At 46.6% G+C, this 258230-nt stretch overlaps 1 protein-coding gene across 1 annotated transcript; it reads right to left on the bottom strand.

Moving 5' to 3' along the window:
• Positions 1 to 68189: 68189 nt before the first annotated feature.
• Positions 68190 to 196244, bottom strand: CPE (carboxypeptidase E). Its single transcript, XM_075347326.1, has 9 exons — positions 195765 to 196244; positions 123100 to 123296; positions 111734 to 111901; positions 106736 to 106853; positions 98290 to 98472; positions 91052 to 91191; positions 81256 to 81355; positions 80129 to 80247; positions 68190 to 72330 (listed from the first exon to the last, which is right to left on the bottom strand). Exons 1-9 carry the CDS (start codon positions 196039 to 196041, stop codon positions 72232 to 72234), a joined length of 1401 nt encoding a protein of 466 aa, XP_075203441.1. The 5' UTR covers positions 196042 to 196244; the 3' UTR covers positions 68190 to 72231.
• Between the last annotated feature and the right edge of the window lie 61986 nt (positions 196245 to 258230).

A 258230-nucleotide genomic window follows, 5' to 3' on the forward strand; every position in this document is an offset into this window, starting at 1 on the left:
ATCCAGCGGTGGCCGCGGGTAACCTCAGTGACAGCAGCTGATCGCGCTACTCATCTCATTAGCTGCGTGGAGGTGACCGGAGCGGCGGTGTATTCTGCTGCTCCTGTCACCTCCATGCAGCAGAGCTGGAAGCGACGCTGGAGGACCGTGGAGTACGCCGGACATGGAGGGTTTGTCGGGGTTAATAAATTGGTAATGAGGGAATGTGTTTGTTTTTTTTATTTCTAATAAAGGATTTTTCGGGTGTGTGTTTATTTACTGTAATTTACAGATTAATCATGGAGGGTGTCTCATAGACGCCTGACATGATTAATCTAGGACTTATTGGCAGCTATGGGCTGCCAATAACTCCTTATTACCCCGATTTGCCAACGCACCAGGGTAAATCGGGAAGAGCCGGGTACAGCCCCAGAACTGTCGCATATAATGTATGCGGCAATTCTGGGCGGCTGCTGACTGATATTGTTAGGGTGGGGGGCCCCCCATAACGTGGAGCTCCCCATCCTGAGAATACCAGCCTTCAGCCGTATGGCTTTATCTGGCTGGTATTAAAATGGGGGGGGACCGCACGCCGGTTTTTTTAATTATTTATTTATTTATTTCACTGCACAGTATAGACACGCCCACCGGCTGCTGTGATTGGGTGCAGTGTGACACCTGTCACTCAGCGTGGTGGGCGTGTCTCACTGCAACCAATCACAGCCGCCGGTGGGCGGGTAAAGCAGGGAATACGAGATTGATTAATGGGCGGCCGGCTTTTTCAAAAGAGAAAAAGCCGCCGGAACAGTGTGAACGCCGTGCAGCGCCGGTGATCGGGGAACGGTGAGTATGAGAGAGGGGGGGACACTTCAGTCACTCGGGGGATTAGTGGTCACCGGTGAATCCTTCACAGGTGACCGCTAATCAGTACACGGCACAAAGACAGAGCCGCGGCATGACAATGAAGTCGGGTGAAGTTCACCCGAGTTCATTCTCATCCCGCTACTCTGTCTTCCGACATGTAGTAACGACATTTTGCATCACACACGTACATTTCACACGGACAACACATACACATGTCAGTTATTTCACTCACGCACACACGGACATTCCACACGCACATACGGCTAGCATACGGGATACACACGCAGGCCACACATACCATAAAAACGGACATAAAAAACGGAAAACGGACCTGAAAAACGGCCCGTTTTACACGGACGTGGTTTTCATGGATGTGTGGCGGAGCCCTTATGGGGAGCCCCCCACCCTAACAATATCAGTCAGCAGCCGCCCAGAATTGTCGCATACATTATATGCGACAGTTCTGGAACTGTACCCGGCTCTTCCCGATTTGCCCTGGTGCTTTGGCAAATCGGGGTAATAAGGAGTTAATGGCAGCCCATAGCTGCCACTAAATCCTAGATTAATCATGTCAGGCGTCTATGAGACACCCTCCATGATTAATCTGTAAGTGACAGTAAATAAACACACACGCTCGAAAAAATCCTTTATTAGAAATAAAAAACACACACATATACCCTGGTTGAACAATTTAATCAGCCCGAAAAAGCCCTCTATGTCCGGCGTACTCCAGGATGGTCCAGCGTCGCATACAGCTCTGCTGCATGGAGGTGACAGGAGCTGCAGAATACACCGCCGCTCCGGTCACCTCCACGCAGCTAATGAAGACAGCCGCGCGATCAGCTGAGCTGTCACTGAGGTTACCCGCTGTCACTGGATCCACGGACTATAGGTAGATGCATACGTGTTTACTAACGTGTGTGCACATACCCATAGACTTTCATTGTGTCCACGTGTGCGTGCTCCGTGCAGATAACGGACATGCATTCGTGCAAAACGCAAACACATACGGATCACGGACACGCACACACGGACATAATGAAATAACGCACGTGTGACCACAATCATAGATTAACATTGGTGCACGTTTGGCCGTGTCTCCGGTATATACGGAAACGGACCAAACACGCACGTGTATCACGGACGTGTGAAGGGGGCCTTAGTGAGACTAATGCCTGCTTTACACGCTTCAATAAATCTTTCAATCCGTCGTCGGGGTCAAGTTGTAAGTGACGCACATCCTGCATCGTTCGTGACGTATTTGCGTGTGACACCTACGTGCGATCAAGATTGAACGAAAATACGGTGATCGCATACACGTCGTTTATTCCTCATACATTGGACGTTTTGTTGTATGAACCTAGTCAATTGAAACGTGTGACATCCCTCATACGAATTTGGTGTCTGATGCTGTGTGCGCAGGTGTGCGCTCTGCACCGCAGCTTAAAAGGATAGTATAGGGCATAGCGCACATAAAGACAGTGTAGACATGATACTATTATGGCGGAGTGGACTGGCTAAATAACAAATAAGCCAAATGTATAATGACAGTTAAACAGAAAAAGTCCCCATGAAGGAAAAAGATGACCTTCATAGTAGGGCCAGAGACACATCAAGTTCTTTGTGTAGTTGTAGGATTCAAACATGAAAAAGTCACGATGATGTAGAAAAAACCGTAGATCCAGAGGAGCTTGATGAAGCAAAAGGCCAGAGATGAACAGATGAAACTGTAAGTAGACCAAGATTCAGCTCTCAGAGGGAATGCCAGCACCCAATAGAGATCTTCAAGCGTAAAAGGATGACTTCATACACTATTCCATCGCAGAGGATCCGACCCTCCCAGGTATGGGAATACCACCTATAAATAAGGAAAAAAAAACAAAAAACCCACAAATGAATAAAACAATAGAAAAAACCCCCAAAAAAACCCACACAGCAACCCCCCCTCTCCCTCTCCCCCTCCCCCCCCCCGGGCCACAAGGGAAGGGGAGGGGCGGTGGGGGGGGAAGGGGGGGGGGAACCGCCGGGGAAGAATATGTAACCCAGAAACAGGTAGGAGTCGGACCAGCGAGAAAAATTCAACTGGCCCCTGCGGCAGGACGAGGGTTCAGAAGCTGGACACTAGCTGGCCCTCATTTCTTATAAAAGCCTGTGAATAGTAATTCCTCGTTAAGGCCATTGGGAGAAAGACTCTGCAATTGGTAAATCCACCTGGCTTCCCTTCTCAAGAGCTCATCGGACATTCTGCCCCCCCGAATATTGAGTGGGACAGACTCAAGCACCAAAATACGGACCTTGCGAAATGGACCATTATGTGCATCAAGGAAATTTTTAGCCACAGATGTTATGGGCTTACCTTGTGCTTGTTCCTTATTCGCCCGTCCAATGTCCGAGAAATGGTGTTGAATCCGACGCCGGAGCTCCTGTGTGGTCTGTCCAACATACAATTTAGGACAGTCACAAATCAGAAGGTACACAACATTTTTGGTGCGACAGTTGGAATACACCTTAGTTGTCCTTAGATAGTCCCTGGGAAAATAGAAATTTGTACAGACCTATCAGCAACAAGAAAAGGACAGATAGAACAGTCCCCACATGGAAAAGAGCCGACCAGTCTCTCCCCGTGACCCAAAGGGACCGTGGGTCTTTTGAAATGACTTGTGGAGAGAAGGTCTTTCAAATTTTTAGCACGTTTAGCGATCAGTTTCGGACAGGTATTAATGAAAGGGACCAACCTGGGTTCGCTGAGAAGAATGTTCCAGTTTTTTGCCAAAACCTGTCGTACTTTATCCCATTGATTGTTGTAAGTCGTCACAAGATTGATGGTACTCATCTCCGTTTTTTGACGGCCATGGAAGGTATCAGACCGTAAAATATTAGATGAGTATTGAAAAGCTCTGGAAACCACTTTGCGTGGATAACCCCTCCTGAGGAAACGTGTGGTCAGATCTTGTGCTTCCCTCCTGAATGTAGTCACTTCGGAACAATTGCGACGTACCCGCAGGAATTGACCCTTGGGTATTCCATCCCGAACATGTTTGGGGTGGAACGAAGTGTAGTGTAACACACTATTGGTCGCAGTCTGTTTCCGAAACAGAGAGGTCGTGATCCGATCATTTTCCAACGTGATCCTCAAATCGAGAAAATCCACCGATGTACTTGAGATGTTTGATGACAATTTTATATGCCACGGGTTTTCATTCAGCTGGGCAATGAAATCTTCACACGATGCACGGTCACCTACCCAGAAAAACAGGACATCGTCGATGTACCTAAACCAATGTGACACATATCCCCGGAACAAAGCGGTGGGCGCCACGTGTGCCTCCTCCCACCAACCTAAAAATAGATTGGCGTACGAAGGGGCACACCTGGCGCCCATCGCAGTCCCAGACGCCTGCTTGTAGAAGACGCGGTCAAACACGAAAAAACTGTTATGCAGGACAAGTTGTAATAAATCTAACACAAAAGAATCGTGTTTTCTGTCACCTGTTGAGCGACGATCCAAGAAGTATGTAACTGCTTGCAAACCAAGGTTGTGATCGATGCATGTGTACAGGGATTCAATGTCCATGGTGATCAATAGGGTTCCGGCCTTTGATTCAATCTGCTCCAATTGAGTGATCAGGTGCGTTGAATCTCTGACATAAGAATCGAGAGTAAATACGTAAGGTTGCAAATAGAAATCCAAATACACACATGGACGTTCATACAAACTCCCTATGCCCGATACTATGGGCCTTCCCGGTGGGTCCACCAACGATTTGTGGACCTTCGGGAGCATGTAAAACGTAGGGATTGTAGGATGGCGTGTAGTAAGGAAATCTCTTTCCCGTTTGGAAATGATGCCCAAGTCAAAAGCCCGACCCAAGAGTCTGTCCAGCTTAGCCTTATAGGCATCAGTGGGGTCTGAGGGAAGTATAGTGTAAAAAACCCGATTGCCAAGTTGTCTTATGGCTTCCTTTGTATACAATTCCACGGGCCATAACACCACATTCCCTCCTTTATCCGCCTCGCGGATGATAAATGAGGTATTCTTCCCAAGTCTGGACAGAGCTTTTTGTTCCACGGCAGTAAGATTATTTTGCTGGAAGGGAACAATCCTTAGATTCTGTATGTCCCGACACATAGTCTCAAAAAAGATTTGTACCGCCGGGAACAAAGAGAATGATGGTGTAGCCTGAGAGGGAAGTCTTGATGTAAAAGGCAACTTCTTACCTCCAGGCCCATCGCTCTCCTCCAGGAGCTCCAACAGATCCCGAAAAGCTTGTCTGTCCTCCACAGGTAAGGTGTCAATAACTCCAGGTTGATGATACATAAGTTTAAGAACCAGTTGCCTGCAGAATAGGTACACATCCTTAGTAAGTTCAAATTTATCAAGTACCTTAGTAGGTGAAAAAGAAAGACCCTTGGACAAGAGACTCAATTCTTCTTCAGATAGCTGATAGTTAGTTAAATTAATAATCTGCAGATTACCTTGCAAGTTGTTCTCCTGGTTCATGGAGCACGTGCCATCCTCCATCACCACTTCTTCCTGTTCCTCGTTGTCCTGTTGGACGTTGTAGGCCATTGTTTGCGTCGTGTCTGATGTAACACACCCCCTGATGTGTTTGGTGGATTTGCGTCTACCTCGTCTGGTGGGCCTTCTCTGTCGCTGTTGTCCGAAGATAAAAAATCGCTTGAAGATAAGTCACGAGTAGCAATATTTGATCCACTGTGTCCCATCGTGACCGCTTTCCGAAATCTTTGGTTGCCATGATGTGTCCATCGAAAGACGGCGCCATTTTCAAAATCCTTTTTGTCTCTAAAGAATTTTTGTTTTTTGCCCCTAACAATGTCCTTCTCATACCTTTCAATAGAGACTTTAAGCTGTTGCTGAAAGGGAAGGACCTGTGTGTTGAGGTCAAATGTTTTCAACTTGGACTCACACACCCTGATCTTATCCTTAATGTCATTTAACAACGTCCTGTCATGTTCAATCAGCATGTTCAGGATAATATCCGAGCACTTCATAAGGCCTGCTTCCCATGTGCTCTTGAACCCTGCATTTGGTTCCCAGGCAGGGAAAATCTGCACCCTCAGGCCACGAGGCACAATGCCCATTTTGACATACTCTTCCAGAGTCTTAACATTCCACCATGTCTTGGTAACTGCCTTATGTAAATTAGTGAGCTCAATTGACAACTGTTGAAAAGAATCTTGTGCCAGCACCTCAGAAGGTGCGCCAAACAAATCCCCAGATTGATTATTCCAAGCAGCCTCTCTGGCATCCAAATCCATGCTGAACAAATATTTCAATTATAAAAACTAACCCCTGTGCCACACTCCCAGAATTGAAGGGAAAGCCTTCACATAAGCAACAATTGTAAGCACTAAGGTGTGGGAGGGCACTAGACACAAATAGCATATAAGAATGAAAAAAGAGGGATCATAAAGCCACTAGCACATTTTAGGGAACACTTGAGCAGTAAAAGAGAAAGAAAATGTGCAACAAAGTGGGATCACCAATGTAACAATAAACATCATTTATTAGACACAAAAAAACCAACCATGGACATGCATTAAAAACAATTAAAAAAGCACAAGCTTATAATCATATGTTTGGTGTCAATGGTGTATGGCACCAAGAAAACACCCCACACCCTCAACAAGCCAAACAGCCCAATGAAAAGAGCATGGCCCTGCATACAGATTTAAACAATATAATGCAATGAGGCAGGTGAATAAAGTACCACACCAAAAAATGCCCAAACGTGAATAGAATAAATAACTGACTAGCAATGCATTACAGTAAACAATACACATGGGCTGTAACACAACAATCACCTGTCTCGAGCCAATGTGTGGAGCCAGAAAGATGCAGAGGCACACACCCTAATAAAAAATGGGGGCTGGAGGCAAGAAAATGCAGGAGAGGGGGTGGGGTGATAACCCCACGCGTATCGCTACAGCAAAGTGTAGCTTCCTCAGGGGAAAGTGAGGAATGTCATGGGTGGTGTGCCTTAAATACAACGTAAATTGATTAGTAAATTGTTTACCGGCATGGAGATAGGAGGCCGAAAGGAATCATCATGTACGCCGAGGGACGCCGATAGACGCCGCCATCTTCACCATGTGATGCGATCAGGTGGGGTCATGACATGGGAATGCCACGTACTGCGCCTGCGCTGGATCAATGACGCTCGTAATTGAAAGAACCTCATATGCGCATGCGCGGTGCTACGGACGAAACAGAACACACAGGGTACAATCACATGACTACCAGCCATACACCGCGTCACTCATCCGCGCGCCTGCGCAAACACAATCATACTCCAAGTGATACAAGTTTCTGTAAAGCATCGAACGTATATAAACGGGGAAAGGTGCGCATGTATAATACACAGCACTGTGCATGCCCCAGTATCATAGGCAGCGTTATGTAGGTACTTAATTGTCCAATGCAGGCGCAGGAACGACGGCACTTGTTACAACAGAAATGAGCTCATACAAATATTGAAAAGCCCAGAGATCTGTACCATAAACGCAACGTGTAGGGCACAGTTCCCATGAGAGCTGTAAAAACATCGGCATGATGCCAGTGTGGCAAAATGGACCACCCACTGTACACAAATGGACCCCATAGATAGAGAATACATCCATGTGTATAAAAGGTATAAGCAGCAAAGATTGCCGATGTTCACACATGTCGCCTGGGAGTGCATAGAAGTGACCCATGCCATCACAGCCTGACATACTGTTGGAAAGTCATTGTCCAGCGCATGCGCAGAAAAGGCGGCACCCATCGCATGTTTAGATATCCAGATGTCTGGATTCCAAATACAGCAAAAAGGATAGTATAGGGCATAGCGCACATAAAGACAGTGTAGACATGATACTATTATGGCGGAGTGGACTGGCTAAATAACAAATAAGCCAAATGTATAATGACAGTTAAACAGAAAAAGTCCCCATGAAGGAAAAAGATGACCTTCATAGTAGGGCCAGAGACACATCAAGTTCTTTGTGTAGTTGTAGGATTCAAACATGAAAAAGTCACGATGATGTAGAAAAAACCGTAGATCCAGAGGAGCTTGATGAAGCAAAAGGCCAGAGATGAACAGATGAAACTGTAAGTAGACCAAGATTCAGCTCTCAGAGGGAATGCCAGCACCCAATAGAGATCTTCAAGCGTAAAAGGATGACTTCATACACTATTCCATCGCAGAGGATCCGACCCTCCCAGGTATGGGAATACCACCTATAAATAAGGGAAAAAAAAGAAAAAAAAAAACAAAAAAACCCACAAATGAATAAACTGTCGCATATAATGTATGCGACAATTCTGGGCGGCTGCTGACTGATATTGTTAGGGTGGGGGGCTCCCCATAACGTGGAGCTCCCCATCCTGAGAATACCAGCCTTCAGCCGTATGGCTTTATCTGGCTGGCATTAAAATTGGGGGGGACCCCGCATGCCGTTTTTTTTTAATTATTTATTTATTTATTTTACTGCACAGTATAGACACGCCCACCGGCTGCTGTGATTGGGTGCAGTGAGGCACCTGTCACTAAGTGTGGGGGCGTGTCTCACTGCAACCAATCATAGGCGCCGGTGGGCGGGGAAAGCAGGGAATAGGAGATTGTTTAATGAGCGGCCGGCTTTTTCAAAATAGTAAAAGCCGCCGCAGCAGTGTGACTGCCGTGCAGCGCTGCGCCGGAGATCGGGGAACGGTAAGTATGAGAGAGGGGGGGAAACTGACCGACAGACTGTGAGAGAAGGACAGACAGACAGAGAGACCGACAGAGAGACAGAGAGACCGACCGACGGACTCAGGGAGATTGACCGACATACACAGAAATAGAAAGAATAGCCGACATCACTAGAAATAAAAACACCAAACGGACACGGACTATAGGTAGATGCATACGTGTTTACTAACGTGTGTGCACATACCCATAGACTTTCATTGTGTCCACGTGTGCGTGCTCCGTGCAGATAACGGACATGCATTCGTGCAAAACGCAAACACATACGGATCACGGACACGCACACACGGACATAATGAAATAACGCACGTGTGACCACAATCATAGATTAACATTGGTGCACGTTTGGCCGTGTCTCCGGTATATACGGAAACGGACCAAACACGCACGTGTATCACGGACGTGTGAAGGGGGCCTTAGTGAGACTAATGCCTGCTTTACACGCTTCAATAAATCTTTCAATCCGTCATCGGGGTCAAGTTGTAAGTGACGCACATCCTGCATCGTTCGTGACGTATTTGCGTGTGACACTTACGTGCGATCAAGATTGAACGAAAATACGGTGATCGCATACACGTCGTTTATTCCTCATACATTGGACGTTTTGTTGTATGAACCTAGTGAATTGTAACGTGTGACATCCCTCATACGAATTTGGTGTCTGATGCTGTGTGCGCAGGTGTGCGCTCTGCACCGCAGCTTAAAAAAGGTCCGCTTCAGAGCGCAGCTGAAAAGCTGCGTTCTGAAGCGCCTCACAATGTCTGTCATTCACTAATCTCTGTCAGTCCGTCACTATCTCTGTCCCTCTCTCTCTGTCCATGTCAGTCTATCCCTCTTACCCCCTCTCTCATACTCACCGATCTCCGATCCCCGGCGCTGCACGGCATTCACACTGCTCCGGCGGCTTTTACTGTTTTGAAAAAGCCGGCCGCCCATTAAACAATCTCGTATTCCCTGCTTTCCCTGCCCACCGGCGCCTATGATTGGTTACAGTGAGACACGCCCCCACGCTGAGTGACAGGTGTCACACTGCACCCAATCACAGCAGCCGGTGGGCGTGTCTATACTGTGCAGTGAAATAAATAATTAAATAATTTAAAAAAACGGCGTGCGGTCCCCCCCAATTTTAAAACCAGCCAGATAAAGCCATACGACTGAAGGCTGGTATTCTCAGGATGGGGAGCTCCACGTTATGGGGAGCCCCCCAGCCTAACAATATCAGTCAGCAGCCGCCCAGAATTGCCGCATACATTAGATGCGACAGTTCTTGGACTGTACCCGGCTCTTCTCGATTTGCCCTGGTGCGTTGGCAAATCGGGGTAATAAGGAGTTAATGGCAGCCCATAGCTGCCACTGAGTCCTAGATTAATCATGTCAGGCGTCTATGAGACACCACCAATGATTAACCTGTAAATTACAGTAAATAAACACACACACCCGAAAAATCCTTTATTAGAAATAAAAAACACAAACATATTCCCTGGTTAACCACTTTAATCAGCCCCCAAAAGCCCTCCATGTCCGGCGTACTCCAGGATGGTCCAGCGTCGCTTCCAGCTCTGGTGCATGGAGGTGACCGGAGCTGCAGAAGACACAGCCGCTCCGGTCACCTCCACACAGCTAATGAAGACAGCCGCGCGATCAGCTGAGGTGTCACTGAGGTTACCCGCGGCCACCGCTGCATCCACCGCTGCATCCAGTGACAGCGGGTAACCTCAGTGACACCTCAGCTGATCGCGCTACTCACCTCAGTTGCTGCGGCGTGGAGGTGACAGGAGCGGCGGTGTCTTCTGCTTCTCCGGTCACCTTCATGCAGCAGAGCTGGAAGCGACGCCGGACCATCCTGGAGTACGCCGGACATGGAGGGCTTTTGGGGGCTGATTAAAGTGGTGAACAAGGGAATGTGTTTGTGTTTTTTATTTCTAATAAAGGATTTTTTCGGGTGTGTGTTTATTTACTGTAATTTACAGATTAATCATGGAGGGTGTCTCATAGACGCCTGACATGATTAATCTAGGATTTAGTGGCAGCTATGGGCTGCCATTAACTTCTTATTACCCCGATTTGCCAACGCACCAGGGCAAATCGGGAAGAGCCAAGTACAGTTCCAGAACTGTCGCATCTAATATATGCGGCAATTCTGGGCGGCTGCTGACTGATATTGTTAGGCTGGGGGGCTCCCCATAACGTGGAGCTCCCCATCCTGAGAATACCAGCCTGCAGCCGTATGGCTTTATCTGGCTGGTTTTAAAATTGTGGGGACCGCACGCCGTTTTTTTAAATTATTTAATTATTTATTTCACTGCACAGTATAGACACGCCCACCGGCTGCTGTGATTGGGTGCAGTGTGACACCTGTCACTCAGCGTGGGGGGCGTGTCTCACTGTAACCAATCATAGGCGCCGGTGGGCAGGGAAAGCAGGGAATACCAGATTGTTTAATGGGCGGCCGGCTTTTTCAAAACAGTAAAAGCCGCCGGAGCAGTGTGAACGCCGTGCAGAGCCGGGGATCGGGGATCGGTGAGTATGAGAGAGGGCTGCTCAATTCACTTACTCAGGAGTTTAGCGGTCACCGGTGAATCCTTCACAGGAGACCGCTAATCAGGATGCGACACAGACAGAGCCGCAGCATGACCATGAAGTCGGGTGAGGTTCACCCGAGTTCATTCTGACAGTGCGGCTCTGTCTGTGTCTGCTGTCATCTGCCATTCACCTCTGCTACATGGCTGTCTGTGTCTGCTGTCAGCTGCCATGTAGCAGAGCTGAATGGCAGTGACATAGTAAAAACGCATCCCTACACATTACACACGCTTGGCAAGTCAATAAATAAAAAAAAAAAAAAAAAGGTGCCCAATGCATACGTCACAAAACACATGATCTAAAGGAGCGCACACAAAATTGATCAATTTAACATAGACTACTAAAGCACGTGTGACAGCAAATGAACGACCTACGTGCGATCTCATTCAATCGCATATGCGACCTGGGCGTGTCACATCGCATACGAGATCGCACACCTAATTGTAAGGTGTAAAGCAGGCTTAACACACATATATATTTTCCAAGACTCTCCAATCAGAGAACAACCTTTGGGGTATGGAAAAAGGAAGGGATAGAGTTGTGATAAGTTTGTGAGCTGTCATGCTGTAGCATTAGTAGGCCAGCCCTTGCACTCAGTAATTGCATCGTTGTTCTTAGATTAATTCCTCTGCTATTGTATTAGCTTTGATAGGACATCTAAAGCCTGCTTTACACACTTCAATAGATCTTTCAATCCGTCGTCGGGGTCAAGTTGTAAGTGACGCACATCCGGCATCGTTCGTGACGTATTTGCGTGTGAAACCTACATGCGATCGATATTGAACGAAAATACGGTGATCGCATACACGTCGTTTATTCCTCATACATTGGACGTTTTGTTGTATGAACCTAGTGAATTGTAACGTGTGACATCCATCATACGATTTTGATGTCTGATGCTATGTGCGCAGGTGTGCGCTCTGCACCGCAGCTTAAAAAAGGTCTGCTTCAGAACGCAGCTGAAAAGCTGCGTTCTGAAGCGCCTCACAATGTCTGTCATGCACTAATCTCTGTCAGTCCGTCACTATCTCTGTCCCTCTCTCTCTGTCCATGTCAGTCTATCTCTTTTACCCCCCCTCTCATACTCACCGATCCCCGATCCCCGGCGCTGCTCTGCACGGCGTTCACACTGCTCTGGCGGCTTTTACTGTTTTGAAAAAGCCGGCCGCCCATTAAACAATCTCGTATTCCCTGCTTACCCCGCCCACCGGCGCCTATGATTGGTTACAGTGAGACACGCCCCCCACGCTGAGTGACAGGTGTCACACTGCACCCAATCACAGCAGCCGGTGGGCGTGTCTATACTGTGTAGTGACATAAATAATTAAATAATTAAAAAAAAACGGCGTACGGTCCCCCCCAATTTTAAAACCAGCCAGATAAAGCCATACGGCTGAAGGCTGGTATTCTCAGGATGGGGAGCTCCACGTTATGGGGAGCCCCCCACCCTAACAATATCAGCCAACAGCCGCCCAGAATTGCCGCATACATTATATGCGACAGTTCTGGGACTGTACCCGGCTCTTCCCGATTTGCCCTGGTGCGTTGGCAAATCGGGGTAATAAGGAGTTATTGGCAGCCCATAGCTGCCAATAAGTCCTAGATTAATCATGTCAGGCGTCTATGAGACACCTTCCATGATTAATCTGTAAGTTACAGTAAATAAACACACACCCGAAAAATCCTTTATTGGAAATAAAAAACACACACACATTCCCTGGTTCACCACTTTAATCAGCCCCAAAAAGCCCTCCATGTCCGGCGTACTCCAGGATGGTCCAGCGTCGCTTCCAGCGCTGCTGCATGGAGGTGACCGGAGCTGCAGCAGACACCGCCGCTCCGGTCACCTCCACACAGCAAATGAAGACAGCCGCGCGATCAGCTGATCTGTCACTGAGGTTACCCGCGGCCACCGCTGGATCCACCGCTGGATCCAGTGACAGCGGGTAACCTCAGTGACAGCTCAGCTGATCGCACGGCTGTCTTCATTAGCTGCGTGGAGGTGACCGGAGCGGCTGTGTCTGCTGCAGCTCTGGTCACCTCCATGCAGCAGCGCTGGATGCGACGCTGGACCATCCTGGAGTACGCCGGACATGGAGGGCTTTTTGGGGCTGATTAAAGTGGTGAACCAGGGAATGTGTGTGTGTTTTTTATTTCCAATAAAGGATTTTTCGGGTGTGTGTTTATTTACTGTAACTTACAGATTAATCATGGAAGGTGTCTCATAGACGCCTGACATGATTAATCTAGGACTTATTGGCAGCTATGGGCTGCCAATAACTCCTTATTACCCCGATTTGCCAACGCACCAGGGCAAATCGGGAAGAGCCGGGTACTGTCCCAGAACTGTCGCATATAATGTATGCGGCAATTCTGGGCGGCTGTTGGCTGATATTGTTAGGGTGGGGGGCTCCCCATAACGTGGAGCTCCCCATCCTGAGAATACCAGCCTTCAGCCGTATGGCTTTATCTGGCTGGTTTTAAAATTGGGGGGGACCGCACGCCGTTTTTTTTAATTATTTAATTATTTATGTCACTACACAGTATAGACACGCCCACCGGCTGCTGTGATTGGGTGCAGTGTGACACCTGTCACTCAGCGTGGGGGCGTGTCTCACTGTAACCAATCATAGGCGCCGGTGGGCGGGGTAAGCAGGGAATACGAGATTGTTTAATGGGCGGCCGGCTTTTTCAAAACAGTAAAAGCCGCCGGAGCAGTGTGAATGCCGTGCAGCGCCGGGGATCGGGGATTGGTGAGTATGAGAGAGGGCTGCTCAATTCAGTTACTCAGGAGATTAGTGGTCACCGGTGAGTCTTCACTGGTGACCGCTAATCAGGGCGCGACACAGACAGAGCCGCAGCATCACAATGAAGTCGGGTGAGGTTCACCCGAGTTTATTCTGACAGTGCGGCTCTGTCTGTGTCTGCTGCCATCTGCCATTCACCGCTGCTACATGGCTGTCTGTGTCTGCTGTTAGCGGCCATGTAGCAGAGCTGAATGGCAGATCACATAGTAAAAACGCATCCCTACACATTACACACGCTTGGCAAGTCAATAAATAAAAAAAAAAAAGGTGCCCAATGCATACGTCACAGAACACATGATCTAAAGGATCGCACACAAAATTGATCAATTTAACATAGACTACTAACGCACGTGTGACAGCAAATGACTGACCTACGTGCAATCTCATTCAATCGCATATGCGACCTGGGCGTGTCACATCGCATACGAGATCGCATACCTAATTGTAAGGTGTAAAGCAGGCTTTAGTCTATAAGATTGTGCAGAACAGGGGTCCTGGTCGTCACCAACTAGATGTGTGTGAAATTCCTTTGTGTTCTCCTTACAAATTATTTTTGACGGAAACTTTACCTGAGAAAGGCACTTTGACAAGTTATGTGTGGTCACTTTCGTATCCACAGTCCGCTGTATTTTGGGGAGCTTACCCAGGCACAAGGGTTATATGATGGTCAAACCAAATACTGACTGGTTTTCTGACCCCCTTGACTTTCCAATACTATAAAATTGCACATTTTACTGCGATCAGTCTAAGGCACACCTGTTAAATAATCATGCTGTCTAAGCAGCTTCTCGATATACCATAACTGTGAGTTGGATGGATTATCTCAGCAAAGGAAAACGCTCAGAAAGACAGATTTAGACAAATTTGTGAAGAATATTTGAGAGAAAAAGTATTAGATCTTTGAATTCCACTCAAAATGGGAGTAAAGTGTTGTATTTATATTTTTGTTCAGTATATATCCCATGGACAGGTGTCTGAACAGTCCGGGCCCCTGTCTTGCCCTACCTTAATTATCATTGACGTTGACACAAAGTAAAGTTTTAATACTAGAGACAGCTATGACACTTTGTCAGAATGGGATGGCTTTTATGCTGTTTATATTAAAATAGCCTTAACTAAGTACCCTATGTTATTTACATGTACTATTACTGTTTACTTATTTACTTACTTTAAAGTGTATGTTCAATTTGTTTGTTTTTTCTTGGCTTTTTGTCTGTGATATGGCTACATTGTGAATGTGGTCTTACATATTGTACAAATACCAACTTATGCTCTGGCTCATTTCTTTGGTTTTGCTCTAGTTTGTGTACTTTATAGTAATAGGGGTGTGGACCCGCTTTCTGAGTTAGGTATTTATCTATATAGCTTCACATGGAAAGGTGGCGAAACAATAGAAGCCCCCCGACCTGATCTGCCCATATTCACATTAAGGTCAGCTTACAAAAGGTAAAGGTTTAATACTAGTGACAGGCTAGTACCATCCCGACCTCATCGTCGTCGGATGGCATTTATGCTTTTTTTATTAAACTAACTAGTCTATGTTATTTATGTGTACTATTACTGTTTACTCATTTACTTACTGTAGGGTATATTCTCAATTGGATTTTTTCTTGGGTTTTGTCTGTGAAATGGCCACAGCATGAATGTGCTCTTACACATTTGTAATGAATATATCAACTTACGTTACTTCTCATATCTTTGGTTTGTTATCCTAAATATTTCAAACAAAAGTATCTAAAATACCTGCTGTGTCTCCATTATATTCCTCTGCAGCACACAAGCACCCCCTTATCTACCATAAAAATCCAATAGATGCCTTGATATCCTGTCAATAAGTCATAAATGTCACAGGCAACTTCTATAATATTTGTAAGGGATCTTTCAGACGTCCGTGCAACACGGTATGTGCACAGACCAGAATGCATGGACTGGCTGCAGCTCTCCCCACCAGAGCATGACAGCGTGATCTATTTCTATGAGGTTGTCCCACTCAGGTCAGGAGTCCCCCATGTAGTCTGCTGCATTGCGGTCTGCGCATGGACTGGCTGTGAGTTTCCTGTGCCGAGCTTGACAGTCTCAGAAATAAATGATGCTGTCATGCTCTGGTTGGGAGAGATGTGACCATTCTGTGCATACTGGTCTGTGTATGGACGTATGAAAGAGCCCTAAGATTGTGCACTGATCAATGATCTAGCACAGTTATCTTCAGGTGTAAAGGATATTGTCACGGGGTATGTACAGATGGAACAGGGGCTCTTAGGCTGACACCAAGATGGGGGCCTCTACGCTGTCCCTTACCTTGAAGGTAGGTTTGATGGCAGCCAGGTTCGAGAACCCAGCATGGCTCCGTCCTCTGTCTCCTGTCTGGGACATGATGCTACTCCCCCCAACCCTGGGAGCGGGCTGGAAACCCAGTAACCAAAACCCTACAAAAAGGCACAAACAAGGGTAAACGAAAATTTGTGTACACTGCACTCAAACACAAATAAGGGACAGTATTTGATGTGGAAGGTAACGCAAAAAGGGTACGAAATAATAATGTGACTGGAAGACTCACACATGACGCAGAACTGGAACTTATAGATCCCCATAGAACAGAGGAACTGAGGAAGCAGAAGCTATTTCCGTCACTCAGCCTCACAATACAGAACCTTTTAACACTAGAAGTCCCAGAAATTTTGAGCTCCCCCCTGAAGTCCCGAAAGAGGGTCAAATGACCCTTAGTCTAAACTGAATAGAACTAACTAGAAACTAAATGGTTACACTCCATGCAAAACAACAACCTCCTGTGGTGCGACAGTAATGGCCTTAATTACAGAACAAAAGACAGTGATTATAGGATGTTAGCTAAAATCTTTCAGGTCATTCGACCCGTGTCTGAGTTCCAAAGGTAGAAATGTTAAATGACCCCTCTCTGGGACTTCTAGTGTTAAAGGGTGAGGGCAGCTGAGGATGATAATCAGCAGCCTGAACTCCCAGCAGGAATTAACTCCTGCTGAACTGAGGCCGTCTGGCACAGGGCCGTCTGGCACAGCCAGACCCAGCCAATGTCCAATGTGACGCCCTGGCCTATCAGGTTGTCACAGGGTATTGTGCAATCTGCCCTTCTGTGCAATATCCACCTCCTCCTTGGTTAAGGGTCCCTAACCATTGGTGTTGGCAAGAACAAGCTAATCAAAATCCTAGGAACACTCTGCACCACACCCACCAAACACACCAGTGGATGGCCTCAGTGGAATAGGGTCGCCCACTTGGGGGGTTGGTTAAGGGGGGGGTCAGGAGTGTCAGGAGACAGACAGTTAGAAGTAGCTCTCAGAGAGAGAGGAGGTCAGGAGCTGGGCTCCTTGAAACTACTAGGTGGCAGACATTGGTCTGGGCCTGGTAGGAGCTGAAACCTGGTCGCAGGGGAATTGTGACAAGGGGCACAGACTGTCGAGGAGGATAGCCGGTGGCCTTGTGCCATCACCGGGCAGGTGCCATGGCACGACGGGGTACGTGGACCCTAGGTCAGGGAGTAGTTTCACGTCCTGACAATTTACCCGACAAGGACGGAGCCTTCAAGATCTGTTCTCCACCCACTCCAAAAATCGGGGTACTAGCGCAACGAGGGGGATAGGACTTTCCACACATACGGTCCAGAAAATTTCAAGCGTGAACCCTGAGAGCAAGTGTCGCGGGCGGAGGAGGGGACGCCGCGCTCTCCCTCTGCTCGGGTCCGGCTGCCGCGGCTGCTGCGGCCCGCTGCTGCTCGGTGGCTCGAGCGATGGGCCGGATCCCGGGGACTCGAGCGGCGCTCCTCGCCCGTGAGTGAAAGGGGATTGGGATTTGGGATAGTTTACTGTCCGTGACGCCACCCACGGTTGTGGTGATTTGTTGACACCACCGCTGCTCTGTATGGGGATCCCGGGGATTGATGACAGGGAGCAGCAAAGTTGTTGGTTCTCCCCTCCGTGGGTAGGGGGTAGTTGTCCCGGGGCCCAGTGATGAAGTGGGTGATGCAGGGCTTGGTGGGGTGCAGGGACGCAGGGGCAGCGCTGTGCCTTGCGGCACCATGGTACTCACTCAGCCTGAGACGATGACACAGTTCTCGGTAAAACACACGGCTGGAAAGACGGTTCCCACGGACGGCTGCACTTGCTTTCCCCAGTAGGTGACGGTGACGGTCCCTTTTTCCTGCACCTAAGATGATGATGGTTTCGATGGGTTCCCACCGGTAACCCGCTCCCCGGCTTGGATATGGGCCGGAGGAGCCCTACTTTGCCCGCAGGCGCTGGCCCTGAGAAACTGGTGCCCTGGCGGTGGCGGTATCTCTCTGTAACGGTTGGACTGTTGCCTTCAATCGGGACTTGCTTGTTGGGAGACCCAGAGGTCCCCTTCACTAACGGATTTGGCAAATTCACGGAGACTCCTAGCCTTGCCGGGATCCGAAAGGCCCCTGCCACTGGTGCTGACTGCTCTTCGTATACCGCTCCGGTACCGCCGGGCCACCACCCGTCCACGGTCCTTCCAGCAACCTCCAAGCAGTCACCCCTGCAGACAGTCACCGCCGTCTGCTGACCTTGCTGTCTCTCAGTCCGGGGCACACACCCGGACCAGCTTCAGGCTTTCTTAACTGTTCCTTTTTACTCCTTCACTCGAGCTCCTCTACCACTTCACCTCCTTCTACTTTCACTTCCTAAACTTCACTGCCTCGTTCTCCCGCCTCCAGGGCTGTGAACTCCTCGGTGGGCGGAGCCAACCGCCTGGCCCACCCCCTGGTGTGGACATCAGCCCCTGGAGGAAGGCAACAAGGATTTTAGGTTAGCCTTGATGTTCCTAACTGGGGTGTAGGGTGTGGTGGTGTTATGACCTGTGACCCCTGGCTTGCCCAGGGCGTCACATTCCCCCTTAGCAAAATGCAGACCGTCCGCGGGCTGCCCGTCCAACACCGGTTTTATTTTCTGTAAATATATAAAAAGGTAAACACACAATACAAGTTATGACATCATCCCACATTGGGAGGTTCAGTTCTTAAACGTTGCAAACGGTAACATTAAACGGTTTCGGCTGCCGCTCTCTCCCACCCAAGTAACCTGGCCCTGATGCTGCCCCTAAAACCCAGGCAGCACCCCTTGACCCCAGTCCAGAACCAGTTACCCGAGCGGGATCTGTCCTTCCCCTCCAGAGGGTAGCCACCGGTTCCTGTGGTGGCTGGGCCCCAGCCTGCTCCACTGCGGGCCCTCCCTCCAACCTGCCTCTCCGGAGGCGGTACGGTAGCTGCACAACATATCATTTTTATTTACAAGCACTTAACGTTTGTGGTTGCCCTGCAAGTTCACGGGCTTGTCCATAGGAGTTCCTATGCAAATTTTTCAAACGGTCCCCACGGGGACAACGGTGCCGGCAACGGCCGGTTTCCAATTCACGGTGCAATCAGGTGACTGTTCGGTAATCAATTCTTCATTTTCACAACTTTTCAACTTGTAAACATACTGACTGGTGGTCCCAACGGGGACGGTGCAACGGTGCTCCGCTGCCGTTATCCCGAGTCCTCCACATCACCTGAGGGAGGGGGCGCGGCCCTCACACGGGACTCCTTGCTGCCCCTTAACTTAGCGTCCAGCGCGAACCACCCCCTCTCCCCACAGTGCCGGGTGTACTGCACGATGTCGCCCGGCATCAGGTTACGACCGGGATGCTCCTCAGGCAGGTGGGCATTCACATCCCGCCGGGCTATAAACACTTCGGCCTCCAGGTCCGGTTCATATATAAACCCATAGCCTCGGCGGACATCAAACCGCCTCACCTGCCCTTCGTACAGCGGGCCCCGGACACGGAACGTTGCCTGATGGAGGCTCTCTTTTTCCCGGATTGCACGGGCCACCAACTACGCCTTCTTTCTTTTCCGTTCACCGATTTCCAGGCCCAACGGTACCGGCTCCCTGTCCCAATACGGCGCTGCTGCGAGCTCCGGCGCACAGGTCGGGCCCCGCAAGACCTGTTGGACATTGCCTACTGCTGGTACTCTGGGCGTCAGGCCCTGCGGTGACTTGGCCTTAGACGCTGCCTTGCATCGGCAACCCGGCGCAACCTCAGCCGAGGTGTGGGGGATGGGCACAGGGGCTTTCCGCAGTTGGGCCTTCGGCACGGAGCGGGTCATCGGCTCGGGACTTTCTCGGGGGATGCCTCCGGTTCGGTTTTTGGGGCTTTCCAGGGCAGCACCTCCGGTCGACTACGGGCTCCGGCTGCAGGTCGGCCCGCCTGGGCGGGTATGCTGGGTATCGCTATCGGTTGCGGTGGTAGCGGGCCTAGTGGCGGGGTTACGGCTTCCGAGACGGGTGGCGAGGGAGGCAGCAGGGGGAGAGGGTTTGGACCGGGTCCCGCAGCCGCGATGACCGGCCCTTCAAGGGCATCGGGGCGTGGGTCACTCACCCTCCCTTCCTCTGCTTCCTCCTCGCGTCTCCGCACGGTCGCTATGACGTCCGCCATGTCGGTCTCCCACTCCTCCATGAGGAGCTGCATCTTGACCTGCAGCCTTTGGTAGAGCTGCGCGGTCCGGATCTCCACCCACGCCGCGGTTCCAGGCGCGGGGGCTACGGTGCTGCGGGACGGCATGAACATGTTGCTGGCGGCCTCTCCCAGGAACAAGATGTCTGCAGGGTCCTGGCGTCCCTGCTTTTATAGCCGCGGCTACATGCGGCCAGCCGCCATTCCGTCTCCCTTAGCCTTTTTCCGGCCCCTCCTCTATCGGGGCGGGGTTTTGGCCTTCGCGCCTCTAGTACTCGAGAAGACGCTCGAGCGGGAATTTTTCGCGCCAAAGATGGCGACTTCTGAAATTTTCCGGCCGGATACCTCCGGCGGTCACAAGGCGCACCTCTACCCAACGGCAGAGCGGTAAGATCCTGTTCGTGACGCCAAGTTGTCGCGGGCGGAGGAGGGGACGCCGCGCTCTCCCTCTGCTCGGGTCCGGCTGCCGCGGCTGCTGCGCCCCGCTGCTGCTCGGTGGCTCGAGCGATGGGCCGGATCCCGGGGACTCGAGCGGCGCTCCTCACCCGTGAGTGAAAGGGGATTGGGATTTGGGATAGTTTACTGTCCGTGACGCCACCCACGGTCGTGGTGATTTGTTGACACCACAGCTGCTCTGTATGGGGATCCCAGGGATTGATGACAGGGAGCAGCAAAGTTGTTGGTTCTCCCCTCCGTGGGTAGGGGGTAGTTGTCCCGGGGCCCAGTGATGAAGTGGGTGATGCAGGGCTTGGTGGGGTGCAGGGACGCAGGGGCAGCGCTGTGCCTTGCGGCACCGTGGTACTCACTCAGCCTGAGACGATGACACAGTTCTCGGTAAAACACATGGCTGGAAAGATGGTTCCCACGGACGGCTGCACTTGCTTTCCCCAGTAGGTGACGGTGTTGGTCCCTTTTTTCTGCACCTAAGATGATGATGGTTTCGATGGGTTCCCACCGGTAACCCGCTCCCCGGCTTGGATATGGGCCGGAGGAGCCCTACTTTGCCTGTAGGCGCTGGCCCTGAGAAACTGGTGCCCTGGCGGTGGCGGTGTCTCTCTGTAACGGTTGGACTGTTGCCTTCAATCGGGACTTGCTTGTTGGGAGACCCAGAGGTCCCCTTCACTAACGGATTTGGCAAATTCACGGCGACTCCTAGCCTTGCCGGGATCCGAAAGGCCCCTGCCACTGGTGCTGACTGCTCTTCGTATACCGCTCCGGTACCGCCGGGCCACCACCCGTCTGCAGTCCTTCCAGCAACCTCCAAGCAGTCACCCCTGCAGACAGTCACCGCCGTCTGCTGACCTTGCTGTCTCTCAGTCCGGGGCACACACCCGAACCAGCTTCAGGCTTTCTTAACTGTTCCTTTTTACTCCTTCACTCGAGCTCCTCTACCACTTCACCTCCTTCTACTTTCACTTCCTAAACTTCACTGCCTCGTTCTCCCGCCTCCAGGGCTGTGAACTCCTCGGTGGGCGGAGCCAACCGCCTGGCCCACCCCCTGGTGTGGACATCAGCCCCTGGAGGAAGGCAACAAGGATTTTAGGTTAGCCTTGATGTTCCTAACTGGGGTGTAGGGTGTGGTGGTGTTATGACCTGTGACCCCTGGCTTGCCCAGGGCGTCACACAAGCTCATCCAGTTAGCCATACTGGGGAGCGGGACCTGACAAGTTCCAAACTAAAGGGGCCAACTAAAAGACGAGGTACCACGGAAGAGGTCACAGACTAACATGCAACACCAAAGGGCACGGGATCCAGGCATGCTCCCTGTCAGCGGCAGCAGTGTCCAGAACTTTGGTTTACTACAGTTGTCGGTGTCAGCATTATTGGACTGAGTGATTACGCAAGTGACCCTTACCGCCCCAACGGCACACCCCTGTCACCATATAAAAATAGAAATGTGGCACTCCTTCTTTATTCGCTGGTGCTTGGATAGGGTCCCACCCCAGATCAAAAATGTCAAAAAAAATCCAGCACTCAAAGCATTGAAATGAAATTATTTTGTATTTTTATTTATTCATTGGTTAGAACGCAATTCTGTGTAATTATTAATTTGACGTTTCGGTCATCCGACCTTCATCAGATTACACAAAAAGGCTCTAGTATAATGTATGAAAATTCTGAGGAGGAGGAAAAAGCTGCCCGTCCGGGTCTGCAGTCTGTGTAAAAAACACAGCTATTTTTTTGACATTTTTACACCCCTGTCACCGAGTCCCGGGGCATTTCCCTACCTGTGGAGGGGTTAAACACCTGGTTGCCCACACCATCGCCACCGGGTACTCCCCATCGCAGCAGTGGTACTCCATCTTACCACGCACCACGGGTGGCGTCACGAACTTTCCACACCATTCCCTGTACATAACCCCCCTTCGTTGGAGGAGCTGCACGACCCCCGGCTCCGGAGACTCCTTGAGCCACCGCGGATCCGGATCCGAGCAGCTTGGCTGCTGACGCGGGGGCGCCACACCATGACAGGCTCTGCAACTAAGCAATCCCAGGTTGTCTGTCAGACTCTGCAGTGTGAACAGAGTTTGACGACGCCATGACACCCAGCAAGTGCAATGCTGAACAGATATTTAGGCTCCATAGAGACACAGCATCACCAACAAGTCATTATTAAGTTGCAGAATTACCACAATTTGAACTTAAAGTTTACTCATTAAAAAAATAAATAAATAAACATTTATTACTACATTTAATTTTTGTAACAAAGCTTTATACCTGCTTTCATGTGCTTTCTGTCTAATTCCAATGATTTATTTAGGTCTAATAACATTTCCAGAAAAATCTGCCTGAAGAGGAATTTGGTTAAGTTAAAGTGCCATTTTTGTTGCTATCATAAGGAAACTCGTTGTGACATCAGTCACAGTTTCCCGCACTTAGTCATCAGCTCCTAACACAACAATATTTTACATGTCAATCTTTAACCTTTTAATCTCTTCCGGTATCCCTCACTTGAATGTTTGGGTTTTCATCATTCAGGCTTTGCTTTTCCAGCTGAGTAAATGTTGTATGAAGCCGTCATTATGTACTGTACATTACACAGTGACACCTCAGTTCTGGTTCGCGGCCATGTATTGCTTATATTCTGGCCTTCTTTTCCGGTAATTTAACAAGTGGAGGATGCCTTAATTAAAATATAAGCAAATGTGACTGAAGAGGAAGTATTTCCTGGAATTTAGAGTAAACAGCGCACAGGAAATACCTGACCCAGAAGTGAACATACGAACTGAAGTAAGCATTTCCTGACTCCTGACTATGAATGGACACACTTGCTGCTCGCAATTCCCATGATATTAGTACAGACTGGACTTGGACTTACATTCTTATGAGCTTCTTAGTAGTAAATCTAGTTGTAAAATTTTTCTTCTTAGTAATTATCAAGCCTATCAGTCCATGGTTTACACTACTCATTAGTAACGTGTAAATAAGCTTTACAAAAACCTAATATATAAAGCTGAGTGTATGTATGTATGTATGTGTGTACAGTATATGTCCGCTAAAGGAATATGCACCATTGCATTTACAATCACAAAATTGTGCACAGCCACCTCATTTGACTCAGGGAACATCGTAGATTATCTTTTAAAGGGAAAATTTAATCCCGCGCTTTACAGTTATTTGCCAAAACTCCTGCTTACATTAAAGTCAATGGAGCTGGGAATGGATCTGTTATTATAGACTCTTATTATGGACAAAGAAAGGGTCACACAGAGAGACCCACACACACAGAAAGAGACACACACACACAGAAAGAGACACACACAAAGAGACACACACCAAAAGACACTCACACAGTAAGGCTACTTTCACACATCAGTTTTCTGCATTCAGGCACAATCCTTTTTTTTCCTGATCCAAAGGATCCAGCAAAAAAATGTAAAACCGTATCCACCGGATCCGGTTTTTAACGGATCCGTTATGCCGGATGCGTACAAAACCGGATCCGGTGGATACGGTTTGCATCCGTTTTTGCATCCGGTTTGTCCTTTTTTTTGAAGGATCAGCTTTTTTAATTAATTTGGTGCATGCGCAGTTTACAAAAACGGATCCGGTAGCCGCATCCATTTTTTACCGCATTGCGCCGGATCCGGCGTCTATAGGCTTTCATTGTAAAACACGCCGTATCGCGCCGGATCCGGCGCAATGCGTTTTTTTTTGCCGGACAAAAAAACGTTGCAAGACACGTTGCCTCCGGCCGCCGCTTTGATAAATTTTGCCGAATCCGGAAAAAAACGGATGCAACGCAAAGCCATCAGGTACAATCCGGTTACAATGCATGTCTATGGGGATAAACCGGATGCGGTACCGGATCCGATTTACCCGTTTTTTTCCGGATTGTACCTGATGGCAAAAACCTGATGTGTGAAAGTAGCCTAAAGGCCCTGTCACACACAGAGATAAATCTTTGGCAGATCTGTGGTTGCAGTGAAATCATGGACATATTGTTCCATTTGTACACAGCCACAAACCTGGAACTGATTGTCCACAATTTCACTGCAACCACAGATCTGCCGCAGATTTATCTGTGTGTGTGACAGGGCCTTAAGAGACACACAGAAACTGTTTGGATGTTTGAGGTAATATATTGGCTGTTTTGACAGTTTTCCTGGATATTTATCAGGTGGCTTATAGCAACCAATCACAGCTCTGCTTGTACTATAATAGGAGCTCTGATTGGTTGCTATAGGCAATGAAGGACATTCTTAGTATAAGACAGCTTATGTGTGAGGTAATATGATGGCACTCAAATAAGGAGTTCAAGATAAAGTACTTCACATTACTTTGGTAATCATTTAGTTAATTTGTGCTGTTGAACATATGATGTGAAATGTTGCTATTACTACAATCTGTGTGTGTGTGTGTTTTGAATATACTTTATAAATTGGGGCTACTTTTGCTGCAAAATAAACCAAGCAGTAATCAACTTCTGCAGCCCTTGCCACTACAGTTGCAAATCTTTGTTCACATAACTACTAGGTGGTATCGTGTCTACAATACCTGACCGCTGCAGTCAATCACTGGACTCAGCAGTGTTTTATGGGTGACCTCACTTGCAGCCTTGTAAACAAAGTCCTTGAGAAGCAGTAGAGAGCTGGCACTGGAGCGCAGATGTCGCGGGCGGGGGTGAAGGCCACGGCCAGGGGGAGCTACTCGAGACGCTCGGATCCGGGATCGTGGCTGTGGCTCGAGTGGCAGCCGGATCCGGGGCTCTTACAGCAGCCCGTCGCCCACAACTTAATAAAGGGGGTATTTAGAGGGGAAGAGTTTGTCAGTGACGCCACCCGTGGGTTGCGGTGATAGTTTGGTGACACCGCCGCTGTCTTGGTATGTGGGCACCCGGGACTGATAGAGCAGAGCAGCAGGATCGTATCCCCTCCACAGGTAGGGGAGGTGTTATCCCGGGGCCCAGGTGTAGGTGGTGTGCAGTGCTGGGGCACCGTCTGCAGGCTGGACCGGATGACACCAGTGTTCTCACTGTTGTTGAATAAACCACACAAAGTCCAAGTAGTAAACCAAGTGGCGGATACTGGTAGCCTCCGGAGGGGTGTGCTCGGGTCCCGCACACCGGTTGACAGGACAGGGGCCCTTCCTCCTGCACTTCTGTGTTTTTGTCTTGTGTGTTGACTAGTCCGCATGAAACGGGAAAAGTCCGCTCCCGGTGTATTTGCTGTGGGAGCTGTTGCCCGCAAGATCTGACCCTTGGGATTTTTGCATGCACTTGCAGACGCCCTATCCCCCGTGTTGGGCTTCCATCTTGCTCTTTCTGGGCTCACTGGTGGTACAAGATGTGGAATCTTGTCCCCTGCTGGCTAACTGACAAGGGGCTTGAAGCTGTCCTCACCCTAGGGTCCAGGCACCCCGACTGAGCACGGCCTCCGCACCGGATTCCCACTGTTGGCACCGGCGGGCTACAACCCTGCCCCGATCCACTTAAGGTCTCCCGCAACCGGATCTCCGTCGTCTGTGGCCCTGCTCTGCCGTCTGCCACCTAGTCAGCTCAGGTAGTCCGGTAGTCCGGGAGCTACAACCTCCGACTACCACTTCACTCCTTTCACTTCCTCTGTCCAGATTCATCTGCTGTGTTCCCTCCCCTGACACCTCAGGACCCCTAGGTGGGCATCACCATCTGCCTGGCCCCGTTCACTGGTGTGTCCCTATTGTCCTGGGGTGGTTACTAGGCTTTGTGGCTGGTGTTGTACCTGTGTGTGGGGTGTTGTTGGTAAGACAAGGAGGAGGAGATCCTGCATCTTGAAGATGGATGCAGTCTCCTGTGACAACCTGGTTTTGCCAGGGTGTCACACAGATGCTTTAGTAGGTAAGCATTGCTTGATTTCTAACTTTACAGCATATAAAGCCTTGGTCCAAATTTTTAATAAAACTGGACATCCTCTTTATCACTGTATAGAAGACACCTTTTGTTCTACATTTTCTTACACAACAGCCTTATTCTAAAATGAATATTATAAAATCTTTATGTACAAAGAATACACCATAATAACAAAACAATAAAGTATACATTTCATATTTATGGGTTAATCACATAGTGCAATCAGATCAAGACTTTCAAAAATATTTTAAAATAAATCATGGCAAAGTGACAAAACTTTGTGATGATCCCAACAGAAAAAGCAATATGATGGTACCGTGTGAATATACCAGTTTTGGAACATATTATTATTATTATTATTATTATTATTATTATTATTATTATAGAGCCATTTATTCCATGGCGCTTTACATGTGAAAAGGGGTATACATAAGAGGGACAAGTACAATAATCATGAACAATACAAAGCATAGACTGGTACAGGAGGAGGGAGGAATCTGTCCTCAAGGGTTCACAGTCTACTAGGGACGGCTGAGAATACAGTAGGTGAGGGTAGAGCTGGTCACGTAGCGGTATAGTGGACTGAGGGTTACTAAAGGTTGTAGACTTGTCAGAAGAGGTCAGAAGAGGCTTTGTCGTGATATTCAAAATTCATGTGCATTTGGAGGGTCACCTGTAAAATTCAGTGGCCATTAACAATAAGCATTCTATTAAAGGGGATCTGTTGGCAGATATTTGATACTTATTATGAGAGCAGCATAATACATTTGTGAGCAAAGTTTGTGTAAAAATTACTCATTTTGGGCCCAGACAGGGGCGTAACGACCGCGGTCGAAGAGGTCGCCACTGCGACCTGGCCCGCAGGGTTATAGGGGCCCGGCAGCAGCTCTGCAGAGCCGGCTCCTCTCTGTAAGAGAGGAGATGCACTGTGTAGTGGCTGACTACGCGACCGCCAGGGAGCCGGCCTGTGAGTCAGGGGGGCCCGGTGTGAGCAGGGGGCAGAGGGGCCCCTGACCTGGAGAAGCCCACCAGGCGTTTCTGACCTGCAGCAGAGCAGAAGCGCTCCTGCACAGCAGACGTAATCCATCCTGCCAGGACCTGCGATGATGTCATGCTCATGTGACTGTGTGGGAGGAGAAACAGGTTTGCCGGGCAGAAAGCATCAGAAGATACTGATTCCTGAAGGAGATTTGGACACATGACTGGTAATGAGAAAAGAGGGGACATGAGAAGGAGGGGGGCTGCAGGGTGAGTGGCATATGAGAAGTGCAGATTGTGACAGAAGGATGTGAAGGGGTGCAGAGTGTTCGAGAGGGGTAAGTTGGGGTACAGGCAGCATGAGATATGTGGGGCAGGGTGTGTGATATGGGAGGTGCAGGCTGTATGAGGAGTAGGGTGTGTGACATATGGGGACAGGGGTGTAACTACCGCAGTCGCATGGGTCAGAAGGAGAAGAGAGGTACTTGTTTTTTTATTTTGCTGGCTGCATGACACATGGAGGCCCTGAGGGGGCTGGCTGCATGACACATGGAGGCCCTGGGGGGTCTGGCTGCATGACACATAAAGGCCCTGGGGGGTCTGGCTGCATGACACCTGGGGGGGCTGGCTGCATGACACATGGAGGCCCTGGGGGGGCTGGCTGCATGACACATGGAGGCCCTGGGGGGGCTGGCTGCATGACAAATGGAAGCCCTGGAGGTCTATGGGACTGCATAATAAACATGAATTACACCTTATACATGGACTAGGGGTGCATTGTACATGGAGGAGCATGGGGCTGCAATAATACAAAATGAAGGACACCTTATACATGGAATATAGGGGTGAATTATACATGGAGGAGTATGGGGTTGCATAATATAATATGATGATTTATGGGGCTGCATTATAATACATATAGGACTATGGGGGCTACATTATAATATATGGAGGACTATGGAGGCTACCTTACACATGGTCTATGGGGGTGCATTATAATATATGGAGGACTATGTGGTGCAGTATAATATATGGAGAACTATGGGGTGAATAATAATACATGGAGAACTATGGGGAAATGCATTGTAATAAATGGAGAACTATGGAGGTGCATTCTAATATATGAAGGGTTATGTGGGACCCTTTCTACTATATGGAAGGCTATGTGGGGGCCACTATAGTATTTGGAGAACTATATACTAGGGGGGACAAAGATACAAGGATGGGATGGATATGTTTTGTGCTAAGGGAAAAAGGCTCTTTCCCTCAGCACCCAGCTTTCCCATGCTCTGCTGTACATCTTCTCTCTGCACCCAGCTTTCCCATGCTCTGCTGTACATCTTCTCTCTGCACCCAGCTTTCCTATGCTCTTATATGGGAAAGCAGGGTGGTGAGGGAAATATGTATGGCAGAGCATGGGAAAGCTGGGTGCCGAGGACAAGATGGATATCAGATCATGGGAAAGTAGGGTGCTAATAGAGGGATTTCAGATCATGGGAAACCTGGGTGCTGTGGGTAAAAGCCAAGTGTCAGTGTCCTTATCCTGTACCCCGAGTGTCGGTGTATGTGGAGGGGGGCCCCGGTCCAAATTTTGCACCAGGGCCCATCAAACTCTAGTTACGCCACTGGGCCCAGGATACCACAAATTGGCACGGCTTTCTAAATTTCTGGCACTGCGTCCAAAATTTCACATGTCTGTCAGATTAGGGAGATTTTGACATATATATATATAGTTTTGGTGATTTCAGGGGACAGAAGGCTCCTCTGCCACATAAGAAGGCACCAGTAATCTTTGGCACAGAGTACATGGCTGACTGCTACAAATTTTGCTATTAGTCCTAGGTGCTTCGGGTTATATCCTCAGTCCAGCTGGTGATGGTGGAATGGAAACATCTAGCGCAGAGACACAGTACATCATCTCATTCCTGCTCTGTGTACACCACGGGTACAATGACATAAAACATTGCTCAGAAACACACTACAGACCTAGCTATAATTTGTTTTCAGGCAATAACTGGCATAGCAGTGTAAAAATTATTTTTTTTGTTTTATAAGTATAGTTTTTACTGAAGATCCTTTTCTAAAGAGGTTTAATATTACATGTGGAAGGTTATTATACCATAATTTAGTTAAATTGCATAACTTGATTTGTTATAAACTGAAGTCATTTTTGTTTACTACCTGAAATTGCCAATTTCTCTTGAAACTACTTCAAATGTGAATTTTATCTTGCAATAATCCAAGTTGTGAGGTATATGGTTATTTGTGGGCTGTCATTTTTACCATATTGAAGTTATTGTGCCATCTAGTGGCAATGAGGTTGAATTACACATTAGAAATATTTCCACAGTTTTCAGTTGGGGCACTGTTTTTTGAGGGTGGAAAATATATTGGAAGCGTGAACTGAACATTCTTGCAGAGTCTGAATGGAGATCTTTATTTATTTTGCAGCTATTGTAAGGAATACTATAAACTTTTGAACTCACTGGTAATAAGATCTAATAAAAGATATAAAATTACAAACTAGTATGTAAATGTAGATGCTTTTTGACACGACTTACACAAGTAAGACTCTATTTGCTCTATTTTTAGGGTTAATATAATAGGCTCAGTTTATCCCTTAAAAACATACCGGAGTCAGCTGCACTACTATTTCCTCTAGAAAACAAACCTGATAGACCAACTTCTTATGCATTTAGAAGCTTAAAGGAGCATAGTAGAGTGGCCCCCTACTTAGGGATGGTAAAATGAAGCAATAGTATTCATGTCAGTTCAATAGTTTTACTTACTAAGAGGCAATGCACTTGATAGTTACATAGTCCCTCAGAAAAGCAACAAATAGCAAGTTACCTGAACAGAGGTCAAACATTGCTCCTTGGTACTAATAACTGTGGGTTACAATTGCAACAATTTCTTAATATTTGCATCAATTTGCTGACCCATGCAATGGTGTGCCGGTAATGTCCTCAATATCACCTCCTCCACACTCTTCACTCTGTGTCCCTTCTCTAAAGAATTCAACACACACACCGTTAGTGCTCAACACAACCCTTTTGGTCACATCCTTTCACTTGGTACACTTAAGGCCCATTTACACGCAACGACATCACTAACGAGATGTCGTTAGGGTCACGGAATTTGTGACGCACATCCAGCCTCGTTAGCGACGTCATTGCGTGTGAAATGTACGAGCGACTGCTAACGATCAAAAATACTCACCTAATCGTTGACACCTTGTTCATTTTCATAATATCGTTGCTGGTGCTGGACGCAGGTTGTTTGTCGTTCCTGAGGCAGGACACATCGCTACGTGTGACACCCCAGGAACAACGAACAACATCGTACCTGCGTCCTCCGGCAACGGGGTGGGCGTGTCTTTCATGCGGCTGCTCTCCGTCCCTTCGCTTCTATTGGCCGCCTGCCATGTGACGTCGCTGTGACACCGCACAAACTGCCACCTTAGAAAAGAGGCAGTTCGCCGGCCACAGCGATGTCGCGAGGAAGGTAAGTCCATGTGATGGGGCCTAGCGATATTGTGCGCCACGGGCAGCGATTTGCCCATGACGCACAAACGACAGGGGCGGGTGCTTTCACGAGCGACATTGCTAACGATGTTGCTGCGTGTAAAGCAGCCTTTAGGTTGACTGATCTCCTTCACCAGGGGCAAAAAGCATTGACTTCACTTCAGGCTGAAGCCTTTTTTTTCATACTTCTTTCTGGTCCTTACTGAGCTGCAGAGTGACACAACTTAATAACAAGTGCTTCACATCCCCACTTTCTAGCTAGTTATGTAGCAAAGGTTTCACACTACATGTAATAGCATTAGTATAACTTCTACATTTGCGGCCAAATATTCTGAGTCTGACATAAATTTTGGTTTTTACTAAGTTTACTGCTTCAATGGTTATAGTCCAATTTTCCAATTTGCCTCAACTAAGATTATTATAAAGAGTGAACAGGTGAATCACAAAAAACTGCTAAGTCATTTCTTGCCATGAAAATTAACGCTATCCCCCCAAAAAAACTATTTCCACTAAACATTGGACTTGCTGATTCTAAGATTGCCCCTAGATGAACCATTCATTAAATTATCCAGAAATATAAAAAAATATTAAACTGCTGTAATGAAGACATCATGGCACCCAAAAAAGTCAAGCAAATGCTAATACAATCTCCAAAAGAGGACTCAGCTATGGGTTCGGGTCAACACCAGTGCAGAACTTGCTCAGGAATGGCAGCAGAAAAATGTTAGTACATCTGCATGCACTATGAGGTGAAAACTTCTGGAGCCTGGCCTGGTGTCAAGAAGGACAGTAAAGAAGCCACTTCTCTCCATGAAAATAATTAAGGACAGACTTTTATTGTGTAGCATTTATTTAGATTGGACTGTAGAGGGCTGGGATAAATATATTTTCTTTAATGAAGGCCCCTTCAAACTGTTTAATATATCTGAAAGAATAGTTGTCCAGTGAAAGAAAGGTGAGGCTATCATAGTCCTACGCCATGCCAACAGTTAAGCATGGAGACACCATTCATGTGTGAGGTTACTTTTCATCCAAAGGAGTGAGCATGCCATGAATAAAGAATGGTATCTGAACATCCTCCAAGAGCAACTTCTCCCAATGATCTAGGAGCGATATGGTGGTGAACAATGTTTTTTCCTACATAATAGAGCACAATTTCACAAGTCAAAAGTAGAAACCAAGGTGCTCTGTGCACAAAACATTGACATTTTTCAGCTATGGTAAGTAAACGACACTGGTTTTAATCTCATTAAAAATCTGGGGTCAATCTTCAAAAAGCAGGTGGGCAAGTAAAAAGCACAGAAATTGCTATAGGCTCAAAAAATTAATTAAGCAATCAAGGGTTGCCATTAGTCAGCTTTAGCTTGGAAGTTGATTTCCAGCATGCCAGGGCGAATTGCAGAAGTCTTGAAAAATTATGGTCACTACTTGTAAATATTGAGTCTGTTTAAAAAATGTAAGAAATGCTTATAATTCTACTTTTTTATGTCCAGTAATGCTGCAAGGATGTTATGTATTTGTAAAAAATACATAACATCCTTGCAGCATTACTGGACATATGAATAGTAGTAGTACTAGGCAGAATCACCACGTGTAAATTTAAATGTCACTATTATTTGTATTTGTGGGTATAGAAAGGCAGGTTTTATCACAAATATATTTAATTCCTTCATATTTATCAATTTAATATCCAGTCTATAGGCAAGGCGCATTGTTACATAGTTACGCCTTTTAGTTAATTCCAATTGAGAATGGAAATAATGTTGAACAAATCCGTGTAAGGACACAGTATATCCTTGTGAGTAAATATGAAGGTTCATTGCTACTTCATTCAGGATAATGACCTTGGCTTCCCCTTCCTTTTCATCTCAAAACAAGTCAATATCTGGTTTTGTTATATGAGCAGTTAATGGGTTTCAGAAGTCAATACATTGCTTGTTTGAAAGTGACTGATGCTGCAAACCTTGTAATTAAAATGGTAACAAGGAATCCAACGCTGAGAGTAAAGAAAATGAACCGGAGTGAAGTGTTTCATACAGTAATTACTCCTATTCTAAGGCAACGTCTACACAAGTCATAAACTGAGCAGAAAAAGAGCAACAAGTGTGCCGCAAAATCTGCATGTATTTCATGCTAAAACTATCAGGGTTGTGCTGTGGATTTATCATAAAGAGATTTGCAGTGAAACTTGTGAGCATAAACTGACGTGCAGCAGACAAACTTTGTACTGTAGGTCAATTTTCACAAAGCAAACTGCTTCATGTGAATGAGAAAAAAAAGAGCCATAAACAAGTGCATCTCAATAAAATCTCCCCCAAATTTTTTAATGGCCTTTTCTTAACAATCCTATCAAGGCTGCAGTTATCCCGGTTGCTTGTGCATCTTTTTCTACCACACTTTTTCCTTCCACTCAACTTTCCATTAATATGCTGGGAACAGCCAGCTGACCATTTGTGGCTTACCCTCCTTGTGGAGTGTGTCAATGACTGCCTTCTGGACATCTGTTAAGTCAGCAGTCTTCCCCATGAGTGTGTAGTCTACTGAACCAAACTAAAGGACCATTTTAAACGCTTAGGAAACATTTGCAGGTGTTTTGTGGTAACTATTCTAATTTTCTGAGATAATGACTTTTGGGTTTTCATTGGCTGTAAGCCATAATTATCAACATTAACAGAAATAAACACGTGAAATAAATCAGTCATAGCTTTCTCGTAGGCAGTATCAATAACAGTCCGGGTAACCTCTATTTTGTAGTCTGAGTTTCAAATCAGATGTCTGTTCAAAAAAAGTTTTAACATCACTCTCATAGACCCGCAACACACATCCGTTTTTTTTGTACGTGTGCGGTACGTATTTGCACGTACCGGAGACACGTACACACGGAGACCCATGTTATTCAATGGTAGATGGCACACACACGTAAAATCACACAGAACATGTGTCCGTGTCGTAAGCACGTGTGTGCACTTTTCTACACAGACGACATGTCCGTTTTTGGCCGGCAACACGCAGGCACGGACCCACTTTAGTCTATGGGTCCGTGCCTCCACGGACCGCACACGGAGTATGTCCGTGTTCAGCATGTATCGTCCGTGTCCGTTTTTCATCACAAAATCTGAAACACTTGTTACCAATCTATTAGGTCAATTGTAGGCCATTAATTCTGGCGCCAAACATACATTTCCTGTCTCATTTGCACGCCAGACAGCAGCTGGGCACCTGTCCTCTCACTGCAGGGGAACTTTGAGCACAGAGAACAACACAGGTACTGAGCATGGCGCCCAGAATCGATACAGAGAGGCTGATTGGAGAAGTAGAGAGGCATCCAGAGCTGTGGGACACACGTGATGATGGCTACCATGACAGGTTAATGGTGGAATGAGCATAGATGTCTGTGGCAGAGCTAGTCTACCCTAGGAATGGATGGTCTCAATGTACCCCTGGAAAGAAAAATAGATATGGTGAGTACAGATATTTGCCTTGCTTCTGTCTTTACCTACATGTGCACATTCTGTAGGCAGATTAGAAACATATTTGTATAGTTTTTTGGCATGTATTAATGGGCCTGACTCATTTTGAGATACACTGGAGACTCACAAACAGTAGAGTGTATTTATTTGGCCTTTTGAAGTATTCATTGTAGTTTACTAGTAATGTCAGCATGTGTATATGTGGTCTGCAAAGCATTTTATGCATGTACACAAAGCATTTCAGGGTGGTTAAACCACTATTAAACAAGTTTGGGGTTTTTTTTTGGTTTGCATTTCTGTGCTTTTTCTATTGCAAATGTGCTGTGAAATGTCTATACATTTTGAGTTGTATTTTTATGTTTGGTTTATTATGCATGTCCCTTGGTGTCACCATGTCTGGAATGGTAACAGTAATGTGTAGTGTATAATGGAAAATCTATGTGGAACATATGGCACTTCATGGGTTAGTAGTCATTTTCATTTTCATGGCTTTCTGTAGGGTTTTTTTTTAACATTTAAAAGGAGATAAATGATTAATCAGTGGTTTAAGATTTTTAATGGTGAACTTGTTTTCTTTCTCATGCTTATTGTGTTATTATGTCACTATATGAGTGTTATGGATTGTTGTTTTCATACACATGGATGTGTGTTACTATTTATTACAATTGCTGCAATACAAGACTAATGTCTAATTTTTTAAAATCTACAATTGTTAGAATTTGTGACCTTAGTTTACAAATTTTTTTTTTCAACAGTGGATCTTGTCAAACGGCGATGGTGCTCAGCCCATGACCAGTTCCGCAGAGAGTATAACCCTGTGGCCACCACAGCTGCCGCTGCAAAAAAGAAAAAATATGTCCATTATGAAAGACTCAGCTTCCTCGTGCCCATTATGGAAGTACCAAAGTAAGTTTAAACCATTACATCACATGGTGGTTTTATTTAAAAGGCACACATTAATGGATTTTTTGTTTTGTTTTTTTTCATCAAAGTACAGAGGATAACCTGTAAGATAGTGAGTTAAGCTGGTGTCACACTAAGCGACAGCGACAACGACGTCGCTGTTACGTCACCATTTTCGGTGACGTAACAGCGACCTTGTAAGTCGCTGTTATGATTGCTGCTTAGCTGTCAAACACAGCAGAAGCAGCGATCATAACGTCACTTTGCTACATGTGCAGAGAGCAGGGAGCCGCGCTTAGCGCTGGCTCCTTGCTCTCCTAGGTACAGTACACATCGGGTTAATTAACCCGATGTGTGCTGCAGCTACATGTCACAGTGCAGAGAGCAGGGAGCCGCGCGCACTGCTTAGCGCTGGCTCCTTGCTCTCCTTGCTACAGTATACATCGGGTTAATTACCCGATGCATACTGCAGCCACATGTCACAGTGCAGGAGCCGGCACTGGCAGCAAGAGCGGAGGCTGGTAACCAGCGTAAACATCGGGTAACCAGGGAAAGGTCTTCCCTTGGTTACCCGATGTTTACGCTGGTTACAGCTTACCGCAACTGCCAGTGCCGGCTCCTGATCGCTTCATTTCGTCGCTCTCTCGCTGTCACACACAGCGATGTGTGTGTCACAGCGGGAGAGTGACGACCAAAAAATGAAGCTGGACATTCAGCAACGACCGGCGACTTCACAGCAGGGGCCAGGTCGTTGCTGGATGTCACACACAGTGACAGCGACGGGACGTCGCTGCAACGTCACAGAAAATGGTGACGTAGCAGCGACGTCGTTGTCGTCGTCGTTATGTGTGACACCAGCTTAAGCCAAGTCAGCAGTATTAACAGCGACCTCTGCTTCTGAGATGGAGCCTACCTCATATCAACCTCCACCAATCCCCAACACCAGCCAGCCAGACGCAGAAGAAATGTCCTCTGATTTGGGTTTGGGAACAAGTCAATCCACTAATGTAATTGCAGGCCAGTCTACAGGGCAACAAAGTGGCCCTTCACCAGTTCTTGCAGAGAGTAGTCCACAGCAACATGCAGGCACACAGCCAAGAATATCAACTAATACCATGCGCACAGTAGCACAATCTATCCGTGGTCGCAGACATAGGCGTTATGAAGATTTACGTTCCCTGCCAGATATCATTGATACCAGAATTATACCCATGATGAATTCACTGATACCAGAGAGTGATGGAGAGAGATTTTGCCGCTCCCTTTTTCCCTCTCTTGCATTGGTTGCACCTGATAGGCAGGACAGATTGAGGGCGTCCTTAATAACACTAATATCTGCTACCCAACGTGAGCCAGAACCCATTTATTGTTTTGAAGTGATAGAACAATGGAGAGCCAATCCACGTGGCCCACACACAAACACAACTCAACAAACTGTGGAAACCCAAACAGAAGAACATTTCTCTAATTTTCAACTTAATCCTGTAGTGCAACAAACACATATACAGTGTCCATCTTCTTCTATGGTAACTGATGTACAAATTAGTCAAACAGTTGTCCCACACCAAACAGGTACATTAATGACACAAAGGCGATCTCAACAGCCAACATTTGTCCCACAAATACCCCAACAAACACCAATGCAAACCTCTTTTAACTATCCTAGTATTGTTAGTAATGTTCATAGACTACCTCAAATGTTTCAACAACCAACATCCTACCATGTTCCTCATAATCAACAACAACAGTACTTTCAACAACAGACTTACCCAACTAACTTCACATACACACATACTCAGCCTCTTCCAACACATCAATATGTACCACCTACACTTGGTCTCCCATCTGCTCAAACAACTGCCTCATTATTTGTTCTAAGTACAACAACTCTTACTAGTGGAAACACTGATCAGTCACTCACTACAAAATCTAGTGTTGTGCAGCAAACATATTCTGTAGATGTCAATGCAATGGAGCCTACACAGGAAAACATCACTAGCCTAGAGGATTTAGTTGAATCATAATGTGATATTGTATGTATTATTTTACATTATGGTATGTTTTCTATGGTATTGCTGGTGGGGAAACATATCAAAATGTAACACATTACTTACTCTATATGCATGTGGTCATATTTTTGTTTTCCTTTACAAAAATTCAATAGAAATTACTCTATCACTTCAAAAACAATACCTGCCTGTTAGAATGATGCCTTGCTCTGGACATGTTGTTTGGACCATCCATTAGAATAAACTGGGTTTAGGGAAAAAATGCACGCACATAAACTACTACACTAACATTCAAACACCTTTATTATTAAAAATCCAGCCACTATGCAGTATCTGCTTATGGTCTGGTCCCATACTTGTATTCCAATAGTGTCAAACAAATTATGTTTGCGTGACATTATTGCATAATAAAGTATGGTGTTTTGTATGGGCTAATGTCCCTGACAAAATTGTATTTAAAAAAAACCAAAAATACAGGGTGTCTTGCAAAAGATAACATACATACATAGGTAAAATAATAATTCTGGACTAACTTTTTCAAATCAAATTTGCCATAATTTATTAGTCATGTACATTCAGTAGTACTGTTTTTAGAATAACAAACATTCCTGATGTTATAACAATATATTTATATCACAATAGCTTATGGGGACCACAAACACATCCAACCAACAAAAAAAAAACACAAATTATACCTATGTATGGTCATTTTCAATTTTGTAATACATATGTGTTTGTGCTTATGTAACCAAGTGATAAAAAATATAACAATGTCAAAATTATACATGACTATGGCGATTTAAACTAAAATAATCTTTAAACTGATTCCTTACTTGTAGACCAGAAGTGGACACAGTGGTTCTAATACTACCATTCTCTACAAATGGTGCATTTAAAGCAGGCAACTCCTCAATGTCTTCGTCATTGCTTTCATGTAATCTACAGTAATTATGTAACACTACTGTAGCTTTAATGACAGCCTTGATGGTGGTTGGTTGGAGTTGAATGGTGGTTTGATAAATGCGCCATCTTGAGGCCAAAATGCCAAAGGCACGTTCAACATAGCAACGTGCTCTGGCCAATTTGCTATTAAATAGGGCTTTTGATCTGTCCAGCCCCCTTCTGGGATATGGACGCATCAAATGCCTAGACAATGCAAACCCCTGATCTGCAACCATTACAAAAGGGACAATAGGGCCATTAGTACCAGGCAATGGTCTTGGTGCAGGCAAACTTAAACTATCAGACATTAATCGTCTTGCTAAACGTGAACTTCTGAAAATGCGTGCATCTGAGGCACTGCCATAGGCCCCAATATCAGCAAATAAAAAGCAGTAGTTTGTATCTACCATGGCCAAAATAACTACAGAAAAAAACTTATGATAATTAAAATATCTTGATGCAGAGTTAGGTGGTTTCTTCACTCTAATGTGTTTTCCGTCAATGGCACCAATACAATTTGGGAAAGTTGTTTTCTCCAAAAATTCATCTGAAATGTGCATCCATTCCTGTGTTGAAGGCAGCTGCATGACATGATGCCTAAGGGTCTCCCAAAGCACAGTGCAGGTATGCAGGATAATCTTGCCAATTGTGGACCTTCCCAATAAGAATTCGAAATGTAGACTACTGATGGATTGCCCAGTTGCTAGGTAACTGAAATAGAATAAAAACATGACATTACTTTGACTATTCATGTAATTTGTATTTCACACCAAATATTTGTATCATCCAATGACTGGCGAGATGCTGTGTATGTTTTTTTTAAATTTCTTTGGTTGGGAAAACATATGTGATCTGTACTTTCCATATTGGAAAAATATTTAATTTTGTGTTTAATAAACAAGCTTGTTTGAGTTAAGCCTCTTGTTTCTTTAATTTTTGTAGAGATAGAATGGTAGATGTGATCTCAGATCTTATTTTGAAATTGCACTGTGGTTAAGTGATCAATATAAGTTTTCTACAAAGACCATAATTTTAAATTACATAATTTCAACAAAATGATGCCTTAGCGACTTAACATGTATTTCAACATAACAGATAAAGCATGAGTATACGTGACAACACCTACCGTAAAGTCACCAACAGTCGTTCTTCAGGGGAGATGCTGAGGTGCATAGAGGTGTCCTGATGCTTCAAACGATGGTACACAAGGCCAAGGATGTTGTCAAATGAATTCATGGTGAGATGGCAGTAGGCTTGGAATTTTGGTGGAAATTTCCGCATTTCGCCATATAAAATATTAAAATGGCCATGTGTTTTCCTGAGCTTCACAAGGGGGTGAATCCACATCCTTTTCTCCAGTGGTGGCTCTTCTTTAATCATATGTCGCCTAACCCCAAATCGCCTAGATATCAACCAGAGCAAATACATGGTTGCTTCATTGGAGAGAGACATTTTTGAGTGTGTCTAATGTGAGAATGAGCTCTGAAGCCATGTTTTTTAAGGTTTTTAAGCAAACTAAACAAATTGGGTAGTTAATTGACCAATTTAACACACCAGGAGCACATTTTGATGGGCTAACAAGGTTATTTGTGTGAAAATACGTATCTGAAAAAACGGACAACACACGGACTGCACACGGACGTATTTTATGTTAATACGAACATTCCACACGTACACACGGCTCGCATACGCCATCACACAGATGCCATACGTACCGGAGAAACGCCCCAAAAATACGGAACACAGACCCGAAAAACGGACCGTGCCATTCGGACGGTTTTTTTGCGGAAGTGTGTTTTAGGCCATACTCACTCATAAGCAGAAACTGACAACCGGGTTAACCAAGTCTCTGCGTACTGCTGTCGCTGAGGGGAGCTCGTCCTGATCCCGTCCCCAATAGTGTTGCCTGGTGATCTGTGACCTGCCTCCTGGCACTTAGTTTGACTTCAACTTGGTAGCCCGATAGTATGGAACTAGCCGGACCGTGCTCCCTAATATGGCTAAGTATGGGAGGTTGCTCTCAGGGCTCACGCTTGAGATTTTCTGGACCATTTTGGATTGGAAAGTCCTATCCCCCTCGTTGCGCTAGTGCCCCGATTCTGGAGTGGGTGGGAACAGATCTTAAAGGCTCCGTTCTCCTCAGGTGAATTGTCGGGTTGCCTGAAGCTACTCCCCGACGTAGGGTCCGTGTACCCAGTTGTGCCTTCGGCCCCGGACCGGTGATAGTGCTAGGCTGCCGGTCGATAGGTACAAGCACCTCGCCACGATCCCCTGCGACCGGGTGTCCAATTCCTCTAGGCCCAGACCACAGTCTGCAACCTAGACAGTTCCTTCAGGAGTCACCGCTCCCGACTTCCTCTGAGCTCCTCACAGCTCGAGGGCTACTTCCCAACCACTCTCCTTCAACTCTCAGACTCGACTCACTACACTCCTCACTTCCCCTCCCTTACCCCCCAGGTAGGCAACTCTATTCCACTCAAGCCGTCCACTGGTGTGTCTGGTGGGTGTGGTGCAGGGTTTATCTAGGATTTGATTTGCTGTTGGAGGCAATACCATTTTGTTAGGGACCCAGAACCAAGAGGTAGGCGGAATACTGCACGGAACGGCAGTTTGTGCAGTACCCTGTGATGACCTGATAGTCCAGGGGCATCACAAAAAAGCAGCAGGAGAGGCTGTATCTAGCTATGTATCTGTATATGTAGAGGTGGTGAGACAGGTTTCAGTGATGCCGAGGAATGTTAGTTTGTTAGTGATGAAAACATTATGAATGTAGGAAGGTTTTTGAGCTATACCATATTGAAAATAAATAAGTAAATAGTTGTTTAAAAAACAAATAACATAGTTACATAGTTACTTAGGTTGAAAAAAGACATAGGTCCATCTAGTTCAACCTTCCTCCACCAGTTCTACATTTAGTCACTAAGTCATTTATAACCAACAATGTTTTGTGTACTGAGGAAATCATCCAGCCCTTTTTTAAAAGCTGTTATAGTATCTGTCATTACTACCTCTTGTGGTAGTGTATTCCACAGTCTGACCGCTCTAACTGTAAAGAACCCTTTCCTATTTAGGTGTCGGAATCGCTTTTCTTCCACTCGCAGTGAGTGCCCCCTGGTCCTTAGTATTGTTTTCGGAAGAAATAAGTCATGTGCCAGTCCTTTATATTGACCACACGTGTATTTATACATATAAATGAGATCTCCTCTGAGACGTCTTTTTTCTAAGCTAAACATATCTAACTTTTTCAACCTGCCATCATATGGGAGGCCTTCCATTCCTTGTAATAGTCTAGTTGCCCGCCTTTGAACTGACTCTAACTTCTGAATGTCCTTTTTAAAATGTGGAGCCCAAAACTGGATCCCGTATTCCAGATGTGGCCTTACAAGTGATTTATAGAGGGGTAACAATACGTTGGGATCACGGGATCTAATCTCTCTTTTTATACACCCTAAAATCTTGTTTGCTTTTGCAGCTGCTGCTTGACATTGAGTGCTGCTGCTCAGCTTATTTGTAATGAGAATACCCAAGTCCTTCTCCTGTTCTGTAGTCCCGAGTTTACTTCCATTTAATGTATACGCAGCTATAGGATTACTCCGTCCTAGGTGCATTACTTTACATTTATCAACATTAAATCTCATTTGCCAAGTATCTGCCCATTCTGACATCTTATCCAGATCTTTTTGTAATATTGTACTATCCAGGTCAGTTTTTAATATCCTACATAGTTTGGTGTCATCGGCAAAGACTGACACTGTACTATCAATCCCATCCACAAGGTCATTAATAAAGAGAGTAAAAAGAATCGGTCCAAGCACAGATCCCTGCGGCACCCCACTGCTGACTATAGCCCATTTAGAGAATGTACCATTTATGACTACTCTTTGTTTCCTATCTTTTAGCCAATTCCTTACCCAGTTGCATATTGTGTCCCCTAGTCCTTGCTTCTGGAGCTTTAGTATAAGGCTATTATGTGGTACAGTATCAAATGCCTTTGCAAAGTCCAAATAAATCACATCAGCTGCATTACCAATATCCAGGTTTGAACTTACCCCCTCATAGAACCCCAACAGGTTGGTTAGACACGACTTATCTTTCATGAATCCATGCTGTTTGTCAGTTATATTATTTTCTGCAATATATTTTTGCATGTCATCCCTTAAAATGCCCTCAAAAACTTTGCATACTACTGATGTCAGGCTTACTAGACGGTAGTTGCCTGGATCTACCCTCTTACCTTTCTTAAATATCGGTACAACATCAGCAATCCTCCAATCCTGAGGCACCAACCCTGTTACAAGTGAGTCTAAAAAGATGAGATACAGCGGTCTGTCGATTACGGAGCTCAATTCCCTCAATATTCGTGGATGAATGCCATCTGGCCCTGGGGATTTGTCAATGTTTAATTTACTCAGACGTAGGCGTACTTCATCTTGTGTTAAATTAATTATATCGGGTGGTGAACTTTGATTTTTCACTTGTTGAATGATCCCTGGTACAGTCAGTTCCTTGGTGAATACAGATGAGAAATGCCTATTTAACCCTTTCACGACCGGCCGATTTTTCGCTTTCCGTTTTTTTTTTTCGCCATTCTTTTTCTGAGAGACGTAACTTTTTTATTTTTCAGTCAATATGGTCATGTGAGGGCTCATTTTTTGCGGAACGAGCTGTACTTTTAAATGAAACCATCAGTTTTACCATATTGTGTACTAGAAAATGGCAAAAAAATTCCAAATGCTGAAAAATTGCAAAAAAAGTGCGATAGCACTATAGTTTTTGAGATATTTTATTCACTGTGTTCACTATATGGTAAAACTGATGTGTGGGTGTGATGCCTCAGGTCAGTGCGAGTTCGTAGACATCAAACATGTATAGGTTTACGTTTATATAAGGGGTTAAAAAAAAATCGGAAGTTTGTCCGAAAAAAGTGGCGCACGTTTTACGCCATATTCCGTGACCCGTAGCGTTCTCATTTTTCGGGATCTTAGGCTCAATGACGGCTTATTTTTTGCGTCTCGAGCTGACGTTTTTACCGGTACCATTTTTGCGCAGATGCTACGTTTTGATCGCCTCTTATTGCATTTTGCGCAAAAGTTGTGGCGACAAAAAAACGTCGTTTTGGCGTTTGGAATTTTTTTGCCGCTACGCCGTTTACTGATCAGATTAATTGATTTTATATTTTGATAGATCGGGCGTTTCTGAACGCGGCGATACCAAATGTGTGTATATTTTTTATTTTTTTAACCCTTTAATTTTCAATGGGGCGAATGGGGGGTGATTTGAACTTTTAGGTTTTTTTGTTTTTTTTTAATTTTTTAAAACTTATTTTTTTACTTTTTTTTTTTATTTTACTAGTCCCCCTAGGGGGCTATTGCGATCAGCATTCCGATCGCTCTGCAGTATCTGCTGATCACAGCTGGAAGGCTGTAAACAGCAGATACGCTGCCTTTCTCTTTTGCTGTGCCCCGGGCACAGCGAAAGTGAAACCAATTCATGTGTAGTACAGGAGTCATCACATGACCCTGTACTACCATGACAACTATCGGGAGTCACGTGATCGCGTCACGTGACTTCCGGTTTCGGCGGTAAGTAAAACTTTACCGCGATTGCGCTTATAATGGCGCTGTCATGTATTGACAGCGCCATTATAAGGGGTTAATCGGCACGAGCAGATAACGATTCTGCTCGTGCCTAGCAGGCACACATCTCAGCTGTGAAAATCAGCTGAGATGTGCGCCGATCGCGGCATGCTGCCGCCGGAGGACCGCGGGCAGTAAGATTATGTCATTTAGGACGTAATTTTACGGCCCGCGGTCGTTAAGGGGTTAATAACTCAGTCTTTTGTTTGTCCTCTATAACTAACTTGTTATTATATTTTAAGGGTCCGATACTATCCTTTGTTTTCCTTTTGGCATTAATGTATTTATAAAAGATTTTGGGATTTATTTTAATGTCATTGGCGATTTTTGTTTCAGTAGCTAGTTTTGCTTGTTTGATTTCTTTTTTGCATTGCCTATTGATATCTTTATACTCCTGCAATGCTATTTCTGTATTCTCAGCCTTTAAGATTTTAAACGCCCTTTGTTTTTGTTTTATTATACTTTGTACAGTCTTATTTATCCATAGTGGTTTCTTTTTATTCCTGGACATTTTATTACCAGAGGGTATACGTTTTTTACAGGACTCTAGTAGTATATCCTTAAACTTACCCCATTTATGTTCGGTATCCCCAGTTACCATGACTCTGTCCCAATCTACACATTTAAGCTCTTCCCTTAATTTGTTGAAATCAGCTTTCCTAAAATTCCAGGTTTTAGCATTCCCCCTTTGAAATGTTCTATTGAATATTATGTCGAAGCTTACCATATTATGATCGCTGGTGCCCAAGTGCTCCCGGACCTGTAGATTTGAAATTGTATCCGGTCTATTTGACAGGACCAGATCTAGCAAATTATCTCCCCTCATCGGTTCATCTACCATCTGAGAGAGGAAATGGTCTTGAATGGTAGATAAGAACTTACAGCTTTTAGCAGAACCAGAAGTTTCTATGTCCCACTGTATGTCTGGATAGTTGAAATCCCCCATAATAAGAACCCGATTATTATTATTAGCTGCCTTTTCAATTTGTTCCAGCATTTCACCCTCTATTTGTTCAGGTATGTTAGGAGGCTTATAGCAAACTCCAATTAGCATTTTTCCATTATTCCCCTCCCCATGTACATTTACCCATACTGACTCTACATTGTTGCTGTTCCCCTCAATGTCATCATACAACACAGGTTTTAGGTTAGATTTGATAAATATACACACCCCACCACCTTTTTGGCCTTTCCTGTCCTTCCTAAATGTACTATAACCCTGTATGTTTGTCACCCAGTCATGGCTTTCATCCAGCCAGGTTTCCGTAATGCCCACCACATCATAATCCATGGTTGACATAAGAGTCTCCAATTCATTGATTTTGTTTGCAAGACTTCTTGCATTTGCCAGTAGACATTTAATCCTATTAACACCTTTATTACTCCTAGCCTCCCTACGTTCCTTGTATGTCCCATCCCCCCCTAATCCTTCATTGACCCCTAACGTCTCCCTGTCTCTATCTGCTCTATCTATCCCCTTATTTGCTCCACTACCCTCCCCCCCGATCCTAGTTTAAAAGCTCCTCCATCCGTCTGACCATTTTCTCCCCCAGCACAGCTGCACCTTCCCCATTGAGGTGCAGCCCGTCCCTACCGTAGAGCCTGTAGCCGACTGAGAAGTCAGCCCAGTTCTCCATGAACCCGAACCCTTCCTTCCTGCACCAATTTCTAAGCCACATATTTATCTCCCTAAGCTCCCGCTGTCTTTCTAGTGACGCTCGTGGCACCGGTAGTATTTCTGAAAACACCACCTTGGAGGTCCTGGACTTCAGCTTCTCTCCTAGTTCCCTGTAATCATTTTTAAGGACCTTCCACCTGCCTCTAACTTTGTCATTAGTACCAATGTGCACCATGACCGCTGGGTTTTCCCCAGCCCCACCCAGCAATCTGTCTATCCGATCCACAATATGCCGAACCCGAGCACCCGGCAGACAACACACTGTTCGGCATTCACGGTCTCGGCGACAGATGACCCTGTCTGTCCGCCTAATTATAGAGTCCCCTACCACCAACATCTGTATGGGCTTTGCTGCACTCCTATTTCCCTCCTTCCTACAGCAGTTGTTTTCCTGGTTGCTAGGAGCAACATCCTGCTGTAGTGACCCTAGTCCAGGCCCTTCATTCCTAATATCAGCCAAACAGGCATATTTACTAGGTTGTGCCAGGTCAGGACTAGGCTCCCTGACACTTTTCCCCCTACCTCTTCTTCTAACTGTTACCCAGCTACCTACCTCTGGGTCCTGATCTTCCCCACTTCCACCCTCCTCCATATCACTGGCCCCAGCCAGAGAAAGCTCAGTGAGCTCTAAACTCCTCTCCAGGTTTGCAATGCCCCTTAGTGTTGCAAGCTGCTTATTTAGATCAGTTACCTTGGCTTCCAAATACGCAACATGCTTGCATCGAGTGCAGACATATTCACCCTCCAACGGCTGCTCAAGGCATGCATACATCTGACAAGATACACACCTGGTAGCATTGTCCATGGAGCACCTATCAAATGGGGATCAACAGTAAAGTAGAAAAACAAAGAGAAAAAAACGAAATAAACCCAATGGGAAACGTATAAGGATAAATTCAAACTATGTAATTGTGTTGAAACTATGCACTTATCTTAAATTCAGCACTTTACTTCAGTTCAGCACCTCGCTCGCTCAGCACCTCGCTAGTACTGGCTGGTTTATATAGATGTACAATGACTATCAGAAGCTGCTAGAAGCTTCTAGAAACAGGTGTGACTAATCCTACTAATTAAATCACAAGACTAACTTTTTTTTTTTTTTCCCTTTTCACAGAATCACAAACAGACACACAATTCCCTAATGAAATTCAACAATTACAGTTATCACCACTATGTAATTGTGTTGAAACTATGCACTTATCTTAAATTCAGCACTTTACTTCAGTTCAGCACCTCGCTCGCTCAGCACCTCGCTAGTACTGGCTGGTTTATATAGATGTACAATGACTATCAGAAGCTGCTAGAAGCTTCTAGAAACAGGTGTGACTAATCCTACTAATTAAATCACAAGACTAACTTTTTTTTTTTTTTTTTTTTTTTTTTCCCCTTTTCACAGAATCACAAACAGACACACAATTCCCTAATGAAATTCAACAATTACAGTTATCACCACTATGTAATTGTGTTGAAACTATGCACTTATCTTAAATTCAGCACTTTACTTCAGTTCAGCACCTCGCTCGCTCAGCACCTCGCTAGTACTGGCTGGTTTATATAGATGTACAATGACTATCAGAAGCTGCTAGGTTAGTTAGTTAACACTGATCAAAAATCGTAAAAGCCATTTCAATACGACGAGGTGTACCCAGTCGGGACTGTCCTACTCTAGTATTAAAGGGAGTACAGTATGTCAAGTGATTTTCTAGTACACAACTAATAGTATCCTGGAATAGGGCTTGGGCAGTCGTTTTAGGATGAGTAACTTTTATTGCTGTACCTTCTCCTGTTATCTTCCTGTAAGCCCTGGAGAATGCAGTGTCACACGCCAGTTAGTCAAGCATATGTAAATCCAAACTGATCATGCACTGCTCCCCACACCCAGCTCTCCCATGCTGGCATCAGTGATAGTAAAAATATACTCTAGATTGTGAGCCCCAATGGGGACAGTGTTGCCAATGTATGTAAAGCGCTGTGGAATTAATAGCGCTATATAAATTAATAAAATTTTTATTATTATTACCTTGTCATTTACTATCTTTGCCAAGAGGTAGGCATGGGGATCTGTGCATAATCGGTTTGGATTTACATATACTTGACTAGCAAGATACTGAATTCCCCAGGGCTTACAGTAAGTTAACGGGAGAATGTGCAGAAATAAAAGTTTCTGATCCTGAAATGGCTGCCCAATCCCTATGCCAGGATACCATTAGTTTTGTACTAGAAAATCACCTGAAAGATTCCATTTAAAAACCTTATCTTGCATCAGTGACATCAATGTGAAGAAGGGCAGAGAAGAACAGCAATAGTTTTTATTGTGTAAAATCAGCAAAATATAATAAATTATAGAAATGTGGTATCACTGTGACCTCACTGTAACCTTGCTAACCCAAAAAAAATGTCTTATCACTTTTACCACACAGTAAGCTTCATTAAAAAAATACTGAATTGATGTTTTTTGTTCATTCTGCCTCGAAATGTTATGTGCTCGAAAATGATACCAATAGAAATGGCCACTCATCCCACAAAAAACAAGCCTGCACATGACAGTAACTAGAAATATAGAAAAATTAGAACTCTGAAAATATGGCGATACGAAAACTTACTTTTGTGTGTGATAGCAGCTAAGCCTAAAAAAAAAGTATAAATCTGGTATCACCATAATCACACCAAACCAACAAATGAAGCCATATAATCACTTATAATGCACAGAGAATTTTGTAAAAGATAAATAAAACAAACTCTTAACCTGCTCTTGATTTGTTCATTCTGCAGTAAGACTTGGGTCATATTTATCCTTCCCTCTACACGCTACCCACAAGTGTGTTCGACTGGGTTGAGGTCTGGGGTATGTGGGAGCCAATCCAGCACCTCTACTTCATTGTCATTGAACCGTTTTTTCGCCAATCTCAACCTATGTTTCGGGTCATTGTCCTGCTAGAACACAATGTTGTCCTTTTCATAATCATAGTACTTTAGTGTACGAAGTAACTTGTCTTGTAGGATACTCAGATATAGCTCAGCATTGAGACCACTATTGATCATGGTCAAGTATTCCATGCCTTTGACTGTGAAATAGCCCCAGATCATCAGGCTTGCTTCACCAAACTTGACAGTTTCTTCAATTTCACAACAGTTTCTTCAATTTCATGATCAATTAGCCCCTTTTATCTTGTTTCTTCCAGACCCATTTGTACTCATCAAAGCCTAGTCTATTGACTTTTGGCTCATAGTCCAAATCACTGATCCTCTATTGTCCAATTTTTGTACTTCTTTGCAAACTAAAGCTGGCACTTCTTATGATGATATTGAAGTCAAGGCTTCTTAAAGTTTTTCTGGGCCACCATTCTAAACTTGTGAAACATGCATTTCATGATGCTTGCATGAATGTCTTTGATCTCAGTATTACAAAGCATACTAGCCACCTCCACTGCAAGGTTTGTCGCACCATAACTGATAGACCTTGTAATGAAGTAACTTGTTAACTCCAATACTCTGCCTGGATATATACTGTGACGATGTGGGCCCGAGCGTATGGGAGAACCACGTGTCAGGTAGCGGGATTAAAGCACGCCAAGCAATTGGTCACTTTAACAGTCCATATGGTTTATTAACAGCTCCATAAACCATACCAGGTCACATAACCCAAAAGATGCCGTTCCTTAGCTTTCTCAGTAAAGACCAACACACATTTCCCACACAGATCTTCCTGACCCTTGTCTGGTTTCAATCCTGGTTATCTTTCTCTGAAGATGGATAGTGTCCTTACCAGGTTCCCCCTGGCTCCAGCCAGGCTTTACACATGGACTTTCCAGCCCATACCTTCTCCAGAAGGTATCATTAGCTGACTAAGGATGTCGCCCGGATTCTGGAAGCCATGCAACTAAAGTCAAAGTCCACCCCATCAAGAGAGATCCAATTGGCCGACTGCCCGGAGGACGTCCCCTGGATGAGGAAACGGAACTCGGCGTACAGAGGACTGATCAGTGACCGGTATGGCCCACCTGTTTGTTATAAGTGGAACAAGACTGGCCACTACGCAAGAAGCTGTCCTTTAAACGGGCAACCCCTGGAGCCAAGGGTCAATCCCCAGGAATAAAATGTCAAGGCCCAGTGGATTGGAGGGAGTGGTATGTGGGAGGACGGCCCATTGTTACCATTACTCTGGATGGGATCCCCACCTCTGCATTTCTCGATACCGGCTCCCAGGTAACAAAGTATTCTCTATGTACTGTATAAGAAATTCTGGATTGATGATGACTTGATGCCTCCGGATGATGGTTTGACAATCTATGCTGTCAATGGGTTACCTGTGACCCAAATTGGGTTCGAGGAGGTGACCATAAAGGTGGGCCGAGTAGAATTAGCCAGACAAGGCCTAATAGTAGTACAAAATGACCCTTGTGATTGGAACCAGAAGATCATTTTAGGAACAAATGTCATTGAGAATTGCATGGGAGAAGTGTTGTTTTTGCTTCAACAGCTGTCTGAGACTGCAGGAGCAGGTCGACAGAGTCCTGCAATGTGAGATCCGAGCCGTCCTGCAGCGGCAACAGGTAAATCTCTCCGGAGGTGAGATAGGTGGTGTACGGGTAATGGATGTAGCCCCTCTAGTAGTGCTCCCACGAAGTGAAATGCTGATATGGTGCAGGGTGGCTATAGGCTCCCGGGGACAGGATTACCAGGCAGTGGTAGAACCCCTACACTCAGAGCATTGGCCCACTGTGTTCACAGCCAGAGGGGTTGTCGATGTCCAGAAGGGAAGGGTGCCTGTGCGAGTGTTAAACTGTGGGGAAGAGGAAGTTACACTACCCCGATACGCCACCATAGCCAAGCTGTTTCCAGTAAATGCAGACGACATCCATGCAACAGGGTCTCCAGACATGCAGAGTCAGCGCCCTAGTACTAACCTCCAGGGCCTGGTAGAGAAGTGGTGTCAGGAGCCACATGTGGGCACCGACTCTACACCTGTACATCATAAACAAGGGGTCTACAGGGTGGTCAAGGAGTATGAGCAGGTCTTTAGCAAGCATCAGCTGGATTTTGGGCGGATTAAATGGGTACAACACCACATACCCACATGCACTCACCCACCTATCAAGGAGAGGTATAGGCCCATACCACCTGCCCATTACCAGTGTGCCAAAGATATGCTCAGAAGCATGAAGGAAGCAGGAGTGATCCACAATAGCTGCAGTCCATGGGCCGCCCCATTGGTATTAATGAAGAAGAAAGATGGGACTATGAGAATGTGCGTAGATTACCGCCACATTAACAAGATTACTCACAAGGATGCCTACCCTTTGCCCCGCTTTGAGGAATCATTAGCTGCCTTGAAGTCTGCTACTTACTTTTCTACCCTTGATCTCCCCAGCGGATACTGGCAGGTAGCAGTTGCCGAAGAGGACCGGGAGAAGACCGCGTTTGCCACCCCGATGGGCTTATGTGAATTTAATAATATGCCATTCGGGCTGTGTAATGCACCCAGGATGTTCCAGAGGTTGATGGAGTGCTGCTTGGGCCATTGTAACTCTGAAACCGTCTTGCTGTATCTGGACGATGTCATTGTTTACTCCAAAACCTACGAAGCACACTTGGAACATCTGGCCGAGGTGTTCGACGCTCTGTCCAAGTATGGAATGAAGCTTAAACCGTGCAAGTGCCATTTGTTGAAACCGAAGGTGCAGTACTTGGGGCATGTGGTGAGTGCCAAGGGTGTAGCCCCAGACCCCGAAAAGATCACAACCATCCAAAACTGGCCGCGTCCCACTACTGTCAGAGAGGTGCGGCAGTTGCTGGGCCTGATGGGATACTACCGGAGGTTCGTCAAGGGGTATACCCAAATGGCAGCCCCCTTGCAGGACCTTCTGGTGGGCCAGACGGTACACGGTAAATCCTCGGGGCCTCCATTCAAATGGGGCGCGGAACAAGAAGATTCTTTCATGCGCATGAAGGCTGTCCTAACTGGGGACGAGATCTTAGGCTTATCCCGATTATGGCCTCCCCTTCGTGTTATACACAGATGCTAGTAATGTGGGATTAGGAGCCGTTTTGTCACAGGTGCAGAAGGGTAAGGAAAAAGTAATCGCTTATGCCAGCTGGAAGTTAAGACCGACGGAGAGAAACCCAGAAAATTATAGCTCCTTCAAGTTAGAGTTCCTGGCGCTTGTCTGGGCTGTAACCGAATGGTTTAAGCACTACCTCGCTGCCGCCAAGTTCACGGTGTACACGGACAATAATCCATTGACTCACTTGGACACGGCGAAGCTGAGAGCCTTGGAGCAACAATGGGTCGCAAGGTTGGCTAATTATGATTTCCTTATCAAATACAGGGCCGGCCGTAAGAATGCCAACGCGGATGCCCTATCCAGAATGCCGCACCTGCCCGATGATGGAAGAGACGAAGATGACCTGGAAGAAGTTGAGCTACCTGCGTTCCATCAGCCTCCGCCTGAGGGACGATCCAGATTCAGTGCCCATCAGTAAGAGATGACCTACAACCCGTTGCCTCACCATGGCTGGCAAGAAGCCCAGGATTGGGATCCTGCGATCAAGTTAATCAAAGTGCTGCTGGCCAGAGTTGTTGTCCGTCTTGGACCAGGCGCTCCAGAAGAGGCCAGGAAATTGTGGAAAGACCGAAGTCGGCTTTATCTGCACCACGGTAAATTGTGCCGGAGCTTGACCAATCCCAAGACGCACGAGAGAATTTGCCAGATCGTGGTCCCCAAGTCGTACGTCCCAGTGGTGCTAAAGGCATACCATGACAGAGTCGGGCACTTTGGGCAGAAGAAGCTGGAGATTTTGCTGAGAAGCTGCTTCTACTGGATAGGCATGAGAGACTCCATAGAAGCCTGGTGTAGGAATTGTGGCCCCTGTGCTTTGCGGAGGCAAGATAGCACCAGTCAGCGAGCACCACTTCAGCCGATTGTCACCAAGCAGCCCCTGGAGATCGTGGCTCTGGACCATGTTAAGCTGAGCCCCAGCCGAAGTGGGTCAACGTATGCGCTTACGATGGTTGACCACTACTCACGGTTCCTGGTGGTGGTACCTGTTAAGGATTTGACTGCCAGCAAAGCATCCAAGGTGTTCCAGGCCCACTTCTGTAGGCCACATGGGTATCCCAACCGGGCCTTGAAAGACCAGGGTCCTGCATTCGAGGCGGAGATCTTCCAGGAGTTCTGCAGTCTGTATGGGTGCCAGAAGATTCGCACTACCCCCTATCATGCACAAACAAACGGGATGTGCGAGAAGATGAACCATCTGGTGATCAATCTACTGAAGACCCTTCCTCTGAAAAACTGCCAGACCTGGTAGACATCTACAACAACATCCCAGTGGGATCAACCAAGTGTACCCCAGCATACCTGATGAGGGCCCGCTAGGGAAGACTCCCAGTGGACTTGGAGATGGAGGTTGAATTGTCTGAAACCTACGCACTCGGAGAAGATTGGGACTCATGTCGCCAAGACCAGTATAAACAGATTCAGAAGTGCATCGAGGAAAGTTTGGACCAAACCCGGGAGCGGCAGGAAAGAAACTTTAACAAACAAGCCAAAGCAGCCCCCTTTGCCCCGAGTGAAATCGTGCTAAAGAGAAAGAGGAAACAACACAAGTTGGATGATCAGTGGGAGAAGGAGCCGTATGTGATACAGCCATCCAACTTCGACAATCAGAAGATCTCTTTGATCAGTAAGGATAATGGGAGAACAACAGTTACAGTATCCAGCGATCATCTGAAGAAGTGCCCAGAACCTTTAAAAAGGGTAGAAGAACCTCAGTCCCAGCCTCCAGTGGAGGAAAGAAGGAAGAAGGTGATCCATACCGTTCTAGGTGATTTTCCAGAGGATTGGCCAATGCAGAATGGTGCAGTAATAGTCCCTGTGTTAACATTCCCACAACCCATGGAAGAACCAGAGCAGGAAAGCCTTACTGACACTGCACCCATTCCAGCACCTAGTGCCCGTCCCCTTGCCATGCACACGTAGGGTCTTGCCAGTTACACCCAGCACAGAGGTCGAGGAACCCATAGGGAGTGTAGACACTTCACAAGGAAGGGATGAGAGCTCGGAGTTGAGGAGATCAACTCATGTAAACTTTGGTCAACCTCCACAGAGGTACAGAGAAGAGTGTTGAAAAAATGTTATAATACCAGTAGTTTAGCGATGCCATAGCATTGTTAGGTATCGGTGCTTTCGTTTATTATATTTCATAGTTTGTTATTTTTCATATAGAAAATATTAGTAAATGAGTGCTAATCAACCAGTTTTAATGAAAAGAGTGAAAGTTACCAGATTTGCTAGAAAATTGTCAAAATGTGTACACCCGGTACATGGACTCGGTTAAAGTTTTTATGTTTGGTAAAAATGGACCATTGTCACAGGACTGGCGTGACCAACACGAACTTGTGTATTGTACATAGTTGCACCTCCTGTGCCAACCAGAGTCGTCTAAAGACAGCACCCGGGACCTTAACCTGGTCACGGAACAGCGGATAGGTTTCCAGGGGTTCAGGTTGTTTGGGTGGCGGGTTATTGGGATCCGGGACACTGGGACTGGACTGTCACAGGAAGGGGCTGCAACGGAGAAGGTTGAGCCTCCGTTACCAAGAAAACCGGTAGCGTCCCACTGTTGGATGGTGAACTCTTAAAAATTTAGTCATGTTTAAGTAAAATGCCTTCCCTGTGTGGGATGGAACCTGTTAATAAAAGTGTGTAATGTTTAAAATGTTCCTTTTCTTTCTACAGTTGAAAACAAAAATAAACCTCTGGTGTCCTGTAGCTCGAGGACGAGCTACGTTTAACCAAGGGGGAATGTGACGCCCTGGCCTATCAGGTCGTCACAGGGTATTGTGCAATCTGCCCTTCTGCACAGTATCCAATCCTCCTTGGTTATGGATCCTGGGTCTTTGGTGTTGCTGAGAGCTTAGCCAGTCAAAACCCTAGAAACACATTACACCATACCCACCAGGCACACCATTGGGGGCCTGAAGGGAATAGGGCCGCCCACTTGGGAGGTTGGTAGGGGAAAGTGAAAAAGTGAAAGGAGAACTGAAAAAGGAGTGGAAGGAGTAGGAGGTTGAGTGGTGACTCTCGAAGGAAGAGATCACAGGTGAGGAGCAGGGCTCCTTGAGTACTAGGTATTAGACGTTGGTCTGGGCCTGGTAGGAGCTGGAACCCCGGTCACAGGGGATCGTGTCAAGGAGCACGGATTGCCGAGGAGGGCAGACGGCGGCCTTGAGCCATTTCCGGGCAGGGGCTAGGGCACGACGGGGTACGCGGACCCTAGGCCGGGAAGTAGCTTGAAGCATCCTGGTAATTTACCCGACGGGGGTGAAGCCTTCAAGATTCATCCCTCACCCGATCCAATATCGGGGTACTAGCGCACCGATGGGATAGGACTTCCTCAGACACAGTCCACCAAATCCCAAGCGTGAACCCTGAGAGAAAGCTCACTCTGTTAGCCATACGGGTGAGCAAGACCCGACTAGTTCCACACTACAGGGTTCAAACAGTGAATAAGCTGCCAGAGAAAAGGCCACAGGCTAACAAGCAACACCAAGGGCACGGATCCAAGCGTGCTCCCTCCTTGCTGCAGCAGTACTCAGAATTCTGGTTTACAAGCTGTCGGTGTCAGTATTCTTGGACTGAGTGCGCAGAAACCCTTCCTTTTCCTAATGGCACGCCACTCCTGCACCACCAACACCGGGCCCCTGAGGCACAAACCCCCTACCCACAGAGGGGTTAAACACCTTGTTGCCGTACCATCGTCACCGGGCTCCCCCTTTCCCCAACAGCAGCGGTGGTATTGCCACTAGTGTGCAATTTACCTTGCACCTGTGAAGTGTCTATCATGTTGAGAGGTTTGTCTGCATCCTGTTGGTGCTTTAGATGTGTTGGCCTGGGTAACTGGACTGGTTGCCCTTTTTTTTGCTGTGAGTATATTAAATTTTTGGAGGAGTTTTTATCTCCTCTTTCTGTTGCTATTTTCTGATATTTATTAGTGTAGGGACCCACAAGCATGAGGATCCGTGATGAGGATTGTGGGCTTATGTACATTGGCCAATTTACTAACTAATACCTCATATATATTTGAAATATATTTTTTGCACCTTTTTTTAACACTGGGTGCAGCCGGGCCTCTTAATACGGCCGTGCATAGTGGAGTCTCTGTCCCTTGTGTGCTGCAGTGAGTAGTGTCCGGGTAACCCGCCTAACCTAATAGTAAGGGCGTGATAATAGGTTGCTGGCTGGATACCATGCGCATACGAGTGTGAACAGTGCCCTATGCGCGCCACTAGTGTGCAATTTACCTTGCACCTGTGAAGTGTCCATCATGTTGAGAGGTTTGTCTGCATCCTGTTGGTGCATTAGATGTGTTGGCCTGGGCTAACTGGACTGGTTGCCCTTTTTTTTTGCTGTGAGTATATTAAATTTTTGGAGGAGTTTTTATCTCCTCTTTCTGTTGCTATTTTCTGATATTTATTAGTGTAGGGACCCACAAGCATGAGGATCCATGATGAGGATTGTGGGCTTATGTACATTGGCCAATTTACTAACTGGTATCCCACAATACCACGCACCGTGGGTGGCGTCACGAACTTATAACTCCTCTGTACATACCCCCTTTTCCAAACTCGAGTGTCCACACGAACCCCTGGGTCCAGAGACCCCTTGAGCCACCACGGTTCTGGATCCGAGCGGCTCGGCCGCTGGCACGGGAGCGGTACAATGGCTGTACTGGTACACCGTGAGAGGATCTCCAAAGCTCTTATTATGGCAGCTGGACACCATAGTACCTGAGTACAGTAGGCTGGGCCCAGGTCCGCTTGCACGCTACAATTTATATCTTGGTACCAAAACACCTAACTGTTCTGGTTAGGTCTACTATAAGCGCACAAAGTAAGACTTGCCGTCTCTGCTGTGTCAGTCTGCAGTTACAGTTAAAATCTTAAAGGGTCACACGTTTGTATTGACTGTTGCTCTATAAGATTTCCAGGACTGTGATGCGGAGCTGTGTGGTTTGCCTTTCCACTTTTACGATCTGCCTGTTCTTTGAGGCTTCAGCAATTAAAGGTACTCAGGGGGTTTATGGGATTTGTTTGTGTTTAGGTGGATAACTTCTAACCTCTTTTGTTGCACCCCTGGTAGGGCGTGTTCACGCACATAAAATTATTCCTGCTTCCCAGAGGGATTGCTAGGTATTATGCGACTGTCTAGAAAGTCCCTTGGTTAGGCAAAGGTTGGTAAGAAGGTGACATAAATTGCTGTTACGGAACGCGCAGCTCAGGGGTGTCGGCCTTATGCCTTGTATTATTATTATACTGTTTTATGGATGTTTTCTGTTTTGGTAAAGTAAAGCAACCATTCATCAATCCAACTGCCTAGAGTCGTTTTCCTGGTGTGTGGTTTTGCTGTATACTGATAAGCCCAGCCTGTACATTACTTACATACAGGTGCATCTCAATAAATTAGAATATCATCAAAATGTTAATTTATTTCATTAATTCAATACAAAAAGTGAAACATTTATTATATAGAGTCATTACAAACATCGGGATCTATTTCAAATGTTTACTTCTGTTAATGCTGATGATTATGGCTTACAGCCAGTGAAAACCTAAAATTCATCTCAGAAAATTAGAATAATTACCATAAACACCTGCAAAGGCTTCCTAAGCATTTAAAATGGTGCCTTAGGCCTGTTTCAGACGTCAGTGAAAAAACCACACATTTTTCACTGATGTGTTAAAGGTGCATACGGCCTTTTGTGTGCCGTGATTTTGGCACACAGAGAGCATGAACTTTATATTCACCTGTCCCCAGCGTTGCTGTCCGTGGTGCTGATGTCTCCCCCGCTGCTGTCTCCGGCCTGTGCTGTCTACCCGCTGCTGTTAATTCCGGGTCACGGTTCAATAAATATTCATGAGTTTAATTGTTTAATTAGCTGGTCAGGAAGCAAGTGACAGCAGTACAGAAGACAGCAGCGCTGGAGACAGGTGAGTATAGAAAATAATTTTATATCACAGGCATGTGTTTTCTCTGATGCATCTCACATGGATCACATCACTGTGTGGTCCATGTGACATCAGTGGTACTAGAGAAAAATGGATGTCTCCATGCTGAACACACGCACACCACACGGACAGACAGTCCCTGAGAAATCCCTGATGTGTGCGCAGACCCATTGATTTTAATGGGCCTGCATATGTCAGTGATTCTGGTACGTATAATAATGGCGACATATGTACCTGACTCACTGACGTGTAAAGGAGGCGTTAGTCTGGTTCAATAGGCTACACAACCACAACCATGTTCCCCATGCTGACTTGACAGATGTCCAGAAGACAGTCATTGACACACTCCACAAGGAGGGTAAGTCACAAAAGGTCATTGCTAAAGAAAATAGCTGTTCAGAGTGGTGTATCCAAGCATATTAATGGAAAGTTGAGTGGAAGGAAAAAGTGTGGTAGAAAAAGGTGCACAAGCAAACGGGATAACCGCAGCCTTGATAAGATTATTAAGAAAAGGCCATTCAAAAATTTGGGGAGAGATTCACAAAGAAAGGACTGCTGCTGGAGTCAGTGCTTAAAGAGTCACCACACCCAGACGCATCCAGGACATGGACTACAACTGTCGCATTCCTTGTGTCAAGCCACTCATGACAAATAGACAACGCCAGAAGCGTCTTACCTGGGCCAAGGAGAAAAACAACTGGATTGTTGCTCAGTGGTCCAAGGTGTTGTTTTCAGATGAAAGTAAGTTTTGCATTTCATTTGGAAATCAAGGTCTCAGAGTCTGGAGGAAGAGTGGAGAGGCCACAATCCAAGCTGCTTGAGGTCTAGTGTCAAGTTTCCACAATCAGTGATGGTTTGGGGAGCCATGTCATCTGCTGTTGTCGGTCCACTGTGTTTTATCAAACAAAGTCAGCGCAGCCGTCTACCAGGATATTTTAGAGCACTTCATGCTTCCCTCTACTGACAAGCTTTTTGGAGATAGAAATTTAATTTTCCAGCAGGACTTGGCACCTGTTCACACTTCCTAAAGTACCAATACTCGCCTGACCTAAACCCTATAAAGAATTTATGGGTATTGTCAAGAGGAAGATGAGAGACACCAGACTCAACAATTCACGAGCTGAAAGCTGCTATCAAAGAAACCTGGGATTCCATAACGTATGAAAACACAGAGGATCAACTCACTTTGGCAGAAGATGTCACAGCCAGTGCACGGACTCGTCCTGGCTTAGGATGCAATCTTGCAGAGAAGAAAAAAGAAGGAAAAGTCTCAAGCATCCATGAAAGGTACAGGTAATTGGATTTAAAAAGTCTGTATTGAAGAATCATAAAAAACAGGTGTGGAGCCAGATTTAAACCACCACGATACAGGTGGAGGATAATCCTACACGTTTCGTCAAATAGACGCCTTATTTATGGGCTTCCATAACACCTCAGCAGTGCTACAGGCTGACGGCCTCCATGCCACGCCGCATTGATGCAGTAATTCATGCAAAAGGAGCCTCGACCAAGTATTGAGTGCATTTACTGTACATACTTTTCAGTGGGTCAACATTTCTGAATTTATAATCATTTTCTAAGTTGATCGTATATAATATTCTAATTTTCTGAGATGATGTGGTGCCCGTGAGGCTTCCATCACCACAGAGGTACTGCACCTCACCCAGAGGTGTGGTATCCCATCCTGAGTAAGTAAGGGGTCATCTACAGGTTCACAGACAAAACCTGCACACACCAATTGGTAGGTTACACACCGGATCAGGGTTTAAGGCAGGCACTCCATTAATTCTGAGAGTAGCGACCAGAATACCTGGTTATGGGGCCTTAAGTCCCATTCATTGGCCTGAGGAGGTGGAGGCTGGCAAAGGGGAGTGTGGGAGGTGTTGGTGGACAGGTTAGAAGAACCAGCTAGTTCAAGTTGGACCAGTCAGTCAGAGAGACAGGGTGAGAGAGGGAGTCGAGGAGTGTGAGGTAGGCTGTCAGGAAAGTGACAGCGGACAGAAAGACCTAGTCAGAAGGAGGTTTTTCTTGGTGAAGATCCTGGGGTCTTGCTAGGCCCAGGTTACACCGACGGAAGGGATTCCAGAGTGCCACGGATGTGCGGACGCCCCGTGGACTTGTTCCATTACAAATACCGGGTGGAGGAATCAGGCTGCAACACAGGGACGGTTCCTAGGCTGAAGAAGAAAAACATTACTTTAGCAAAACCAACGGCCCGGGAGATCACTTCAGACACCCAAGGCCACAACCTGCCACAGATCACCTGCAAGGGGGAGCAATAAAGGACTTAGGTCAGCCACCCTTTGGAAAGGCTCAGTGGTCGAGGCGCAGGACAGCCTAGTGCAGTTCGGCGCTAGCGAGACTGCCAGAAAGGACACATTGAAGGGTGCACCGGTACTGACTCTTGAACTATTCGGGATCGGCGGAGGCCCACAACAGCGAATCCTGGCATACCACGGGTAACCGGTCAGCGCAACTGTGAGACTAACAGTGAGTAAAAACCATCTTAACTGCAAGCCCCGTGTCGTCTGCTTTGTTCCTCACCTTATCAACAAACACCATAGTTTCCAAAGGTTGCTCCGGGGTACCCGCTCCACCTGTGGGGAGCAAGAAACACCTCAGCTGCCACATCAGCCCCGGAGGTCCCCTCCAGCAGCTGCGGCTCCATAGCCGCACAATTCCACAGGTGGTGTCATGAATTTCAATAAACTACAATTCCCATCATCATCTCCCCCCCATCAGCCACGTTAATTGACTCCGCCAGGGTCACGGAGTCGGGCCCCGCCACTTCTGACCACCCCGAAGTACTCCGGCCCGACACCGAGTCACCTAAGGCCCTGGGGCGGGCGAGTCAATGACATTTGGGTTTTTATTGACTGTGAGCCATAATCAGCAACATTAACAGAAATAAACACTTGAAATAGATTACTCTGTAATGACAATATATAATAGATGTTTCCCTTTTTGTTTTTTTTGTATTGAATTACTGAAATAAATTAACTTTTTGATGATATTCCAATTTATTGAGATGCACTTGTAACTGCATAAAAAGTGGCTGACCACAAAGCACAGACTTAATTGTTTGAATCAAGATGCATGAAAGTGGCTAAAAAGAACTTTACAGCCACATATGGGATCTTGTCACAGTCAACAGAAAGTGTGTCAAATTCTGGTACCATTTTTACCCATTTACCCATGTGAAAAATTAAAATGCAGGGCTTAAACAAAATATTTGTAGTAAAAATGTAATTATTTTTCCTTTACTGCCCAATAGTATAAAATTCTGTGACACACCTGTTATGTCAATATGATCACTGCATCCTTAGATAAATTCATTGAGATGGGTCATTGGTAAAATGGGGTCACTTATGGGGCGATTCTGATATTCTGGCAACTCAAGTGTTCCTGTCAGTGGCGGATACTGCTGTGATTCCTCTACGCCACCAACCTATGCAGTGTCAGATGCGGCAGCACGTTGAACTGATGAAGGTCTAAATTCAGGTCAAAACGTTTTCAACCATAATTAGATTCACCACACTGTTTAATAAAAGCAACTTTTGTGGGTGCTCAGATCATTTGACCGCTTTATTACGGGTTTGCAACCTACCAAAGCACCCTGATCTACACTAGAAGTACCATGTTACACCTTCTAAAAATTAAAAACTTGGGCTAAAACAACATTTTAGAAGTAAAATGTAATTATTCTTTCTTCTCCCCCTAAGGCCTGTTTCACACGTCAGCGATTCTGGTACGTTTGTGCTTTTTTTTAAACGTACCAGAATTACTGACATACGCAGACCCATTATAATGAATGGGTCTGCTCACACATCAGTGATTTTTCACTGCACGTGTCTCCGTGCGGCGTACCCGCTTGTCCGTGATTGCCGCACGGAGACATGTCCATTTTTTTCTGGCATCACTGATGTCCCACGGACCACGCAGTGGTGTGGCCCGTGAAACACGTGCCAGAAAAAAACGTGTTTTTAAAATAAAAAACATTTTTACTCACCCGGCTCCAGCGATGTTCTCTGCAGCCCATGCAGCTTGCTGCTTCTGAGCCGGCTCATTGCTGTCGCGCATATTCATGATGCACGAAACAGCCGACCCGGAAGCAGCTGCTGCGGGGGTCAGCGCCGGCCGGATGCTGCACCGCGGGAGCGATCAGCACCATGGAGAGCGGGAGCGCGCACAGGTGAGTTAATCTCTAAGTGCAATCACGGGCCACGGAGAACGGAGCCCGGATTGCACTTAGACAACCCACGTGTGCCGTGATTCACGGCACACGGAGGGACATGTGCGTGTTTTACACGCCAGTGAAAAACGTCAGTGTTTTTCACTGACGTGTGAAACGGGCCTTATGGAGTAAAATTCTGTCAGGCACATATAGTGTCAACATGCTCAGTGTACCAGTAGATGAATTCATTAGTGGGTGTTGTTTGTAAAATGGGGTCAATTATGGAGGGGTTTTGTAGGCCTGGCACCTCAGAGGCAATTCCAATGTGACATGGCACCCTAAAATAATTTCCGTAAAATCTGAACTCCCATATGGCACTTCCTCTGACCTTTGCACTAAAGTGATGAGAAAAAGGGTAACAATGTTTTGAAGTTTTTACTTTCAGGCTCCATATCTCACCATCCACTACATTTTTGAGACCATCATTTTTTTAAGGCCAATCATCTTGGTGATCTCATACATAAATTTGACTTGCAACTGTTTAACAAATGATTAGTTATGCAGATTCTTGTCATGCTACTGCATTGTTACTGTTTTGCTCCTGGTGGTTGAAAAGTCCTTTTCTTCCTGTATACTACCAGTTACAACCTGTTTTCATATTCCCGAATAGCTCAGTGTGTTATCAGGTTGATTCCAAACTGAAAGGTCATTGGGTCTAATCAAGGAGCACAATGAAGTAGATTTTCCAAGAAAAGAGAAACAATCTCATCCAGCTCACCTATAGCGATCTCTCAGCCAAGACAATTGCCAAACTGCATCACGTGAGTGCCATTACAGTTGAAAGAATACAAAATAAAGTGCACCAATTCATTCAAAAGCCAAGATGAGGACGTCTATGCAAAATATCAGAGTCAACAAGTTCTCATGACTCATGACAAGGTCTATTGTGACGCCCTGGCAAAACTAGGTAGTCACAAATAGGCCCCCGCATAACACCTTCCCTCACTAGGAAACATACAGCCAACCAGAAACCCTAGTCAACCCCTCTTAGGGAAAGATAGACACACCAGTGGGCATGATCAGGCGGTTGGACACGCCCACCCAGGGGTTTAGACAGCCAGGGGCGGGAAAACACGCAGTAAAGTTTGGAGTTAAGTTTGGAGAGGAGTGTGGGCTGGAGCTAAGTGTAGCTCCAGCAAGAAAATTCAAGTTGAACGGTACCAGGGTAGGAGCCCTGGTGCCACTAGCTAGGAGGCAGACGGTGGTCTACGTCAGCAGAAGACGGGAAGATGGCTCGGCAGAACCGAGGTGGACCGGGACAGGGTTGTAGCCTGCCGGTACCGACACGGGAAACCGACCAGAAACCGTAGCACAAAGGGGGGTACTCGGACCCTGAAGCCAGAACCGGAAACAAGCGGACTGGTTAATTCACCGATTGAGGCCAGGAATAGAGGTTCTGTCCCTCCCAAAGTCCCTTATAGAAGACAACAGCCCACTGAGAGGGATAAGAGATCACCGCCAGGGCCCATAAATCCCACGGGCCAGCGTCTGCGGGCACGGCTCCTTAGGCTACATCGAGCCGGGAGCGGACTCCTGAGTTTCACGCTAGGAAGTCCACCTTACACAAAACAGTACAGAGAAAAGGATAGAGACCACCAGCCGGGTGGGGGGACCCGAAAGCAACCGGCCGTGGCACCGGCCACTATCACCTTGGTTTACCAGAGACTTGTGTGGTTTATTAACTGTGAGTACACCAACACTCCCTGCGGTCGCTATCCCCTGCACCAGAGCCACCGGGTCCCAGGGCCACCATCCCTACCCACGGAGGGGTTAACAACTCGCTGCCGCAACACCTCCCCCGGGTGCCCTAAAACAGCGGTGGTGTCCCACTTCACCACACACCGTGGGTGGCGTCACGAACTTACTATGGCCTAGCCCGTACATTTACGTCCCCCCCATTTATTCGGCATGTCCACGAGACCCCGGGTCCGGAGACCCTCGAGCCACCACCCTGGAAGGCTCGGACCCGAGCAGCGCTGGCTGCTGGCACGGGGGCGGCACACTATCAGTTCTGGAGTGATAATCATGGCAGTGGAGGTGACCCTTATGCTTCATAATAGTAAGATCACAGATGTCCATGCAAGCACCATGTGACGCACATTACAAAAGTCTGGAATGGTGGCCCAAAAAACATGAAGATTACTCGACTTCAATATTGTCATAAGAAGCGTTGGCTCAAGTTTGCAAGAACTACGAAAAGTAGACAGTACAAATTTGGAAATGGGTGATTGTGAGCAATGAGACGAAAGTCAAAAGACTAGGCTCTGATATGTGCAAATGGGTCTAGAAAAAACAAGGAAAAAAAAGGGCTGACGGATCAAAAAATGTAAGGACTGTCAAGTTTGGTGGAGGAAGCCTGATGATAAGGGGCTGTTTCACAGCCAGAGGCGCTGGATACTTGAACAGGATCAATGGTTGTCTCAATGCTGAACTATATGTGAGTATGACGAGTTACTTTGCACACTCGATTACTATGGGTATGAAAATGAAATAATGTTCCAGCAGGGAAACGACCCATAGCATAGATCAAGAATGGAGAAGAAATGGTTCAATGACAATGAAGTAAAGGTGATAGACTGGCCCACACAGTTACCAGACCTGAATGTAATCAAACTCTTGTGGGTAGAGTTGAAGAAAAAGCTGTAAACATACCCAAGTGAATCGACCAGTATACACCAACATTAGGACCGTATAAAGGAGATCTGGAATGAGATTTCAGCTGAGACGTTCTTAAATCTGATCGAGAGCATGATCAGAAGGATTCAGTCAGTGTTAAAACCCAAAGGTGGATAAAAAAAATACTTACAAAATAATACAAATGTACATTTAGATAGATTTTTAGGAGCAAAACAGTAACAATGCAGTGACATAACAAGAATCTGCATAACTATGTAAAAAATTCTTACTACTCCCACAGATACATTTCTCAAGAGGTTCAGTTTCCAATAAGGGGTCTCTTCTGGGGGTGTCTGCTGCTTTAGTATGTCAAGAGCTACTGAAATGTGACATGGTATTCACACTCTATTCTAGCCAAAATGGTGCTACAAAATTCAAATAGCGCTCCTACCCTTTCAAGCCCTACCGTGTGCCCAAAAAGTCGTTTTCCACCACATATGTGGTATCGATAAGCTCAGAAGAAAAAAAACAAACAGTATAGTCTATATCCTTCTGATAACCTTTTGCAATTTAAAGACTTTTAAATTTTGTTTTGTTTTATTTTCACGGCTCCACATTATAAAATTCTGTGAAGCGTCTGTGGGTTCAAGGTAGTCACCACACATCTAGATAAAATCTTTGAGGAGTGTATTTTTCAAAATGGGGTACCTTGTGGGGAGTTTTCACTGTTTTGGCACATCAGGGGATCTGCAAATGTGACATGGTGTCTGATTTGTATTCCAGCCAATTTTGCAATCCAAAGTCAAATGGTGCTCCTTCCCTTCCAAACCCTGCCGTCCTCAGCATCGCTCTGATCTGCACAAGCGATCGGAGTATACAGGCATAAAGCCCCCTAGCAGGACTGGTAAAATCAATAAAAAAAGTAAAAAAAAAAATTAACATGAAAAAACTTAAAAAACCTAAAAGTTCAAACCCCCCCCTTTCGCCCCATTGAAAATAAAACTATAAAAAAATACACATATTTGCTATCACCGCTCTCAGAAATGCTCGATCTATCAAAATGTAAAATTAATTAATCTGATCGGTACACGGTGTGGCAATAATAAAATTCCAAACGCCAAAATTACATTTTTTGGTCGCCACAACTTTGCATTAAAATATAACAGGCGATCAAAATGTCGTATCTATGCAAAAATGGTCTAATTAAAATATGGCAGCTCAAGATGCAAAAAATAAGCCATCACTGAGCCCCAGATCCTGAAAAATAAGAACACTACAGGTCTCAGAAAATGGCGACAAAAGCGCTACTCTTTGTTTGGAAAAACGTAGATAAAAATAAAAGTACACGTTTGGCTTCTATGAACTCGTATCAACATGAGGCATCATACTGACACAGCAATTTTACCATATAGTGAATAGGGTTAATAAAAGACTCCAAAAACAATTGTGCAATTGCACTTTTTTTGCAATTTCATCGCACTTGAAATTTGTTTACCTTTTTCCAGTACACTATTTGGTAAAACTAATGGTTTCATTCAAAATTACAACTCATTCCACAAAAACAAGCCTTTATATGGCTATATTTACAAAAAAAAAACAAAAGAGGGATAAAATCTCCTCCAAAAATTCAGCAATTACATACAGCAAATAGACGGCAGCAGCTATAACTTGCCCAGGCCAAGGAACTAATGCACTAGCAGGATGCAGCAAGACCGCCAATAAGGTGGAGGCATCACCGGTGCAAAAGAAGCGAATCACTCACACACTTCCAATCGATGGAGGGGGCGATTGCTGGATGATAAAATTGCACACAGATGGCTTGTACAAGGCGCCATTCACACATGTAGGTGCACAGTAACTGGTTAGCAGCCTATTAGTCACACCCTTACTATTCGACCAGGCAGGCTGCGTCAGTACTATCCAAGTGCACCATACAGGGACGGGAACTCCAATATACAAGGCCTAACATTAAGGGGCCTGGCTGCATCCTGTATAAAATGTTATATGCAAAAAAACATATATAAAATATATATGAGATATTGGTTGTTATTATTGCCAATAGTATTTTTTTTTATTTAGATATGAGTGGTACCCACAAGCATGAGGACCCATGAAGTGGGTTGTGGGCAGCCGTATTCTGGCCATAATACCAACCAATACCTTTAGGACAGCACAAAACAAATCTACAGTTGAGCTGGTCAGATTCTCTAGTGCATTTCTATATACAGTATCTCAGGCCAGTTTCACACGGCATTTTCTATTTTTTCTGCACGTGAAGAAATTACCAATTTTCAACAGTGTTTTGGATCAGATTTTCATCAGTGTTTGGTCAGTACGTCAGTTCTTACCATCAGTGTTAAGCCTGCTTTACATGGTATGATCTATTGTGCAATTTCACGATCGATCGTACCCGCCCCCCGTCGTTTGTGCGTCACGGGCAATTAGTTGCCCGTGGCGTACAAACTCGTTAAACCACCGTCACACGTACTTACCTGCTGTGCGACGTCGCTGTGGGCGGCGAACATCCTCTTCCTGAAGGGGGAGGGACGTTCGGCGTCACAGTGACGTCACACAGCAGCCGGCCAATAGAAGCAGAGGGGCGGAGATGAGCAGGACGTAAACACCACCCACCTCCTTCCTTCCGCATAGCCGGCGGGTGCCGCGGGACGGAGGTAAGCTGCTGTTCATCGTTCCCAAGGTGTCACACGGAGCGGCATGTGCTACCCCGAGAACGATGAGCAACCAGCGCCATTTTAATTACACGAGATTATGAAACCGAGCAACGAGTACACGACTCACGATTTGTGAGCGATACTGCGTCGCTCGGAGGTGTCACACAGCCCGACGTTGCAAGCGATGCCGGATGTGCGTCACAGAAACTGTGACCACGACGATCTATCGCACGATAGATCGTCTCGTGTAAAGCACCCTTTACAGTTTCTCTAGTTTTCCCATAAAAACAAAACTGGCTACTCCTATCAAAAAACTCGATAATTGGACAGCACTAAGATTCAGCTAGGATTCCAGCTGTCTGAGTTTTTCATGAACCAATAGATTTAAATGGATGATAACTATCCGTAACCAGCATCAAAATCGGACATCTCAATTTTTGTATTTTTTTTTTGAGGGACACTCATTCCGTCCCCTTGCGCCCACCTCCAGAAAAAAAAAAGCTTATAGACTGTTAAGGGTAACATTTTACATCTGAGAAAAACATGAATAGAACACATATCCAAAAATAAGACATGTGAAAGGGGCCTTTGACTGCATTATTCATTTTAGCTTGGAAACCTAAAGTGATCAGATCGGTTATCATTAGATATGGCACCAAATCTTGTTTGTAGATCTGAATCATTGATTTATGTTGTCAGTAAATATAGCTAAAAGTCATCAGACATTGGAAATAAAGTAATATTTTATAATATATTAATGAAGGAACATGTAACAAACGACTACACAAACAAGACATAAACATGTGCAGACGAGGAGCCTTGAAAGCAGTAAGTCTACATTGGCTTCACACAAGAATATCTGGCAGTGTACACTTCAGACTGGAACATTTCATTTATTGACAAGTCAAATATTTCTGGTCTTTGAGAAGAGTATTGATCATCATTTGACACATCGACGTTCACTGTGCTTTGATAAAGGCAACAATTGTATTAACATACTCTGTAGTAAAATATTACTATTATACAACGGCCATAGATAGTCATTTAATTAATGAAGGAAACATACAAGTATAGATATTACACAGAACGACAATGCCACTGATGGTTGGTAACGATTAATCCTACACTCAGGTCTGCCATGATTCCCGATGATGCTGGACTATGTTATGGGAAGGCCTCCATCACATGTGATGCTAGTACCGCACCACTACTGTATCTCCTAGAACAGTACCAAACATTGCATAGTGTGAACAGGAGTCTGTAAACTCGTCACTACTACTATAACGCTCCTTGCTCTCCATATAGTAAACAATATGCAAAGTTTCAATGAGGCCCTAGTCACAAAATAACTCGCTTTGTTATTTACCTGCAGCTCCTTTAATGCACACATCTTGTCTTGCTGTGTAGATTCACCGTTTACACAAGTGTATACGGAGTACCGTCAGGGGTGACAGGCCTCCAATGGGAGTAATATCTAATACAATAAGCCACAGCAGGAATCATTCATTGTACTTAAGGTAGCACTACTGGCAGATCACTTGCTGCTGGAGGTCTATCACAATTTTGGATATTTACAACCAGTGTGCACAACAAAAATGGTGCGAAAATTGTGAACATGCACATTAGAGCTGATGTATGGGCCCTGTGGTTAATTACCTAGGTGGGTCGAATGTATTCCTGTCCAATACGGATATATTGAGCAGCGTGGAACCATGGACTATGGGCTCCATCGAGTTTGTCATGAGAACAGCCATTTTACCATGCTGCGCTATTTTGCCTGTCATTCTCTTGTAGAATTTGCATTGGAGACTCCATTAGGATCCTCAGCAGCAGACGTAAAGAAAGTCTTAAAATACAAATTTCTGTATTGTGTAATTTATTTATTCTTGAAGCTTGGCTTGATACTCAGTATAAAGACAGAAATTGTCAGGTTACTAAACTAAAGTTTTTTAATATAGACAGAGCCCCTGTCTATCTGTGCAGTGGTCTGGTCCATTATCGTACAGCCAATAAAGAGCAGATTATGTTTTATTGTGGAACAGACCACTGCACACATATAAACAGGGGTGTTAGCAATACATTATAATTTCCATTTTATCTTGTGTTATCTATTTATTCTTGTAGTGTGGCTTTAATATAATAATATATATATATACTGTATATATAATATAATTAATATAAAGTATTGATTCTTAGATTACTGAAATCAGTTATTTAATACTACACACATATAACAGGGGTGTTATAAATACGTTAAGATTTTTATCCTAGTTTTTTCTATTTGTCATGTTTTATCGCTTTACATCTAATATACTGTATAATGCTGTGTATGTAAGTGTGAATGTCCACTAAAGGAATCCACACCGTTGCATTTACAATATTGTACAGCCACCTCATTTAACTCAGGGAACCTCATAGACTATGTTTTGAAGGGAAATTTTAACCCCTCGCTTTACAAGTTATTGGTAAAAAAAAAAACACGCTTAGGCCTCTTTCACACATCAGTTTTTTGCCATCAGGCACAATCCGGTTTGTGCCTGATGCGACGGATCTGTCGCAGATTGTGGCAAAACTGATGCAACGGATCCGGTAAAAAACCGAATCTGTCTCATCTTTTTCCCTTCAGGCCAATGGTTATTTGCTATTGGGAGAGAGAGACAGAAGAGAGAGAGAAGAGGGAGAGAGAGAGAGAGAGAGAGAAGAGGGAGGGAGAGGGGGAGAGACAGAGAGGAGAGAGAGAGAGCAAGAGAGAGAAGAGGGAGAGAAAAGACAGAGAGAGAGAGAGAACTTTTTTTGTGACCAGAAGTGAATTTACACAATGTCTGGGCATGTCCAAAAACAAAAAACGGATCCATTGCCTCGTTCCGTCATTTGACGGATGATGATGGATCCGGCGCCCATTGGCTTCCATTGTAAAAAAAAGACGGATGGCGACGGATCCATCGCCTTTTTTTTTTTCACCGGTCCCAAAAAACGTTCCTTACTTCCGGTGGCCGCACGATGGATGAAACGTGAGGCCATGCGTCGCAATCCGGCGCTAATACAAGTCTATGAGAAAAAAACAGATCAGGCGCCAAATCCGTTTTTTTTCCAAATTCGACGGATTGTGCCTGACGGCAAAAAACTGATGTGTGAAAGAGGCCTTACTTACTGTTTGGATGTGTGAGGTAATATATTAGCTATTTTGCGAGTTAGCCTGGATATTTATCAGGTGACCTACAGCAACCAATCACAGTTCTGCTTCTATTTTGCTACAGGTCATTAATAGGAGCTCTAATTGGTTGCTAAAGGCATCAGAGAACATTCTTAGTATAAGACAGCTTACGTGTCAGTTAATATAATTTTGGTGGTGAGAGGAAAAGTCGGAGAGAAGGATAGGGTGGGGGTGTAGGAGAGTGGGAGAGAGGGAAAGAGGGAGGGAGGGAGAGTGGAAGAGAGAGAGACAGAGACTTAGTTACTAGTCCGGGCAATGCCGGGTACAACAGCTAGTTTCATATAAAACAGAAATTCTCAGGTTTCTGAAATTGTTTTTTTTTAATGTGGGCAGAACCCCTACCTGCACATATATAACAGGAATATTATAAATACAGTAACAGAAATATAATAGAAATAATTGCCAGCTTACTCTTTCAATTGTTTCAGTTTTCAATGGAGATCCCGGTACTGTGCTTTGTGGAACATTGCAATAGTCAACTAAAGAGATTTGTAGACCAACTCAATCTGGTAGATTAAAGATCCAAATTCTTTATTAATGATCCTTTAAAATAAAATCTTTGTTTTAAGATGAACTCAAAATCTTCAACGTGATAGGCAGCCTTAATATCTTCATTATTAAGGGCGCTTATTCCGTTCTAAATATAGCTGCTACAGCTGACTATTGCAGTGTTATAAATACGGTAATATTTTATTCCTTTTTGGGCACAAACTACTTTTTAAAAAACAAAACAGTATATTGCAAAAAAAAATAAGGAAAAAAAATAATTATACATTGCCTTGAATAAAACTGTATGGAAAGGATGAGCCTACTGTTTAGTCCAGCAACATGGTATGAGTCAGAGAAGCCATCAATTATCTTAACGTGATTATTTCTTAACTCGTGTGTTGCTTTTAGTAGATTATAACCAAAGTAATCATATAGAAATGTTTATGTTCATTTTTGGAGGCAGCGTCAATATGCAAATCACAGTTGTCCTCGGAAGAAATTTAATTATAACATTCTGAGCTAACGGATAAGAAATAATGCCAATATTGGATTATTTCTTCCAGGACCCACAAGAAGAGTAGCTGACATCATCTCTACATACATACTGCCAAGATATTTTTGGCAACAGCTGTGCTATATATTATTGTGTAAACTAATATGTACTCTACAACACATGGCTTAAACATAAAATATTGCATTTCGACTTCCACGGCTTTATTTTTGACTCTTGACATTGGGTAGAAAACTCCAAACTGTTGCTCAAACGATGCCATATACTCACAGATTTGTTGTGCCAAGTTCTACGGTAACCCTAGCTGAAAGCCTAGCATATAAATATAAAGAGTGCAGATCCATATCCAGATCATCACAGAAACAAAGTAAACAGATTGAAAATTCAAAATTACACATTATCCAATATTTATAGGAATGTGCATGTATAACATGCATGTAAGGATATACAGTATATGCCTTGTTGTGCATACCCATTCCTATAGATATATAGTCCACATTACTGCATACCAAGTCAACATATAATTTAATTTAATATCATGGGTAAATCATCTTCAAAAATTCAGAGTTTGGGACATCATCTTCCACCATTCCATTAGCTCTTCCTTCTCTTCCTCCTTCCTCTCTGATAATGATTCCAGATCAAAATCAATCTGTTTTAATGAAAAAATAAAAATAAGTAAATATACAATGGCTTCATGATGACATTGTGATAAAATACATAGAACTGGAAAAGCCAGTGGACAAAAAGTACAGAATATAAAATAGTAAATAACTGGAGGGCAGCGGAGGACACCCGCATGAAGGAAATCCTCATTAATAGTAGATTACCTGCCTTTCAGTCTATTAGATCACGGCCCTCACGTGGAGGAGCGCAGTGGTTTGAATATCTACAGTTAGTTTTATGTCTCTGCACAGGAGGTGGAGGGCTCACTCTGTGGAACTCCCACTCCTTTGGAGGAAATGTTCCTGAGGGAGGCTTCACCGGAACACGCAATTTCATTTCTATATAATGTCCCCATCAGACTAGGTGCTGCCGAAAAAATAAATTACCAACTGGCTTGGGAGCGGGACTTGGGGGAAACCATCTCACAGGAGGATTGGGCGAAAGGTTTCTTATTCACTCACAAAATGTCAATTGCTTGCTCTGCCCAGCAAATTTTTTTTAAAATCCTAACAAGATGGTACCAATACCCGTCTAAGCTTCATGCAATCTTCCCACAGGTTTCCCAAGTGTGTTGGAGATGTAACCTGGAGAAGGGTACTATGCTACACATTTGGTGGCAGTGCCAGCTGATAAAACCCTTTTGGGCCAAGGTTTTCGACAATTACCGCCTTATTACTGGAAGAGGGGTGGTGGACTCCCCTAAAATCACCCTTCTCTCTATCCTGCCACACTCTATAACGTATCACAAAAGAGACATTCTGAGATTCTGCCTAACAGCTGCTCGCTCTGTAATTCCAAGACATTGGAAATGATTGACATATATAGAATGGAGGAGCTCTCTGCAGACCAATCCAGGTGCGGGGATAAGTTTGTAAGACTTGGAGTGAGTGGGTTCTTTTTCATGATCCCCTGACTTTCACAAGATCTTTCAGTAGGCCCCTGAGTAGTGCTGCAAACAACATCCGCTCCCATTTTGATTTGTGATATGAAATGAGTGAGCCACAGATTTCTTTCTTCGTTGGTCGCACTTCCCCGCCTGACTTCCTTCCCCCCCTTCTTCCCCATCCTCTCACATTCTTTGTTTTCCTCTCTTTCCTTTCTTTTATATCTCGCTGCTCTTTTCTCTTATGTATATCTATTTTCTTCCTGAAGTTATTAACCTTTCACAAAGGCATGTACATTTTTTTGTTTTAGTGAAATGCTTTAATGAAATGGTTTGTAATTGACACTTCATTTTGTACCATGGACAGATTCACCCGGACAAGACCATGTTGAACTTTTTGTTTGGTCCTGATTGTTTGGATGTGACTCGTGTCTTTTGTTACTTACGTGTTCATTAAAATGATATACTACCATTCTTTGTTTGTTTAGGTCATGGACCTTTCTGTAAATGTTTCAAATTTTCAAGCCTGATTATTTTTGTAATAATGAAAATCAACTTTAATAAAAATAGATTGAACATAAAATAGTAAATAAAATACAAAGCAGGACTATTGAAGTACCGACAACCGTGATACGCAGTCAACAAACCATACATGATGGAGATACCGATCTTCTCCACACCCTATTAATCCAGTGAGAATGTTCCAATTCCTTTCTTACTTGTATTGTCAGTGTGAACTATCGGAATGGCGTGGTTTGTAGACTGCTGCCAACATAATTTGAGTTATTTTTGTTGTGTTTTTCTATTTATTTGTTTATACCCACAGGACCACTGTCTATTTATGGTGTTAGAGAAATCACTATTTTGTTCTTTTGTGGTGTTTATTTTGTTGTTTTTTGTTATTGCATCAGTGGTGTCTCTGGGCAGGCCAATACTACTAGTTAGTCTATGGCCAGTTGTTGATCAATTTGATCTTTTGTGATTTAACCCTTTAGTGACGGAGCTAATTTTCACCTTAATGACCAGACCAAATTTTGCAATTCTGACCAGTGTCACTTCATGAGGTTATAACTCTGGAACGCTTCAACGGATCCCGGTGATTCTGAGATTGTTTTTTCGTCACATATTGGACTTCATGTTAGTACCAAATTTAGGACAATATTTTTTGTGTTTATTTATGAAAAAAATTGAATATTGGCAAAAATTTTGAAAATTTAGCAATTTTCAACTTTTGAATTTTTATACCGTTAAACCAGAGATTTCTGTGACACAAAATAGTTAATAAATAACATTTCCCACATGTCTACTTTACATCAGCACAATTTTGGAAACAAAATTTTTTTTTGTTAGGAAGTTAGAGGGGTTCAAAGTTTATCAGCAATTTCTCATTTTTACATCAAAATTTACAAAACCAGTTTTTTAGGGACCACATCACATTTGAAGTGACTTCAATAGGCCTAGATGACAGAAAATACCCAAAAGTGACACCATTCTAAAAACTGCACCCCCCAAAGTACTCAAAACCACATTCAAGAAGTTTATTAACCCTTCAGGTGCTTCACATGAACAAAAGCAATGTGGAATGAAAAAAAGCAAAAATTAAATTTTACCTAAAAATGTTGCTCTAACCCAAATTTATTCACTTTTAGAAGAAATAACACAACAAAATGGACCTCAAAACTTGTTCCCCACTTTCTTATGAGCGCGCCGATACCCCACATGTGGTCAGAAACCTCTGTTTGGACAAATGGGAGGGCTCGGAACAGAAGGAGCAATATTTGAATTTTGGAAAGCAAATTTGGCTGAAATAGATTGCGGGCACCATGTTGCATTTACAGGTCCGCTAAGGTACCTAAACAGAAGAAATCCCTCACAAGTGACACCATTTTGGAAACTAGACCCCTCAAGGCTTCTATCTAGGGGTATAGTGAGCATTTTAGATCCACAGGTACTTCACAGATTTTGTTAACGTTACGTTGTCATATTGAAAATTTTAATAATTTTCTCAAAAATGTTGCTTTAGCATCAATTTTCTCACTTTTTCAAGAGGTAATTCCAAAAATTTGACCTCAAGGTTTGTTAACCACTTTTTTATGAGCGCGGTGATACCTCACTTGTGGTCTGAAACCTTTGTTTGGACAAATGGGAGGGCTTGGAACGAAAGGAGCAATATTTGAATTTTAGAAAGGAAATTTGGCTGAAAAAGATTGCGGGCACCATGTCGCATTTGGAGGTCCCCTAAGGTACCTAAACAGCAGAAACCCCGCACAAGTGGCCCCATTTTGGAAACTAGGCCCCTCAAGGAATTTATCTAGATGTTTGGTGAGTACCCTGAACCCTCAGGTGCTTCACAGAATTTTATAACGTTGAGCCATGAAAAAAAAAAAAAAAAATTTTACCACAAAATTGTTATTTCAACCAGGTAGCTTTTTTTTTTACAAGAGTAAAAGGAAAAAATTCAGCATAACATTTATTGTGCAATTTCTCCTGAGTTTGGCGATACCTTATATGTGGTGGAAATCAACTGTTTGGGCGCATGGCAGGGCTCGGAAGGGAAGGAGTGCCATTTGACTGCAAAATTGGCTGGAATCAATAGCGGACGCCAGGTTGCATTTGGAGAGCCCCTGAGGTGCCTAAACAGTGGAGGTCCCCCACAAGTGACTTCATTCTGGAAACAAGACACCTCAAGGCTTTTATCAAGGTGTATAGTGAGCAGTTTGAATCCACGAGTACTTCACAGAATTTGATAAGCTTAGGTTGCCATATTGAAAATTTTCATTTTTTTCACAAAACTGTTGCTTTAGCATCAAATTTCTCACTTTTTCAAGAGACAACAACAAACCGTGGACCCCACAAGTTGTTATCCAATTTCTTGTGAGCGCAGGGATACCCCAAATGTGGCCAAAAACCTCTGTTTGGATAAATGGGAGGGCTTGGAATGGAGGGAGCACCATTTGAATTCTGGAAAAGTTGAAATAAATTGCGCGCACCATGTCACATTAGCAGGGCCCCTTGGGTACCTATACATCAGAAAACCCCCACAAGTGACCCCATTTTGGAAACTGGATTTTATTCAGGAGTATAGTAAGCATTTTGAATCCACAGGTACTTCACAAAAATGTTGCTGTAGCAACAAATGTCTCACTGTTAGGCTCTGTGGCCATGATCCAGCGACACGGCATCTAGTACAGAGTGTCAGCCTCCTGCAGAGATGTGAGTGTTGTCCACGGGAGAACGCAGCTGCCCAAGCCCATGATTTGGGTTCAGGCCGCTGTGGAGCTCTATGCTACCTGCAGAGAACACTCATCTCCGCAGCATAAATTGACATGCTGAGGCTCGGGAAGCTGCGCCACAGGTCGGTTTATGCTGCGGAGAAAAGAAGCACATTGGGCATGGGATTTCTAAAAATCCTTCCACTGTGCTTCTACTGCACAACGCAGCGCTATGGACGCAGGGAAAACACTCTGCGCCCAAAACGCTGCAAACCCTGATTGTGGGCACACAGCGTAAAATGCTACAATGGATGAATGGATAGATGTCAAACAAATATAACGTCCCATTCCCCTGCATATTCTAAGCTGGCGCCCTTTAGTGCCTTTCATGTGGCACTAAAGGGTGCCTAGCCTTGTATTTAGCCCCCCAAAAAATTAATAATTAAAATAAACGACGTGGGGTCCCCCCTATTTTTGATAGCCAGCTAGGGTAAAGCAGACAGCTGTAGCCTGCAAACCACAGCTGACAGCTTCACCTTGGCTGGTGATCAATTTGGAGGGCTCCCCAGGCGTTTTTTTAAAAAAAAAAAAAACGTGGGGTCCCCCCCAAATTAGATCACCAGCCAAGGTGAAGCGGACAGCTGGGGTCTGGTATTCTCAGGGTGGGAAGAGCCATGGTTATTGGACTCTTCCCAGCCTAAAAATAGCAGGCCGCAGCCGCCCCAGAAGTGGCGCATCCATTAGATGCGCCAATCCTGGCGCTTCGCCCCAGCTCATCCCGCGCCCTGGTGCGGTGGCAGACGGGGTAATATATGGGGTTGATACCAGCTGTAATGTCACCTGGCATCAAGCCCTGGGGTTAGTGATGTCACGGCATCTGAACAGATACCCGACATCACTAACCCAGTCAGTAATAGAAAAAAAAAAGACAAAAAAAAAATTTATTTGAAAAAACACTCCCCGAAACATTCCTCTTTTACCAATTTATTGAAAATAAAGAAATTCCGGTCGCTGTAATCCATTTTGGAGGTCCCGCGCCGACTCTGGATCTTCTAGAATATGGGGGGCACGTTCAGGGAACGTATCCCCCATTTTCTGGAAGAGCAAGCTCTCCATGAGCAGTGTGGGTGCAGTAATCTGAGAATACTGCACTCACACTGCCCCGGTCCAACCTAGGGCAGAGTGACCTGCAGTAACCTCATTCCAGAATATGAGGGGTACGCTCACAGAACGTACCCCCCATTTTCTGGAACAGCAGCCTCTCCATGTGAGGAGTGTGGCTGCAGATCACTGCACTCACCCTCCCCCGGTCCACAGTGGAGCCTGTGCATCAGCGACGTCAGCAGGATCCCTGCTTGCAGGGATCCAGCTGACAGCCGCTGTCTGCGCATGCGCCGCCAGCATTGAAGAAGGAGGCGGCGATCGCGGGCCCGGAGCGGCAGACAGGTAACGTATAACCGGGGGCTTGGGGGGGGGGGGTGACGGGGGGTGACGGGGGGTGACCTAGTGGGACCTGGGGACACCTTTCTGCCGCATGTGACATGTCACATGCGGCAGAAAGAGCAGAATGAAGGCGGCCGCGCGCTGTGCGCCGCCATCTTCCACGCTCCGGAGGGGGGAGGGGGGTGGTGGCTCTGGAGAACCGGAGGGGGCTCCGGTGACCAGAGGGCTCCGGTGGACCGGAGGAGGGGTCAGGGGGAGGACATTTCCCTCCGATCTGAAATGTTTGATCATTTCAGATCGGAGGGAAATGACTGCAGAGCTGGCGCCGGCGGCAGTTTTCTGTGCGCTTCGGCGCCATTTTGGATGTCCGGTGGGGGTAGGGGTGGGGGTGGGGGGACTCTCCGGTACCGGGGGCTTTGGGGGCACTAGGGGGTTAGATTTCTTTCTCATCTGACATGTTTGATCATGTCAGATGAAAAAGAAATCAGTTTTACCGGCCATTTCTTTTTTTTTCATGTGTTCGTCGGTATACGGTGTATACCGCCGATCACATGATCGGGGTCCAAAAAAAACACCCCGATTCATAATCTGGGGGGTCTCAGCTACCCCCGGTAGCTGAAACCCCCGAGATTTTCGGTCGCTGGGGGGCGCTACAGGGTTTTTTCGGGCCGCCGCTTTAAAGCGGCGGAACAGAATAAGTACCCTGTTTTGCCGCCGCTTTAAGTCGTACGGCCGTCGTTATGAGGTTAATGCAGAGGGGCTTTTGGTTACATACCTATTTATATAGGGTTTTAATAACTAATAAAAAAAAGGTTATATTTTAGCCTCTTATTATTGATATTTTCAATATTATTTGGATAAGTGGCTCTTTACTATTGTCCTGCTTTTATATTTAAAAGCTACATTCAGACAATGTTGCCATTTTTTGGACCAGTCACTTTCCCAACAGACTAAAAAGCTGCCTGCCATTTGAAGAGATGAACATAGTGTGTGCTGTTATCTACCCAAGGCCCGTGTGGAAAACTGTGCATTTGCACTGGCACAATGGCTACCATTGGTCAGTATGCCAACCTTTGGTCAGTATTGCTACCATTGGCCAGTGTGCCGTCTGCTGGTCAATGTGCCTACTATTGGTCAGTGCGCTGTCCGCTGGTCAGTGTGCCTACCATTGGTCAGTGTGCCTACCATTGGTCAGTGTGCCTACCATTGGTCAGTGTGCTGTCCGCTGGTCAGTGTGCCTACCTTTGGTTAGTGTGCCTACCATTGGTCAGTGTGCCTACCATTGGTAAGTGTTCCGTCTGCTGGTCAGTGTGCCTACCATTGGTCAGTGTGCCGTCCACTGGTCAGTGTGCCTACCATTTGTAAGTGTGCCATCCGTTCAGCATACAGGAAGCAAACAGATAAAATACGTTCATATGAATGTACCCAAAGTGTAACAAATTTTCTCCTACAGATTTTTTCTTTTGATCTGTATGTGTTACATATGGATTTGCTTGATACAGATTTACCATGAATTTTACACTATGTTCTTCAAATGGTTAAATATGAAAATCCATTGATAAATTGATATTAAACATATTAAAAATCTAACCCCCAAGGCAATTGCTGATGTCGATTTCTCCTGCAGCATGAGGATTCCAAAATGAATAAATCGCAGATCTGGAACTACACAGTACCTTTAGCCACATGACATTAAGATTATAATGTCGCACTCTGGTTGGGTTAAAATCCTGCAGGTTTAGATTATTGAAGACTGTTCTATTGCAGTACGTTGATTTGCAGGTGATAACACAACCACATTTACTTTCATTAGTGTAGATTTAGCAGCATTACATGTACTAAGTAGTCTCATCCTGAATCTTTCTTCTTCTGTGTATTACAAGAGCTGAGGGATCATTTCAGCCGCCATGATGCAGATATCGTTATATAAAGAATCCGTTTTTGGCTTCTTTCTATAAGAAATGTTCGCAATAAATGCTCGTGGTCTTCATGTTTTACACATTATCATAAACTGATCCCAAAAGGAGGAGGACACGGCCGTCTGTTGGTTCCCAGTATAGACATGGCTATGTATGTATAGTGACTGTCAGCAATAGCGTATAAACCATAGGAAAACTGTGATTCATCATGTCATACATGTTCTGTGAGGGAGCGCCTCACTAATATAGTATATGAAAGGAGACTGCATCTATTAGACATGATGTTATTGTATAATGTCTGCAAAATTCCCAGTGCCAGTTACTTACCTTAGTGGCAGGGCTATAAGCCACAGCTACTTTTTTAGTGGTCGCAAGGAACCCTGGAGCGGAGGCTGTGACTTTGTAGTTCCCAGGAGCAAGGAGCCTCCAGTAATCACCATCCTTAGCTTGGGTTAAAAGAAAAAAATAAAAGTATTCAAAGAGCAAATCATTCAAGGGAACCTGACAGTAGATGCGTTATTGCAGCCATATATGTTTTTTCATAGAAATGCAGCATAATTTCAGAGAAATTACTTAGAAAAGCTGCCTCAGATAACGAGACTATGATCAGTGCCCCTTGTCTTTTCCCCGCCTTGCTCTCTTAAGTGGGATTTACACACAGTGACATTGCTAGCGATGTCGCTGGTGAAAGCACCCGCCCCCGTCGGTTGTGCGTCATGGTCAAATCACTGCCCGTGGTGCACAACATCGCTTACACCCGTCACACATACTTACCTGCCTAGCGACGTTGCTGTGGCCAGCGAACTGCCTCCTTTCTAAGGGGGCGGTTCGTTCGGCGTCACAGCGGCGTCACTAAGCGGCCACCCAATAGAAGCGGAGGGGCGGAGATGAGCGGGCCGAACATCCCGCGCCCACCTCCTTCCTTCCTCATTGCGGGCGGCCGCAGGTACGGTGATGTTCCTCGTTCCTGCGGTGTCACACATAGCGATGTGTGCTGCCGCAGGAATGACGAACAACCTGCGTCCTGCAACAGCAACGGTATTCGGGAAAGGAACGATGTGTCAACGATCAACGATTAGGTAAGTAATTTTGATCATTAACGGTTGTTTCTGCGCTTCACACGCAACGACGTCGCTAACGAGGCCGGATGTGCGTCACGAATTCCGTGACCCCAACGACATCTCGTTAGCGATGTCGTTGCGTGTAAAGCCTGCTTTAGACTGACAGGTCTCTCCCTATACACACAAAGAAACCTGTCAGTCTATGGGTGAAGCTGCCGGGGACCTGACACAGACCAGTCATCTAAGAGTCAATCTAATTGAAATATTTGCACCATTTATCAGACTATTGAGCAGTTATTGCTTTGGGCTTACTGTTATTGATGTACAAAACTGATACGTCAATGCCCCTTGGACGCACTCATTTATTCCAGTGTAGACTTGATTGTTTAGTACCTGAAGTTACATCATGGTTGATTCCATCCACAGATATTGTTGCATTAGCAATTGGATTTCCCTGATGATCCCTGACAAATCCTTTTACTCCACGATGCACCTGAAAAATAGATACAAATGTTTCTTTCCATTGGATTACAGATATAATAGCACTGTTGAATGCCATTACCATCATGTCCTGAAACAAATGGCCTAAAGAGGTATGCTAATTTTAATTTATTTATTTTTAATTTGTTTGAAGTATAACCATTATTTTATTTCCTTAAATTAAATAAATAGTATGTGTGAAAAGAATAGAGCTAGATACAGACACAGACATTCTGCTGCTAGTGTTCCTAAAATGACAGCTACACTTAAAGGGTTTGTGCACCTGACTTCTTTTTCAGAGGAATTCCACTCTGAAAATCGCCTGAAAAAGTACAACCTAAAACATTCAGAGCATGATCCCATATATAGAAAATTGTTTTTACATAGAAAAGCATTTGTTCAGGCCTTTGACACCATTTAACTGCTTCAGGTTTCCAAAAGCACCTAGCGGTTAACCATTTTTCAGGTGTTTTCTGCTTAGAATACGCTCCATTCTTACAATACAAGTCAATGCGAAGCTCAAAAGATGCTTGGAAGATATCCAGTCATTTTTATTAGTGCTTAGCAAGTATTTATTCTTAAAATGATGGAATTTAGTTAAAAAAATGATAGGAAAAGTAACAAAAACCCAACTTAAAAATGCTGGAAAAAAAACGAAATATGCCAGTGGTTAAAAACATCAAAAAAGAACTCCGAAAATATAAACAAAAATGGTATAAAAAGGTTTTTCAGGAAAGAAAAATGTTAATGTTTCCTGAAGAATCTTCCCCTTGGCTGATTCACCTGCTTGAAAAAGATATTGTATGCATTAAAGAATACTAAATCATAAATATGCATATATGGACATTAATATTCTGCTCACATGCTGTATCTTTAATAGGCTTCATTCACACAATTTGTTTTTCAAAAACTGTCACTTTCAAACATTTTTTAACCTTTTTTTATTAATTTTTTTGGGAACTTTTAAGTTAGTCTTGTATACATTTTTTTTCCATAGATAAGACAATGGGAAAGCATTACACAATTATTAGGCAAGTGAGTATTTTGACCATATCATAATATTTAAGCAGATTTTCCAACTTCAAGCTGTATAAACTTGAATAATTATTGGATGAAGCATATCGGGTGATGTGTATTTGTGTAATGAGGAAGGTAGGGGGCTCTCTCTTCTATCCCCATCGGCACCCCCGCAACGAAATCACGGGGAGCCGATGTTTGTCATGGCACTCGGGGGTCAAACAATGAGCTCCTTGTGTGCCAGGTATAGAGGCCTGTTAAACCCAACCATAGGCAGGGTAAAACGCGTTCTGTCAGTATAATCAGAGAGGTCTCATGTATTTCAATACATACCTATTATGTGCAATACAAAATTATAGTGTTATTACGAGGAGCTGCTGATAAGCCTTTGACTTTACCCAGAAAGAAATGAGATAGGATGGTGAAACTTTAAATTTATTCCCCATACTCTCCACTGATGTTAACACACTTCTTAATCTGTATTCCAAGTTCTGTAAGCCTAGCAAAAAGAAAGATTTCAGTTGTGTCTCAAACCGGGCATCCGTAGCAGCCATGGCATCAGAAATGGTGTGAAATTTCGTACTCTTGAGGTGTTTCTCCAGGTTTGGAAACAGATGATAGTCAGAGAAAGATAGATCTGGTGAATAAGGTGGGTGGTCAACCAGATAGAAGCCCAACTCTGCCAGTTTTGCCATGGTCGCTTGTGCAGTGTTAGCGGAGGCGTTGTCTTACAGGAACAAGATTCCTCTGGACAGCTTGTCGTGCCTTTTGGCCTTCAAAGCCGCCTTCAATTGGTCCAAAAGTTCAATGTAATACCTTGCATTGATGGTGGAACTCTTTTGAAGGTAGTCCACTAGACGCACGCCCTCCTTATACCAGAACACTGATGCGATCCCCTTAGTGGCTTTTGCTCCCTGAACTTGGCTGGACGAGAAGAACCACTGTGCTTCCACTGTTTTGACTGCTCCTTGTTTTCAGGGTCATACAAATAAATCCAGGTCTCATCCATAGTGACCGGTCAATCTAGGAAGTTCTTATCAGTCTGGAAATGCTGACAAATGGACTGGGAAGTTTTCACTCACATGCTTCTCAGATCTGTTGTCAAACATTTGAGAAGCCACTTTGCAGATAGCTTCCTCATGTTCAAATGTTCATGGATAGTGACACAAACACGTTCACAGGAAATCTCCATGATGTCTGCTATTACTTTAGCTGAAATTCGTCGATTCTCCAGTATGAGGTTATGTACAGCATCGACGATCTCCGAAACAACAACCACCGTCGGTTAGCAAGGACGTTCCTTATCATTGCTGCTGAAGAGACCCTTTTTAAATTTGGCAACCCAGTTCTTAACTGTGGAATATGAAGGGCATTGATCCCCCAATGTCTGCGATGTATCACCATGAATATCCTTTGTGGACTTTCCTTGAAGAAACAAGAATTTTATCACTCCTCTGCTCTCAGTTGCTGTGAATATCACATTAGACTCCACCATTTTGTTTTCCCGAATGCGTAGAACACTGTTGCTATAAGCAACAAACACAAAATTTTGAAAACATATATTAGACGCATAAGGCTTTCATGTGACGTAACATTCGTTCCCATAGAAACAAAAAAACCACAAAGCCAAAGACTTATCAGCAGCCCCTCATATAATTATATTTACTTCCACCACATCTCCATTTGTAACAAAAACCTTAATTTGATTTCCCTATCCTTAGGATGCATCACCCCTTTCCCATGCACGACTGTCCTTTTGTAACATCTCTTAAATGTTGTATGTTAATTCATTTGTAAACCTGGCTGATAAAGGAGCCTTTGTGCTCTGCATGCTTGCAAATATACCGCATTTTTCAGCCTATAAGACGCACTTTTTTCCCCCAAATGTTGGGGGAAAGTTGAGGGTGCGTCTTATGGTCTGAATATAGGGCTGCGGCCGGGAATGAGGGTGCTGCGGTGGAGCGGCCATCGGGGGCACGAGCAGGCTGTAGCAGTGCCTGCCATGACCAATTGGGCCCGCTCATTACATATGCACGCCCATCCTCCCGCCCATCATCCCTCAGCGCTGAAGCCGGCATTTGACAGGTACAGGATACAGCCAGGCCCCTTTCTGTTGGGCCTTGCATTGTAGAGTGTCTGTCCGTGCATGATACACAGTGGGGTACGGCTTGGCAGCCCGCCTGATCTAATAAAAGGGCGTCACCTAATAGGCTGCGGGTTTGTGACTGTGCCATCTGCATGTGAACAGCGCTCTATGCAAGTCACCAGTGTGCAGTTTTATCATCTAGCATTCGCCTCCCCTCCATTCCATGGAGGTGTGTGTGTGATCTGCTTCTCCTGCACCTGTGACGCTTCCACATTAGTGGGGGTTTAGCTGTATCCTGGTAGAGCATTAGCTTTTGGCCTGGGCGATGTACACACTGCAGCCCAACTTGCTGTGAGTAATACTTGATTTTTGGAGGACATTGTCCTCTTTTTGTTGCTATTTTTATATTTAGTGTAGGGACCTACAGACATGAGGTCCCGTGACGAGGGTGTAGGCTTACGTTTTATGGCCATAAATACCAACAAAAACCTCATATTTTTTTGTTTGTACAGGATACAGCCAGGCCCCTTTCTGTTGGGCCTTGCATTGTAGAGTGTCTGTCCGTGCATGATACACAGTGGGGTACGGCTTGGCAGCCCGCCTGATCTAATAGAAGGGCGTCACCTAATAGGCTGCGGGTTTGTGACTGTGCCATCTGCATGTGAACAGCGCTCTATGCAAGTCACCAGTGTGCAGTTTTATCATCTAGCATTCGCCTCCCCTCCATTCCATGGAGGTGTGTGTGTGATCTGCTTCATCTGCACCTGTGATGCTTCCACATTAGTGGGGGTTTAGCTGTATCCTGGTAGAGCATTAGCTTTTGGCCTGGGCGATGTACACACTGCAGCCCAACTTGCTGTGAGTAATACTTGATTTTTGGAGGACATTGTCCTCTTTTTGTTGCTATTTTTACATTTGACAGGTGGGCGGGATGACGGGTGGGAGGTGCGCGCCTAATTAACAGCCGACCGTGATCACCCCTGGCAAATAGAGCCTGAAATGATCATGTGCGGCTGTATTCACTGCCCCCCGCGCATCATTATCAGCGCAGGGGGCAGTGAATAAGTACGGTACACTCACCGGCCACTTCCATGCAGCATCGCGATCTCCTCCAGTCTGCCGGTCAGCTGATCTGTGTAGAGAGCGGTGAGCACAGCGATGACGTCATTACTGTGCGCACCGCTAGTCTCCACGCAAGTCAGCTGACCGGCAGACTGGAGGAGATTGCGATGCTGCAGAGAAGTGACCGGTGACGGCTCCACACAGATCTGTGGCGCTGCTACCGCCACAGACAGGGGGAGGAGCGATGCTGCATGGAGCGAGGAAAGGTGAGTATAAACGTTTATTTTTTTGTGTGATACAGGATACATGCCATATAGCAGGATGAGGGTATATAGCAGGATGAGGATATATAGCAGCATGGGGCCATATAGCAAGATGGGGGTATATAGCAGGATGGGGTCATCTAGCAGGATGAGGGTATATAGCAGCATGGAGGTATATAGCAGCATGGGGCCATATAGCAGGATGGCATTATATAGCAGGATGGGGGTATATAGCAGGATGAGAGCATATTCCAGGATGGCAGTATATAGCAGGATGGGGGTATATAGCAGGATGGGGGTATTTAGCAGGATGGGGACATATAGCAGGATAGCAGTATATAGCAGGATGGGGGTATATAGCAGGATGAGAGCATATTCCAGGATGGCAGTATATAGCAGGATGGGGGTATATAGCAGGATGGGGGTATATGGCAGGATAGGGCCATATACCAGGATGGCAGTATATAGCAGGATGGGGGTATATAGCAGGGTGAGAGCATATTCCAGGATGGCAGTATATAGCAGGATGGGGGTATATAGCAGGATGGGGACATATAGCAGGATGGCAGTATATAGCAGGATGGGGGTATATAGCAGGATGAGGGCATATACCAGGATGGGGTACCTTAGCAGAAAATTTGGGGACATTACCTCCATAACAGTGTCAGCAGCAGATCCTCTCCCCATAACAGTGTGTCATGACCACATTTTTTGCTTAAAATTTTATTTTCCTATTTTCCTCCTCTAAAACCAGGGTGCGTCTTATGGTCCGGTGCGTCTTATAGTCCAAAAAATGCAGTAATTTTTCTGGTTAGCCAATAAATACTCCTAGAATACGTTTGTCATTTTTGGGCATAAAAGTATTTACATCAATACATGCCTATTGCAATGCATGAGAACACGTGATCAGAGGAATAAACATTAAAGTCCCATAGAGGGACTAAGTAAAAAATGTAAAAAAAAAGGTAAGAAAAAAAATTGCAAAAATTATAAACCCCCCACACACACACAGAATAAAGAGCAAAAATATTACACCAGTAAATAAGAATATTTATGTAAAAATAAACATCACCACATAGAAAACAACACAATCTATAAATCTGTCACATTATTTTACCCCAACAGTAAAAATGAGTATATATCCTACAGTAAATAGATAAGTAAATAGTTAAATATTAATAGTATCTGTAAATAATACAGGGTTTTTAATATGCAAAACGTTATGAGTTATGGAAAACTAACACTGCACATAACCCTGAAAACACCATCCCCACCATCAAGCATAGTGGTGGCAGATTCATACTGTGCAGAGGCTTTTCTTTAGCAGAATCAGGGAAGCTGGTCAGGGTTCATGGGAGAATGGATGGAGCTAAATACAGGGCAATCCTAGGGGAAACCTCTTAGTAGCTGCTAAAAACTCGAGACGGAGCCGTAGGGTCACCTTCCAGCAGGCCAACGACTCTAAAGCTACTGCCAGAGCTACAATGGGATGGTTCAGATAAAAGCATATTCATATGTTTGAACGACCTACCAAAATCCAGACCTAAATCCCATTGAGAATCTGTGGCAAGACTTGAAAATTGCTAATCACAGAAGCTTTCGATCCAATCTCACTGAGCTGGAGCTATTTGGAAAGAAGAATTCTAGCGTCTAAATGTGCAAAGCTGGTAGTGAGATACCTCAAACGATTTTCATCAGTAATTACTATGTAACTATTTATTGCAAAATTATCTATTTCACTATTTCTTCATCAGTAACTAATTATTGTCATAGTTGTTCTTTGAGCCATAGTGACTTGTGACACCCTTTGTGTGATTTACTGTATACGGCTACATTAAGGGGCACTTTGTACACTACGACATCGCAAGCCGTTGCTTGCGATGCCGGGCGCGATAGTCCCCGCCCCCGTCGCAGCTGCAATCTCATGGTGATAGTTGCCGTAGCGAACATTATCGCTACGGCAGCTTCACATGCACTCACCTGCCCTGCGACGTCGCTCTGGCCGGCAAACTGCCTCCTTATTAAGGGGGCGGGTCGTGCGGCGTCATAGCGACGTCACACGGCAGGCGGCCAATAGAAGCGGAGGTGCGGAGATAAGCGGGAGGTAAACATCCCGCCCACCTCCGTCCTTCCGCATTGCCGGCGTGAGCCGCAGGACGCAGATAAGGTGATGTTCCTCGCTCCTGCGGCTTCACACACAGCGATGTGTGCTGCCGCAGGAACGAGGAACAACATCGTAACATCGGTCCTTCCTAAATTATGGAAATGACCGACGCTACACCGATGATACGATTTGGACGTTTTTGCGCTCGTAAATCGTATCAAAAAGGATTTACACACTACGATATCAACTGTGACGCCGGATGTACGTCACTTTCGATTTGACCCCACCGACATCGCAGCTGCAATGTCGTAGTGTCCAAAGTGCCCCTAAGGGTCAATTGTCAGCATCTTTTTCTTAAGTCTGTAAGGGCTACCTCTCTTTTTGGAGTATTCGTTACAATATGTATTTATTGGCAGTGTTTCTCACCATCTTTCGCGTTATTTGGACTGTTCAGATATTTAGGTATTATATTGAATACTGCAGTAGTATGACTTTTATGGTCTTCTAATTGGTGTATTGAATTATTCATCATAGATTAAACTATTTATAGCTATAATTCATGTATTATTTAATGTGATATCCAGCTGCTTACACTTCTCATCTGGATCTTTTCTATCTGTATTTTAATCTACAAGGTGGCCATAAAATAACCTAAGGTGTTTGGAGCCATGTGCAGATTGACCCAGTGGACAGAATTGGTTGAAAATTGGTACGTATGCTATTCAAGGCATGGGGACATGGAAGGCATCTTAAAAAATTTTTTAGACCAAAACTCCCCACTAGGTGTAAAAGTGGTGCTGTACAGTGAGTGTGCCTTGCAACTAAGTATGCCTGTCTCTTTGCCGGATGTTAGTGTGACGCCCTGGACTAGCCAGGTAGTCACAGACAGGCCCTTGCACAAACACCCGTCCCCCTAAAAAGGTAACAGCAGCCAACCTAAAAACTTTGGTCACCCCTCTCGGGTCTTGACGTTCACACCAGGGGGCGGAGCCAGGCAGTTGTCCACGCCCATCGAGGAGTTCGGATAGAATGAGGCGGAAAAGACAGAGGAGATTAGTTTTGAAGGTGAGAGAGAAAGGAGTAGAGAGTAAACGTCTAACGGGTCTGGGTCGTAGCCTGGACACCCTTTGGCCAAGAGGCAGACGGTGGTCGCCGCCTGCAGGAGCCAGGAAGACAGCCTGGTGGAACCGTAATGGACCGGGAAAGGGTAGTGGCCCACCGGTACCGAACCGGGGAACCGAATGGAAACCGGAGCACAGAGGGGGATACTCAGACCCTGAAACGAGGTCCCGAATCTACCGGACTAAGTGAATTCACTGACTGAGGTCTGGACTTTAGGTCCTTTCCCAACCAAGTCCCGACTGAAGACAACAGCCCAACGAGGGGGATAGAAAGCCACCGCTCAGGCAGAGAGATCCCACGGGCCAGCGTCTGCGGGCAAACGGGCTCTCCCGACACACACACAGCCGGGGAGCGGACTCCCGTTGCTGAAGCGCAGGCAGTCCACAGCTACAAAACAAGGTGCAGGAGAAAGGCGGGGACCACCAAACCGGGTGGGGGACCAGACGCAGCCGGCTGCGGGCACCAACCACCATCTTTTTGGTTTACCAGAGACTCCAGTGTATCTGTCAGAGTGAGTACAACTGTGCCCTCGGACCGCGCACTGCCCCGCACCACAACAATCCATCCGCACTCTCTCAACCGGACCATCACCCCCCTACCCACGGAGGGGTCAACACCTGGCTGCGCAACACCGTCCCCGGGGGCCTAGTTAACAGCAGCGGTGGTGTCTACATTCACCACAACCCGTGGGTGGTGTCACGAACTTAACTAAAAACCACGGCCCCGGCTGTAAACCTAACCCCCTACGTAGCGCCAGCATCCTTTCAGAGCGAAGTGACCCCGGTTCTGGAGGCGCTCGAGCCACCCACCAACGAGCCCGGATCCGAGCGGCTCGGCTGCAGCCGAGCGGCTCGGCTGCGGCCGAGCGCGGGGCGGTACATTAGTGCGGTTGTTTTATGAGAATGGCAGGATTGCTACAGCTGCACTGAGAGCCTTTCATCAAGCTGTCAATTTGCTGAGATTGTCAAATATATAGAAATAGGAAGACGGGTTTTAGCCGCGCTGAAAAACCACTGGTACAGGATTAATGAAGAGGTTTCTTTTTTATTTCAGCATTTCCAACGCGTTTCAGAGACTGGAACCGTCTCCTTCCTCAGGGAAAAAAGAAATGATGATGATTTCTTTTTTCCCTGAGGAAGGAGACGGTTCCAGTCTCTGAAACGCGTTGGAAATGCTGAAATAAAAAAGAAACCTCTTCATTAATCCTGTACCAGTGGTTTTTCAGCGCGGCTAAAACCCGTCTTCCTATTTCTATATATTTGACAATTGCTAGCCACGGGGCCGCTGCTTTCAAACCAATCTGACACTCACATGCGATCTCAGGAGTTGTGACTGGCACAACCAGATCAGGTGAGTGTACTCTTATTTCTGTCATCTCCAGTCATACCGGGTAAGACCCTATTTGCGCCTTCTGTCTCCCCACCTCTAGCACCTGTACAATTTGCTGAGATAGATGATGACACATTTTGAGGCAACAGGGTTACTGAGTGTTCATGCATGGCGCGGGCGATGACCGGTAAGCAGAGAGGTTGTGGAGGACATTGCCACTGCCATCGTGGAACAGGGCACGAACAACCCTGCCGGGAACAGCAGTGCACGCAGTGTTTCCAGGCAACTGGGGCTCCCGTACAGCACAGCGTGGAAAGTTTTGGTATAATTTTTTTTTTTTTAAAGATGCCTTCCATTTCCCCATGCCTTGAATAGCATACATACATACCAATTTTCAGCCAATTCTGTCCACTGGGTCAGTCTGCACACAGTTCCAAACACCGCCAGATTATTTTATGGCCACCTTGTATCAATAAACTTTGTAATTAATTTTTAATCAATTTTTTTTTTCACTATCATTTTGTGTACAAAATTGCAATGTTAATGTATTAATTAATGTCTATTGAAACAATAGTGGGATATCGATATAGACAGAAAGAAGTGAACTTTAGGAATAATCTCAAGTAAAAAAAAGGGGAAAGAAGATGTTAAGGTCAGACGTCCTAAAGGCCACCATATTTTACCTTTATGGCTTACTGCTATACTTAAGAAAACCGTATATCACACCTGCTTGACGTAATTCACCAGCGAGTCCTTGTTTTCTTCCCAGTAATTTTTCAGCAATTCCTCTGGTGGAAACTTGTCACAGCTCAGCTCCACAGTTATCTCAAAACAATTACTGCTCAGGTAATTGAAGTCCTGCATACCTAGAATCATAACAAATGGTTAACAGTGGGTCTAAAAATGAACCAAGGCAGATCATATAAAAATTTAAAGGAAGGTTAAAGCATCTCTCCAGCGGTTTTTATTTTTATTTTACTGCTGGAGTGGTGCTTTAAATCTAAGTCCCTTGACCACTGTCTCATACTCACCCTCCAGTAGCTTCATCTTCTATCACATCGATCTGTCCGGTCTCCGGTTATTTGTGACCTGCCGACAGCAGCTCTAGTGTTTCATGGGGCGCGCTGGAAGTCCCAACTCAATACAGCTCTATGAGAGCTTTGTTCTGGCTCTTATAGACTTGTATTGAGTGCTTGCTAATTAACATCTCACTTACACCCAGTGAGAAGTAACAACACAAGATGGCACCTCAGAACAGGAGCAACACCAAAAAAAGGTGAAGCAGGCGGAGATTGAGTATAAGACTAGTGTAGGGAACTCTTAGGGTGGCTTTGCACGTTGCAACATCGCACATGCGATGTCGGTGGGGTCAAATCGAAAGTGACGCACTTCCGGCGTCACTTTCGAGATCGTAGTGTGTAAATGCTAGATGATACGATTAACGAGCGCAAAAGCGTCGTTATCGTATCATCGTTGCAGGCTCCGACTTTTTCATAATTATGCTGCAGTGACAGGTACGATGTAGTTCCTCGCTCCTGCGGCTGCACAAATCGCTGTGTATAACGCCGCAGGAGCGAGGAACATCATCTTACCTGCCGCCGGCGGCTATGCGGAAGGAAGGAGGTGGGCGGGATGTTTACATCCTGCTCATCTCCGCCCCTCCGCCGCTATTGGCCGCCTGCCGTGTGACGTCGCTATGATGCCGCACGACCCACCCCCTTAGGAAGGAGGCGGGTCGCCGGCCAGAGCGACGGTTGCAGGGCGGGTGAGTGCATGTGAAGCTGGCTTAGCGATAATTTTCATTACGCCAGCTATCACAAGATATCGTACCTGCGACGGGGGCGGGGACTATCGCGTGCGACATCGCAGCATCGGCTTGCGATGTCGCAACGTGCAAAGCCCGCCTAAGATTTAAAGCACCATTTCAGTGGCAAAAAAAAAATTGCTGGAATGGTGCTTTAATGTAATTTTTCAATTTATTAGTGAAAAACACATAAGAGTAGTTACATTATAAAATAACCTTGTGTTTGCTATGGGGTGGAAACCACGTTACCTATAGTAGGCTTTGTGAGTGGTAGCTTTATGGCTGGCATTCATGAAAGACCAGTTATAGCAGGTAAGCAGCTGTCACTTATGGATTATTGTGATATCCACTCTCATATAAGAGAGGACACGTAGCACTACTACAGTTAATTTTTATGGATTTCTTGTGGCTGACACTATTGTGAGACACTAAAGGGCGCTGTACACGCAACGACATCGCTAACGAGATGTCGTTGGGGTCACGGAATTCATGACACACATCCGCCCTCGTTAGCGACGTCGTTGCGTGTGAAACGCAGGAACGACCATTAATGATAAAAATACTCACCATATCGTTGATCATTGACACGTCGTTCTGATCTCAAATATCATTGCTGCTGCAGGTACGATGATGTTCGTCATTCCTGCGGCAGCACACATCGCTATGTGTAACACCACAGGAACGAGAAACAACATCGTACCTGCAGCTGCCGCCAATAAGGAAGGAAGGAGGTGGGCGGGTTGTTATGGCCGCGCTTCTCCGCCCCGCTCCGTCGCTAGGCAGGTAAGTCCGTGTGAAGGGTCCGAGCAATGTTGTGCGCCACGGGCAGCGATTTGCCCGTGACGCACAACCGACGGAGGCGGGTGCTTTCACCAGCGACATCGCTAGCGATGTAGCTGCGTGTAAAGCAGCCTTAAGGCTGGCATTGTTCTTGGGTATTGTGGTTTGCCACTCTTATAAGAGCTCTGTAAATTTTTGGGGGGCAATGTGTGGTAGTTTTGATTGATGCTAGGAAGGGACTATTGTGATAAGCACTCCTTGCCAGGATTGCCTTAGGCAACCTTTACATACAGTGCCTTGCGAAAGTATTCGGCCCCCTTGAATTTTCAACCTTTTCCCACATTTCAGGCTTCAAACATAAAGATAAAAAAATTTAATTTTATGGTGAAGAATCAACAACAAATGGGACACAATTGTGAAGTTGAACGAAATTTAGTGCTTATTTTAAACTTTTTTAAAAAAATACATAACTGAAAAGTAGGGCGTGCAATATTACCGTATTTTTCGGACTATAAGACGCACCGGACCATAAGACGCACCCTGGTTTTAGAGGAGGAAAATAGGAGAATAAAATTTTAAGCAAAAAATGTGTCATGACACACTGTTATGGGGCGAGGATCTGCTGTTGACACTATTATAGGGGTAATGTCCCCAAAATCTCTACTAATGTACCCCATCCTGGTAATGATCCTCCTGCCTTGTATATGATCCCCATCCTTGTATATATGTCCCTCATCCTGGTATAGCCCCCATCCTGATAAATACTCCCATCCTGATAAATACTCCCATCCTGCTATATACCCCCATCCTGATAAATACCCCCATCCTGGTATAGCCCCCATCCTGATAAATACCCCCATCCTGCTATATACCCCCATCCTGATAAATACCTCCATCCTGATAAATACCCCCATCCTGGTATAGCCCCCATCCTGATAAATACCCCCATCCTGCTATATACCCCCATCCTGCTCATAATATACCCCCATCCTGATATATACCCCTATCCTGCTATATGCTCTCATCCTGCTAATAATATACCCTAATCCTGATATATACCCCATCCTGCTATATGCCCTCATCCTGCTCATAATATACCCCCATCCTGGTATGTGCACCCATCCTGCTCTATACCCCATCCTGCTATATGGCCTGTATCATGTGGCACAGAAAAAAATAAACGTTAATACTCACTTTTCCTCACTCCCTGCAGCATTGCTCATCCTCCTGTCTGTGTCAGCAGCAACGCCGCTGACCTGTGCGGAGCTGTCACCGTTCCCCTGCAGCATATCGTGATGTCCTCCTGTCTGCTGCCGGCTGATGTGTGCGGAGACTAGCGGTGCGCACAGGGATGAAGTCATTGCTGTGCTCACTGCTCTCTACACAGATCAGCCGGCCAGCAGACAGAAGGACATCGAGATGCTGCACGGTGAGTATATCATACTTATTCACTGCCGAGCAGTGAATATAGCCGCACATGATCACTCCAGGCTGTAGTTGCCAGGGGTGATCATGCGGGTCGGCTGTTTACTATGCGCGCACCCCCCGCCCATCATCCCGCCAACCTGTCAGCGCCGGCTTCAGCGCTGAGAGATGATGGGCGGGAGGATGGGCATGCATATGAAATGAGCAGGCCCACGTGGTCACGGCAGGCTGCTACAGCTTGCTCATGCCGCCGATGACCCGCTCCACCGCAGCACCCTCATTCCCCGCAGCCCTACATTCAGACTATAAGAGGCACCCCCCACTTTCCCCCAACATTTGGGGGAAAAAAATGCGTCTTATAGCCCGAAAAATACGGTATTCGTCCCCTTTACTTTCAGTGCAGCAAACTCACTCCAGACGTTGAGGATCTCTGAATGATCCAATGTTGTCCTAAATGACTGATAAGGATAACTATAAGCCACCTGTGTGTAATCAAGTCTCCGTATAAATGCACCTACTCTGTGATAGTCTCAGTGTTCTGTTTAAAGCACACAGAGAATCATGAAGACCAAGGAACACAACCGACAGGTCCGTGATACTGTTGTGGAAAAGTTTAAAGCCGGATTTTGTTGGAAAAAGATTTCCACAACTTTAAACATCCCAAGGAGCACTGTGCAAGCGATCATATTGAAATGGAAGGAGTATCATACCACTGCAAATCTACCAAGACCCAGATGTCCATCTCAAACAAGGAGAAGACTGATCAGAGATGCGGCCAAGAGGCCCATGATCACTCTGGATGAACTGCAGAGATCTACAGCTGAGGTGGGAGAGTCTGTACATAGGACAAAAATCAGTCGTACATTGCACAAATCTGGCCTTTATGGAAGAGTGGCAAAAAGAAAGCCATTTCTCAAAAATGTCCATAAAAAGTGTTCTTTAACTTCGCCACAAGCGACCTGGGAAACACACCAAACATGTGGAAGAAGGTGCTTTGGTAAGATGAAACCAAAGTCAAACGTTTTGGGCACAATGCCAAACGATATGTTTGGCGTAAAAACAACACAGATCATCACCCTGAACACACCATCCCCACTGTCAAATATGGTGGTGGCAGCATTATGGTTTGGGCCTGCTTTTCTTCAGCAGGGACAGGGAAGATGGTTAAAATTGATGGGAAAATGGATGGAGCCAAATACAGGACCATTCTTGAAGAAAACCTGTTGGAGTCTGCAAGAGACTTGAGACTGGGATGGAGATTTGTCTTTGTCAACAAGACGAGGATCCAAAACATAAAGCAAAATCTACAATGGAATGGTTCACAAATAAATGTATCCAGGTGCTAGAATGGCCAAGTCAAAGTTCAGACCTGAATCCAATCGAGAATCTGTGGAAAGAACTGAAAACTGCTGTTCACAAACGCTCTCCATCCAACCTCACTCAGCTCCAGCTGTTTGCAAACAGAATGGGCAAGAATTTCAGTCTCTCGATGTGCAAAACTGATAGAGACATACCCCAAGCGACTTGCAGCTGTAATTGCAGCAAAAGGTGGCGCTACAAAATATTAACTTAAAGGGGCCGAATAATATTGCACCCCCCATTTTTCAGTTATTTATTTTTTATAAAAGTTTAAAATAAGCAATAAATTTTGTTCAACTTCACGATTGTGTCCCACTTGTTGTTGATTCTTCACCATAAAATTAGAATTTGTTATCTTTATGTTTGAAGCCTGAAATGTGGGAAAAGGTTGAAAAATTCAAGGGGGCCAAAATCTTGACTCTTTTGAGGAGGTAGTGGAGAGAAGAACTCTGAAAACGTGTATGGCGATTATGAAGAATAATGCACATCCATTATATGAGCTATTCATGAGACAGAAGAGCACCTTCAGTAACCGGCTAATCCTTCTGAGGTGTAAGAAGGAAAAATATAGGAAATCATTTGTGCCAACTGCTATGGGAATGTACAACAATAACATTAGTGTTAAATCATCAAGGTGAATGTCTACCTTATTTCTTCTACTTTCAGTTCACCCGCTGTGTATGTCCTAATCTAATGTATAATGTTATTCTGTCAACTCTACTGTCTTGTCAATTAAGTAATTCATGTTATGATTTAAGTTGTGCTGCTGTGATACCAGAATTTCCCATGGGATCAATAAAGTGTATCGTATCGTATCGTATCGTACCTCTCAGGAATAAAGAAGAAGGAAGGTAATTTTGTGCATACAGCTAAGGGCGGCTTTGCACGTTGCGACATTGCACGTGCGATGTCGATGGGGTCAAATCGAAAGTGACGCGCATCCGGCGTCGCAGTCGATATCGCAACGTGTAAAACCTTTTTGATACGATGAACGAGCGCAAAAGCGTCGTTATCATATCATCGCTGCAGCCTCCGACATTTCCATAATGCCGGTGCAGCGACAGGTGCGATGTTATTCCTCGCTCCTGCGGCAGCACACATCGCTGTGTATGAAGCCGCTGGAGCGAGGAACATCACCTTACCTGCCGCCGGCTGCAATGAGAAGGACGGAGGTGGGCGGGATATTTACGTCCTGCTCATCTCCGCCCCTCCACTTCAATTGGCCGCCTGCCGTGTGACGTCGCTGTGACGCCGCACGACCCGCCCCCTTAGGAAGGAGGCGGGTCGCCGGCCAGAGGGACGTCGTACGGCAGGTATGTGCGTGTAAAGCTGCCGTAGCGATAATAATCGCTACGGCAGCTTTCACTAGATATTGCACGTGCGACAGGGGCGGGACTATCGCTGCAGCATCGGTAACACATTGTTACCGATGTCGCAGCGTGCAAAGCCCGCCTAAGAGTAAAAAAAAAAAGAAAAGAAAAGGACAGAATGAGGAAGAAGTTAATAGAGGGGGTCCTCTCTTCAGGATTTTCTTCTTTCCCAGAGTGGAGTTCAGATACAAAGAGGGTCTCTCGCTCTTCAGATCTTGTCCTGCTTTATGCAGACCGCCTATAGATTTGAATAGGCACTTTTTGTCTCCTGTGGTGGCACTGCTTGGAAACTGAACACTTACCTTGGTCTTTGGGGGGCCTAGGAGAGATCTATTTAATGATCAGTTTATTGCCAAAGGACATTTCTAAAGCCTGCTTTACACGTTGCAATTTCGCATACAATATTGTATGCGATTTGCAACGCCCCCATCAATTTTGTTGAACGTGACGCATATACAATTAACCCCCGTCACACATACTTCCTTCCATACGACCTCGACGTGGGCGGCGAACGTCCACTTCCTGGAGTGGGAGGGACGTTTGGCGTCACATCGACGTCACGCGGCAGCCGGCCAATAGAAGCGGAGGGGCGGAGCTGAGCGGAACGTAAATATCCCGCTAACTCCTTCCTTCCGCATTGTGGGCCGGGATCCGCAGGAGGCAGGTGAGATCTGTTCATCGTTCCCGGGGTGTCACACACTGCGATGTGCGCTACCCCGGGTACGATGAACAACCTGACGTTCAATTCGTCAGGAATGAACGACGTGCATGTGATGAACGGTTTTTCGTTCAATCGCAATTGAACGTTGCTGTCACACGCTACAACATACCTTATGATGCCGGATGTGCGTCACTTACAACGTGACCCCGCCGACACATCGTAAGATATCTTGTAGCGTGTAAAGCAGGCTTTACATGTAGGGCTTGAAAAGGGTGAGTATACCATCAATAAAGAGGAGCAGAAGTTAACAGTTTTGAGTGTTATTTGGAAAGACTTTATGTATAAACACAAAATCAGTGATCCTCTTTTGGGTCTGTTATATAGTTTACCTGTTAGATGTATTTTTAACCTTTTCATTGACTCAAGGGGTTTTCCTTAGTGGCATGCTAGAAATAATAAAATTAGCCCAGCACTGCATCTACGATGGTCCTCTGGTGATTATCTACCTAAGACTTTCACTAATAATTAGTTTCATGATCCCGTGTTGGCCATGGCTCACGCTTACCTCCGGGGACACTGTACCAGGCAGCACCATTAGTGGTCCCATCAACAAAGCTGCTTTCATCATCATTTTTGCGGCATGGTGTCCTGTTTGAGTCAGACATGGCTGGGTTGAGAGACGAATATGAACGGGCCAAACTCTGAAATATGCTGTCATCAGGGCAGGCGCTGTATTCATGAGCACTGCCTGCAGAATTCAAAGAATGCAAATCATTATTACAAGCATGAAAAAAAGAAAACAGGTTATTTGCAAATTCAATTTAATGTCACCCTTATTTTGTCATGGCTCTCTATTTATATGGAGCCTGTACTACTGGGTACACCTGTAAGGGGTACTTTGCACGCTGCGACATCGCTAGCCGATTGTAGCGATGCCGAGCGTGATAGACCCCGCCCCCGTCGCAGATACGATCTCTTGTGATAGCTGCCGTAGTGAGCATTATCGCTACGGCAGCTTCACATGCACTTACCTGCCCTGCGACGTCGCTCTGGCTGGCGACCCGCCTCCTTACTAAGGGGGCGGGTCGGGCGGCGTAACAGCAACGTCACACGGCAGGCGGCCAATAGAAGTGGAGGGGCGCAGATGAGCGTGACGTAAACATCCCGCCCACCTCCATCCTTCCTCATTGCCGGGACGCAGGTAGGAGATGTTCCTCGCTCCTGCGGCTTCGCACACAGCGATGTGTGCTGCCGCAGGAACGAGGAACAACATCGTACCTGTCGCTGCAGCGAAATTATGAAAATGACCGACACTACACAGATCACCGATTTTCGACGCTTTTGCGATTGTTTATCGGCGCATCTAGGCTTTACACCTTGCAACGTCGTTACCGTAGCCGGATATGCATCACTTTCGATTTGACCCCGACAAGATCGCAGTAGCGATGTCGCAACGTGCAAGGTACCCCTAAGAGTTTATATACTGATCGGGGATTGGATTGTGAGCCCCAACTGGAACAATGATGATTACGATGTGTATAATAAGCTGTTGAGTTAACACTGACTCGTTGCCACAAAGCGGGAGGGATTTCTGCGGCTATTGATCTGATAACTGCTTAGATCAGATACGATAGTGTTCACAGCTTAGCTGAGATTTGGACAATATTTTTATTGGTTTTCTGCCTGTGGATGTAAAATAAGCCTTATTCATATTAGTCTGCAAAACTCCGATCGCTTTTCCTCAGTGTGCTGGATCTGACGTTCATCAGTTTTTGATCCGTGTGCCCGTTTTAGCACCTGTGGGTCACACAATTTTCTTGTATGCAAAAGTAAACTGATTGAAATTAGACAATCAGTTATTAACAAACATCTTTTAGCAACCAGTCAGGACAACACGTGATGCAACACAGATGGAGTCACTGAGCTATCTGGGTTTTTTTCACTATCCAATTTATTTAAAGGGAATCTAACACCAGGTTTTGCACCCCAATCTGAGAGAAGCATAATGTAGGGGCAGAGACCCTGATTCCGGGGATGTGTCACTTGCTGAGCTGTTTGCTGTCATTTTGATAAAATCACTGTTTTCTCTGCTGCAGATCTTGCAGTTAATCAGATCTGATGAATATGCTGGACTACTTGGAAGCATGACAAGTAATCCTTTAAAGATAATCTACTGCTGATTAACAGTGATTTCATCAAAACTACACTAAACAGCCCAGTAAGGCCTGTTTCCCACGTCAGTGATTCTGGTGCATTTGTGCTTTTTTTTAAACGTACCAGAATCACTGACATACGCAGACCCATTATAATGAATGGGTCTGCTCACACATCAGTGATGTTTCACTGACCATGTCTCCGTGCGGCATACCCGCGTGTGCGTGATTGCCGCACGGAGACATGTCCATTTTTTTCTGGCATCACTGATGTCCACGGACCACGCAGTGGTGTGATCCGTGAAACACGTGCCAGAAAAAAAACGTGGATATAAAATAAAAAGCATTTTTACTCACCCGGCTCCAGCGACGCTCTGTGCAGCCTGTTCTCCCTGCTGCTTCTGAGCCGGCTCATTACTGTCGCGCATATTCATGAATGCACGACACAGCCGACCCGGAAGCAGCTGCTGCGGGGGTCAGCGCCGGCCAAATGCTGCACCGCGGGAGCGTTCAGCACCATAGAGAGCGGGAGCGGGCACAGGTGAGTTAGGCGGGCTTTGCACGTTGCGACATCGCAAGCCGATGCTGCGATGTCGCACGCGATAGTTCCCGCCCCCGTTGCAGCTGCGATATCCTTGTGATAGCTGCCGTAGTGAACATTATCGCTACAGCAGCTTCACATGGACTCACCTGTCCTGGGACGTCGCTCTGGCCGGCAAACTGCCTCCTTAATAAGGGGGCGGATCGTACGGCGTCACTGCGACGTCACACGGCAGGCGGCCAATAGGGGCGGAGGGACGGAGATGAGCAGGATGTAAACATACCGCCCACCTCCTTCCTTCCGCATATCCTACGGAAGCCGCGGTGACGCCGGTAGGAGATATTCCTCGCTCCTGCGGCTTCACACACAGCGATGTGTGCTGCCGCAGGAACGAGGAACAACATCGGACCATCACATCAGCGTAATTATGGATTACGCCGACGCTACACAGATGATACGATTACGACGCTTTTGCGCTCGTTAATCATATCATCTGGGCTTTACACACTACGATGTCGCCTGCGATGCCGGATGTGCGTCACTTTCAATTTGACCCCACCGACATCACACCTGCGATGTCGTAGTGTGCAAAGTACCCCTTAATCTCTATGTGCAATCACAGACCACGGAGAACGGAGCCCGGATTGCACATAGACAACCCACGTGTGCAGTGAATCACGGCACACTGAGGGACATGTGCGTGTTTTACACGTCAGTGAAGAACGTCTGTGTTTTTCACTTTGTCTCTCCAGTAAAGGAGACAAACTCTAGCACAGCGCCACCTATTGGAAGTAGCGATCCTAAAAGTCACAAGTGGATTTTTGACAATCCTTTGCAATATGACTCAGGATATATAAGCCAGATCAGAATCCCAATTTGCAGACACGGTGTTTCGGGGTGCTTGCCCCTCGTCAGTGCAAAGTATGGGGGTGTCTGATCTGGCTCATGAGAAAGCTATGTGGGGACCACGGGGGAACACTATTCTCCTTAAGGAGACTTTGCAAGCCAGTCTGGCTGCCAGGTAAGGGGACTTATAGCTGCAATGCCCCTAAAATTCCACGGGGGAACACTATTCTCCTTAAGGAGACTTTGCAAGCCAGTCTGGCTGCCAGGTAAGGGGACTTATAGCTGCAATGCCCCTCTGGGAAATATTCAAATTGTCTCTCCAGTAAAGGAGACAAACTCTAGCACAGCGCCACCTATTGGAAGTAGCGATCCTAAAAGTCACAAGTGGATTTTTGACAATCCTTTGCAATATGACTCAGGATATATAAGCCAGATCAGAATCCCAATTTGCAGACACGGTGTTTCGGGGTGCTTGCCCCTCGTCAGTGCAAAGTATGGGGGTGTCTGATCTGGCTCATGAGAAAGCTATGTGGGGACCACGGGGGAACACTATTCTCCTTAAGGAGACTTTGCAAGCCAGTCTGGCTGCCAGGTAAGGGGACTTATAGCTGCAATGCCCCTAAAATTCCACGGGGGAACACTATTCTCCTTAAGGAGACTTTGCAAGCCAGTCTGGCTGCCAGGTAAGGGGACTTATAGCTGCAATGCCCCTCTGGGAAATATTCAAATTGTCTCTCCAGTAAAGGAGACAAACTCTAGCACAGCGCCACCTATTGTGACTTTTAGGTTCGCTACTTCCAATAGGTGGCGCTGTGCTAGAGTTTGTCTCCTTTACTGGAGAGACAATTTGAATATTTCCCAGAGGGGCATTGCAGCTATAAGTCCCCTTACCTGGCAGCCAGACTGGCTTGCAAAGTCTCCTTAAGGAGAATAGTGTTCCCCCGTGGTCCCCACATAGCTTTCTCATGAGCCAGATCAGACACCCCCATACTTTGCACTGACGAGGGGCAAGCACCCCGAAACACCGTGTCTGCAAATTGGGATTCTGATCTGGCTTATATATCCTGAGTCATATTGCAAAGGATTGTCAAAAATCCACTTGTGACTTTTAGGATCGCTACTTCCAATAGGTGGCGCTGTGCTAGAGTTTGTCTCCTTTACTGGAGAGACAATTTGAATATTTCCCAGAGGGGCATTGCAGCTATAAGTCCCCTTACCTGGCAGCCAGACTGGCTTGCAAAGTCTCCTTAAGGAGAATAGTGTTCCCCCGTGGAATTTTAGGGGCATTGCAGCTATAAGTCCCCTTACCTGGCAGCCAGACTGGCTTGCAAAGTCTCCTTAAGGAGAATAGTGTTCCCCCGTGGTCCCCACATAGCTTTCTCATGAGCCAGATCAGACACCCCCATACTTTGCACTGACGAGGGGCAAGCACCCCGAAACACCGTGTCTGCAAATTGGGATTCTGATCTGGCTTATATATCCTGAGTCATATTGCAAAGGATTGTCAAAAATCCACTTGTGACTTTTAGGATCGCTACTTCCAATAGGTGGCGCTGTGCTAGAGTTTGTCTCCTTTACTGGAGAGACAATTTGAATATTTCCCAGAGGGGCATTGCAGCTATAAGTCCCCTTACCTGGCAGCCAGACTGGCTTGCAAAGTCTCCTTAAGGAGAATAGTGTTCCCCCGTGGAATTTTAGGGGCATTGCAGCTATAAGTCCCCTTACCTGGCAGCCAGACTGGCTTGCAAAGTCTCCTTAAGGAGAATAGTGTTCCCCTGTGTTTTTCACTGACGTGTGAAACAGGCCTAGGTGACTCATCGCTGGAATCAGGATCTCTGTTCTTACGTTATGCTGCTCTCAGATCAGATTGCAAAAACCTGGTGACATATTCCCTTTAACAAATGAGTTTGGTCAGCAAAAATGGACTGGGGTAGGATATGTCGTCCTTTATTTATTTTTTTTCTTTTCGTTGGTCAGGAAAAAAAACCATGTGACTAGTCATAAAATATGGAATGTGTCATTGTGCTGGCTGTACACAGACAAAAATACTGAGGTGTGAATGAAAGCTTACAGCGTTCACAATACAGGGGTATTCCCATCTACAAGATCCTATCCCATTATTTAGTACGTGTAATAATAATAATAATATTAGCAAATACAGTGGAACCTTGGTTTAAGATTAACTTGGTTTGAGAGAGTTTTGCAAGACAAGCAAAGCTTTTTACAAATTTGTAACTTGGTTTAAGAGCAATGATTTGCAATAAGAGCAAATACTCACCGTGCACACGTCTGGTTCTGTCCTTTCACCGCGCTCTGACCCGCTCTGGTGGTAACTTTCTGTACATATGTACTGTATACAGTATACCATTGTACAGTATATACTATGTAGCATGTCTATCAATTTGCATTTATGGATACAGTATTGTACTTTCTTTCTGCTAACCATGACAGCACATTGCTTATACTGTACCTCTTACACCCCAACAATTCTATTGTAAGCTAACGTACAGTTTCATTTGTATTATATGCTTTTTGCTGTACTGTACAGTATTTTGTATTAGTGTACTGTAATAATTTTATATGAATACAGTACATTAGTTTGTATTACTGTAATAAGTTTGTGTAAATACAGTAAATATTTTTGGGCTGTGGAATGAATTGTCTGCGTTTCAATTATTTCCTATGGGAAAATTCGCTTTGATATAAAAGCAACTTGGTTTAAGAGCACACTCCCGGAAAAAATTATACTCGTAATCCAAGGTTCCACTGTACCTCCAATTAGAAATGTAGTACAGTTTTCCTGAAATAGCCATGTCTCTTACCTCATGTGCAGGGCCTTTTAGCTTAGGTATCCATGGTTACATCCAATCATATAGTGACAGTTAGAGGTACTTTGCATGCTGCGACATCACAAACCGATGCTGCGATGTCGAGCGCGATAGTCCCCGCCCCCGTCGCAGCAGCGATATCTTGTGATAGCTGGCGTAGCGAACATTATCGCTATGCCAGCTTCACATGCACTCACCTGTCCTGCGACGTCGCTCTGGCCGGCGACCCGCCTCCTTCCTAAGGGGGCGGGTCGTGCGGCGTCATAGCAACGTCACACGGCAGGCGGCCAATAGCAGCGGAGGGGTGGAGATGAGCGGGACATAAACATCCCGCCCACCTCCTTCCTTCCGCATTGCAGCCGGGACGCAGGTAGATGTTCCTCACTCCTGCGGCTTCACACACAGCGATGTGTGCTGCCGCAGGAACGAGAAACAACATCGCACCTGTCGCTGCATCGGCATTATGGAAATGTCGGACCCTACACTGATGATACGATAATGACGCTTTTGCGCTCGTTAATCGTATAAAAAAGGATTTACACACTACGATATCGACTGCGACGCCGGATGTGCCTCACTTTCGATTTGACACCACCGACATCGCACCTGCGATGTTGTAGTGTGCAAAGCCCGCCTTAGTTGATCATAGTCATAACCATGGATACTTACACTGCAATGCCCTGCACATGAGGTAAGAGACATGGCTACATCAGGCGAACTATACTACATTTCTAATTGGAGATATGTTCTAATATCATTATTATTACACCTACTACATATTGGCGTAGGATCTTGTAGATGGGAATATCCCTTTATTGTGAACACTGTAAGCTTACATAGATGCTTGTATATAGAGAGACTTTATTTGTGTTTTCTCTTCCAGCTCTTTAATACTTACAGATGTTCCTGTTTTATTTTTAGGAGCATGCTGTTTGAAAAAAATACCATTGATTACAAAAACACCAAAAATCACCTTCAGGCCAATGTATCTGGAGACATGTATCTTCATGAAAAGACTAACAGCAAACAATTGGTAGATGAACAATTCCAACTGTTTTCTGTGGTTGGGCAGATTACGTCAAACAATGTTAACTTTTTGCTGTCCCATCTGGAGAACAGGTTTCCATACGCCTTAGTAGCATTTATAAGGACTTCTTGTAGGGGTTCTGTGTTTGGGAGAATCGTCTTTGACCAGAGCAGAGAAATGCTGTAAAGTGCACCACCTACTTGTCACGATATGACTGTAGGATAACGAGGGACAGGAGCTCCTTTGCTGTCCATCAGGCTAGATGACTCCAGGCTATCCTAACCTCAGGGTTACTCCTGATAGTGGAGATGCCTGAGTCCCATGACTGGCTATGCTCCTGAGTAGAACTAATATGATTCCCCTTCCCACCAGGTAAGGAAGGGGTAGAAGTGAGATGGAAACACAGGTAAAGACAGACAAGGGAAAACCAAAACTCTGACCTACTGCAGAGACACACAGGAATAGACAATGAGAGACTCAGGAGAAAAGCAAGAACAGGAAGGTAGCAACAAAAGGCAACAAGAGTTAACTCCACAACCACACTCAACAACAAGTACCACAATCACCAGATAGTCTGGATCACAACACACGTCACCAGACTAGCTAAGATAAACTATAGCTGGCATAGAAGGAAGGATCTGTCCAGCATATATAGGAGAGGAGCAGATGTAATTGGCTCCCCCATAACGTGATTAAAGGAGACTAGCAAACTAGCACAGATTAATTCTTTGTAGCCAGCTTATGAACTACCAATCTGCAGGTCGATGCCTGAGCCTCCCTACATTGATCACAAACACCAGAGACGTTATCTGGTGGCAAGTCATAATCAAGTCTGTACAGATCTCGATGGCACCATAACAGTCAGGGAAGTTGTAAAAATCTCTGTGTAACACTACTGGAGCAGAATAAATAATATATTGTTGTATGATTATAGGGAAACAGAAATTCACTTCTTGCCCCATGGCATTAATGGGGTCTGGCAAACTAAAACTTACCATTATGTGTAAAGTAAAGGAAACACTAAATGTTGTAATTCTCATTAACCCCTCACACAAAACAACAATTTTTGTTTTAAAAATTACTTGAGGTATGAACATATGCTTTTTATATAGTAACAATTGTTGATAGGCTGTGCTTTGGTATATTAAGGAAATCTGGCTTAATATTTTTGCCAGCTAATCTGAGAGCTGCATACTATACAGACAGATTCTAGTGATGTGTCACTTACTGGGCTACTTGCTGTAGTTTTGACAAAATCCCAGTTTTATCAGCAAGAGATTATCACAAGAGGACTAGTAAACATGCTATCATGTAGACCGTATTCATGACGTCTGTATAACCCACCCACACCACTGATTAGCAGCTTTCTGCCTATGCACAGAAAGCTGCCAATTGGTGTTGTGGGCTGGAATATACAGAGCTCAGCATTCAGAAACTGGTATATCTGCAGTAGATAAAATAGTTATTTTATCAAAACTGCAGCAAATAGCTCAATAAGGAACACACTGCTGGAATTAAGGTCTCTGCCCCTATATCATGCTCAGATAAGATGGCAAATACCTGGTGACAGGTTTCCTTTAAGTGATATGTCTTAGTTGCTCGTATAAAACACTTACCACTTCTAGTCTTGTCATATGGATAATTGGCAACAAGATCGCCTCCATGTAGATTGGCAGACAGCACAAATGGAATATCCATTATCCAATGAATTACTGCTTTGGTTTCAGGGGCAAGCTGCAAAAAGCAGACTAAAGTTACCATGCAATACAGTTCTACACAAATATAAACACAGGTAGGATCTTCCACTACAGAACTAATAATATATTTACAGCATTGAAAAAAAAAATAGCTTTTGTAAAATATCTTTTTATTCCTAATTATAAACCCTATTACAATCCATGCATGTCCACCTCCCATTCAAATCAATAGGAGGCAGATGTGCAGTACCCGGCCGTGGCCGCTATCAGAGGACGGGGCAGCTCCAGAACTGAGCATCTGCGGATACCTGCCACCAAGAACAGGTGATCAGCAGAGGTGCAGAGTGATCAGACATTGATGACCTATCCTAAAGGCCCCGTTACACGCAACAACGTATAACGATAAGTCGTCGGGGTCACGGAATTCGTGACGCACATCCGGCGTCGTTAGCGACGTCGTTGCATGTGACACTTACGAGCGACTGCTAACGATCAGAAATACTCAAATCGTTGATTGTTGACACGTCGTTCATTTTCAAAATATCATTGCTCGTTCTGGAAGCAGGTTGTTGGTCGTTCCTGAGGCAGCACACATCGCTACGTGTGACACACCGGGAACGACGAACAACAGTGTTCCTGCGTCCTCCGGCAATGAGGTGAGAGTGACGTTAATACGGCTGTTCTCCGCCCCTCCGCTTCTATTGGTGGCCCGCTGAGTGACGTCGCTGTGACGCCGCACCAACCTTTCCCTTAAAAAAGAGGTTGTTTGCCAGCCACAGTGACGCCATTAGGAAGGTAAGAACGTGTGACGCTTCCTAGCGATATTGTTTGCCACGGGCAGCGATTTGCCCGTGACGCACGCACGACGGGGGCAGGTTCGATCGCTAGCGATGTCGCTGCATGTAAAGCAGCCTTTAGGATAGGTCATCAATGTAATAGTGGTGGAAAACCTCTTTAATATCACATTAGGTCACAATGATAAAATTAGACTCCTATTATCTATATATATAATTGCCTTATTCTGTCTGTCTGTCTGTCTTGCTCCAAAATTCTGTCCTTACCGCGACAAGCGTCTCATTGGCCGCTCGCCTCGCCTCGGCTCCGCCACCCGCACGGATAGGCCGCTCGCCCAGGCACCGCCCCCCCCACGGATTGGCCTCTCGCCCCGGCCCCCTGCACGCATTGGCAACTCGGCCACGCCCCGCCCCCCTCACGCATTGCACGCTCGCTCTGGCCCCGCCCCCCGCACGCATTCCCCGAACCGACACGGAGCCCCGACTCCCAGGTGAGTGCTGTACCCCCGGGAGCCTACATCAGCGTACGCCGCCAACCCAGCCGACAAATACCCTCGCATTGCTGGGGTTGCCGGCGTACACTGGTGTGGGCTCCCATGCGAGCGGGGGGCGGGGTACGCTGGTAACCATGGTACACATCGAGTAATGTTGTGTAGCATGGTTACCAGCGTACACCGGCTCCCAGGTGAGCGCATCAAGGTCCTGCAGCAGCGGAACACACACACACGCACACACATAAGAACAGACACACATATCAGATCACACTCACTCTCACACACACCTCACACACACATCAGATCGCATCCACACACTCACAACATCCAGTGATATCGCTTGCTTCTCGGCGGCAATACTGTGCGTGCAGTGACCTTCCAGGACCTGCCGGAGGATCACATGGCCATAAGCATGTGGTATCTCCAGATGTTGAGTGTGAGCACGTATGTGCAATATCGTCAATGTGTGTATGCGTGTATGCGATCGGGTGTGTGCGTGTATGCGATTGGGTGTGTGCGTGTATGCGATCGGGTGTGTGCGTGTATGCTGTCTGATGTGTGACTGTGGAGCACGATGGGGGGTGTACAGCATGGGGGATGGAGCACAATGGGGAGTGCGCAGCATGGGGGATGGAGCACGATGGGGAGTGCGCAGCATGGGGGATGGAGCACGATGGGGGGTGCGCAGCATGGGGGATGGAGCACGATGGGGGGTGCGCAGCATGGGGGATGGAGCACGATGGGGAGTGCGCAGCATGGGGGATGGAGCACGATGGGGAGTGCGCAGCATGGGGGATGGAGCACGTTTGGGAGTGCGCAGCATGGGGGATGGAGCACGTTTGGGAGTGCGAAGCATGGGGGATGGAGCACGTTTGGGAGTGCACAGCATGGGGGATGGAGTACGATGGGGAATGCGCAGCATGGGGGATGGAGCACGATGGGGGGAGCGCAGCATGGGGGATGGAGCACGATGGGCGGTGCGCAGCATGGGGGATGGAGCACGATGGGGGTGCACACCTCCCCCCAAAACACACACACACCGCCACACACGCACTGCACAACACACCACACACACACTGGGAACCACAAACACCGCCCTACACAGACACCCACACACACAGTCAACGCCGCACACACACACACACACACAACACCCAACACACAAACACCGCAGCACACAAAAATATACGCACATACCGCACAACACACACATTGCACAAAACATACCTCCCCCAAAACACACACACACACCCCACACCCACACAAACTGCGCAACACACACACACACAATGCTACAGACACACAGCGCTCCACAAACAACGCAACACACACAACGCAACACAACACACAAACAACACCGCTCTCACCCCCCGCCACACCCAGACAACACCCAGAACATGTACAGCGCCCTACACAAACACTTGGTAACTACACACAACAACATCTATATATCTATATATATATATATATATATATATATATATATATATATATATATATAACAAAAATCATACATTAACTACACAATACGTAAATTCTAGAATACCCGATGCATAGAATCGGGCCACCTTCTAGTAGTATTATAATTACTTAACAATATCATACAGTCATCAAATGTCAATTCGAGACATTTGTAGATTTATGAATTTTTGCTATTTTTTTTTTTTTTTTTTTTAAAAACCTAGTATTGTAAAAAGAAATTACGAAACCATTAACAATTGTTAAAACTAATAACTTGGCCCTCATCCACCAATGTATTAATAACTAACAAATATCTCAATCTTGTTCTAACGCATTTTGGAAATTATGTTTTTGGGGTTGTTTAGCTAAGGATATTAATGAGTGATGGATATTACACGGTAATAACGAGCACTACTTTTTATTTGTGTCTCAAACACCTATCAATGGAATTTAAAGCAACATCAAGGAGTTTTAAAACTACTAAAAAAAACAAAAGGACACAAGGAACTGTGAATAAGGAGCTTTCAAAACGTCTTCGTAATTTAGGGATTAAACACAAGAGTCTTTTCTATGAAGCTCAACATTCTTAGACAGAAATATATGGACATGTAGATTTTGTGGACTCAAAATTCTTCCTTGTGATACTTGATTTTGACATATTTTATGATGCTGAATAGCATGTTGATTAATCCCCCCCTATAAAACAGCCCCTCACTGACAGGCCAATAAAATGTAACTTTTAATTATTATTTAAAAGTATATTATAATTCAATTCTTTGTATTACAAATGTAAAATAATGTTCCTCAGTAGTTAGATTAGCTATTACTATTCAAAGATAGACACATTCCGTGCCTCAATTATTATGCACAGGTGACAGACAGTTCTGTGGTGTCCGGTAATAGAAGGTCACAGCATTTGGCTGTGCAAAGTGCTCCCTGACTTTCTATTGCTTCTACTGCCAGTATTCAGTGTTCTAGGTGGTTCCTCTGCTGGGTTTTCATCCTTTTCCCTTTAAGACCTAGCGGAGTTCCTCTTCCCTTTACCTGCTAATCATCTATATTTCACTTTGAGTTTAAAAACTTTAATTTTCCCTAAACTTGTGCTGGTGATATTATTCAGTTCATTCAAGCTCTGGTTGCAAGCAGGTGGCTTGCAGTTATCTGTGATAATGTTGCTGAAACTTTGCTGAACTTCTACCTGAGTCATCTATGGATAAGTAGTTCATGCACTATTTCCCTGTGTGTCTTCCCTGTTGTCTTATTTAGGGTTTAGTGGGGTTGACAAAGAGCTCATCCCACCCATTCCCAATTTAGGGCCCAGCACTAGGGATACCTAGGGTCAGGTATCTGGCTTGGCGCATAGGTCTTGCCGGCAGAATCGTGAGAGGCAGTGCAGTGGAGCGTAAGGACCTGCTGCAATGCTAGCTTACAGGACCTGTGGACACATATGTCTTCCTCCCATCATTCCCTGGGGCCGGAAGCATTTTTTTAACGCTGGATGTGATGAGTGAGTGTGTGTGTGTGTGTGTGTGTTTGTGTGTGTGTGTGTGTGTGTGTGTGTGAGTGATATCTGATGTGTGTGTGTGTGTGTGATCTGCTGTATATGAGTGTCGACCAGAAGCAGGGTAGGACGGCGTGCAGCACCCACTGGAGATCACAGGGAAGACCTGTGAGCCACACAGACGTCCGGGTCTGGTATGAGTCTCCTGGGAAGGGGGGGGTCCTGCTTTTTTAGGGGGATAAACTTACCTCCAACCATGTTTCTCCAAGAATAAGACCTCCTCCAAAAAAAAGCTCTAGTGCTTTTTTGGGGGGCAAAATATAAGACAGTTTCTTATTTTTGGAAAAACACGGTATTTCATTCTATACCTCGACTCATAAAATCTTTATCTTAATATAAGATTATACAGCCATTCTAACATTGATTTTCAGAGTAAGTACACCTGTAATATCAGGGCTAATATATTTATTAATGTATGCAGATTACAATTTAAAATCTGGTGAGAAAAGCATTTTGAATGGACTTACAAGATTCTAATAACTGACTGCACATTAGAACTTCTCACATTTGGTTTTCATTTCATGGATCTCTGCTGTATACAGAGTCATTTCAAATATATTGATTACACAAACTATAACTGTAACTCTCAGCACAAGATTTTAGGTACCTTATTGTTTTGGTCAACTGTCTTCTTCAGATTCAGCAGCAAGTGGTTGTTGTTTCCACCTTCTCGCTCATTAATGTAGACAATACGGTCCAGATCAGGAAAATTTCTGTTCAGGTCTACACCTTGTGCATTGCTCCGACCAACAAACCAGTCCTTTATATCTCCAGGCTTACATAAGAGAAGAAAAACAGCACTTCATAAGAATAGACCTAAGTTTTGCATCTGATCTGATGAGATGGTAAACTCTGTCGTCCACTAGAGGGCGCAAGGAGACCTCAAATCAGAAAACATCTCAAAAGGAAATACTCTGCTACATGGAGAAATTACACAAAGCCAGCAATAAACTAGGAGATAGACACATGAAAACAATAGTTTTATAAGAATAAATAAAAAATGAATAATATTTCAATTTTAGTTTTCTTTTCAAATTCTAAAAATCATAATTAAGGTTTGCGTATGCCATAAATAAATCACAATCTCTTTTTTAATCCCTTAATGACGCAGTTAATTTTTGTTTGCGCTCTCAGGTTTTTCTACACTTCTTCCAAGTTATATGAGGGATTGTTTTTTGAGTCACAAATTCCTAGTTTTGATTGCCATCATTCACTTTACTAAATAATGTTCTTAAAAACAGGAAAAACAATTCCAAGGGATTCAATTCTGCCATTGTTTTGGGGTGTGTCTTTATCATGGTGTTCATTGAACATTATAGAATTGTTTGGGTAATGCGTTTCCTCCAGCTATTTGTGCCCTGCACTGGGTGAATGAATCACTTTTTAATTTGGCCTGTATCTAATTTTTTAGACTTTGATAGGGTGGACACTTCTTTTTATTGATGGCCTATCCTAGCGATCAATATCTGATTGGTGGAGGTGTGACATCTGGCACCCCGCCTATAAGCTGTTACTTGTGCCGGACGTTCTCGGATGCTGCCAGATCACAGCGCTGTCATTTCAATAATGGCTGTGGTCGGGTACTGCAGATCCACCACTATTCAAGTGATTAAGAGCGGATCTAAACTACTCAGCCGCTGGCACTATAGTTTTGACAGCACTGCTGTGTTCCAGCAGCATCCGAGAACTTCCGGTCGGCACCAGTAACAACTTATTGGCAGGGGTGCGAGATGTCCCACCTCCACCAATCAGATATTGATGGCCTACCCTAAGGACATGACATTTGTTAAAAAAAATTATGATTAACCTGTTTAACAAACAAAATCTTTTTTTTTTCCAAATTTTGGCTTTTCGTGCACTTTGTCTTTTTGTAGGATCTGCAGTAATTCAGTATTGCTGTGCATATTGCAAATAAAGTTCTGCTGTGTAGCACAGCCCATGGGTGCATCAAGATGATGTAAGGGTATCACACCTACAATATGGTTGAAGGTACTGCGACTGTGTTCCCCTGTTGCTCTGCATGTTATGGACTGGGAAATGAGTGTACACTCAGCTGAACCGAATGTAAATATGTATGGTGTGTGGATGTGATATATACAGTGAAGAAAATAATTATTTGATCCCTTGCTGATTTTGTTAGTTTGCCCACTGACAAAGGCATGAACAGTCTATAATTTTAAGGGTAAGTTAATTTTAACAGATAAAATATCCAAAATAAAATATACAAAATGACAATGTATAAATTAAATAAATTTATTTGCTTAGAGAAATAAGTATTTGATCCCCTACCAACCATTAAGAGTTCTGGCTCCTATAGACCACTTAGACGCTCCTAATCAACTTGTTACCTGCATTAACCCCTTCACTCCCGGCCACTAAAACACCCTAATGACCGGGCCATTTTTTGCAATTCTGACCAGTGTCACTTTGACAGGTTATAACTCTGGAACGCTTCAACGGATCCTGGCGATTCTGAGATTGTTTTTTCGTGACATATTGTACTTCATGTCAGTGGTAAATTTAGGCCGATATTTTTTGCGTTTATTTGTGAAAATTTAGGAAATTTTGCGAAAATTATGAAAATTTCGCAATTTTCAAACTTTGAAAATTTATGCCCAGAAATCTGAGAGATATGTCACACAAAATAGTTACTAAATAAACTTTCCCACTTGTCTACTTTATATCAGCGCAATTTTTGAAACAAAATTTTTTTTCGTTAGGAAGTTAGAAGGGGTCAAAGGTCATCAGCAATTTCTCATTTTTCCAACAAAATTTACAAAAGAATTTTTTTTAGGGACCACGTCACATTTGAAGTGACTTTGAGAGGCCGAGGTGACAGAAAATACCCAAAAGTGACACCATTCTAAAAACTGCACCCCTCACACTGCTCAAAACCACATCCAAGAAGTTTATTAACCCTTTAGGTGCTTCACAGGAACCAAAGCAATGTGGAAGGAAAAAATGAAAATTTTACTTTTTAACACAAAAATGTTACTTTAGCCATAAAATTTTCATTTTTACAAGGGAGAAAAGAGAAAGTGCACCCTACAATTTATTGTGCATTTTCTCCTGAATACGCTGATACCCCATATGTGGTAAAAATAAATTGTTTGGGTGCACGGCAGAGGTCAAAAGGGAAGGAGCGCCATTTGAATTTTTGAACGCAAAATTAGCTGCACTCATTAGTGGACGCCATGTCGGGTTTGAAGACCCCCTGAGGTGCCTAAACAATGGAGCTCCCCCACAAGTGACCCCATTTTGGAAACTAGAGCCCTCAAATAATTTTTTTAGATGTTTGGTGAGCACTTTGAACACCTGGGGGCTTCACAGAACTTTATATCGTTGAGCCGTGAAAAGAAAAAAAAAATGTTTTACCACAAAACGGTTGCTTCAACTAGGTAGCTTTTTTTTCACAAGGGTATCAGGAAAAAATGCACCATAAAATGTATTGTGCATTTTCTCCTGAGTACGCAGATACCTCATATGTGGTGGAAATCAAATGTTTGGACACACGGCAGGGCTCGGAAGGCAAGGAGCGCCATTTGAATTTTTGAGTGCAAAATTAGCTGCACTCATTAGCGGACGCCATGTTGGGTTTGAAGACCCCCTGAGGTGCCTAAACAATGGAGCTCCCCTACAAGTGACCACATTTTGGAAACTAGAGCCCACAAATAATTTTTCTAGATGTTTGATGTGCACTTTGAACCCCTGGGGGCTTCACAGAAGTTTATAACGTTGAGCCGTGAAAAGAAAAGGGTTTTTTTATCACAAAACGGTTGCTTCAACTAGGTAGCTTTTTTTTTCACAAGGGTATCAGGAAAAAATTCACCATGAAATTTATAGCGCATTTTTTCCTGAGTACGGCGATACCTCATATGTGGTGGAAAGTAATTGTTTGGGTGCATGGCGGGGCTCAGAAGAGAAGGAACGCCATTTGACAGCAAAATTGGTTGGAATCATTAGCGGACGCCATGTCACGTTTGGAGACCCCCTGAGGTGCCTAAACAGTGGAGCTCCCCCACAAGTGACCCCATTTTGGAAACCAGACCCCTCAAGGAGTTTTTGTAGATGTTCAGCGAGCCCCAAGGGGCTCCACAGAAGTTAATAATGTTGAGCCAGGAATACAATTTTTTTTTTCACCACAAAACTGTCACTTGAACCAGGTAGCTTTTTTTTCCACAAGGGTATCAGGAAAAAATGCACCATAAAACGTATTGTACAATTTCTCTTGAGTACGCAGATACCTCATATGTGGTGGAAAGTAATTGTTTGGGCGCATGGCGGGGCTCAGAAGAGAAGGAACGCCATTTGACAGCAAAATTGGTTGGAATCATTAGTGGACACCATGTCGCGTTTGGAGACCCCCTATGGTGGCTAAATAGTGGAGCTCCCCCCCAAATTACCCCAATTTTGGAACTAGACCCCCTCAAGGAATTTATCTAGATATTTGGTGAGCCCCTTGTACCCCCAGGGGCTCCACAGAAGTTGATAACGTTGAACCGTGAAAATTATTATTTTTTTTTTTTAACCACAAATTTTTTGCATCAATCAGGTAGTTATTTTTTTTACAACGGTATCAGGAAAAACTGCGCCATAAAACGTATTGTGCAATTTTTCCTAAGTACGTAGATACCTCATATGTGGTGGAAAGTAATTGTTTGGGTGCATGGCAGGGCTCAGAAGAGAAGGAACGCCATTTGACTTTTCAAACGCACAGACGCGGTGCACTAATCGGCCGCTGCAGGACGCTCAGTCGGATAAAATACAAAAAGCGTCAGGGATACGGAAAAAAAGTCACGCCAAAAATTGAGCAGGGATGCAGATACGTTATGTGCATCCCTGATCAGCACTTGGAGGGACGCACGGACAGATGCGATACAAAAAGCGTCGCAGATACGGAAAAAAGTCACGCCAAAAATTGAGCAGGGATGCCGATCCATTATGTGCATCCCTGATCAGTGCTCGGCGGGACGCACGGACGGATGAGATACAAAAACCGTCGGGAATACGGAAAAAAAAAAGTCACGCCAAAAATTGAGCAGGGATGCAGATACGTTATCTGCATCCCTGATCAGCGCTTGGCGGGACTCACGGACGATGCGATACAAAAAGCGTCGGGGATACGGAAAAAAAAAAGTCACGCCAAAAATTGACCACGGATGCAGATACGTTATGTGCATCCCTGATCAGCGCTCGGCGGGACGCACGGACGGATAAGGTGTAAAAATGGACAGGGGACACAGAAAAAAAAAAAGTCATACTCACAGTACCCAGAGGATCACTGACCAGAAGTGCTGCAGGAGGAACAGCTTTACAGGAGCAGCAGGCAGGACGTTGGGCAGATCAGCAGAATGCCCAGGAAGGACCCAGTGATGGAGGCAGATGTGATCGGGCCAGTTAAGACCTCGGACAACGGTGAAGACAGGTAAGAGGACGTCGGGAGAGAGCAAAGGTGGAGAGGGGGAGAGTGGGGAGGGGGGGGGAGAGCAGAGGGGGAGGGGGGGAGAGCAGAGGGGGAGACCGGAGAGGGAGCTGCAGAAGCAGAATAGAGATAATGGGGGAGGCAGTCAGATCGTGGGGGGAGCAGATCGGGATGTCGGGGGGGGGCGCAGATCGGGGCGTGGGGGGGCAGGTCGCAGGGGGGCACGGGCAGGGGCCAACACGGGAGCATGCAGGAGACAACACGGGAGCGCGCACGGGCTGCAAGGTGAGCACAGTACTCACGTGCAGCAGGAGCGGTGACCTCAGCTACGGCGGCGGCAGCGGCAGCAGCAGCGGTGGCGTGGTACCACAAGTACCAGCCACTGCACGCTGCAGACATGTTGGGGGAGGGCTCGCAGGCCAGGACAGGCCTGGGGGGGCGTCCACCGGCAGATCAGACCGCCCCACTGCACACTGATTTGAGCGATTGCGCGTCATAGCACGATCGCTCCAATCAGTGCTGCAGGGGCTGGGGGTGACATTTTAGAACTCCGGCTATGATTTTTTGAAGCTGCTAGAGCAGATCATAGCCGGATCTCACAGTATTGCAGTAATTCTGGCATTATTTTTGCCGAAATTAGTGCGAACGATGTGGTTGGCGGTTCAGATTTGAACAGCCAATCACATCGATCGTCGATAGGGGGTGGCGATGCCACCCCCCCTGGGGTCAAGCAAAGGTCCCCTGCTGTAAGAAACAGCAGGGGACATCATTTGAAAGCCGTTGCTATGGCCACGGCAATCAAATGAAGTTTAGGCAGTAAAATTACGTCCCTGGTCGTTAAGTCACGTTAAAATAGGACGTAATTTTACTGCCCACGGTCGTGAAGGGGTTCAAGACAACTGTCTTAAATTGTCACCTGTATAAAAGTCCTGTCCACAGACTCAATAAATCAGTCAGACTCTAACCTCTACAACATGGGAAACACCAAAGAACGTTCTAAGGATGTCAGGGACAAGATCATGGACCTGAACAAGGCTAGAATGGGCTACAAAACCATAAGTAAGACGCTGGTTGAGAAGGAGACAACTGTTGGTGCAATAGTAAGAAAATGGAAGAAATACAAAATGAGTGTCAATTGACATCAATCTGGGGCACCATGCAAAATCACCCCTGAGGGGTATCCCAAATCATGAGGAAGGTGAGAGATAAGCCTAAAACTACATGGGGGGAACTTGTTAATGAACTCAAGGGAGCTGGGACCACTGTCACCAAGAAAACCAATGGTAACACATTACACCGTAATAGCTTAAAATACTGCAGTGCCCGGAAAGTCCCACTGCTCAAGAAGACACATGTGCAAACCCATCTGAAGCTTGCCAATAAACACCTGGATGATTCTCAGAGTGATTGGGAGAAGGTGCTGTGGTCAGATGAGACAAAAATAGAGCTATTTGGCCTTAACTCAACTCACCGTGTTTGGAGGAAAAGAAATAATGCCTATGACCCATAGAACACCATCCCCACTGTCAAGCATAGAGGTGGAAACATTATGTTTTGGGGGTGTTTCTCTGCTAGGGGCACAGGACTACTTCACAGCATCAATGGAGCAATGGATGGAGCCATGTACTGTAAAATCATGAGTAGCAATCTCCTTCTCTCTACCAGAACATTAAAAATAGGTTGTGATTGGGTCTTCCAGCATGACAATGACCCAAAACATACAGCCAAGGCAACAAAGGAGTGGCTCAAAAAGAAGCACATTAAGGTAATGGAGTGGCCTAGCCAGTCTCCAGATCCAGATCATAGAAAACATAAAAGGGAGCTAAAGCTCTGAGTTGCCAAGCGACAACCTCAAAATCTTAATGATTTAGAGATGATCTGCAAAGAGGAGTGGACCAATATTCCTCCTGACATGTGCGCAAACCTCATCATCAACTGCAAAAAATGTCTGTCTGCTGTGCTTGCCAACAATGGTTTTGCCACCAAGTATTAAGTCTTGTTTGCCAGAGAGATCAAATACTTATTTCTCTCTGCAAAATGCAAATAAATTTATATAATTTATAAAATGTGATTTTATGTATTTTATTCTGGATATTCTCTCACTGTTAAAATTAACCTACCCTTAAAATTATACACTGTTCATGTCTTTGTCAGTGGGCAAACTAACAAAATCAGCAAGGGATCAAATAATTATTTCCTTCACTGTAGAGCATAGTCAACAGCTACAGTGCCTTTAAAAAGTATTCATGCCCCATGAACTTTTCCACAATATTTTTCTATGCCACTCACAAATTTAAATATATTTTTTGGGGATTTTATGTGATATACTAAGACTAAAGGGCCATTTACACGCTGCGACTTCACTAACGATATATCGTCGGGATCACGGTGTTTGTGACGCACATCTGGCGTCGTTAGCGACATCGCAGCGTGTGACAGGCTGGAGGGACCTTAAACGATCGCAAAAGAGGCAAAAATCGTTTGTCTGAGAGAGGTCGTTTATTTATGAAAAATCGTTGTCTGGCCAGTAGCGATGTTGTTCGTCGTTCCTGCGGCAGCACACATCACTATGTGTGACACCGCAGGAGCGACATCTCCTTACCTCCGTCCACCGGCAATGAGGAAGGAAGGAGGTAGGCGACATGTTCCAGCCGCTCATCTCCGCCCCTCCTCTGCTATTGGCCGGCTGCCGTGTGACATCGCTGTGACGCCGCACGAACCGCCCCCTTAGAAAGGAGGCGGTTCGCCGGCCAGAGCGACGTCGCAGGGAAGGTAAGTACGTGTAACGGGTGTTAGCAATGTTGTGCGCCACGGGCAGCGATTTGGCCGTGACGCACAACTGACAGGGGCGGGTACACTCGCTAGCGATATCGGTACCGATATCGCAGCGTGTAAAGTACCCTTAAGGTTGCGTGCACATCAGCAGTATTTTGCTGCAAAACCGGATCCGTCACAAATGCGGTACAGTTCAATACAGTTAAATGGAATCGTGTTAAGATAAGGTTTTACTTACAGGGTTAGTAATGGTGAGGGTCTTATAGATGGCTTTATGACAGCTGTAATTTTTTCTACAAATCACAGCTGTCATTAACCCCTTATATTACTCCAATTACCACTGCACCAGGGCAATCTGGATGAGCCAGGTAAAATGCAGGAATTGTCGCATCTAATGAATGCAGCAATTGCATGGCAGCTGCAGGCTGCTGTTTGTAGGCTGGGGGAAAGCCCAAAAACCTTGGACCTCTCCAGCCTGTGAATACCAGTCCCCAGCTGTCTGCTTTATCTCGGCTGGGTATCAAAATTGGGGGAACCGCAGGTCGTTTTGTTTTAATTATTTATTAAGATAATTTAAAAAAATTTCACATGGGGTCTCTCGTATTTTGATACACAGCCAAGATAATGCACACAGCTGGGAGGTGCAGCTTTTAGCCGTCTGCTTTATCTGCCCTGGGTATCAATATACGGGAGATCCTACGTCATTTTTTTTTCCAATCATTTATTCATTTTTACACTCCACAACCAATCGTAGACACCGGCAGTCTGACTACAACCAATCATAGACGCTGTCACAAAGGGTGGCGGTGGAAGCAGTGAATATGTATGAGAGTTAATGATCAAACCTGGACGTAGTGTAACAGCCGCACGGGAGACTCGGTAAGTATACCGTATTTTTCGGACTATAAGATGCACTTTTTCCCCCCAAATGTTGGGGGAAAGTGGGGGGTGCGTTTTATAGTCTGAATGTGGCTGCGGGGAATGAGGGTGCTGTGGTTTGAGCGGGTCATAGGCGGCACGAGCAGGCTGTGAAGCACCTGCTGTGACCACGTGGGTCCGCTCATTTCATATGCACACCCATCCTTCCACCCATCATCCCTCAGCGCTGAAGCCGGCGCTGACAGGTGGGCGGGATGATGGGTGGGGGGTGCACGCATAATTAACAGCCAGCCGGCGTGTTCACCTCTGGCAACTACAGCCTGAGTGATCATGTGTGGCTGTATTTACTGCTCCCCGCACATCATCAGCACGAGGGGCAGTGAATAAGTATACTCACGTGTCATCGTTGTCTGCAGCATCGCAATCTCCTCCTGTCTGCCGGCTAGCTGATCTGTGTAGAGAACGGTGAGCACAGCGATGACATCATCGCTGTGCACACTGCTAGTCTCCACACAGGTCAGCTGACAGGCAGACAAGATGAGCAATGCTGCAGACAACGGTGACGGCTCCACACAGGTCAGTGGTGCTGCTGCCGGCACTGACAGGAGGAGGAGCGATGCTGCAGGGAGCGAGGAAAGGTGAGTATAAACGTTTATTTATTTTTTTTTGTGTGCCAAAGGATGCAGGCCGTTAGCCAGGATTGGGGTATTTATCAGAATGGATGGGGTTATATAGCAGGATGGATGGGGGTATATATCCGGATGGATGGGGGTATATATCAGGATGGATGGGGGTATATAGCAGGATGGATGGGGGTATATATCAGGATGGATGGGGGTTTATAGCAGGATGGGGATATATAGCAGGATGGGGGTATATAGCAGGATGAGGGATATACCAGGATGAAGGCATATACCAGAATGGCAGTATATAGCAGGATGGGGGTATATAGCAGGATGGATGGGGGTATATATCAGGATGGATGGAGGTATATAGCAGGATGGGGGAATATAGCAGGATGAGGGCTATACCAGGATGAGGGCATATACCAGGATGGCAGTATATAGCAGGATGGGGGTATATAGCAGGATGGCGGTATATAACAGGATAAGCGCATATACCAGGATGGTCGCTATGTAGCAGGATGGGGGCTATACCAGGATGGCGGTATATAGCAGGATGGGGGCTATACGAGGACCAGGATGAGGGACATATATATACACAAGAATGGGGATCATATACAAGGCAGGAGGATCATTACTAGGATGGGGTACCTTAGTAGAGAATTTGGGGACATTACCCCCATAACAGTGTCAGCAGCAGATCCTCGCCCCATAAGTGTGTCATGACACACTTTCTGCTTAAAATTTTATTTTCCTATTTTCCTCCTCTAAAATCAGGGTGCGTCTTATGGTCTGGTGCGTCTTATAGTCCGTAAAATACGGTAATTCTCCTACTTTAATCTCTATTTTGCTTTCTATTAACTTTTTTATTTTTTATCCAGGTGGTCGAACCCCAACAGTAACACGGACTTTCCGTAGAAGTCGGTGTTTGGGGTCTGTGCACGAACACTTGGTGTTTGGTACGGACCCTGAACGGGTTTGCCCGTTCAGGTTTGCCCATCAATATTTGTGGGTGCAACGTGATAAAATGTGGAAACGTTCATGGAGTATGATTAGATTTTCAAGACACTATATACAAAGTGCATAGGTGCCTTAGGTCTACACGGAGCAAAAACTTCCTATTGTAGCTATTGATGACTTGACATGAGCCTCTTCAGAGCTGAAACTATTCATCTGTTAAATTGTATCTTGTTGACTTCTGTTTCCCCTTTGGGGATTTAGGCTGTTTGCTCTCAGCATATGATTTCTGTGTGTACAACAGGTAAGCTTCAATAGGCAAATTCAGCAGATTACACAAACTATATAATGAAGTGTTAACATTTCAGCGGTTACCATGCATAATGGGGAACACATAGAGGGCAAAGGAGATACGTATATCATCCGCAAAGCCATCAGTGTGAACGTTGCGGGTCAGACCTCTAGGTCTCATACTAGTCCTCAAAAGTATTAGGGACATCGACAAGTATACACACACCACCACTGGATATATACCTAAAGGAACCAGCGATCTGACCTGGCAGGGATCGCTGGAGCGTCGCTACATGGTTGCTGGTGAGCTGTCAAACAGGCAGATCTCCACAGCGATCAGAGATCAGCCACCAGTGACCCATGTAACGACGCTGCGCTTGGCAACCATAGTACACATCGGGTTACTAAGCAAAGCGCTTTGCTTAGTAACCCGATGTGTACCTTAGCTACGTGTGCAGGGAGCAGGGAGCCGGCTTCTAGAAGCTGCGGACGCTGGTAACCAAGGTAAATATCTGGTAACCAAGCAAAACCTTTGCTTGGTTAACCGATGTGTACCTTGGTTACCAGCGTCACATGCCGGCTCCCTGCACATTCAGTTGTTGCTCTCTCGCTGTCACACACAGCGATGTGTGCTTCACAGCAGGAGAGCAACGACCAAAAAATGGTCCAGGACATTCAGCAACGACCGACGACCTCACAGCAGGGGCCAGTTCGTTGCTGGATGTCACACACAGAGACATCGCTAGCAAGATCGCTGTTGCGTCACAAAAAATGTGACTCAGCAGCGATGTCGCTAGCGATGCTGCTTAGTGAGACGTGGCCTTAAGAGACCCCCAATCTCCACAAAGCCCCACAGCCCACTTGTTTTGATGATCAGGGGTGACCTGAGGGTTCGTTTACCATCAATCAAACATTGATGTCCTATTCTAAGTATAAGCCACCAGAGTTCATTACTGTAAACCCCTTTTATTACTGGTAGAAACAATATTAACATCACTTTATGGGTTTTTTTACTCTTGTACTTACTTGTTGAGCAGCTTTTTCAAACCCATCTGGGTTCATGGAAGGCATGATGTGTATACGGGTGTTGTGGATCAGATTGATGATTGTCTCATTGCCTTTCTGGTACTCATTGCAGAGATACTGGGCCAAATAAATGAGAAGTTCTCTACCCACAGCTTCATTTCCATGCATGTTGCCAACATACTTAAATTCGGGTTCACCTTTAAGACATCAGACAACCAGTTTTAACAAATGTTATTTAATTGCACATCCTATAGTACAATACTTTGTGTATAACATTTCATTTTCTGAATATTTAAAAATATTTTACACTACAATTGTCCTATTTCAATAGTAACATGTTATGTCCACATGCATTATGTTCCTTTCGGGCAGATTTTGCCTGGAACACAACAGTAAAAGAGCTAAAAAAGGGAAAAAAGAAGGAACATAATGCACAACAATGTAAAAATGAATTGCTGTGCATATGTTCAATCTTTTGTTACTTTTTTGAAAGCTATGACGCAATTAAAAGAAATAACCAGTCCATTCTTCTGGTAGCTTCCATTGTATGAAATTAAAAAATTTGCTAGCGACAAAAGACATCTGGAGTGACATCAGAGAAGAAACATCAGGAAAAACAATCTTCTGCTTCAAAAACAATGCGGGTACAGCGACACCTACAAGACTCCATATGAACATATCGTTGGGCTAATGTGGTTGAATGTTCTATAATCCTATAATTCTATAATCCTGCAGGTCCTGCATCCTATATTAATAGACTTTACATGCTACAGAAAAACATTGCATTAATAGACGTCCTTTAAATACATGTGCGGCAGTATACATTTGGAAATGAGTTTAAACTAATTTATGAAATACTATTGCATAGTCAAAATAGTAAGACGTCATTAAGCCCATTCCGCACAAACTAATATAGCCATTCTCTGCACCATGATTAGTAAAGTCTGTACCAGTATTTACCAAGCTTTTCTACAGCAATCAGACATACATAGAGAAACAAATACATCAGTAAAGCAAAGGAAACCGGGTAAACATCCTTCAACTGTAACAATCGCCAAAATTGTCCTGATACGTATATATGCGAGTACTAAAGATATCTTTGTATTATGGAATACCGTATATAAAGTCAGGGAGTCATTCCCATTTGAATACTCATTCAGCTGACTGCTCTCTCCCAAATATCCATCATCTTATATACATACAACTCACTCAAGTATGGATTTTATGTCATTAGGAAGTAGAGCTTGATCTACATGTACTTTCAGCCCTTATCATCTCCCTTTTGGGACGCCCCTGGACTATTCAGGTCATCACAGGGTACTGCACAAACTATTCTAACCATGTAGTATGCAACCCACCATGGTTCTGGGTCTCTATCCTGCAGTGTTGCCTCCATCAACATTCACAAATCCTAGATACACAACTGTCAGGCACACCAGTGGGCTGCTTAAGCAGGAATAGGGCCACCCACCTAGGGATCAGACAGGGAGGTGGGAGGTGTCAAGGTCAGAGAGAACAGAAGTAGCTCCCAGTGAGAGAGGAGCGGGGAGTTGGAGGTCCCAGGGGAAAGGAAAACTAGGTCGCAGACGGTGGTCTGGACCTAGAGGAGTCGGACCCCAGGTCGCAGGGGATTGAGGCTAGGTGCCTGGGAACTTTCAAGAAGGATGGTAAGCAGCCTGGTCCTATCACTTGTCTGGGACCGAAGGCACGACGGGATACACGGACTCTGGGTTGGGGAGAAGCTTCAGGCAACCCAGTAATTAACCTGAGAACGGGTCCTTTATGGACTGTTCCCACCAGCTCCAGAATCGGGGCACTAGCACAACGAGAGGGATAGGGCTTTCCAAACAAGCAGCCCACTGAAATCCCAAGCGTGAGCCCTGAGAGCAGGCTACTCCACTTAGCCACAGTGAGAGCGGGGCCCGGATAGCTCCAAACTACCGGACCACAACGGTCACTCTAAAATCTAGTGCCAGAAGGCAGGTTACAGACCACCAGCAGCACTACAGGGGACGAGACCCGGACGAGCTCCCCTTTGAGAGACAGCAGCATTCCGAGACTTGGTTTACCCTGTTGTCAGCGTCTGCTTCATTGCTGAGTGAGTACCAGACTGACCCCTGCACTGTGTCCCCGCATCACCATCCAGAGTCCCGGGGCCTACCCAAACCCGTGGAGGGCAACATCACCTAGCTGCCCCACTCCATCACCCCGGGTACTCCCAACGGCAGCGGTGGTACCCCCAATCACCACACACCACAGGCGGCATCACGAACTACAACAATTCCCCTGTAAATATCCCCTTTACATTTGAATATGGCCCCTAAGCCCCCGGGTCCAGAAACCCTCGAGCCACGAACAAACACTACCCCGAGATCCGAGCGGTTCGATCCGCTGCTGGGGCGGCACACTTTCATAACATGGTCATCAAAGAGCAAAGTGACCAATCCTAATTGTTACTGTAGAGTCAGTAAACAAGGTCATGGACGGCCCGGATGCCTTTCTCATAGGGAATCTGTCATCAGGTTTTTGTTACCTAAGGCTTTGTGCGCACGCTGCGGATTTACCTCGGATTTTACCATGGATTTGCTGCAGAAAATGTGTCTAACATTTCTACAGTCATTCCCCAGCAAAACCTATGGGTATAAAAAATGCTGTGCGCACACTGCGTTTTTTTGTCCCTGCGGATTTACCCACGGAATTTTTGCTGCGGAATTAATGAGCATGTCACTTCTTTTCTGCAGGTACCTGCAGTTTTTGCCATAGGTAATGGTAAAAACCACAGGGACCAACCCGCAGAAAAAACGCGGCAAAAACGCAGGTGCGGTACTTTTTGCTGCGGTATTCTGCCAGAGGGTGCAGATTTTTCTTAAGAAAAGTCCATTTTCTTGTCCGCACAGGGCCTAAACTGAGCAGCATAATCTAGCGGAAGAGTCCCAGATTCCATCTATGTGTCATGTACAGGGCTGCTGAGAGTAGCTTTTAAGGGGTTATATACTGTAAAGCTTATAAACACTGTTTGCAGATCAGTAGAGGACTACTAGGCCTTCCGCCAGGTAGTTCAACCATACTCCTACAACTGATTCTCAGCTTTCTGCCTATGCACAGCGTACACAGAAAGCTGCCAACGAGTGGTGTAGTTGTTTGTTGTCCTTTTCTGCATTATGTAGGCCAGGATGTTCAAAGTTCCAGGACTGCTAGATCTGTAACAGATAAAACTTTATGGGCTCATGCGCACGTCGCGTAATAGCATGCATTTATGCTGCGTCTAGCACTGCAGCGTAAATGCATGCATCCTGCGTCCCCTGCACAATCTATGAAGATTGTGCATGATACGTGCGCACGTCGCTTTTATGAACGCAGCGATTTGGATGCTAAAATTTTGACCCAAATCCGTGCGTTCATAAAATGAGTATGTCAATTATTCCGTGCGCTTTGGATGCAGCTCCCACTCTGTCTATGGTGGGGGCAGCAGCCAGAGCGCATGAAATCGGCTTTTTTAACAAAATAACTGCATCCATTACGCAGTGTTTCTGCAGCGATTTGAAGCGCACATGTGCTGTAAATCGCTGCAGAATATTCAGCAGTTATGTGCGCATGAGCCCTATAACTGAAACTACAGCACAGGGTTAACTGCTTCATGACCGCCCATTTTTCCATTTATTTTTTTTCCTCCCCTTCTTCCAAGAGACATAACTTTTTTATTTTTCCGTCCACATAGCCATATGAGGGTTTGATTTTTGCAAAGCGAGTTGTACTTTGGAATAACACCATTGATTTTATCATGTGAGCTGAAATTGCAAAAAAAGTGCAATTTCACAATAGTTTTCTTGGGTTTTTTTTATTTAACATGATCACTACACGGTAAAACTGACCTGGCAATATGATTCTGCAAATCAGCACAAGTACGCAGATACCAAACATGTAGAGGTGTTTTTTTTTATTTAGGAGATGAAAAAAATGTCCGTCATTTTTAAAAAAGAAAATTTTTGCTTGTCACCATTTTCCAAGAACCGTAACGCTTTAAATTTTCAGAATATGCGGTTATTTTTTCTGCATTTTATTTTTAATTTTTTTTTGCATTTAATTGCACTGTTCAAGTGTTCAAAAAACTATTCCAGCGGTTCTTTTTTTTTTTTTTTGTTACGTTGTTTACAGATCGGATTACTTTATTTTATATTCTGATAGATCAGATTTTTACTAACAGCGATGCTAAATATGTGTAGTATTATTATTATTATTATTATTTATTTTATTTGTAATAGGGCAAAAGGGAATGACTAACTTTTCTAGGGGGGTCATATTTTTAAAATCTTTTTTTTTACAGTATTTAATAGTCCCCTTAGGGGATATGAAGCTGCTATCATCTTATCGGTTTTACTATACATAGCAGTGCATCAACACTGCTATGTATAGCTAAAATCACAATTTCCTATGTACACCAGCTCAATGCTGGCTTTCATAGGAGTATCGTATTGACAGGCACGGGGCTCTTTAGAAGACCCCCGCTGTCATGACAACCCATTAGCACCCTGCGATCACGCACATGGAATAACGCTCCACCTGCGGCGGTTAAAGGCATATGTTGAATGAATAAATCAGCCATCATGTACAGGGAAAGATGCGGCCCCAGCTTATGACCCTGCATCAAAGTCAGTGAGCTGGCAAATGACGTACCAGTACATTATATGTCAGTAAGAAGATAAGTGATTAATCATTGGAATCAGGGTCTCTGTGCCAACATCGTGCTGCTATTAGATTGTGGAGAGCAAAAATCTGGTAACAGATTGCCATAAATATATTACAGGTTATGGGTACTATATTATGGTTATGGGTGGCACGGTGGCTCAGTAGTTAGCACTACAGTAATGCACTACTGGGGTCCTCGGTTCAAATCCCACCAAGGACAACATCTGCAAGGAGTTTGTATGTACTCCCTGTGTTTGTGTGGGTTTCATCCCACAATTCAAAAATATACTGATAGGGACCTTAGATTGTGAGCACCAATGGGGACAGTGTTGCTGATGTATGTAAAATCGCTGTGGAATTAATAGTGCTATATAAATTAATAAATATTATTATATTCTCTGATGGGTCTTTGATCCCGAGAGCTAGCTTGATTGTCATATATGGAGCCATTACGTGGAATTTTTCCCCTAATATGGGGCAATTCATATTTACCTCTTAAGTTATTGCCTTCCTGTGGATTAAAACATAAACCTAATAGGTAGAATTTGGTGGACTAAAAACTATGAATTATGATGACTGGGTTAAAATTGAAAGGTAGGACAAATGATAGACAATGTGGATGTTCACAAACCGCAGTATTAGAGGGGGAGGGGGGGGGGCATTTAATAGACTGAAAAAAACCTAGTTTGTCATTTTTTACCATTCAGTGTTTTCTTGTATTTGCGAGGAAAGGTGCAACAAGAGGCAAATAACCGACAACTGTAATGCTCAATGTAGGGAGAAGTTACCGTATCTGCTGAACCACCACTTTAGCCCCCCCCCCCCCGAATTCATCCTCCTGTTGATATGTTTTGGAACATTTGTCTGGGTGGTCCAGGATTTGGTGTATTCGGTGCTTATTTGGGATTATTGACCCATCTGCAGCCAATATAAAAATTATTCTACATCCTTAAAGATCAGAGTGTAACATTGCAGCAATAGGAGACAGCTGTATTGCAGATGTGGTAAAATAAAGCTCGTTGAAACTTTGGGTCCTTGTTCCCAGCTGCGGGATACGGCTTTAAGTGCTTCTATTGTTGTACTGGGACATTTAATTAGCCAGAATAATCGCAACCTCCCAATGGCTTAGTTGTATGGTAAGAAGATAATACTATTCAGTGGTAATGGAACTTCATTAAAAGTTTATGAAGAAATAATGTATAGTTGCATATAAACACGTGCATAAAACCTAGCGCCATCATACTCCACAGTGCTTTACTGCAATCATCATCCCTGGCCGCATTAGGACCCACATCTTCTTTACACTCTTAGGCCCCCGTCACACGTCAGTGATTCCGGTATGTGTGACATCCGTTTTCATACATACTGGATACACGGACATAGGCACACACATTAAAATCAATGGGTCTTTAGTGTTTTCACAAGTGTGTCTGTATGGAGAACATGCGTGTCCATGTCCTCTACATGGCGACATGTCCGTCTTTCTCTGGCAGCACTGATGTCACACCAACCACACACTGACGTGATCCGTGTGTCATGTACCGGAGAAAATACGTGTCTTTGAAATAATATGATTTTATATACTCACCTGTCTTCGGTGCTGCTGTAATTTGCTTCTGGGCCCACTCATTATGCTCATGCATATTCACTGCACTGCGGACCCGGAAGCAGCAGTGCCAGAGACATCTCTGACGTAGGCATCCGCCGAAACAGACGTTCGTCGGGTGGGGTGCCATCCGGTGTCACGGTGAGACACTTTATTGGTAAGCTAATACTATACTTTACACTATTACTATGTCCATGTGGCATTGTCTCCTATGGAAGGTTTGACTAATGATCTAAACTGGATTATAAACCATCATATTAGAATTACAGCAATCAATCTTGATATAAGACATTGGTTGGAGGTTTTTTCCGTCTTTACATTCCTTCCCTGTCCATATAATCTGTGGTTACACCGGATTGTGCACCTTTTTTGTATGCTTGTCACTGTGCTTTACATCTATGCATATAATAAATATCTTTAATTGATACTAGGAAGTCTGATCGCTTCTTTTCCTTGGTGTATGTTCTCAATAGAGGTTGTACATTAAGGCTATGCTCTCACTGGGCGTTTTTTAGCTGCAGATCTGCCTTGGTTTTATGCAAATCCATGCTAATAAAACGCTGATTTTTACAGTCCCAGCAAAGTCTATGAGATTTCTGAAATCTCATGCACACACACAAACACATCAGGATTTTTTTCCTGACGGTTTTGTGAACCACTTCTGGTTTTGCTGCATTCTGAAAGGAATGAACATTCTTTTCAACCGTTTTGCTATGGTTTTGACCCTAGTGACAGGTCCAGATACCCTGGATCAGCGGGTCTAACTGGGTTAATAAAAATCCCGTTTCCGGCCCGAAATTGATCCAGGGTATCTGTCCGGCACTTAAATGGTGGTGGAGATAGGGGGATTGGGCAGGCGCGGTATATTTACCGAATCACTGGCGCAGCTGTACCTCCCGTGGCTCCTCCCCTTCCCCGCTCATTTCATATTCACTGCTTTCATCTGTGATTGGTTGCAGTCAGACGCGCCCCAGCATCTGACTGCAACCAATCATTGACCCGGTCTGCGGGTCTAGCGTAGAGAATGAGTGAGCCGCTCATTCAGCGGTGACCTCACTCAGGCTATTTACAGTCACAGGCATCACCAGCTGTGACCGCAAATCACCTGAGTGAAGTGACTGCTGATCGTGCAGCTTATTCATTCTCTGGAGCTCACAGCAAGCAGTCCTGTTCTATGGCGCTCACTGTGATCTTTAGATGCAGCAGAGCTGAATCGTCGTGGGACCTCGTGTTTATTACGTCAGACCTGCAGGGTTGTGATTATGGGGTTAATAAAGTGGTATTTTATTTCAAATAAAGGATTTTTTCAGTGTTTGTGTTTAATTCTTCTCACTTACTACAGATTGCTGATGCGGGGTGTCTCCCATTACCAATCTAGGGCTTAGTCACAGCTATGAGTGGCGATTAACCCCTTATTACCTCAATTGCCACCGCACCAGGGCAATTCGGGAAGAGTCGGGCAAAGTGCTGGGATTGTAGCATCTAATGGATGCAACAATCCTAGGCGGCTGCAGGTTTGATATTTTTAGGCTGGGTCTTTGCAGCCTGAGAATACCAGCCCCCAGCTGTGGGCTTTATCTTGGCTGGGTATCAATATTGGGGGGACCACACGCATTTTTTTTTTAATTATTTATTTAAATAATTAAAAAAACAGCATGGGGTCCCTCTTATTTTGATACCCTGCCAAGAGAAGCACAGCTGAGGGCTGAAGCCTATAGCTGTATGCTTTATCTGTGCTGGGTATAATAATACAGGGGGACCCTACATCATTTTTTTCATTTATTTATTTCTTTTTTACTGTACTATAGACCCACAGACTCCAGTGAGGGGGGAGCAGTGAATAGCTAATGAGTGGCAGGTAGTAGGAGGGGCCGCGGGAGCAGGTACGGATGATCCTAGAATGTATGGGCTCCTTCCAGGTTAGTGGGCGTGACCAGCTGGCTTAGTGAGCTTGGCGATGTTTTCCCCCTTCAACTACAATTATGCTTCGCCCCCCCATGTGATAGGGGCCTGTTGAATGACGTCATCCCTGGAAGGAGCCCATACACTCTAACATTTAGCATTTTTTTCTACCTTTTTTTTTTTTTTTTAACTACCCGAGTGCCAGATCCAGGTCAATACCGGAAAAAACACTGTAAAATTGTTGTAAAAATGCCACAAAAACCGTACCAAAACCGCACCAAAACCGCAGATGACTCCCAGGAGACATCCTGCCACAAGGTCAGGTTTTGATCAGGAAAAAAAAGCTGCAAAAACGTCCTGTGTGAAAATAGCCTAACAGTGGAGTATCAACTAGAAGAGGTGGGTGCTGGACTGACATTGTAGTCTGAGCAATGAGAAGTCCTGTTGGTTAAACAAACATAGCCTATGAATAACAAATCAAAACTTGACAAGACAGGCATCCCTGAATTCTATCTCTTAACCCTTACAGCATGCTGTCTTCAGATTACATAGCGAAAATCTGCTGACAAGATTCCCTTTAAGGCCTTAGGCATACGTCTGTGTTGCACATACGTGTTAAATCAATTTCTTTTACAGATACAACACATATCACATCTATGGTGCTCTTCACATGTCTGTGTTTTTACATGCAGCACGGATGACAGTGACAATACAAGTCTATGGGACCAAGAAAAGCAAGTACAGCACTCAGATGGCATCAATGTAACATCGCTGTACTGTATATGTTGAAAATTGAAAAATATAGGAGAAGCTTTGTAATTTCTTTATTTATTGATCCATCTGATGAAAACATTGATGGTAAAAACACGAATGACACATTGATGCAAAACATTGATTGACAACAATACCATTGTATCATAAACATGTCAAAATATGGAAGTGTGAATGAGGCCTAAATCTGTCTGACCTAGGCTATGTTCACACACTGCATCACTGCATTTTTGGTGCATTTTTAAGGTCACAAAGATACACCTAAATGCATGCATTTCCTTCTCCCAGCAAAGTCTATGAGATTTCTATTTTGCTGTCCACACTGGGCATCTTTTTTTCCCTGCATCTTGGCTGTGTTTTTGAAGATGCAGCATGTCAATTCTTTTTGTGTTTTTCCAACGTTTTTGAGCCCTTCCAGTCAATAGATTTGACTTAAAAAACAGAATGGGCAAAATGCAGTAAAACGCGGCAAAAAAACGCGGCAAAAAACACATGCTTTTTTATGCGTTTTTCCGCAGGTGCGTTTATTGGGGCCAAAAATGCTGCATCTTTGTAGTTACAAAAGATCTGTGTGAACATAACCCTAGTGTCATGCAGGTGCCTAGTAATGGGGCATGTGAAGATCGCAGAACCATCAGGGTCTAGGTGTATGGAAGGTGAAGCCTATCTGCCCAAAATGCCACCAGTATTATAATGGACCTCTTAGGCCATGTGCGCACGTTGCGTTTTTTTCTGCGTTTTGGCTGCGTTTACAACTGCACTGTGTCATTGACAAAATGCATGCGTTCTGATTCCCCAGCAAAGTCTATGAGAATCATGCAAAATATGTGCGCACGATGCTGTTTGAAACGCAGCGTTATGATTGTCAAAAGCTCTGCGTTTAGAAAAGCAGCATGTCAATTCTTTTGAGCGTTTTGGCACCGTTCTACACCCATTGAAATCAATGAGTTGTAGAAAAACGCTGCCAAAATGTTAAGCAGTGCGTTTGCACTGCATTATTGATGCGATCCGCATGTTTTTTTGACAAAACAAACGCAGGTCTTTCGGTCTCTCTCTCTCTGTCCATGTCGGTCTCTCCCGCCCACCCCCTCTCTCATACTCACTGATCCCCGATCACCGGAGCGGCGCTGCACGGCGTTCACACTGTGGCAGCTTCTCTTTTGAAAATGCCGGCCTCTCATTAATCCATCTCGTATTCCCTGCTTCCCCCGTCCACCGGCGCCTATGATTGGTTGCAGTCAGACAAGCCCCCACACTGAGTGACAGCTGTCTCACTGCAACCAATCACAGCCGCCGGTGGGCGTGTCTATATCGAGCAGTAAAAAAATTAAATGAATATTTAAAAAAAACGAGGTACGGTCCCCCCCAATTTGGATACCAGCCAGGGTAAAGCCACACGGCTGAAGGCTGGTATTCTCAGGATGGGGAGCTCCACGTTATGGGGAGCCCCCCAACCTAACAATATCAGCCAGCAGCCGCCTGGAATTGCCGCATCCATTAGATGCGACAGTCCCGGAACTCTACACGGTTCATCCCGAATTGCCCTGGTGTGGTGGCAAACGGGGTAATAAGGAGTTAATGGCAGCAGCCCATAGCTGCCACTAAGTCCTAGGTTAATCATGGCAGGCGTCTCCCCGAGATACCTTCCATGATTAACCTGTAAGTTAAAGAAAATAAACACACACATCCAAAAAATCCTTTATTTGTAATGGAAGACAAAAAACACCCTCTTTCACCACTTTATTAACCCTCAAAAACACCTCCAGGTCTGACGTAATCCACGCAAGGTCCCACGACACTTTCAGCTCTGTCACATCGGAAGCTGACAGGAGCGGCAGTAGAACACCACCGCTCCTGTGAGCTCCATGCAGCAACTGAAGTGAGTCACGTGATCAGCTGTGCTGTCACTGAGGTTACTCGCGGCCACCGCTCTCAAGTGGAGGACTGCAGCTGTGACCGCGAGTAACCTGAGTGAAAGGACAGCTGATCGCGCGGCTCATTGCAGTCACTCAGGGGATTTGCGATCACAGGTGGGTACTTCATGTGTGACCGCAAATCAAGCCGCGGCACAAACACAGAGCCGCGCGATCACAATGAAGTCGGGTGAAGTTCATCCGAGTTCATTCTGATCGCGTGGCTCTGTCTTGCAGCCAGCCATGCTTTTTTTGACAGTGTGGTCCCACTCGGCTCTGCTTCAAGTCTATGGGGATGCTGCAGAGCCGAGTGGGACCGCACTGTCAAAAATGTGCGCTCTGGATGCTTTTCCCACTCTGTCTATGGCAGAGCAAGCATCCAGAACGCATGAATTCTACAGGAATGTGTGCACATTGCGTTCTGCCGAATGCGTCTCAGAACGCAGCTTTTTCGGCTGCGTTCTGAGACGCACAGGCAGTGACATACTCGCTGCGGAATAGGACGCAACGTGCGCACATGGCCTTAGAGATCTGGAATTGGCACTCAAGAGTTTAAAATAATTCTGCTGATGACACTCTCTTGTATTTGTGACCAAAGCTTTTGGGGCTTGTCTGATCATGTCAACATATTTCTATTGGGTGAATACTTGAATTTGCTGGGTTTTTCTTCTGCAGCAGCAGACTTTGGGTTTGCTAAAGTATCAAATCAGAACCAATATCTTTTCAGTTCTAGACCCACATAGAGAATAATTGGGAAAACTAGCAAAAATTCAAATGTTTGTGTATTTACCATTTTAAATTCAAGGTACAAAAAGAAGGGAATTTTGTTACTTACCGTAAATTCCTTTTCTTCTAGCTCTTATTGGGAGACCCAGACGATTGGGGTATAGCTACTGCCCTCTGGAGGCCACACAAAGCACTACACTAAAAGTGCAAGGCCCCTCCCTCTCTGGCTATACCCCCCCGTGGTATCACGGGTACTCCAGTTTTAGTGCCAAAGCAAGAAGGAGGAAGCCAACAACTGGTTTAAACAAATTAACTCCGAGTAACATCGGAGAACTGAAAAACCGTTCAACATGAACAACATGTGTACCCGCAAACAGCAAAAAACAATCCCGAAGGACAACAGGGCGGGTGCTGGGTCTCCCAATAAGAGCTAGAAGAAAAGGAATTTACGGTAAGTAACAAAATTCCCTTCTTCTTCAGCGCTCTATTGGGAGACCCAGACGATTGGGACGTCCAAAAGCTGTCCCTGGGTGGGTAAAGAAATACCTCATGTTAGAGCTGCAAAACAGCCCCCCCCTACGGGGATGTCACTGCCGCCTGCAGGACTCTTCTACCTAAGCTGGCATCCGCCGAAGCATAGGTATGCACCTGATAATGCTTGGTGAACGTGTGCAGACTCGACCAGGTAGCCGCCTGACACACCTGTTGAGCCGAAGCCTGGTGCCGTAATGCCCAGGACGCACCTACGGCTCTGGTTGAGTGGGCTTTTAGCCCTGAAGGAACCGGAAGCCCAGCAGAACGGTAGGCCTCTATAATTGGTTCTTTGATCCATCGAGCCAAGGTGGCTTTAGAAGCCTGCAACCCCTTGCGCGGACCGGCGACAAGGACAAAAAGTGCATCGGAACGGCGCATGGGCGCCGTGCGGGAAATGTAGATCCTGAGTGCTCTCACCAGATCTAGCAAACGCAAGTCCCTTTCATACCGGTGAACCGGATGAGGATAAAAGGAAGGCAATGATATATCCTGATTAAGATGAAACGAGGATACGACCTTAGGGAGAAACTCCGGAATGGGGCGCAGCACAACCTTGTCCTGGTGGAACACCAAGAAGGGAGCCTTGGATGACAGAGCAGCCAGCTCAGACACTCGCCGAAGCGATGTGATCGCAACAAGAAACGCCACTTTCTGTGACAGGCGAGAAAGAGAAACTTCTTTGAGAGGCTCGAAGGGCGGCTTCTGGAGAGCCACTAGTACCCTGTTCAGATCCCATGGATCCAACGGCCGCTTGTACGGGGGCACAATATGACAGACCCCCTGCAGGAACGTGCGCACCTTAGGAAGACGTGCTAGACGCTTCTGAAAAAACACGGATAGTGCCGAGACTTGCCCTTTAAGGGAGCCGAGCGACAAGCCCTTTTCCAACCCTGATTGCAGGAAAGATAGAAAAGTGGGCAATGCAAATGGCCAGGGAGACACTCCCTGAGCAGAGCACCAGGTTAAGAAAATCTTCCACGTTCTGTGGTAGATCTTAGCAGAAGTTGACTTCCTAGCTTGTCTCATTGTGGCTACCACTCCCTGGGATAATCCTGTTGACGATAGGATCCAGGACTCAATGGCCACACAGTCAGGTTCAGGGCCGCAGAATTCTGATGGAAAAACGGCCCTTGAGACAGCAGGTCTGGACGGTCTGGAAGCGACCACGGTCGGCCGACCGTGAGATGCCACAGATCCGGATACCAGGATCTCCTCGGCCAGTCTGGGGCGACGAGTATGATGCGGCTGCAATCGGATCTGATCTTGCGTAGTACTCTGGGCAAGAGTGCCAGAGGCGGGAATACATATGGGAGGCGGAAGTGCGACCAATCTTGCACCAAGGCGTCTGCCGCCAGCGCTCTTTGATCTCGCGACCGCGCCATGAATGCCGGGACCTTGTTGTTGTGCCGAGACGCCATTAGGTCGACGTCCGGCACTCCCCATCGGCGACAGATTTCCTGAAACACGTCCGGGTGAAGGGACCATTCCCCTGCGTCCATGCCCTGGCGACTGAGGAAGTCTGCTTCCCAGTTTTCTACGCCCGGGATGTGAACCGCGGATATGGTGGATGCTGTGTCCTCCACCCAATTCAGAATGCGCCGGACTTCCTGAAAGGCTTGCCGGCTGCGCGTCCCTCCTTGGTGGTTGATGTATGCCACCGCTGTGGAGTTGTCCGATTGGATTCGGATCTGCTTTCCTTCCAGCCACTGTTGGAAGGCCAGTAGGGCAAGATACACTGCCCTGATTTCCAGAACATTGATCTGAAGGGTGGACTCCTGCTGAGTCCACGTCCCCTGAGCCCTGTGGTGTAGAAACACTGCTCCCCACCCCGACAGGCTCGCATCTGTCGTGACTACTGCCCAGGATGGGGGCAGGAAGGATCTTCCCTGAGACAATGAGGTGGGAAGGAGCCACCATTGCAGAGAGTCCTTGGCCGTCTGGGAAAGAGAGACTTTCCTGTCTAGGGAAGTCGTCTTCCCGTCCCATTGGCGGAGAATGTCCCATTGAAGTGGACGCAGATGGAACTGCGCAAAGGGAACTGCTTCCATGGCTGCCACCATCTTCCCTAGGAAGTGCATGAGGCGCCGTAAGGGGTGCGACTGGCCCTGAAGGAGCGATTGCACCCCTGTCTGTAGGGACCGCTGCTTGTTTAGCGGAAGCTTCACTCTCGCTGCTCGAGTATGAAACTCCATGCCAAGATACGTTAGTGACTGTGTCGGTGACAGATTTGATTTTGGAAAGTTGATGATCCATCCAAAAGTCTGGAGAGTCTCCAGCGTAGCCTGTAGACTGAGTTGGCATGCCTCTTGAGAGGGTGCCTTGACAAGTAGATCGTCTAGGTAAGGGATCACCGAGTGTCCCTGAGAGTGCAAGACTGCTACCACCGCCGCCATGACCTTGGTGAAGACCCGTGGGGCTGTCGCCAGACCAAATGGCAGAGCTACGAACTGAAAATGGTCGTCTCCTATCACAAAACGTAGAAAACGTTGATGTTCTGTAGCAATTGGCACGTGGAGATAAGCATCCTTGATGTCTATTGAGGCAAGGAAGTCTCCTTGAGACATTGAGGCAATGACAGAACGGAGGGTTTCCATCCGGAACCTCCTGGCGTGCACATGTTTGTTGAGCAGTTTTAGGTCCAGAACAGGACGGAATGAGCCGTCCTTTTTTGGCACCACAAAGAGATTGGAGTAAAACCCTCTCCCTTGTTCCTGAAACGGTACAGGAACCACTACTCCCTCCGCTCTTAGGGAGTCCACCGCCTGCCGCAGGACATCTACACGGTCTGGGTGTGGGGAGGTTCTGAAGAACCGAGCTGGAGGACGAGAACTGAACTCGATTCTGTACCCGCGCGACAAAATGTCCGTCACCCACCGGTCTTTGACCTGTGACATCCAAGTGTCGTAAAAGCGGGAGAGCCTGCCCCCGACCGGAGATGCGGAGGGAGGGGACTGGAAGTCATGAGGTAGCCGCTTTGGAAGCGGTTCCTCCATTTGCTTTCTTGGGGCGTGAATGAGCCCTCCAGGAATCTGAGTTTCTTTGCGTCCTCTGAGTCCCTTTGGACGAGGAGAATTGTGTTTTGCCCGAACCTCGAAAGGACTGAAACTTCTGCTGCCACTTTCTCTGCTGAGGTTTGCTTGATCTGGGCTGGGGTAAAGAGGAGTCTTTACCCTTGGACTGTTTAATGATGTCAGCCAATGGCTCGCCAAACAGTCTTTCTCTAGACAAAGGCAAGCTGGTTAAACATTTTTTGGAACCAGCATCTGCTTTCCAGTCCTTTAACCACAATGCCCTGCGCAAAACTACCGAATTGGCAGACGCCATTGAGGTGCGGCTGGTAGATTCTAGGACCGCATTGATAGCGTAAGACGCAAACGCGGACATCTGCGAGGTAAGGGACGCCACTTGCGGCACCGCTGGATGTAAGATAGCATCCACTTTCGCTAAACCAGCTGAAATAGCTTGTAGCGCCCATACGGCTGCGAATGCTGGAGCAAACGACGCGCCGATAGCTTCATAGACAGACTTTAACCAAAGGTCCATCTGTCTGTCATTGGCATCCTTAAGTGAAGCGCCATCCTCCACTGCAACTATGGATCTAGCTGCAAGTTTGGAAATCGGGGGATCCACCTTTGGACACTGGGTCCAGCGCTTGACCACCTCAGGGGGGAAAGGATAACGTGTATCCTTAGAACGTTTAGAGAAACGCTTTTCTGGATGAGCATCGTGTTTCTGGATTGATTCTCTGAAGTCAGAGTGATCCAACAGAGCACTTAATTTACGCTTGGGATAGAGGAAACGAAATTTCTCCTGCTCTGCCGCTGCCTCTTCTGCTGAAGGGGTTGGGGGAGAAATATCTAACAGCCTATTGATGGCTGAGATAAGATCGTTTACCATGGCGTCCCCATCCGGGGTATCCAGATTGAGAGGGGTTCCAGGATTAGACTCCTGATCACTCTCTTCAGACACATCACAGGGAGACTGATTGCGCTGAGACCCTGAGCAGTGTGATGACGTTGAGGGTCTTTCCCAGCGAGCCCGCTTGGGGTGGCTGGGGCAATCATCTGAGTCATCATACTCATCCTGAGAGGCCGGGGACCCCCTTGCAGTCTGGATTAAATCCAACTGCGGAGGGTTAGAGGACATAGACCTCGCCGTGTCCATAGACTGAGCCCCAGGCATGGATTGCAAAGTTTCCAGGATTTTTGCCATAGTCACCGACATATTAACCGCAAAAACTGCAAAGTCTGACCCTGACACCGGGGCAGGACTTACAGGCGTCTCAGCCTGGGTCACTATCTCTCCTGACTCCGGCTGGCGAAGCAGCACCGGATCTGAGCATTGCACACAATGGGGGTCTTTGGAACCTGCTGGTAGAGCAGTCCCACAAGCAGCACACACAGTGCACACAGCCCTAGCCTTGGCAGCTTTGCGTCTTGTGGATGACATGCTGCTGCTTCCTCAGAGCGATCTGGGGTATTCAGCCAGGAAGCGACCTCACAGTGCAAGAAATCAATAAATCTCTATGTCCAGTGACACAATACACTAACATACACTGAGGCACTAGAGGGGCCAGCTGAAAAGCCGCTTACCGCCCGCTAAAGAGCGGGTGTGTGGTCTTCCAAAGCCCCTCAGTCTAGGTCTCCCAGAGCCTTGCGTCCTTCTTCCAGCCAGCCATGCATGTAATGGCTGCCGGCGTCCTGAGGGAAGAAGGGGGGCGGGCCCTGGGCGTTCCTGACCAAGAGCGGGAAGCCTGCTCCCTCTGTGCCTAGTGTGAGGGCTGGAGCATGTAAATCAGGCTCCAGCCCTCCTCGCTGCCGTGAAACAGCGTCTCTCCCCTACCCTGATTGACAGGGTGGGGGGCGGGAACGATCGGAGCTGCCGGCGTCCTAGGCCCAAAAGCCGGGGACTAGAGTTATAAACGCCGCCGCCGTAAAAGCGCGGTCGGCGTATCCCCGGCGCACCACAAGTCACAGCAGCGCCGCCCGGTCCAGTGAGGGTCGGCGCTGCGTTCCCAGAACACAAAGTCCCCCAGATGACTGTAGGAACACCAGCTCAGTGTACGGTCCCCGGCGCACTACAACACCCAGCCAGCCCGGAGTGTGTCTGTGCCTGCCGGGGACACAGAGTACCTGTATGATGCAGGGCCCGGTCCCTGATGGTACTCCTGCTCCGTATCCATCAGGTTCTGATGGGTCTGTGGATGGAGCCCGGCGACAGAGCTTTGAGGCCGGCAGGATCCCCCTTCCACAGAACCCCCAAGGGGATGTGGAAGGAAAAACAGCATGTCAGGCTCCAGCCCTGTACCAGCAATAGGTACCTCAACCTTACAACACCATCCAGGGGTGAGAAGGGAGCATGCTGGGAACACTATATGTGTCCTCTTTTCTTCCATCCGAACTAGTCAGCAGCTACTGCTGACTAAAATCTGTGGAGCTATGCATGGAATGTCTGACCTCCTTCGCACACAAAGCTAAAACTGGAGTACCCGTGATACCACGGGGGGGTATAGCCAGAGAGGGAGGGGCCTTGCACTTTTAGTGTAGTGCTTTGTGTGGCCTCCAGAGGGCAGTAGCTATACCCCAATCGTCTGGGTCTCCCAATAGAGCGCTGAAGAAAAAACACCCTCTCCCTCCCCCTGTTTACAACACCAGATATATGTAATCTGTTTAACCCACACAACAGATGGAACCAGAACCGTGGAATCAGAGTCGTGGAGAAATGTGCCAACTTCGACTCCAGCTTTAAAAATATCAGTCCATTATATTGGTTAATTACTTTCTTAACTTGAGTAGGAAATTAGAAATGTTAATAACATTAATATATTTTAATGTTTTGTTTTTTTTCAATCGAAGGCCCCTACTTACTAAATTGAAAACAGTGATCTTATGGTAGTACTAAATATTGGTAATTTATGAAGGTGCTGGAGTCAAAATGTGGGAAAATAGGGGAGTCAGGACCTGGGCTTACCAACTGGATTGCCTTGGATATTATACTAAATACTCACCGGACCATAAGACGCACCTAGATTTTAGAGACGGAAAATCCGGGAAATTTCATGCAAAAAGTGTGGTCATGACACAGTGATCTGCTGCTGACACTGTTCTGGGGGTAACATGCCACAATTCTGTACTAATGGTCACCATCCTTGGCCCCTTCCAGGTATATATGTTTCCCATCCTGGTATATATAATCCTCATCCTGGGCCCATGCTGGTATATGTCCCTAATCTTGGTATGTATGTTCCACATCCTGATATACATGTCCCAATCGTGGACCCATCCTGGTATATATAAAAAAAATAAACTAAACTATTCTACTCACCTTCCTGCTAGGCCCCCGATGCACCGCGTCCTCTTCTGATACCGGCAACTGACTCCGGAGTGTAAGTGGCAGGCAGCACATTACACGCCTGCCATGCTTCCCAGTTACATGCCGATGTCAGCTGCTGGCTAATCCAAAATGAACATTTGTCGCGGGCGGAGGAGGGGACGCCTGCGCTCTCCCACTGCTCGGGTCTGGCCGCTGCGGCTGCTGCTGCTCGGTGGTGGCTCGAGCGGTGGGCCGGATCCTGGGGACTCGAGCGGCGCTCCTCGCCCGTGAGTGAAAAGGGTGGGGATTGGATTGTGGGGATTTGGTTACTGTCCGTGACGCCACCCACGGTTGTGGTGATATTGGTGACACCACCGCTGCTCTGGACGGGGATCCCGGGAGCGATGACTGGGAGCAGCCTGGTTGTTAGTTCTCCCCTCCGTGGGTAGGGGGGTTGGTTGTCCCGGGGCCCGGTGATGGGGTAGGGATGGATGGCAGGCGGGTTACGGGGCCTGGCGAGGTGCAGGGTCGCGGGGGCAGCGCTGTGCCGCATGGCACGGTGGTACTCACTCAGCCAATGATGAGGACACAGTTCTCGGTAAAACACACAGCTGGATGGACGGGTCCCACAGACGGCTGCGGTGTTTCTCCTCCCGGCAGGTTGATGGTGACTGCCTTTCCCTGCACCTATGTAGTGTAACGGTTCCAATGGGTTCCCACCGGTAACCCGCTCCCCAGCTTGGATGGGTGCTGAAGGAGCCCCTTTTGCCCGCAGGCTCTGGCCCTGGGAACTTTAGCCTTGGCGGTGACTGTGTTTCCCTCTCTCAGTTGGACGGTTGCCTTCTGACGGGACTTGGCTGCTGGGAAACCCAGGAGGTTCCCTTCGCTAACGGATTTGGCAAATTCACGGCGACTCCTAGCCTTGCCGGAGTCCGTAAGCCCCTGCCGGGTGGTGCTGGCTTCTCTTTGCGTACCGGTCCGGTACCGCCGGGCCACCGCCCATCCACGGTCCTTACGGCTAGCTCCAATAGGCCACTCCTGCAGACGGTCACCACCGTCTGCCAACCTTGCTGATCTGTTCAGGGCACACACCCGGACCAACTTCAGGCTGCTTAACTGCCACTTTCCTCCTTCCACTTCCACTTCCCAAACTAATCTGCCCTACTTTTCCCACCTCCAGGACTGTGAACTCCTCGGTGGGTGGGGACAACCGCCTGGCCCACCCCCTGGTGTGAACATCAGCCCCTGGAGGAAGGCAACAAGGGTTTTTGTCTGACTTTGGTGTGCCTGACCGGGAGTGTGGGGTGTGTAGGTGTTGTGCTGTGACGACCTGGCTTGTCCAGGGCGCCACATTCCCCCTTAGTAAAATGCAGACCGTCCGCGGGCTGCCCGTCCATCACCGGTTTTATTTTCACAAACTGGAAAAGATAAACGGTAAAACAGGTACAAATATAATAACATCTTCCCACATCGGGAGGTACTCTTACTTAAATGTTGCGAAACGGTTACGGCTTCCGCTCTCTCCCACCCAAGTAACCTGGCCCTGATGCTGCCCCTAAGCAAACAGGCAGCACCCCTTGACCCCAGTCCAGCACAAGTTACCCGAGCGGGTTCTGTCCTTTTCAGGGGACCCACGTCCATGGGGAGCCCCTGAAACCCCCAGAGGATTGCCACCGGTTGCGGTAGTGGCGGGCCTGGGCCATCACTTCCCTCCAGGCCCATCCTCCAAATCAGCCTCTCCGGAGGCGGTTACGGTAAAGCCTTAAAAACATCATTTTTATTTACAGACCACAAGTTCATGGTTGCCCTGCCAGTTCTCGGGCTTGTCCGTAGTAGTTCCTACGCATTTGGTAAAGGGGTCCCAACGGGGACCAGTTGCCGGCAACGACCGGTGCTAATCAAGGCTTGTTAATCTGGTGAACTTCGGTTACTCATGCTTATCATTCTTTCAAAACATTTAAACGGTTACAGGTGGTGGTCCCAACGGGGACACTGCAACGGGACTCCGCTGCCCTTACTCCGATTTCTTCTGCGTCGGCTGGGGGAGGAGGTGCGGTGGACACTCGGACTTCTTGGGTGCCCCTCAGCTTCGCATCCAATGCGAACCACCCCCTCTCCCCACAGTGCCGAGTATACTGCACCAGGTCTCCAGGCATCAGATTGCGGCCTGGATGCTCCTCCGGCAGGTGGGCGTTGACATCCCGCCGGGCTACAAAAACTTCAGCCTCCAGGTCCGGTTCATAGATAAAGCCATAGCACCGGCGGACATCAAACCGCCTCACCTGCCCTTCATATAGCGGGCCCCGGATACGGAAGGTTGCTTGGCGGAGGCTCTCCTTTTCCCGGATCGTACGGTCCACCAACTCCGCCTTCTTCCTCTCTCTTTCCGCGATCTCTGGGCCCAGCAGTGTCGGCTCCCTGTCCCAATACGGAGCTGCTGCGAGCTCCGGCGCACGGGTCGGGCCCCGCGAGACCTTCTAGACACTGCCCACCACTGGCAATCTGGGTGGAAGGTCCCGCGGTGACTTGGCCTGGGGTGCTGCCCTGCAGCGGCAACCCGGCGCAACCTCAGCCGAGGTGTGGTGGATGGGCACAGGGGTCCTCTTCCGTCGGGCCTCCTGCACGGAGCGGCCTATCGGCTCTGGCTCGGGAGGTTTTTCGGGCGATGCCTCCGGCTCAGGCTTCTGCACCTTCCAGGGTAGCACTTCCGGTCGGTCACGGGCTCCGGCTACAGGTCGATCCGCCTGGGCGGACATGCAGGGTACCGCTACCGGTTGCGGGGGTAGCGGGCCTAGTGGAGGGGCCGTGGCGGCCAGTACGGGTAGCGGGGGAGGTAGCAAGGTGAGCGGGCGTGGACCGGGTCCCTCGGCCACGATAACCGACCCACTAGGGGCACAGGGGCATGGGTCACTCACCCTCCATTCCGAAGCTCCCTCTTCCTTGCGTCTCCGCACGGTCGCTACGACCTCCGCCATGTCGGCCTCCCACTCCTCCAAGAGGAGCTGCATCTTAACCTGCGCGGTCCGGATCTCCACCCACGCCGCGGTTCCAGGCGCGGGGGCTACGGTGCTGCGGGACGGCATAAACATGGCTCTGGCGGCCTCTTCCAGGAACCAGCAACAAGATGGCCGCAGGGTCCTGGCGTCCCTGCTTTTATAGCCGCGGGCTACATGCGGCCAGATGCCATCAGTCCCCCTTAGTCTCTTTTCGGCTCCTCCTCTACAGGGGCGGGGTTTTGGCCTTCGCGCCTCCACTACTCGAGGAGACGCTCGAGCGGGAATTTTTCGCGCTCCAATTTTTCGGCCGTACACTTCCGGCGGTAACAAGGCGCACCTCCACCAAACGGCAGAGCGGTAAGATCCTGTTTGTGACGCCAAGTTGTCGCGGGCGGAGGAGGGGACGCTGCGCTCTCCCACTGCTCGGGTCCGGCCGCTGCGGCTGCTGCTGCTCGGTGGTGGCTCGAGCGGTGGGCCGGATCCTGGGGACTCGAGCGGCGCTCCTCGCCCGTGAGTGAAAAGGGTGGGGATTGGATTGTGGGGATTTGGTTATTGTCCGTGACGCCACCCACGGTTGTGGTGATATTGGTGACACCACCGCTGCTCTGGACGGGGATCCCGGGAGCGATGACTGGGAGCAGCCTGGTTGTTAGTTCTCCCCTCCGTGGGTAGGGGGGTTGGTTGTCCCGGGGCCCGGTGATGGGGTAGGGATGGATGGCAGGCGGGTTACGGGGCCTGGCGAGGTGCAGGGTCGCGGGGGCAGCGCTGTGCCGCACGGCACGGTGGTACTCACTCAGCCAATGATGAGGACACAGTTCTCGGTAAAACACACGGCTGGATGGACGGGGTCCCACAGACGGCTGTGGTGTTTCTCCTCCCGGCAGGTTGATGGTGACTGCCTTTCCCTGCACCTATGTAGTGTAACGGTTCCAATGGGTTCCCACCGGTAACCCGCTCCCTAGCTTGGATGGGTGCTGAAGGAGCCCCTTTTCCCGCAGGCTCTGGCCCTGAGAACTTTAGCCTTGGCGGTGACTGCGTTTCCCTCTTTCGGTTGGACGGTTGCCTTCTGACGGGACTTGGCTGCTGGGAAACCCAGGAGGTTCCCTTCGCTAACGGATTTGGCAAATTCACGGCGACTCCTAGCCTTTACCGCTGGGCCACCGCTCGTCCACGGTCCTTACGGCTAGCTCCAATAGGCCACTCCTGCAGACGGTGACCACCGTCTGCCAACCTTGCTGATCTGTCTGGGCCACACACCCGGACCAACTTCAGGCTGCTTAACTGCCACTTTCCTCCTTCCACTTCCACTTCCCAAACTAATCTGCCCTACTTTTCCCGCCTCCAGGACTGTGAACTCCTGGGTGGGCGGGGCCAACTGCCTGGCCCACCCCCTGGTGTGAACATCAGCCCCTGGAGGAAGGCAACAAGGGTTTGTGTCTGACTTCGGTGTGCCTGACCGGGAGTGTGGGGTGTGTAGGTGTTGTGCTGTGACGACCTGGCTTGTCCAGGGCGCCACACATTCACTGCTCCCAACGCCCGGGATTTTCAGCGTGATGAGCTGTGAATATTCATTATCTTAAATAGTGGACATACATGATGACCCCAATTGCAGCAGCTGGGGCAAGCAATGTGTGCAATATTAAAGAAAATAAATATTCACTGCTCTCCATGCCCATAATCCTGGCCACCTCTTAGCATCACCTTCAGTGCTGAGAGGTGGGAGGGATTATGGGCGTGGGGGCAGTAAATATTCATTTTCTTAAACAGCTGGCACATTTGCCACACAGGGACCTGACAGGTCTCTGTGCTACAATGAATTTCAGCTGGATGAACACCCACATACGCACATCCAGCTTAAACTGGCACTGGGGTAGATGGGCCCCCCCGAGCTCACAGGCTCCATAGCAGTCGAGTGGCCTGCCGTCATTGGCAGTATGCCACTGAGGACAGGGACCCCAAGTAAATCAAGTTTCAAAACCAATTGCAAGTTTTCAGTCCAATTGTAAAGTTTGCTCTTTCATGACCATCAAATGTATATGTATACACCATAAAGGTCAATGCACTGTGCAACTGTGTCTTGTATGGCAGTCTTGATGAAGTATCAACTGGAATGAGATGTGCCAAATGGGAACATACGTACCAGGATGGGGACATGTATACCAGGATGGGCCCAGGATGTGGACATATACCACGATGCTTACTTGCTGCTTTATGTTAAAAAATGTGAAAAAGCTCAAGGGTTATGAATACTCTTTCAAGGTACTGTATATAACAAATCCCAAAGACTAGAAATGTGAATGCTTTTTCTATTTTACCATTATGAAGTTGCATCATGGAACATAAACAATGTGAAACCAGAACATTATATGTCATCCAGATAAAGAATTCCCCCTTAAACAATTATATTATTTCCTCGGGATGGGCAAGAACTTTCTAATAATGTTTTAGTTTACACAGAGAATAGGAAACTTAAATATATATACAGAGAGACGTGATACATATACAATCAGTGATTAAGGCAGATACCGCACCAGTCATGTTTAGGAGGGATTGAAAGCATTGTCTGGTTTGGCTTTCAAAATACAAGACAATCACAATGTAGGAAATGTACACAGAAAAGTCAGAATGCAGAGATTTCATCTTTTGTAATGCAATAAAACAGAAATCATGTTTGCATGTCTGTTATGTTTATTTCTGTCCCATGGGTTACTTAGGGGTACTTTGCACGTTACGACATCGCTACTGCGATATCGTCGGGGTCAAATCGAAAGTGACGCACATCCAGCGCCGGTAACGACGTCGCAACGTGTAAAGCCTCGATGCGCCTATAAACGATTGCAAAAGCGTCGAAAATCAGTGATCTGTGTAGCGTCGGTCATTTTTATAATGTCGCACCAATAGGAGATACGATGTTGTTCCTCGTTCCTGCGGCAGCACACATCGCTGTGTGTGAAGCCGCAGGAGTGAGGAACATCTCCTTACCTGCCTCCACCGACTACGCGGAAGGAAGGAGGTGGGCGGGATGTTTACGTCCCGCTCATCTCCGCACCTCCGCTTCTATTGGCCACCTGCCGTGTGACGTTGCTGTGACGCTACACGACCCGCCCCCTTAGGAAGGAGGTGGGTTGCCGGCCAGAGCGACGTCGCAGGGCAGGTAAGTGCGTGTGAAGCTGCCGTAGCGATAATGTTCGCTATGGCAGCTATCACAAGATATCGCATGTGCGACAGGGGCGGGTACTATCGCGCTTGGCATCGCTAGCCGATGCTAGCGATGTCGCAACGTGCAAAGTACCCCTTAGGTTGCATGTACACAGCCAACTGTGGTGGTTAAATGACCACCGATCAGCTATATATAAGCCGATCAGAAGCCATTGAATAGGCTGTTAGGTCAGGCCAAGGGCAGAATGAATTTTAATAGAATATTATTGTTCTCGGCAGCACAACGTCATATTTAAAAAGGATGTGCTGCAGAGAACAAGGATTTTTAAGGAGGTGAAAAATCATTTCACCTGACGAAACAGCATTTTGGATTACTAGTAGTGTATTTAGACAGCCCAATAATTGCCCAGTGTAAATGGAACCTAAGACGGTGTGCACACTTTGCGTTTTTTGCTTTTCAGATATTCATAAACCTGCAAGGATATCCTTATGCCAGCAATGTCTATGAGAATCCTGAAGTGTTATGTACACGTTCAGGATGTTTTCGTTGCAGATTGGGTTGCAGAAAAATTTGGCAGCATGTCAATTCTTTCTGCGTTTTAAGCTGCGTTTACACCATTGAAAGCAATAATAAGAAGCCGAAAAAAAGGCGGCAGCAAAAACGCAGTAATATTCCTCCCAGGAGATGCAGATTTGATGGCAGAATATAGTGTTAAGGCCGCTTTACACGCTACGATATCGCTAGCAATTGCTAGCGATGTCGAGCGCGAAAGCACCCGCCCCCATCGTACATGCGATATCGTGTGATCGCTGCTGTAGCGAACATTATCGCTACGGCAGCGTCACATGCACATACCTGCTCTGCGACGTCACTGTGACCGGTGAACCGCCTCCTTTCAAAGGGGGTGGTTCGTTCAGCGTCACCGAACCGCCGCCCAATAGAAGCGGAGGGGCGGAGATGAGCGGGACATAACATCCCGCCCACCTCCTTCCTTCCTCATTGCGGCCGGCCGCAGGTAAGATGAGGTTCCTCGTTCCTGCAGTGTCACACATAGCGATGTGTGCTGCCACAGGAGCGACGAACTACTTCGTACACCGAGCAGCAGCGATATTCGAGAATAGGGGGGCATGTCACCGATGAGCGATTTTGACCATTTTTGCGATGATTCAAAATCGCTCATAGGTGTCACACGCAAAGACATCGCTAAAGCGACCGGATGTGCATCACAAATTTCGTGACCCCAACAAGATCGCTTGAGCGATGTCGCAGCGTGTAAAGCGGCCTTAAAGGTGGCGTTACACGCTACGATTTATCTGACGATATGTCGTCAGGGGTCACGGTTTTCGTGACGCACATCCGGCATCATTAGCGACGTCGTTGCGTGCGACTCTGAACAATCGCAAATAGCTTGAAAATCGTTGATTGTTGACACGTCGTTTTCACTTTCAAAATATTGTTCATCGTTTGGAACGCAGCAGACATATTGGTACGTTTGACACCCTGCAAACGACGAACAACATCCACACGACTGCCTTGGTCAAACAATGTATCACTGAACGATTTTGTGTCGCTTGTGAAATCGTTACGTGTGACCGCTAATCAACGACCTATGTGCGATCTCGGCAAACCGTAACTACGATCTGTGCGTGTAACATCGCTAATGAGATCGGCAGATAAATCGTAGTGTGTAACGGGGCCTTTACACTAGATGCAACAATTTGTGCCAAAATTTGACATATTTTCCGCCAAGTTCGTGGTTGCACTGACAATAGGAAATCTGTCCCTATATATGAAATCATGTAATATATAAATAATGATCATAATCTGAAGTTTTATTCTTAGTATAAAGTAGATAAATGACAACTCTGCAACATCTGCGGTAAGTGCAGCCTCAGTGGTTTCCTGGCCATTAAAGGCAGCGTGACTGATCGACTATCATTTAGAGACAGGACTACGCAGGAGACGGCTGATGACGCATCCCATGGATGTGTGTAGGTGGATAATAGGAACAGGCTCTGGCAAACAAAGGTGCCTCATGTACTCTTAATGGGGCATACAAAAGACAACAGCTGGCCTCTCAATGCAGGAAAATGTACTTAGGTTCAGGGCCGTGACGCATGATAAATGAGAATTACCGCAGTTTTCCGTGTTGTCAGTGGAAAACATAATTAGAAAAATCCCTCAATATTTGTATTTAACTGATAAGCATTGTCTGAGGCAGCAATGTATGGATTATTAAATGAATGCACTCTACACCACACAGAATCCACGTGCAGCAGGTTGTAAAGCGAAAGCATCCTGGTGTATTCACGTGTAGACTGCAAATGTATGCTCCTCCATCATAACGAGTAGCTGCCACATACCGTAAGTAATTAGATAAAGTCTCCTTGCACATAGTCATTTTTGGCACTGTACTAAAATCACTTAAAAGGGAAGCAATCACCAGGATTGTTGTATATAACCTAAAGTCAGTGCTATACTGGCACTATCAGGCTGATTGTCTACATACCTATAGTGGTATATATAGGTGTTGATATCCAAGAAAGTAAAGTTTATAAAATCAGCAGCTTCTTGAGTGACAGCAGCTGAGGATCAGATAATATCTGGGGGGAGGTATTCATAGTTATCCCTTCTACCTGTTAGAATTAGCATAAGTATTATACAATCGATTTAACTTTTCACTAGCTTTTCACTTCTATACCCATGTGACCAGAAGGGGTGGGGCCTCAGCCAACAAAGTTTATATCAGGAAGCAACATTTTTCTTTTTACTGATGCCCCGCCCCTTCTGGTCACATGGGTATGACCTCACGCAGGTCCTGCTAGTGAAAACTTAAATCGATTGTATAATTCTTATGTTAATTCAAACAGGGGGAGTGGATAAGTATGAATACCCTCCCAGATTTTATCTGATCCTCGGCTGCTGTCACTCAAAAAGCTGATGATTTTATAAACTTTACTTTCTTGGAATCAAAACCTATACATACAAGCTGAGCACTACAGGTATGTAGAGAATCAGCCTGATAGTGCCAGTACAGCACTGGTTTTAGGTTATATACGAAAATCCTGGGGATTGGCTCCCTCTAAGGAACGGGCGATTTTTTTCACTTTTTCTCTTTTATTCCCCTCCCCCCTTCCTCCAAGAGTAATAACTTATGAAGGCTTGTTTTTGTGGGACAGGTTGTAGTTTTGGATGACAATTAATTTGTTGACCCAAATAAATTAAATGCAATTTCGTCATTGTTTTTAAGTGTTGTTTCTTACGGCTTTCTTTGCGTGGTAAAAATGACCTGTAAAGATGTTTCTCCAGGTCAGTAAGATTACAGTGATATATACAGCTCTGACAAAAACTAAGAGACCGCTGCAAAATTTTCAGTTTTTCTGATTTTTCTCTTTATAGGTACCGTTTTTTTCGGACTATAAGACGCACCGGACCATAAGACGCACCCTGGTTTTAGAGAAGGAAAATAGGAAAATAAAATTTTAAGCAAAAAATGTGGTCATGACACACTGTTATGGGGCGAGGATCTGCTGCTGACACTATTATGGGAAAAATGTTCCCAAATTCTCTACTAAGGTACCCCATCCTGGTAATGATCCTCCTGCCTTGTGTATATATATATGTCCCTCATCCTGCTATAGCCCCATCTTGCTATATACTGCCATCCTGGTATGTGCTCCCATCCTGATATATACACCATCATCTTGCTCATATACACCATCATCCTGCTCATATACGCCATCATCCTGCTCATATACCCCCATCATCCTGCTCATATACCCCCATCATCCTGCTCATATACCCCCATCATCCTGCTCATATAGCCCCATCATCCTGCTATGTCCTGCATCCTGTGGCACACAAAAAAAATAAACATTTACACTCACCTTTCCTCGCTCCACGCAGCGTTGCTCCTCCTCCTGTCTGCCGGCAGCGCTGTGTTGAGCTGGCCACGATCCCTGCAGCACTGCGATGTCCTCCTGTCTGCCGGCGTTACTCGACTGTGTGGACAAGTGCGCACAGCGATGATGTCATCGCTGTGAGCACCGCTACTTTCCATACAGCCGCGGCTGGCAGACAGGAGGACATCGCGGTGCTGCAGGGGAATGGTGAGTACATTGATTCACTGTACCCCTCACTGATGATGATGCACGGGGAGCAGTGAATACAGCCGAGCATGATCACTCCAGGCTGTAGTTGCCAGGGGTGATCACGTGAGCTCGCTGTTTACTATGCGCGCGTCCCCGCCTATTACCCCGCCCACCTGTAGCATCGGCTTCAGCGCTGAGAGATGGGCGGGAGGATGGGCGTGCATATGTAATGAGCGGGCCCACGTGGTCACAGCAGGCGCTGCTGCAGCCTGCTCGTGCCGCCGATGACCCACTACACCGCAGCACCTTCATTCCCCGCAGCCCTATATTCAAACCATAAGACGCACCCCCCACTTTCCCCCAACATTTGGGGGAAAAAGTGCGTCTTATGGTCTGAAAAATACGGTATATTTTTGACTGAAATGTAAATTGTTGTTTTATTCTATAAACTACTGACATGTCTCCAAATTTCCAAGCAATAAATTTTGTATTTATTTTCTGAAAATGAGAAATGGTCAACATAACAAAAAAATGCATTCCTTTCAAACCTCAAATAATGCAAAGAAAACAAGTTCATAATCATTTAGAGACAACAATACTAACGTTTTAACTCAGGAAGAGTTCAGAAATCAATATTTTGTGGAATAACCATGATTTTTTATCACAGCTTTCATGCGTCTTGGCATGCTTTCCACCTGTCTATCACACTGCTTTTGGGTGACCTTATGCCATTCCTGGTGCAAAAATTTAAGCAGTTCTTCTTTGTTTGATGGCTTATGAATATCCATCTTCCTCTTGATTACATTGCAGAGGTTTTCAATGGGGTTCAGGTCTGGAGATTGTGCAGGCCATGACAGGGTTTTGATGTGGTGGACCTTCATCCACACATTGATTAACCTAGCTGTGTGGCATGGCACATTGTCCTGCTGGAAAAAAAAACAGTCCTCAGAGTTGGAGAACATTGCCTGAGCAGAAGGAAGCAACTGTTTTTCCAAGATAACCTTGTATGCGGCTTGATTCATACGTCCTTCGCAAAGATTAATCTCCCAAATTCCAACCTGGCTGAAGCATTCCCAGATCATCACCGATTCTCCACTGAATTTCACAGTGGGTGCAAGATACTGTGGCTTGTACGCCTCTCCAGGTCTCCATCTAACCATTAAATGACCAGGTGTTGGGCAAAGCTGAAAATTAGACTCATCAGAGAAGATGGTCTTTGGTAAACTTCAGCCTGGCTCTCCTTTGCTTACCATTGATGAAAGGCTTTTTTCTAGCTTTACATGACTTGAGCCCTGCTAGCCCTAGTTGACTGTTACGAACTGTTCTTGCTGTGCACTTCAGCCCAGCTGCCATTTGCCATTCCTTTTGTAGGTCACTTGATGTCATACTGCAGTTGCTCAGTGACATTCGAATAGGATGACAGTAATCCCGGTCAGTGGGGAGTAATTTTCGCCCTCTGTCGGTCTGTAGCTTTGTTGTCCCCAATGTCTGCTGCTTGACCTTGTTTTAATGGACTATCATCTTACAAATTTTAAGGATGAAGGGAACATGACGCTCACTGTATCCATCTGCTAGTAAAGCCAGAATTCAGCCCTTCTTTTCCTCACTCAAAACTTTTCTTTTCAACTTCTTTGGTATGGTTAAAAGCTATTTTTTAATTCCTACTACTTTTGGGATATTACTAGCACTTGTTTTGCCATCCAGCTTGTCCTATTGCATGAGGATTGTGAAGACCACAGCAGTGTTTTTATACTTTCCCTCGTTAAATAAGATTTGGTTCAGGTGATCACCTAATCAGAAGCACATTAAGTAGAATAAGGTGTACTGTTGTTGGAATTCAACTGACACTGAAATGGAATGGTTGTCAGACATGTAGAGAAGCTGATTTTTATAAAACTGTTCAGTGGTCTCTTAATTTTTGCAGAGCTGTATATATGTATATATGCACACACATGTACATATTGGAAGCTTAATTTAGTTTTTACTTTATTTGTTAGTCTTGTTAGGGGACTTGCACCTATCGTGTAAATCACAATGTCCTATGAAGCTAAGCTCGTGGCTGGCCTTCAAAGCAGTACCAAGATGCCAGTAGCATAGCCTTCAGCAGGCCCTCGGCTGCCATAGAAAGACATCACTGCAATGAGAGCTGCTGAACGTATACACTGGAAACAGCTTCATTTAAATGCCACTGTCAGAGATGTAAATCACTAACAGCTACATTTGTAGCTTAGCTGCATGCACTACTGTTAAAGACAGATGCTGGCTGTATAACATGGCCGACGTCTATCTCGAGTTGAGGGAACTCAGCTCTAGAAGCTCCTTGAGCTAAGTGGTTAAACACAAAATATATTACAAAATGAAAATTCTTATCCTATTAATGGGGCAACTTTGGCACCCCCTACCTTCCCTCAGTCTGCATGTGCCAATTGTCTAAACAACTTCCTGTTTAGTTCCTAGTGATTTATTTTTCCTTGCTATAATGGAAATCTACAAATTAAATACTAACTTTCTGACAAGCTATTATGCTTGTTCACTGCATTCAATGTGAAAAACCATGGCTGTAGTGTAAAGGATGAAGAATGATAAAGATAAGAAAAAAGTGGTAGTCTGAGTCCCAGGCATACAAAAAAAAACAGTAAAAAAAATAACATTTTAAACTGTGCTTTCCTATGGAGTTGGCCACTATAAAGTAACATACACCATGCGAATGACAGGGATTTTTTACATTGTGGCCAATGTCTGACATAGGCCTCTGTATGACTTTTGAGTGGGGCATATTAGTGTATAGTATGCTGCAGTACAGTCTCAATGTATACAATGAGCACAGACTAGCATCAATACTCGTCTACAGTGGTCTATGGTACGCTACCTGGACCGATATTGATGTCAGCAATATGTTCTGATAAACTGCATAATTTCCTGTTTAAAATCCATACAAAATGAACATTTCCTATACTGTGATAGCATCTACAAAAGATACCATTTCTTTTCATCAAGGTCCAAATCTCCTGAGGATAAACTTCTCTATGGCAACAATCTTCAGCTCCAAGATTTCTCCCATAACAGGAGGTTTGTACAAACGCTAACACTGAATAATGTACTCATATCCTTTGAGCATTGTGTAGTGGCAAAAAATATCTATACTGAGAAAATATCAACAGAAACAATGGGGTATTAACTAATGTAATATGTGAGGAAGGCAGTAATACCGGTATGGTGACTGTAGATGGAGGACTGGACATCATGGTAAAGGACTGTAAATGCCAATAATGTAATATGTAAGGAAAGCAGTAATACCGGTATGGTGACTATAGATGGAGGACTGGACATCATAGCAAAGGACTGTAAATGCCAATAATGTAATATGTGAGGAAGGCAGTAATACCGGTATGGTGACTGTAGATGGAGGACTGGATATTAAGGTGAAGGACTGTAAATGCCAAAAATGTAATATGTGAGGAAGGCGGTAATACTGGTATGGTGGATATAGATGGAGGTCTGGACATCATGGTGAAGGACTGTAAATGCCAAAAATGTAATATGTGAGGAAGGCGGTAATACCGGTATGGTGGATATAGATGGAGGACTGGACATCATAGTGAAGGACTGTAAATGCCCATAATGTAATATGTGAGGAAGGCAGTAACACCGGTATGTTTGATATAGATGAAGGACTGGACACCATGGTGAAGGACTGTAAATGCCAATAACATAATAAGTGAGGGAGACAGTAATACCGATATGGTGGCTTTAGATGGAGGACTGGACATCATGGCAAAGGACTGTAAATCCAATAATATAATATGTAAGGAAAGCAGTAATACCGGTATGGTGACTATAGATGGAGGACTGGACATCATGGTGTAGAACTATAAATGCCGATAATGTAATATGTGAGGGTATGGTGGATATAGATGGAGGACTGGACATACAGACCTTAAGCAAGGATTGAGGGGACAAAAGAACTTGTTTATTTCATTATTTCATTCTTCCACATATATAGTTAATTTAAATACAGTAGTCTGCTAGGAATATATAAGGAACACTTAAACAGCTGACTACACATTTAATGTCCATTGAGGCTCCAATATTAGTCATTTGTGCCAAATTAAAATTTAAAAAACGTGAAAAAATGTAGCTTTTAAAGGGAATTTGTCAGTAGGATCAATCCCTTCTAAGCCATCTATATGGGCATGTAGGTTATAGGAGGCTGAATAAAATGATACCACGATCCGATGTCTTATTTCAGAGCTATCCACAGTTTTCTTATATGGAAATAAGCTGTAAAGATCTATGGGCCGGACAGTGATCTGCAGGAGAATCTGACTCAAGGGCTTAATTTTAATAAAAAGGGAGTTTCGGGGCTGATGGGTGCTGAATCCTTGCAGGATTTTGTGCTTCAAATGCTGATTTCAGAACTTGACAGTAGCATGGGGTTGACCAGCCGCGATCTAAGCTACAGTCACTGCTGTTAGAGGGCAATGTCAGCTGTATAACACAGACGGCACATAGCATGAAGGCCGGGCTCAGAAAGGATTAATCATATATCATGAATAAAGAAGCGTATTAGCTGAAACGTGTCACATAATGATGTAGATTGATCTTGAATTTTTAATTTTATCTTGATTTTTAATTTTGTTGAAATAAAATAGTGAAGATTATTTCTTTGGATACAGTGGTGAAGATGTTTTTTCTGTCTGGCCAGATTACTTCTGTATTACCTATGCTTGTCGCTAGTCCGGTATTTCTAGTCATGAACTATTGAACTTATATTGAGCATTTTTATTATACCAAGGAATTGTTTCTTACACATATCTTGAATAATGGATTTCCATGCAATATGCTATAGGCTGCTGTAGAAATGGAGCATTAGTCTGAATGCTGGGTGACGGCAGATGGTCAATACACGTACAGCAGCCGGAGTGAACATATTAAAGCTGCTAAGAACAGTAACCAGAGCCAGCGGAAGGACCAATGAAATCATCTCCGTCTGCTAATCCTCTCTGTCACCATGGCAACATCTCCTGGACTTTCATGTCTCAATCAAATGGCCACGCAGGAACTTTCCAAGTGTTTATTCACTATACCCGATACATGGCCCCGTCTAGATCCTGAGAAGCGTACAGCATGAACAACAGACTATGGCAGATATCTGATTGTAGGGGAAACACTGCACAGGCTCCCTCACCTTACTAGTCAGGTTTTCTGGGTCTAATATTAGGGAGCCTTCATACACAGAGTTTTTAGGGAAAAATATGACACATTTTGGGGATGTTTTTTGCTATGTTTTAGTTAACAGTAAATAGGGAATTTTGAAACAATGGTTTTAAGACCATTTTGTCTTGCAATCATTTTTAGCATGAGGTATGGCCTTTTTCAGGAGTTTTTCTATAAACTCCTGCTAGGCCCCACGAACACGTTGAGTATTTGGTCAGTTTTAACCCCAGTATTAATAATCTAAAACCAGGACTGGGTAAAAAAAATGTAGAAGTGATGCCCGTGTTTCTATTAGACCCAGTGAACACTTTGAGTACCATATTTTTCAGATTATAAGACGCACTTTTCCTCTCAAACATTTGGGAGGAAAATGAGGGGTGTGTCTTATAAGCTGAATGCAGCTTACCAGGGGTGGTGGAGAATGGTCACAAGAGGCAGCGGCGATGCTACGAGCTGTGCACTGTGCTGCAGGCAGTGCTAGTGCTTAATTGCATACAGTGAAAATGTTGGTGGTGCAGGCATCAAATAATGGCGCCTGGAGTTGACGCATGCGCAGATTGAGCTCTAGGCTCAAGATCTCATTTGCGCATACGCAGCCTCCGTCCCATTGATCTCTAAATAGTGGACTTAAGGAAAATGCCGCTCTGAGGTGGTGCTTGCACAGATGAGATCTCAGCTCAACTACAAGCGCCTTTTCTTTGATGCCTGCACAGCTGACAGTTTCTAAGTATTCCTGCTGCACAGCACCCGCAGTGAGCATACTGGACCGCAGCCGCACCGCCCGCAGCATTGCCCTACTCGACCATCGCCCCTGCCTCCTGTGACTCCACTCCACCACCGCTGACAACCCCCCTGCGCTCCTCTCCCCGGTAAAACACCACTGGTTTATAAGACAGATCCCATATTTATATATATTTTTACCTTTTTTTCTTCTAAGTTTGGGTGCGTCTTATAATCCAGTGCATTTTATAAAAAAAAAGATATGGTATTTGGTCACTTTTTTACCTCAGTATTTGTAGCCAAAACCAGGAGTGGGTATAAAATGTAGATGTGGTGCCCGTGTTTCCATTAGACCACGTGCACACGTTGAGTATTTGGTCAGTTTTTTACCTCAGTATTTGTAGCCAAAACCAAGAGTGGGTGAAAAATACATCAGTGGGTGCCCATAATTCTATTATACCTTTCCTCTGATTCTTCCACTCCTGGTTTTGACTTACAAATACTGAGGTATAAAATTCACCAAATACTCGCCATGGGCCTAAAGGTAAAAAACACATGAGAATAGTGTTTGCCAAAAAATCAAAACTCCAAGAAATAAAATTGTAAAAACAGAAGAAAATCATGGCATATTTTACAAAGTCTCTCCAAAGAAGTGCAAAAAGGAAAATATATGGCTCCACTCATCCCTTATTTGACGGATTTTTATGGAAAATCTACAAACACCTGACATTTAGTAAAAAAAAAAAATATGCTTGGTCTGAACAGTTTTGAGTGATTACCAGAGGATAATACAGAAATCTATTCAAGGACCTTTTCTTTCTGAGCTCCGCTCAGATGGAGTCCATCCCATTTTCAGCAGAAAACTGGGTAGAAATAATCATTCGATATATAATAACCTGTCTTCATTGGTAGAAAAAAAAATCAATTTTTGAAGGTCAAACAATTCATTTTCTAATCACTGAAATAAATCATTAGTATGTATGAGCCGCTTTCTGTATTTCTGCTCCTGACGTCTTTGAGAACATGCAGTACTGAGAACGGTACTTTGCATATCATTCTGTGCACAATATGTCCATATTCTGAAAAGCTGACAGGAAAAAATCGAGAGCCCGGCAGGTCAGAATGCATTTAATGCCAAAGAATATTTTCGACTTTTGACATACAGTAATTGGATTCTGTGTATTTACGTGCTAGTTTCTGTGCACACTGGTAACATACACAGGACAGATTATACTGGAAATGGCTGCATCCATCTTTATAGTATACACTTATTGGTATATCATGGTGCTTATCCTTCTGTCAGTAGCTGAAGACCGTTACATAATGGTCGCCAAAGAAGAGCTGCCTGACACCATATGTACAAATCAGCGGTTGGCTATACATTAGGGAATACAGAATAGCCATCTTCTGAACGACTTGTTGTTCATTGTTGGTCTATAAATGGATGTTGTCTAGAATGATAATGACTTGATTTACAACAATTTCATAAAAAGGACTAACAGATCTCTGACGTGATCTCTGGTCTAGTCAGGACTTCCACAGGATGCAGATCTGTCATTCGGGATGATGACACCAGACCAACAGCTTAAAAAATCTAACACAGAAGATATATTTTTTATCACACTGTGAGTATCCACAGAAAATTGTCTAAGGCTATGTGCGCACTTACCGGATTTTGCCGCAGATTTTTCGCGGATTTGCTGCATGTTTCGCTGCAGAAAATGTTCATAACATCTCTGCAGTGAATCACCAGCAAATCCTATGGAAAAAAAAAATCCTGTGCGCACTAGGCGGAATTTGACAGCTGCATGTTTTGCTGCGGGAATCCCGCAGCAAAAACAAGTGCATGTCACTTCTTTTCCGCACATCGCTGCGGGATTTCCCTCCATTGACTCAATGTTAATCATGAAATCCCGCAGGGAATAACGCAGGCAGCAAATTCTGTGCGGTTCACTGCGTTTTCCTGCGTTATTCCCTGCGGTATTTCGCGGTTTACCTCCGGTAATGTGCATCGCTTGTCTGCGGTTTTGCAGGGAAGTGATGTCATTACAGGAAGAGGAAGCCGTGCAGAGAGTAAACACAAACACATCACACACACACAGACACATCACAGACATAGATCACATAGACACAGACATATAGAATACACATAGAAAGAAAACGGAAATATATAAAAAAAAGAACGTGGGCTCCGCTGCATATTTACCGTCCAGCCGAGGTAAGCACACAGCGGCGGCCCGGTATTCTCAGGCTGGGGAGGGAGAGGGGCAGGGGTAATGTCCCCCGCCTCACTCCCCCTCCAGCAGCCGAGAATATCAGCCGCAGCTGCCCCGGCACTGTCGCATGCAATATGCGGCACTACCGGCGTGTCCTCGGCTCTTCTTGCCACCGTGTAGCAGTGGTGGCAAGGTAATACAAGGGGTTAATGGTGATGGGGGACCACCGCCATTAACTCCAGGCTTGATCATGGCATCTATGTGACAGCTGACATGATCAACCCGTAATTACCGGTCATTTCCCACGGCCGGTAATGTGAACTCACTGCCGACCATGGGAAATGCAGCGATCTGTCATCTATCTATCCTTCTATCTATCTCTCTATCTATCCCTCTGTCTATCTATCTATCCCTCTATCTATTCTTCTGTCTATCTACTATCTCAGAATTAAATGACTTTTTTTTTTTTTTTCTTCAATGTGCTTTATTGCATTGAATGCAATAAAGCACATCCCAACCCGCACGCGGCAAAACCGCGGCAATACCGCGAATAATACCGCGGTAAAACCGCGGCAAACTGCGGCAAACCGCATGCGGTTTTCGGGTGCGGTTTCCCGCGTTTTTTTACCGCGGGTGCGGTAATCTTTGAGAGGATGCGGAATTTTCACAAGAAAATTCCATTTCCCAGTGCGCACAGAGCCTAAATCAACCTTTTTGTCCATCCAAAATCTCTAGTGTATATCCTAGCAATCAGTGTCTTATATGAGTTCTGTATTCGCACCGTTCAGGAGATTACCACTTTCCAGGTGTCTGAAAAACTATGTTTAGTTGGAAAACATCTCAAATGGAATTAATCACTAGGTTTTTGCCATCTAATATGAAAGTAACATTATTTGGTCACGGGAGATTTTCGGGATAGCAGAAACTGGGGCCCCTAAACTGACACTCAGACTAGGCGTCCCTGTGCTATCCTTATATCCCTATTCTCAGAGATACCCCTAATGGTGGGGATGTTGGAGTCTCACACCTGGCCCTGCTCCTCACCAGCCCTGAACTTATACCCTCTCCCCCACAGGGGCAAGGAAAGGAGTGTAATTTAACCCACAGAAATAGACAAACAGGGGAAACAAAAACTCTGTCACACAGCACACACACACAGAGGTATAAAACTATAATAGATTAGAAAAAAGACAAGAGCAGGGTGGAATTAGCAAGACGATGGGTAACTCCACAACAACGCCAAGTACAAAGCAACTCTTTCTCTAGTGTGACACGACAACTCACAGACCAACAAAGCATAAACTATACTAGGTAGATTTCCTCCAACCTAAAAATGAGAGGAGTAGAAGTGATTGGCTCCCTTGCAACATGTGATCAAAAAAGCCTAACAAGCAGGCTACCTTAGCAGAGGTTATCTCTTGCCAGCTTGTCTATGAATGAGCACACAGCAGGTTGATGACCAGGTTTGCTTGAGTTGATCAGAAACATCAGAGAAACCATTGTGACTGATTGGGACCAAGGGACCCTCAGCATTAAAGTTGGGACCAAGGGACCCTCAGCATCAGGACGGGTCTCCACTATATATGGCCCTAAGCTAAGTGACTGTTTATTTATTCATGTGCCTAATGCTGTCTTTCATCCATTGCTACAATATGGAGAGAATAGGGCAAGTGGAGGGACAGTGGGAAGGGTAAAGGTCCAGTCACACTAAGCAACTTACCAGCGATCCCAACAACGATAGGGATCGCTGGTAAGTTGCTAGGAGGTTGCTGGTGAGCTGTCACACTGCGACGCTCCAGCGATCCCACCAGCAACCTGACCTGGCAGGGATCGCTGGAGCGTGGCTACACGAGTTGCTGGTGAGCTCACCAGCAACCAGTGACCAGCCCCCAGTCTCCTAGTTACAGCACACATCAGGTTAATTAACCCGATGTGTGCTGCAGCTAAATGTGCACAGAGCAGGGAGCAGCGCACACTGAGCGCTGGCTCCTTGCTCTCCTAGTTACAGCACACATCGGGTTAATTACCTGATGTGTGCTGCAGCTACATGTGCACAGAGCAGGAGCCGGCAGCACAGGCAGTGAGAGCGGAGGAGTCTGGTATCAAAGGTAAATATCGGGTAACCAAGGACAGGGCTTCTTGGTTACCCGATGTTTACATTAGTTACCAGCCTCAGCAGAAGCTGGCTCCCTGCTCACTGCACATTAGTTGTTGCTGTCTCGCTGTCACACACAGCGATCTGTGCTTCACAGCGGGACAGCAACAACTAAAAAATGGCCCAGGACATTCAGCAACAACCAACGACCTCACAGCAGGGGCCAGGTTGTTGCTGGATGTCACACACAGCAACATCGCTAGCAACGTCACAAAAGTTGTTCGTTACCAGCGATGTTGCTAGCGATGTTGCTTAGTGTGACGGGGCCTTAAGCCGTCGTGAAACAGGGGCGCCATCTGAACCTAGGACATTAAAAACTCCGTTGCTAGGCAGGGACAGGTTCTAATCAGGTTGCAAGTTCTAGGGATTTATTTACCAGCCCCCCCCATCTTGTTGTTCCCTGAAGATACATATACCGCTTCACTCATCTAAATATAGGTAAAGCACGCTGCACTTTAGTTACCAATAGTGATTTTTGGGTGATATTGATTATATGATAGCGTTTTTGTGAATTTATTCTCTGTTCTATGAAATATGGGATTTTTAGAAAATAATAAATTGTTTTTAGGATTAGATTATTTCTGTTCAACTGTTAGAAACTGCTTTGAATTGACATATTCATTGTTTTTTTGCTATATATTTTATGACATGTTGAATGACCCATTAAAATGTTGCAAACGCAGATAAAAGCTTCAGATTCATGTGTTCACATCTGAAGGTCTACTAAATATTCTTTTCATACTGTCATTAAAGCCTATTTTAATCCTGTAGAAGAATACAATAAGAACTGACAGTCTTCAGTAGTCAATTACTTCCTTACATTATGTTTCTAAAGCCAGAACAGAAGGCCTCGTATATCCATGTACATTGTAAACCTATGCTTGACTACACTCATTATAATTGTTTTCCTGCAAGAGGCTTCTGGAAATAGGTCAAGAAATAATAGAAGGAAAATATTCAGATGTCTAGTTGTACCACAAGTTATAGCACATTGGCTACTTTCTATCTCACTGATGAGAAACCTTAATTTCTACATTATCTTATCCTTTCCATAATAAAATATGTCCTACCACAAAACTTTCTGGTTAGTGAAGTACCATGAACTGACCTAAATCTAATCTATATTTCACTAAATAGCTCATTAAGCTGTAACTTTAACCAAAATGTATGCAAGAAGCAAATGTCTTGTCAAATATATACATTCTTTATGTCACCAGGATAGCAATTAGATCTACTTTCTGCTATATAAGAAAAAAACTCAAAGATGCAACTGAAGGTAGCGTTACATATTTTGGATGATGATGTTGTGTCATTGGTTGGCAAAAAGCAATGATCTGTTCATAAATGTTATCCAACATTGTAAATGAATTGTCCACGTTAGTATGTGTATGTTAAACTTTTATTGTAAGGGTTCTTTTATACTTCTGTACAATTCAGTCAGGATCACAATGAGTGGACTGGTCCATGGCTCTCCTGACCTGAGCATGACAGCTGCCTAGAAATATATGGAGCTGTCACACTCGGGTCAGGAGAGCAGCTGCCAGTCAGTACATTGTGATCCGATATCAGACCACACTGCACATGTGTTAAAACACCCTTAAACAATTACTTCCTAAGGCTGGTTTCACACTACGTTTATTTAACATGTGTCAGGAACGTTTTTTGCTGCAAAAGCGGATCCTGCTTTTACAGCAAAAAACGCATGCAAACGCATGTGTTATTTTGCAGGATCCTGTCACTGGATGTTTAGGGGCGGGCATTGGAGTCATGTGATCGGGAGTGAGGGGAACTAGACTGGGAGCCGGCTTCTGACAGCTGCAGACGCTGGTAACCAAGGTAAACATCGGGCTTGGATACCCGATATTTATCTTGGTTACGAGTGTCTGCAGCTGCTAGTAGCAGGGCTCCCTGCACACGTTACCAACGTAAACATCGGGTAACTAAGAGAAGTGGTTACGCGATATTTACCTTGGTTACGAGTGTCCGCAGCTCTCAGGTGGGAGAGAGAGGGAGGGGAGGAAGGGGGAAAGACAGAGATAGAGAGAGAGGGTGAGGGAGGGAGGAGGAGAGAGAGACAGATCACGCGAGACTGGTTCTGGGCATGCTCAGTACTTTCTGGGCATGCTCAGTACAAAAGAAGGATCCTGTCTATCAGCACGCCAGCGTTCACCTGCGTTTGCGTGCTGTTTAGTCAGGATCCGGTGACATGCAGTATTTGGACGCAGCTCAAAAACGCTACAAGTAGCGTTTTTGAAACATGTTAAAAAACTGCAAGTCGCTGGATCCTCACTATAACGCAGGCAAACGCAGGTGAACGCATGTTAACGCGAGTCCATTGCAAATGCATTGAAATGAAAACGCATTTGCACTGTATCCGCTTTTCCGCTAAAAAAACGTTATGGATGGATGTTAAATAAACGTAGTGTGAAACCAGCCTAAGCAGCTTTAAATGTACTTGGAAAGTGTGGAAGTCTACTGTAAATTAGTCAAAAGCAAATAAATCGGAGTAGTAGATCATTCTTTTAAGTGACATTGCTAGGCAATATTAGTATTTCTCATCCAGCAGAGCGGTGTTTCTTCTCCACTGGCTGATAAAGTGAGTAAATTGAAACCTAGCAAAAGGGGTTTCCAAGGACAGGCGTGGCATTAGCTGCTGTTTAACTGCTTCCAGAGGCACGCTGGTCTTTATCATTCAAACCCTAAGCAGGGATCTGTGTTGACTACAGGGACCCCTGGTTTGCATCCAAAGAGTAGTTGCTAGCTGATGAAGTGAGTTGGCAGGGGTAGTTGACTAGCAGGGTCAACAAAAGAGAGACAAATCGAAGGATGACATCACAAAACAGGGATGTAGTCAGCTGGATTGCCAAGGTCTGAACCAGGAGAACAGATTTACAGGCAGAATAATCAGGCAACCAAAGGAATAAATCAGTCCAGGATAAGGGTACTTTCACACTTGCGTTTTTTTCTCTTCCGTCACAATCCGCCCTTTTGGAAAACAGCGGAATCCGTTAACTGAACGCTCTCACATGCCGGCTGCCAGGCGATCAGCTGAACGCTCTCACATGCCGGTGGCCGGGCGTTCAGCTGAACTCTCTCACATGCCGACGGCCAGGCGCTCAGCTGAATGCTCTCACATGCCAGCTGCCAGGCGATCAGCTGAATGCTCTCACATGCCGGCGGTCGGGGACTCAGCTGAACGCTCTCACATGCCGACGGCCGGGCAATCAGCTGAATGCTCTCACATGCTGGCGGAAAGCTTTTTTTTTTTTAATTTTTTTTTTCTTCTTTACAGTTTTACCAGCAGCAGACTATTGTGAACGATCAGCTGATCGCTCTCAAAACCCGGCTGCCGGGCGCTTAGCTGAGCACTCTCACATGCCGGCGGCCGGGCGCTCAGCATGTGAGAGTGCTCAGCTAAGCGCCTGGCAGCCGGCTTTTGAGAGCGATCAGCTGATTGTTCACAATAGTCTGCTGCCGGTAAAACTGTAAAGAAGAAAAAAAAAATTTAAAAAAATGTAAAAAAAAAAAAAGCTTTCTGTTGTTTTGTACGATCTGTTGCATCCGTTGTGCGATTATATGCAACGCATCCGTTACATCCGTCACACAACGCAATGCAACGGATGCCGTTCAACGCAAGTGTGAAACTAGCCTAAGCAACAAGTGCCAAGCAAGCCAGATGAGATAACAGAGACTAACAAGGAGTTATATAACCAAAGTCAGTAAAAACTTACAACTGAAGTGAGTGTCAGATAAATATATAAATATGATGATGTGCTGAGGAGTCGGTCTTTTTAACTGCCCTGCCATGGGGTGATCAGCAAGACCTAATGTAAATAATCTCATTCCAATCAAGAAATAATTGCCACTGCCTCCATCACACCATCAACTCCAACTGGAAGAGCCATAGCAAAAGATTAATGCTGACCAGCTGGGGGGTGCTAAGTGTCCAAAATCTACATAAAAGTGAAGAGTTCAAAAATAGACTAAGTAAATAGGTACGGCACTCACCTACTGGATATTTAATTATTCTGAATCAGTTTATTCAGTTCATATTCATGTACAAAGAAGCTCTACGTCTTCTATGAAAGATAGGGTCTGGCTCAATAAAATTTATAAATAGGTGTAGGAGGAAAAATCATAATTTTACCCTTTAGTAATCATAAAGGGTAACTCCAGCACTCAAGAGACAACAGAGGGTCAAATAGATTTTAGAAATTTTTATTTTTTTTATTTGTTGCAAAAAGGGGTGTACCTCAACCTATGCAAAACAATGTTTTGGCTTTTAGGAAGCCTTCATCAGGGTTTTGCCTAAACAGAAAAGAAAAATCTAAATGTACAAATAAAAAACACCATAAAGTAAAAACACTACATATTTACAACATAGAAACAACAAAGAGCCAGCACCAATGTGCACTAAGGCATCAAATATTCCAAACTGCATTATAAAAATTTTTTTGAGATTTTTGGCAAAAAATTGCAATTTCTTGAGCTGCTTCGCCACGTCACGGCAAATCTCATTTGAAGCAGTCCTACACTAAAATATTTTTATAAAATGTGCCATGCGGCCTCACATATAAATAGCAGAACTGCTCTCAGCAGCACTCACCTGGTCTATTGCAGTCCCGTACCCATGACTGAGTCATGGCTGTGGGCGGGACAGGTCCAAGCAAATGCTGCATGAAGTGTATATATAGCCTGTGGACAAAGCCTGATGACCCAATGTGAACAGTCACCAAACGCCAAAATCTATACAGATGGAATACATCCCAAATTGGGGTGCATAGCAAGGTGGAGGTCAACCACCGACCAAATCAACAAAGAAACAACAAAGAGCCAGCACCAATGTGCACTAAGGCATCAAATATTCCAAACTGCATTATAAAAATTTTTTTGAGATTTTTGGCAAAAAAAGTGAAAACACTACATATTTACAACATGTACAAAAATCATAGCAGAAAAATAGTACAATTAGGGTGAACATACGTATAAAGTGTTGACGGTTTGGGGGAAAGAATCCACAATAACATGAGAGATTCATGTTCTATATGAACCTCTATGTATGGTTTTGGTCCCCTATGTACAAGCAAGTGATCCTTATTTACTCGGCTTTCATGATGTTTCACCTCATGTAATTTCTATGTACCATGTGTATATATGTGCTATACTTTATTAACCACATGTCTATTTACCATTTATAGATTTGTCTCTGCATTCTCAGGCCCTGAGCACCGTCTGATATTGCAGATTCTTTCCCCCAAACCCTCAAACCTTTATACGTATGTTCACGCTATTGTGCAATTTTTCTGCTATGATTTTGTACATGTTGTAAATATGTAGTGTTTTCACTTTTAGTCTATGTCCGCACACTGCATCCTTTTCTGACCACAAAGATGCAGCGTTTTTGGCCCCAAAACACGCACCCACAGGAAAAACGCATTAAAAAACGCATGCGTTTTTGTGAGGTTTTTTTATGCGTTTTTTTGCTTCGTTTTTGTCCAATGCATTCAATGGGTGAAAAACGCAGTGAAAAACGCATAAAGAATTGACATGCTGCATCTTTGTGGTCACCACAAAGACGCAGCCAAAAAAACTGCAATGTACGCACAGCAAAAATTAAATCTCATAGACTTTGCCGGGGAATGAAATGCATGCAGTTTTGAGACCCAAAATGCACCCAAAAAAAGCGCAAAAACACGGCAAAAAAACGCAGCGTGCACACATCGCCTTACAGTGTTTTTTATTTGTGCAATTAGATTTTTCTTTTCTGTTTAGGCAAAGCCCTGATGAAGGCTTCCTAGAAGCCGAAACATCATTTTGCATAGATTGGAGAGCACCCCTTTTTGCAACAAATCAAAAAATAAAAAATTTAAAAATTCTATTTGACCCTCTGCTGTCTCTTGAGTGCTGGAGTTATCCTTTATGATTGCTCTAATCTACTGTCCCCTGGGATTCTATATTCACTGAATAAAGTAAATCAAGAGAGTTAGGGCGTGAGTTCCTGCGCTCATTCCGCCCTCTTAGCATGGTAGCTGGCCCATAGGGACGTGCTAACATGCTATTCAATGCAACATCTTCAGCAGTGACGTGTGTACCTGTGTCCGCTGTCACCGCTGATCAGAAGTCCCAGCACTACCATGCTAAGAGGGCAGAATGAGAACAGGAACTAACGCCCTTGGGACTAGTCTGTGTGCTCATCAGCATATAATAAAGGATCTTTAGAAATACTGTACTTTTTCAAAAGATCTCTTTATGTACTGTATGCTACTACATACAGGGACGGTTAGGCAGGGATCAGCAATATGCACCCAGAACTGCTCGTGGTTCTGGGTGCCTATTGCACGTGTCAGGTTCCGTTTAATAATTTGCTGCAGCATTTCTACACCAATTATCTAAATTAGGTTACTGTTGTTTTTTACATTTCCCTTCAAGTCTATGGGGAAAGTCCATAATGCATATCTACCGCAAAAGAAATGGACATGTTGAAGACTTCAAAAATGCATTGCAGGTCAGTTTTCACTGTTAAAGAAAAGCACAGTGGGCATGAGATTTGCAGACACTTTGCAGGGACTGTAATATGCTGTGTTTATGCACAGCAAAAAAATGCAGCGCAAAAAATGCCCCAAATACTTATCGGGAACTTCACCATACAGTTTATACAGGTAAGACAGGATTCAGAGGTTACTTCAGATTGATCTACAATAATAAGTACGATCAGAAGCTTTTGTTAAATGGCCTTGAATACAATAGATACAGCTATCTCTTTTTATTAGCTTTTGTAATAGCCAAAGGGGATTACATTACAGGCATATTGATTGTGGAACATCCAGCTGTGGGTTGATGCAGAATTCATATGAATGTTTTGTGATATGGATATAATACGACAATATCTGATAAGACACAAAATGTATTCTTATATTGTCAGGCCTGATTCTATTTTGTTTATTGTACTTTGTATTTCACTTTACATCTACGTTTATACTCTGCTGCCGTTGGGCACATTCAAGCTTATGCAATCACTATCAATTCTCAGTAGCACGGAGATGTGATTGATCAGCTACTACGTTCTATAGACCTACACTATGTATGCTATTTTTATTCAAGCATTTCTTTTCAATTTTTATGATTTATTTTTTACCTCTGACAAGCTGTTACCATACACCTCCCAGAGAAGCAAAGGATTAACCTTACAAGTATCTACCATGCCAACTTGCTTTCTATGCCATATCCGTCTTCAATCTATTGTCATGAGGCTCTCCTGTCTTTAGGAGATATGTGACAAGTTTGGGATCAAAGTCTTACATTGCCATGTGAGACTGGGTTTTAAACGTATTTGCTTTCTTTTGGTGCTGCAAGGGTTAATGACTTTTTTTTTTTTTTTTTTTTTTGCTGGTAGTTCCTTGTCAGTTCTCTCTCAGGTGCAGCCGGTTTGTGACCATTCCCTTTTCTTTTAAATAGCCTATCCACGGCTATTTACTCCCCCCTCCCCTCCCTACATTTTGTTGGGTAAGACCCTATTTGCGCTTGTTTGTCCACAGCTTTCTTGTTTGTTCTTTTAAATAGCCTGATACCGGTTATAGAATATCATCATTCTGAACTGGTCACCCTGGAGGGAGGAAGGCTTTGGAAGCTGCTGGAGCTCAGTCGTTTGTAGTCCTGATGTTTGGCTGCTACCTTGGTGTTGGTGTATATGTGCCGCCCCCACGCCAGCAGCAGTGCTGCTCGGATCCGGATCTGCGGTATGGCTCGAGGGATTCTACCAGACCCGGGGGTCACGCGGACACTTCGAATAAAAAGGGGCACATAGTTGTACGGGTGTCGATGAAAACTGTCTGTGACGCCACCCACGGTGTGTGGTGAGATGTAGCACCACCGCTGCTGCTGTGGGACTCCCGGGGGCGATGGGCTGGCAGCTGGATGTTAACCCCTCCGTGGGCAGGGATGGATGCTCCGGGGCCCAATTTCTCTGTGCAGGCGATGATAACGGCAGGGGTTGGCGCACCCGGTCAGACCGGGGATGTTACTCACAGTTGAATAAATCACACAAGTCCTTTGGTAAACCAAGGTGATGTTGGCCGCTTGCCGCAGACGGGTGTATCTAGTCCCACACCCGGGCCGGTGGTTTTCTGTGGTGGACTTCCCGGTGTGTAACGCAGGAGTCCGCTCCCGGTCCTTTGGTTGGGAGCCAAGCCCGTCAGGCGCTAACCCGTGGGATCTACCGGGCCCTGGCAGATGCCCTATCCCTCTCTGTGGGTGGTTGTCTACTTTTCGGGACTTAGGTTGGAACAGGACCTAAAATCCTGCCCTCAATTGGTTAATTAGCTAGGCCATTGGTGCCGGTCCTGGCTTCAGGGTCCAAGTACCCCTTTTTGTGCACAGTTTCTGGGTCGGTTTTTCGATGTTGCTACTGGCGGGCTACAACCCTGCCCCGGTCCACCTTGGATCTCCGGCAGCCGTCTCCCCGTCTCCTGCTGCCACTGACCACTGTCTGCCACCTAGCCAAAGTGTCAGGGCTCTGACCCTGACACCTGTCAGCTTCACCTCCAAACGTAACTCCTCACTCCTCCAACTCCAAACTAAAACTAACTGTTTTCCCGCCCCGGGCTCTCCAGACCCCTAGGTGGGCGTTTTCCTTCCACCTGGTCCCGCCCACTTGTGTGTCTGTCCTTTCCTGAGGGGGTGACTAGGATTTTGTCGGCTGGTTTAACCCTGAGTGGGAGCGGTGTAATGCGGGGGCCTGTTCTGTGTGACTACCTGGTTTTGCCAGGGCATCACATTCCCCCTTGGTTTAATACAGACCGTCCGCGGGCTGTCCAACCACCACCATTTATTTAACCAGAACTGTAAAATGTAGAAAAAGATAGAATAACAAATATACTAACAGTGTACACTTTCTTCCCTCACGGGAGGCACAATTCTTAAACGTTGCATAACTTAACAGAACGGGACAGACCGGACCACCTTCTTGCTGCACCCCCACCCAAAACAACCTGTTCCCTGGTGCCACCACAAAACACTGGTGCACACCCCTTTGCCCAAGTCCAGGAACGGGTCCGGGTGACGGCCACACGGGCCGGGTAAAAATGTCCTTACCCGGCAGTCTATCTCAAGGGCCCCAAGTCCTGGAGGGTAGTCAGCGGTTTCAGAAGTGACTGGGCCTCGGCCAAGTCCACCGCAGGCCCTTCCTCCAATCAGCCTCTCCAGAGACCACACGGTGTGTAACAAGAAGGTGGATGGGGGTATTTACAAGACCCAAAAGTTTTTGGGTTGGCCTGCCCGTTCTCGGCCATGGTCCATATAAACCTGAAGAACTGTCAATGGGGTTTAACTGGGGTAGCCGGGAACCACTACCTTAATCCTCATCTTCTGAGCTTGGAGAGGGGTGGAGGTACAACTGCTCACCAGCGGCCGCCCACCTCCTTACATCGAGGGCGATCCACCCCCTCTCTCCACAGTGTCGGGTATAAGAGACCAGCTCTCCGGGCTCCAGGTCTCGATCCGGGTGGCCTGTAGGCAGATGAGGGGCCACGTCTCTCTGGGATACAAAAATCTCGGCCTCCAGGCCAGGCTCGTTAATAAAGCCCCATCCCTCCTGGGGGTTAAAATGCTGGACCTGTCCTTGGTACGACGGGCCCCGCACTCGGAAAGTTGCCTTTCGGAGGTTGTCTTTCTCCCAGTAAGTGTGGGCTAGTACTTCCGCCTTCCTCTTCTCCCGGACCGCGATCTCTGTCCTCAGCTGTTGCCGCTGCCGCTCCCAATACGGGGCACTGGTTCCGTGCTCCGCCTCCGCCTGCTCAGGGGCTTGGATCAGCCGGACGCCCTCGCTGCCCTCTACGACCGGCCTCATGTGAAGTGGCGGGCTCCACTGATCCGTGGCCTGCTCTGCCGCCCTGCAGGTACATCCCGGCTGCGCCTCAGCCGGGACCGGGTACTGGGGAGTGGCCGGCGTCCTTGCTGATGCTGACTTCCGGTTGGGCGTCGCCTCTGTTGTGGCCGGGCAGATTGCCGGGGCCGACGTCATCAAGTATGCCGCCGTCTTCGGGACCGGGGGTGATGTCATCTCGGGTGCGGCCGGGCTCGAGGCCGGAGGGGATGTCTTCCGGGTTTTGGTCTGGCGCGGGGCTGGTACGGGTGCCGGAGTGGTGGTGTGCCCATGGCCCGAGGACTCCGCGGCCGGGTCCTCGCAAACAGATAGAACAGGTACTGCTGCCGTGGCTTGGGGCAGCGGACCAAGCAGGGCGCCAGCTACAGGTACGGGCGGCGAGTGAGGCGACGTGGCGGATGGGGGCAGACCGAGCTCCTCAGCCTGGTGGGCAGGTCCCAGTGGGACATAGGGGCGTGGGTCGCTTACCCGCTCCTCCGAGGCCATCTCCACTTCGCGGGCCCGCACGGCTGCAGCCAGATCCCTCATCTCGGCCGTCCATCTTTTTAGCAGAAAGTTGGCCTGAGCTTGGATCCTGCGGCACATCCATTCTGTCTGGGCTTCCACCCAGTCAGCAGTCCCGGGAATCGGTTCTTCCATTTTCGGGTCGTTGGACATCCTCTCAGGGTGGCGTCCAGGAACTGAAGATGGCAGAGTCCTGATGTCCCTGCCTCTTATCTCCTCGGATCACATGCCGCAATTCTCGCCCGCCCCCCTGGTTTTTCGGGAGCAGTCTCTAGACGTGGCTTGCTAGTTTCGTTTTCGGCCTCAGGGTCTTCCTTCTGGCCGTGTTCCCAGGGGGTGAGGCTTCAACTTCGCGCCTTTTCTCAGGGAAGAAGATGCTGGGTTGTCGTTTTTCTTGCCGAAAAATGGCGGCAAAATGGGGATTTCTCAAAATTTTGCAGCGGAGCACCGCTTACTGTCCACAACAAGGCGCACTTTCACCAGGTAAGTGAATGGGTAAGTATCCTGTTCGTGACGCCAGGTTTCGAGGTGTGCCGCCACCACGCCAGCAACCGTGCTGCTCGGATCCGAATCTGCGGTATGGCTCGAGGGACTCTACCGGACCCGGGGGTCACGTGGACACTTTGAATAAAAAGGGGCACGTATTTGTACCGGTGTCATTGAAAACTGTCTGTGACGCCACCCACGGTGTATGGTAAGATGTAGCACCACCGCTGCTGCTGTGGGACTCCCGGGGGCGATGGGCTGGCAGCTGGATGTTAACCCCTCCATGGGCAGAGATGGATGCCCTGGGGCCCAAAGTCTCTGTGCAGGGGATAAGGGCAGGGGTCAGCGCACCCGGTTAGATCGGGGATGTTACTCACAGTTGAATAAATCAAACAAGTCCTTTGGTAAACCAAGGTGATGGTGGCCGGTTGCCGCAGACGGGTGTATCTGGTCCCACACTCGGGCCGGTGGTCAATGCCCCTTTCCTCTGTACATTGTGTTTTCTGTGGTGGACTTCCTGGTGTGTAACGCAGGAGTCCGCTCCCTGTCCTTTTGTTGGGAGCCGTGCCCGTCAGACGCTGACCCGTGGGATCTACCGGGCCCTGGCGGATGCCCTATCCCTCTCTGTGGGTGGTTGTCTACTTTTCGGGACTTAGGTTGGAACAGGACCTAAAATCCTGCCGTCTATTGGTTAATTAGTTAGGCCGTTGGTGCCGGTCCTGGCTTCAGGGTCCAGTACCCCCTTTTGTTCACGGTTTATGGGTCGGTTCTCCAGTGTCGGTACCGGCGGGCTACAACCCTGCCCCGGTCCACCTTGGATCTCCGGCAGCCATCTCCCCGTCTCCTGCTGGCACAGACCACTGTCTGCCACCTAGCCAAAGTGTCAGGGCTCTGACCCTGACACCTGTCAGCTTCACCTCCAAACTTAACTTCTCACTCCTCCAGCTCCAAACTAAAACTGTTTTCCCGCCCCGGGCTCTCCAGACCCGTAGGTGGGCGTTTTCCTTCCACCTGGTCCCGCCCACTGTTGTGTCTGTCCTTCCCTGAGGGGGTGACTAGGATTTTGTTGGCTGGTTTAAGTCTGAGTGGGAGCGGTGTTATGCAGGGGCCTGTTCTGTGTGACTACCTGGTTTTGCCAGGGCGTCACATATATACTTTGGTCTCTGTTCCCCTGTCTGTCTCCCTTCCCCTGTGTTTGTCTAGTGCAGTGGTGAATCCAGGAATATTATTTGTGTTTCATATTGCATTGGTGAAGTCCAGTGCACTCATCAGCCATAGCACTATCCAGGGTTAGTGGAGGGACATTAAGGACTAGGCACATGACAGCGACGAGGGGAAGGACTCGTATAGGGACGTTAGGGGAGCTCAGGGTTCAAACACTGGATAGTGTCAGGAGGGGACCCATCCCCCATTTCCTATTGCTAGGGTATCCCCCCCCTTCTCCATCCCTGTTGTAACCTTATGCTGCGCCGTGACCTGGACATCCCTTTGTCCATCCGTGTGTGACATCTATATTGCATTTAACCTGTCACTTGCTTAAAAATATTGAGTTGAAAACCTTGGAAAAATACCTTAAATGCTACCACTCTTTTTTGTTTTGTGCTGCATGTATCCATTAGAGAGAGATTTACATTTGTTGTGTTAGGAACACGTTCTGTAAAATCTCTGCTTGAGATTAACTTATTGTTTCTCCAGACACTTTTCCAGGGGTGTGCATTTACACCCCTCACTCTCAGATGCTTCCACTCACGATTTACAGTCATGGCCAAAAGTTTTGAGAATGACACCAAAATTATATTTTTACATGATCTGTTGCCCTCTGGTTTTTAATTGTGTTTGTCTGATGTTTACATCACATACAGAAATATAATTGCAATCATATTATGAGTACCAAAAGGTTATATTGACAGTTAGAATGAGTTAATGCAGCAAGTCAATATTTGCAGTGTTGACCCTTCTTCTTCAGGACCTCTGCGATTCTCCCTGGCATGCTCTCAATCAACTTCTGGACCAAATCCTGACTGATAGCTGTCCATTCTTGCATAAGCAATGCTTGCATTTTGCCAGAATTTGTTGGTTTTTGTTTGTCCACCCGTCTCTTGATGATTGCCCACAAGTTCTCAATGGGATTAAGATCTGGGGAGTTTCCAGGCCATGGACCCAAAATCTCTGTTTTGTTCCATGAGCCATTTAGTGATCACCTTTGCTTTATGGCAAGGTGCTCCATCATGCTGAAAAAGGCATTGTTGGGCGCCAAACTGCTCTTGGACAGTTGGGAGAAGTTGCTCTTGGAGGACATTCTGGTACCATTCTTTATTCATGGCTGTGTTTTTAGGCAAGACTGTGAGTGAGCCGATTCCCTTGGCTGAGAAGCAACCCCACACATGAATCGTTTCAGGATGCTTAACAGTTGGCATGAGACAAGACTGGTGGTAGCGCTCACCTCTTCTTCTCCTAATAAGCTGTTTTCCAGATGTCCCAAACAATCGAAAAGGGGATTCATCTGAGAAAATGACTTTACCCCAGTCCTCAGCAGTCCACTCCCTGTACCTTTTGCAGAATATCAGTCGGTCCCTGATGTTTTTTCTGGAGAGAAGTGGCTTCTTTGCTGCCCTCCTTGAAACCAGGCCTTGCTCAAGCAGTCTCCGCCTCACAGTGCGTGCAGAAGCACTCACACCAGCCTGATGCCAATGCTGAGCTAGCTCGGCACTGCTGGTAGTCCGATTCCGCAGCTGAAACAGTTTTAAGATACGGTCCTGGCATTTGCTGGTCCTTCTTGGGCGCCCTGAAGCCTTTTTGGCAACAATGGAAGCTCTCTCCTTGAATTTCTTGATGATGCGATAGATTGTTAACTGAGGTGCAATCTTTGTAGCTGCGATACTCTTCCCTGTTAGGCCATTTTTGTGCAGAGCAATGATGGCTGCACGTGTTTCTTTAGAGATAACCATGGTTAACTGAAGAGAATCAATGATACCAAGCACCAGCCTCCTTTTAAAGTGTCCAGTGGTGTCATTCTTACTTAATCATGACTGATTGATCGCCAGCCCTGTCCTCATCAACACCCACACCTGTGTTAATGGAACAATCACTAAAACAATGTTAGCTGCTCCTTTTTAAGGCAGGAATGCAATGATGTTGAAATGTGTTTTGGGGGTTGAAGTTCATTTTCTTAACCAATATTGACTTTGCAAGTAATTGCTGTTAAGCTGATCACTCTTTATGACATTCCGGAGTATATGCAAATTACCATTAGAAAAACTTAAGCAGTAGACTTTGTAAAAATTAATATTTGTAGCATTCTCAAAACTTTTGGCCATGACTGTAGTTTAACATTTCTCCACCAATGATACATTTTGTCCCTAAGTCATTTATAACTGACAATGTTGTGTGTACTGAGGAAATCATCCAGCCCTTTTTTAAAAGCTGTTATAGTATCTGCCATTACTACCTCTTGCGGTAGGGCATTCCACAGTCTGACTGCTCTAACTGTAAAGAACCCTTTCCTACTGCCAGAATTGCCTTTCTCCCACCTGCAGTGAGTGCCACCCGCAGAGGACTTATATGTGACTGCGACTGGAATGGAAATCTACTGCCTGTTTAAATTGTTTTAAAGGGATAGATTAAAGTTATTTTGTTTCAACAAAATTTTTTTGGGGATTGCTCGCTGGATTCCTACCTTTTTGCTACTATCAATTCTTTTAGGTACACTTACACACAGGTTTTTAAGGGACTCTACAGACAGGCTGTTCCAAACAATTTGAGGAACAAACCACAGGTCTTCGGTGGATGTAGGCTTCCAAAAACTCTTCCATCTCTTCATGTGATCCCACACAGACATGACAAGATGGCATTGAGATCAGAGCTTTGTGAGGCCATATCATTACTTCCAGGACTCCTTGTTCTTAGTTGGACTGCAAGCATACCACACTCCAGAAACAACAAATGGGAATATTTCTTTTTTGGAGTGATGTAGCGCAAAAAGAAAGAGTGGCCGAATTATGGGAGTTCAGGGATTTTTCCAATATCCTCATTTTTTTTTCACCAAGGGGCAGGTACTTTTAAAATGTGTTTTTTAGTCCTTTACGTCCAGGTAAATGATTGCCTGCGATTGAACATAAGCAAAAATTGCATTACCTAAGCCCAAGTAGGTTTTTCTATGGACAAAACGTTACACTTAACATCTGCCTTACAACACAAATTATCCACAACACATCACAACATTATCCATTAAAAGGGTAGCCTCCTGTTGTTATTAAATTTCTTTAATTTGTTAGCCATCATATAAATAAGAAAGTTTCCTGTTTTCTTGCTTTTTCTATCTGCTGTCAATGTGATGAAATAAGAGCTTTCATCTTACATAGTGTACAGTTTGTTGCCAATTATATCATCCACCAGAGCCTGGCTGACTATGCACAGTAGTTCTATTACTACTTAAGGAGTTAAATTGAATATGCCACCAGAATCTGAGAGCAGTATAATATAAGGCAAGAGAGCCTGATTCCAAAGATATATCACTTACTAGACTGCTTGGTGTAGTTTTGATAAAATCCATGCTTTAACTTTTGCATATGTAAGTTGTGTACAGCCTTGTCTACACCACTTTATTTACTTCAGTTGAATGATTTACAGCGCCACAAATCATTTAACTGAAGTAAAGTGCTGACGGCAGTGGTGGACCCGTGTCCTGGCCGAGATCATCGAGGGGTCTATGTGCCTGTGATCAAAGTGTTTAAGACCCCTGGATAATGGTAGAGGGGCAGCAGTGATCAGTGCACACAGTAACTAACCTGACTCGCCGTCACTCCTACTGCGGTCTGGCAGCTGGCGCCCTGTGCAATTGCACAGGACAAACATAGCTAAAGCCAGCCATGAGTGGGACCCTCACTCGAGTATAAGCCTAGGGTGGGAAATGCAGCAGCCACTGGTAAATTTCAAAAATAAAAATACATAACAATAAAATATAATGTGCCTCATCCTTGTGCCCTGTAGTAATGTGCGCCATCCTTGTCTCCTGTAGAAATGTGCCCCATCTTTGTGCCCTATAGTAATGTACCCATCCTTTAGTAATGTCCTCATACTGGTCCCCTTCTTGTCTCCTATTATACTGTTGTTCACATACACACACAAAATATTGTTCTCACCTGTCCTCTGTTCCCTCGGTGTCCTTTAACCTGCTTCTTGCGGATCGCAGGCACGTAGACCCCTTGATGATCTATGCCAGTACAGCGGGCCGCTGCTGCCATCAGCGCTTTAATTACCTCAGTTGAATGATTTATGTCGCTGAAAATCATTCAACTGAAGTAAAGCGCTGATAGCAGCGGCAGCCCCGTGTACCAGCTAAGATCATCGAGGGTTCTATTTGCCTGCAGTCCGAGTGTTTAAGACCCCTAGGCTAGAGACCTGGATAATGGCAAAGGGGCAACAGCGATCAGTGTGTACAGTAACTAACCTGACTCATTGTCGCCCCTACTGCAGTCTGGAACATGGCGCCCTGTGCGATCACACAGGTGGCACATAGCTAAAGCCGGCCATAAGTGGGACCTTCACTCGAGTATAAGGCGAGGGGGGGGGGTTTAGCATAAAAAATGTGCTGAAAAAAATCGGCTTATACATGAGTATATATGGTATATAATAAGGTGACTTTGGAAAACAATTTTCAGATCTTTCAGGATTTCCACAGTGATAGTTTCTAATTTACTTTGGTGTTCCTTAAATGGTGGTTCACTACTCTGCAATAGTGGCCACATCTCTGTAAAACTGACACGGAAGACTTTTTTTCTAAACACATTGTTCAGCCAATTCTGCCTCTGAGCGGCGCTATTGCGGTCCGCTCATCATCATGAAGTGACCCCCCTGGGCTCCATGACTTTTGAGATCCGGCAATGTCACATCAACTTCCAGTTGACTTGACATTACCGAGGCAGGCCCCAGTCTCCATGAGTGACTGGGCTATGGGCGGAGTTTCACAGCTTGTCACAGCCCAGCATTGCTCCTGCTTGCGGTGCTCTGCAGTAAATGAGAGCGAGCGAGATGCTGCACTGTGACACTGGGCTGTGATGAGCGGTGAAACTTCGCCCACAGCCCAGGCACTCACGGAGACTGGAGCCGGGCTCGGTGATGTCAGGTCAACTGTGAGTTGATGTGACATCACCAGATCTCAGAGGTCACGAAGCCCGGGTGGGCACTTCATGGGGATGAGCGCATCACAATAGCGCCGCTCAGAGGCGGAATTGGCTGAACAAGGTATTTGATAAAAGCTTTCCCCTATCAGTTTTACAGGAATGTGGCCACTGTAGCGGACTAGTGAACAACCCCTTTAAGCTCAAGTTTACGCTGGTGTTCCCTTATCTTTAGGTCTGATTTATCCTTGAGTTCCTTTTCCTCATATTTTCTCTGGTGTTCCCTTAGCTTTAGTCAATTTATCACATTATTCGTTTTGCTTTTATTTACCCTGGGGTTCTGTTATTTCTTCTTTATCCTGGGATTCCTTTAGCTTCAGCTCCAATTTACCCTAGTGTTCCTCAAGTTTAATTTCCCCTAGCATTCCTTGAGCTTCAGCTCTCAATTATCCTAGTGATACTTTGCTCTTATTTGCCATTGTATCTTATCTTGAGAAACAATTTACACTGGAGTTCTGGTAAGTCTTATTTACTTTAGCATTTTTTTTAGTATCAGCTACAATTAACCATTTTTTCCTTTAGCTCCTGAAAAAGAGGTAGTGCATATTAAAGAGCTGTAATTCCTAAACCCTTACTCCAATTAGGTTGTTAATACCCACAAATTAAAGTCTGTGTCACATGCACATATAAATCCAATGAGTGCTATTTTATGTTTTATCGGATGGCACTTACTCCAATGTTATACTTATACTATGGAGCAGTGCCGATCAGCAGGGTTTTTTTTCTCATGCCAATACGGCATAAGAAAAAAGTCGCTGCATGCTGCAAATGGCATAATATCTCAGATCATGCGCACCCATACAAGCCTATGTAACAAGTCAGGTCACAAGAGGCAGAGATCGGTACTGGGACAAATAAGTGTGCCTGCTAATATAGAAGATGAATATTCGCTGCTCCCGACACCCTTAATCACACCCACCTCTCGGCACCAAGAGGTGGGCAGGACTATGAGCGTGAGGAGCAGTGAGTATTCATTCTCTTTAATAGTGGGCACACGTGATCACCCCGATCCTGGCTTCCTGCAGCAGCTGGTTAATCACGTCCATTATTAAAGAGAATGCATATTCAGTGGTCAGGATTATGGGTATGGGGAGAAGTGAATATTCCAGCATGTAACTGAGAGTGCATGGCAGTGACATCATGCGCTGTGAGGCTCATACACTGAAGTCACTTGCCAGCATCCGAAGAGGACACTGTGCAACGGGGGAGTGGAGGGATGGTGACTATAATGATTTATTTATTTTTTTGTGAAGGGGATATATATTCTAGAATGAGGGACATATATACCAGGATGGGCTGAGGATGAAGGCCACATATATCAGGATGGGAACATATATTCTAGGATGAGGGCCATATGTACCAGGATGAGGACCATATATAACTGGATGGGACAAGGATGATGAACATATATACCAGGATGGAGGACATATACACCAGGATGGGGCACACATGTATATTGAAGGAGCCCAGGATGTGAGGACATTACTAAAGAATTGGGGGATATTACCCTATAACAATGTCAGCAGCAGATCCCCCCATAACATTGTGTCATGAACACATTTTTTGCTTTTAACACTTTTCTTCCTGTTTTCCTCCTCTAAAAAATAGGTGTGTTTTATAGTGTGCAAAAAAATGGTAAATGTTTCTTGAATATGATTTGGTAAACAGCCATATGCCAAATCATGTGTCACTGTCCACATATTTCTGTATCTAACTGTATATTCCAAAGTTTCTAATATTTTCTTGTTCTGTTGTTTTATACAAAATTTGTTGAAACAACAGACTATTTAAATTTGTCTCCTGCGCCCCCAAAAAAGCAATAAAGAAGTTCCTCCTATTAAGAGGGAGATTTGCAAAATCAATGATTCAGTATATTTTCATCATGAACTAGTGGGTGCCACAGAAATGAAGCCCACCTCATAGTTTGAGAAGCACTGGTAATGGTAGCATACTGTTACAAGGGATACCGATGATGCATATTTACTACAACATGGCATTTGCACAAATGGAATAAAACTAATTATCACAGGTCTAGGCAGTAACTAACGGTATAACATCCCTTATCCGCAAAAAGCACTTGTAGATTACCTCAATTAGGGCAAATAGGCTTTCATGGTACATGGTAAAAATAGAATTTGCTTCCCTGGCACATAAGCAGAATTCTCATGTGGAAACCTCAGACGCTCTGAACTGCACCTGCTTCACTGAAAACTGTTGTGAGATTATAGAGAATCATGGCAGTGCATTGCATCCAATCCCACAATATATACATCCAGTTATATTACTATCATTGCAAGCATCCAATTCAAATATACACGGGATTATTGGGCATTTAGGAAAGAGATCCCCACTTTTAAGACAGTAAAACACAAATTAACACACATAACTAGTATACACACGGAGACATATATATATATATATATATATATATATACTACAGACATGTTATAGTATACCAATACACATATATACTGAAGTCTAAAACAGATCTCCACAAGCGCACGTATAGTATATACAACACACACATAGTAAGTGGGTACACATATGTATATACACAAATAGGAAGCACAGCCTGTATCTACATTCCTTATAACCGTGTGGCATACATGTAGGAGGGGCATGGATCTGTGCCAGCTTGGTGTCTACATGCTGGTACAGTATATAAATGGTATTGGCCACAAGTATTTAATGGAAATATTAAAAAAGTGCCAGAGGAACCTATGCCCAAGATTATGCTGAATATGAGGCTTTTTGGTTATTTATACTGTATATCGGAGGCTATGTGGGGCTCATACTGAATTTGAGGCTTATTGGTTGCTTATCCTGTATATAAGAGCCTACGTGGGGGCTAAACTGTATTTAGAAGGCTATATGGGGGCTCATACATAATGTAATAGGCTATATGGGGGCTTATACTATATATAGGAGGCTATATGGGGGCTCATACTATATATAAGAGGCTAAGTGGGGGGTCATACTGCATTTAGGAGGCTATGATGGGGCTCATACTGAATATAAGAAGCTATGTGATGGCTTATACTGCATATAGGAGGCTATATGGGGGCTCATACTGTATTTAGGAGGCTATGTAGGGGCTCATACTGAATATAAAAAGCTATGTGCTGGCTTATACTCTATATAGGAGGCTATGTGGGGGCTCATACTGAATATGAGGCATTTTAGTTCATTAAACTGTATATAGGAGGCTGCGTGGATGCCCAAACTGTATATAAGACTCTATGTTGAATTTTATAGAGTATATAGGGGTATGGTGACTCGCCCACCCCAGGGCCTTAGGTGACTTGGTGTCGGGCCGGACTAGTCCGGGATAGTCAGCGGTGGTGGGGCCCGACTCCGTGACCCTGGTGGAGTCAGTTAATGTGGCGATATTGGGGAGGTGATGATAATGTTTATTTAAGATTCGTGACGCCACCTGTGGTAATTTGCATCTATAGAGCCGCAGCTGCTGGAAAGGACCTCCGGGGCTGATGTTATGGCAGCTGAGGTGTTTCTTGCTCTCCACAGGTAGAGCGGGTACCCCTGTGGAACCTTTGGTGCTTGGTAAAGTCTATGGTGTTTGTAGACTAGGTGCAGAATCAAGCGGACGACACAGGGCTTGCAGTTAAGATGTTTACTTACTGTTAGTCTCACAGTTGCGCTGACCGGTTACCCGCAGTGTGTCAGGATCCGCTGTTGTGGGTCTCCGCCGATCCCGGATAGGTAAAGGATCAGTACCGGTTCACCCCTCTATGTGTCCTTTCTCTGGCTGTCTCCCAGTGCTCAACTGTATTGTATTGTCTTGCGCGTCCACCACAGGGCCTGTACAAAGGTGGCTGACCTCAGTCGTATCTTGCTCGCCTTTACCGGTGATCTGTGGCGGGTTGTGGCCCTGGGTGCTTGCAGCGATCTCCCAAGCCTTCGGTTTTACTTTAAGGAAATGTCTTTCTTCCCTCAGTCTAGGGACCGTCCCTGATTTTGCAGCCAGATCCCTCCACCCGATCTTCTAATGGAACAGGTCACGACACAATTGCCCTTCCGTGACCCTGGAATCCCTTCTTTCGGTGTCACCTGGGCCTAGCAAGACCCCAGGATCTCCACCAGGAATCTCCTTCTCTCCTTTCCTCCTGGAACTGACTGCCTTGTTCCTCTACTCATTCTCTCTGACTCCTCCCACACTCCCCCTGGCTAGGCCCCACCCACACCATTGGGACCAGTAGATGGGACTTACGGCCCCATGACCAGATCATCTATGGGGGTTACTGCCACTATCCCTGACCTGGTGTATGCCTACCAATTGGTGTGTGCAGGTTTTATCTGTGTACCGGTAGATGACCCCATTCTTACCCGGGTTGGGATACCACACCTCTGGCTGAGGTGCAATATCTCTGTGGCGACGGAAGCCTCAGGGCCGCCACAATGGCAACAAACTTAATTCTTCCCAATATTAAGTGATAATATCAATATAGCAATTATTATTGTGATTAATATTTTAATATTAATATTTGGACAGAATTAATTTCAGCCTATTGGTTAGGCCTTTCACAATAGTCATGGTCTCTCATATGTCCACTCAGAAAAATTATTTGCCCACTCCTGGGTTAGAGGAATTATCTAAGAAATACACCAAACCGAGGCCAAAATTAGTACATAAATAAAAATCTAAAAACACAACAGTTTTAAAAATCTTACTACCTCGTTTCAACTCACACAGGCTTAACAGGATGCCTTTTGCAGAAATCTTATTTCACAACCCCTTATTAATAGACAAAGAAAGATGAGAAAAAAATACTCTCTTCTGACAAAATGTGAACTCTGCAGCCAATCAATGACTGCTGATTGGCTGCAGCGCTCACGTGACACCCCTATCAAATGTGGATCCTAGGAAACAGGCGGGGAATGCTGGCTAACTATAGAGCAGGGATGGGGAACCTCCGGCCCGCGGGCCGCATGCGGCCCGCCAAGACCTTTTATGCGGCCCCCGGGCAGATTCCCGGGGGTGGCAGTACTCCAGCCACTGCCGTGATCTTATCGGGCGCCGGCCCTTTAAGGCTTCACAGGCGCTGCTAGCGCGCACCAATGAGCTCTTTCCCTGGCAGGTGCCAGCATGCTCAGAACAGACTTTGTGGGCGGGTTTAGTCCCACAGCAGCTTCATCGGTTCCTGCATTGTGCCGCCCGCTCTACACCCCTTCTCCCGTGCAGCGTGCCTCAATCAGTGCTGTCGCTCCCTGCCCCTTCTCCGGTGCAGCTCCACGTGCTGTGTGCTGCCCGCTCTCTGCCCCTTCTCCGGTGCAGCATGCAGCTCCACGTCCTGTGTGCTGCCGCTCCCCGGCGCTGTGTGCCGCCCACTCTCTGCCCCTTCTCCGGTGCAGCGTGCAGCTCCACGTGCTGTTTGCTGCCGCTCCCTGGCGCTGTGTGCCACCTGCTCTCTGCCCCTTCTCCGGTGCAGCGTGCAGCTCCACGTGCTGTGTGCTGCCCGTTCTCTGCCCCTTGTCCGGTGCAGCGTGCCCCCTCCAGTGCTGTGTGCAGACTCCCCAGCGATGTGGATCACCCCCACTGTTGAGTTCTCTCCAGTGCTCCTTACCACCCCAAGTGCAGTATACCCCCTAGTGAAGTCTGTGCTCTGCAAGTACTGTCTGTGCCTCCCAGTCTCCTCCTAGTGATGTCTGTGTGCCCCTTCCCCCCCCCTTAGTGATGTCTCCGTGCCCCCCCTTAGTGATGTCTCCGTGCCCCCCCCTTAGTGATGTCTCCGTGCCCCCCCTTAGTGATGTCTCTGTGGCCCCCCCCTTAGTGATGTCTCTCTGCCCCCCTTAGTGATGTCTCTATGCCCCCCCCTTAGTGATGTCTGTGTGCCCCCCCTTAGTGATGCCTGTGCCCACCTAGTGATGTCCGTGCCCCCCTAGTGCTCTCTGTGCCGCCCTAGTGATATGTGTGCCCCACAGCAATGCTTATGCCTCCCTGTGACCTAGTAATGTGTGTTCCCCAGCATCTCCTTTTATGTATATGCTCCCAGCCCCTCCTGTCATGGATATGCCTCAGTGTCTCCTGTGATGTGGATGCCCCAACCCCTCCTGTGATATATACATCACACACTGGGGTATATACATCACATTGGAGATGCTGGGGCTGTACATATCACAGGAGGGGCTGGGGGCATATACATCAAAGGAGAGGCTGAAAGCATATACATCACAGGAGGGGGCATATACATGTCCCCAGCCCCTTGTGTGATGTATGTGCCCCCAGTGTCTTCTGTGATGTACCGTAGGTGTCTCTTGTGATGTATATACAGCAGACTCAGCGTCTCCTATGTGATGTATATACAGCAGTCCCAGCGTCTCCTATGTGATGTATATACAGCAGTCCCTGCGTCTCCTATGTGATGTATATGCCAACAGCCCCTTCAGTCATGTATGTGTCTCCTGTGATTTATATACTCCAGTCCCTGTGTCTGTTGTGTGATGTATATAGTCTACCAATCTTATTATAACAAAGAGTTGCCTGCGCTCCAGACCGAGACAAACCTGGAAAAGAGAGAAGCAACATAAGTATCACCGAACATCACAGCTGCACAAAAGAGAAGCAGCTCCGGCCACCACAATAGGGGTGAGTTAACTAACTGTTTGACCAAATATAGTTGGTTCATTTTCACATTGATAATTTTGTGCGGCCCCCGAAGGTTGGCAGAAATTTCCAAATGGCCCCCGGCAGCAAAAAGGTTCCCCACCCCTGCTATAGAGGTGTAAGGGGTGGGCAGATCCCTTACAAGGAAGCACAGGTTTTCTCTGAAGTGGTTAATGCTGTCCCCATAGAAACTGTACAGGAGGGAGGAGGAGCCGGCAGCTTAGGGGGAAAGGAAGTGTGTGCTGAAGGCAGTTGTGTCCAGGATGGGAGAGAAGCAACAGAGAAGGGGCAGAGTGTGGAGCTGAGTGGGCAGAAAGAAAGAAAGAAAGAAGGGAGCTGGAAGAACAGGGAAGCCGGAGAGAAAAGGAGCGGGCGGAACCTCGTAGGGTGAAGCAGTCCGGTGTGGGTCCGGGCTGTGGGTAGCCAGAAGTGGGAGCCGGGCGAAGTGGAGTAGTCAGGCAAGTCGCCCACTTGAGGGGATGCTGGGGCAGGCTTTCCCTCAGCTAAAGAAAGCGCCACAGCACTGTGTTTTGTTACTGCCACGTGTGGAGACTTGTGAAGAATAAAACATGTTTGTTATTTGCATCGAACCACGCCTGAAGAGTGTTTGTGCGCCGGACAACACCTGCACCACCACACTCTGCCCCACCACGACGTCTCCTGTCCCCAAAGTGACGGCGGAACCAGGGGTAAGCCTGATAGCAAGTGCCACGACTACAAGGCCGGAGGCACCCTTGGCACCCCGTTACATGTGGCGTAGTCGGCAGGATCCGGATCATATGCAAGGGGACCCGCTCCAAGAAGAAGGAGACCAAGTGGTGCCCAGGGTCCTGGATCCGGATTATTGGAGAAGATTCCCGATCCCATGGTGGGAAGCAGAAGTAGTGCCTGCAGCGTTGGACCGGGCACAAGATGGCGGCAAGATGGCCGTCGTCTGTGAAGATGCAGAAAGCGCGCGAAAAGTTGGCGCCAAAAGAAGAGCCTGGGGCTGGCCGGTGCCGAAAAAGAAGTTCGGAGTACTCCGCCCAAAGAGGGGAGGTGCCGGTCCCAGGGCACGAACGAAGATACGTGAAGTGGGCGGTATTGTAAGAAGAAAGAAGTACCGCCGCGGAGGGGTCGACCTGATGTGTGAGACTGGGGGTGGAGTATACCGAAGAGCGGGAAAAATAGGCCCGCCTCCACTTCCTCCAGCATCTCCACTGACCCCGCCGCCATTACCAAAGACGCTGACTACAAGCAAGATGGAGACCGCAGGAAAGCAGCAAGATGTGGTGGCCGCGCTAGCAGCAACTAACCTGGGCAGAGGACGCCCGAAGCAGGCTGCGGAAGGACTTCCTCTCAACCTACCGGCTGTGCCAGGAGGACCGGAGCGGCCCACTACACAAGAGGCCGCACAGTGGCAACAGGAAATCGAATGGGAGGAATGCCAATACCGGAGACGCACTCAACCGAGACCGGTGCTGGCTGATATCTCCCGGCCGAGAACCACGCTGGCGGTATCGCCCGAAGTCAAGACAGGACTGGGTGCTGACCCCGAGAAGGGAACACCGGCGGTGTTGGCAATTCACCAGAATCTGGTCACACACCCGGTGATCGTCGTGGGCAGTCCCCAGCCGTCCCGTTCAGCGACCCCGTCACCCCCGTCGGGGGTCGAGGAGGCAAAACCGGAGACAGAGGCGCCAGAACCACCCGTCAACTACGAACCGTTCCGGAGGCTGCGCCGCTTGCCAGGTCAGTCCCTTTCTGATTATGTGAGGGCTCAGTGGGCCGAATGGCAGCGCGCTTACCCTCCTGAGTGACTCGTAACGACCGGAGGTGATGGACATGTTCGTGTTGAAGACCGGTGTTGTTAAGGAGCTGGAAAAGTTCCACAGTTTGCAACCTGTTCAAGCTACGAGCCCGGAAGGAGCCTGATGCTGGACTGAGCCAGGGGCTCCCTCCGTGTTGTTAAAGAAGACTTTGTTGATTTGTGCTCCTATCTACCAAGACCAGGAGTATTGTGAAAACCTCCGGGCAGAAGACCAGCCAAGACCGGGAGGCTGTAACGGCCTCCGGGCACACTGTCTTCAAAGACCGGGAGCTTCCAGGAGGAACTCCGGGCGCTGGACTGGTGTGCCCTTGCGTGTGCCCGAAGGTGAACATGTTTATAGTTTTATTATAATGACTTTGTGATATAAATGTGGTTTTAGGTTTGTGCCTTGCCGGGAGGCTTAGGCTTAAAGAGGGGAGGTATGTAAGGGGTGGGCAGATCCCTTGCAAGGAAGCACAGGTTTTCTCTGAAGTGGTTAATGCTGTCCCCATAGAAACTGTACAGGAGGGAGGAGGAGCCGGCAGCTTAGGGGGAAAGGAAGTGTGTGCTGAAGGCAGTTGTGTCCGGGACGGGAGAGAAGCAACAGAGAAGGGGCAGAGTGTGGAGCTGAGTGGGCAGAAAGAAAGAAAGAAAGAAGGGAGCTGGAAGAACAGGGAAGCCGGAGAGAAAAGGAGCGGGCGGAACCTCGTAGGGTGAAGCAGTCCGGTGTGGGTCCGGGCTGTGGGTAGCCAGAAGTGGGAGCCGGGCGAAGTGGAGTAGTCAGGCAAGTCGCCCACTTGAGGGGACGCTGGGGCAGGCTTTCCCTCAGCTAAAGAAAGCGCCACAGCACTGTGTTTTGTTACTGCCACGTGTGGAGACTTGTGAAGAATAAAACATGTTTGTTATTTGCATCGAACCACGCCTGAAGAGTGTTTGTGCGCCGGACAACACCTGCACCACCACACTCTGCCCCACCACGACGTCTCCTGTCCCCAAAGTGACGGCGGAACCAGGGGTAAGCCTGATAGCAAGTGCCACGATTACAAGGCCGGAGGCACCCCTGGCACCCCGTTACAGAGGAATGATCGGAGCAGTACCAATGCTTCATTAATAATATGGGCTTGGCCAGTACTGTATTCAGCATTATAATCCTGCACTATTGCTATTAGTTTGTTGTGTTTATTACGTCTTTATACAAATACTAAGAGCCAGGTTCCAACAGAGCTAAAAGTTATCTCACAAAAGCAACTTCTCAGCCTATTATTCAGTCACGTTCAGGATGCAGATGACACAAATGTAACTCCGAGACCAAGCCTTGACCCAGGACGGGAAGCCCTCCATCTTAGGAGGGACCGGTGTCACAGATATGTTTGGCTTCAGAAGAGGAAGCCATGTGAACAATATGCTCCCTCCCGGCAGACCGGGATAAGAGGATCATATCATCTCCTCGTAGGCAGAGTTGTGTGCACAGCAGGCCACATACAGCAAGGCATGACATGGCAGAAGAAAACATGATCTGCTATTCCCTGCACCATATTTACATATCTTCATAGATTTGTTAGTTTTTTAGTCAAATAAACATTATCCGTCTCAGTCAGTATTTACACAGTCTGGTAATGATCCTTAACCTAGCAACTTGTATACGCTCCACTAACTACAAACGTCTATTTGGAAAATCTATGAGTACCTCCATCAGGTTGCATATTTTAGTGACCTTTTATAAGAAATGACATGACAGATGTAAGCCTGAGCTCCATCACTCCACTTTTATCCATCACTGATAGGTGAGTCCCTTCAGAAAACAGTTCATACACTTAATCAGAGCAGAGTAACTGGTTCTTGGCTTTAGATCAGTCCAGAATGCCAATCTGGGGCAATATATAATACAATATACTACAATAGATTTCCATAGAACACAACCCCTTTAAATGTTCTGTGTCACCATCACAATTATTTTCCATTTGCTCTAAAGCGAATCAGCCATTCACATAGAAGGCGGCAATGGAATACTGAATGTCAATGAGTCACACAATCCGTCAATCTGCCTTTAATTGGCTACAACTCTGTGTTCAGATTACATCTTAAAAGACGGGGTTGTTCCCCCCCCTACCCCCCGTGCGCGCGCGCACACACACACATGCACACACACATTCCCTGCATACTGTCCAGGTGACCTGGCTTAGACCACCTTAGAACCCTTAATTGGTGGGCGCCTGCTCCATCTTGTAGGGCATTAGTGTGACGCTCTGGCAAAACCAGGTTGTCACAGAGCCAGCACAAATCCCACCAAAATGCAGCCAATTCTCCTCTTTGGCACCAACACAGTCCCCACACAGGTATACACCAGCCAATCAGGCCCTAGTCACCCTCCCCCCATGAGGGATCGAGGAGAAGAGCTCAGGAAATGACAGAGAGGAGTGTTAGGCAGTTTGAGCTGAAGTCAGTGGAGAGCTGACAGGAGGGAGTTGGAGCTCCCTGGAGAGGGTGGTAGTCGGGGTTGGAGCCCCGGACCACCGGACGACTGGACTAGCTACGCCGACTAGGTGGGAGTGAGGGCCACAGGCGATGGAGATCCGGTCGCGGGGAACCTGAGGTAGACTGGGGCAGGGTTGTAGTCCCTGTTGTTGTGCCGAGAGAGGGGATCCGGTCCTTAGGCCGTTTCAAGCGGACTAGTCCAGACAAGAGAAATAGACAGAAAGTGCAGAACAAAGGGGCCCCCTGGCTGTATATCTGTGTGTGGGACCCGAATGTAACCGCCGGAGGCTACCGGTCACTGGCAATTTGGTTTACAATACGGACTGTGTGTGTTTACTGACCGTCCAAAACTAGCACCAGCTCATCCATAACCACTACAACAAACTGTGAGTCACCAGATCCCTGCAATCCCGCACCATCCTGTGGGCCCTAGGACTACACCTCCCCTACCCGTGGAGGGGATTCCACCTTTTCCACCTTACTGCTCAGCTCCATCAGCCCCGGGCGTCCCATACCCAGACAGCGGTGATGTCACCAATCCTCACCGCAACCCACGGGTGGCGTCACTGACAAACTATTCCCCTGTAAATACCCCCTTCCTTTAGTTGTGAGGACGGACAGCTGTAAGAGCCCGTGTCCGGCTACCACTCGAGCCACAGTAACGAACCCGGATCCGAGCAGCCCCTGCAGCGGCCCAGCACCCGTCCGCAACATTAGTATTGTGGCCTGGTGTTGGCAAATACAGCAGTAATTTTTTTGTTGATTTTTTTTTTATTTTAGGTCTTTTCAGTGAGTTGCTTTTAATTCTAGTGTAATACTTGCAAGATAATGAGGACCCTTAGCGTGGGTTACAAGCTTGATATACACAAATTTCATCATTTTTGCAGGGTGCAGCCAGACCCTTTAGTGTGGACTGGGGGACGTTAGGGTGTCTGTTCCTGGTGGGTGCACTTATATAGTGCTGGGCAGCCTGCCTGATCTGATAGTATGAGTGTCACTAATTCATATCTGTGGCTGGCTCCCTATACAGGCTTTATCCTTGTGCATGTGTAATATTAGACAACCATCCCCTTCACCAGTATTTTACACCTGTGCTTCCTCAGCCTGTATCAAGGTGGCTGCTGCGTTCTCAGTGCATTAGTGTTGTGATCTGTTGTTGGTAAACATTTGAGCCTTTTTTCTGTAATATTTTTTTTGTAGAATCCAATGCTTCGTTCACTTGTACCATTAGAGCTTGCTCTAGAAACTGTTATGAGAGCGATAAAATGTGTCACCATTACAGCCATGTGCCTGCAGCCTAAATCCATGTTCATACATGTCATCGGATCACATGTTCTGCCATACTTTTTCCAAAACTGCATTTTTTTAGGGTTTTTTTTTGTTTTGTTATTTTTTTAAATCATGGCTAGAACCGCGATACAACATACAGTATGTAAAAAAAGCCTAAAAATATCCTTTTTGTTAAGTTGCTTTTTGTTCTAAACATTTTTGAAGATTTTGTTTTTTGTTATAAGGTTTTTACTAGATAAATCCACTTTTATCATGAGAGCAGTGAATGAGATATTGGGTGCTAGGACACAGTAATGCATAGCATACAGTCTCCACAATATTCTCCATAATGGAGTACTGATACACAGGAGATACAGTATTACATAGTATGTACATATAGCAATCAGCCATCAGTTGTGCCGCTTTTATTCTTCACGGTCGCTGTGATCGCCAGTGGAAAATCGCACATAGGCCTCATCGCAACCTGTTCCACTCCACGCGGTGTTTCATGTTTTTTTCTGCGGAAGACTAATTTGTGACTTCAATTATCTTCCACCATAACCAGATTTTATTGACCTCGTCTGAATACCTGGACAATTATTCTGGTAAATGATACAATGTGTGCTCTTAACACATTAATATGTGTTTTTCTGAACTGTAAATATTTTTTATCTATAATTGAGATATGTAGAAAAGCAATTCCCCTATTGAGTTTGTAACCCTGTTCTGCACAAAAAAAAATTAAAAAAAAGTCGCTATGCGAGCTACAGCTTTAAGTAATGAGCAAAAATGTGAGGTTTTTTGGGGGTGATTTCCCCCTGGAACCTGCTACAAAAAGTGTTAAGAAATTACAACAAAAAGAAACGTATGCACAGCAATGTCAAAACAACTTGCTGGGCATATGTTTCATCAGTCTCACTTCCGGCTTCAAAAGCCGTTAAGGAGCTGAAAGCAGTGACCTGACCAGTCTTCTAGCGGCTTCTGATTGGAAGCTGCAGCAATATAAAAGAAGCCACGTCCAAAAAAGATATAAAAGATGTTGCAGGAATAACCGCTAGTGCCTAAAAGACCCTATGCACAATGCTTTACAGCTTGAGCAGGACACTGTTATGAACACAAAGTACCAAATGGAGACACAAAAGAAACTGAATCTATCAACAGCAATTTCTAGATGGCCCCCAACTAGCAAGGAACCCGAGATTCAGAGGTTGGTTGCACCTGATCACCTCCACTATCATTTCCTCCAGCCCCAATATGACCCAATATTGCATAAGGAAATATGTTCCCTACAGTAGACAGAAATATGAAGAAATATTCCATGTGAATCTTAATCTATTCAGACCAAATCATGGCACTTCTCCAACTTCATTACTTAGTATGGTGGCACCATCGCTATACCTATTCACTGTCCTGGAACCTCTTCTCATGATACCAGGACCCTAATAATCTAATACTGCCCCCTCCGACCTTGTTTCCTTTTATCTGGCCATCTGGCTTTATTTCTCTACAAAAATTCCGGAGAAACTCACTCATGTAGGGGCTGATCCCATGGCTTTCTATGGGATTGTTTCTTTTCCTCATCAGTTGTTGCTGCTCATCTTTCAAGGAGTCAAATCAGAAAACGCTACACGAGGCATATGTTTGATGCTGCCCACCAGTTTTATAGTAGAAAGTAATAAAAAATCTGACCCTGATGAAATGGATAAATGGGAACCCACCCTTATACATAGAGGTGGTAAATATACACACCCCCTTAGGCCTGTGCCTGGTCTCATGTGAATAGCAGTGCTGCCTCTTATTTAGCGGAGTAGACAATCAGTGACAGTGCTCATGGGGAGACTGGTCTAGGATTCTGCTGGTGTTAACACCAACAAGCAAAATGGGTGATTAGATAATTTATGCCTGCGAGAATATCATTGCTATCGGCAGCACATTGATCCATAACAGCAGGCGATATGCTGCCGATAATATGGTACCGTATTTGGACAGAACGATCAAGTTAACGATTGTTCTGTAATCATCACTATTGGTCAGTCAGTGTTATAAGACTTCTAATCAAATGCCCATTGACTTATTACACATTTGATCGGCACTCATTACCAAACCAAAATCAGCATTACAGTGCCAGGTACTATGTCAGAAGTCTGGAAGTGAATCTAGATTCTTTATCCCCCCTCCTATAACCAGGGGCAGACATAGGCTGCCACACGGGGGTCCAAGAGGTAAGGGAGCCATTTACACCTCCAAAGCAGGTGGAAATGTGCATTTTAATGAGTTATTGGGTTGAAAGGCCCCATATACTGTTCTTGCACAGGGCCAACTTCTGTCTGCATTAACCAGTGCCTATAACTATGCAGGATATTTCCTATACATGTTTCCTATGATTGTGACCAGGGTCTGAGGAGGGCAGTCTAATGGTTGGATATTTCCCATAGCTGTTTCCTATTATTGTGACCAGGGCCTGAGGAAGGCAGTTTATGGCCAGATATTTCCCATAGCTATTTCCTATCATTATAACCAGGGCCTGAAGAGGGCATTCTAATGGCCGGATATTTCCCATAACTGTTTCCTATTATTGTGACCAGGGCCTGAGGAGGGCAGTCTATGGCCAAATATTTCCTATAGCTGTATCCTATCATTCTGACCAGGGCCTGAGGAGGGCAGTTTATGGCTAGATGTTTCCTATAGCTGTTTCCTATCAGTCTGACTAGGGCCTGAGGAGGGCTGTCTAATGGCCGGAAATGTCCTATGGCTTCTTCCTATTATTGTTACCAGGGCCTGAGGAGGGCTGTCTAATGGACGGAAATTTACTATAGCTTCTTCCTATTATTGTGACTAGGGACTGAGGAGGGCAGTCTATGGCCGGATATTTCCTATAGCTGTTTCCTATTATTGTGACCAGGGCCTGAGCAGGGCAATCTAATAGCTGGATATTTCCTATAGTTGTTTCCTATTATTGTGACCAGGGCCTGAGGAGGGCAATCTAATAGCCAGATATTTCCTATAGCTGTTTCCTATTATTGTGACCAGGGACTGAGCAGGGCAATCTAATAGCCGGATATTTCCTATAGCTGTTTCCTATTATTGTGACCAGGGCCTGAGCAGGGCAATCTAATAGCCGGATATTTCCTATAGCTGTTTCCTATTATTGTGACCAGCGCCTGAGCAGGGCAATCTAATAGCCGGATATTTCCTATAGCTGTTTCCTATCATTCTGACCAGGGACTGAGGAGGGCCATCTATGGCCGGATATTTCCTATAGCTGTTTCCTATTATTGTGACCAGGGCCTGAGCAAGGCAGTCTATGGCCAGATATTTCCTATAGCTGTTTCCTATTATTGTGACTAGGGCCTGAGCAGGGCAATCTAATAGCTGGATATTTCCTATAGTTGTTTCCTATTATTGTGACCAGGGCCTGAGGAGGGCCATCTATAGCCAGATATTTCCTATAGCTGTTTCCTATTATTGTGACCAGGGCCTGAGGAGGGCCATCTATAGCTGGATATTTCCTATAGCTGTTTCCTATTATTGTGACTAGGGCCTGAGCAGGGCAATCTAATAGCTGGATATTTCCTATAGTTGTTTCCTATTATTGTGACCAGGGCCTGAGGAGGGCAATCTAATAGCCAGATATTTCCTATAGCTGTTTCCTATTATTGTGACCAGGGCCTGAGCAGGGCAATCTAATAGCCAGATATTTCCTATAGCTGTTTCCTATTATTGTGACCAGGGCCTGAGCAGGGCAATCTAATAGCCGGATATTTCCTATAGCTGTTTCCTATTATTGTGACCAGCGCCTGAGCAGGGCAATCTAATAGCTGGATATTTCCTATAGTTGTTTCCTATTATTGTGACCAGGGCCTGAGGAGGGCAATCTAATAGCCAGATATTTCCTATAGCTGTTTCCTATTATTGTGACTAGGGCCTGAGCAGGGCAATCTAATAGCCGGATATTTCCTATAGCTGTTTCCTATTATTGTGACCAGGGCCTGAGGAGGGCCATCTATAGCCGGATATTTCCTATAGCTGTTTCCTATTATTGTGACCAGGGCCTGAAGAGGGCAGTCTATCACCCACCTACACTTCTCCCCCAGCTTTAGTGCTTTTTCCTGGCACTGCACACAGTGGAGCTGTCTGATCCTCATATTAACAAGCTGTGCAGGGACTAAGCTGTCACCTCACCTCCACCCCATAATACATCCGGCCTGCAGCTAATCATATAATGCCCCAGTGTAGATTATAAGCCATGGTGCCCTACTGCACCTGTCATCAGAGAATTAACCTCCATATTCCGTCATCCTCCTGCTTTTCATCTACACATGGAGCCGATGACCCCGACACCTTAGAGATGGCTCCTAACTGTCCATGCAGATGAGGTTTTTCCATCCATTCTATGTTGTGATCCGCTGCACCCTGCGCCTGGCTCTGCTATCATTGCTGTGTACCGTGCACTCACCGGGCTCATGTTCTCCGGGCTTGTCCGACATCTCGATGACCAGCAGCTCCCGGCCCTCGGAGCTCCGTCCCACCGTGTAGATCCGACTGATGGACGGACACTGCAGCCACACCGCCACCAGCGCCTCCCGCAGCTCCGGGTACCGGTGATACTCAAACGAGATGCCGCCCGGTTCTCTGCTCAGAATCCGCCGCCTGCCCTGAGCCTCGGAGGAAGAAGAGCAGCCCAGGAGAAGCAGCAGCCCGCAGGCGGCCGGCCACAGGGAGCGCCGCTCCATCTTCTCACCTGTCTGCAGGGTGTAGAGCTGCGTACAATGTAGTCAGTGCTGTGCAGTGCCCGCGGCGCCCTGTACCATCACCTCCTGTGCCTGGTGCTGTGTCTGTGCCTCCTCCAGGTCCCAGCTGCTTCCCTTTGTCTCCTTATCTCTGTCACTGACTGCTGCTGTCCTGCAGCCTCCTCCTCCTCTCCTCCTCCTGTGACTCAGGCTCTCCACCCTCCTCTCACCTTCTATCCTGGCTGAGGGATGGATGCAGCTCTCTGCAGCTGTGGTGGATGGGACCAGGCACGTAGAGAAGGGGCACCCTCAGAATTTCAGATGTTGGGGCGATGGTAACCGAGCAGCACCCCTGCCCACCATACCACCTTGTAGACTGCTGCGAGTGGGCTTACATTCATTTTCCCCCATTGATACCATTTTAACCTAAGGTGATGCTACGACATATAAAAATCGCCCTTTTATGGATCGTTCTCTGTTACGGGCAGCTGCAGTTTTTCCAGGTTGACGTCAATAATAAAAAACAGATAAAGCCTAATGTGGGATTGTAAAACAAGCCACAATCCCTAAAACATGTGGTTCCTTCAACATCTGGTCACTGCTGTAAAAGAAACAGAGAATCGGAGGAAATGTGGTGCCAAAATGGGATTAGTGATGAGCGAGCACTAAGATGCTGTGTACTCATAAGAAGCAGTCGGACGCTCGGATGGGAGCGACTCGAGTACCTGAGTATAAGACAATGGGAACATCGAACCTTTTTTCAAGGAGCGTTCCCAAAACAATTTTCGCGTTCCCCAAAGACTTCCATTATACTCGGGTACTCTACTTGAGCCCATCCGAGCATCAACTGCACATTTCGAGTACCGAACACAGGAGCATGGTCGTGCTCACTCATTACTAGGGGATTGGCAGCTTCTACTTCCGGATGGGAAATGTCAAGCAGGAGAGGTGTTCCGATGCTGCCCCTCCAGCAGGAGCATTTACCCTACTCTGTGTCTGTCACATTTCTATGGCTGCCACTCTTGTACATATTCTATGGCTAATGGCATACATAGAAATCACAGGGCCCCAGAGTAAAAGTTCAAATTGGGCCCCTCCTCTACACTCTCCCCCTACTCTCCCAAAAAACAAATATGGCCAAGTGAGTGGGGTCATACCTCCCAATTTTTAAAATCAGGGAAAAGGATATGTATTACAACAGTTACACAGTAATTATGACAATACTGAAGCCCCTCTGTTCTCACCCACTACTATACCCCTTTCATGGGCTTATAGAGTATAATGCTCTAAAAATCCCTCCCATAACCCATATTGGATGATACCACCACAGTGAATTCCTGACACAGTCCCACCTCACGCACATTATGATGACACCACATCATTTGAATCGAGGACAGTATGATGCCATCACAGTAACCCCAACACAGTATAATTCTTCCCCACAGTATTATGTCCCTAAAGTGCTCCCTGCACAGTATTAAAGCCCCACAGTTCCCCTATATAGCATGGAAGGTCTACAGCTCACGATACACAATATGGTGGTCCCACACACACACAGTATGATGTCTCTAACATCCCACAGTGAGTGTGAGGGTCCCTATACACACAGTATTATGTCACCCAAGCCCCCACAAATTCTGATGGCACGCACACACAATATGATGTCACCAACAGTCCAGCATGCAGTATAAGGGTCCCAACAACCCTCAACATAAGAGGTACAATGTAATGACGGCTCTACCATTGTACTTGAAATTGCAACAATCGGCAGGGGAAATTCAGGATGCGGGGCGTTGTTACTCAGAATCGGGCCTCCCAACTCGTGGTCTGCCTCTATAGGTGGTATACCCCTGACTATGGCATACCTCCTTTGAAACACTGGAAAAAGAGAAACATTTTTATTACATCTAAAACAGACCCCTCACGTTACCCAGTCCAGTTTGTGACCCCACACAGAAAGTGTTCATCTTCAAGCCCGATAGTGTTCACACACAGTTTGATACAGCATTTATGGTTTCATGTAGCGTAATGCCCTTACAATGCTTTTCCATGCAGCTTGAGGACCCACAAACACACATTATGAAGCTCTGCAGTGCCCCAGTCATGGTATTATGCCTCCACAGTACCTCCTACCCAGTATGTTGCCCAAACAAGATGTCCCCACACAGTTTGAAGGCCTCACATCCTGACTAGTCTGAGGTGCGTCCCTGGCCTACTGCTTCCCGTCCCAGTTGACTGACAGATTTCTCCCCATGTGGTCACATACTCAGTCAAAGGGATAGAAGCCAGCTGGTCAGCCGAGATACATAATCCCCTATCCAGCTTTCCAAGTTATGTTTACACTGAAATACCACAGTGTTTTAGATTAAATTATACCTGGCTTTAATCATACAGCCAGTGTCTGGTTCAGATGGCATTAATACGACAGTAAAAGTCCCAAAACGATTTTAAAAAAAGATCCAAGAGTTCCAAACCAAATGAATTCAGAGCCACCAGTCATACCATGTGCAATGTATTTATTTATATATTTTTGACTGTTACCTTATTGTATTACTTCTAAATATTTGTTTAGTTATGGCAATATTGAGAAAAATTATTTTTTTTTGTTGAGGGGGAATTTTTGATAATGTCATATTCAAAATAAAAAATATATATTTTTCCTTTCCCCTTGATCAAGTGTACTTCACTGAAGTTGAAGTGGATTGAATTTCTCAAAGGCTCGCACATGTAGAATACAAATCAGTCACAGAAGTTCTTTCACCTTATATAACACTATCCATGTGTATTGTGAGGCTGCGCTCACTGAATATACTGGAGGACACTTGCTTGGCTGCTAGATTATGGCACACAAGAACAGTTTTGTATTTAAACAGTCCATTGGTTTATTCACACACATAAACGGCACTGCAGCAACATAACAAAAGCCTTTTTGCGGCTTCAAAGTAACACAAATGTGGCGCCCCTGAGGCTTCCGTCGCCACAGAGACATTGCACCTCAGCCAGAGGTGTGATGTCCCATCCTGGGTAAGGAAAGGAGTAAACGCCGGTCCACAGGCAAATTCACACTACACCCATTGTTAGGCATATTTTGGGACCGGGGATAGTGGCAGCTACCCCCCATGCTGCATGCTGGGGGGGCCGTAAGACCCATCCCTTCTTCCATAGGGTGGGGCCTAGCAACTGGGTGGGTGGGAGGAGCCAAGAGCCAGATAGAGCAGTGACAGGAAGGTCAAGAGTAGTCTGTGAAGAGAGTTAGTTGAGAGAGGAGAGACGTGAGGAGTGAAACAGAGAGAGAGGTTGAAACCTCAAGAAATCAAGAGAAAGTGACGCTTCCTGGTGGAGACCCTGGGGCCCAGCTAGGCCCAGGTGACACCACAGCAGAGAACTACAGAAAGGATTCCAGGGCCACTGCAAGGCTTTCAAGCTTGTGGCCTGTTCCACTGACCATCGGGTGGAGGGATCGGGCTGCATACAGGGAACAGTCCCTAGAAACTGGAGGAAGAGAAATCCTTTCCAAAGGTGAACACCGAGGCCCAGGGTGGTTGCAAGCGCCCAGGGCCACATCCCACTGTAGAACCCTTGGGAAGAGGGTAAGTTCCATCCAGGCAAGTCTTCTTGTCCAGAATCTATGGAGGCCTGGACAGGTTTATCCAGAAAAGTCTAGGCTCTGAAGACAGCCGAGGGAAGAGACACAACAGCAGGGTGCACCGGCTTTTACTCCCCAAATTACCCGGGATCGGCGGAGGTCCCTGCCAGTGGATCCCAGCAATCCAAAGGCACCAGTGTGCTGCAGCCCTGGAACTGTGAGTAAATATCTTGAAACTGCACCCTCTGGTGTTGCCTCCATTATTTCGCCTGCACTGCACCAACTACAACACCACCATAGACTTTAGTAGGCACCAACGGTTGCCCCGGGGTATCACTCCACCTGTGGGGAGAAGAACCATTCCAGCTGCTAATCCATCAGCCCCGGAGGTCCCATCCAGCAGCGGCGGCTCCATAGCCGCAATCCACAGGTGGTGTCACGAATATTCTACAAACTTTATTATATATCACCACCACCAAAACTGCCATATTAGTTGACTCCGCCAGGGTCACGGAGTCGGGCCCCGCCACCACTGACTACCCCCAGACTAGTCCGGCCCGGCACCGGGTGTCCCATAGCCCAGGGGTGGGCGAGTCACAAACATGAGCCTACCTTTGGCTTTACAGAAACATATATGACATACAGTCCGATTCATCTGCGGGTATGTCCACACGGCTTTGGATACAATCTCTCACAGCAGTATCCCAGTGGATGTATAGAACTCTCCACTCATTGCCCTCAGTCAGTAACCCCTTTTGTGAGGTTACCATTCTGGAGCATGAGCAAGGCTCCAACAGATACTTAGGAAGACTGCTTCACTGGGTTCACCAACCAGGAACTGTGACTTGCTCCAGACACTGACTCCTGCCAGCCAGATCCTCATAAGGACTCCAGCCTCCTAAGCACGGAGCGACCACAGGCTGCATTCACACCTGGCCTCCTACCCAGTGTGTCTTCAAGGATGTCAGTGTGGCGCCCTGGACTAGCCAGGTCGTCACAGGTAACATACATACACCCCCACCCCCATTAGACAGTAACATTAGCCAAACACAAAACCCTTGTTGCCTCCCTCCAGGGTCTGATGTCCACACCAGGTGGGGTGGAGCCAAGTGGTTGGCCCCACCCACTGAGGAGTTCACAGGCCTGGAGGCGGGAAAAGTGACAGTTGAGTTCAGGAGAACGACTTTGGAGGTTGATGTGTGAGGAGTAAACACTTGGGTGTCTGGGTTTGTGGCCCAGGCACTGACAGCAAGGTTGGCAGACGGTGGTGGCAGTCTGCAGGAGTGGTGAAGCAACGCGGAACCGTAGGACCGGAGTCGGGCGTTGGCCCGCCGGTACCGACCGGGGATCGAAGTGAAGCCAGCACACACAGGCAGGGCCATCGGACCCCGAGCAGGCTTGGAGCCGCCAATAGTCAAATCCGAGTGTGACCAGAACCCCAGCGGTTCCACAACAGCCAAAGACCCGATAGAAGGCAACCGCCCACACCGTGAGGGTATACAGCTACCGCCTAAGGCTAGAGACCCAAGGGCCAGCGCCTGCGGGCAAATGGGCTCCTCCGGCATCCATACACCGGGGAGCGGACTACCGTTGGGGATCCATCGTAGTCAAACAAGTACATCAAGGTGCAGGGAAAGACAGCCGCCATCACCTGTCTGGGTAGAGACACTGCAGCCGGCTGCGAGACCCGTCCATCCAGCCGTTTGGTTTACCGAGGACTTTGTGCATCTCTTGCTGAGTGAGTATACCCGAGCCATCCGGCACCGCACCGCGCTGTCCCTGCAACCATGCACCTCACCAACCCTGCCTCCCCGTCACACCACCAGGCCCCGGGACCACCAACCCCTACCCACGGAGGGGAAAAACAACATCCCAGCTGCTCCATACCATCGATCCCGGGATCCCCGTCACCAGCAGCGGTGGTGCCCATCTTCACCACAACCCGTGGGTGGCGACCCGGACTAAATCCCCCAAACCAACCACCCCTTTCACTCACGGGCGAGGAGCGCCGCTTGAGTCCCCAGATCCGGCCCACCGCTTGAGCCACCGAGCAGTCGCAGCAGCGCCACACCCGAGCGCTAGTGAGCGACCAGCAGCAGCGGCGGCGTCCTCCCCGCCCGCGACAACTTGGCGTCTCGAACAGGATTGAACTCATCTACTTACCAGTAGAAGTGCGCCTTGTGATCTCCGCCGGCGGTGTCCGGCCGAAAATTTTGAAGCGCCGCCATCTTGGCGCAAAAATCTCCCGCTCGAGCGTCTTCTCCGAGCAGGGAAGGCGCGAAAGTTAAGCCCCGCCCCCAACAAACGAAAGTGATGAAGAGAACCAAGGGGGACGGGAAAAAGATGTCTGCGCCCGACGGAGCTGTTGGAGGAGTGGCGGTTGCAGCTGCCGCCGCACCCGTAGTTGGAAACGGGATAGCACCTGCTCCGGCCGCAGGAGCGGGGGGGGCCGCGGGCCCAGCGGTCGCCCAGGTGATGCCGTTCTCCCTGCCCTATGTGCCCGGTGCTACCTGGCTACCGCAGTACGATGGGAAGCCTGATGCTCTGCAGGTGTTCCAGAAAAAGATTAGCCCGGTCCTCGATTTATATCCCTTGGCTGATAGGCAACGGGCAGCGGTAGTGCTAGGGCAGCTAACCGGCGCGGCTGAGCAGGAGGCGGAGACCTGGACCGACGCGGACCGGGCCTCGGTGACTACCATTTTCGAGAAACTACAAATCGCTTTTGAGACCCGCACAGAAGCGGAGCTGAGGATGCAGTTTTATCAGTGCCGACAACGGCCTGCGGACAATGTAAGAGACTACGCCCTGCACCTGCAAAAAGCCCTCCGTACACTGAAGCGGGTGGACACTATTAATGATGCGGACAGCAATAAGATGCTAGTAGAACAATTCCTGCAAGGGCTGTGGTCCGCGGAAGACCACAAGCAGCTGCGGCTGTGGGCCCTAGAACACCCCAATCTGGACTTTGCCGTGCTGAAAAAGCGGGCCATCAAGGCCCTGCAGGCCCCAACGCCAGATGCTCCTGAGGCGCTTTATGGCCGGCTGAGACCGCTCCTATCATGGTGGCACCTCCACCCCCGGCTCTACCGGCCCCTGCAGCGCCCGTCGGGATGATGGAGGAACTAGCAGCCCAAGTCCGCCGCATGGATGGAGACCTAGCCAAGATCCTCGCCACACTCCAGTTTCCGACGAGAGTCAAGCCCCCAGGAGGGATCCAGCTCGCCGACAGCCTGGAGGACGTCCCCTGGATGCAGCGGAGAAGGACCAATGACTCACGGTATGGGCCTCCTATCTGTTAAAGGTGCAGCAAGCCTGGCCACTACTCTAGGCGGTGCTCGTTAAATGAGCAACCCCTGGGGCCAAGGCCCAATCCTCAGGAGTAGACACCAACGGCCCCCCCGATTGGCGAGACTGGTACGTCGGAGCTCGCCCCATCATCCCCCTGGCAGTGGACGGCGTCCCGCTCATGGCCTTCTTGGACACAGGATCACAGGTAACCACTATACCATATACACTGTACCAGCAGTATTGGGGCACTGACGAGCTTGCCCCCTCTGATGATAGCCTGACCCTTATCGCAGCCAATGGACTTCCGCTAACCCAGGTGGGCTACAAGCAAGTGACCCTGACTGTGGGACGTGCGGAGTTAAAGAATCAAGGGATGATTGTGATAATGAATGAACCCAGTGATCACACCCCGAAAGTAATCTTGGGGACCAACGTGATGGAGCATTGTATGAGTGAGGTGCTGAATTTGTTGCAGCAGTTGGCCGCCACAGCAGGAGGGGGCCAACAGAGGGCTGTGCAGTGTGAGATCCGGGCCCTTCTGTATCGGCAGCAAGTGAGCTCGACTGGCGGAGAGATTGGTGGAGTGAGGGTGATGGATGTGGCCCCCTTAGTAGTGCCACCCCGAAGTGAAATGATGATCTGGTGCAGGGCAGCAGTAGGCCCCCAGGGGAATGACTACCCGGCGATGGTGGAACCCACGCCTTCTGAACACTGGCCCACGGTGATGGCGGCCAGAGGGGTGGTTGACGTTAAAAAGGGGAGAGTGCCTGTAAGAGTGCTGAATTGTGGAGAGGAGGAAGTCAGGCTCCCCCGTTACGCTACCCTCGCCAAGTTGCTCACCTTAGACCCTCACACCATTCACGAAGCTATCCCTCCTACCTCAGCATCCCCTGCCAGTAACCATACACCCCCTGAACAGTTAGAGGAGTGGTGCCAGGAACTACACGTAGGTACTGAAACCACACCCACGCATCACAAAGAGGGGGTATACAGGGTAGTCTAAGAGTATGAACAGGTTTTCAGCAAGCACCCATTAGATTTCGGGAGGATTAAGGGGATTCAACACCATATGCCAACAGGCCTACACCCACCCATCAAAGAGAGGTATAGGCCCATTCCGCCAGCACACTATCAATGCGCTAAAGACATGTTGAGGAACATGAAGGAGGCAGGGGTCATTCGGGATAGTTGTAGTCCCTGGACAGCCCCACTGGTGCTGGTAAAGAAGAAGGATGGCACCATGAGAATGTGTGTGGATTACGGGAAGATCAACCAGATCACGCATAAAGATGCCTATCCTCTCCCCATATATATCGAAGAGTCGCTAGCTGCACTGAGAACTGCTAACTTCTTCTCTACCCTTGACCTCACTAGCGGGTACTGGCAGGAAGCGGTCGCGCCAGAGGACCGTGAGAAGACGGCATTCGCCACTCCCATGGGACTCTGCGAGTTTAACAGCATGCTGTTCGGGCTGTGCAATGCCCCTGGAACCTTCCAACAGCTAATGGAGTGCTGCCTGGGACATCTCAACTTCGAAATGGTCCTACTGTACCTGGACAATGTGATTGTGTATTCCCAGACGTACGAGGCCCATCTGGAACATCTGGCTGAAGTGTTCGCGTCCCTAGCCAAATATGGGATGAAATTGAAGCCCTCTAAGTTCCACCTACTGAAACCTAGGGTGCAGTACCTTGGACACATGGTGGGCGCGGAAGGCGTTGCCACAGATCCCGAGAAGATCACTGCCATTCAGGACTGGCTGAGGCCGACCACGGTGAGGGAGGTGAGACAGTTCCTGGGCCTGGTGGGCTACTATCATCGTTTCATTAAGGGATATACAAAGATGGCCGCCCCCCATGCAACACCTCCTCGTGGGACAGACCAAGGGTGACAGACCCTCTGGAACCCCGTTGGCATGGGAAGAGAAGCACGAAGAGTCCTTTCGCCAGTTGAAGACGGCCTTGACCGGGGAAGAAATCCTGGCGTACCCCGACTATAATCTCCCATTCATCCTCTACACCGATGCCAGTAATGTAGGCTTGGGAGCCATCCTGTCCCAGGTCCAGAACGGAAGGGAAAAGGTGATCGCCTATGCCAGCAGAAAACTCCAGCCCACAGAGAGGAACCCTGAGAATTACAGCTCCTTCAAGCTTGAGTTCCTAGCCCTGGTGTGGGCCATTACTGAGCGATTCCGCCATTACCTCGCAGCCGCTAAGTTCACCGCCTATAGGGACAATAATCCGTTAACCCATCTGGACACGGCCAAGCTGGGCGCATTGGAGCAGCGGTGGGTGGCCAGGCTGTCTAATTATGACTTCACGATCAAGTACCGAGGCGGCCGCAAGAACACCAACGCGGACGCGCTATCCCGGATGCCCCACCTATCGGATGAGGGGCCGGAAGGCGATGATCTCGAAGAAATCGAGCTGCCTGCATTTCACCGGCCACCAGTCAAGCAGTTGCATGTCAAGCAGCAACAGGCAAACCTGGACCCGCTGCCCAGTCAGGGATGGCAAGAAGCCCAAGACCAAGCACCTGCCGTCCAAGTGGTCAAGACCATGATTGAACAAGGTTCCACTAGACTGGACCCTGCTGGTCCGCCTGAGGCCCAACGGCTGTGGAAAGAATGAGCCCGGCTGCATCTGGACCAGGGAAACTACCATTTAGGGGTGTCATATGTTAAGTGTTACGAGGGGGACCCGGGGAAGCGTGCCAAGATGGGAAATGGACTGCTTCCGCCGGTCAAGGTCCACTGTGCGGTGTAAAGGACCGCCACTATGGTGGGTGAAGAGTGAGCGGGTTGCTGCTAGCGATCGTCTGGAATGTCACAGACGATCTATGTACACCGATCTGCCCTAACCCGTGAGGGTTGTATGGCACAGATCGCACGGCTCGGTGTACCTGTTGCACGGGGAAGCACAGAGGTGCCCACGCATGTGTGCCAGTGGAAGTCACGAGAATATGGCACGAGGGTAGCACAGAGGTGCCCACGCACGTGTGCTTTCAATAACCAGGTGAGTCCAATGGAGACTTGAGGAGCTCACCTGGGACAGGAACACGGCCTGTTGACGGGGGTACTGCCGGAGCAGCAAGGCAGGAACACGGCCTGCAAACGAGGTACTGCCGGAGCAGCAAGGGTCAAGCCCACAAGAGACAGTAATGCCTGAGCAGTGGCGTGGCAGCACGCTGCCAGACATCCAAACATAGAAGGACGGTCGCGCGCCGCCATGATGGCAGGGGGAGCTTTTAAGGAGGTGCAGCTCCACCCGAGGGCGGGCACGAGGCGGAGATGACGGACTTGACCCAATCAGGGTCCACGACGTCCCAGCCTGGCCAGTCAGGATTCACCACGTCACCAGCCTTGTCATCAAGCCGTGTGACGTCAGTGAGCGAATCAGGACCCACCACGCATTGCACATGCTCACCCTCCTGCCTCTGGGAAATAGAGGCGGGATACTCGGTCTCACAATGTGGAGAGATAACGGGAATCTCACTGCTTCCCTGAGCAGTAAACCTCTGCACATTGCGCAGCCTCGCAGACCTTCGGGGTCGCTGAGCAGGAGAGTCTGCGGCAGGCCAGGAATGGGAGACCACTTCACTCCTTGTAACAGGAGAACCACTAGGTGTCACCCTTCTGCTGCCTCTCTGAGAAGGTATCTCCTGCACACTGCGCAGTCTGGCAGACCTTCGGCGCTGCTGAGCAGGAGTGCTCGTGGCAGGCAAGGAATGGGAGACTGCCTCAGTCCTTGCCTCAGGAGAGCCACGAGATGTAACAGTTAAGTGTGTAAATATGTGAATGAATGACAAAAATCAACCGATTTTTTTCATCTGATTATCTGTGTGATTGTTGTCCCCGGAGGGACTCTCTGTGTTTTCACCACCCATATGAGGAACTACTCATGGACATGACCGAGAACTGGAAGGCCACCCACGAACTTGTGGGTTTGTAAATAAGTGTTGGGATGGAAACCGTTGCCGCCTCCGGAGAGGCAGATTGGAGGAAGGGCCCGCAGCAGAGCAGGCTGGGGCCCGGCCACCACCAGGACCGGTGGCCATCCTCCGGGGGTCAGGGGTCCCCCTGGACGTGGGGTCCCCTGAAGTGACAGTCAGGTGTGAGTAACCGCACCCGTTCGCGCTCGGGCAGCCTGAACCTGGACTGGGGTCAAGGGGTGCTGCCCACTTCCTAGGGGCAGCATCAGGGCTAGGTTGCTTGGATGGGAGAGCGGAAGACATCCGTTCGTCCGTCATTATTAAAAAGGTGTTTTATATGTGCAACGTTCAAGTGTGCTAACAAAAATGATTATGTTTGAAATGTTTACATGTTATTTATGTTGTTTTTACAGTTTTGAAAAGAAAAGAAAACCGGTGATGGACGGGCAGCCCGCGGACGGTCTGCATTTCACCAAGGGGGAATGTGGTGCCCTGGACTAGCCAGGTCATCACAGGTAACATACATACACCCCCACCCCCATTAGACAGTAACATTAGCCAAACACAAAACCCTTGTTGCCTCCCTCCAGGGTCTGATGTCCACACCAGGTGGGGGGGAGACAAGCGGTTGGCCCCACCCACTGAGGAGGTCACAGGCCTGGAGGCGGGAAAAGTGACAGTTGAGTTCAGGAGAACGAGTTTAGAGGTTGATGTGTGAGGAGTAAACATTTGGGTGTCTGGGTTTGTGGCCCAGGCACTGACAGCAAGGTTGGCAGACGGTGGTGGCCGTCTGCAGGAGTGGTGAAGCAACGCGGAACCGTAGGACCGGAGTCGGGCGTTGGCCCGCCGGTACGGACCGGGGAGCGAAGTGAAGCCAGCACACACAGGCAGGGCCATCGGACCCTGACCAGGCTTGGAGCCGCCGATAATAGTCAAATCCGAGTGTGACCGGAACCCCAGGGGTTCCCTAACAGCCAAAGACCCGATAGAAGGCAACCGCCCACACTGTGAGGATATACAGCTACCGCCTAAGGCTAGAGACCCAAGGGCCAGCGCCTGCGGGCAAACGGGCTCCTCCGGCATCCATACACCGGGGAGCGGACTACCGTTGGGGATCCATCGTAGTCAAACAAGTACATCAAGGTGCAGGGAAAGACAGCCGCCATCACCTGTCCGGGGAGAGACACTGCAGCCGGCTGCGGGACCTGTCCATCCAGCCGTTTGGTTTACCGAGGACTTTGTGCATCTCTTTCCGAGTGAGTACACCCGTGCCATCCGGCACCACGCCGCGCTGTCCCTGCAACCCTGCACTTCACCAACCCTGCCTCCCCGTCACACCACCGGGCCCCGGGACCACCGACCCCTACCCACGGAGGGGGAAAACAACATCCCAGCTGCTCCATACCATCGATCCCGGGATCCCCGTCACCAGCAGCGGTGGTGCCCATCTTCACCACAACCCGTGGGTGCGCGTCACGGACTAAATCCCCCAAACCAACCATCCCTTTCACTCACGGGCGAGAAGCGCCGCTCGAGTCCCTGGATCCAGCCCACCGCTCGAGCCACCGAGCAGCCGCAGCAGCGCCGGACCCGAGCGTTAGCGAGCGTCCAGCAGCAGTGGCGGCGTCCTCCCCGCCTGCGACATCAGCAGCTAGTTCTAAACACACATGGACTCCTTACAGGGTGCCTCAAAGAAGTAACCTGCTTCCAAGCACACAGAGACCATGTGACCAAACAACCAGTCTCATATATCCGACCAGACACAATCATGGGTGGAGGTATGTGAATACCCAGAGCCGACCAGCACTCTCACAATTCATACACCTGGCCCCTAATACATTTAACAAGACTTGTGGAACTAAAAGTCCCATAGTAAACATTTTAGGTGTTATATTGCAGAGGACCTCCTCCCCTGCGATACATAGCGGCCATTTACAATATACTGTAGGTGGTTGCTACCTTACAATATATAAAATAAATATTCTATATTAACTTCAGTAGACATTCCGCCTTACAGTGACACATCTCTTTCTGTTGTTTTACTGCATCCAGTGATGGCCAGATCCCATCCTTGGCTTTAGTTTCTGATTCTGAACTACTGGTGTGGAACCCAGGGGGGCAGGGGTTTCAGATTCGGTCTGGTACCTGTTACTTGTCATAGGGCCGGTGTAGAGGTCTGGGATATCGCGGTGGCCTGCCTGGTTTCGTGCCCCGAGGTGTCCACAATACCAGGGTATAGGAGGTGATGATGGGGGTTATTGTCGTGATGCTACCTGTGGTACGCTGCCAGGGATTAGCCGCCGCTGCTGTAGCTGTCCTCCAGGGCGGATGGTAGTAGCAGCAAAGATGGTGTCGCTCCCACAGGTGGAGCGGGCCCCAGGGAGGATGTTGAGGGAAATAGTACTTGGCCATTGGCGCCGAAGCATGGGGCAGCAGCGCCGGCAATAACAGGCTCACACAGTCTCTGTGGTTCCAAGTTATTTTACTCACTATTATGCCACGCTCCCGGGTAGTACCGGTCACCCACTCTGATGAGTCCCGTCGAACCCGGATCCCTTTGGAGGTCAGTCCGATGTGGTGGTTGGTGGGCCCTTCCTCCTAGCGCCATGTCAGATTGATCCCCGTGGCTTAAAGCTACTTGGGGACCCCAGTCCATGTTGAGTGAAACTTCCGTCCTGTTTGCAGGTGCTGCGGCTCCGCAATGGGTCTGACGCAGATCAAGGCCCCCGGAGCCTATATAGCACTGTGCTTCAGGCTCTGTGTTGGCCAGGAAGATGTGCAATCTCCCCGTCTCGGCAGATTCTTGAAAACCAACTTGAAGAATGATTTTCCCTATGGTCCATTACCCTGTGTGGCACCGGTTCTGAGGGAGCAATGAAGCTCTCCCCTCGGCAACCGTATGAACTCCTGTATCCCACCAGAGCCACCGGTGAGACCATCTGCTCCCTTCCTCTCCTGTTGGAGAACTCTCTAACTGTTGTGTTGGCTCCTGACTCCCCCTGGTGGCTGCTCCTCCCCCAGGTCCCTGTCACTAGTGGGTGGCTGCCCCCCATCTTTGGAAACTGCCTTAGGACCCTACCCTAGCCCGGTCCCCAGTGGGGAGGGCAAACTGGTTGTGTGTTTGAGTTGTGTAAGTGGTGAAGCCGGTACCGATCTCCTCTGGATCCGGGTTCAGCACTGCACCTTAAGTGAGGTGCAGTACCCTGTGGCAACCGAAGCCTCAGGGGCGCCACATTGGCATATGGAGACCAGCTAATAAAACTCTTCTACAAAAATTAGAAAGTTTTTTAAAATGGCGACATGAATAAGTAATTGTACATAGGCGTGCTCTTTCAGCCTTCCCTTGCAGAAGTTGCCAATCAGAGCTCAGCAGTGTCAGAGACTGTTAGATCAGTTGCCGAGCTGTGATTGTCAGCATCTGGGAGGGAGGGGTGATAGTGCATGCCTCCAGAGAAGACACTCTAGAAGTGCCTAGTTGGACTGCAAGCAGAGATTTCACATGTTCTCCAAAAGCAACAAATGGGAATATCTTGAAAAAGGAGTAAAGAAGCTCAAAAAGGAAAATAGGTACATTTTTTTGGAGCAAGTCACAGGTCCTCCTTAAGAAAGTTCTCACTTTCAGTAACAAAGAAATCTATACAGTCATGGAAGACTTTCTTAGACCAAAAATCACAAGCATTGAGATTTTAAAGTTATTGCTATTTTAACGGAACTACAGCAGGACTACACAAAATTCTGTTACCTGTGTGAATGGGACAAATTGGTAGAAATGCTTGATTCTGACTATTTGTCCTTCTAAACTGGCCAGCAATCCCTCAGCACACAAGCAAAATGCATGTGATGAAGTTTCTGTTGCCATAAAAAAACATTATAATTGGCAGAACTTCGCCTCAGGGGTTTTTTTGGTAATGACATGATATTTTATGCACATCACTTGTTCTGTGCATGTACAAGTTTTGTGTGCCTTTGACACGCCCACAGGGTCTGGGTTGGTTACTCGTCACCGGGCCGGTGTAAGGGGCTTGGAATGTCACAGCGGCCAGGCTCGGTTCCGTAACCCCGGCGGTGTCAGTAAAAATGGAGGGGTTATTTACAGGGGAGAATAGACTTTGTCTTCGTGATGCCACCTGTGGTTTGCGGCTCACATAGGAGCCGCCGCTGTGGGAGGTATCCTCTGGGGCAGATGGTAGCGCAGCTCGGTTGGTGCAGCTCTCCACAGGCAGAGCTCAGGCCCCAGGGAGGTTGGGATTAGTAGTCACCTGCTACCGTGCAGCTAAGGTGTGGGTAGTGTGTGGGAAGGATTGGACAACACAGAGGTTACAATCAAAGTTCTTTACTCACTGACGTGTCACCTCCTCTGGAGTGCCGGACTCAGCAGTCATGGGCTTCAGCCTATCCCGGATAGTTGGGAGGTCAGAGCCGGTGCTGCTTTCTGTGAGTCCTTCCTACTTGCGCTGAGTCCCTGCTGCTCGATGCTACGCTGGGAGCCGAGTCCTTGTATTGGCTCCGTTCCTGTCCCGTATGGCACGCAGCGCGAGACCTCTGCTGATGCCGCTCTTTTGTCACGGCTCCTGGCTCTAGTATGCTGCTGTGCCCCCGGGCACTTTGAGTGGGCCAGAAGACTTGAAATCTTCTGCCCGGCGGAATCTGCTGGTGGGACTTGCAGTACCCACCCAGCCTAGGGCTCCGCACCCTGTTCTATGCACTTGGTCCTGAGGGAGCTATGGCACAGTGCTCTCCCCAGCGACCATCTTCTCTCCACTCCTCACTTGTTTCCCATCACTCTCCATCTATCTGTGTGTGTGTCGCATTACTCTCCATTCTCTAGCTACACCCCCCCCCAGGGTTGCTGAACTAGTGGGCAGGAGGTCCCATACCTTGTGGTGGCCATTCCAGCACCCTACCCTAGCCCAGTCCCAGTGAGAAGACGACTAACTGTGTTGTGTGGATTGTGGTGTTTACTGGCAATGGCCTCTTCCGTACCCGAGATGAATACCTCACCTCAGCTGAGATGATTGGTTGTTTGTATTTTAAATGTTTTCACATGCATCAGAGCGACACTCAGTGAACAAGGGCCTAGTGCCTGAAACCTGTTTGAGTGATACGGACCTATCATGGATTTTGAAATATTTTTTAATAAATTAGAAGTTTTATATACTTTGGAGACATCCTTTTTCCTTATTCTGCATTGGATCGACAGCCCGGACTGTGGATTTATCTCCAACCAGGTACACAAGCTGGTATATCAATCTACTGAACATGGTGAGGCGTATAGTACAGCCTATATATTTCATATTACAGGTTTTATAGTCAATACAATAGACCATATAATTACTATCACAATTTATGAAAGAATTAATTTATTTGTGTTGGGTAATATTCTTGGTTCTTTTGACATACAGTACAGACCAAAAGTTTGGACACACCTTCTCATTCAAAGAGTTTTCTCTATTTTCAGGACTCTGAAAATTGTAGATTCACATTGAAGGCATCAAAACTATGAATTAAAACATGTGGAATGAAATACGGTACTTAAAAAGTGTGAAACAACTGAAAATATGTCTTATATTCTAGGTTCTTCAAAGTAGCCACCTTTTGCTTTCATTACTACTTTGCACACTCTTGGCATTCTCTTGATGAGCTTCAAGAGGTAGTCACCGGAAATGGTTTTCCAACAGTCTTGAAGGAGTTCTCAGAGATGCTTAATTAATTAATTTTTAATTGTATTCATTTATATAGCGCTATTAATTAATTCCACAGCGCTTTACATACATTGGCAACACTGTCCCCATTGGGGCTCACAATCTAGAGTCCCTATCTGTATGTCTTTGGAGTGTGGGAGGAAACCGGAGAACCTGGAGGAAACCCACGCAAACACGGGGAGAACATACAAACTCCTTGCAGATGGTGCCCTTGGTGGGATTTGAACCCAGGACCCCAGGGCTGCAAGGCTGCAGTGCTAACCACTGAGCCACCGTGCCGCACTTGTTGGCCCTTTTGCCTTCACTCTATGGTCCAGCTCACCCCAAACCATCTCGATTGGGTTCAGGTCTGGTGACTGTGGAGGCCAGGTCACCTGGCGTAGCACCCCATCACTCTCCTTCTTAGTCAAATAGCCCTTACACAGCCTAGAGGTGTGTTTGGGGTCATTGTCCTGTTGAAAAATAAATGATGGTCCAACTAAACACAAACCGGATGGAATAGCACACCACTGCAAGATGCTGTGGTAGGCATGCTGGTTCTGTATGCCTTCAATTTTGAATAAATCCCCAACAGTGTCACCAGCGAAGCACCCCCACACCATCACACCTCCTCCTCCATGCTTCACGGTGGGAACCAGCCATGTAGAGTCCATCCGTTCACCTTTTGTACAAAGACACGGTGGTTGGATCCAAAGATCTCAAATTTGGACTCATCAGACCAAAGCACAGATTTCCACTGGTCTAAGGGGTGCTTCACACACAGCGAGCTCGCTGCCGAGATCGCTGCTGAGTCACGCTTTTTGTGACGCAGCAGTGACCTCATTAGCGATCTCGCTGTGTGTGACACTGAGCAGCGATCTGGCCCCTGCTGCGAGATCGCTGCTCGTTACACACAGCCCTGGTTCGTTTTCTTCAAAGCCGCTCTCCTGCTGTGACACACAGATCGCTGTGTGTGACAGCAAGAGAGCGACAAATGAAGCAAGCAGGGAGCAGGAGGCGGCGTCTGACAGCTGAGGTAAGCTGTATCCAAGATAAACATCGGGTAACCAAGGTGGTTACCCGATATTTACCTTAGTTACCAGCCTCTGCAGCTCTCACGCTGCCTGTGCTGCCGGCTCCGGCTCTCTGCACATGTAGCTGCTGTACACATCGGGTTAATTAACACGATGTGTACAGCAGCTAGGAGAGCAAGGAGCCAGCGCTAAGCAGTGTGCGCGGCTCCCTGCTCTCTGCACATGTAGCTGCATTACACATCGGGTTAATTAACCCGATGTGTACTGTAGCTAGGAGAGCAAGGAGCCAGCGCTCAGTGTGCGCGGCTCCCTGCTCCCTGCTCACACTGGTAACTAATGTAAACATCGGGTAACCATACCCGATGTTTACCTTAGTTACCAGTCTCCGCAGCTTCCAGACGGCGGCTCCGTGCAAGCGCAGCGTCGCTTGCACGTCGCTGCTGGCTGGGGGCTGTTCACTGGTCGCTGGTGAGATCTGCCTGTTTGACAGCTCACCAGCGACCATGTAGCGATGCAGCAGCGATCCTGACCAGGTCAGATCGCTGGTCGGATCGCTGCTGCATCGCTAAGTGTGAAGGTACCCTAATGTCCATTCCTTGTGTTCTTTAGCCCAAACAAGTCTCTTCTGCTTGTTGTCTGTCCTTAGCAGTGGTTTCCTAGCAGCTATTTTACCATGAAGGCCTGCTGCACAAAGTCTCCGCTTAACAGTTGTTCTAGATATGAGAAGGTGTGTCCAAACTTTTGGTCTGTACTGTACTTGCAAACACTGCACTTGGTACTGTAACATTTGTAAAAACCTGTGGTTGATAACCATGTTTTGTTAGTGGGTGGGTGCTGTATAAAGACTTGGAGATAACATACTATTTAAAGCTCTACCTTTTCTCGCTACACATGTGATCTTATTTTTCAAAATCTGATTTAATAAGAGGTCTTGGTAAAGAATAGGAATATGCCTCTCTATTATTCTTTCTATCTCCTCAAATTGTCGGCTGAATGGAGTGCTAAAATAAATTTCACCATATTTGTTCTTGGTGTTTTTTCTTGACTGATTGTATACATAAAGGGTTGTGGTTGACTCTGTTTTCAGCTACATTATTGAAAGCTTTTCATATAGCATGCTTACTATAGCCGCTATCTAACAGCCAGGAGGTTGTCGATTTACTATCTTCAAGAAAACATTTTTCATTGGAACAATTTCTACTGATACGGATAAATTCTCCTCGGGGTATAGAATTGTTTGTCTCGGATGGTGACTATCTGCTCTTAAAATAGTATTGCCGCTAATGGGTTAATGGTAATTGCGGTAATGTACTTTTTGTTTTTGAATATCACCAAACAACGTTATATCCAGAAAATGAACCTTCTGTGAAGGATCAGAATAGGTGAATTTCAAAGCAAATGCAAAGATAGCAGAATACTAAGAAAAATACAAAATATTCGCAGTGGTAGATAGCTGGATCAAATACAGAGCCTCATAAATTAAAGAGACCTAAAACGTAACTTTTAATTGACAATAAAAAGTGAAAGCGTGTTCACTATAATAAAAACATGAGAATAAAAACGTGGGAGCTTGGTCACCAAAAACAATGATGCCAAAGCTGAAATAGGGCACAACGACAGACCCAATCAGAATCACCACCATAAGTCTAGCTGGGGTGAAAATAGGGCACAACATCAGACCCAATCAAGGTCACCACTATATGTCTAGCTGGGATGAGTTCCAGAGCCCCCTATAGTACACATGCAGAAGCCCCCAAAACGGCATTAAATGGGGAGGTACAGGGATACCTGGAAAGATATAAAGCACCACCTGGAGCTGGGCACCACAGTATTAAATCCCCAAACAAAAGGGAACGGTCTTACCAGATCCAGAAGCGGTCATATAGGGTAGAAATAGAAAGGTTCAGGCTCAAAAGGAGGCTGTCAACCAGCACATTAGGTCCCAGGATTAGCCAGAAGAGAACCTCTGTAAAGGCGGATGAAACAGACACTCCCAACGCGTTTCATGGTATGCAATCTTCAGGGGAGTCCAATAATGTTCAAAGGAAACTGACAGTATAATTCACATATGGCAGTGTATTCCACAATTGCCCAAATACACTGTGAAAGCAAGGGGTTCAAAAGTAAGCTCCAAACACGGGTAGCAAAAATATAGTAGTGCCCCAGAGTTTAGAAACTCACTGCACACGTCTGTATGCCAGGACGAAATTTTAAAAGTGCCGTGCTCAGTGTCCACGGGCAGCGCCATTTTATGGCCCGGGCGCATGCACAGACACATCGTCCTCACCCATGACGCGCACTCCCAGTATACACCTGAAGTGTCACGTCATCGGATGCCGCGTCACTATGAAGCGACGACGGCCTCACCTGATGCGGTCACATCCTGGCGAGTGAAATGCACGCTAAGTAATCACACAGCCACCGGCAGCGTAACCATAGTGATTAGTGTTGAGCGGACCCGGACTGGAAAAATCCGGATCCGCACGGTTTCAGCGGTAGATCCGGGTCCGACCTGGACGCGGAATTCCGGGTGCACGATCCGGATTCGTCAATATTTTTTTTCTCTCTCTCTCTCTCTCTCTCTCGGCAGAGGAAGACAGACAGGGTATGGAGACACAACAAGGAGCAGAAGACACAGGGCAGCAAATGTGGTAAAACGATGTACATATATTATAGTAATAGAGAAAATATGGGACTAACCCATAAATTAGAGGTTCAGAAACAATGGAAAAACACCAAATGAATGTACATCAACATGGACAGCTGTACAGCAAGGGTATAGATAAACATTGCACAGGATCTCCTGGGAAATAGGGAGGACAGGCCAGTCATAAGATAAGATAGAGAGGTGAGGGATAGATACTAATGGTAGCGTCACACATAGCGACGCTCCAGCGATCCCACCAGCGATGTGAACTGGCAGAGATCGCTGGAGCGTCGCTACAAGTCGCTGGTGAGCTGTCAAACAGACAGATCTCCACAGCGATCAGAGATCAGCCTCCAGCCACCAGCGACCCGTGTAACGACGCTGTGCTACGTAACCATAGTAACCATCGGATTACTAAGCAAAGCGCTTTGCTTATAATTACCAGATGTGTACCTTGGCTACGTGTTCAGGGAACAGCTTCAAGAAGCTGCGGACGCTGGTAACGAAAGTAAATATCGGGTAACCAAGCAAAGCCTTTGCTTGGTTACCCGATATTTACCTTGGTTACAAGCGTCCGCAAAAGCTGGCTCCCTGCTCCCTGCACATTCAGCTCGTTGCTCTCCCGCTGTCACACACAGCGATGTGTGCTTCACAGCAGGAGAGCAACGACCAAAAAATGGTCCAGGACATTCAGCAACAACCAGCAACCTCACAGCAGGGGCCAGGTTGTTGCTGGATGTCACACACAGCGACATCACTAGCAAGGTCGCTGCTACGTCACAGAAAATGGCGACTTAGCAGCGCCGTCGCCGTCGCTGTTGTTGTGTGTGACATGACCATAAGGGATGACCCTATACCAATTTTTGAATATCACCAAACAACGTTATATCCAGAAAATTAACCTTCTGTGAAGGATCAGAATAGGTGAATTTCAAAGCAACATCATTGTCATTGATATACGTGAAAAATGGAAGTCTGTCAACGATGTCCTGACGTCATATTATCAGAACGTCGTCGGCATATTTACCATACCAAACAATATTGTTTTTAAAAGGATTGTTGTCAGAAAAAAATTGCAAACTCCTCCCACCATGCGACAAACAAAATCGCTAATGATGATGAGAAGTGTCCATGCAAAAAAGGGTAAAATAGAAACGCTCACCACTTAAAAGGTATGCCTGTGTAAAACCTTCAGGTAACTCCCTCTGGATCCAAGCAGGATGTGTGGTAGCCAGCCACACAGTAGATCAGTGGACAACTAATAGGAAAAATCCGCTGGGAATCCGTCAGGTGAAATAAAATTTAGCTTTTAATTATTCCATTAAAAAATCCATGACACTGGCATATACAGTAATATACTGACATCATCGGTGGTTTAAAGATGGGAAAAAAACAACAGGTTTCGGCAGCGGTACCTTCCTCCGGTTTCCTACAGAGGAAGGCACCGCCACCGAAACACGTTGTTTTTTCCATCTTTAAACCACTGATGATGTCAGTATAATACTGTATATGTCAGTGTGATGAATTTTTTAATGGAATAATTAAAAGCTAAATTTTATTTCAGCTGACGGATTCCCAGCAGATTTTTCCTGTTTGTTGTCAATAAAAAAATTATGAAGAAAGGAAGGAATTCCAGCAACTTCAGGAGAAAGTAGAATTTTCTTAAAAAACAGTTTCTTTATTGGTAATAAAAATATTAATATTCCATCCAAGCAAAACAAAAAATGGAGAGGCAAGACAGAGGAGCTGTTTCCTACGCGTTTCAACCCGAATAGGTCTTAATCATGGAATGCCATGATTAAGACCTATTCAGGTTGAAACGCGTAGGAAACAGCTCCTCTGTCTTGCCTCTCCATTTTTTGTTTTGCTTGGATGGAATATTAATATTTTTATTACCAATAAAGAAACTGTTTTTTAAGAAAATTCTACTTTCTCCTGAAGTTGCTGGAATTCCTTCCTTTCTTCATGTGTTTCCACCCGGGTCAGGGTGTTTCCGTGCACCGGAGGTAAGATTTGGGAGTGAAGAGGGGAGAGCTGAAGTTTCTTCGTTTTTGATAATAAAAAAATTATGGGTCAAAAGATAATTAAGACTGGACAAAATCATTTTTTTGTATTACAGTCATAAGCACTATATTTTAGTAAATGATGTTGTATACTTTTTAGTGCTAAATGGTGCAGTATGCAGAAAAATAAGTTGACAATGTCGCAGGATACAAACTGCATATTTTTTGTCCATGTGAATTGGTTAATACTTTTAATTGCCGCATGGGTGTCTTTCAAAAACCCTGGGGTTCTCTCAATGAGGGGCTGAAGGTGAAAATCAACCCATCTGCTCAGTGCCTCATTGAGAGAACCTATATTTGAAATTATGGGTCGCAAGGGTGGGGGATAAACAAGTTTGTGTGTTTTGGGGAGACTGTGAAAAATGGGAGAAACGGGGTTATCTGGAATAATAGATTTCATTGTGTTCTTATTGAATATACCTAACCTTTCCCGTTGTTCATATAACAATGTCAAAGATGATTTACAATCATTCGTGGGATCTGATGGAATACGTTTATATGTGTCATTATCATCTAGTATGTTATAAACTTGTTTTTCATACAATGCTGAGTCCATTACAACTACGCAACCTGCTTTTATCTGATTTTTTGATGACTAAATTGGCATTTGTGCTCAGATGGTTAATTGCTTACCATTCAGACATCGGCAGGTTGTGTTTGTTGGAACTAGTAACAGAGACTTTTTCATGAAGAATTTTTAATTCTCTTTCAACAACATGTTGAGAAGATGATAAAGCATCAACCCTTTATTCTTTAGGGTAAAAATTAGGATTTGGAATATAGAAGAAATTGGAATCGGCCTGTAATAAATGAACATCATTGCTTTCATTAGACACATTTTCTAATGCTAATATGGGAGATTGTTCCGAAAATAGAAATTCAGCATTATTTGACACTGAATTATTCAACCTCCTATCATCCAAATTATTAGATTCATTAGTGGAACTAGGGTCAAGATCAGCATTGAAAAAAAGTCTTTTTACCGTAAGCAAACAAGAGAGTTTATTAATGTCCAGTAAAGTCTGAAAGAGATCGACGTTTTCACATGGTCCACAAGTTCATACCCTTTACTAATACATTTATTTCTGGTTCAGACAAAATTGTGGGTGTCAAAACAAGTACACTCAAAATTACTTCTTTCTTTGTATTATTTTTCTCCTTGGGTATCTTTGTGGGTCTGGGAGATCTATTGGAATATCTTGTCTCCCTTTTCCTCTGGAGTTTTTTGTCCCCATGTTGGTATACTCCACACGAGAATTGTCAGCATTGTAGTCTGAATGGTCCCCTATGGATTCTGAAGTTTCTGCATCTGAGGTAGTAAAGTTCACTTGTTTGGATTTGGATTGATATTTCTTGTATCGATTAGAGATGTTCAATATAGACTTTGGAGTAGAAGCTGAATAATCTCTTTTCCAACAATAACCTTTATCATATTTATAATCAAGGCAGTTTCTATGAAACCTTTTCTTTTCTATCGCCATAATATTGGCTTCCAATTTATCCAAATTCTGAGTCATTTTATTGTTAAGAGTATCAAATTCTTGGGAATATTTATCCACAGAAGCAATCATCTGATCCATTTCAGCTGTTATAGCTTTTAATTTCGCTTCTTCCTCTTTTATAATTAATTTCAGTAGGTTAAAGGGAACCTGTCACTACTTTTTCGGCCTATAAGCTGCGGCCACAACCACCGGGCTCTTATATACAGCATTCTAACATGCTGTGTATAAGAGCCCAGGCCACTGTGTAGAATATAAAAAACACTTTATAATACTCACCTAACGGTCGCACTGTGGTGGAGTTGGACCATATGGGCATCTCCACTGTCCGCTGCCAGCGCCGCCTCTTTCGGCCATCTTCGTCCTCCTTCTGAAGCCTGTGTGCATGACACATCGTACGTCATACACACTGGCTGGTCCCGCGCAAGCGCACTACAATATTTTGATCGGCTCTGTTCAGGGCAGATCAAAGTGCGCCTGCGCAGGACTTCAATGCCGGCGATTGTGGATGACGTAGACGCGTCATGCACCCCGGCTACAGAAGAAGGAAGACAAAGATAGTCGAAAGAGGCGGCGCCGGCACCGGACAATGGAGACGCCCATCTGACCCAACTCCACCGCAGTGTGACTGTTAGGTGAGTATTATAAAGTTTTTTTTATGTTCTACACAGCGGCCTGGGCTCTTATATACAGCATGTTACAATGCTGTATATAAGAGCCCAGTGGTGGTGGCCACAGCTTATAGGCCAAAAAAGTGGTGACAGGTTCCCTTTAATGGAGCATTGGGACAATATAGCTTTCCTTTCTATCAAAAACGAATCAGAAAAAATGTATTTAGGAACTTTTTTTATTCTGAGACCTCTCAGTATCATAGATCTTTCAACATGTTGTGTTGTGGGTTCCTGTTGTGTGTTGTGTGTTCCTGTTGTGTGTTGTGTGTTCCTGTCCCACCAGGTACGTAACTCCTGGCTGAATAATTTGTCCAATTTTGACATTAAGGGTATGTGCGCACGTTGCTTTTTACCTGCTTTTTACCTGCTTTTTTGCTGCTTTTTCTTCTGCGCTGTTTAATGCCAAAATGGATGTGTTCTTCTATTCAAGCAAAGTCTATGGGAATTTGGGTTTCTTGTTCACACTATGTTGTTCAAAATGCTGCCTTTTTGTGGCAGAACTTTGGTCAAAAACTCAGCTTTTCAAAGAAGCAACATGTCAATTGTTTTTGCCATTTGGGTTTTGCACTGCAAAGCTGAGTTTTTGACCAAAGTTCTGCCACAAAAAGGCAGCATTTTGAACAACATAGTGTGAACAAGAAACCCAAATTCCCATAGACTTTGCTTGAATAGAAAAACACATCCATTTTGGCATTAAACAGCGCAGAAGAAAAAGCAGCAAAAAAGCAGGTAAAAAGCAGGTAAAAAGCAACGTGCGCACATACCCTAATTCATCTAGCTCCAATGTAACTGTCATATCAGAGGCAGTATTACCAAATACTTCAGTTAACTTGATTCGTCTATGTTCCATTATGGACAATTAATGTTGCTCAGAATATTGCAAAAACAAAATGCAGGTATATATAACCAAAATTACAGTACATATGTTGTATAGTCCAGAATCCAGACTCAAGGGGCACATATCATTTCAGCCATGTCCAATAGAAGGAAAATGTTTTTGTGCCTCACCGTGTTCAGTAGATTGTTGTACTCGCTTGTTTAGCTGGTTGGAGATAAATCCATGGTCCAGGCTGTCGGTCCAATGCAGAATAAGGAAAAAGGATGTCGCCAAAGTATGGTATATAACACTTCCAATTTATTCAAAAATCTTTCAAAATCCATGATAGGTCTGTATCACTCAAACATGTTTCAGGCACTGGGCCCTTGTTCACTGAGTGTCGCTCTGATGCATGGGAAAACATTTAAAATACAAACAACCAATCATGGAGAAACTGCTCATAATCAGAATACCCTCTTGGGTATTTAGTGAAGCTAAAAACACGTATTGCAGAACATCTTTCTAACATTGCTAATAATAATACTATGTATTCTGGGGTTACTAAACATTTCCTTGAACAACACAATGGAAATATTGACAATTAAGGGTATGTGCGCACGTTGCTTTTTACCTGCTTTTTACCTGCTTTTTTGCTGCTTTTTCTTCTGCGCTGTTTAATGCCAAAATGGATGTGTTCTTCTATTCAAGCAAAGTCTATGGGAATTTGGGTTTCTTGTTCACACTATGTTGTTCAAAATGCTGCCTTTTTGTGGCAGAACTTTGGTCAAAAACTCAGCTTTGCAGTGCAAAACCCAAATGGCAAAAACAATTGACATGTTGCTTCTTTGAAAAGCTGAGTTTTTGACCAAAGTTCTGCCTCAAAAAGGCAGCATTTTGAACAACATAGTGTGAACAAGAAACCCAAATTCCCATAGACTTTGCTTGAATAGAAGAACACATCCATTTTGGCATTAAACAGCGCAGAAGAAAAAGCAGCAAAAAAGCAGGTAAAAAGCAGGTAAAAAGCAACGTGCGCACATACCCTAAGTCTTCTTTGGTGTAGTAAGAGTTAATTGTCCAGTCCGAGGAGGAGACTGGTGTAAAAAACCTCTGTTTAGAGAAGCTTTCTGGATCACACATTTGAACTCTAAATACCCAAGAGGGATGAATTTCAGGAATTATATTTTATTTATTTATTGATTGTTTGTATTTCTAAATGTGAAGTTCAGAACCTGTTTTCAATGTATTTTGATCATGAGCAGTCTCTCCATGATTGGTTGTTTGTATTTTAAAGGAGTTGTCCTACATAAACTCAAAAAAAAATTTTAAGCTAATCTGTGCTGTATTGTCATATACTGTAAAACATTACTTTTTTTTGTTTTCTAACTTTTGTTCCTCTTGAATTATCCCTTTTTTCTCTGCACACACTTTGTTTACCTGCAGGTCAACCAAACATGACATCTTCCTGTGCTAAACCTCACAGTCAGAGCTGGCATCTCCCGGCCTCAGTGTCCAGACCCGCCTTCTACCCGCCCTCTGCACACTCATTGGCTGTCAGTATTCTGCCCCAGCACTGACCTCTCATCACTATAGCATTGGAAATAACAGCACCACATATAGGGCTCTGCAGGCCCCACCACGTTTAGGGCTCTGCAGGCCCCACCACGTATAGGGCTCTGCATGCCCCACCACGTATAAGGCTCTGCAGGCCCCACCACCAAAGGGCTCTGCACCTCCCCCCCATATATCTCATCTTTCTTCGGTCCCCGCCGCTGTTCCTCATTCACGCTCTGTCTGTGCTGTCTTTGCTCTGGCCATATCAGAACAGTAGTGACGTCACCACTGTACTGAATGTCACAGAGCACAGACAGCGGGACAGTGATGAGAAGCAGCGCAGCGCTCCCTCTCATCAGTGCCTTCAAATGTCTTGGCATCTGTGATGCCAAAACATTTGAAGTACGATCCTGAGAAGCGGGCCCGGTGCTGGCGGTGACACCGCGGGCAGTCACCACCAGGACCCTCCTCCCAGCTCACAGGTCCCACAGCAGTGGCGGGGGGGAGTAGGAATGTGGGGAGGGTGGGGGAATTAGTGGGAGAGTGCAGGAAAAGGGTGCGGGGACTCCTGCACCATGTACCAGCCCACCAGGGCAGCTACATGACGTCGGCTGTGATGCCCGTCTACAAGGCGAGCATAAGCTCCTGCCTTGTTGTCATAACGTCACAGGAAGCAGCAAAATCACGACATGAGTGGTCACATGATCACTCTGAGCCGGGGGAGAGGGGCTGATAACAGAGCAGGTAGGTAGTTACTATCTACTTACCTGCCCCAAAGTAACCCAATAGTGCAATAATAAAAAAAGTCAAAATAACCCGGATAACCCCTTTAAATGTTTTCCCATGCACCAGTGCGACACTCAGTGAACAAGGGCTCAGTGCCTGAAACATGCTTCAGTGACACAGACCTATCATGGATTTTTAAAGATTTTTGAATAAATTAGAAGTTTTATATACTTTGGAGACATCCTTTTTCTTTAAGCGGCAATGACAGATGTGACGTGCCCGCGGGGTCGGGGGCTACTCGTTACTTACCGGGCCATGGTGCTTCTCCTTGGTCTCCGCAGTGGTCTTGCCCGGTTCCGTAACCCCAAGTGTCAATAAAAGGCTTTGGGATGGGGATGATGGGAGTAGTTGTTCGTGACGCCACCTGTGGTGTGCGCCCAATTTTAGCCACCACTGCGGGACTTCTCTGCTGGGGCATATGACAACGCAGCTCAGATGGTTCTGCTCTCCACAGGCAGAGCTATGGCCCCAGGGAGGATGATGGTGGTAGTGGTGGCTGATGGCGCAGGGGCGCGATGATGGGGGTGCTGGCAGGAATGAGACGATACAGATGGTGCAGTTCAAGGTCTTTTACTTACTGGTCACACACTGGAGCACTGGGCTACACTGTGATGGGCTTCAGCCGATCTTGGATACCTTGGAGGTCAAGGCTGGTATTTCCCTCTGTGCGTCACCTTTTGACGGTTTCCCTCCACCCCAGCTCTGGGCCGTGGAATGAGTAACGGGTGCCTTCTGCACTCCCCGCGAACCTTGGGATGCCCTTTCTTTCTTAGAACTCGGGTCGACCCTTAAGTTGCAGACCAAGGGCCCCTGACTATTCGTGTCTGCTTCTCTCCTCCTGAGTGCGACCTCACACGGACACTGTCCGGTGCTGATGTGGCGCCCTGGACTAGCCAGGTCGTCACAGGTACTACAACACACACCCCCACCCCGAGACAGGCACATCAGCCAGACACAAAATCCTTGTTGCCTCCCTCCAGGGGCTGATGTCCACACCAGGTGGGGTGGAGCCAGGTGGTTGACCCCACCCACTGAGGAGTTCACAGTCCTGGAGGCAGGAAAAGGAAGGCAGTTCAGTTAGGGAAAATGAATAGTTAGAAGGGATGACAGATGGAGTTTGAGTCAAGTATGAGCGGCCACTCATTATAACATAACAGGCAAAAGAGAAAAAACTGAGTTTTATAAGGCCTTGCATAGTCAAAAACAGACACGCACCCAATCGTTATATAAATATTTATTAGAAAGAATAAATAGATAAGGGCATTGTCATGTAAAATAACGACATAAAATACTGACAATGGTTGGGATTACAGAAGAGTCAGAGATGTCCCATACTAGGACCTCAACAGCATCATATTGTGTAAGAAAATTAATTTCAACATTTAAAGGTAACAATGAATGGCCCAAACAGTCAATGAAAAAGGCCCAGCAGGGCACATATAATAGAAGGGACATATACCATAATTTAAAGTTGGAGCAAGTGCTTACCCATATATGGTGCCAATATGAACGCCGTATCAAAGGTCCAGGTAGTGGAGGGGGAGACCTCGCCAAGATCCTCGCCGCATTCCAGCCTCCGACGAGATCCAAGCGCCCGGGGAGGATGCAGCTCGCCGACACCCCGAAGGACGTCCCCTGGATGCAGCGGAGAAGGGCCAATGACTCACGGTATGGACCTCCAATTTGTTACAGGTGCAGCAGGCCCGTCTGAGCAGCCGTCTGCAGGTGAAAGTGCAGCTCCTCCTGGAGGAGTGGGAGGCCGACATGGCGGATGTGGTGGCGGCCATATGGAGACGCGAGGCTGAGGAAGACTTGGAGGAGCGGGTAAGCGATCCACGCCCCTGTGTCCCTACAGGATCGGTCACTGCGACTGAGGGGCCCGGTCTGCGCCCGCTCACCCTGCTGCCTCCCCCGCTACCCGTGTTAGCTGCTGCGGCCCCGCCACTAGGCCCACTACCCCTACAACTGGTAGCGGAACCCTGCCTGTCCGCCCGAGCGGACCAGCCTGCAGAAGAGGTCCGCAGACGACCCAAACCACTTCCTTGGAAGCTCCCGAGGGCAGCGTCAGTCTGCGAAGACACACCGGTGGCATCGGAAGTGACCGCACCCAGTACCGTCCCAGCTCCCGTGATCCGTCCCATCCAGGAGGAGGCTCAGCAGGTGAGGACCCCTGTACCCATACCCCACGCCTCGGCTGAGGCTGCGCCGGGTCGTCGCTGTGAGGCAGCACCCCAGGCCATGACACCGCGGGACCTTCCACAGAGGACGCCAATAGTGGGCAGTGTTAAGGAGGCCCTGCGGGGCCCAACCCACGCGCAGGGGCAGGCAGACGCCCCTTACTGGGACAGGGAGCCGAGCCAGCTGGCCCGGGAAATCGCGGAGAGGGAGAAGCGGAAGGCTGAGATGATAGCCCGCACGATCCAGGAGAAGGAAAACCTCCGCAGAGCCACCTTCCGGGTACGGGGCCCGATATACGAGGGCCAGGTACGAAGATTCGACCCCCGCCGGGGGTATGGATTTATTTTCGAACCGGGCCTGGAGGTCGAGGTGTTTGTGGCCCGCTGGGATGTCAATGCCCATCTACCAGAGGACCACCCGGGCCGTAACTTGCTCCCAGGCAATCTGGTGACATACTCGCGGCACTGTGGAGAGAGGGGCTGGTATGCCCTGGATGCCAAGCTGAGAGGAGGCCAGGAGGCCCAAGAACCGGCCCAGCCCCCTCCTCCGTCCTGTGGTGTGGACTTGAAGTAAGGCAGCGGTCCCTCCGTTGCACCGTTGTCCCCGTTGGGACCACCAGTACCGTTACCCTGTTTAAATGAATGAATCAACTGAGCAAATAACCTGATTGACACCGTGATTGACCCGGCCATTACCGACAAGTTGTCCCCGCAGGGACCCTTTGTTACCGTTGGCATGAGGAACTCTTCATGGACATGCCTGAGAACTTGCAGGGCACCCACGAACTGGTGGGATTGTAAATAAGTTGGGGGCATGTTTTCCGTTGCCGCCTCCGGAGAGGCAGATTTGGAGGATGGGCCTGGAGGGAAGTGATGGCCCGCCACTACCGCAACCGGTGACGATCCTCCGGGGGTCAGGGGTCCCCCATGGATGTGGGGTCCCCTGAAGTGACAGCCGGGTGCGAGGCACCGTACCCGTTCCCGCTCGGGCAGCCTGGATCTGGACTGGGGTCAAGGGGTGCTGCCCACTTCTTAGGGGCAGCATCAGGGCTAGGTTGCTTGGGTGGGAGAGCGGAAGCCGTCCGTCCGTTATTATTAAAAATGTATATATATATATGTGTTTTGCAACGTTTAAGTGACATGCCTCCCGTAAGGGAAGATTTGAAATGCATACTGTGTTGTTGTCTTTATATTTTTACGGTTGAAAAGAAAAATAAAACCGGTGATGGACGGGCAGCCCGCGGACAGTCTGCATTTAACCAAGGGGTTATGTGGCGCCCTGGACTAGCCAGGTCGTCACAGGTACTACAACACACAGCCCCACCCCGAGACAGGCACATCAGCCAGACACAAAATCCTTGTTGCCTCCCTCCAGGGGCTGATGTCCACACCAGGTGGGGTGGAGCCAGGCGGTTGGCCCCACCCACTAGGGAGTTCACAGTCCTGGAGGCGGGATAAGGAAGGCAGTTCAGTTAGGGAAGTTCAAGTGTGAGGATTGAAGAGGAGTGAAGGAGTAAACTGACCGTGTCCGGGTGCGTGGCCCGGGCACTAAGTAAGAGCAAGGTTGGCAGACGGTGGTGGCCGTCTGCAGTAGAGGTGAATCAACGCGGAACCGTAGGACCGGCGTCGGGCGGTGGCCCGCCGGTACCGAACCGGGGAGCGAAGTGAAGCCAGCACACACCGGTAGGGCCTGCGGACCCCGACCAGGCTTGGAGTCGCCGTTAAGAGGTCAAATCCGTTAGTGACCGGAACCCCAGGGGTTTCCTAACATCCAAGACCCGATAGAAGGCAACCGTCCGACCAGTAGAAGGAAATACAGCTACCGCCACAGCTAGAGTTCCAAGGGCCAGAGCCTGCGGGCAAAAGGGCTCCTCCGGCACATATACACGCTGGGGAGCGGGTTACCGTTGGGAAGCCATCGGGACCGAACATACACAAAGGTGCAGGGAAAGGCAGCCACCACCAACCGTCCGGGAGAAACCACAGCAGCCGGCTGCGGGACCCGTCCATCCAGCCGTTTGGTTTACCAGAGACTTTGCGTACATTTGTGGCTGAGTGAGTACAACCGTACCATCCGGCACTGCGCTGTGCAGTCCAGGCGACCCTGCTCCTTGCCAGCCCTGCCTCCCCGTCACCTCAACGGGCCCCGGGACCACCAACCCATACCCACGGAGGGGGAAAACAACATCCCAGCTGCTCCCTACCATCGCTCCCGGGATCCCCGTCACCAGCAGCGGTGGTGCTCAACCTGACCACAACCCGTGGGTGGTGTCACGGACTAAAATCCCCCAAACCAACCACCCCTTTCACTCACGGGTGAGGAGCGCCGCTCGAGTCCCCGGATCCGGCCCACCACTCGAGCCACCGAGCAGCCATCGCAGCAGCGTCGGACCCGAGTGTTAGCGAGCGCAGCGCAGTGGCGTCCTCCCCGCCCGCGACACTGACTGCCTATAGTGTGCTAGATGGCTCCTGACTTCCCCTGTGGGTGCCCCGCCTGCCGGGTTCCTGAACTAGTGGGCATGAGGTTCCATACCTCGTGATGGCCACACCAGCACCTACCCTAGCCCGGTCCCAGTGACAGAACCCCCGTGTTATGTGTTGGTTGAGTGTAGTTGTGGTTGTTACCAGCAATAACCTTCTCCACATCCAAGACGAATACTGCACCTTAAATGAGGTGCAGTACCCTGTGGCTCCTGAAGCCGCAGGGGTGCCACAGATGCATCAAGTATAATAGAAAGAGGTAGTGCACTGCACTGCTTATCGTTCTGTGGAACAAACTACAATGAAGTCCTGTGGCTTAATTCCATATGGAGCCCGTCATATGGGCACTTTGGAGTGGAGACCGGCTGCTGTATACTCACTTTGGACTTTACTGGATGGAACAGCTGACAGCAAGTGGAAGTCCTGACCTACCGCGGTGCTGTAGCCAAGAAATCAGAACAAATACTTATGTCGCAAAAAGAGAGGAGTTTGGCAGCACTCTGCGGTGTCAAAAAAATCTGTTTTATTTTTCCTTTTTGCAGACAGGTGATACAAACATGGGGAAGCGAGGGTGAGCGGAGCACAAGGACGACGGTGCCGTTTCGCACCTCTAGGGGTGCTTTCACGGGTCCCCTAGAGGTGCGAAATGGTACCGTCGTCCTTGTGCTCTGCTCCCCCTCGCTTCCCCATGTTTGTATCACCTGTCTGCAAAAAGGAAAAATAAAACAGATTATTTTGACACCGCAGAGTGCTGCCAAACTCCTCTCCTTTTGTGCCACAGATGCATCCATTACTGAGAGCCATTACTGGTGCATATTAATTCTAATGAGCTAGTAATACCTAGTATGTACAAAAATATGGTGATCTAGAGTAATCAACAAGGCAGAATGCCTGCTGGAGAGCTATGGCTCCAATTAGCTGTCTGCTAATACAGGTAAAATAAATATTTATTAAACTGAATTGGTTAGCAGGGTTTTTGCTATGTAATCTGAGGACAGAATAAGGTTGGGGCACATACTGTATTCTGATTTCAGGGATGTGTAACTTAATAAGTGTTTTATCAGTAGGAGGTTATTACTGCCCGGACTAGGTCCCACGTGATACCTGGTCCAACCACGCTCTCAGCACTGATTAGCAGCTTACTTTCACTATACAATGTACACAGAAAGCTGGGTTGTGGCCTGGGTTAGCTTTCTGAGCTCTACTACATACTACTGTCGTGCATCTGGATTCAAACCTTTGAGTCTTTGTTCTTTGGTCGTCCTCTCTGTCAGCTGGACCACAGCAGATACACCTTTTCTTCAGGTGTTTAGTTTTTGTTATCCTTGCTTTAGTTCTTTTGGGGTAACAGATGTATTTGACGCACCCACGGGGTTCCAGGGGTTACTCGTCACCGGGCCGGTGCGGGGGTTGGGATGTCACAGCGGCTAGGCCCAGTTCCCTGACCCCAGCGGTGTCAATAAATGGAGGGGGGATGATGATGGTGATAATAGTTATTCGTGACGCCACCTGTGGTGTGCGGCTATCATGGGAGTTGCTACTGCAAGGGAGTTTCCTCTGAGGGCTGCTAGGTTGGTACAGCTCTCCACAGGCAGAGCTTGGGCCCACAGGGAGGTTGGGAGTAGTAGTCCACTTTGTTAAAGAAGCGCAGGGTTGGAGGCGGTGAAGAAAGGGAGCGATACGGGAGTTGCAATCAAAGTTCTTTACTCACTGATATGTCAGTGCCCTTGGACTGCCGGTACCTGCTATCAAGGACTCTAGCTGATCCCGGTAATGGAAACACATGCAGCTGACCCGCTGCTGTCAGGAGATTGTGCGCCGTGATGTGATGCAACACTCGCACAGTGACAATCCAAGTTCAGTTAACAGGACGAGATGTCATAGCCATGTGACCAGTCTGTAGCCAATGAGGTAATACAACATTCACACCTGACTGGTCACATGGTTGTGACGTCACAGAATGTCCCTTTTAGTCAGCGGTGGTTGCCGGGCGGCACAGCAATGATTGGACCCGGAAGCAAAAGCGGACAGAGTCTACAGGACACATTTTGGGACCTGTAAGTATAATGACAATGTTTTTTATTAACTATATTCTTTATTTTACAGCCCCCTACCGCCCCTTCACATAACTGTAAAGTCCAAGATCAGTAATCGGACGCAAGATCGTGTTATCTTGATCCTGATCTTTACCAAACAATCGGGTGAGGCTCCCCGATCCCGATCATCGGGAGGATCGCCCATCACTAATCATTTTATTTCTCAAAACTACTTTTCCATGTTTGTCTTGGTCTGGAGAGGCTGGGGGCATACACTTCATAGGAGAGGCTGGGGGATTATACATCACAGGAGACACTGGGTCATATACATCCTAGGATGCCTGGGGCATATACATCCCAGGAGAGGCTGGGGTGTATAGATCCCAGGATAGGCTGGGGCATATACATCCTAGAAGAGGCTGGGGCATATACATCCTAGGAGAGGCTGGGGCATATACATCCTAGGAGAGGCTGGGGCATATACATCTCAGGAGAGCCTGGGGGTGTATACATCACAGGAGGGGTGGAAGGTTTTTTCCAGCAATTGATCCACGCAAAAAATGTTTTCTTAAAATCCAGTATTCTTTATTCAATACATATTAAAAAGTCCATAGTATGGTCAGAAAGCCCATAAATGAGAGGACGCGTTTCGATCGACCTGATCTTAGTCTGTCTCTAAACCATATGGTCACAGGACTGTTTAAAAAGGGGCTGGGACCCACCATGTGATCACATGGACAGAGAGAGTTTAGCAGACAAAGGTTTTAACCCATTATGGGAAAGGCTAAATATAAGCACTAAAACCTTTGTCTGCTAAACTCTCTCTGTCCATGTGATCACATGGTGGGTTTCTGACCATGCTATGGACTTTTTAATATGTATTGAATAAAGAATACTGGATTTTAAGAAAATATTTTTTGCGTGGATCAATTGCTGGAAAAAACCTTCCTTCCTTGTACTACCAGGATTTGCCAACCTTCCTTCCTTGCAATATCCACTGCATTTGGGTCTCCTACTAAGCAGGTGAGCTGGACACAACCTCTTTGTATGTCATCACAGGAGGGGTGTATACATCACAGGAGATGCTGGGGCACAGATAGCACTGGGAGAGCAAAGACAGCACTGACGGACACGAATAGCACTGGCGGTGGCATGGACAGCACTGGCGGTGGCATGGATAGCACTGGTGGTGGCACAGAAAGGACTGGGGGACAAGGACAGCACAGGCGGCGACACGGACAGCACTGGCGACACCACAGAGAGCACTGGCAGCGGCAAGAACAGCACTAGGTGGCAGCACGGAGAGCACTAAGAGGCAGCACGAAGAGCTCTAGGAGGCAGCACAAAGAGCACTACGTGGCAGCATGGAGAACACTAGGTGGCAGCATGTGTGTCGCCCGGGGACCAGGGGGTACTCAGATCCGGGCCACGAGGTCACTTCTGTGGGTATCACGGTGGCGTGACCCGGTCTGTGATCCCAGGCTCCACAGTAAAAGGGGGTTTGTTAAGGGAGATTGTCCGTGACGCCACCCACGGTTGTGGTGATTGTATGGACACCACCGCTGCTCTGTATGGGGATCCTGGGAGCGGTGACAGGGAGCAGCAAAGTTGTTGGTTCTCCCCTCCGTGGGTAGGGGGTAGTTGTCCCGGGGCCCAGTGATGGGGATAAGCAGGGAGCAGGGCGCAGTGCTGCGGTGCGGTGCCCGAGGGCACGGGCGTACTCACAAATAGTTCACACAGAGTCACTGGTAACTAGGAATTGCCGGTGTCCGCAGCCTTCGGTACGGGGGTGTTAGTGTTCCACACACGGTGCAGCAGCTCCTGTTGTTTCCCTGCAGCCAGGTGCCTTTCTCTCCACTCTCTTCCTCCTTCTCCTCAGCCGGGAACGGGGAGTCCACTCCCCTGCAGTGATCCGGGTCACCCAGGTACCGGGGGGCCACTACCCTGCCCGGCTACCTCTGGCCCCTTCCTCACTGCAGCCTGTCCCGGCCCTCTCGGAGCACGCTTCACTACCAGCCTGGGAGCTACAACTCCAGACTCCTCTTCTGTCTGCCTCTCCAAACACTCTGCTCCAGCCCCTCCCCTCTGCTCTGCTTTTCTCTTACCCTGGGGGATGTGGTTTGTCTTGCTGCACCGGTGTGAGATCAGATTACCAAGGAGGATTAACTCTTTCTGTGACAACCTGGCTTTGCCAGGGCGTCACACATGGACATGACCAGGAGGCAGCATGGAAAGCACTAGGAGGCAGCACGGACAGCAGTGGGGGTTACACAGCACTGAGGGGTACACACTGTACTAGGGGGTACACAGCACTGAATGGGGGGGCAGCGATGTGTTGCGTACTCACAGTACTGGGGGGAGGAAGAGTCACACAGCACAGGCCCGGGAGGCATGTACAGCAGGGAGGCCGGTAAATCTGCTGCACCTCTTCTGTGATAGAAGAGCATCTTTCACTGCTTACCCCACCCACAAGGTAAGCCCTGAGTGCACTAGCACAGGCCAGGGTTGAGCTGCAGTCAGGTCCCAGAAGGAACCCGTACATTCTAGCATCTTCAGTAGTGATTCTGTTACAATATACGGGATGCAATCAGGATTTGGAAGGAGCCCGTACATTCTAGCATCTACCCACATGCCAGGGTGCATGCGCTACCTTGGGATTTAATGGGCCGGTAGCCGGCAAAAGCGTGGCTGACGCTCGAGCACTGGGGTCCCTGGGAATGTGCCTGGGGGCTGCAGAAAAAGTCATCACGGGCTGCAAACGGCCCGCATGCCAGAGGTTCCCCACCCCTGCAATAGATGAATGATCACAGAATTCCTGTGATTTCACCAAGTTTTGCTTTCATTGAGGAGTAAAGCTAATGAATTCTTATGTCACACTTTATTAGAATTTAAAAGGAATGTGTCAGAATGATTTTCTATTGTAAAATACAGATATGGCTGTAATGGCACTGTGATACTGATTAAATTGATACGTTCGTGAAAAAATCTGCTTTGTTTTTCTTTTTTAATTAGCATTTAAGTTATTCTGCTAATTAGGTTTCAGTGCACAGGGACTGGACTGTACACTGGGTCTTCTCCCTGTCTATGATTCCCCGACCCTTCTGCCTGTTTCCTGTCAGGCAATTCACAGCCGAAGGCAGACAGACATTACAGCCATGTCTTCACTTTACATTACAAAATCATTGTGACAGGTTCCCTTTAATGTGTGTGTCCAGTCATTAGTGAGTTAAAGGGATTTTCCATTTTTAGAAAACCTCTATCTTTATTTATTGAAAAAAAACTGTGCTTTTTTAACCGTTATTGTTTAATATTGCTGCACACAATAACTTAGCTCAGCAACTATGCACAAGTAGATGGTTCAAACTGCTTACAGCAGTTGAGCTCAGTGATTGGCTGAAACTCTGCTGAAGTGTCGTCAGCGCTACAGTGAATTACAGACAATGGGAGCAGACTCAATGCTGGACCCGGGGAGAGTGTCTGTGCCTGTGGCAGATGTTTTATGAAAGTGGAAAACTCCTTTAAGGCACCACTCCAGTGTTTTTTTCCAGCATTGAAGTAACACTTTAAATCTAAGTCCCTTACCCCAGTCTTATAGCTCATCCTCTGATGTCTTCACCTTTTTTTTGTCATCACTCCAGTCCCATCTTGTGCGCGTAACTTCTGACTGGCTGGAAATCATACGTTACGTCACAAGTTCTCAATACAAGTCTATGGGAGCCATAACAAGGCTCTCATAGACTTGTATTGAATTGTGATCTCTGGCGCACACCATGAAACACTGAAGCTGCCGTACAGGTCACAAACTAACGAAAACCGATGGGACTGACATTGATAACAGATGAAGATGCCGGAGAGTGAGTATAAGAGAGGGCAGGGAACTTGGATTTATAGCACCACTCCAGTGCTTAAATAAAAAAAAATGCCGGAGTGGTGCTTTCATTTTTTGTTGTGTTTTTGTCCTGTTTGTTCCTTTAAGGCCCCTTTCACACGTCAGTGATTCTGGTACGTTTGTGCTTTTTTTTAAAACGTACCAGAATCACTGACATACGCAGGCCCATTATAATCAATGGGTCTGCTCCCACATCAGCGATTTTTCACTGACCGTGTCTCCGTGCGGCGTACCCGCGTGTCCGTGATTGCCGCACGGAGACATGTCCATTTTTTTCTGGCATCACTGATGTCCCACGGACCACGCAGTGGTGTGGTCCGTGAAACACGTGCCAGAAAAAAAACGTGCATATAAAATAAAAATCATTTTCACTCACCCGGCTCCAGCGAAGCTCTCTGCAGCCTGTTCTGCTTGCTGCTTCGGAGCCGGCTCATTATTGTCGTGCATATATTCATGAATGCACGACACAGCCGACCCGGAAGCAGCTGCTGCGGGGGTCAGCGCCGGCAGGATGCTGCACCGCGGGAGCGATCAGCACCATGGAGAGTGGGAGAAGGCACAGGTGAGTTGATCGCTAAGTGCAATCACGGACCACGGAGAACGGAGCCCGGATTGCACTTAGCACGTGTGCCGTGAATCACGGCACACGGAGGGACATGTGCGTGTTTTACACGCCAGTGAAAAACGTCTGTGTTTTTCACTGACGTGTGAAACGGGCCTAAGAGAGGAAGAAACTATATTTGAAACCATCCAACCCTTTATCAATATTCATAGGGGATTATTCTAATGCCGCTCTCCACGCTTAAGGCCCCGTCACACTAAGCAACATCGCTAGCAACATCGCTGGTAACGAACAACTTTTGTGACGTTGCTAGCGATGTTGCTGTGTGTGACATCCAGCAACAACCTGGCCCCTGCTGTGAGGTCGTTGGTTGTTGCTGAATGTCCTGGGCCATTTTTTAGTTGTTGCTGTCCTGCTGTGAAGCACAGATCGCTGTGTGTGACAGCGAGACAGCAACAACTAATGTGCAGTGAGCATGGAGCCAGCTTCTGCTGAGGCTGGTAACTAATGTAAACATCGGGTAACCAAGAAGCCCTGTCCTTGGTTACCCGATATTTACCTTTGATACCAGCCTCCCCCGCTCTCACTGCCAGTGCCGGCTCCTGCTCTGTGCACATGTAGCTAGCTGCACACATCAGGTAATTAACCCGATGTGTGCTGTAACTAGGAGAGCAAGGAGCCAGCACTAAGCAGTGTGCGCTGCTCCCTGCTCTGTGCACATTTAGCTGCAGCACACATCAGGCAATTAACCTGATGTGTGCTGTAACTAGGAGAGCAAGGAGCCAGCGCTCAGTGTGCGCTGCTCCCTGCTCTGTGCACATTTAGCTGCAGCACACATCGGGTTAATTAACCTGATGTGTGCTGTAACTAGGAGACTGGGGGCTGGTCACTGGTTGCTGGTGAGCTCACCAGCAACTCGTGTAGCCACGCTCCAGCGATCCCTGCCAGGTCAGGTTGCTGGTGGGATCGCTGGAGCGTCGCAGTGTGACAGCTCACCAGCAACCTCCTAGCAACTTACCAGCGATCCCTATCGTTGTTGGGATCGCTGGTAAGTTGCTTAGTGTGACTGGACCTTTATGCCGTTGTATTAATAGTATGCTTAATAAAAACAATATGCAGGCTGAATGGCTTTTAAAGAAGGCTATCGGGGAGTATCTCTATCCTCTATCCGCATCTACAGAAGACGTTTAAATAATAATGTGGGCATTGTTTTGTTAAATTTATGGTCACCTTGGCTAAAATTCCTTCTGTTAGCATAATAGGATAAGCAACCTCTATAATCGTTAAGGGTGAGTCAAGTGAGAGCAAGTTCTACCCATCCACAGGATTGATGATAATTTATTGATTGGTGGGGTTACGACTAGGGATGATCGAATATCACAAATATTCGGCAATATTCAGCTTCGCGGATATCCGACGAATAGGTCGCCACTATGTGAATATTCGATGCACAATGTAAGTCTATGGGAAGCCCGAATAGTTGCTATTCGGCAACTATTCGGGTTTCTCATAGACTTACATTGTGCATCGAATATTTGCAAATAGTCGAACAGCGGCGACCTATTGGGCGAATATGGGCGTTGCCGAATATTTGAGGTATTCGATCATCCCTAGTTGCGACCGCTCTGGTGCCCACTATTTGGGAATGGGAAATTTTTTATCCCTGATGGTCTACTTTTATCATTGTTTGAATGGTGCGGCAGTACACACACTTAATCGTGGATCTGTTTTTTTTACGGGCCTGCTGAACGAAGTCAAGAACATCGCTTGGCAGCCAAATAAGAAATAAATGGAGTGGTGCACTGCTACTCTGTTCTATCGGATATAAAAGTGTCCTTTTTTGTTTTGTTAGTGGATTACAGTAGTCAGAAAGCCATTGATCAATAAATTATCACCTATTCTATTGATAAGTGATAATTTATTTTCACCTGACAATCCCTTTAAATGTAATACAAAGTTTTTTTACAGGAATTATGTACATATGTTGTCATTGAAGAGGAACGTTCCATAAAACAGCATGTACAGAATAAAGAATTTTACAGTATTGCTTATAAATAGCTCAACAGTGATTTACCTATAAATGAGGTATGCATAAAGGAGATAGATGAATAAAATAAGTACATGAGGAACACAATTGGTACAAATTATTTGTAGATTCAGTATTACTGTACATGAATAGGCTAGGTACCATTTGTATTGTAAGATAGCAAGAGTATTATTTCATTCTTATTAAATAATGTGTTGCTCTTGGGATAGAAATGTCAGAATTAATTTAATATGAGATTGTACTCATACAATGAAAGACGATCCTCACCGGATTCATGTACCACCGTTTTATACACCAGATCCGATCTTATCCGAATTGCTATTGATTCTACACTGTATGCACAATTATTGGGCAATTTGTATTTTTGATGATTAATTTTGTTATTGAACAACTGCAGTTCTGTCAATCTCTCTCCAAAAGGTTAATAAAGTTGAATCCTGAATATAGAAGAATGTACAATTCTGGTTTTCTCTTTCTTAGGAGACTATGAATTATTATGCAACTAAATGAAAAACTAAAATTTTGACATTTGAATTGTTTATTTTCACATGTTAAAGTGAGAATAACAGCAAAACAAGTCAAAATATATAAAAATACATTTATGACAAAAAAAATCAGCGACCAATATGTCCACCCTTCTTTTCTATAACAACAATATGCCTTCCATCCATGGAGTCTGTCAGTTTCTTAAAGGGACTCTATCAGCACAGAAATATCCAAACATCAGAAAAACCCGGCACTACTAACATGCCACGCACTTCTTAGAACAGCACAGCTGGAAAGCTGAGACAAAGATCCAGGGGTGCCGTGACCAAACAAATAGTCATATCAGACTTGTGGACGAAGCATGAAGAAAGGTCGGCACTCACCCGGTGTCTTGTAAAAACAGTCCTTTAATTCATCAGTTAAAACTGGAGCAGTACGGTGTGGAAAGGGAGGATGTGGAGAATAGCGGGACGATGGCTGCTCTTTCGCGCAGGTGGTTACGCTTTTATGGGACCCGTAGAAGCGCGATCACCTGCGCAAAACAGCAGTCGTCATCCTGCCGGTCTCCACATCCTCCCTTTCCATATCGTACTGCTCCAGTTTTCTCTATCAGCACAGGGTGACTGTTCACACCAAGTACAGGCGCTCGTGCATCATGGCTGGGCTAGGTAAAAAGGTATCAGAACTACAAAATTTTATTTTTGTTTCTCTCACTGAGAGCAATCAATCATTCATGGCTGGGCTAAATGCATCTTCCCACCTGCTTGTTTTCCTCCAATTTCCACCCTCCACTCTTCTGTGATTGACAGCTCTGGCTTCATAGAGCCAGAGAAGGGAGGAGATAGAAAATCAGCAGCTTAGCTAATACTAGAGAATATAGAGAGAGGATTTTAAAAGATCTAAGCAAACTGGAACAGTGGGCAGTAACTAACTATCACGGTATGAAATGACTAAATAGGGACACATACTGGCCCTCAGACTGGGGTCACTGGGCTGTCCCTCATCCCAGAGGTATTCTTGGAGGTAGCAAGGTCTGAGCTGCCTGTGTGACCCTGACTCCTGTCTGAACCCTGTTATTACTCCCCCTCTCCCCCTCTCTCGGGGCTGGCTGGAGACACCGTAACAAACCCCACAAAATGACATGGACAGGGGGAAAAAACAAAACTCTTCCAGATTGCACACAAAGGAGAAACTAATCGTGTACAGGAGAGAATAAAGTATATTTCATAGAATCATAGAATGGTAGAGTTGGAAGGGACTTCAAGTCAAGGGCCATCGGGTCCAACCCCCTGCGAGTGCAGGTTTTCTTAAATCATCCCAGCTGTATGTTTATCCAGTTTCCACTTGAAGATTTCCAATGATGGAGAGCTCACTACCTCCCGTTGTGGCCTGTTCCACTCTCTGACAGCCCTCACTGTCTCCAGTGATAGCCTGTTCCACTGCCTGACTGCCCTCACTGTCAGAAAGTTTTCCCTAATGTCTAATTAGAATCTTCTTCCTTTTAGTTTCATCCCTTTGCTTCTTGTACTTCCTTGTGCTAATGAGAATAGGGTAGTTCTCTCCGCACTGTGAGTACCTTTCAGATATTGTAGACCACTATTAAATCTCCTCTCAGCCTTCTCTTTTGCAAAATAAACATTTCCACTAAACTCATCTCCTGTGTTCCTTTGGCAATGACTATATTGGTGCATGTGATGGAGGCAGAATATGTAGAGGTGAGATAAAGCTGAACTCATCTTTTCTGGTTATTTTTTTTTTTTTTTTTTTTAAACTTTGAATTTTTATTGAGATTTTCAATTTACGTTTTTCATACATAAAATAAAACATAAAATTCACAATTCTTATCGAACCTAGACAAACAATGACAGGACAGGTGAGGAGGGTTAGGAGGGGAGAGGAGAAATAGGAGGGAAGAGGGAAGGGTTTCAAGAGTCCATGCTCCTTCCATAGGACCCATAGGCCTCAGTCTCACAGATCCTCCTGTCCCGCAAAGTAGTCCCATGGTGCCCACACGGCCTGGAAACGGTCAACTGTGTCATGCAATAGTGCCGTGAGATGTTCCATGCGTCTAACGTCCAGTAATCTATACTTGAAGCTCTGGAGTGAGGGTGTCCCTGGCTGCCTCCAATTCTTTGCAATTAAGCATCTGGCCGCCGTAAGGATGTGGGACAAAAGCTTAGAGGCCGTTTTTCCCAATCCCCCATTCCCAAGACCCAGAACATAGATCAGGGGATCAAGATCAACCTCTATATATAGTACTTTATGGATCAACCCTCTAACCCGCTCCCAGAAGGGGACTATCCCTGGACAGGACCAGAATATGTGCAGAATGGTGCCCCTGCCTCCCCCGCATCTCCAGCAACAAGCCGGTATGGAAGGGTCTATGCCATGAAGGAAATCTGGAGTGTGGTACCAAAATAGCAAAATTTTATAGATATTTTCCTTATATAGTGTGCATATTGACGTCTTGGCGGCGTTTCCCCAGATTGCTGCCCATTCCTGAGGAAGTATCCGCCTTCCCAATAGAGACTCCCATTTCCGCATGTATGGAAAAGACCCCTCGGGCCCCTCCCGTGACTCAGAAAGCAAAATGTAAATTTCCGAAATTAGTCCCTTAGTATCAGTGCCCCTTCTGCAAATTTTCTCAAAATCTGTGGGAATCGAGGCCCCTGCCCTGCCAAACAAGGAGCCAGCCAAGTCTCTGATCTGCAGATATTGGAAAAACTCTCGATTAGAGAGAGAGAATTTATCTCTAAGGTACTCAAAGGAATGGATCGGCATTGTACTTCCATCTATAATGTCTGCAAATCTGAATAGACCTGCCTTGAGCCAGGGGTGCACCATGTCCGACTCCAGACTGCTTGGGAGCAAGGGTTGGTATATGAAGGACACCAGAGGGGAGCAGGGGGATGCCAAAGGAAATCTTCTAATGCAAAATGCCCAGAGGTCCCTAGTGAACTGCATCGGTCCAAGAAGAGGGGGGGGCGAATCACACCGGGCCGGGGGCCACAGGAGCGTGTTTGGATGTATAGGCGCCAGCCAAAGTTTTTCAATCTCAGTCCACCTGTTGTATGCCCAAAGGGACACCCAACAGGGGATCCTCCTAAGATGGGCCGCCCAATAGTATTTTAGGATGTCCGGGACAGAAAGCACCCCCCTGTTTCTCCGAGCCATCAACACCTCCCTGGCCACCCTATGACGTTTGTTACACCAAATAAATCTAAGGATAGCCGCCTGAATGGACTTCAGCTCCTTTATTGGTACCTTAACTGGGAGGGTTTCAAAGAAATATAATAATTTTGGGAGCAAGCTCATTTTAACCGCCGCAATGCGCCCCATCCACGAAAGAGGGAGGGGCAACCACTTGCTCAAAAGATTTCTCAGCTCTCGGAAAAGGGGGGGGAAGTTAAGGTTATAGAGGGAATCATAAGTACATGTGAGGTTAACCCCCAGGTACTTGACCGCATCTGTCTTCCAACGAAACTTAAAATTCAAACGCAGGTAATCCAGGGCCACCGGGTCGAGATTCAAGGGCATTGCCTCTGTTTTGCTAGAGTTGATCTTATACCCCGAAAGGCTCCCGTACCTACCCAAGGTGCACATTAAAATTGGAAGGGACACATGGATGTTAGTAAGTGTAATGAGCACATCGTCGGCAAAAAGCGAGATTTTAAACGGTTTATTCCTGACCAGGACCCCCGAGATGTCTGGGTTGCTCCTGACCGAGGCCGCGAGGGGCTCTATGCATAGCACAAAAAGGAGGGGGGACAGGGGGCACCCCTGCCTGGTGCCATTGGAGATGAGAAAAGGCTTAGAGATGTGGAGGGGGAGTTTGATAGAGGCCGTAGGAGCGCTATACAGGGACTTCAAGGCCCGCATAAAGCCACCCGAGATCCCAAAGACCTCCAGTGTCTTGAAGAGAAAAGGCCACGCAAGGCGGTCAAAAGCCTTCTCTGCATCTAGACTCAACACCAACGCCTGTTGCTTCGTCCGATTTGCCACATCCACCAGGTCTATGACCTTCCTGGTGTTGTCACCCCCCTGACGGCAAGGGACAAAACCCACCTGGTCTTTATACACGAGTTGGGGCAACCATCGATTAAGCCTGGCCGCCAAGAGCTTGGTGAACATCTTCAAATCGGAGTTCAAAAGGGCTATTGGTCTATAATTAGCACAGTCCAATGGGTCCCTGGGTGGCTTGGGCAGGAGGATTAAATGGGAGTGTAGCATGGATGGAGGGATAGGGTCACCCTGAAGGAAAGAGTTAAACAAGGCGGCCATGTGTGGGAGGAGCTCCGCCGCAAACACCTTGTAATAAAAATAAGTAAAGCCGTCCGGGCCCGGTGACTTCCCGCCAGGCAGGGCTTCCAGAACTTGCTCCAGTTCCTCTGTAGTAATCTCTTCATTCAAAGCCGCGGCTGCTCCGCAAGGCAGTGAAGGGAGCTCAAGGGCCGAAAAATAGTCCCCAAGTGCCCCAGCCCCGCGCAAAGCCATGCCCGGGGGAACCGGAAGGTTATAAAGCTTGTTGTAGTAATTGAAAAAAATGTCAGCTATTGAAGCGGGGTGATAGTGGATAGTGCCCTTTTCGTCGCGCAGAGCCTGAGGGCATGAGGATGTAGCGCGCTCCTTAAGCTGCCTGGCGAGTAAGGTATGAGCCTTATTACTCCTTTCATAATATCTTTGTTTGGAAAAGGTTAGCAATTTTTCTGCTCTGCCAATTGCCAAGTCTCTCAACTTTTCCCTAAGGCTGATGACTCTCCTAAGAATAGTCAGTGATGGGGCAGCCGCCAGTCTCCCCTCCTGTAGCTTAAGATGGGCCGTTATAGAGTCCCGCTGACTTGTGGCATTCTTTTTAGCCCTGGCGCCCTCTCTAATGCATAGTCCCCTCATCACTGCCTTGTGAGCTTCCCAGAGTGTTGCCGGCGACGTGACCGTGCCCGTGTTCAACTGAAAGAATTCGACCAGTTGCTTATTTAAAAAGGCCCTAGTGTCGGGATTTTTGATCAGAGATTCATTAAGGCGCCAATGCTGAGGCCTAGGTTGAGGACCATCTTTCTTGAAGTCCATTATGAGTGGGGAATGGCCTGACCACGTAATGGATCCCATCTCCACCCGCTCAAGACGCCCCAGCAGCTGTGAGTCAATGAAAAAATAGTCTATTCTGGTGTGCGTCTGATGCGGATGCGAGTAGAAGGAAAAGGCCTTCTCTCCCGGGTGGTCCACCCTCCAAGCGTCGTATAAAGCGCCTGATCTAATGAGCCTACGAAAGTCCCGGGACAAATTTTTCAAAGCACCCGATGGAGGGTGTCCACCCACAGAGAGTCTGTCGGCCACCTCCGAAAAGGGGATGTTAAAGTCTCCCCCCAACACCGTAGAGGCCGGTGCCAGTCCGCCTATCAGATTGAGTATTTTCTTAAGAAAGCGTATCTGCCCTTCATTAGGTGCATAAATGTTGGCCAGTATGTGCGGGGATCCCCCCAGTTGGCCCTCCAGAATCACATATCTACCCTCTGGATCGCAGTGAGAACCCGTAATTTGTAGAGGACAACTGGAGGATATTAAAATAGCAACTCGCCCCCTCTTGGAGCCCGAGTAAGCCGAGTAATGGATGGGAAAGCGGTGGGACGCAAATTTGAAAGTGTTTGATTCCACAAAATGTGTTTCTTGGATAAAGGCTATGTCTGCACCTGATGTTTTCAGTTCCTGTAGCAGCAATTTCCTCTTACGGGGTGAATTCAGACCTTTTACGTTAAGAGAGATAATGCGGGTCATATCTAAAACTTAGAAGTAAGAAAAAGCTAATGGCACACCTATACCGTCGGGGGCATGACTTCCCCTGTGAAGCCGGCCAGAGGAGACGGTCCATACGACAAAGGGCCGCAGCTCCCAGGGACTCTAGAAGGGGTGGTACCTGAAAGGACACATAAGGAAAAAACATCGGGGAGGGGGGAAGACAAGGACAAACATAGAAATGAACATGAATTAAGAACATTAACCAAAATGCATAAACCTTAGGCATAGATTCCCGGGGGGTAAACCCGGAAGGGAGAGACCTAGAGGGAGGTTCCCCAACCCGTCTGGGCTGAGAGAGCCACCCACCTCACTCCCCAGTAGCCCTCCCACGGGGGTCAGTCCAGTGGGCACGGGCCCGTGCCTAAAGGAAACAAGGGAGAAAAAAAAAAACAAAAAACCTCAACCACTAACTCCAAGTAAGGGGACCGGGCTCCCGCCAACCCCCCTACCCCCCACGGCATCATTGTGGCTACAGCCCCCCCCTCTTAAAACTTGTTGGCTATGAGGTATGGAGCAATTTTGGCAAAAATGAATGACTTTGTTTCTCTTTGTATACATATAAGCCCCCCCCCTTATGCAGCTCAACAGACCCAGAGGGCCGCAGATGACACAATGGACAGTCAGAGGCTTGCTGTAGAGAGAGTCACAGTATCACAAAGCATGCTCAGCCAGTGGAACTCAGAGGGTATAAGAAATAGGCACCAACCAGGTTAAGGAGTGTCCTCAACGGCGAGCCGGGGAGGGGAGCGACCCGCGGCCCCTACCTCCTCTCCCCCCCCAAAGCCCCACGCCCTCCACCCCTCACCTTGGACCACACGGGAGGGGGCGGACCTTCCAACCTTTGCAAGTCCCAATCTGGGATACAAACCGCTGGAATGGCCAATGCTTCACAGAACAGAGTAGTATCTGCTGGAGTGCGAAGGGTCGCCAATTTACCCCCTCTGCGCGCTGTTAGTGCAAACGGGTAACCCCAGCGGTATGGAACCTGGTGCTCCTTCAGGCTCGTGAGGAGGGGTTTGAGGTGCCGCCTTTTCTGGAGTGTGATGCGAGAAAGATCCGGGAAAAGCTGGATTTCCTTGCCATTGAACACAGGTGCCGTGCGCCTCATTCTAGCCTTAGCCATGATCAGTTCTTTGGTGGAGAAGTCGTGAATGCAACAAATGATGTCCCGGGGTTGGGTGGATAAATTCTTCGGCTGTAAAGCCCTGTGTGCCCTGTCCAGCTTGATGATGTTAGAAGGGAGAGCGTCCAACACTTCATTAAAGATGGATTGTAGTATGGAGTTTGTGTCCTCGGGCCCATCTGACTCTGGGACCCCCCTCACACGGACATTGCAACGGCGTCCTCTGTTGTCGAGATCCTCTATGTGAGATTGCATATCCTCCATAATTTTTTGTTGCGATGTTGCCAGTTTGTGTAATTCTGATACATGGGATCTGGTGATGTCATGCTCTTCCTCCAGGGATTCAATTCTGCCAGACAATTGCTGCAAATCTCTCCTCACTTCAGCTATTTCTGACCTGCAAGTTGCTTTAACCTCATGTATGAGGCATTGAAAGTCCTCTTTAGAAGGAAGTTTACTTATGAAATCATGCATGTCCTTATAGGAGGTGTCTGGCCCTTTAAGGTGAGCACCTGCAGTAATAGACACTGGAGTTTTAGTCTGGTGCTGGGGAAGCTGGGAAGGTTGATCTCCACACCGAGGCCCAGAGGGGGGAAGCAGGCTGCTCTGTTCCCTGATATTACCAGCTGTGGCTGCAGTCCCTTCTCCCGGCAGTGGGGAGGGCTGCCCCCCGACCTCCACCTTATCTCCCACCGCCACTATGTGCTCCTGGGCCTGCTGCTGCTGTGCCTGAGGATCCGATGCAGTGCAGGGCTGCTGAGCCAAGGCATCCCCTGTTGGAACTGCTGCAGGGATTCCTCCACTCCCCCCTGTGTCCCCGCTCACCCACTCCTCCTTCTCTTGCTGCTTAGCAGGCCGGGCCAGTGCCTCCATTTCCCCTCAATGCTCCTGGAAAGATGGCGTCCGGGCCTCCCCTGGACCCTGTTCCAGGCCCAAGAAAGTATCCAGCGCCGTGGTGTGCAGCGGGGGGGCCACCGATGCCTGCTGCGATGGTTTAATCCTCCGTGGTCCCATCCTGAGAGCCGGTGAGTAGGTTTATGCTTATGATAAGTGCTGATTTAGCTTAGGGTCAACAGGAGCTCCTCTTCCCCACGTCCACTCAGCTCAGCATCCTGGACACGCCCCCTGGTTATTTTTTTTTATATAAGGCCCTTTGTACATTTACTGAAATTAGGTATTATGGAACAATCGATCTCATAGAACAGTGCAAGAAATTATGGTGTAAATATCATAAGACATTGTTGATGGTCTTCATAAGCAGAAGATGCTTAGAGTTCAGCTCTTCGACCTCCTCCATTACTATCCTCTGTTCCTCTGATGTTGCAACCTCTAGATATTCTGTACTAGGATCCACAAGGTTTAGGTTGTTTTAGTGAATAACAGCTTTTTTCTAGTTTTAATCTTAAGAAGTTCACTATTTCTAGCAGAAGGCTCTAGTGATAATTTATTTTGCGCAGCTATGCCTTCTGTATTTGTGTGAGGGTCATGAAAAGCAATTATCTGAGAATTTTGACGATTGCTGCACATCTGTCCAACACATTCAACATAATTAAATAGAAGTTCTGTAAAGGGAGTTCTCCCTTTGGATAATTCTTAATTACTAGAGGGGTCAGTTACCAGTAAGCAAATCGTAGAGTGTCTCCCACCATTGGGTCCACTGATGTACTCTGCTGGGGAACCTAGCAGTTAAGCTGTCCATACACATACAACAGCCTGAGTGTGCCAAGTCAGCGGCTCTTTCCCAACGGCTCCATTCAAATGAACGTTCAGCTCAGCCAAGGGTTAATATGTTTTTAATGAGAGAGAGGAGAAAGCCACTGCCAAACTGCTCTGGAGACAGCTTATCTCCTGAAAAACAAATGTGTCAAATGTTCAAAACTCCAACTGCCCGATCATTATTAACTCCAATAATTATGTGATAGGGAGATCCCCCATATACATTAGACTATTGGTGGATCACCAAGATATTGGTGGGTTTGGACAACTTTAATTTAATGTTTATCTGTGCCTTATGTAAGGGAAGGGAATATCAACCAATACAGAGTGCCTAAGTCAAATGTTCGTCTGTGTTTTGATTGGCCAGTGTCAGAGGAGAAAAAGGGTTCGACAAAATTGTTGCCTTTTCAAAATTGTCGGTAAACAACTTTGTTTCAAACACGTGATGGTTATTCAAACTCACCTATGGAAAGTAGCAGGTGTGGGCAATATGAAAATCACACCTGAAACCAGATAAAAAAGGTAGAAGTTGACTCATTCTTTGCAATGTGTGTTTGTGTGTTCCACACTAAGCATGGAAAATAGAGAGAGTAGAAGAGAACTGTGACTTTGACGGACTAGATGACCAGATGGATGGTCCCATGTATGAATCAGTAAAGGCTAATTCTCCACTTCGACATAGATACCAGCAAGGTGGAGGTGGGGTACTGTAATGGGCTGGTAAAATTAAAGATGAGCTTGCTGGATCTTTTCAAATTGAAGATGGACTGCATCTTTCAAGAAAACCATGTTTTTTATACTGGACAATGCTCCATTTCATGCATCGAAGTCTGTACTGCTTGGCTTCCAGTGAAGGTCGTAAAGATGAAAAAAACAAGGACATGTCCCCTTCCTCAACTGACCTAAAGCCTACTGAGAACATGTGAGCCCTTCTTAAAGGGACTTGGACAGCGCAGAATGACTGTTCAAATGAAGTAATGGCCGTTCAGTACTTCATGGTGCGGCCAAACACTTAAATTCACCTTCCCACCAACCTGTTTTCCTGCTATCTCTGCCCTTCTCTGGTTCTATGAAACCAAATCTGTCAATCAAAGAAGATGGTGGGGATTAAAGGAAGAAAATCAGGTGACGTGTATTTAAATGATTGGCTCCACCATGATGCACGATCGCTTGTACTTGGTTTGAACAGTCATTCTGTGCTGACAATGACCTTTTAAACACTCAAAACTCTGAACAGTGTTTTGAAGGCTGTGGTTGGTGCTGCCCTTAAAGTTGACATCAACAGATTAAAGGGACTCTTTAAGCACAGGATGACTGTTCATATCAGGCAAAGGTGCTCTGCATCGTGGTGGGGCTAATAATTTAGAATCATAGAATCTTAGAGTTGGAAGGGACCTCCATGGTCATCTGGTCCAACCCACTGCTCACAGCAGGAGTCACTATATCCCACATAGATGTCTGTCCAGTCTCTTTTTGAAGACTTCCATTGAAAGGGAACTCACTACATCTTGTGGCAGCCTGTTCCGCTCATTGATCACCCTTACTATAAAAAAGTTTTTTCCAATATCTAATCTGTGCGTCCTCCCAATCAGATTCATTCCATTGCTTCTAGTCTTTCCTTATGCAAATGAGAATACGGTTAATCCCTCTACAGTGTGACAGCCCTTGAGATATTTGTAGACAGCTATTAAGTCTCCTCTCAGTCTTCTTTATTGCAAGCTAAACATTCCCAAATCCTGTAACCACCATGGTTCGTAGACCAGTCACCATTCTGGTTGCTCTTCTCTGAACTTGCTCCAGTTTGTGGATGTCTTTTTTTAAAATTTGGGGCCCAGAACCTGGACACAGTATTCTAAATGAGGTCTGACCAAAGAATAGTAGAGGGCAATAATTACTTCACATGATCTAGACCAGGGGTCTCAAACTCGGCTGGGTTTATGGGCTGCACAGAGGAAAAAAATAATTTGGGGGGGCCGCATTTTTTGCAGGACAAAGTGATATTTTTATTGGTACCATATTTTTTTTACACACCTTTGGATCACTGGTTTTGAACATTTTTCCCTTGTTTATTATAACAAACGTGCACGTTCTTTGTTTAATATACAGTACTGACCAAAAGTTTGGACACACCTTCTCATTCAAAGAGTTTTCTTTATTTTCAGGACTCTGAAAATTGTAGATTAACATTGAAGGCATCAAAACTATGAATTAAAACATGTGGAATGAAATACTTAAAAAGTTTGAAACAACTGAAAATATGTCTTATATTCTAGGTCAGTCATGGCGAACCTTTTACAGGCCGAGTGCCCAAACTGTAGCCCTATACCCAATTTTTTTTCCGAAGTGCCAACCAATCCTATTATATAAAGAATTGATTTTAATCTTACCTTTGCCGTCTTCTCCTCAGCAGGGGGCATCACGCTCATGCATGCTTACCACACATTGAAGCTGAGCCCCTGCCCTTTCCAGACACAGCAGTTGGATTGATCTTTCTGGAAAAAAATTGCAGCATATTAGACAGAGATTTTAGCCTGGAATGCAATCAGATGTCACCCTGTAATCCACATCTACATTTCAAAGTCTGAACATCTTGAAATCCCATAAAGACGTACGAGTGGCTCCCCTCCCCTTTCATTGTGTAGTTCTGTCCCCCTTCCTCGGCCACTTCCTGGTAAACATGTCCCCCATCCTGATATAGATTTCCTACACTCTGGTATATTTGTCCCCATCATGGCCCCATCCTGGTAAATGTCCTCCATCCTGGTAAATGTTACCCATTCTTGCATGTTCCCCCATGCTGGTAAATGTACCCCATCCTGACATATTGCCCATCCTTGTAAATGTTCCCCCATCCCAGCATGTACCCCATTCCTGGTAAATGTTCCCAATCCTGGTTAATTTACCCCATCCAGGTAAATGTACCCCTTCCTGGTAAATGTACCCTATCGTGGCATGTTTCCCCATCCTGGCATGCATGTTTTCTCCATCCTGGCATGCATGCTTCCCCATCCTGGCATGCATGTTTCCTCCATCCTGTCATGCATGTTTTCCCCATCCTGGCATGCATGTTTTCCCCATCCTGGCATGCATGTTTTCCTGGCATGCATGTTTTCCCCATCCTGGCATGCATGTTTTCCCCATCGTGGCATGCATGTTTCCTCCATCCTGGCATGATTGTTTCCCCATCCTGGCATGCATGTTTCCTCCATCCTGGCATGCATGTTTTCCCCATCCTGGCATGCATGTTTTCCTCCATCCTGCCATGCATGTTTCCTCCATCCTGCCATGCATGTTTCCTCCATCCTGCCATGCATGTTTCCTCCATCCTGCCATGCATGTTTCCTCCATCCTGCCATGCATGTTTCCCCATCCTGGCATGCATGTTTCCTCCATCCAGGCATGCATGTTTCCCCATCCTGGCATGCATGTTTCCTCCATCCTGAAATTGCATGTTTCCCCATCCTGGCATGCATGTTTCCTCCATCCTGGCATGCATGTTTCCCCATCCTGGCATGCATGTTTCCCCATCCTGGCATGCATGTTTCCCCCCCATCCTGGCATGCATGTTTCCCCCCCATCCTGGCATGCATGTCATCCCCCCCATGCTGGCATGCATGTTCCCCCCCCATGCTGGCATGTGCGTTCCCCCACCCCACGCTGCCATGTGCGTTCCCCCACCCCACGCTGCCATGTGCGTTCCCCCACCCCACGCTGCCATGTGCGTTCCCCCACCCCCACTGCCATGTGCGTTCCCCCTCTCCCACCCCACGCTGGCATGTGCGTTCCACCTCTCCCACCCCACGCTGCCATGTGCGTTCCCCCTCTCCCACCCCACGCTGCCATGTGCGTTCCCCCTCTCCCACCCCACGCTGCCATGTGCGTTCCCCCTCTCCCAACCCACGCTGCCATGTGCGTTCCCCCTCTCCCACCCCACGCTGCCATGTGCGTTCCCCCTCTCTCACCCCATGCTGGCGCTGCCGCACAAGAGTTATAAAAAAAAAAAAAAGCAACACACAACTTACCTGCACACGCTCCCCCGCTGCGCGCTGCTGGGTCCTCAATTCCCACGCGGCCAGCAGACGGCGCCGGCGCTGCTCTCTGACACTCCTCCGTCTCCTAGGCAACCCACTGCAGCCTGGGGGGGAGGAGTGCCAGAGCGGAGGAGAAATGTCTCCTCCGCTCCAACACAGATTTGATCTGCCGGCGCGACTGCACTAGCAGATCAAACCTGCAGCATCGGGCGACAGCACGCGTGCCACCAGAATGGGCTCAGTGTGCCCCTGGTGGCACGCGTGCCATAGGTTCGCCATCACTGTTCTAGGTTCTTCAAAGTAGCCACATTTTGCTTTCATTACTACTTTGCACACTCTTGGCATTCTCTTGATGAGCTTCAAGAGGTAGTCACCGGAAATGGTTTTCCAACAGTCTTGAAGGAGTTCCCAGAGATGCTTAGCACTTGTTGGCCCTTTTGCCTTCGCTCTGCAGTCCAGCTCACCCCAAACCATCTCGATTGGGTTCAGGTCTGGTGACTGTGGAGACCATGTCACCTGGCGTAGCACCCCATCACTCTCCTTCTTAGTCAAATAGCCCTTACACAGCCTGGAGGTGTGTTTGGGGTCATTGTCCTGTTGAAAAATAAATGATGGTCCAACTAAACGCAAACCGGATAGAATAGCACGCCGCTGCAAGATGCTGTGGTAGGCATGCTGGTTCTGTATGCCTTCAATTTTGAATAAATCCCCAACAGTGTCACCAGCAAAGCACCCCCACACCATCACACCTCCTCCTCCATGCTTCACGGTGGGAACCAGGCATGTAGAGTCCATCCATTCACCTTTTCTACAGAGACACGGTGGTTGGATCCAAAGATCTCAAATTTGGACTCATCAGACCAAAGCACAGATTTCCACTGGTCTAATGTCCATTCTTTGTGTTCTTTAGCCCAAACAAGTCTCTTCTGCTTGTTGCCTGTCCTTAGCAGTGGTTTCCTAGCAGCTATTTTACCATGAAGGCCTGCTGCACAAAGTCTCTTCTTAACAGTTGTTCTAGAGATGAGAAGGTGTGTCCAAACTTTTGGTCTGTACTGTATATTAAAAAAAACATTTTTGATGGTAAAAAAAAGGTCATGCCTTATTTTGAATTTTATCCCTTTCTTGTAACTAATAGTGTTACAATTAGCACCATATAGTAATTTTGGCCAGCATCTTTTAATAATGTTCCCTATCTTGTTGTAATGTGCCCAATCCTACTCCCCATGCTACAGTAATGTGCCCATCCTTGTCCCCATCTTGTAGTAATGTGCCCATCCTTGTCTCCATCCTGTAGTAATGTGCCTCATCCTTGTCCCCATCCTATAGCAATGTTCCCCAACAGCTCAACCTCATTGCCTAACATTGGTCAGAGTGCAATGCGAGAATTTCTCGCATTGCACTCGTCCGATTTTCACGCTCGTGTGAGCGTACCCTAAAAGTCACATCTTGACTGCACACAGACTCTGGAGCATAAAGTGTCAAAAGTACATACATTTGATCAGTGTAAATATGAAAGGGGCTCTGCAACTCCAACATAATCAATTTTGGACCCCAATTAAATGAAACATAATAAATACATCCCACAATGGCGCTGTGCTAGCGATGCGGGCGCCACTGTTCTTGATGGTGACGTGATATTTTTGTGTCACATACAGGTGACTGCAGCCAATGGGAGGCCACAGTTTGGTTGCAACTAATTAATACGGAGGGCTGATTTGACAAAATCATAAACGTTGCACCCAACAGTGGCCTCCCATTGGCTGCAGCCTGTACATGAAATAATAATGTCATGCACATCTATTCACAAACGACAACGTAAATGTTGCTGAAAGAGAAGAGTATCTATTGTTTTTTTTTTATTGATATTCTGAATTGATTAAAAAGAACCAACCACCAGGATTTTGCGATATGAACTAAAGGCAGTGTCATACAGGCAGTAAGATGCTGAATCCAGGCATACCTGTTGTAGAATGATCGCATGCTTGGTTGATGAAATATCTTTAATCAAATTTGAAAAAATGCACTGCACTTGACCTACACCGGCCCAGTGGCGAGTAACCCCAGGACCCCGTGGGCGCATCATATGCTATCTATCTCTCACTTTTCAAATGAACTTACCCTTAAAATTATAGACTGTTCATGTCTTTGTCAGTAGCCAAACTTACAAAATCAGCAAGGGATCAAATATTTATTTCCCCCACTATATAGCGGGGCTGTGTGTGTTAGTTGTGTGTGAGGGCTCACACTGTATATGAGAACAGAGCACTAGCGGAATAATAATTTGACAGTGTCAAAAAATATTAATTAAATGACTACATGTTTCAGCTGAAGAGCCTTTTTCTGAGGTATGACCAAAGAAGGAGACTCTTCAGCCGAAACGCATAGTTGCTTAATTAATAGTTTTTAACACTGTCAATTATTATTCCGCTACTGCTATGTTCTCAATTTTTAATATTTTTCAATACATTTTTTTTATTTTTTGCCTGCTCGCTAGACCTTTTTTTTCTCTTTAAAAGGAATCTGTCACCAGGTTTTTGACAACTCATCTGAGAGCCGCATAATGTAGACACAGATACCCTGATTCCAGCCATGTGTCACTTATTGTGTGCTTACTGTAGTTTTGATGAAATCACTAATTAATCAGCAGTAGATTATCATTAGAAGAATAGTTGGCGAGCTTCCAGGTAGTTCAGAATATTGCTGAGCGCTATATAACACTACCCCCAACACTGATTGTCAGCTTTCTGCGTACACTGTATATAGGCATAAAGATCAGTGCTGTGGGCGGGGTTATAGAGCTCCACATTCAAATAAATCCGCTCCAGAGAAAACAGTGATTACAAAATTACAGCAAACCACTCAGTAAGTGACACCGCTAAAATCAGGGACTCTCTCTCTACATTATGCTGCTCTCACATGTGGTAGCAAAAACCTGGGGACAGATTCCCTTTAATTTCTGTTTTAGGGTAGGTTCACATTTTCGTCAATTTGTATCAGTTACAATCCACGGCTCTGGTAAACAACGGAATCCGTTTGGCGGATTCTGTTGTTTCCCATAGACTTGTATGAGTGGCGGATTGCGACTGATAACCCTGCATTGCATCCGCTGCGCGGCGCATCAGTCATTTTTGGACTGACCACTGGGTGAAAACAACGCCGAATGTAACGTTTTTTGGGCCGTCAAAATTAACGCACCGCGCAGGAATCCGTCGCAATCCTTCAAGCTTGTAATGAATGTCTATGGTGCTGGATTCCGTCATGCTCTACTGAGCATGCCCAACATGTTTGGCACACCCACTGGGCTGTCCCAAACACAAACGGATCACGACGGATCCGTCAAAAAACGGACGCACAGCGGATGTAATGGACGCGACAGATCAGTTTTTTCACAGGATTCCTGTGAACGGAATCCTGTGAAAAACACATCCATTGCGTCAGTTGCCATCTAAAAAATGACGGATCCGTCGCTGACGGAGCTCACAGATTTAAAACAACGGAAATGTGAGCCTAGCCTTAGTAGACAGTGTCTATACAAAATCTGTTTTTTGGGCGTCTCTAGATCACAGGAACACAATGGCAAATGTGACAGATGCCACCTAGTGGCTGAAAACACAACTGCTAGTAAGATGATGCTTTATTGCTATATTGTAACATCTCAGGTAATACTCTTGCAGCTATTCTGTACACCGAGGGGAGATTTATCGTGTATTTCTGAAGTCAGTTTTGCTCGAGGCAACATTGCCAGTATTAGGAACTAATTTATCAAAATGTGACTGATACATTTTTTAATATATCTAGAAAATTGTCCTTAGGGTTTGCTCACATCTGCATATAAATATGGCGAGTGCAGTCAGATAAAAAATTGCATTGCGCTCGGACCAGTATTAGACTATGAGGCAGTGCTGATCTGCTAGTTTTGTTCTCAGCTGTTTACAGCCTGAGGGAAAGCAATCGCAGCATGCTGTATGGTAGCATGAAATGGCCTGGACTTGCCAATACAAATGGGTGCGTGGTTCATCAGTATGACGTCTGATTTGTACAGACATATTACCATTCTGTAGCACAGAGCACTGTAATTGATTGTTGAATAGCTGCTGAGAACAAAACGCATTGCATATGGAAAGGAACAAAATTGGCGAGAAAAAAAATCACTTGCATGACATTTGGAATACCAAAGGGATTTCACTTGTCCAACTTTTTATGATAAAAATCGGACCGATTTATTATACGCAGATGTGAGCGAACCCTTAAAGTGACTCTATCAACAGGTTTTGCCAACTAACCTGAGAGCTGCATTATGTAGATATAGCGACACTGATTCCAGAGCTTCTTGCTGTAGTTTTTATAAATGTTTTATCAGCAGGAGATTATCAGCAGAGAATTAGTAGTCTTGCTGCCATGTAACCACCTTCATATAGCCACACCCCCACCACTGATTGGCAGCTTTCAGCCTATGCACAGTGTACACAGAAAGCTGCCAATAAATGGTGTAGGCAGGTTATACAGATCTCAATATTCATAGAAATTGGTAGATCTGCAGCAGATAAAACAGTACTTTTAACAAACGGTGACAGGTTCCCTTCAAATGTATTTCACCCACCTACTGCAGTGACCTTGTGTGAAAATGTTGTGACTTTTTTAAAAAGTCGATTAAGCAAAGCTCACTTTTCACTCACGTTTTATGAACTGTTTTGTCTGGTGCAAATACCACTACTTTTTTGTAGATATGGTTCATAAATATGTCACAGCGCAGAATATACTGTATATTTTTTGGGGGCAATATGAGCCCAGAAATATGCTCAAATACGTAACATGGGCTTGGGGATACTATAATCCCCATATACCGACTATTCTTTCGCCTTTCGCCAATCAACGCAGTAAAAGCATCTGCAGTCAATAAGATACGGCTATAGAGTTCTACTGAGAATTAACCACATACAGGTGGCCTTAATTCACTGATTAGATTATTTCTGGAGGCAATTGGTCACTAGGGATTTTATTTAGGCTATCAAACTACAGAGGGCTGAATATAATTGCACGTCACTATTTTCAGATTTATATTTTTTAATTATTTAGAAAACCATGTATCTTTTCCTTTACACTTCACAAATACTTGCTACATTGTGTTGATATATCCCATAAAATCCCAAAGAAATCCATTAAAGTTTGTGAGTGTAACATGATAAAATGTAGAAAAGGTCATGGGTTAGGAATTCTTTTTCAAGACACTGTACAAGTGAAGATTCCAAAACTAGAATAGGTAAATAAGCACGGCACGCAGCAACCGGATATTTAAGTACAAGAGAAGCCGCTGCCTGCACATTACATGACTTCAAAGCTCGAAGTCTTGCACCTGCGTAAGAGCTGGCTTCACTTGTACGTCACCAGTGAGGGCGCAGGTCTCTGATTCCACTGCACAGGCGCCAGCTTCATTTGTAAGTCATTAGTGAGGGCGCTGGTCTCTAATTCCACTACGCAGGCTTCACTTGTAAGTCACTAGTGAGGGCACTGGTCTCTAATTCCACTGCGTAGGCACCGGCTTCACTTGTAAGGCACTAGTGAGAGCGCTGGTCTCTAATTTCACTGCGCAGGCTTCACTTGTAAGTCACTAGTGAGGGCACTGGTCTCTAATTCCACTGCATAGGCGCTGGTTTCACTTATAAATCACTAGTGAGAGCGCTGGTCTCTAATTCCACTACGCAGGCTTCACTTGTAAGTCACTTGTGAGGGCACTGGTCTCTAATTCCACTGCGTAGGCGCCGGCTTCACTTGTAAGGCACTAGTGAGGGCACTAGTCTCTAATTCCATTGCGCAGGCTCCACTTGTACATCACCAGTGAGGGCGCAGGTCTCTGATTCTAGTGCTCAGGTGCTGGCTTCACTTGTACGTCACCATTGAGGGGCGCAGGTCTACGATTCCACTGCACAGGTGACGACTTCACTTGTACATCACCAGTGATGTGCTCATTTCTTGGATTCCACTGCGGAGGCGCCAACTTCATTTGTACGTCACCAATGAGGGGCGCAGATCTGATTCCACTGCGCAGGTGTCAGGTTCACTTGTGCAGCACCAGTGAGGGGCACCGGTCACAGATTAAACTGTGTAAGCACCGGCTTCCCCTGTATGTTACCAGTGAGGGTCGCCTGTGCTGGTCTCTGATTCCACTGCGTAGGTGCGAGTCTTCCACCACTGTGTGGATGATGTAGAAATGCCATCCACTTCCATCCAGCGAGAATAGGCGGTATTTGAAGTGACCAGACCACACAATTTACATGTAGCGTGGGACATGTATAAAACACTCTTTCAAAGGTATGCAGGGGTACCTGTGAAGATATAAAGGTGTTGTAGGAACCCCATTCAAATTAAGGTTATGGACACGGTTTATAACAGCTAAAAGTAGTGACAGGTTCCCTTTAAATGATAGGTCATTTTCTTATGACCCATTCCCTTTAAAATGTCCCTCTGCCATAAGGTAAATAGCTGTCATGATGGCATAAAGGTAGTTACAATGCTTAGCTGAGTGCTACTGTAAAAATGTCCATATACAGTTATCAGAGAACTCAAGAAAACATTCCCACAAGGTTGACACATTGCAAAGTTTTCCCATTATATTATGAATTCAGATTAAAACGTATCCGACAATAAATTGCTCATTTAAAGGGGGTTGTCCATTTTCAGAAAATACCAATTCACGGAAGCAGTTTGTTATAAAAAAAAATGTGGACTCCTGCTGTGGTTGTGATGTCAGTGCTGCAGTCAGTATCTGATATCGGGAGCAGTGGCGGATGCGCAGCGCTTGACACAGGGAGGGAGAGTAATGAGAAGTTTGGAGCCCGGGAGTTCCTGACAGGGAACAACTCCATTACTTTTATGCTGCATGCCAGGGTGACGTTTCTAACTTCCATACGGTTCCAATTTCTATGCTCTATAGGGCAGGTGTCTCTAAAAAAGGTACAATTCACTGTATACCATCAATGCAACAAAATAGGTTATTCTGAATCAACTGTAAATTACAGGATTGTTCCTCTGAAATATTTATGACATATCCGCAGAATATGCCATAAGAGTAGAAAAGGTGACTGCATCAATCTCTACAAGGAAAGGAATAGAACATGGCTGGTACAGATGTTTGGGACCTCGAATAGAGGAGAATACACAAGCACTGCTCCATTCACATCACAGGAGATACAAGGTTCGAAAAGAATCTAGCAAACATTTTTGTCATACAGTTAGGTCCAGAAATATTTGGACAGTGACACAATTTTCGCGAGTTGGGCTCTGCATGCCACCACATTGGATTTGAAAAGAAACCTCTACAACAGAATTCAAGTGCAGATTGTAACGTTTAATTTGAAGGTTTGAACAAAAATATCTGATAGAAATTGTAGGAATTGTACACATTTCTTTACAAACACTCCACATTTTAGGAGGTCAAAAGTAATTGGACAAATAAACCAAACCCAAACAAAATATTTGTATTTTCAATATTTTGTTGCGAATCCTTTGGAGGCAATCACTGCCTTAAGTCTGGAACCCATGGACATCACCAAACTCTGGGTTTCCTCTTTCTTAATGCTTTGCCAGGCCTTTACAGCTGCAGCCTTCAGGTCTTGCTTGTTTGTGGGTCTTTCCGTCTTAAGTCTGGATTTGAGCAAGTGAAATGCATGCTCAATTGGGTTAAGATCTGGTGATTGACTTGGCCATTGCAGAATGTTGCACTTTTTTGCACTCATGAACTCCTGGGTAGCTTTGGCTGTATGCTTGGGGTCATTGTCCATCTGTACTATGAAGCGCCGTCCGATCAACTTTGCGGCATTTGGCTGAATCTGGGCTGAAAGTATATCCCGGTACACTTCAGAATTCATCCGGCTACTCTTGTCTGCTGTTATGTCATCAATAAACACAAGTGACCCAGTGCCATTGAAAGCCATGCATGCCCATGCCATCACGTTGCCTCCACCATGTTTTACAGAGGATGTGGTGTGCCTTGGATCATGTGCCGTTCCCTTTCTTCTCCAAACTTTTTTCTTCCCATCATTCTGGTACAGGTTGATCTTTGTCTCATCTGTCCATAGAATACTTTTCCAGAACTGAGCTGGCTTCATGAGGTGTTTTTCAGCAAATTTAACTCTGGTCTGTCTATTTTTGGAATTGATGAATGGTTTGCATCTAGATGTGAACCCTTTGTATTTACTTTCATGGAGTCTTCTCTTTACTGTTGACTTAGAGACAGATACACCTACTTCACTGAGAGTGTTCTGGACTTCAGTTGATGTTGTGAACGGGTTCTTCTTC

This window comes from Anomaloglossus baeobatrachus, chromosome 1 (assembly GCF_048569485.1).
Source record: "Anomaloglossus baeobatrachus isolate aAnoBae1 chromosome 1, aAnoBae1.hap1, whole genome shotgun sequence".
NCBI lineage: Eukaryota > Metazoa > Chordata > Amphibia > Anura > Aromobatidae > Anomaloglossus > Anomaloglossus baeobatrachus.

Bases quoted from the DNA above. Each gene is read 5' to 3' on its own strand.
- CPE (XM_075347326.1), bottom strand. From the start codon at position 196,041: ATGGAGCGGCGCTCCCTGTGGCCGGCCGCCTGCGGGCTGCTGCTTCTC. The intron at 123,297-195,764 runs GTGAGTGCACGG...GATGTCTTAAAG, and splicing joins GCCCGGAGAACATGAGCCCG to GTGAACCCGAATTTAAGTAT. The intron at 98,473-106,735 runs GTAAGTGTTTTA...TGAATTCTGCAG, and splicing joins ATATGACAAGACTAGAAGTG to GCAGTGCTCATGAATACAGC.